The 242192-nt window shown below is 47.4% G+C and overlaps 1 protein-coding gene across 1 annotated transcript; it reads left to right on the forward strand.

The window, feature by feature from the left end:
- Nucleotides 1–89841: 89841 nt before the first annotated feature.
- On the forward strand, nt 89842–235332 carry PRDM16 (PR/SET domain 16). The gene is made up of 18 exons (XM_065650299.1): nt 89842–89896; nt 97100–97449; nt 129792–129842; nt 131360–131362; nt 198670–198804; nt 204105–204207; nt 209052–209250; nt 211766–211913; nt 212280–212433; nt 214943–216344; nt 219957–220041; nt 223567–223736; nt 224460–224537; nt 230259–230428; nt 230895–231069; nt 231736–231966; nt 232887–233061; nt 235198–235332. The coding sequence occupies exons 1-18, from the start codon at nt 89842–89844 to the stop codon at nt 235330–235332; spliced, it is 3819 nt and encodes a 1272-aa protein (XP_065506371.1).
- The last annotated feature ends 6860 nt before the right edge of the window (nt 235333–242192 follow it).

Raw genomic sequence — 242192 nt, forward strand, 5'->3', positions numbered from 1 at the left:
GGTGCTGCAGCTCGCTCCGACCTTTAAGTAGGGGGGGTAATTTCGAGACGAAAAGTGATGGAGATCGTTTTAGTGTCTTCAGAATACTGTATTTCAGTTGAAAAACGTTCGATCGAAAGTTACGTGCCCAATACCTGTTTCCCAGTGCCACCTCCCGTAGGAGGGGACCACTCCAAAAACCTCCTCTGCCCTGAGCCACTACGGACTTGGGCTCCTTCCATTACAGAACTGTTCGCCGAATTGCAGCACCCATCATTTCCATTTTGCTTTCATTTGGCAAGGACTTTCCGGGCAAAAATATTTTGATCAAACGTCTAAAAAAATTGCTGTAACTCCTTAATTTCCCTTCATTCCAAGAGACCGTCATGATTAAAACTGCTGTGTTTACATCCTCCGAAAACTAACTGTTCGTAGGCTGGCGTTTTAAAGACAACAGTGCACGATCTTTTACGATTGTAATTATAATACTGTTCAAGTTAGATATTCATATGTAAATGTTGCTTTTCTTTTTACGACTTCTTACTTTAGGACATGCATTTTTACCTCGCCCTGGACAGGCAAGGCATAGCCTTGCATAGCGGAGTGTAACGAATTCGAAGGAATTCTTATAGCTGAACATGTTTTTTGAAAAATCTTAAATGGCGATTTACACGGTATTTTTTCATGGCCAGATGAGCCGTGTTTTCTCCTAGAAATAAGGAAGGGAAAAAAAGTCAGATAAACGCATTTTGGTGTAAAGACCTATTTCAGTGCAGCTTAAGTATCAGGAAAGTGAGCTGCAGGACAGTAACGTGCATGCACGAGTTTTGCAATGATATGAACCTTGTTCCTCCTCCCCTCCATGTATTTCTTTCCTAAGAGGACCAGCAAGGGTGATTTGATATCTATATTTTTCCCCTGTACAAAATGCAGGCATTTCTTTCTTTCTCAAAGTCGTCTTTCTTCTGCAGCTTCTCAAAGGTTTCCTGGTAAAAAATGATTTTAAATCAATGAGTGTGCAAATAGGTTTCTTAAGAAAGGAGCCACTCGGGTCTCTTGAGTAGGCGATTCGCCTCCTCGGACTCAGCCTAAATCACGATTTACCTGCGTGCAAAGAGCGTTGGAGCCGAACTGCGGGCACTGGCCCCGGGCGGCCGGAGACCCCGGCGAGGCAGGGGGTGAACCCTGCTTGGGGACTCGCCAGCCTGGGCTGCCTCCGGCTCCGAACCGCGGGCAGGCTGCAGCCAGCCTTAGATTTTTTTTTTTTAATATATATATATTTTTTTCCTCGCCCTAGCCGCTCAGGGCGGCAGCAGAGGTGCTGCAGGGAAAGCGAACACGCGTTCTTCCCGCCGGCCGGCTCGCTGGAGGGGCTCCCGGGCTTGTCCTAAACCCGGGCTTGTCCTAAACCCGGCTGTCCTTAACTGCCCCCTTGCGCCTGCAGCACGCAGGGACCCGGGGCTTTACGCCGCGACCGAAAGGTGTTGAAATTCCTTGGCAGCGGCGGGGATGAAAGGCAAGCTGCTCTTTGCGTGGATTTCAGGCAGCTCCTAATTACAATGTGGCGGTTGTGTGTGTGCTTCCTCCGCTTATTAATGGCAGATTAGAAAGGGAAAATCTCTAGGGAAGCGTGTGACATTCTTATCGCCTAATCTGTCCGGGGCTCGCTGACCCTAACGGGGCGCAGCCCCGTCGTATGCCACGGGGATCTTGCGTAGTTTAAGATATTAATTCTTGGTCTAATCTCCCCGCAAATTTGCGCAGAAACAATAAGTAACTTATGCGAAAATCCTTGGGAAGGGGAAGAGGTTATGCTGTATGTGCGGCAGCTCCCGAACAAGCCGGACTATCTCAACCATTTTAATCTTCTTTACTGCTCAAAAATACTTGTACATAACAACTTGCAGAACGCCTTTCCCCTCCCCAAGAGCCGACGCGGTGCCAGCCCCGAGTGCCCGCTCCTCAGCGGCACTGGCGGGAGCGGGGGCAGCGATTTACATCTGGTTTGGAACAAAACCGATCAGGGAGACTCGCACGCAAAGTTTCACCTGGAGTGTATTTTCAAAGCTGGCTTCATGAAATACCTGGGAACACGGGGCTTTGTAGTGAAAATGCCAGGCAACCCACCCGTAAATTACAGCCCCTCCCGCGCCCCCCTTTACAGAGCGAGTCCCCGTTGCAGCGCATGTGGCACGCTGCAGAGTTTGTGTGTTGAAATGTATATTAGCTGGGCGAGGAAGCAGAGATGAAGGTGCAAACAGGAGTAAGGGCGGATGATATAAACTCTTAACAGGCGCGTTTCACTACCGGCAGCTTGTCTGTGCCCCGGCCCGGCCCTGGAGCGCGGCGGGTCCCGCTGCCCTGACACGCGTGTACTGGGAAGTGGAACGGCTGCTCCTCTCCCTGGAGGGGACAAGTTTTTAGACTTGGTGGAAAAGCGGCCGCCTCCGGGGGAGTAATTTTCCCCTTCAGCTGGCTCAAGGGGTGCCCCAAACTTGCCTTGGGGGAGCAGAACTCCTCCCAAACTCGCGCAAAGTGGCGGAGCACTCGTGTCTCCGGGCGCGCGAGGCCGCCGGCTCCGTGTGCCAGGTCCTTGGCAGCCACCTGGGCTGACCCGAGGCAGCCGAGAAGCTTCCTGGCCCCTCTCCCTCCCTCCCAACTAATTAATTTGCCATTCTCCGTGGAAGCGACACGCAAACAGGTGCAACCTGTAAAAGGCGGCGGTAGCTGCGGGATGCTCGCCCGGCCGGGCGGGCTGTGCCGGCGGGAGCCCCGCGGGCTCTGGAAAGGGCTGCGAGGCTCTTCCTCTCCCTCAGCTCAACACCTTGCTCCCGGGATTCGCTGTGCCCAAGCCTCGGGAGCTCTGCTTCTTCCCGATGGGGATTCACAGCTGGAGTGCGGCGAGGCGCCCTTGGCAGCCATCAATCTATCTCTGTAGGTGCAGGAGGGAAGACCGTGTCCCGAGAGGACACGCTGTCCCCGGAGCCTCCCAGCTCCCTGCCCTCGCTACGAACTGTGCCACCTCCAGAGCATTTTTGCCTTAAAACGAGCCTGTGAAGCGGGGCCCGTTCCCGGAGCCGGGTGGCTGCTGAACCGCAACCGCCCGCCCGCGCCCGGAGCTGGAAGGGACCCTGCTGGTGGCGGGAGTGGAGCGTGTTCCCTCCCGCACGCCTCACAGTTCACCGCCAGCACACCCTGACACCTTCCGCTAAAAATTCGGGGGGTTGTTTTGGTTTTTTTCCACCTTTCCAACGCTACCTTCCGGCCCGATAAAAGCGCAGCGCAAGCCCGAGGCGCCGCCGTGCCCGCCGGCGGGAGCTCCGCTCCAGCCCCGTGGGAGCCCTTCCCGTCGGCCCGCGAATAACGCGGCCAGAGCGAGTGAAAAATGCAAGAAAAAACCCCCTGATTTCCGAGGCAAACTGAGAGCGACCCCAACCCTCGGTTTGCCCGTGCTGCCGCCGAGTCGCACGACGACTTTTCGATCGCTTCTCTGTGGCTTCGTTTGCAGAAGCACCAGCTAAAGCGTGGAGAAAACCCCCACCGAAAGCGTTCTGCATCTCCCAAAATATCTGCGAGCGGGTCCGCCGGTACATGCTTAGTTACTGTAGGAGTTGTTTCCTAGGGGAATCAGGAGATTTTTTGGCAAGAAAACAAAAGGCAGGTTTGTGCCGGAGCGGGGCTGCGGGGGAGCACCGGCCGCGGCTCCGGGCGGCCGCGCCGGGTCCCCGCTCCGCTCGCTCGGGCCCTCCTGGCCTTTGTTTTCCGGCTCGGGAAGGGGGACGCGGCCACATCCCTCTCCTCGCTTGCCGGGGGTCTCGGGTCTTTGCTCGGGGTCGGGGCTTGAGCACGTCCCGTGCACAGCCAGCGCCAGAAAACCACTGGAATAATAGGGAAAAGTAACCCGGGATGATATTTTCAAACTGAAATCTGGCTGTCCCATGAGCAGCTCAGTGAGGGAGGGATGCAGGAGACAGCTAGCGTCCAAGGTCGTTGGAAGGAATATTTCAATGAATTGGAAACATTAGAGCTCCTGTTTCAGCGGTGAAGCTCAGAAGAGCTTGTTTTTCCAACCTCGGGGTGCCCGCCGCGCAGTGAAACGGCTACCTGTGCTACCGCGTCCTCCAGGAAGGAATTCACAGGCACCATTTCAACATTTTAGGCGACACGTGGCTGCAAGTTCCCTTCAAACGTATTTATTTTATTTGGACTCCTGCTCCACCAACCTTCCCTTTAACGCTGGCTCCTAGGTAGTATCTGAAAGGGCCCTGCTCCCATTTGCAATTAAAGAGTTTATTGAGGAGGGGAAAACCGGTAATTAGCAAGAATATTCCCCCCTCCCCAGTTCCACCTGCAGGGCAAAAGTGCAGCTGGCAGAATGGCTTCCAGCAGAGACCTGACGCACCCACAGAAGTTTTGCTTTGTTTTTGCAATGCCCTTCAGTGAGAGGGCTCCTGCTTTTTCTGCTCCCTGAGCCCCGGTATGGGTTCGCACCTCAAGCGCACAGCAGAGCCCTCTCCCTAACCCGATTATTTTATTGAATGTTTATGAAGGCGCGCGCTTTCTCTCTCTCCATATTAATCTCATTAAATCCTACCTTTCAACCTTCTTCCGTGACCATCTGACCTGGCCACTTGAATTAAAATAGTGCTTTCTCCGCAGTCAAAGGCAGCACATCAATCATCGGGCTATTTACACTTCGCTCCTTTCTTCAAAGCAGTTCTTGCCTGGGCTCTCTCTACCTTCGCTCTTAGGGGTGACGGGCAGGTCCTGCGGGGCTCCTCGGCATCGCTCCGTGGTTTTGGGCTTTTTTTATTTTATCTTTCCTTTCTCTCCCCGCTTTTCTCGGGTGTCCCCGCTTCCCCCGGCTTCCCGCGTCCCTCGGGAGTGCTTCCCGAGCGCGCTGCCTTCCACCTGAAACGCAGAGAAAAGCGGCACCGGCTGCCCGCGGCCGCCCTCCCCGTCCCGCCGTTCCCCCGGGAGCTCCGGGGCCGGCGGCCGCTGCCCGGCGGGGAGGCGAGAGCGCAGGGCCCGGGCCCCGCCGCGTCCCGGCCCCGCCGCGTCCCGGCCCTCCCCGGCCCCCAGCGCGGAGCGGGGCTGAGCGGCCCCGGGAGCGGCAGCGGCTGGTCCGCGCCCCCTCCGCCCCGGCAAGGGGAGCGAGAGCGTAGGGTTCGCGTTCTGGGTCAAAACGTTCACAAACACAGACAAATCAACCGGGAGGAGAAAGGGTAAAGGCTTTCGAGCGCCGGTGTCGGGCAGAAATATCCTGGTAGAAACGCGAGAAATGACGGCAGAACACAAAGCGTAAATTATGTTATTTTAAAAGTTATGCAAGCCCTTGAGCCGAGAGGGGAAGAAAGGAAAAAGGCTAAAAAGGAAGGAAATAAAGACAGACACTGATTGAATAGTTACTGTAAATAAATATTTTTTTCAAATCAAAAATAAAAAACATGTCTAGTATATTTACGATTACAAGATGACATCCATTAACAAACTCTTTCTACAGCATTGCTATTTAGTAGTAATAATAATAATAATAATATAATGATAATCACCTCTTTATATGATGGCACCTTGATCCTTAAATATTGTCCAGTGTGTAAGGTCAGTGTGCGGAGGGTTAGGAGCGGAGAGGGCTGATTTTTCTTAAAGGGGCAGATCAGGGGAAGGCTACGATGGTGCTGGGAGAGAGGAGGGGGGAGAGATAAGTGGTCTGAAGAAGAGGATAGGACAAAAAAAAAAAAAAAAAGCCAAACCACCCTGATGATGATGAATACATTGGAAAGTTTTTTTGGCCCTGGTGAGGGTGTCAGATTGAATGCTCTGTGCGCATGTGCGAAGGTGTCCAAACTGACAATGCTTGGGAGATGAAGATAGTGTGTAGCTGCTTCTGGGCTCAAGGAGGAGGAGAGGAATCCACAAGCCGACACGATGAGATCCAAGGCGAGGGCGAGAAAACTGCCCAAAAGTAGGTCCTTTCTCTCCCTTCTTCCGCGTCCCAGCGCCCCGGCGGGCGGGCGGGAGGGCGCGGAGCCGGGCCGGGGGCTGCGCGGGGCTGCAGCCCCTCTCCCTCCCCGCGGCGGCGGCCAACGCGCCGCCCGCCCCGTGTGCGCGGAGACCGGGCGGCCCGCGCTGCTCCGCGCCGCTCCGCGCTGCGCCGCGCCCGGGCGCGCTATAGCGGGGCGAACGGCGAGCTGCGCGGGGCCGGGGGAGAAAAGCGAAAGTTAGCTGGAAGTTGACGAAAGGGGATAGCAACTTTTTTTTTTTTTTTTTTTTAATATATTGAGTCGTTCCAAGTCTTGTGAAATAATATTCCTGGCTTTTGAAATAGTGGGCGCTAGAGATCTGCGTTTGGCATCTGCCTGCGAGAGCCGGAGAGACTTAACGCTGGAGGGGGCGGGGGGGGGAAGAGAGAGACAGGCAGAGGCAGACAGGGGGGAAAAAGAAACCCTTCTAGTCTCGGGAACAATTATCGGGGAGAGGGAAGAGAATTTGTAGCAAAAATGGATCCGCTCTCAGTGAGGGGCTTTGGATTCGCAGGTCCAGAGGGAAGATCCTGAAGGCAGCTCGGGTGTCCCAGCTGGGGGTTAAGAAGGTCTGGGGGAGGGGAGTGTGGGGGAGTGTCTTTAATTTTTAATTTTTAAAATTTACTTGGGGGTGGAATTGCAGCTCGTAAGTCTCGCGCAGCTTTTTCCTCCGTCTTCCACCGGACCCTTTTCCTTCCTTTCTTTCTTTCTTTCGAACCGTTTTTAGGCTGGATTTTCAGAGGAGAGTGCGGCTTTTGTAGGGAAGAGTGGGGGCTTTTTTTGCCCCCGCTCCCGTAGCGTCCAGCTGTAAACGCTCGGTCTGGTTCGCCAGTTAACTGTTAGGTTCGGTGCAGCAGAGGATCCCGGTGCCCGGGCAGTCTGTCTGTACTTCTATTATTATTATTTAGTTTCTGTTTCGCTCTGGCTCCGTGCGAAATATCTGGAGGCTGCAGAAGTTCCAGCACAATCTGGCCCCTGTTGGAAACTCTGCTTGTAGTGCTTGGAGGAGGATTCTGAGAGTTAGCGGCGCCTGGGTCGGTTCAGTCGCGGGCGTTTTCCCAGGGAGGCTTTCGGGCGGACTTGGACGCGTTAAGAGCTGGACGAGGAGGTTTTGGGGGCTCCCCGGCAGCCCCTGGCATGCGAATGGCTCTGCCGCAGCTCGGAGGGGGGGTCCCCAGGTGCGGTGGGCGCTGGCGGCTCCGCGGCCACCAACACCGTTTGGGGTGAAATCCTGGGCGTAGTTTCAAACCTTGGCTGGCGAAGGGTCAGAGGCAGCGGGAGCGGACGCAGCGCTCCCACACGTGGGCTCAAAGGTTTATTTTGTAATTCAAGTTCGTTATTCGGGAGCCTTTTCAACTCCTCAGGGTCAGCGGGCATTTCTTGCTGCAGCTCTGGTCCCCGGTATAGGCTGCAGTTCCCCTCTCCTTTCCCGGAGAGGACATCGCTCTCGCAAACGCTGCCCGGCAGAGCAGCGCGGCTCCTCGGCCCGGCTTGCTTTAAAAAAAAAAAAAAAGAAAATGGCTTTGTCGCAGAGTTTGGCGGCGGTGGCGGGTCCCGCCGTGGCCGAGCACCCACCGCCGCTCCGCGCCCTCGTTTTCTAAACCACACAACACGCAGCAGCCCCAAGGCCCAGCAATTTACCTTCATGCGGCCACATTTTACAACGCGCTCCGTTAAGATTTCCCCAACTCCCGAAATAGCCCCGTGCAGATATTTGTGTGCCATCCGTATACCGTCCTGGCTCTAACAAATGCTGCTCTTGTACGCAGAAATGCTGCTCCGAGGCGGGGATGGTTTACAGTTGGTGATCAACAGTGTCAGCACATCGCTGCGATGCTATTTGGGAAGTTGTCTTTCTATTAATCCTGGGTCGTTTTTATTTTTTTTTCCCAATAAACACACGCTTTAAATGCCCCCGTTCATTTTTTTTTTTTAACTCATCATTTATTGTTTTAAGTTGTTAAGGAGAAGAGTAATTTTCAGAGCTCTCTTGGTTGTGAAAATAAGGTTGAATAGAGTGGAATTTTTTTTTATATTTTAGGGGTTTTTTTCCCCTCCTTCTCTTTCTTTTTGCTTCTGCAAAAGGCACGGAGGTTTTGCAGATGTGTGCACAGTGCGGGGTCCGGGTTTTCCAGCTGGGTGGGTGATGCGAGGTCCGAGCTGCCTCGGGCTTGGGAGCGGTGAATCCACTTCAGGAGCAGGAGGCTCCCAGTGCCTGGCTATCTGGAGTGCTAGGGACATGAGCTGGGACTTCTGTGCCTGGAATCAACTACTTCCCTTCAGCAGAAGGAGCCGCAGTTCAGAAACCTCCGGTCTGTGAGTGAGCGCTGCTAATACAAACTGGAAGTGTCTATTTGGAAGGCTGAGCTCTGATTAAAATCAGGTGTTTAATACAATACAAGGCCCAACGGTTTATGGGGTTTCAGCTGAGGATTTTTTAGGGATCACAGTTCAAAACAGTAGTCCAAAGCTAAGGTTTCAATATCCCAGGAGTATTTATTTGCAAAACAGATTAAACACGGACACGAGTGTATGGATCTTGCTGTATTTACGTCAGTAAGGTAGCGAGAACTCCCGTTCCTGCACGGAATCCCAGGCGCACCTCTGTGCCCGCACTTCGGGGTGCTCCAGCCTCCATTAGGTGCATTTATTAACGCTGCACATATCCTGGGGAAAGCGATAGCACACGGCCGGCCGCCGAGCTGTGCAAGGCAGCAGTACGCAGTATATTAAAAACACAATATGTTGTAGAATTTCATTTCATTGGACAATATTTTAAGCAGATGTGAGGCTCCTCTGGGAATTCGACTCTATTACCTGACTTGCGAAGGGTCGAACGTGCGTGTGCGCGCTGGGGTGGGGGTTGGAGTGAAATTCTCTGCAATTTTAATCCGACTCCCCAGGAGAAAGGCAGGTATCGGAGGCGGCGGGACTGAACCGGAGATGGGGAATTATTTTCGCTCGCTTTATCGCTCACCTCCGGGGGTGGGAGTCTTTGGTCATGGTCGTAAATCTAAAGATGAGGCTTGGGCAGGGTGCGAGGAGGCGCAGCAGCCCCGCGGGTGCCGGCGCTGCAGGTGAGCGCTGCGGGCGGGCAGCCCTGGATCCCCCGCACCCCGCCCGGGGGCTGCTCGTCTCGGTAGGGACCCCGGGGGCACCGGCCGATGGGGAGCGGGGCGAGCCGGTGGCCCCGAAGGGGTAGGCAGGTAACAGAAGGCCGTGCTGTGCCCCCGCGGTCAATGGGCCTCGTCCTTCAGCGAGAAAATAAAATACTGGTGACTAGGGAGAAGCTTCTACAATAGCTGGCGGTCTCTTTTCTACTACTGAGAGGGTGGAAAGGCGGCAAATAAATGAGTTGAACGCTTCACGTGTAAAGCAAATTCGTTCCCTTTCGAAATCTATGAATTACGTTTGCAATGTACAAATAGAATTCCAAACCACACACGGATGGGTATTTGTTGGATCTCAGGCTCTAAATAAATGTTCGTGCTGGAAAACGATGGGCTGTATTTCTACGGCCCCGTTTGCTTTTCGTTATTAGGAATATGATAAAGTTTCAGGTCCGAGTTTTCAGACAGAGCTGTTGCATCTTTCCGGGCAGGCTGGATGAGAGAGAGAGGGGTGCGAATCCAGCCCTGCCCTCCCCAGCTGCCTGAGCCTGGTACCTGCTCCTCGGTTTCAGACCTGACCAGGACAGGTTTCCCGTTTACTGATATTTATTTTTTTACTAACGAGGGAAGAGGGAGCGGGAGAGAAGCGAGCGCAGAGGCTGGAGTCCAAGTACCGCTTCTCGGCGTGCGACTGTATTTGTGCTTGAACAGACGGTTCCAATATTGGAACACACGGAGGACGAAAATTTATGGCGGTTTCGGGCGTTTAGGGTTTTTTGTGTGTGTGTGTGTGTGTGTTTTTGTTGTCGGTTTGGGTTTTTTTTTACATCTTCAAGTCGGCCGCCGCCTCTGCCCTGTCTCTAACCCGATCCCCGGGATCCGGCTCCCAGGCTCTGACAAACACATCCCGGGAAGCCGGGCACGGCCGGGGCGAAGCCGCGCTGCTGCCCGGCCCGGCCGAGCGGCTGCGGGGCTCCCGTTCCCCCGCTGGCCGCCAGCATCGGGCCGCTGCGCGGGGCGCCGCGGAGAGCGGCCCGGCGCCGGGAACGCGCTCCGCGCTGCGCGGGGCCGGCGCGGGTGCGGAGGCCGCTGCCGCTGGGTCCCCGGCCCCCGCCGCCGGGGCTGCTCGCCCTCCCCCGCCCTGCCCCGGATCTGTTCAATTAGGCAATTAGGGATGCCGGGCAGGGAAGAGGGGAGGGGGGTGGTTGATCCGCTAATTAAGATGATGTGTAATTAGCGCTTCAACAAAAATTACCGAGGCTTTAAGATCAGTTTAGTCTTAAAAAAAATCCAGTTTTTTCAAATATAATTTATCAATTCAGCCGCCTTCCCCATTTGGTTTATTTGAGAAAGCACAGAGGGAACAACTGCAAAGCGTTTCCTTCTCCCTTGTCCTGAGAAGAAACTTGGTGAATGGGAGAAATGAAGCTGTTGCTTGATGTGGGAGACCGAACTTGCCCGCAGACTGGCAGGATTAAGGTGCCAAAGTGCTAAAGCTGAGGAAGATGCACAAATCGGGGGCTGAATTTTGGCCTGCAATAAAGTCAGTGGTTGTGGGTGTCCGCGGAGTTTGTGTGTGAAGTGCATGTGATGTTTTGTCCACGTCTGTTTACATCAGAGGGCATTTGCGTGTGCGTATGTAAAAGTTTATAAAGCGCAGCAAAGAATGGTACGTTATTCCAGTTTCACTAAATTCCTGTGTCCTACAGTAAACACCGGGCAGATGCAAAACATATCTATGCAGATGCACTTGTCTGTTGAACCGAGAATGCACATGCAAAGATCTTATAATACACAGTAAAATCACAGGTACTGTGTGATCACAAACCAGTATGGTATGTGCAGAAATTAAATGACCTGTATTTTAAAACTTTGTTTGACACCAAATAAAGCTGTCTTATTTTTAGACTTTGTATTGGAACTGCAGTGTAAGTTCAAGTTCAGCAATAGCGAATTAGGTCTTTAATGAGTTAAGGGCAAAAATTTAAACAGGCATATTTCTAAAGGCTGCAATTAAACATACCTGATGAAGACATTGAGGTCAGAAAGAGCAAAGAATTGCTTTTCTCTCCCGCACACAGACACCATCCCCTCTGCAGTCATACATTACAAGCATAAGACGACTTTGAAATGGGCAGGATTCTGAACTATCAGACGGGAGAAAGCCAAGTGTACCTGAAACACAAAATCTCCACTCGCTCCTAGGCAAATGCAATGCAGGAGCTAGGATTTCACAACACGGGAGCAGTGTAATTCATCGCCCTTGCTCACTGTAATAATACCCCGGCTCCTCGGTCGGATGTGAGCGTTCCGTGACCGGCGCGACAGGAACGCTCCCGCCTGGCTGCTGCACGGGGCTCCCACCTGCCGCACAAACAGCCGCCCTGGGCCCCAGATACCTGACAGGAACAAGGGAAATACCCGTCTGCGGCACGGCTGTGTTCATTACTGTTTGCAAAGCACCCTGAGATTCTCAGAAGGAAATGCCCTGTTGAGTGAAAAGTATTATTATTGTTATTATGGCTATGATTATTATGGCTTATATATTTTATAAAAGCTCTGTACTATTTAATATAGTGCTTCAAAGACAAAGGCCTGCAGAAGTTTGCAAACAGGAGCGAGGCGAGGCTCGGTAGCCACCTCGACGGTGGGGAATGTTGTTGGTTGTGCGGTGTCGCTGGGGCCGCGCGTGTGACGGCTGGCGCAGGATCCCTGCCCGCTCCCGGTGACGCCATCAGGAGAAGAACCCACGTTCTTCAGACTTGCTCTTGCCCTTCTAGCTGTGAAATTTGCATTCTCTCTGTTTATTATTATTATCATCATTATTATTTGTCCCTGTTGCAGTAAACTTCCGATGTGAGAAATTGTTTACTGGAAGAAAAAAAAAATTTGCATTTACAACGTGGGCCTTTTCTGCAGCGCGAGGCTGGTGTACGAGGCTGTGCTCCCTGTGGGCCGGGGCGAGCTCGGGCTTTGTTTCCACAACTTGATGGCTCCCCCACTTTTACTGGATATGTTTGGTTTTTTCCAGTTAGAGATTATTTAAATGATAAACTCGTGCAATCCTGAATGCTACCTGAATGAAAGGATCAGAATCTTAGCTGAATAATGATTTTTTTCTCATGCCTGTTTCCCAAGGGATGTTTTTAATCCTGAAGGGGTAAGTAACCAGCATATCAATAAATACACATACACGCGATGTCCATCTGCGGTTCAGGGAAGGCATCTGAAGGATATCTGCAAACACATTTGTTTCCACTCTCTGGATAACAGCCTGTTGATATGTCGGGGCTCCGCAGCATTCCACACCAACATTACTGCTGTGTTTCCTGATCTTAAATATGCCCTTTTTCTGGAGGAATTTCAGGTCAGGGATGTCGTGCTGGAAAAGATCTATGACCTTATTATTTCTTTTATTTTCTTAATGGATTTTCATGCATCACCGCTACCTACTCATGGGCTGTTTATTTTTATTTTTATTGCAGTAGGTTGTGCGTTATGTAGCGTCCAAATCTGTAACAGAGTGTCCCTGTCCTGAAGAGTTTTTTTTCCTTCTCTTCATTCAGTGAACGATGTGACCCTCTTTGCTAATAAAAATGAAATATGACTTTCATCTCTGGAATAAGCGTACTTCTTCGTGCTTCTGAATGCTTATTCCCTGAATAAGCAACTTGCCTTTATTTTTTTTTTTTTGGTAATTTGGAAGGAGTTTCCCTGCGGTGCGGGTCATGATGTGTGCTCGACATGGGTTAGAATCTGAACTTTTCCACGGAGTAAAGCGCTGCTCTGTGCAGAGGTACCAATTTGCAGTTGCTGCTCAGCAGCACTTGGTGCACAGGACAGTGGGAGAAAGAGGAGTTTCTGTTCAGAGGCTGGACGAGCTTTCATCACGTCACCTCTAAGATGTGCTTTGTTCAGATTTTTGACAGAAAACTAGTAAGGCATTTTTTGTGCCACTGGACCCACTTTTGTGCTGCAAACAAGGCCACTGGCTCTCTTGGGGAGACATTTTCCAGCTGCAAATGGACTCGGACAGCCAAATTATTTCCAGTAGGCCACAGAATAATACTTCTATCACGGTAAATCTTGGTCTCCGTTGAGCTGGCGTGGAAAGAAAGGCTTCATCTTCTCGAAACCATTCACTTTTTGTAATGCTATGGACAAAACTGGGGAGGCCGGACCTCAGCTCTCCAGAAAGTAGTGACTGCGCAAGCGTTTGGGCTGAAATGTCAGACCAAAGTAACTGGGTGGTGATTTAGTTTTGTCTTGATGGTTTTACATCTTTCAGGTGTTTTGCTTAAAGGGAAGATTTTGATGTGGGAGGTTTTTGCTGGTCTGTTTTTTTTGGCTTAGGAGCTCTCACCAAAGCTCCGAGACACAATGCCCCGGCATCAGTTATTGGGATCAATTTAGCCATCATTGCCAGATAACGCTGTCAGCCCGTCTGAGATACATATTTGTTTAATAGTTAATGTTCTGTACGAAATACAGAGGGTGGGGAGAAGTCAAACTGTAGTGAATGCTCTGCTTATTTTATGTCCACTATAACTATTTTTGTCCATGAAAATTGGCTTAATTATATCAATGGAATGTTTCTTTTTCAATTCTGTAGGCAATTAGTCCATCTTGCTGGCTGCAATTTATTTTAATAAAAAAATAAACCAGTGGCGTGTTCAGTTCCTCATCCCCTGGGGACAAATGCGATTGGTGTGTTTAATTTCATTAACTACAATGCGGCCTACTGGAAAAATGTATAAAATCAGCTTTATACAGCTTAAACACTGGCATTTGAAACAAATCATTACTGCATTGGCTGTCACACTGGTAATTCTAGAATCCAAGACAAAAATATTATAGCTGTTTTTATAACCCTCTGCAAATACACTGTTAAAATAATTTGTAATCATTTTTTAAACATGCCCTGATGTTTTTGGTTAAAATATCTTATCACCACCAAAGAAGGTCGGCTCTTCATTGTCGCGTGTGTTTTACTCCGTGATTCGGAGGTTGCTTCCCCTGCAGCAAACCCCGCCTGTCTGTCTGTCTGTCTGAAGCTCCCCCGTTTGAGGACGGACTGTTAGTACCAACGGAAACACACTTCCCTGTATCTTTTCAACCAAATGTGCTTGTCCCAGTTTGCAAGCCCAGCTTTTGTCAGGCAAGTGCAAGGAACAGTCTTTCTGAACAGGGCAGGTGAAGAACATTGTGACATTCAGCATAATTTCAAATACCACCTCCCCCTTCTACGAGCTTTTCTTTACATGCCACCCAGCGTGCAGCATCTTCTCGCAGCGATGCTGAGCGTGTCTGTGGTCCTGGCGGGTGGCAGAGGACGGTGCGTGCGTCCCGTCCTGCGCCGGCCCTGCAAACAGAGGCGCTGCGATTCCGCGAGGCTGCAGAACGGCCCAGTGCCGCCTGTTTGCGGCCGCCTGAGCCGCCCCGGCTCGTGGGGGGACAGAACTTGGCGCTTTCCCTGGCTCACAACTGTATTCCTACACTTGATTACATGAAGTATTTTTCAGACACACAGTTTAGCCGCAAAACTGTTCTTTCCTCTCTTTCATATACAAGTGCACACGGTATTGGTTTAAGGTTCATGTATTATTAGTGAATGATGCTGAGCAGAACACATGTGCCTCGTTTTCTTCTGTGAAAACAGAGGTTAAACTGACAAAATTCAGGATTTTTTTTTTTTTTTAATGAGAGGCCAGATCCTCAACTCATGTAAATCAGTATCAATATCAATGAAGCTAATTTTCACCAGCTGAGGACGTGACCCAAGAGATTTTGTGCATATGTGCATAAAATATACAAATATTGGTCTATAGCTGTTTTAAGGGGATTCAGTTTTAGCATCTGCAGATCAATGTCTGATGGAGAAATATAGCTTGCTGCCTTTTTTTTTTTTCTTTCCCTTATGGAATGATCAATTATATATCCTCAGCATATTTTAGACAGATTGCTATTTTCTGAAGTGGCAGGACTTCCTTTCCAAAGAAGTAATATACAGAGGATGGGCCATATTGGACATAAGCCATCTGTTCCCTTGCATGCATTGTGCTTTTATTTTTTTTTTTTCACCCCCGCTTCCACTGCTGTCATAAACAGTAGTTAATTTTCTTTTCCGTATCTTTAACTTTATAGCAGTGGTGTTTTGGTAGGAGTGATACCAAGTTATTGTTTTATTGGTATTACGGGGAAAAAAAAAAAAAAATCTATTTCCTCGATATAAAAATCAGAGGGGGACTGAAGAAACTAAGCGTGGGTTCCTGGCCAGGCGGAGGGGCCGTGGGGACCTCAGCGATGGGGGAAGAAAAGAGACTTTTCCTTCCTTGCTACGTGACCCCTCCTCGCAGAGCAGCTTTACCTGAGCTTGGGCTGGGACTGGCTGGGAGCAGCTCTCGGGCCAGGCCTGGCCTGCAGCGCACAGCCTATATTTAGCACGTGGATTTATTCTCTCGGCCCGGCATTATTGTGCTTTGAGTGTGTGATTCGTTGGCTGTGAGGAAAGATGGAAAGTTGGATGCGAAGTTTTGCTCAGAACATGGAAAAGTTGTAGAAATGTGCAGCAGTGGAACGGGGGGTGGGGTCCCGTGCTGCTATTATTAAAACAAAAAAACCCACCGAACTTTGAGCATATTGAAACAAGTTAGTCGGTCAGGGATGGCTCTGGGATGCAGAAAAAGCGTGAATCGGGTTTTTTGTTGAGCTGATGAACCAACTTTACCAGCTTACGCAAATAATTTACCCTCAGCTACTTCATCTGTAGAATGGGAGGGATATGCATACCCACCTTTGATTTCTGGATCAATGTCTCGTTAATGATCTTTGTGTTTGTTCCAACTCCCGCTGAGATCTTTGGGATGTATTTGCTGAATTTACTGGATCAGATTTTTTTTTTTTTTCCCCTAAGTTTCAGATTTGGCTAAAAATCTTTTATTCTGTCTCAGATGCTTAAAAAATGCTTTTGTTTACATGTAATCTGGCATTTGTTTTCCTTTCAGGATAGTATTTAGTGGTGGGTTTTTTTATTTCGCAGTGAATGGACCTTTTGGGCTCAATCATATAAATTAATTTTTAAATGGCTGTGCTTGAGGTTCATGTAGTATAAAATTGCTTAACCATTTTTTTCCTGTTTATAGAAAAGGACTGGTTTCATTTTATATTTTATTACATAAATGTGAAATAAAGAACACGCACAACTTACAAGTGATCATATATTTTATTTTAGAATTATCACATAGGAATAAAATAAATTTAAATCCCTACATGGCACAATAGTCACATTTAAAAAGCAGTCGATACCTCGCGGAGAACTTTGAAAAGCCCTCTGCTCAGAAACACTTCTGCTCATATATCCCATATATAATGAATAAAAACCAGATCTTTGGGAGTTCTTAAATTCTCCCTGCTAGAACACTCTTCGAGTATTTATCCAGATAAAGTTCAGAATAGGATTTGGTTCTTCGTCCGCTGTTGCTGGCGGTCTCTCTCGGGGAGGGAAGGGCACAGCTGCTCAGGACCCGCGCCCGCAGTGCAGCGTCAGGAAGGGCAGGAGCTCCGGCCGGGTCCTGCGGCGCCCGCGCGGCTCCCGATGCTCCGACACGCGGGGCTGCCGGACCGCGAGAACATCTGTGCGTTTAAGGCCCTCTTGGTAAATGCTGGTGCTCCCTCACATTGTTTATTGTGGGGGGGTTTATGATTATTTATATATTCAAAAGGCGCGCACCCATGAAGTGAAATTGGTGTCAACCCGTTAAAACAGCAGGTTTGGGTAGCTCTTGGGTTAACGCGTAGATGTCCGAGTCCTGAAGAGCCCAGAGGCTTGCTGCCAGCGGCCCCAGGCGCCGCCTCGAGCTGTAACCAGAAAGTTTCTTGTATGATCCGGGAGTCAATACCCCAGCTAAATATTGATCTACACAACTGCGCTGGCTGTTCCAGTACATCAGGAAAAGGAGCCCACGTCTAACACCTATCTATTAATCTAGTTTTTTTACCCAATGGACAGTAACTTTTTTTTTTTTTAAAGTATCGTTTAGCAGTTTGTGAAATGAGTCTTGAGGCGTTAACCAGAGCAATGTCCTGCCACAGAATTAATTCTATTAAGCGTCTCCGTGCCGGCCGGGTGCCTGGTGGAAGGAAGCGCCGCTCGGCTGGGAGCTGAGCTTCTCAGAGGTCAGTAATTCAGCCCAAATCACACCCCAGGAACTGAACACGGAGCTCAGAGAAATGGTTCTCCTGCCCTTCTATCCCAAGGAGCTTCCCTTGTCATTTATTGAAGAAGCCAGTAACTTAATAAACGAGGTGGGAGGAAGAGAAGGAAACGAGAACCTATAGAAGATCTCCAGAGTGCTACTTTGGTTTGGGACCCTCCTTTCCTAATGAAAGTACTAAGGGTAGAACAGGGCAAATTGAGGCTCATGCCCAACTCAAGACCAGGAAACCCGAGTTCCACCATGGGAGTTTGTCTTGAAGCTCGTGCAGCCGATCGCTGTCCTGAGGGAACCTCCCCAGAGCCCGGCAGCTGCTGCGGCTCGGGGCAGTCCCCCACGGAGCTGGCTGGACTTTGGAGCAGGCCTTCAAGGCGCTCAGCTCGCTGACATCAACGCTATTTGCATATAAAGATTTTGCTTATATCTGAGTTTGTACGTAATGCTCGTTAATGATTAGCCACCAAGGGGCTGGTATAAGAGAGACCTGTTTCCGTGGATGAAGTCAGCTGTGCCTTTGTCTCTACTTCTAAAGTCCTTTTTCTGATGTGACCTGGCTTTTAAAATATTGATAAACTTTTTTTTTTTTTAACCTGTCACTTGAAGAGCTATCTGCCTTATTCTTCTCCAACAGCACAGAGGAATGCGTATTTACAGCCCCTTCAGAATCCTTGAAGCAGTGGAATATTCCCCTTCCACAGTCACATTCCAGTAACCAAGGACTGAAGAGACAGCTTTGAGGACTTCCCCGTCTATACATATAGCTGTCTGTCTGTCTGTCTGTCTATGTCTCTAGTTCACAGTCACAAGCGGTAACTACGTAAGGGGTATTCTCCTTGTTGATAACAACAGATTCTTAATCTTTCTTTTTAGTTCTTTCACTGAAATTACATTGTACATGTTTGAAATGAGAAGAATCCCCGAAAACACAGACAAATATCTACCTGCTGATCTATCTGTCTAGAGACTAAATATTGGAAGAGCGGTCATTTAGATCAATCTTGTGCCTCAGTGCTCACATTAGAACAAAACAAAAAAAGCACTCTTGAAAAATTACTGAATTCTCCTTGCAGCATCAGGTTCCAAGATAATGATGTGTCTGTGTGTGAAAATATTAAATTGCAATAACATGCAGAGTGAGTGGCTTTCTGAATGGGGTATTCAGTTCACAGCTTGGACTATACATAAAGCTAGTGAGTGACAGAATACAAATGGTGTCATAAAACATCAGGGGAATTTACAGCCAGCCTCAATCTTTTTGATCTATATTCTATCTATGGAGCGCTCTCAATCTATCTGTAGTTAATGAAACAGTTAAACATATTTAATTATTTATCACTGTTTAATGTCAAGAGTTATCAAAACAGATTACGTTTCCCCCACATGCATTTAGAGGTATTAGAAGAACTCTAAATTGTATGTACTAAAGTCTGGGATGTTTCCTGTCCAGAGATAATGCTTTAAAACGCATCTCTGCATGGCGATGTTTTCAAATCACAGTTGTTTGGTGAAAGCGGAGCCTCTAATTTCTTTGCCCGAGAGCACACTTGATTTCTAAAACTTTGCTTGTTTCTTCTACAAACTGCTTTTATTCATAATAAAAAGCAGAGAAATGAGAATTCAGTTCTACTCAAGGTGAGAAATTAAATATAATGGAGTGTTCTCAGAGGGTATGAGCTGCCCCACCTCTGGTATGGCCCAACAACAAAGAGCCAAACTGAGAAATCCTTCCAAAAGCCGGTCCGCGGCGCCCACCCTCCTTGCGGCTGGAAATCGGCCCCAGCAGGTTTACACAGCTCCTGCAATGAGCGCACCTGGCGACCAAGCACGTCGCGTCTTCTCGTGGCTTCCCGCTGTCTGTCTCCTCACGCATGTACCAGATGTGCGCTGGAAGGTCCCTCGGAGACCCCGACGCCCTTGGGAACAGTCGGGCGCGGATCTCGGCGCTGCCCCGCGGGTCTCTGCTTTCCCAGAAGTGAACTTCGGCATCGCAAACCTCCCAGGCCGCTGGGTTCGTGCTTCCCCCTCCTCTCCGCTCCCCCAGCAGAGGTGTTAATTGGCACCTCAGGTTGTGCTGAGCTGCTAAAAGCCGCCGGTTGTTACTGAATCTCATCTGCTGGTTCTGGGCTGGAGGTCGGTCCTGGGGATCCCCCTCGGCCGCACCACCTGGGTCTTCTCTATTGGCAGCTTTGATAAGAAATCATTCTTTCTTCTCTGCCTAAGGTCTCTCTTTACCGGTGGTTTTGAATTGCTTTCCACTCTGGACAGACTACCCTCGTTCAAAGAGAAATGTGGAGGAGGTGGCTGGTTCCAGTAAGTATTAGGAATCCATTACCGGAGGACTGAATCCTGTTGGGATCTCTTGGGAGCCAGCCCTCCGTGGCCCACCGAACACAGCGTGGCATTGTCGGCAGGAAGGGCAGGGGGATGGAGGCATCCCGCCTCGCTTTGCCCTCACAAAGAAACCTCAATACTTTTATTCAGCGGAAAATGGAATAATACTTCTGGGTTTGCTTTGACAGCAGCAGCCGCTGGCTACTTCAGGCGCTGCGGATGGCGGCTGTGCGAGGAAGAGCTTTTTGCAAGGGGAGAGGACTTTACACGTGAAATGAGATTAAAGGCATCGCTGTGCCCACACATTAAACATTTTGGGGTTTACAAGAAGGATCGATGTTTCACTGCGGTCGTGTGCCCGTCAGGAATGAAGCCCCACTGCACGGCTGGGCAGCGAAGCAACCCAGCCTGCTGGCAGGAGAACGTTTATTATCTGTCACGTTCCCCTCAAAATGCACCAGGTACTAATGTTCTTTTGGTAGAGGTAGGTTAGGGACTACTTCAGATATTACAGTGCTCTTAAGGAGTCACTTTCAAGGAGCTAAGTGGCATCCCTGTATCTTTAAGGTAGCCTGCCATAAAAAAAAAACCCCACCCTACCAATTGCAGGTAATTAATTAATTTTCTCTAGCTTCTATTTTGTGAAGAAAGGGAAAAATTCACCAGTGCATCTGCTGGTTCGTTGTATCACCTTTTGTAATTTTCAATGTTGTAGCCCAAAAATTCACAGTGCAGTTAGGTTAGTGTGTTAGATTCTATAACCACAGCTGATGAAGAGCAAAACCTTTAATGCAAGTTGTCAGGGCCAAAGGAAAAGATTTTAGTGTTGGAAACAGACAGTGAGGCGCTTCAGAGAAGGGTTTTTGCCTCCAGTGTCTTGCAGGTGGTTTAATGATGGTAAACGTGGGATGTTGTAGATAAGTGGACTTGAGTTTAAAATGAGGAATCCCCATTTTCCTGTGGGGTGGGAGCTGCTGGGCCAATGTCTCCAATGAACCCCCCCGGAGGAACGAGGAAGGATGTTTGGATGAGCGCAGTCTAAGCTTCGGTCCTGAACCCTTCAGCAAATGTGGATTTCGGAGCAAGTGGCGTTATTTACAAGGGTGAAGTGATGCTTGTAGTGAAACATTTGTGTAATGGAGCCTGAGCTTACGCTCCTCTGTTTTCCCACCTGCCTACTTCTGGCTCTCAAGAGAGTCAGTGGAATAAAGATAAGGGAGGGAATGGGGAAAAGGGCTCTGCTCTCAAAATAGCTATTTTATGTACACATTTTTCTCTGCATTGCATAGATTCTATTTTGGCAAATCTAGTTGTGAAAACTTCTGTATGGAAGAGGAAGCAAATTTGTTAAAAGAAAAATAATCACACCATTGACCTGAAAGTCAGACATTTATTCCTCTTATTTCTAGGTTTCATTTCTTGCTTCTCTCCTTCATTGCAAGAATGTGCCTGTCTTCTGTTCGCCGTTTCCACACTAGGAGAGGGAAAGTGCTGTAATGCTGTCCCTGTGTGCTGCTGATTGATTCTTTTATTAAAGCCCCATCACCCAGAGTCACTTTGCTACATACAGGAAAAAAAATCCCAAACCCAAAAAACCAAAAGGATCTTCCGCACTCTCTGGATAAAAGCCTGTGGAACACAAACCCAAACCGAATCCAGAGCAGATTTCCTGGGAGATGCACCAGTGGGGAGCTGCAGATATTTTGCACATGAGGGTTGCTCGATGTGATATAATACGTCGATATAATTGCCCTCGGCATGAGGTGAGGGGCTGGTCACACACAACGTCCTTCCCCCGGTTCGGTTTTACCTGCCTTGGGGTGGCTTTGCTGGGAGGACCCCGTGCGTGGGTCCCAGCGCTGGTTTCGGGCGGTCCGGAGGAATCTCTGCCGCTTCCCGGGAGCAAACGCCGGAGCTTTTCGAGTTTCCCCATTTACATGCGGCGTGAGTTTCCCGTTTGATTAAACAAATGATGCTTTGCCTAATTTGTCTATGTTGGCTATTTTTATGAAATATGCACTTAATTAAGTAAGAGAAATACAGAAACATGTTTATTCTCTAGATTTATGCGAAAAATGAGAACCCCACTGAAATTTCCAGTAGTGAAGCAATTAAGTAATGGAATTCCACAGTATAAACATAGTATAATTCAACTATAAAAACGATGTCTAAGTAATGTTAATGAGCTGACTTGAAGCTACAAAAGCTAGAAAAGTTCACAGTTACAGATGAAAATTGAATTTGTTCTGAATTACAACTGAAATAAAGTTAGTTTGCATGAGGAATAATCTGTGGTCCCAGTCCAAGCTCTACGTGTGTGTAATATGTCAAGCCTGAACATCAGCTAAATATCGGGATAGCAAAACTGGTCAGAACCGTCTCTAGGTTTTGTATGTGTAGCTCTGATCCATAACGATGTTATTATACAAATGGTCATTTGCTCATCTGGTAAGCAGTGTTTGCTGACAGGGTTAAGGGAACAGGAGTTCTGTGGAAAAAACAAACAAGCAAACCAACCCAACCCGCAGGTACCTTATCCATGGTTTGGACTGACAGTTTCCAGAATTTGCAGTTGCTTGTTTAAATATTTTTCACGGTAACTACTTAAGTATTCTATTTGCTGAAGTGCAATGCAGAGCCTGAGAGCCAGAACTCGGTAGTCATGTATGGAGAAAGAAGCTCAAACCGATCTGACACCTCAGCAAGGTTCCAAGTTGAAAATTGACAAAATGGTTTTTTGGATTTAAACTTGAACTCTGAGTTTATGTAGGAATTTGGCAATGTTGGAGCAAATCTTGTAGCTGGCAATTCGAATCTCCGTTTCCTGTATGATCTCCCGCTCCCAACGGCGCGTTTCCGACGGAGGGAACAGGGTTATTTTTTTTTTCTCTCCTAAATTCTTATCTCTTTTGGTACTCTTGTTTAAAATGCTTGCGGGGTCAGGGCTGGGTGCTTTGCTGGGGAGGTGTGTGTTTGCAGGGCTGAGTCTCCTTCAGAGCCGGGTCCCAGGGGATCTCGCTGCACTCCGGCCTCCGCGCCACGTTTTCTTTTCTTTTCTCGTTCCACTTCAGAATGTTGTTTCTATCACCTTCTCAGCCTAGTAAATAGCATGCTGAAGATTTATGATGTTTAAACTTTTAATGCCGTGCCATATTTGATACGTTTTTCACAGCATTATTCAGATGGGTTATGTTATGGTTAGTTCAAGTTCTGGTGCAACTGCTCGAGGAGCTCGTTCCTTGTGGGTAGCTCCTCTTTGCCAAAGAGTGTTTGCACTTGCTCCAGAGGAGGAGGGAAGGAATGTTCCGTAAATGTTGCACAGGATTAAAGCTGTAGATGGCCAAATCATTACGGATGGAGACTAAAGCCTGAACCTGCAGGCTGGAGGAACCACGAACCCGTTTGCTTTTGCTGTGCCGGCTGCTCCTGGGCTTCCCAGCCCAAACTCGGCGCAGAACAGTTCTGCTGCCGTTGCTGGAGGATGGGGCACACAAAGCTATATTCGGTTTTATTTTGGGAAAAGCCCTGGGTTTTTTTCCTCTTATGTTGTCTCTGTTGAATATGTGACTATTAAAAAGAAAAGAAAACAAAAAACCCCACCTAGAATTAACTAATTGTGAGGCACATCTGCCTGCCCTGAGTTACTTTCACAGTGATAGAAATTCTTCTGTGAAGTTTCATGAGTTTATAAAACATGGAGTACTTCTGCAAGAACAACAAACATTGTTCTCTGCACAGACCCTAAACCCAGCTACCAGATGGACCAGGGCCTGTGCCCAGCAAGGGAATATTAATTTTGATGGAGAGAGACTTAGTGTTCTGGGTATTAAATTAAATGTCTTGGGAAAAGCAGCACAGTAGATGTGTGTTCGTACTGAGTAGTGTCTTTGTCTTTCATATATAAAAACACTAATTAAAATATAATGTAAAAAACTGAAGTATGCTGGTTACGTTTTAGTATGCTGCTAAGGTAAATAAAAATGAAACAAAAGATATATATACTGGGTCGTTAAAAGTGCATTGTTAAACCGCTTTATGCCACAAAATTTCCGAATTAAAAGTTGAACAGAAATACATCTGGAATTGGACACAAAAGCAGATTGCCGTTACTTTACCCGGAGTTCCGCGTTTGGTCTCTGGTTCATTTGCGCTGCCGGTAACCCCTGTGCAGAGGAGCACAAGCGAGCGCGGCTCCTGGACCCGTCCCTTGCAAAACCTCCTTTTTACAGCGGCCCCAGAACCCCCGGCAGTTCCACCCCCAGGCCGAGAGCTGAGCTCCATATGCCGCCTGCTGCCTGCGATAGAAGGTCCCTTTTCATGTGTTCCAAACAGAAACAGCTTGGAATATTAACTTAGCCGTACCTTACAGCTTGCAGGGTGTAACGAGAAAAGTAGACAAGCTATCAAAGTTAGCAATTAAGGCTGATCCTTTACAATTGACAACGTGGAATATCGCATATAAAGCTGAAGTATTTGATGTTGCTTAATCAAAGCGTGTTACTGATGGCAAACCAGCGTGGGCTCACACCGGCAAATCGGCGCTTGCTTATCTTGATTTTCTCTTCGGTGCAAGCAAGTGTATGACCTCCCGTACGCTTTTTGGAACCGATGGGGCGCACACGTTCCAGCATCAAAAGTTGCCTGGGCAGCCTCGGGAGCTCGATGCAAAGCCCACCAGTAACTCCAAAGGTCTTTCCATTGGCGTCGTCCCGGTTTGGATTTGTTCTTCAGGACGTGAGTGCGATAGCTCATCTTGGTACTTGCGGTTCCGGCCTCCTTATTAATAGATGTCTTTCTGGGCAGAAATCCGAAGTTGAAGGCCTGGGGTGCACTAAGGGTGACAAAAGGTCACTTTATCACCACTGTATTGCTTTAACAGTATTTAAGTCCCTTCCAGAACCTTCTGGTCTTCCTGGCACAGGATATGGCCACTTTGGTAAGGAGAGGAAAAAAACCCTAAAAATCTTCCTTTGTGCCACTATCCCCCTGAAGAAAAAGCTTACCATCTGATTTAAGTTTACTGAAATAACAGCAGATGTTTATCTTGTATTGTATGGCACATGGCGCTACATCTCCTGCACCCCCTCGCGGAGCTCGGAGCAGAGGTTCTGCTCCCTCATTTGGACACTTGCAGGCTTTGTGCTCTTTTTGCAATGTTTTCATTTCTCTGGAGCTTAATCTGCTACCAAAGTATTTATAAGTATCACGTTATAAACCGTGAAACAAGGAATAGCAAGGGAGATTTTCAATACTTCCTTCCACTAAGCACAGGACTATGCAGCTACTTACCTGCAGCCTCAAATAATGAAAAAATTGTGTAAACTTTCTGCAGTTCTTCATTAGAAGAATCCACTTGGGATATGAGATTGGGGACAGATCAATAGGAAAAAATACCGTGCCTTGGGAAAGCAAAAACTGGGCAGAAAAAACGTAAGAAAAAAATATTTTTCTGGGTCTTGAGAAAAGTGAAACTTTTTCACTTGTAAAAATCTCTTTATATTTTACTGTGAGATTAGTGAATGCCTGTAGTTGGTGTAATTTTGCTTAATTCTGCTTTCTGCAAATGTAGCAAACTGCTGCATGGCAGAAATGAGTGGTAATTTCACCCAGCTCTTGTTGATGCGTTAGAGGATTAATGCAGGGTCAAACAGAGACGCTATCCGCGGCAGGAGGCGGAGGGCTGGTATTTCAGGGGGCAAAATAAATAGTGGGGACTGCCGAGGTGTATCTGAAGCAGCCAGCGCCCTGGGCAGAGGACAAGCAGGTGAATATCCTGCTATTTGTGGCGCTGAGCTGCGCTGGGACCCGCAGGGTCCTGGGCGGGAAGAGAAGCAAGGAACAGGAATTCGGGACGTGATTCAGTTGTGGAAGAGAGAGGAGATGTGTTGCTTGTATGCACCCGTTCCCTTTGCTTTAGGTTGAATTGCTCTTTCCCAGCAAACGAGAGGCTGAAAGGTAGAGCAGGAAAGACGACGGTTCCTGTTGACCTTTCCTGGGCATCGCTCCCTGGAGATGCAGCCAGACAGTGTCTGTGCCGGAGATTCCTTCCTCTGCAGAGTGTTCTAAAGATGCCACGTTACTGTCTTTAATTGAGACAGGTTTTTTTATTTTCAATGTATTTCTGAGCTCCACTGATCCATGAACATTGTGGCTTCTTTTTTACCACGCTCTCTGAAGGCATGGTTTATTTTATGTTTGAATAAATGCAGTCCTCCTTTGTTTCCTCCACTGAATTCTTTATTTATTATTTCCTAAAATGATTTGATTTTCCCCCTCCTTCAACACACATATGATTGCAATAAGCAGTTACAAAATAGAACCAAGAAACAAAAGGCTGAACATGCTGATAATGTACATTTGGTTTGTATTTATCGTTTTAAGATGTGTTTTAATTGGTTCACTACCAACATCCTGTAACTTTCGGTCAGTCAGAAGAGAAACCTGTTTCATTTTAAAGTCAGTTCATTTCTTCCCCCTTTCAGCTGAGGGCAGTGGCTAAGACCTTGCTGTAGTATCTTCAGATTTAATTTAATTAAAACATTTAAATAAAGAGGATTAGAATACATCTTGTTTTGCTATTCTGCACTGATGATTAGGGGCTGGATTTCATTGTGAAATGGACTTTTAAAAGAACAACAACACAAAACACATTTTGTTGCTTTGTAACGTAAACCTTCATGCATAATTTCTAATGAAAACGTGCAACTATAAACCTGGAAATAAACAGTTTGCCTGTTATTCCAGAAGCTCAGTCTGTTTAGTTTAATGAAAAGAAAGTGAAAAGGTGACATGAGCCATCTAAAGTACTTACCTGACAACAAAATTGGATTCAATAGACTAAAGGTGTGACAACACAAATTAATACAACCCTTTATTAAAAATAAAATCACAAAAAACCCCTAAACACCAAACCCCACCGCAAAAGAAACCGAAAAAGAAAACCACTGCCCACCACCACCAAAAATCCAACCACAAAACCAGCAAAAAACCAGCAGCAACAACAAACCCAAGTAGGAATCAAAGAGAAGAGGGTCGGAGCGGTGATCTGGAGGGTCAGCTAGCGCGTCCTCCTGGGCGACGAGATCGAACCGAGCTGTTTCTGCCAGGCGTTGTTTGAGCCTGTTCTTCAAAACCGCCCAGGACGGCGTTTCCGCAGTCGGACCATTTGCCTGTAGCTTGAAGTTTGTTGCTGGCAAGTCCAGCGCCGAGGCTGGATGGGTCCTGAAGAGTCTGTGTTCAGACCAGGAGTGAATCTGAGCACGTCTCGTTGTTCGGAGGCAGCCTGGAGAACCACAGCACGGCCCCTTTTGGACTTGCCTCTTATGAGGTTAGTGCCACTCTTATTTTGGACCATCAGCTTCTACCTTCAAGCTATAATTTTGGATTAGCAGCTTTCATAACTACTTGATGTTTTAAAGGGTAAAAGTGTCCTTTTGCTAAAATCAGAGCTAAAAAACCTGCTAGGCCTGACAGCAAACAGTTGCACGTGTTTCTGTCTTCCACCCCGCATAACACACTTTCCCAAAAGTCTTGACTTTGTTGTAAGCGGTTGTTCCAAAAGCTGTATTTAAACACACAGCTTGTGGGCCTGGTTGACCCAAAATGCGAGCCGGCGCCTGGTGGAGTTTGCAGGGTGCTTTTAAATGTGGATTAACGACCCACAACCGGGGTCGAAGCGAGAACTCCGTGGATGCCGAGGGCCCTCTCTCTGTCCATCAGTTCTGGCCTGTGTCCCCAGCAGCTGCTGGGTGATTTCCAGCCATTGCTGCCTCCTCCTGGGTGACCGAACCAGAGATGACCAGAGTTTGACGCAGACAGACTCCCTCGCCCCTGGGAAGAAAGGTGTCCCCGGCCAGCCCTTCTCCCGTGCGATAACAGATGTTTCTGCTGCTGCGGTAAAACTGTTTAATGTGGTCAGTCCAAATCAAGAAGTTTATGAGGAGAAGTGGTGAGGTGGTGGAAGTTCACCTTGGTCGGTGTCCCGGGGCGGCGAGGGGACCCCAGGAGCAGGACGCGGCACCGCGGGGCGATGGAGCCCGAGGGACACGGGCTGCTCGGGGCCAGCACTGGGAGATCTCTGCCTGGAAACCAAACCGCGCTGAGGTCTCAAAGCTGAGGTCTTGCAAAGGAGTTTTTGTGTCTTCAGGGAGGGGCGAGTAGTTGGATGCTATTCAGAAAAAACGCATGGAAACTTTTGTTTTAAGAAATGTTTCGGAGTTTCCCTTTTCCATTTGGGTACTGGAAATATGGGGAGGGGGAGCGATGGAAAAAGGTTCAGTTTGTTTGCTGGCCAATTTGCTCAACAAGAGGAAAACTGGGAAGCGTCTTTTTCCGTGAAGGTTCTTGCTGAAAGCCTCTGTCCAGCTGTGCCGTGACTGGGACCAGCAGGTTCCCTCCTCACCCAGAAGCTTCAGTGATTTTTGCAAAAGTGCACAGGAGAGGTGCAAGAGCAGTGAAATGAGTGGGATTCGAGCCACGGTTTGCAAGAGCCTAAGTTAAAAATGAAGGGCCAATATTCCACTGCCGTGGTATGGAGAGTTACTCCAGGAAAGAGTTATCCCTCCGGCGCTGTGATGACAATGTAAATAGTTCTCTATGCTATAAAACAAATACAGAATCATTTATTTAGTTCAGCATGCTGGAAGATCGCCAAGTTCATACTAATTATATTGCATCTTGGTTTTATCCTATATCTTAGAAATGATTTGTTATGCCAAAATGGCTGTAAACTTTTTCCCTGCTGTCCTATTACTAGTTTAGGTTTCTGAGCATCTTCTCACTTGTATTGATTTTTCCTGTAGTTTTCTGGCAAACAGTCTCGTTCGTTACCTGCTACCATAGCAATGCCTCTTACTCTCTAAAAGTGCGTTAAGAAAAGAAGGAAAAAATGTTGAAGTGTTTCCTGAGACAAACACACCCCGCAGCGTATCAGTCTGCGCCTCACACGCTGACGTGTGAACCCGTAGTATGTATTTTCCCTTTTGGAAATAATACGAGCTTTACTGTCCATGAAAATTTTGCGAAGAGTAGCATTAGAGCTTGGGCAGCTGTACAGTGAAGGAAACAGCTTTTCTCTTGTAATATTCAGTGAAGAGGTAGATAAACGTCTTTGCAAGTGGAAGGTAAGGGAGGGGTGAGGTTTGGGGCTGAGCATTGCAGAACTTGGAGAGAGAAGAGCTGGAGCGCGATGGAAGATAAGAACAAAGAGGATGCAGAATATGATCAGATGCAAAAGGAGAAAAAGGGGGGGAAAAGTGGCTTGGACAAATGGGGTCAAAAGGGCGCAGAAAATAAGAAGTGGAGCGGAGGGGGGAGCATTTCGATGCTACGGTTTATCAGTCAGTTTTTTAAAAAGTTGACTTCAGTTTGAAACTTTAGCCTGAAGAACCTCAAAAGCAATTAAACTTTATAATGTCAAGGACAATCAGATTTAGATTTTTAAGCGAAACTTTTCACCTTGAAAGCTTCGATAGAAAAGGGGTGCTGGCCGCTGCAGGAGCCGATGGCGCTGGTCCCCAGGCGCTCGGCGCTGTTGGGTGCCCGAGCGCTGCGTTCGGGTCGGGTGTCCCTCCTGGGCCACCCGGCTCCGCACAGAATCCTGCAGCAGCAGCAGCCAGCGTGTGGGTGCAGAAGCAGCCCGAGGTTTTGCCGAGGCCGGCAGCACCGCGGCGTGGCTCGGGGGGAAGGGTTTGGGTGGAGCCGCCGGATGCTCCGCGCAGACCCAGCTCGTCGGAGCACTCAGTCACCCGAAGATGACAAGGGGTCCTTGCTCCTGAGGACCGAGGTGCTGCTGAAACACTCCTTGAAGTGTTTGAGGTTTCTTTGGTTTCTTTCTTTGTTTGTTTTTTTTTTTCTCCTTGTGGTTTTTTGCTTTCTTCCGAAGAACAAAAGAGTAACTTCCCATGCAGACTTAGTCTGTACAGGACAAGGACTCTTGTGCAGTATTTTACATACAGTCCCTCTTCAAAAGAACCTTCTTGCAGCTTCCTTGGGAGCCCTGACAATATCGCATTTGGGTGAAGACAGAGCGAGTCCCTTTCATGAGAACAGTGATCACAACAGAAATAACAGCGAAGGGGCTCCTGGAAGTGGCAGGTTTGCATTGCCACGTTTCACGGAGCCTTAGTCGCTGTTGCCCAGCAGCGAAATAGATCTGAATACTGAAATTCTCATGAATTTTAGTGTACTCATCTGAACATATGTGATAGAATTATTCTTCATTAGTATTAGTTACTGTTGCGCGTTCTGTTATAATAGCGTGTGCGACTTCCCGCTGAGTCTGAAGCTCCTGGTGCCAAGAGCCGTGTCCAGAGTGGAGGAGGTTCCAAACCGAAGCTGGGCAGAAAACCTCTGCTCTGTGTGCCGTGCAAACCCCTCGAATTTATAGCTGCTTTAGCAAAGAGATTAAATCCACTCCTATTATAAAGAAAAAAATACCAACCTATTTTTTTCTTCTGTGGATAAACGTAAATAACAATATTGGTATTTCCTGCCTGTAGGATCTGAACGTGTGAGTGGTTGTTCTTTGCCACTTCTCCCCTGCAAAAGCTGATCTCCAGAGGGAAATCATCTTTGGACAAACTTATTTAGCTCAGATAGCTTTGGGGGTAAAGCTTTACTGAAAGCTAAGTAAAAGGTGACAGAAAAGGGATACTGAATATGGTGAAAGTAAACCGCAAGTGGATCCAGAGATGTGAGTCTTGTAAGTAAACATACTGGGTTTTGGTTTGTTGTTCCTTCGTGGGGAAGCAGTTGCCGTGTTGGAAAAGACTGCAGTACTTTGCTTGGTGGGGTTGTTTGGGATTTCCGTGCGTGGAGCCAACGCTAATGCACCGATGACGGGGGCTGCGTGGCGATCGCTCGGCGTGTTTGCGGGCTGGAGTGCAGCCGGGGCTGGGCGATGCCATCCTGGCCGCGCCGCCGGCTCCCGGGACGCCTTTCCCCCTCTGCGGAACCTCGGTCGTGTTCAGCAGGTCGGTAGATGGTCAGCAAAAGCTTGGCTTGATAAGGACTTGCCTAAATTAGGCTAATGATGGGTTCTCCTGGGTAATGCAGGGCAGAGAGAGTTCAGAGCCTGCTATTTATGTGCGCAAAGTCCAAATACCTGCCAAGTCTCTTTGATGAAGTGTCTTTGTCAGAACGATTAAATGAAGGTTAAAAAGGCCAGACCTTTTCTCAACGTATTTGACTCGCTCTTTCTTTCCTCTCTTCAAGGTGTCTTCATGTTACATTTATTTGCTTCATGAATTCTTTATTACACTAATCAGTCCTGATGTACAAACTCATTAGAAAATGAGCTGGAAATGTAAGATCTGTCAAATTTCAGGGACTTCTGACATTGTTAGACTCAAGGGCCTTTTTGCAAAGAAAAGAGAGAAAGGAAAGAAGCTAATGAGGAAATGTCAGATAATGTAGAAGTCAATCCATTTGGGGATGAAGTTTTACCAAGTTCAGAGAGAAAAGTTGTAGCGTTGCCAGGGTAAACACCTGTTCTTTTTAATGTAAATTTTTGCACAGAGGATTTTTTTCCATACTGGTGTTACTGAACACTTCTGGTTTGGTTTTCTAATTGACATCTTAAATCAGTTTACCTTGTTATTTTTTTTTTAATGATGACACAGAAATGAAGGGAAATAATGATTTGAATGTGATTTCCTAGTTATATGAATTAGCAGTTTGAATTTCAGTCTCGGCTGAAATCACTGACCCAACACGCTGTGTAGATGCGCAGTGAAATAAATGCTGCTGTAAAGCAGGCTCTGGTCCGCTTTCTCAAGAGCCCAGATGTGTAAGATCTGTCAAATCGGGCGGTCGAAGATCCCATCGAGAAAGGTGAACAAAGAGCGAGCGGTGAAGAGTAAGTGCAGTTTTCTTCCAAACAGTAGTGAGCGCGAGGAAAACCGAATTATGAGCAACACAGAGAACAGTCTAATACTAGTGAGGGGTAAGCTTGCCAGCCTTTATTCGACTTCACTTGCATTTGCACTAGTAGATCAAAATGTAACTTGGCTTATTTCATTTCTTTATTGAAAAGCTCAGGACACTGTTGGAAAGACTGTTATTTATGCTCCGCACTCTGAGGAGCGGTGGTTACCCCATCCTTACAGACAGCGCCGTGCAGCAAACAGGAGACTTGTTAGATTTACCTGTCAAATCCTTTTTTCCTTGTCAGTTGGAACAGGGGAATGTCTAATATTACCGTCATCTGCCTGTGACCATCAGACTGTCAACGAGTGCACCTGTACTGGTCAGTGGTGCTGTTATGTACTTGTGAAACTTAATCGTGTACAAGAGGTACTAAGGAAGAAAATGAAGCCTGTCACATCTGACAAGGTGGACTGGGACGCAGGACGATGGGATCTGGTCTTGGTCTTGTTCTGAATTCCCCATGTGACCTTGGGCAAGCCTCTTCATCCTTTCCTCTTGCCACAGACTGCATTATACGGCACTTGTGCTGTCTCTATGATAGCTGGGTCTGACAAACGGCAATTATAATACAACACATCACAAATAGATCGTTCTTGCTTTGTGGCGGCTTTTTTCCTGAGGTGCCAAAACCAGCAGTCCCCCTGGATTCCACCCAGGAGATGCTTTGGGACCTTGAAAGGCGCAAGGGACGCACAAATCAGCAGCTCATGCGCTCGCTGTCACCGCTTCTCCGGTCGCTGCGCTCCCCGGATCAGCAGGTTGTGAATGTGTGGGTGCAACAAGAAGGGAGGTATTTCTTACTATGATCTCCAACACAGGAACATCTTCACAGAATCCCAGAATGTCAGGGGTCGGAAGGGACCTCAAAAGCTCATCCAGACCAACCCCGCGCCGGAGCAGGAACACCCAGCTGAGGTTACACAGAAGGTGTCCAGGCGGGTTGGAATGTCTGCAGAGAAGGAGACGCCACAACCCCCCTGGGCAGCTTGGGCCAGGCTCCGGCACCCTCACCGGGAACAAGTTTCTTGTCATATTTAAGTGGAACCTCCTGTGTTGCAGTTTGCACCCATTGCCCCTTGTCCGGTCACTGGTTGTCACCCAGAAGAGCCTGGCTCCATCCTCCTGCGCTGTCTCGACAGCATCGTGCTGGTGGGGCAAAAGAGAGAGGCCCAGTTTACTGAGTACAATTGCCAGAATTACCATTGGAGAACGTCTTTAGTCTTTGAATTATGTTATATTACCACGCAGATTTTAGAGCAGGCAACTCTGTTCATATAAAGAGCTGTACGCCAAGAGAAACCTTTCTCCGAAGCTTGTTCTTTCCCTCTTTCGTTGGTAAAGAGCCAGGTGACCACTCAAATGTGCAGGTCCAGAACGGCACCTCCTTGTCAGGCTGTGTGGAGCCGCGGGTCCCAGGGGCTCACGGGTTTGTGTGTTCTGTCCTTCCTCGGGTCTGCTCCTCGAGGTGCTGAGCTGAGCGTCCTGCGCCTCCAACCGCAGGGCAAGCCAACAGGAGCTGCGGTTGCTCAGCACCTCGTAAAAACCAAGCCCCTGTGTGTTCTGGGGGGGTAAATGAGAGAGAAACTGGGCTCAAGGAGTAAGATAAGTGTGCTGGCAAGTTGTTAGTAGCAGTGAAAGCAAAACCCGAGGCATTTACATACCCATTAGAGGGGGATTTCAAGCCTGGACGCCGGCCTGCTTTGAAATCATTGGTCTCCTGGGGCCACCTCAGTGTATGCTGCCAATGCTGGGCTGACGGGCAGCTGCCACGTGCGGCCATCCTTCTGGTGGCACTTCAGGCACCTCCATCCCAGCCCTGGCTGGGCTTTCTGGCCACAGCTGCTCCCGTACGGTGCTGGGGAGGGCTCTCTGGAGCGCGGTGCAAAGGTGAACGTGCAGACCCCTCAAAGGCAGGAGCGTTGCAGCACATGTGGCAGGGAGTGATGACTCGTTTCAAGGAGTGCTTTTAAAATCAGATTAGACAGGATAGGCCAGTGAAAGGGAAGGGAGTATGTTCTGCTTTGCAAATCTAACTCCATCAAAAAGGTGTCAAAGAACTGGTACTTCCTTCTTAGTTCTTCCCCCTCTTTCCTTCCTCTTTCTGTCTCTAGCTCTCGTCTTGCCTTTTTTTTTTGCAGACAAAAACCACATCTCAAATTGCTCCTCTCTGTAACCTGTGGCTGGTCAGGTAAAGCAATTTCATTAGTCCCCTAGGAAAGGGTCTTGGGTATTTTCTGTACCCGAGGGATGTGGATCTGAGTCCTGAGGAGCAGCCCAGGTTTCCCTGCTGCATCAGACCCACGCATACAAGGTTTCCAGGGCAGTAAAACTGAAGAGCGCTGGATCAGCCTGGCTGCTAGCAGAATTCTGGTATGTGCTCCTGTTTGCTTTACTGATGACTGTGTTTTAAAACTCTCTTCAGAAAAAAAAGTGTAGTTGTTGTTGTACATGAGTTTGCTTAAAATCATCCTAAACTTTTCCCTGAGTGTATCACACCGCTGGTGTGTTACCAGCCGCATCTTGAAGATTTCTTATGGTTTCCTTTCATTTCTAGTGTTCTGATTGGTACTGGCTGATTTATCTTTGAACGTAGCTGCTTGATAGCCTTTAATATCCTACTGCTCCAGGTATTTCTCTCACCAAATAAAAAACGCTTCATGGCAAGTATGAAATTTAAGCGCACACCTAATTTGTTGTTGTTGGCTTTGGTGTTTTACAGCCGCTGGCAACCCTTCGTTTTGTCTTTAGTCTCAATTAGAATTTCAACCTGTGACAACCCAGTTTTGGCTTTTGGATCTGGCCGGCGGGGTTTGGCCGTGGTGCTTCGCGGGTGGAACGCCAGCCCGGGGGCCGCAGTTCCGCTTGGGTCGCCCTTTTCCAAGCGGTTCCTGTTGCCCGCTGAATAGTTTCCAGATCTGCTGAACCACACTGGTCACGTCTCCCTAGGGCAGGGATGGCTGCACAAGTAGGGAAAGAAGGAATGCGCAAAATATATAAAACGAAAGAATTGCCCTGTCTTCTTCCACCAGAACCCAAGATTTTATGTTACAAGAAATCTTCAAAATCAAACTTTTTGAACAGTTCTCCTTTAGAAAACATCCTGTAAAGAGCTACAGAAACTGCAGGCCGGGGGCTTTCCGCTCCAGAGTCTGGTTCGCTCTCACCGATCCACATTTAGAAATGTCCAGCACTGCTGGTTGTCTGTCTTGCTGTTAATTGTTCCTTCGGATGAGGTTGCTCTTCATTTGTGTTCGTTTCTTGCCTGTCTTGTCTGCCCTTCCCTCATCTACCTTCTGCAACTGGGACAGCCACTGGTGGGAGGTTGATTAGATGCTCTGTAATATTTTGCTTTGGATTTGCACCAATCGATTATTTCTGTAATAAGCAGTTCACTATCAAACTGATTATTTTTATTGGAAAATTTTTTCGATGCTTTTACTTTTTCCTCTCTATAACCAAAAGATACCCAATATGCTCATCTTGACACAGTCCATCTCCCCTGAAAACTTAAAAAACAGTAGATGAAAGAAAAAAAAATGACTTCTACAGTCGAATGGACCTGGGTTGCCTTTCTTATTCTGAACCCGAGGCTGAAAGGGCTGGTGAGTTTTCTCTCCTTGAGACATCTTTAGCTGTTTTTTCAGTAAGTTCAGACAAATTTATGAAGCCGTATATGGGGAAGTTTACATTTCTGCCAAGTGCGTCTTGATAAAGGGGAGACTTTGATCCTTTGGCCTGTCAGTTGTGCCTCATCTGTGCTGGGTCAGGACAAAAGTCTGTTTCCCTTAACAATTGGATTATGCTGCCTCTAAAGTATTGCATGCGTATGACAATCAGTAGTGAGTTGGCATGATTACGATTCCAGAGATTTATCTGGGGAAAATCCTCTGTGTAAGAACTGATTCCTACCACCTAATGCTAAGCAGGTTAATAGGAATTGTCAAACAGCTGATGATGGGAAACAATCTTGCTATTTACAGAGATTCTGGAGGTATTTAGAAGCAAATGCACACACCTGCATGTTTGACTGAAAGGCCCTATAAATAGAACACCTGACACGGCTTTGGTTGGGAGTTGTGTTATTGCAGTGACTGCGGCTTCTATAGACAAGTTTTTTCTGTATATTTTTAAGTGGATTATTTGAGGAAAAGGAGTAATTTTGTGAAGAGTTAGTGCTGCTGCCCAAATGTGGCAATTTTAAAGCAAGGCATCTCCCTGAATACTTACGCTTTTATGTTAGACTGACCTGGTGCTTGGGAAGTTAAGGATTCTTGAAATAAAAACCCATTAGAAAAACAAGGTGAGTTTCCATGTATAATAGCGATCGTGTCACCGCCTGGCTTTGGGCAAAGGCTGGTGAAGGGCAAAGGGGTTTACACTTCTTATTGAAGTGCTTTGTGCTGCTGAAATCCAAGGCAGCAAACAAACTGCTAAACCAGTTTAATATTAGAGGTAACCTGTGATGCAAGTAGTGGATGCTGAGATGGTATTTAATTCCGTTTAACACCTCTCTGTCTGCGCTGGGCAGACGTGCGTGGGGCGGCCGAATCCGTTCCTGGCTGGGCTGGCTTTGTGGCTACAGGACTCAGATTCAGGAAGGCAACATTTTTGCTCTGCCACTAGCCTGCAGAATAACCTTTGTGTGGTCATTTTTCCTCTTTGCTCTGTACCCTGAACAAGCAACGTAAGGATTTGGTAATTCTTTGGGGAAATGACTCGCTTTTGCTAACAAGTGGTACCATGTCCAGAGCTGGTTTGAGGCCTCTGGGAACTACTGCAGCACAAATAACAACTTGGATGAGCTACGGCAATGTCAGCTTGGTTGCCCAGTATGTGTTAATTTGCATGTTGGGCAGTGCTGCACTTGATCAGAAATCCAAACCAAAACCACCTGCAAGGTGTGGGGCTTTTTTCCCCTTCAGGTCTCGTATCCCAGCTGGGTCACCTGCATACCTGGCTTGCTTTTGACTTTGTGGCTCTGGAACTGCTCTGTGTAAGTGTGCTAATAATAGTAACCTGGAGACCAAAGAGAAATGTGGTGTCACACGGTGTTGAGCAATTGCTGGAAAAGTGGGTCGGGTGCGTTCCTGGTCTCCTCCCTCAGCAGCCTCTCACAAAGCTGCCAGCCTCGGTGAGCTGGAAGCAGCCATTAGAAATACCGGTTTTAAAGTCAAGAGGGCGAAGGGACGCTGGTTATTGCGGATGAGTGTTGCACCTGGGCTCCGGAGGGCTGCTCTGAAGCAGTGGTGAGCTGGTATTTGCATCTACCATTGTCACAGGATATTTTGACACCTGGAAGAGGAAAAACTTCTGAGCTGCCCAGTTCAGAAGCAGCACGCAGTAGTACCACACGCCTTGCCAGCCCGTGCCACATTGCCAGCTTGGCTTAGTGCTCATGTGATGCCGCTTGTCACTGCTCAGCAGCCGCGACCTCCTCGGGTTCTGCTGGAGTTCAAGCCTGGCAAGTGGAAACCATCACTGGGGCTTGCCGGGGAACAGCCCGGTTCAGGGAGCACCAGGACATGGCTGAAGTGATGCTGAAAAGTCGTGGTAACGATCAGCAATCCCTCTGCAACCCGCAGTGCCGTTAAACATCTGACTCCTGCTTGGGGGTCAAAGGCATTTGGCCCTTTGGGTCTGAGATGCCCTGTCCAGAAGCAGGGACTGCAGTGCCCTGGGTAGGAGCCTGGCTGGGCTGCTGCAGGAATGACTTCACGTTTGGAAGGGCGTCAGCCTGCCCCTGCACACTGGCCACTCGCTCCTATTGCTGCTGTTGCTGGGGGACGTTTTTCCTGCTCCCTTCTCCAAAAGAAGGTCCCAGGACGGGCTGCTGGGCTCTGTTGCCACAGAGGATTTCCTCGGTCGTGGCCTCATCGTGCAGGGACCTCCTTGCTGGCTTTGGTGTACTGTAAACGCAAGAGAGAGGAGGGAAAGTGTCGTTTCAAGTAAAGGATGCAAAAGCTCTTTCTTTTGCTTCAGGACCTACTGCAAAGATACCTCTGAAGGAAAAAGGGGCTCTGCGGGGTGGGGGGCTCCCGTGACCTCCGTTAACCACCGACACGTGGAAGAACAGCCACGGGCATGGCTGGTGCTGGTCCGCGTGTGAGGACTAGGGTGGTCGGGGGGGTTGCAAAATGCATTTGATTTTTATGGTGCATTTCTTCTAAATGCAGATCTGTTTTAACCTACTGCTGCTACCACAAAAGTCCCTCTTAGTTTTCAGGAAGCCTGTACAGAATAATTTTCCTTCTACTTTCCCCACTTCCTCTAAATGCTGGGCCAGACAAGGGTGCTGTAAAAATTATAAGCCACAGTTTGATGTCTCTAAGTTACAAGGAATGACTCTGGGTTCGCAGTGGTTGAGGTGACATGGGAATTGGGCCTTGACATTAATTTTTCTGTGGGATCCCTATATGGTCTTTTATTTTAATCTTATTTTTGTTCCTCTTATGTTCTTTCCTCCCTCCCCTCCCTCCTCCCTGCGTTCACCACTTAAAATAGGACAAAAAAACACTGTTCGAAGGAGCTTGAAAGGCAAGATAAAATATTCCAGGATGCCCATTGAGCCCCAAAGGGATGTGCAAGGTGAGACCTTTATCTTTTGAAGACAGAGGTGCAACAAACACCAGGTCACTCATTAGTTCCAGGTTAATTGAAATAGTAGCCAGCTTAGTGGACTGAGAGAGTATCTTCTCAGGGGAAGGGTTAGTGCCGTGCTTTGGGCAGCCCGTGTCCCACCCGTGTGCCTGTTTCTCCGTGGGCATCAGTCTGTTGGTGGCCCCGACTCAGCTGTGTCTATTGGATTACACACTCAGGGCTCTGTGCAGGCACAAACATATGCTTTTGCTTTTTGGCTCAGCTGCTCCCAAACATTCCCATCAACAAAAGAGAACACCGCCACATATTTTTTTTCTCGGCTGATTGAGTCATCCACATATGCAGTTGTGGGATCAGAGAATGGAAGGCGTGTGATAGCTCCAACAGAGCATCTCTGTGGTGACACGTCGGGCAGGAGCGGTCAACGCCAGCGGGTGCTTTAGAGTTCGCACCGTTTTGGCTGTGCAAGTGCAGAACTTACTGGTGGTGAACTTCATAATGATGAAATAGTCTTCATCAATGAAGTGAAATAATCCATAATGCTTTGCGCAATGCGGGTATGGCGATAAATGGGAAGGTGTTCGGGGTACCCGCTGTATTTTGCAGGTGTTTCTGATGTACCAGCTCTCTGTGCGGTTGTCCTCTGCTATGGTATCTGAGGATCTTTGCTAGGAAAGTGCAGAACGTCAGCTGCTTTTCTAATCTGTGAGCACAGTGGCTGATTTAAGAGCAGGCTTCAGAGCCTACTTTGATTCCTTCCTTTTCAGAAAAGCACTTACGCTTAAGTTTAGGCAGCACGTATCTAAGGACCAGTGGATTTCAGTCTGTGACAAGTGCTTTTCTAAATGCAGACCATAATGAAATAAATGAGGAGCTCCTGTCTGTGGAAATAAATCAATAGGGCCCTGCCCAGCGCTGTCCCAGAGGTGACAATGCCAGCGTCCTCTGCTTTGTCCCCAGCCCTGCCCACTGCAGATAGCGCTGGCATCTGTCTGGGACCAGTCCCCAGCCTTGCAGCATTTCTCCCAGATGAGTTCAACTTCTCCCCCCTCCCCTTCCTTTCTCTTCTTCCCACCTCCCTCCCGCCCTCCCTGGTCCTTGACAGAGGCGCAAACACTCTTAAATGAGAGATAGTGGCTTCCATCCAATGGAGCCCCGGTTAATCACCGAACATCGTGGGAAAAGCACAAGATGAGGGCCGAGAAACAGCCCATTGTCTGGGCAAGATTAAAGCCCCAAAAGCCGTATTGTCTACTGAGGGGATAAATCTTCCTGCTGTCACTCAAGCACTGAATTAAATTCCCCTTCATTTCTAAAGGGGCTTATCTGTACTGAATAGGCTGTTGCGCCACAAGCGTAAGGGAACGTATTAAGTGAGCTCCTGTCTTGGGCACCTTCACAAATAGACGAAAAACAGGAGCAAATCTGGAAGGGGCGGGTAGGAGGGGGAAGAGTAAAAGTGCTTTGGACCGGGGGAAAGAGGAGGGATGTTAATTGTTGTTGCAGGTCGTTATTACTGAACGAGGTAAATGAAATGGCCATTTTGACTCTCCAGCTTCATTGCCATTGAAATAAACGCGAGGTGGAGTATTGGGAATGAGCATCGTTCAGTGCAAGGGTGGTTCGGGCACAGGGATGTCCTTGTGTAGTCCCCAGATGACGGCGTGATCGTCTCGCGGGGTCCCCAAGGGAGGAACCGGCCTTTGGTGACGCCGGGGGGTGACAGGGGCGCTGCCACCAGGGCTGCGTCGGGAGGGACGGCTGCGGCCAGCGCCAGGCACGTGTCTTTGCCCGGGTTCTGCGGGACGTTTTGTCAGCTGCGGGAGCTGGTTCGGCGCTCTGGTGGGAGCCGGAGACACGCGGAATGTTTTGAGCAGGTGTAGCGTCTCCAGGAGCCCAGGGGCAACGCCACCGCTTCTCTAAACGCTTCCTCCGGTCTTTGCCAAGGGCCCAGCGCCGGGAGGCCACGGGACACACGCCGTCGCCGCTCGCGGCGCCGGGGTCTCCTGCTCCCCTGCCGCGTTCCTCACCAACCGCGCTCCGCCGGCCCGACGCGGGATCCCTCACTGGGAATGCAGGTTGTCCCGCTGATTCTGGCGGTTCAAAGCAGTACGTGTGAAACGCAGCAAACAGACGTGAACTCGTGGCTGGTGGAGCAGTGTTAGATAATGAGCTTGAAATATTACTTTGCCTTTGATTAGGGTGCCTGATGATGTGCTTGCCCGCAATCTTTATTGGTCGCCTGGTCAGCTTATATTTGTGAAAAATGAAGCGTGCATGGAAAAAGTTCTCCATGGAAATTAAAGGTTGGATAGAAATTGTTCTTCAGTTAAAACTGAGAATACTACAGATTGCATAGACACAATGCAAACGTCAAAGGACAGCAATATTTATATATTCCTATTCACCATGTAAAATATTAACTATACAAAACATACTCAACATAGCGATCAGACTTTTCAGTTTAAGCAAAGAGATGATTATACTTCACTGTTGCGTTAGCATATTGGATTAGAAGCAGACTGCATTTCGCATTTGGTACGATTTGGTAAGTGCTGAACAGGATTTTCTGCATCCTGAGTGGAGTTTCCTCTTGTTGATTGGGTTTAATGCTCCCTTGTACAAGTCTCTTACTGTGCAAATACCTCCAATCTCTCCTTTTAGCAACCCAAACCATTGCTCAAACAAGCGGGTTTACACCTGCTTACCAGATTAATTTAATTAGCCAAAAATAGAGTGAAAGAACTGGCTTGAGAACAATAGTTTGCAAAGAACACTTTTTTTGTTGTTGTTTCTGTTTGAATCTGGTAATCTAGAGGAAGCTGGATTGAAAGATTATTCTTCTTAGTTTCCTGGCTTCTTGTTTTTATACACTAACTTGAGAAAATAAATTGTCAAAATAATGTTTAGAGATTTTGTATTTGAAATACAAAGAATACTTCTATTTTTTGAACTGTTATATGAAAGATCAAGCCCTTTGCTATTTCAGGAAATCCCATCTATTTTCTGTCTAAAACGGTCTGAGTTCTAGAGTTTTGCTCAAGGAATTATTTCAGGAAGCCTGCATTAACGCGCAAAGGTTTGTAATTAAATTGCTGGGGCAGTAATGTGCGTGGTGCCGCTCCCACCCGCTGCACTCACGTGCGACGTTGACCAGCGTTGACCAGTGTTGACCAGCGTTGACCAACGTTGACCAACGGAGGGGCCGGAGCGTCGGGGCCGAACGGCGGCATCGGCCCAGCCCGGCACCCGCGGCGCCTTCGCCTCACTGAGAATCGCCCGTTTCCAGCAGCCCCAGTTGGGTTTGAGCGGTTTTTTAACACCGGGGATTGTTAATTATTTGGGAAAAAAAAAAAAAGGATTTTGTCAATAGAAACGTTTTATTTCGGTAACCTTAAATATTTATTTCAATTTCACCCTTACTTTTAAGACCCTTTTCTTTACAAATCTGGTCTCTCATTTTAAGTAGACGGCATTGTGCAGCAAAAAAGGAGCTGTATAGTAAGCGTCAAATTGTCTTTTCACACTGATCCTCCTTTCTCTTTTTAAATTTTCTTAAAAAGACACCAGACAAATTCCCTTTTTAATAAATCCACATTTCCCTAATACATACAGTTATTTAAAGGTACGCTGCATTGGACAATTGTAAAACCACTGAATTATATACATTAATTTGGTTAGAAATCAGCTGGTATTTTCCTGCTGAATTGAGATCACAGACTGTTCCGTGCATTTTTCTTCATATTCTACAATCTTTTGGAAGAGGCACAAGATTTAAGTAAAGCACCTTCAGAGTCCTACATAATGCTACTTCTAAAGTAATTTGTATTTAAAAAATAATAATAACAAGCAAACAAACTTGTTAGCCCATAGGATGCTTCTGCCCTGTGGCTTAATGGCACAGGTCTTTATACATCCAAATCCAGCAGCTTTCAATAACAAAGGATGAAATTCACGAAACAAATTGCTTCTCTCTTCATAAGTCACACACTCGGATGCCAGGGTAAAGATGTGTTGATAACATTAAAATAGTTTGGTCGCCGATGAATTGTAAATTCCCACCGAGACTTGGGCCTCGCAAGTGAGCTGCGAACAGCATGATGCTGGACACAGAAAGCATTCAGATTGTGGTATTCACTGCTTCATTTTTGATAATATTTTTAGGATAAGAGCTAAGGAACACCACTGGGAGATTTTGGTAGGAAGCCTTCAGGGGGAAAAAAAGAGCAAAATATGCAGAGGCGATTTAATGAACATCCACGGTTCTTTAACGCTCTACTGGTGCAAACGCGATCTCTGCTGACTGTGACTTTTGGGGGCAGGGGAACAAGGATAAATTTACATGAATTTCTTTTCTGACAAAAGGTAGCACATTTGCACTCTTTAAACAGAGCGCTGCTCTTCATCCACAGAAGAGTTTAATACGTCAAGCAGGTTCTGCTTACGAACTCTTGGCCCCACAATGCTCCACCAGGGCTTTGGGAGGGGCTCTTGGAAGGCGAGGGAGAAGTTTGGGGTTTGGGCACCTTGGGACTCTCGTGCTGATGTGGTTAAAGGACCTCGGAGGTGCCCGAGCCCTGGACCGCGCTGGGCAGCAGCTGTATCTGCGCAGGCTGGCTGGGGGGACGGCGTCCGTGTGTCCCTGCAGCGTGGGCTGGTAGTTCTGCGCCGTCCAAGCCGGTGCAACGAAGGCCAGTGGTTGTTCCTGACTTGAAGAGCAGACTGACCTCCTGTGTAAGTGGAGTTGTCCTAACGCTGGGATGGACTCGCGTCCGGGCGGTTTGTTTGCAGGATTCCACACTGAATGCTTGAGGAACCGTATATTTTAAGTGCAAGGATAACGCTGTAGTTCTGCTCTTTAGTTTTTCCCAGTCACCGTCCTAATCAGATCTTTGAATTATCCAGCACAATTTGAACCTGCCTGCTCCACAAGTGAAAAAAGCAGTAATAGCTGGCTTGCCACGCCAGTTCTGGTGAATACCTCCTGAATTTCAGCACGTTTGGGGACAGCATTGAGCCTGCCCTCCGCGGTCAGAGCCCCGAGCTCTGCAGCGGGACCTGTGACTTCAAACCCGGGGCAGGGAGGGGGACCCGAGGGCGCCGAGTTCTTCCTGCGGGTCAGGACACTTCGACGGGACCCAAAAGGGTTAACAAACAAATGGCCTGAATCGCTTTGTTCACTGGAAATCTAATCAGATGTTAACCTACAGTCTATATCCAAGCAATCCTTTCCTTATGATAGTGATTAGTATTACACTCAGAATGAATAGACCAAGGAAGGATTCCTATGGTAACCTTCAAAATGCATTCCATCGGCAGGCTCTGCCTACTCACAATAATTACATTCTTAACTCGTCTAACAAGCGGCATGCTAATTAGCTGCTTAACCAGCCTCAGCTCATTATTACCAAGGTTGGGCAGGCTTGAGTAAAGTGACCCAGAGAGAACAAGCCCACTTAAAAAAAAATAATAGTAATAATAAGCCATTTGTCAGATTGGCCATGAAGATGGACCTCCTCCGCAGTGACAGGACTCTTTGTGTGCGCATTGGCCTTTTGGCAAACCAGCAGCTCGTTCCAGCTGCCCCGGCCCCGCTGCCAGACCCGCGTGTGCGCTGGCCTGGCATCCGCGGGTCTCTGGTTATTGCCGTACGGGGTGTCACCAGGGACTGTCCCCGCCTGGCCAGACACCCTTGTGATGAGCGGTTCTTGCTCCAGAGCAGGCTCGGTGCTCGCACCCCGAAGGTGGCCGGTCCTCGCTGCCTCAGCTGAGCGCTCTCCACCTCCGCACCTCGGAAACCTGTTGTGCAATAACTATTGAACGTCAGCGGCTGTACTTGCAAGTTCCTGAATATTGACCTCTGGTTTTCTCCGAGTCTTGAACCCACCACTCGCACGGTTCAATAAGCAGAGGTCTCTCAGGGCTGAAGCAAACTTCATCCAGACCTCTAGTGCAGACCGGGGCTGTGCTGTGGATCAGAAAAGCGTTGGCTGGAAGGGACTTTTTATTTCACAGCCATTGGTATTTCAGCTGAATCCGGGCCCGGCTTGGCTGAGTTCAGCTTAGCACAGCATCACGCCGCTGCCCGTGGCAGCAGAGTCCCTCTGGTCAGCAAGAAGCTCTTCTGAGCCTCACCTTGTGTTTCGTCAGCTGCGTTTGCTTTGTTTGCTTTCCTTGTTTCCCCACAAAACGCTTAATTTCCTGCTGGTCCACTGTGGTAATATTTTCAGCGTACAGAGAATAAGGAGAACTTTGATTGCTTCTTTGGGAAAGGTGTGTGCTGGTGTTTTTGTTTTGTTTTTAAATATTGGGACTTGAGATGGGGGCAAATCCCAAGTGGTTGCATTTCAACAGCCTTTGCAAAGGCAGTTTCCAAGCAGGAGTGCGTTTGGGAGGCTCCTGCTCACAAAATCGCCCAAAATCCAGTTTCTTTATTGTGAGTCAGGTTAGCTCATGGTAGCTGATGTGGTTACGAAAAGATCACAAAAGTGAGGGGGTTTAAACCTCTTTTTACAGTTGTTCAGTGTCAATCCACAAAGTTTAATCCTAATGTAAACAAAGAATAACACCATTTATATGCCACTAAATGCAAACTGGTGATATTGCAGAGCCCTGCGATGGTGGGGTTTGCTCTAAATGCAATCTGTTCTGTTTTGATGTCCTTACACCAGCTGGAAATGTGAGCTCTTACCATGATTTCAAATATCGATTTGCTTAGCATACATCAAAACATTACCTTAACATGTTAAGCAGAATGTTTATTTTTGGCTTTCACACTTCCAACCCTTTTAACACCTTAATGTGCTCTTGCATTTTGTTGCACTCCTAATTATTTTTCCCCTCTTCACCTCTGCAGTTAATTCTTACATCGTTGAAATCGAACCATATGAATAACGAAACAAAGCTAAGCCCGCTGTCTCTGAAATAATACAATTTCCTTCTCGTATATGCTTACAGAGAACCACAGAGTATGAAATTCCAGTAAAAAAGTAGTTGTGTTTACAATTTGTGTAGCGCATTTGACTGTCACAGTGACTTTCTTCATCTTTATCTAATCATAGTTATCAGTAGAATAGAAATGCATGTCTTAGAACAATATATATTGTTATCTCTCTTCCTCTTCAGAAAATGTTGGCAAACTTTGTCAGTAAAATCTGGAAACAGTTTTTGTCCCCATGTGTATATGAGTTGATTTTTTTCAACTGCTAATTCGCGCCCTTCTTAGTACAGGTGCGGTTGGAAAAGAGGTGCGTGCACTCCCCAGGCAGATGGCAGGAGCAGGGGTTGCAAAGCTCCAAGAAGTCAGACATGGTTTAAAAACCCGCGGGTGCTCCGCGTTGTCACCATTCCCATCAGCAACGGCTGCTCAGGAACCAGCGAAATCGGTACCCGATGGTGCCAGAGAGCTGGACAAACACTGATGAAGGGACCAGTACCCATCTTGGTTATCAATTTATTTTTCCCCAGTGTCATACCTAATTCTTTGTGTCGTGCTGGATGTCTTGGCTGGATGAGAAATATATACTAGTGATAATTTTCACAAATGTCTGCTTGGGTTCTGCCCGTGTTTAGCCCTTTAGTTTTCATTGTTAGTGACTCTCCTACTGGCTGGTCCTCCCTGCAGGTGGAGCAGTGTTGGGGAGCAGCGTGTGTCTGTGGTAACAGAACTTAAATTTCTATTTGAACATAAGAAAAATCCCCAAGAATTTGCCTCCGAGTTCCTGTATATTCACCAATTGCAGAATAGAAACCGCGTCATGTGAACGATGCATCCAACCAAAAGAGGATAACAGAGCTCGTATTTCAGCTCTTGTTCGGAAGCTGCTTATTGCTGCAAGTTGAGAGCTGGGCTAGTACAACGACTCAAGAAAATGATGCGTTGCTTTCAGCTCAGCTTGCGTGTAGAGTCGTCCTTGCAGGGAGCGCGGGGGGCAGCCGCGGCCGTGCACCGCGCCGCAAACGGCAGAAAAGCCTCAATATTTCTGGTTTGGGTAAAGCGCAGTCTTTTTATCCAAGTTCTGCGTTGAACCGTGAACGTGATTTTAGCTATTGCAAATGGGATGGTTTCCACTTTATAAAGAATCCCCACGGCTCAGTGTCAGGCTTGCCTGCTGCGGCGGCTGGTCGGAGGAATGCAGCTTGCGGAGCCCCCTTCTTTCCGCTGGAACGTAACAAAAGCTCGAGTAATGTGTACAGAGGAGAAAAGTATTTTAAAAATCACAGAGGGAAACATAAGCTTTTCTAAACGTTCGGGAGGGGACGGCTTGTATTTTTGCATTGGTAACAAGTAGGGCACAACTTGTTTGCTTTTCGGAAGGCTGAGCAGGTTTTTATGAAAGTAATTCTGAGGATTGCATTCAGGTTAAGTTTGCAATGGACCTTCCAAAATGTCACTGGTGTCTTCAAAGCAGTATCACCCTCCTCTATAAGCCAAAAACCTAACTAAAAGAAAATGTGCATCTTTCCATAGGGTCGAGAAAGCTGTATAACGCAGCACGTACTGAGAAAAAAATTCTACCTGATTAAAAGAGAGGAGCAACCAAAGTGCCTGGCTTGACCAGATAGTCAGGATGTCCTTATATCAAAAGATTACTTTTGTTCTCAATTTTGTGTGGCTCAGCGATACGGCATGAGAATCTCTTCCGAGGAAGGATCCGTGTTGTGGTAGCGACCAGAAACATCATTATTTCCCGGTTCCCCGCTCCCTGGAGGCGTATAGTTTGATGCTAAGAAGTGTTTAATTGATTAGTGACTTTCTTGTGGCTACAATTGCCTCTCCGTCCCCGAGACTTGACTTGGTGTTCGTGCCCCTGCCAGTGGGGCCGGTGGGTGCCGCGTCCTGGGCTCTGCGGGGCCCTGCTGCGGGACCGGAGCCACGTCCCGCCTGGGACCTCGAGGGCTCCGTTTCTCCCAGGTCACTGGGAAGTGCTAGAACAGCGCAGTGAACAATCCGGGGTAACCCGGCGAACGGGAAAATAAAGAGCTAAGGGGATGCAGAACACTTCAAGGCATCTGGCCCCAGGTTTTGCAGCAGCGTCAAGTGATCTTTTGTATCTAAGAAACTTCCTTTCGCCGCTGACTCGAGCAGTGGCATGTGTTAAGAACCAGCTGAAACGTTTGTACTAAACCCTGCGGAATCTCCTCTTATGTTGGAAAAATTCTCTCCCCCAGACAGGCTATGATTTCTGAATTTCCCAATCCTGTTTTGGGGAAAGCGGGATGATTAGCAAGGAGATACCTAGTTTTCTAGAAGTAAATCAGAAAGCGCCGGTAATCTTCCTTGCTCCTGGAACAGCGGTGGGGTTCCGGGCTGTTTGGCTGTTGGTAGGCAGGCCCCCGCAGATTTGGGGCGCTCGTTTGAATGTCACCTCAAAGCCACCAGAGCTGTCCCCTCCCGGCACAGCTGGAGCTCGTGGTTCCGGAGGAGCCGCTAACTCTGAACTGGAGCGTGTTCATAAACCACCCCCGTTTGTATAATGCAACGAAGGAATATGAAAACACAGCTTCGGAGATCTCTGTGAAAGATTCTTATTATCCTGCCCCAGATGGCACCAGCTGTACTCCTGGCCCAACACTAAATGGCTGCGGCCTGTGCCAAATATGTACTTGAGTGGGTTGTACATGCCCTTTACAAATAGGAGCTGAATGTTAATAGATACTGAATGAAACCCATTGCCAAACCAAACAGAGCCCCTGGATATATACAGGGCATGCAGGGAAATTATACATTTCAGCAACGCTTGCTGCAGAATGCGTGCAAAGGATTTCAAAGTGTTGGTGGATTTAATGTGGTCGCTGCTAATTCTCCGTATGCTAATGGCCGCGCGAAGATGCGGGAAGAAGAATGGGGAAAGGTTAAAGGACCACGGCACTGATATCATGTAAATTCGGGATAGGGTCAGCGTCTGGTGTTGTAAACAACATCACATCTCGGAGTACATGGAGTTCTGATCCTTTCAGGTATTCGAGCCTTTGTCTGCTGATATAACGCTTGCCTGTCAGCCCCACGGTCAGAGGCCCAATCTTTTTTTCTTCAGTTGCTGAAAAGGTCCCAGCGCCACATCGGGGCAACACACTGGCTGCCTATTCTCCTTCCCCATGGAACGCAATCACTGGACAACTCGGCTATAATTCACTCCCTGGCCAGCCCTTTGAAAAGGTGGGCTGCCTCGGTGCTGTTAGCCCAGCAAGATAAATCATGTACTCGAAATTAACTTCCATTGAAAGGAAGGGGTGGAAGAAAAGCCGACTGGTCAGGCGGAGCACGCTAAAGAAAAGATGACTAGAGTTGATAAATGTCATTGCGGATAATTTGGGGGCTGTGATTAAGATCTTATCTAGGTAGGAAGTAAATAGAAAAGACTTAATAAAAGTCCTACCCAGGGATCCGTCCTTATGAACTTGTGAAGTTTTAATTTTTTTTTAAGTGAATATTGAAGAGAGCACCAGAAAGGTCTTCATTAAAGGGAAACTTGTTTTCAGGGTGCTGCCTAAAGGGATTTGAAAAGCGCCTGGGTGAAACTGTACGTCTTTCCCCCGCTCCTTTTTCTTTTCCAGAGGAGAAAGAAAGCATCTTTGTCTAAAAATTCCTCTAAAAAGTTAAAGGATAAACTGGGGGAGAACTGATGTGGATTTCTGGGTAACAATCATCTGTTTTTTCTCTTCTCTTTTTCTTTCTTTAATGAATGGGCTTTACTGCCATAAAATTCCCCACAAATAAAATGTAACCTTATCCCCAATATGTGTAAGGGAGAGAACGCAGAGGCCTGTTTGTCCATAAATTCGCATACTGTTCGCTCAGAAAACATAAACTGCCTACTATTTTTATTGTGCTGGCCAGTATTTGCTTTTATTATATTATTAGCAGTTTGCTGCTTTTTTTTTTTTTTTTTTTTGGTTCAGGCAATTGCTCCAGCAACCTGCAAGCACTGAGCGGCAAGCGGCAGTAGAGCCGGTGCCCCTGTGCGGGGCGCGGGGACCGAGACCCGGCTTCGGGCCCCCTCCCGCCCCGCGCGCTGCTGGAGCCTGCGCCGCCTTTGCAACGCCGAGCAAGCACAGCCATCCCAACGGCTGGACAGCTGCTCTCTGTATACAGACTTCTGTTAGCTAACGAGAATGTTTAAAATTTTATTGAAGAGTGTATCCTGTGATCTATAACCTACCTAATCCAAATCTCTAAGGGATATTGAACTGCTAGACGTTGCCAGAACCCCTGAAATGCCACCTCCTAAATTACCCAGGCTGCTTGTTTACTTCCTTCGTATCTTTTTACTGCTTTCTCCAACAAATAGAACATACTTCAATATGAGAAGTGGGTAATGTACTTTGAGGGAAAAAAAAAAGTGAAAAAGACCAGATAACCAGATACAAGGGCACATGGAAAGGAGATGTGAAGAGCCAGGGCACCGTGTTATTACCTGGACTGGAGCAAATCAGGTTTGGAGAGTTTGGGAGCTAGAAGATGGTGCTGGTGTGTCTCTGATCCCTTAGGGTACGAAAGTGCTCTTCCTGCTGTTCCAAAAACAGATGGGAAAAGGCAGGAAGAGTGAGTAGTTACATATTTCAGAAAGGCTCGGGTATTGAGTGAATTATTACACAGCAGTGAGGGACAGAAGCAGAACCTGCCCCTGCGCTCGGCCCAGGGAACCTTTGGGTGCTGAGGATGTCCCTACAGAAAATGAGCTGCTCTCAGAGCCCAGCTGAAGCTGCTCTTCAACGCAGATCATTTATTCTGCGCACGCAGAGGTCAGCGTGGCACACACGCTGTGCTCCGGTTGCCAAAATACAATGGTGAACCTGCCCCATTGGTTCCCATTTGGGAACCCTTGGGAAGGGGCAGGATCCCCGCGTCGGGAGGATTTGGGAACCCTGGGGAAGGGGCAGGATCCCCACGTCGGGAGGATTTGGGAACCCTGGGGAAGGGGCAGGATCCCCATGTCGGGAGGATTTGGGAACCCTGGGGAAGGGGCAGGATCCCCACGTCGGGAGGATTTGGGAACCCTGGGGAAGGGGCAGGATCCCCACGTCGGGAGGATTTGGGAACCCTGGGGAAGGGGCAGGATCCCCGCGTCGGGAGGATTTGGGAACCCTGGGGAAGGGGCAGGATCCCCACGTCGGGAGGATTTGGGAACCCTGGGGAAGGGGCAGGATCCCCACGTCGGGAGGATTTGGGAACCCTGGGGAAGGGGCAGGATCCCCACGTTGGGAGGATTTGCCGAGCGCTGCTCCAGCGTTACCGGCTGTGCTGGCGAGAAGGTGCCTGAACCGCAGGTTTAACTCCCGGGCGGCTGCAGCTGCCTTTGTAATTAAACACTGAAGTGTGTGGCTGCCTCGGTGCTTTCTTAGCCTGGGGAGAGTTGTCTTGCTTGTATTTATTGTAAGATTCTGCAGTAACAAAACTCGTGAAGTTCCAGTGGAAACAACAAACTTAAGAAGTGCATATTTCACTCAACAAAAACATTGAATTATTTTACAGGAGCAAGAGCTGAAAAATCAAGTCTTTTCTTTCTGTTTGTAAATTCCCTGTGCTGATTTCTATACGCGTGTTCACTGTTTTACGAGTATGAGGGAAAGCTTAGAGTTTAGTGCTTTATTAAGAGAAATGTTGGGCACCACTCGCCAGCAGTGTCATCGCTCACTGGTGCCACAAGAGACTGCTGCTCCGGTGTGGGTTATCTGCATTAAAAACAAACAAACAAACATAAAAGGCTTTGAATGTTGGCTCTCAGACGATAAACAGATGCTGTTCTTGAGGTGCTTCTCATGCCCGTGAGTGTACAAATACCAGTGGTTATGAGAGCAAGTTTCTGTGCAAGCTAACTACCATTTCTCCAGCTAGCAGTGAACGGTGAGGTAGAGCAAAACGGTTAAATGGGACTCTCAGCAGATTTTAGAGAGTTGTTTGTGAACTATTGTGAGACACAAACGTCTCCGAAATATGAAACGTAAAAAAGAAAACCGCAAGTCCGTCAGCCAGCAGCATGGAACGTCCTGGTGTGGTTTGCGTAGCCGGACGTTTTCTGCGAGCCGACTGCCCCGCTTTCTGTCCTGCTGGTACTGCAGGCATTTCCATCCTTCCTTCAAAGACATTTTGGAGGGAGTTACTGAGCTGATTGTTTTTCTCAGGTATTCTTCTTGAATCAAATCACCAGCCAGTCTTCTGCTGGCCTTTTGCATGTGTTTGCTGTAGAAAATTAAACGCTCCTTAGAAATTTCTCCACTGAAATCTAGTTTTGAATATCAAAAACATCCTTGTTCAGAACATAACTTGAGTCTAATTCATGAATTCTTTCCAAGCTATTGACATCATCATTTTCCAGTGATCTCATCAGCATGTCAAAATCTCCCTTGTTAATGACTCTGAGAAAACTGTGGACCCCATAAACCCCGTGTCAGGTAAAGAATACAGTGAGGATTGGGAAGTGACAGATAAAGCAAATATCCTGCTCCTAAACAAACACAGCAGGATGGGAGAAGATGACAAATGATGGGATTGTGTCAGCTCGAAAACAGATTGGACTAATGGCATGCTGGACTTTGCACTCTAGGAGATCGATACTCTATCAGGCAAGAGAGCTCCAGACCTTGTGAATAGCGTTTGTACGGACAGAAGAAAGATATTTGCTGATAGCGCGAGCGTTTGCTGCCTGCGCGGCACGGCGTGCCTGGCTGGCAGCCCTTGCTGCAGCTCTGCGCAGCTTTTGAGCGTTCTGCCCGCCGCCGCCGCGCCGGGCGCCTGGGTTCTAGGGGCCGGTTTGCTGTTTTCCCGGTTTGCTTGCCAGCGGGGCTCCGGAGGCTCCTCCCTGCCCGTGAGCGAGTCCAGAGTCCTGCTGCCGTTCCACCCGCGCTGCGCCCGCCGTTCCTTCCTTCGCCTCCTTTGCCAGGGCTGCCGGACGCGCTGTATTAAAAATGCACATTCCCGGCCCTTCGAGAGCTTTCCCCTCTCATCTGGCACGCTCCAAAGGGTTAACTGGTTTCTGATAAATTACATTCTTTTTAATAGCTATAAGTTGTTTACCTGAGCTAATAAGATTAATGTCGTATTGAATATGGGGGGGGAAAAAAATCCCTTGGACAGATGAACACAGGCTTTTAGATTTATATGCTAATCATCAGGAGCATGAAATTAATGCTAAGGAGACATTGCGGGAATGCTTTTAGTTGATCAAGAAAACAGAATTAACAAACTTCAGTACGATCTTATAGATCCCGTAGTACGGATCCCGTGGAGGGGCTCCCAGGAACGGGGCAGTAACTGCTCTTGCTCACAGGGTTTGCAGGATCGGCCTTGAAAATGTGTATTTTTAACTTGGAGAGGTCAGGTTCAGAACCCAGGAGATCCGTATATTGCTTGTGCTTTTCCAAGGTGTTTATTCAGCTTTAAAGTCTCTTCAGAAAGAGAAGGAAAGAAGGCCTCTTGTGTGCCTATCAGTTTCTCTGTTGATATTTCTCTCTACCCATTTGATATTTTAGATAAATAGGTATTATCTCATCTGAAGGAACTCTTTGGAAGGCAGCAAGTATTTTTTTACTAGTCTAACAAGCTGCAATTTTAGAAATTATATATATAACTATGCTATGGAAAGGCGGGGTTTATATGAAGGCCATTTAATAAAAAAAGCAAATGAAATTCCAAGAAAAATATCTAGAAATAAATCGTGGGGAGATTTAGCCATGAACAATGTAAACGTTTTTAATTGTGTGGTATTTAATTAAAATAAAGTATTCACAGTACTAAAATAATAGAAATGATATGCTGAGAATGAGAAAGCGAAGCTATTTTACATATAGTTTAAATGTTGCCTTTGTTTTTTTCCTGATTTTTCTTGAGCACTAGTGATTTAAACCAACTAACAAGCAGGAAAACCCTCTCTTCTTATCTTTTCTCTTTTTTTCTGTAGTTTGTACATAATGTGTGCTCAGAGAAGCTAAAGGAAAAAAGAGCGGTTTGCATTTGTTTTGGCTTGGCTTCCCTTGTAACACGCTTGCTTGGGCCAGAGAAATTGCAGATCGTACGGCTGAGAATCCCAAACAACGCTCGCACCTCCTCCCCGCTCCGCTTTAGCAATAAATGCATTGCTTCACCGAGCCATAATTGGAATCAGTTCATTTCTATAATAAATTAAAGCTAATTCCCCACTCGCATGTCTCAAAGGAATCCACTAATTTTGTTTTCTTTAAGAAAATCAGAAAGCTGGGACGTGCCTGTGAGCGAAGGTGGTGGCCAGAGGGTTCCTCACCTGTGCAGCACAAGGCGTTTGCAGGCCTTTGTGTGTATTGCATGAAATAAGGACGCTTTCATCTTCAGAAGTGTTTTATCCAAAATAGGAACTCTGCAAAGATCCTAGATGCACATCGTGAGCTATCTGTGGCGTATCAGCCAGTGCAGCTTGTTACCTTAACAGCCGGCTGCACGTGAGGGAGAGCGTGTGCGTCGAATTTGACAAGTAAAAATGCATCGAATCTGCCACAGTCATTTGTCTTTATTGCAGCCCTAATTTGAATGAAAGCAAGTGCTAATAGAGGACACGGTTTAAGAAAACTCTGCGCATCGGCGTAAATATCTTGCCGAGGGAGAAACCTGCAGGATGGTTGAATAGCTGGGTTTGGGTTTGCTGGCGCAGGGTCCCGCTGCCGTTTTTGCCAACGCTCCCTCTGCCCCTGCACAGAGCGCCGGCCGTTCCCTGTCCGCCCGCGGCCCCAGCACGTCTTCCCGGGGATTCACAACACGAGCCGCTCAGCAAGGCCAGGGACACGCGTTAAGTCGGGCGCCCTCCGGCCGGCTCGCCCGCCCGCGCAGCCGTTGCCCATTGTGCTGCCGCACGGGTGAGCTGGGGATGGGTTTGTCCCTTTGGAATCCTTCTTAATTATCTTTAACGTGATTCCAGCCTGAAATGATATCTCAATTGAAAAGAACTCGGGGGACAATTACCTTCTTCCGCGTCTTTGTGAATATTCATGCACCGATTTGTTCGGGCGGGGAGTGGGGCTGGGAAGAAGTGGGAAGAATCTGACAATTTGACGTGTAAACTTTAAGACCTTGGATGGAGCAGAACTAGAACGGAAAGCCACCTACTTGCGAAGATTTGGTTTAGGGTGGTTGTGTTTTGGTTTTGGTTTTTTTTTCCCCCTCCTTTTAACTATTTTTAATGTAACATTAGGTGAAGTGCAACTATTCTTTGACCAAATTCAACAAGTGCAAGGGCCATAAAGATCTGTTGTGCTGCTGGGAAAGGCAGCCAAATGAGAAAAACTTTATTGTGAACAAAATTGAGCTGCTCCATTTCCCCCCTTTTTTTCTGCGTCCCGCCCTTTCTTCCTATCTTCCAATATAGGTCCTAATACTTTACACTGTATTGAAGAACCTGATACATGACTCCCCAAGGTCTTTGAAATGTTTGTGAACTCTGGTTTTGGTGACCAAATGGAGATACCTGAACAGGGCTCCAGGTTTTGCCTCTCGAATTCTGCTTTAACGCTTTTTCTTGTCTCTCCCAGTTCACCCGTCTCCGGCGTGAAACGGGGCGGCCAGTTCCAGCCCGGCCCCAGGGCTGCCCCCCAGCGCGTGCTGCTGAATTCCCTTGTGACGGTGACTTGGGAAGTCTGTGCTGGGTCCTATCTGAAGACCAAGGCATTAAGTTGAATTCAGGTCCCTAGAGAAAGATGCTTTGTGCAACCAGTACCCTCCCAACGCTGTGCGAGCAATGTTAAGGCTTTTAATAGCATGCTTTCTGAGCCCCCAGGAGGCTGGGGAAAACAGAAATACTTGTAACAGTCAGGTGCTAGTTAAACAAAAAAATATATATGTATAGATAACCAAACCCGTAGTAATTAAAAAGATGGATACAGTCTGGTTTAGACCTCTCGTTTATTCAGTATTATTTAATTTCACAAATATTAAGTTTCCCTTTTCCATCATCAACGCCCCTCCCATGGGATGCAAGTTACCACCAATTTCATTCTTCTGAAGCCTCATTAATGTCACCAGTTGTTCACTTTGACTTATGGGCTTAAATTACCAGGGAATGGAAGGAGTGTAAATATAATTGGGCTGCCCTTGGAAGGCCCATCCGCACCGAAAACTGCTGCAGTGAACAAGAGCTGGGAAAGTCAGGAGGCTCCAAACGTGGTCGGGATGCACAGAAAACTCCCTCAAAAACTCCTTGGCAGGAGACAGAACCGAAACCGAGCAGCGCAGCGGGACCAGTTGTGACCACATCGTAAGACCGGAAGAAATAGAATGCTCAGTAGCTAAGGAAAAGCGAGGTAGATGGGAATTGGGGACGGTTGGTTCCTCCTTTGTGTTTGCGCACGAGGACAGTCGCTGCTGGTGAGGAACACAGGTGCCTGCACTTAATTACACAAAGTGGCAGAAGTGAGCGGGGTGGCTGGGATGGGAGGCGATAGTAACGACAGAAAGCATCCCGGGTCACAGGGGGTGGGGGGGGACGTGGGACACCCCTGGTCCGTATTTCTGAGTCGTTTCCCCAGCAGAGACAGCGCAGTCAGAGCCCACCCCGGGGCCAGGGATTTGCTGTTGGGCCAAGGAATACGAAGAATATTCACTTAGGTGCTGGGGAGATGCACTAAACCAACAAACTCACACAACTTGCTGCCATTCGTTACTTTCTCCTTAGACACAGGACTTAGGAGAGTACGTGTGTTCTTGCCTTTCATGTTCTCTGCCTCTTAAGGCTTCAAGCTTTAAAATGAATCTGATTACCAATGAAACACATGCAAGTAAGAGGGGCTACTCCAGACCGCAGCAGCAGATGAGCTTCACATAGGAGGCTGAATGCTCTTAAAGAAATACAGCAAGGGGCAAAAAGAGACCATCGATAACCTTAGGCTGAGCAACACATGCCTAGAAATATTTCCTGACCCTCATAGTTTTACAAGAAGGTTTATAATACTGGCACCATAGTGGGATGGCAATTTAGTAAGACAAAAACTGCGTTTGACTCACGTGCTTGTGGCTTAATGAACGCAGCCACAAGAGTTAAAGAATTTCATGTGCAGACATTAAGCTGTTAGCACAACAGTTAAGTGTTATAAGTTTCATCCTTGCTATTTCTTCTCCAAATAAGAGCTTTTTTTGTATTTAGATTAGCAATGGGATATAATAAACTCGTTAGCATGTCAAAAATCTCGTGTTGGGAAAACCTACGTGGCTGGTCTTCTCTCTTTAGCTTTGTTGTGCAGTAAAACGCAGGATTAGTGCTGGGGAGACCCAGGAGGTCCCGCCTGGGTTCCAGCATCGTGGGTATGAAGCCGGTGGGATGTGACCGTGTGTGTTCACACAGCGCTCACACCAGTGTGCACGTGGAAAACCAGGATCTCAGAGTGCAAATGCACCGTTTTTGCAGATACAGCAAGTATTGTGGACACCAAAGGATGAAGGACAAATGGGATTTTCCAGTACAAAGTTTTTCTGGTAACAGATAATATAGATTTTGTTGTTGTTGTTGTTGCATATATTTTTTATTTGGTGTAAAGGTTTGAAATCGCAAGCTGTTTGGGCAATTACAAACTACAAATGTTAATTAAAACCAAAACAAACCAACAACAAGCAATAGGAAAAAGTTCCTTGATAGGGAACAAAAACATTTTTGTTGAGGCCTAACAGAAGTTCGAGCTTTGTCCTAAAGCTCTCTCTAGTCTGCAGTGCCTCTCGCTTATTGAATAAGTGAAATGAAGCCCTTGGCGAGAGCGAGTAAGTGTGGGACAAAGGGCAGCAGTGAAAAATGAACACAGTTCCAAAATGCAGAGAAACAGATGTGAATCTGCAGCAGGGAAAGGAGGAAGGGGAGCCCATTACAGAGACCATACCAAGGGCAGGATTTAAAGCTGCACAACATTTTGCTTACTGTGTTGCTACCACGCAGTATTTTACAGCCCCATCCTCTTCATTATCCCTGATTCTGGGGGACAGAGAGGCCGCTTTTCAAACGACGTCGAACATCTGAGGATTCTTGAGGAATATGCATCAAAAGAGCTCGGGCAGGGCGGGGGGAAGGAGAAGGTGGGCGCTTATTAAGTCCTGCTAATGTTAGTGATGTATGGAGTGAAACATCATGAAAAATGAAAGCAAATCCTACTATAATCTTGACAGAACAAAAGGCTTTCAGTTAAAATAGAAAAATGCTAAGGCGGTATATATCAAACATAACTTTTATATTAAATGTGCATGTGGTAGAATATGGATCACATTATGAGAAATGTTGTTTGGCTTTTTTTTTTCTTCAACAAGCACCTAAAGCTCTTGCTTGGGAAACATTTGGACAGTGTGCTGCTTTCTGTTGGTGAAATTAGATTTTCTTGTGTTGTGTAATTACAAGGGATTTGCCCATCTGCACTTGGAAGAGAAAAAATTTTGCTCATCAGTCATTAAGTACAAGGTTTACATGTCTGGCCTGAGTGAAAGTAGCTGTACTTCTCATTCATCTTCTCTCGACAGCATAAAACCAATATATTGGAGCGGTTATTCTTCTTTTTAAAAATCCCACCTTTTATAACCACTTAATGGTATCAAATTTATCTGATGACTCGGTTTCTTTGAGCACAACTTCCCCAGTTCTAATTACTGCAACCTTTTGTTCTAAGAATAATAAAATATAAGCCAGAGTTGGCACGGGAGCAAAGTGCCCCCTAGCAAAAGTCAAGTGCTCGCAGAGAAAATAAAACTCTCCCCGTTCCTCCTTGAAGGCCAGTAGCTCTCACAACAGCAGTTGTTTCCTTTAATGCATTTCATTTGTCACAACTGGAGCAAAGTCTTTTAAAATACCTCTATCCTTAAAAGCGAAGGCGCTCCTCTCTGCTGCTCCAGCCTGGTGCCGAGTCCTCATCTTGGCAGGGAAGAGAATTCATGTATTAGTTTAGGGCTCAAGCAACATAAACAAAACTCAAGTGGCTGGAGGGAAAAAAGGATCATTATGTGAGTGAAAAAAAATTAAACATCTTGACTCGACAAATGCTGCAGCCCTGTCTTATAGCAGACTGTCTGTATGCCAAGTTAAAAAAGTCATCTGACCTAAGGGGGGAGAAAGGGAAGCAGGGGTTATGTTTCAGCGTGCGGAAACGTAATACACTAAAAAAGTGGAAAGGATTTTTCTAAATATAATATTTTCAGCTTTTTTTTCCCCCATTTATGTCTTTAGTACTGTTTAAACGTAGTTGTGCCAAATGCAAAGAAGGGTTAAAACGGAAGTTTATATTCCTTAGGATAGTGGGGGGAAAAAACCCAAAGCAGAACTCCAGCCGATTTCTTGCTGAGTGTCCGAGGAGAGCATCGTCACATCTTGGGCCGTCTTCTAGAGAGAAACCATGACAGATTGGAGGGAAAAGATTTCTCTATCCATCTTGTTATGTCACCTCTTATAAATCAACATCTCTTAATTAATTACATTCTTTTCATACCAAGACTTTAAAATTGATGAGGGTGTGCCAGTGTGTATTTATTGCTCATTAGCTGCATGACTCTCCAGAGTTTCTGTACTCTATTCCCACATGTTTAAAAACTCCGCAGCAGACTGTGGACATCTCATTTTACTTACTGTATGGATAATTGTCTCAGTCACGGTGACTTAATTGAGTTGCTATCCTGCAGCAGACGTAGGAGATGCAGAAAATTATTCTGTGTGTGTGTGCAGGCGTTTTTACCTGTCACATGCACGCACGTAAATATCTGTACCTAAATGTCCAGACATGGGGACCTCAGATTAATTCCACTTAAGGACAGCAGCATATTTGGGAGATCACAGATGCATGTATTCTGATTGATTTTCTCCTTTATAAATCAAATATGAAGTCAGCAGCCAGGGGGTTAATTCTGTAGGGTATCAGCAATAGCTGTTTGTTAAACAACCCTAAATATTTCTCTCTCTCACTCTGATGTGCCAAAATTTGCTTGAAAAAGAAATCGAAATGAAGCTGAAGTGGGTCTCTTAGCCAATAACAAGGCACATTTGATATGAGCTACAGTCTGAACTTCAGAGCCTGATTTAGGCAAACAAAACAAGGGCAGGTTTAAAGGGGAGCAGCGTAAACCGAGTTCTGCTGGTGCCGCTGGAGCAGAAACGTTTGGGGCTGTGGGTGCAGGTATCTGGGCAGCCCCTGCTCGTCCAGTTGTTCGAGGCGGGGAGAGGACACCGTGGAGGTTCCCAGCCTGCAGCGAGCACCGGAGAGACCAGCCAGATGGAAACCGTCAGTGATGGGCAGGATATTGCTACTGCTGTTTGAAAATGGACAGAGCAAGGAATGGAGGAAAAGAGGGGGAAGAGCTGAGTGAAAGATGGATTACCCCGAGGAGCAGGAGAGGAGATAACGAAAAAAGAAGTGGGGAAGGGCTGCGGGAGTAGGTCTGGGGTAGAGATGCCTGGCTCCGCAAAATTCCAAAATTGGTTTGGAATTGACCCAAGCAGTGGGGCTGCTGGTGCGTCTGGTGGGAACTGAAGCACCGGGACTCTGCGATCAGCACAGACCCAGAATTTGTTCTGTCCAAACTCCAAATTTGTGCACCAACAGCCAGTAAACGGGCTGATAGTGGAAAAAAAAAATCTAGCCCTCAAGAGAAAAAGAGGAGTCATCCCTAGTTTAGCTTTTAATAATAATTATTTCTTGTTCTATTAATTGATGCTCAGCATTTTGTATAATCTCCTACCTATTCCATCTCATGATTTAAGACGCCTGACAAATGAGTATTTTGCAAACTGCTAAAGCACCTTGGCATTTTTTATTTCTGCTGTAAAATACAAAAATATGCTTTAAAAATTTATTTAAAACAGCTTTTCTTTCTTACATAGTATTCTTTAATCTTTGCACTTTAATAATGAGTTGTGGTACCCGCGGTTTAAGAATGAGCTTAGTTTTGTCCATAGAAGGAGTTCCCCTTAAATCACATCTATGGGGCTATAAAGTGGCGAAAAATTAGGAATGTGCAAAACCATTTTCGAGATTGGGACTTGAGTTTTCTTGAGAAACAAATGCTGGTAAGAGATGGTTTGTACCTACACCCATTCTTTTTAGGATTGGAGTTGTTTTTATTGTGCTACTGGATTTCTTGATTCATCTTTGTTTGCAGAATTCTTTACTTGGGTTACCAGCAATTTCTTTAAATGATGGCAAAATAAAGACTGAAATAACAGTCGAGTTTGGGTGTATCCAGTGCAACTCGCACTTTAGTCTAGCTAGTTGCTTTAGTTGCTTTAGTGGAGATCTGTCTGGTTGTGCTACTTGTTCATGGCTTTTTACTTTATCCAAACTTGTCCTGTCCAAGAACATAATACAATTTATGTATTCTTGGTATAACTGAGAGTGTTTTCCATGCGCTCTGACAGTGACTCTCCAGCTGCAGTAGAGATCATTCAGACACCAACACGTGAAGGATGCCAAGATCTCCCGAGAGCAGAGCAATCCCGGCCGTTTCCTGCCTTCCTCTCCTGTCTGTTGACAGGAACGGTGGCTGTTCAGTCACAGGCAAGATCGATGCATTTTTAGGTGATCTCACATTGAGAGGGAGCTTCTGAACTGCAGTTCTCAGGGCCTGGAAGTTCTTGTAAAGCAGCGTTTTAACTTGATCTCTCATAACTAAGGCTCACGCTTTGCTCTCAGGGCTGCATGGAGCAGCGGCTCTGCAGAGTGATCCCGTTCGCCGGTACCTACAGCTGCGCAGCTCTGGCCTTCGGCTGCAAAGAGAGGGCGGTAACATTGAGATGCATTCAGTTGGAGTAGCCTGTTTATTTCAGAAACGATGATACAAGCAGCTCATGAGAAGATGTGAGCTGCAGTAGAGGTGCACGGTTGCAGGCCCCGACGGTCAGGGCTTGCAGTGCCTGAGGCCGGGAGCAGGGTAACAGCTCCGGGTTTGTGCAGAGGCGCGAAGCTCAGCACGGCTCCAAGCCACGGCATCCGTGTTACGCGTAGGGTGCTGGGAACGGGTGCTGGATCCACCGCCGTGGATGCTCATTCGTGGTGGGCCAGGCCTCCATCATCCCAGCAGCAGCCGCCCATGGCCGCGTGCCCGCGGCCCCCGTCTCTGCAGCCCCCAGCCCCGGCGGGACTCGCCATCACCCGTGGCACCCCAGGAACCATCCCTCACGCAGTTTCCTCCTCCAGCCCTTGCTAGGAAGGGGCCCTGTGCATTTCTTGCTGCTTGATGCAGCTTTTTCCTCCCCGGGAGCCTTGAAAAATCGCGTGGCCCAGTGTCTGTGCGTGGTGCGCGGCTGGTGAAACACAAGTCAGGGCTGAGCCCTCGGGGGTGCAGCAGCCCCCGCTGCCCTCCCGGAGCCTAATCTGTGACAGGCAGACAAGGCCCCTCGCTCAGCAGCTCACCGGTGGAATTTCTCCCGGACTAATGGAGTGCGGAAACCGGAGTCCCTCAGCTGGAGCCACATGTTGTGCTTCAGCCGGGGGATGGGGCCCTGCCCGGAGCCGAGCCCGGGCTGCCCCCCCGGGGGCCGGCCCCGCTCCGCCCGCCCCGCCGCGCCGGTCCCGGTTCGGCCCGTGCGCCGGTTCGATCCCGGGCTGCGCAGGTGCCCGGGTGAGCGGCGGGGCCCGGGGAGCACCGTGCGCCTTTCCCCTCCGGTTCTGCACTTTTCGCGGCCCGCTCTGGTAAGTGTTGAACATTTGTAACTTGCCTTTTTTTTTTTTTCTTCTTTTTTTTCCTCCTTTTTCCTCCGTGCGGGATGATGAAATGATAATGAAATGCCGCCCGCTGGAGGCGACGTGCCAGTGCCCGGCTGCAACGCCGGCATTAGCCTAATTCAGTAAGTGCTAGATGCCCGCTTTGTTTGTGTGGAGCTTGCAGCCCTATTGATGTCAAGCAGGCTGTTAAAAAGCATAATGACATGGCATTAGAGACCCCGAGAGCAATTAACAGGCTGCTTAATTAGCAAAAGGAATTAGAATTTGAGTGGCTGATCTTTGCTTAAAGACTTGTAAAAAAGCTGGAGCAGTTATCTGATTATGCATTGATCAAACAGGCTAACCCTGTCCTTAGGTAATTCTCTTCCCTCCATTGTGGTCTTTGAATATACAACTGTTTAAATATTCTGACCTGCCCCAAGAAAGCCGAGGGGAGCTGCGCCCGTGGGGCCGGGGCCTGGGGAGAACCGAGGCCTGGCTTAAGGGCCGCGGCCCAGGCGAGGCCTGGCTTAAGGGCCATGGCCCTTAAGCCAGGCCTCGCCTGGGCCGCGGCCCTTAAGCCAGGCATAACTGAGGGCCGCGGCCCAGCCTGGGCCTCCCTGGACCTTGGGCCGCACGCCGGGTGGCTACCGAGCCACGCACGGGGCCGGCCCTGGGCTGCAGGGCCGCCTTCGCCCACCACCTACGTGCGATCGCCTTTGGCGAGGAAAGGGGCTGTCGTGGGGGACGCCACGACGCTGTGGCTGGGGGCAAGCGCGCCGGCCGCGCGGCCAGCCGCTCGGCAAAAGCAAGTTTCTTTGCAGCAGGGCCGAGCTTTGGGGCTGGCCGCCCCCCTGCGCGGACGCACGCGGGCCCTCGGCGTCCCCACTTCAGCTGTTGGCGGCCGAAAGCCAGAGAAATCCGGAGTGATTGATTTTTGCACAAACACGCGCGCGCACGCCGTGTTGTTTGTTCCGCCTGCCTTCGGGTTTGATTCGCTCCAAGTGTGTAATGACGCTCTCCCCCGTCAAATAATTGTGGAATCGCAGTCGGGGCAGGAGCAGAGTGTTGTTGGGGAAGGGGGCAGAAGCGTGGGCATCGTAAGATGCTGGTGTTTAATTTCGGTGGTACTTGCAACAAAATAAACGTGCCGAAGGAAAGGAAAAGTGACCAGACAGAAAAGCGAGCTGGAAAGCTACCGTGAGCCTGTGTCGGTGGTGGTTGCTGCGGAAGGTCAGAGGAGACGATCACAGAATTTCTTTGGCTGTAACGTGTATGTGACACTTGCTTGACCTTGCTGCGCTTTTGGCAGGTGGTTCCCTGTTACTGTGTGGCACAGAGTTATTAAAAAATCCATTAACGGTTGTGTTTGTACTTGCCAGAAACACACCTTCTCCAAAGCTTTTTTTACACAATTTTTCTTGAATATTGTTCTGCTCTTTGCTGCACGTATGTTTGGCTTATTGGGAAGATATTATTTAACATTTCTCAGTACAGCAAATACATATTTTTTGTTTTCTGGATTTGTGGCAGTGAGGAAAGAGAATTAGGCTTTACAAGGCAGGGGAATTCTGCTGTACCCAGTGTGGTTTTCATTGTTTTACTTGTGAAAGTTTTGTTCGACCCAAGCTTGATTGTGTTTAGTTCCTGTCAATTTAATTTTGGAAATGTTAGTTCTAAACATAACCACCGAGGCTCTAAAAGGCCACCATTGTTTATTGTTTTCCTTTTAATAATCGTATTTTTCCCCTGTCTTCTAGATGGCTAGAAAGAGAAAAATCACCCCCCCCTCCAACTTAGTGAATAAAAACCATCTATAGCAATTTCCTTACTGTGGATGCTGTTTGGGAGTGTAACCGTCCTGTGGAATCCTCTGCCCGTGATGTAAGTTCTAGGGAGAGTCTGATTAGTTTTTAATGCTCTGAAATGAGTAAATTGCAATTTGGGTTATAGTAAGTCTCTGCTTACAGGAGAATGATTCTGTAGGGAAATATTTATTACTTTACTGTGAGTTTGTATGAGAGAGATCAAATCTGTATTATATTTCATACCATAGAATTCACTGAAATCTTATAGAATACGATCAGACTGAAGTCAATCAGCTGGCCCTTAGCTCTTTGACAGCACTTTGCAAATTCGCTCGTCTCACACTTTCCCGCCCTGAATGCAGCATTTGGGGTTTTGTAAAGTTGGGGTGCTCTTTGTGTGTGTGTGTGGGGGGGTGCCCTTTTTTTTCCTCCCTTTAGAGGTCCAGGTCGCTAAACCAGCAGGAGGAGGGAGCTGCCTGCCTGGGCTGCAGCCTTCTCGTTTCAGTGGGTGTGCGGTGCAATTGCCAGGGAAATGTGGAGCCTGACGTTCCAAGGTCTTGATCCAGACCCCAGCTCCATGTCGGCTCCTCAGTTAATTGCGATTGCTCGTGTCTTCGGGGATCTGTCCAGACGGGCACCAGTCTGCTATCAGAGAACAGCCTGTGTTGCATACAAGCATTTCCCTCATCTTTCTACTTTAATGACATATTTCTCCAAGAAAAATGCTGAGTCTTTTCCAATAACTGGAAAAGTGTATTTGAAATAAAAATCTCATTCCTATGGAGACTTTCCTCACTGATAAATGGGCTATTATGCTGTTCAGCCAAAGAAGATATTCATATTTTCCAAAAATTGAAAGAACATATTAATAACTGATCCCGTGTCTTAAGTTCTGTATTAAGTTGGATAGAACATATTTTTAAGAAAAGGAAGTTACAACAAAGCCCCATTTGACATGCATCACTGGATAAATAAGTGTGTAAAGTTATGCTTGTGTTCAGATGTTTGTAGGATGACAAATTAATTGCTTTGAGCCTACTCTGCTAAAATTCTGTGGGATTTTTGGCTTTCTCAAAGCCTTTACCCTGAAGTAAACTAGAAATTTTGATAAAACCTTTTCTGCAGAGTGTTTCTAGTTGTCAGGATCAACCTGATTGTGAGAGGGGGAAGCAAACACCCATCCCGTGGTATCGGACTCAGACCAGAGACTCACACCTTGTTCTCCCATGGTTGTTTGTCATGAAGTTATTTTGGGTTGTCTCAGTCACTTTAATAGGATGTGAAGAAGTACAAAATATTAAAATTTATACATCAAGAAAAGAAAACTTGAAAATATCAGTAGAATGGGTGAATCACCTTCCCGATTCTACTTCATTTTGCACTGCTAGTTTAGTGAGTGGATGCTTTTGATCTTGATATAAACTTCAGCATATGCAATTGAAGGTAGCACCTTGTCTCGTCTGTGGATTTCTGACTGTTGGCACCTACGGAAGCCTACACTCCAGAAACATGAGCACGTAGGAGAAATGTCCTTAACTGGAGTCAAAAAACAGGACTTGTCAAGATATCTACAGCTGATATATCCATAACCTGCAGAATGTGAGACATCCACCCCGCGCTCTGTGAATGGGTTTGTTCTCTAGGACCAGTGAAAACTACAGTTCTTGTGGAAAAAAAGACCTTCAAGGCTTGTACTTCACCTACATTGCTTTCTGCCTGATCTAAACTTAAAAAAACCCTACACACTTTATTGAAGGGTGTGTTAATGGGAGATGTACAAGGTTTGAAGCAGTTTTGTAAAGATTAAAGGTGGGTCACTGCTTTGCTTTTCATTTTCTCCTTCTTTCATGTCAGCAGTATTGATTTTTTTGCCCGCACCAAAACCTCGACTGCATTGTCGGGAGATTTCTGCCCTGCTTTATGCAACTTTGCGATGCTGGGGTTGCCGGAGACGAGCACAGGGCCGGGCTGGTGCTTTCATGAGGTGCAGACCAATTCAACCACCTCCAGGTTCAAGTAGCACTTGTTAACACTCACTGGAAAATTCTCCAGCTTAGGCAAGAGCTCTCAGCGTATTTTTGCTTACTGGACTTTGTCACACAACTCCTGTCTCTGCAGCTGCAGCGCTGGTTGTTCTGCTCTCTCGTGCTCTTGTGGGTGCCAAGCAAATTGTCCATTTTCAAGCTTGCCAGGTGAGCATCCCGCTGATGCTAAACGTTTTGCTCTGGCTTCAGTGAGTCAGTTCAAGTGAAGAAATTCAGGAGCTGAGTTTCTACTTGTCGGTCTGCTGCTGTGTGCAGATTCACAGCCTTGCTCAGGATTCTTTTCCTTTAAGACTTCAATAGCAAAGCAAGTTCAGAAGGAACTCAAAGCAAAATCGTATCAGTCCGTGAAGAATTATATCAGCACATGGAAAAAAAGTAATGATTAAGATTGTTCATTCATGTTCTGAAGGATCCCAGGTAAAAAGAATTATCTTCCTTTGCTTGATTACTTTGAGTAATTAGTTAAAAGGCAATTTTGGGGAGCTCTTTCTGTAGTTGTCTAAAATAGTTACCCACACACTTTGCTCTCTGGGGGAGTAGAGAGAAAAAAGGAATAAAATTCTCAATAGTGCCAGTTTAGGGACAGGAGGGAGGGAATTTAAATTGAGTTGGTGGAGTCATACCGTTTTAGGCAATTTTGACCTAATTAGTCTAATGGAACATAGTCCAGCACTAAGCATCTGTGCTCAGATTTTTCAAAAAGTAAAGATTAAATTTAAAGAGATTAGACCACTTTTTTCTTCCCCCCCCATCCGCAAGATATTAGCTGTTCAAAAATGACAAAAATGTCCTTAAGCCTCTGTGAAGGAAGGGTGACCAAACAGACGGGCTTTGTGTGGCGGGGGAGCCGCGGCGGCCAGGGCGAGGTGCCGGCTGGGCACGGTGTGCGGGACCCCAAACACGACTTATCCAGCGCCAGCAAAGCGAATCAGGCTGGGTATTAGCTGGGAGATTAGAAGTCGAGGTTGCTAGCGCAGCAGTGAAAACACTGGCCACCCACAAGGCCTGTCGGAGAGACAGGTTTGTAAAAGCTTTCTCTAAATGAGAGGAAGGATCGGGGCGATGATCTTCCCAGCGCTAATGTAAATGAGCCTTGGGTTCGTTCTGTGAGCACTGACCTGGTGCTAAGGTCCGGATAACAGATGCCACTGACTTTAAATAGCACTTGGGCTTCTGCATGTTCATGCGGCCTCTGAAAATGAACAGAGGTTCCTAAATCTTAGCCCAGGTGGGTTGGAGACTCTCATGACAGGCACATGCAGGTGGCACAGGTTGTGAGCAGCTGTCTCAGGAGGGAAGTTAAGGGTGGATTTGCTGAGGCACCGCCTGTCTGCTGCTGGTACGTGACCAGGTCGTCTTCAGATGGTCAGTTGTTGATTTTTTTAATGTTTCATTTAAGGGGATAAAAGCTACTCATGAAAACGCGGTACTGTGGGATTTCACATGGGGATCGTAGTTCTTCAGTCCAGGTAGGTCATACACAGGGCATTGTCCCAAAACTTCTCCTGTCCTTGGCTGGTGGTCCATGGGAAATGAGTTCGTGACTTTAAACTAGTTCTTGATAAACATAACTGTATATTACAGACCCATCAACTTGATGTGCAGTAACGGGCTTCCATATTTTAGTGACTGCGCTGGCCATGAAGGATAAATTGTATTGTCATTTTATCTTGCCTTTCATTTTCTGCCTTTCTTTTGGTAAGGAGATTGCAAGACCTTGTGTCATAGTCTAATGGACTTTCAGAATAGTGCAGTACGTACTCAGGGTCAGTCCGGCCTGGTGTAGATGTGCACGTGGACATCACATGGACATCGCGATTTCCAAGAAGCTCCAAATGCCTATAGTGAAAGAGGACTTCTTCAATATTACAATGTGAGATGGAGCACGGAGGCGTTTGGGTCATCTCTCCCTAATTTTTTTGTAATTTTAAATGGACAGATTGCTGGTGGGGGTTTTGTATAACTCTGGAGCAGAATTGTCCCAGAAAATTCTACATGGAGTAGCATTAGCAGTAAAGATGTGCTCAAGCTGTAAACACTGGAAATTTCTTTCTGTAAAACACGTGTCAAAACATCAGGTCTCCAGGTAGCTGGCAAGCCTTAGGATTGTAGATTCAAGCACAGAGGGACCAACTCCGTTTTCTGTGGCAGATGAACAAAATAGTGAGACACTGGCAGAGCTGCTTTCAGACAAAGATTGGTTTACGCTTCAGTCATCTAACTGGAAAGGTGGTGAGACCCTTCCCACTGCACCCGCAGTCCCACAAGTGAAGCCTCCTCCTTGCACCTGTGCCTCTTGTGATCCTTAAATATAGCTGCACAAAAAAATAGGGAGTGTTCTCAGTGTCTTCATGAAGTCCTGATTCTATCAGTAGGATTTTTTTATTAGCAAACCCTTTGACTTTGAAGCCTCAGCTGAAATACTTGTTGACCTTTACAAGTGAATCAGCGAGACACTAACCATGTGAGGTGGGTCATATGGAACAGATTTAGATACAAACTCATATCCTCCTACCAGAGGAATGCAAAGTCTCTCCCGATCCCCTCCACAAAGCTGCATCATGTGTGTGAGATAAATCCAAGGGACAGAAGGGGCTGCCAGACAGCAAAGGACAATAACTTGCTATCTCGGACAAAGCGGCCTGCGCCGCTTTGGGATTTCACTCTTAAAGGTGTAGGAACCTTCTCCTGTGGCCATTTCAATTACTACCTGAGGGTGGCAGGGAGTGGAATGAGGAGGGATTTACAGCTGCTTCAAATCTGTGGTGGTCTGGCAAAAAGTCTAAGGGACCGCGTGGGCATGAAGGTGCCTTTGGAAAGCTGCGTAAGACTTTAAGAAGTCAGAAGCAATAAAAAGTTCAACTTTTCTCTGGACCCTAGAGCATCCGGAGAGAAGGTCCCATCAATTCTTGTTTTACGCACATCAAATAATTTTTTCCTGTAGCAAATCTATGAGCTTGGAGGTGAATTTTCTCCCTCCACGTCATCGCTTGTCCCAGTGCTGGAATGTGTGGTTGGAGATGTGCTGCTCACACAACTCTTCTGTACAGCAACCCTGCTGGGTCCTCACCTCAGGCATCTCGTGTTCCTTGTTTGGCTTGGTGATACTGAATAAAGGTTCTTTGGATTTTGGAAAAAAAATTTGGGAAGATGCAGTTACTCTTCTGCTTGCACAGTCTGTTAATGGGAAGAGCATCTTTAAAGCCTTAGGCAATAGCGTAGCTGATGGGGACGTTGTCTTGTTGTCTCACTTTGTGCAGGAGGAACTGCTTCAGCAGGACAGGTTGACAGTGTGCAGACCCTGGTGATTAACATGCTTTTCTCCAGCGAAAAAAGGAAATTACGTCTTCCCTTGGGAAGGGGAGGAGGAGTTACACAACAGAAGACCATTATGGTCATCTTCTGCCGCTCATTTTGATGGAACCCACAAATCCAGCTGACAGAGATCACACTTAAGCCTTTGACAGAGACAAAGCTTAAGGCAAACCCATTCTTTAGTATCTAATTCGACAAACTGTAAGTGACTAACCATATAGGCGCTTCCTGGTCAGTACCGTAGTCCTTTCTGAGTCCTCGTCCAGCTTTCCCATCGATCTCTGAAGGGCGAGCCCTGGGTAACCTGCTTTTTGGTGCCGAAAGGCAGGAAAATGGGAGCGTCAGGCCTGCCGGGACAGACCCGCGCAATTCTAGTTAGAGGTGTCAGACTCTTGGCCAACATCGTTCTTCATTCCCTCATTTCAGAGCTTTTTCTTTCCACGCGCTTTTGCCTTAGGACTGTACAACTCTGACCTCTGGCACCAATATTAGACCTTTAATTATGTCTGCTAGACAAATGTGTCACCTTCAGCTTGCTTTGTGATGGCGTGCGCTGGGTCTCCCTCGGCTGGTGTGCTGGAAGCTCTGGGTTTTGACAATGCTGTGAGCAGGGAAGCATTTGAAGCTGTTCGTTGTATAATCATCCCTGTAAGGTGGTGGTTTTCTCCAAATGAATCAGCAGGGCTTGTATTTCATCAAGAACGATACATGTGTATTTTTTCCTAAGATGACAGACCTCTGTCTCAGTGTTTCATGGTAAGCTGGATTCTGCAGTTTATCTGATTTGTGGGATTTCAATAATTTTGGCCGGCGCATAAGTAAACAAACGCTTGACCTTGAACATAACGGTAGGAGCTATAGCCCCCGTTGGTGTTGCTGACAAAGCAAACAGTTTAAACACGGAAATTAAAATTTTATTTTCTTTCAGTATTTATCCTTCTTTAGTTCACCTGTGGCAGAAGAAAAATACAGCTTGGGCTACATCTGCACCAATCCTCCGGTTATTAATATTCCTATTAAGGAGCAATGAGGATAAAGAGCAAATGGGAAAGAATAGGAATTTCGTTTGCTTGCTGGCACTACAGCGTAAAACATTATTAAGATGATTTGTTAAATAATAGAAAGGGTTTTTCATTTCCTAATTTTCCATCTGCAGCTAAAGCTATCTCCTGGCAACCTGCTTCTCATTCCTTAATATTTAGACTTATGGACCAATTTGAGAGTATTTTCTTTCCTGCTATGATTAATGCTTCTATGAAACAATGTCATCGCAAGCCATCTACCTACCTTGTCAGCCTGGCATCAGTCTGGCTGTGCTGGGCTGTAATTTATGGCTTCAGCCGGTAATTTGCAAATCTAATGTTGGGGAGGCTATGAGGATCTGAAATTTGAATGCTTTTTACTGATTTGGTAAATATCTCCTCCATTAGTAAAACAAATGGCACAGGGATCAGACATCATCTCCAAGGCTCAATAAATATTTTATCAGCCATAATGGAAATTGTCAAATTGATCTAATTGTACAATACGTTATCAACAAGATATCAAAGTTGGACATGGCCTCTGCACTTGTCTGTCATTTGCAGCCCTTTGTCTTCAACAGCGACTTCCTGGGAGAAAAGTAGCAAAGTGCAGAGTTCACTGCAAAGTAGCGTGAATAACGTACCCAGTGAATATCCATTCAGAAGATAAATTCAGGAGAAATAATTAACTCTCCTCTGCTTGACTATAAAGCAGGACCGCAGAAGGTTCGTGTAAATCTCCCAAATGGTAACTGATATTTTTATGTCGAACCTGTGCACGTTGATCTCATGCATAAAGGCAAATTATCCATCACCGATACTGCTTTTGAGGCAGCATTCATGGCTTTGTTCCTTTTAGAACGGGCTGAGTGAATTCAGAAGCGAATTTTAGTTCTCTGCAGCAGCTGGGGGATTAATTAATTTATTAAAAAAATCTTTAGGAGAAAAATGACGTAACTTTAGCTAAAATTGAATGTAATCATGACTCTGCTCAAATTCAGTGCAAATGGTCAGTCACAGGAAAGCCGAGTTTGTAAATGATGAAAGATTAATTTGGATGCTCAATTTTAACAAGATAAAATTAGAAGACTTTGCTGTGCTAAAATCCATGCTTGTAGAGTTGCGTTGTTGAACTTCATCCTATAGAGATGTTTAATTGAATATAGCTCTTTTCAGGTCTTTTGTGTCTGGGGGGTTGGGTGGGGAGGGGGAATCCCATTCACTGATAGAGAAAAATACATGTACATAAAAATGGTGAGAACAATTTCTCATTTCAGAGTTTTCTGGAAGGTAAAGAGCAGGGAGGCCAGTACACAGCTCTTGTATTTGTGTTCGTTTTTTCCCCCACCACCCATCGTCCAGGAGCAATAGGATGCTACCTTGGGGCCGTCTTCTCTGTGCCTCAGGTTGCTCATTGCTAAAAGTGAGAATGTCAGGACTTCAGTGCTTCAGGGAGCTTGTAGACATTGCCTAAGTGCTTGGGAGCCTTGAACAAAAAGGTGCAGAAGAAAAGGAAGCGTCTTCCTTTCTTTTTCTTGAAATTATTGTTTAGGTCTCAAAGTACGCAAACTTGGGGGCGTCTCATACTGAAGAGTGTCAGTAGCCTTTGCGTGGTTAGAGCATCTTAAACATGTTCTTGGGTGCAGCTCCTGGTTGTGTTTTTCATTAGATCTCTTAAAGACTTAAACAGAAGGTCTACACTTGATGTTTTTGGTTTCCTGTCATTTTGAATAAAAATAAGGGTAGAGAATGTGATATCTTAATAGGAACCTCGAGTAAGAGTAGCTTTAGGTAGCACTGTGTTTGAGGAAGTGCTTAAAACTGGAGCTAACAAGCTGCAAACATCCTATGGTGCATTTTTACTGTTAGTTTAGGTACAGCTGCTTTGTGCCTTGTAAATAAGGAACAGAAGAAAATGGAAGTGTGTGTGGAATTAGATTCAGTTTCAGGATGTTAATAACTGAGCACAAGTAAGATCATAATATTCATTAACTCAATGGAGGGTAAAGGGGCTGTTTTAACAGAATACAGCAGACAGACGACTAAGACCAAGTTGAGCTTGGGCTTCAGTGCAGCCTGTAGCCTCGGGGTTGTTGAGTCAAGAGAGGTTTCTAAACATAAGCCATATGCTTATTCTTGCTTTCAAATGTTCTTTTAAAGTGTATGTTCAGGTTTCCACCCCTGCACTTGGTTGTTCTGCGTTACGCACAGTATGCATGTGAGTTGTTCAGTATGGGTTTCTCTGTGGAAATTCATTATGGGTGGTTTTTTGGCCCGGATTGGGGGTGACTGATTCCCGGTCTCCTGCCTTCTGACCATGCTGTTCTCTGTAGCACCTCAGAAGCACTTGCGGTGTTTTGTTTCTCTCCAGCACACGCGCACAGAACACACAATGGTTTCGTTTGAACGATTCAAGTGATGACAAACTTGTGGGTGTGAGTAAGCCCAGAGTTTAGCACCGATGATCTGTGCATTTGTTCACTTTGGTGTGAGCGCTGTTGGTTTTCGCTGCAAGGTTTGGGCAGTCCTTTCCTTTGCATCCCATTCACGCTCCCACCTCCAAATCAGCAGACTGAGATTTTTATCTGTAATGGCTTCTGGTGAGGTGGGGGGGAAAGCTAAGCATTCATTTTCTAGGCCAACAATAACCCTGGCCTAGACGAATAACTCCCTCCTAGTTCCTACAGAGAGAAGTGTTAGACTACACAGACAGTGAGGTCATTCATAGTCACTATTGTTTCTTGATAACCCAATTAAGAAAGTGCAATTTATCTAGCCTGTTTCCATTTAATTATCTAATTTGTCTGCCCGAGTGGGCCCGGCTATCTCTGCTCTCCGGCTGCTATCGCGCTGGGCCGTGTTCCTGCAGCGGGCTCCCCAGGTGCTGTTCATTCATTTGACCTACAGCCACAGCCCGTTATAAATCAGGAAGGTGGAAAGAGCCATCACATCGCTTTCCTTACTTTATCATGAGGGGGGAAATGTGTGTGCTAGATTGAGAGTCACGGTGCTATTGCCCTCTTGCTAATCTAAGACTAAACTTTAATAAAGGTATTTTATAGCCTTCCATTTAGAACTAAAGATGGTTTGAAAAAAAAGAAGGTTTGTGTGTGGGGAGAAGGGTTTGTCAACGTGGATGTTACACAGCAAAGGGTCAAACCCACAATATTAATATCCAACAGAGAAATTGTTAACACTTGTATATTGCTATTCTGAACGTGCTCTAATGAATGTTGCGTTTGTAAATACCGTGGTTATTGCTGCTGCCAAATGCGCTTCTGGAGATACCTGCAGGGGAATCACGTCGGATGAACAGCCCGGTACCTTCAGTCTGTACTAATCAGCTGAGCCGCCAGGGACTGTTTCTCAAAGGCTCCTTCTTCTGGATTCCTTGTTGCTCTGGCCTTTCACTCAGAGCTTTCTCATTTGCGATGTTCAGTTCACAGGTTCAGGGGTCTTGTTCCCAGAATTGTGTTTAGTGAACTCAGTGTGCTTGGTGCGAGACACTGAGCTCTGGACTCGTGGTTCTTGTTCTCTCTGTTTTTACTGAGTTGTGACTGTCTGGATTTGGACACTATGTTCGATGTTCAGGCCCTCATTGGAGTGATCCAGCGGTTTAGAGGGGCTTGTGTTCTGATCCTGTGGAGAGCGGTGGTGATGCCCTCAGTTTATCCACCTGCTGGTGATGCTTGGGAGTTGATGCTGCAGATCAGAACCGTGGTTCAGCTCATCTGGATCCTCTGCCTGCTGGTAACGGGTGTTTTAGGGGTAGGGAAGAGGGAGAGAGCCTGTGCGGGGCAGTACCTGTCAAAACGGCGGTTTCATCTTCATTCAGATCACATTTTTGTGACTTAATTAATGTTTCAAGTGTGAAAGACCTAGCAGCAGCAGGATTTACACCACTGTGCCCTTCTGCTTCTCTGGTCCGGGGCAGTTGCTGTTGTGCCCATTGTCCCCTTGGAAAGACGCACCCATCAATGTTGTGCTAGATACGCTGCAAACATTGCTCAGAGATAACAACTGCCTCGGAGGGGTGTAGCAGAAACACATCTTCTGAGGCTTCTGGGCTTTACGTACTCAAAATGAGCCACCGGAAAAATTCTGCTTTCTGGGGATCAGAGAATAGTTCAGGCTCTCCCTGCATTCATGTTGACTTGTAAGTATAGCAGCAAGGATCTCTTGTACGTTGCTTTTTGATTTTTGGAAGCCAGGGACATCCACCCTTCCTAAGGTCGTGGGTGTGTGGGTTTTCCTTTTATTTTCTGAAGTTGTTTGCGCTGCTGCTATTTCTGGAGAGGTGTGTTCCGTGCTACTCGAAGTTCCCCATGAACTGCGCTATCTGCTGATAGCTCAGGGATTTTGTTTGCTTTGCTGCAGCCCTGCGCAGTCCCAGCAGGTGGACAAATACCTGCGCAGGGCTTGGCGGTGTTTGTGTTGTGTTGTGGGTGGGTTTCTTCTCTTGCCTCTCGGCTGGTAACCAAAAGCACTCTTGCACTCCCAGGTGTGCGCGTTTTGTCTTGCTGAATCCTGTTTAGAGAAGAGTTGAATAGCGTCATCAGAAACTGGACGCTCTGTGTGTGTTTCCAGAAAATCACTGAACACAAGTTAGCCGAAGGATCGAGGAGGAGCTGTTTGAATCTGTCTGATACATCGACAAACGGGTACCTCGTGCCACGTTTGTAGCGCGTTATAATTCAATGTCATTGTGTGGTGTGATTTCGTGTCGTCTGCTCTCCCCGTTCAATGGGGATTATCAGATCACGTGGATTGTACAACGTGTCGGGAAGTCCAAGACTTTTCTCATGGGCAGAAGGGCCTTTGCCACCTGCATCGGGTGCCCGACTGTCTAACGTCCCATTTCGCTTGGATTGGTGACCTCCGTCCATCCTGGAAACAGTGCTGTCCCCAAAGTTGTTAGGAATGTGCCTGAAATGGAAAAAAGAAATGGTTTTCTTTTTTTGCACCTGTGGTTTGATCTGTGCTTTGTAGCATAATGTTCTGTGAAGTGCTTGGCTGAACGCCAGGAATTTGGAAAAATGTTTATAAATCCTGAAAGCTTTGCATATTTCTCCTGAATGATTATTTGTTCAAATATTTATCCTGTGGAAAGACAACAGTCAGTATTTGTTAGTCTCTTGCTTAGAATTGCTGGTCATCCTCAGGAAATGTAGCAGGGCCTCTTTCAGATTATTGGGGGATGACATCTAGCAGATGATGGGTGATACTTAGGCAAATATTAATTCCTAGAGTCCGAGAGTAGATTTGTGGGTCTTGCTAGCCATGCAGAAGTTGCTGTACTGCCCTCGGTTAACGTCGTATTTAATCCTTCCCCCTGCTCTCCCTCCCCATCATTCCGAGGAACCGCAAGAGTCAAGTCTGCGTCCTTTGTATGGCACGGAGCCCGAGAAGGATCCTGTGCTCCTTTCCATTATGATAAAAGACAAAACAACGAAATTAAATTGGAAGCAATCTCTGCATTACACAAGTCTGCATACTCCAAAACTCTCAAAACAAAAGAGGTACAGGGGAAGCCAGTCACCATCGGAAACGAGCAAAAAAGTGTCTCTGGGCCAGAACTTTTACTGTTCCTTAACTCAGAACTGAAATATTTTAACTCCTCTGCATCCAGAACCATTGAAGCTGCAGAGCACAAGCAGCAAAGCCAAGGAAGTTGCGCCGAACCTGGATGTCACCTGAATTTTGTGCGGCATTTCCGAGCGAGCACGCCTGTCGTTGCGCCGCGAGTTGTCGGAGCTGCGGTTCGCCCGTGTTCACCGGGCAGAGCGAGGATGTGTTATGGTTAAATTGGCCACTGGCATAGAACACAATCTTTTGCGAAAGTTGTTGCTAGATGTTATTTCATTGGAAATAGAGGAATGGAAAAGTTAACTGATCAGGTATCTTGCCTCAGCGAATTCAATTATTTTAAGGAAAAAAAAAAAAAAAGGTAGTTGCAGAGGGGGGAATTCCTTGGAGCTCAAGTCACAGTGTTATTATCAATTCAAATTCAGTGAGCTTTCCTGTCCCTTGACTCTGAATGGAACCTGATCTCATGAAGCAGAGATGCCGTACCTGAGTCTGTGTGCACACATGTGCACTGAAAATTGCTGCTGCTATTTTTAGCTTTCTTTAGTCTTTGTTAGAAAGAAATCGAGTAATCTACATTAATTTTTAAAATTATTTTGTGAAAAGGAAAGGTGATTTTGTGGCAAAAGCTTTAAAATAGGATGTAGGAAAAGCAGGGAGAGCTTCCTAGCCCTTGCACTGTCACCTTGGCCAAATCACTTCAAATCTCCAGGGTTTAGTTTCTTGTCTGTACCACTGGGACAAAAATTCTGTGATTTTCTGTTTGCTCAGGTCTGAAGTTTTTTGGGCACAGATCTGGTGTAGTTTCTCTCTAGGTTATCTAGCCCGAGATGGTCTTAGTGTGGGCTGTGTAAATGCCAACACTTCACGCACAGCCCTGGTTGAACTGGGGCTGGGCGCGGGCGCCGGAGGACAAAACCTGGCCCTGAAATGGATGTGAAGGACGTGCAGGGTACCTGGAAAACCTCCAAACCTGCAGTTCATGGTTCTGAGCGTTCCGCCCAGGCTGCAGCCGACGTCACCAAAAGCAGCACAATGTGGGGAACGTGGCTTCCTCTTCTGCTTAGCTGTAAGAGATATCGGCGATCGTTTGCAGAGAAATACGGAATTTAGAATTTGAGGCTTGGCAGGGAATAATAATTCACCTTTACAGGGTTTTTTGTAGTGCATTGTTTAGCAATGAGACCAGCATGGCATTGTTTAATAGATCTTGAATGATCCAGGATGGGATCAGAGGTAAATGGTGCAGGGATTACAAACCAAATTGAGCAAAAACTTTGTTATTTCTGCAGACTTTCCTTTTTGAGATGACTACGCTAAAAAAAAATATTTCTGCAGAAGTGATGTAATCCCGTAATAAGTTTGTGATGAAAGTGCAATTTGCCTTTTCAAAAAAAGGGGGGAAGGTATTTGCATTTGGAAAAATATGTCTTGTTTTTTAAAAGCATTCCAAACAAACTGTGAGAATTCCACGTTCTGTTGATAGACACCGTAGTAACGTGGCTGTGTCTCCCTCGTGACTGATAAGTCCCGGCTTTATTTTGATAATGTGGGGGAGCTGAGATAACTGGGACAAAGGACGGACTTTCTTGCGCTGCACAAGTGGCTTCCCTCAGGTAAAGCTGCTCGCTTGTTCATAAATTGACCTGTTGACCTTCTAATCACCGACAAATTATCCACTGCTTTATTCTACAGTCTTCATTACGCACTGTTATTAAACAGACTAATTTCTTTTTTATTAAGACAGGATCACTGAGGTGCAATAATGACCTTTTCCATCAACTTCAGTGAGGGGTTCTGGAAGCATTTCTGTGATTTTTACGGAAGCGTTAGTACATCGCGGTAGTTCCCGTGGCAGTTTCTCAGGCGTTTGGGATGTGCGGGGTGGCACTGTGGGGTACTCGAGCAAAGGTGAGTGGTTTAAAAGCTGAAGTCCCTGTAAAGGGACATCCCGTGTCTGTGCCGGTGCTGCTGCAGGAGGGTTGTACCCCAGGAGCCCCGGCACAGTGAGTCTGTACCGCAGGCCGATGGGCCAGCCCAGCCTGGGCTCTGCTGCAGACTTCACCAAGTCTGAAGGGAAAAAAGCAGGAAATACGTTCTGCCTAAAACAACACAGATAACTGGATGTTCCTCGCATTATATTTTTTAACTTTTCCCATCAGCCTTTTCACTAGAGCATTTCCAGTTTTTCAAAGGATTTATTGTGAAGGTGCAGGGAGCACAGGGGAGGGCAAACAAATTAGGGGTTTAAAATTACTATTAAGTATCTTATTTTCAGCCCCCTTGACTGAGATCCTCAGTTCAGAAGGAGGGAAGTCATTGAACCGTAGTCTACATTTTGAAAGAGAGCTGGTGAGCTTAAGTTTCCAGTATTAGACATCTTAAAGAAACCCAAATTTTCAGAAAGGTGGAATTACCTGCATTCTACACAGACGGTTCCCTTTCAGTGTTTCTGATGGAGTGGCAAATGCTGGTACATCTCAAGTCAGTCTTGAAAGCTTAAAACAATACGTTTGATAAATGTTTGTTTCCCAATGTCCTTTCAGCAATGAAGGGATAGAATTTTTTGTACTTCATAATGTTATGAGCTAATAAAATTCAAAATCTGTTTACCCAAAATTTATTTTAAAAGTTGACGATTGGGAGCAGTTACCAACAGATCAAGTCAGAGTTGAGCTTTTGAGAAGCTTGGTGTTTGATCCGTTTCCTTCTCCTTTGTGTTTGTTTGGGTTCTTTTGACTCTGAGCTGTGTCATCAGGAGCAGCAGCACAACGATTGTGTTCTCAGATGGGGCGTGTTCAGTGTGTCCTGCGCGTAAAATCAAAGAATGTCACAAATTGCCACGCAAACCTCATCTGACCTTTCAGAACAAAATTTCCACTGTTCTGGATTTGCTTTTCACCAACTATGTTGGTCCTTCTTTAGTCCCTTTCGTGATTGGCATGAGAAAGCCTGAATTTCTGGTGTATAACAGAACACTGGGCAGGGACATGGAAAGGGGCTCAGGTGACAACGTGCGGCACACATACTGTGACAAAGTGGTCCTCTGGGGAAGGACAAAGGCTGGAAGTGCGAGAACCTTTCAGTTTATGAGTTTGCTAATCCCTTTAAAACTGGAGATTAACTTTTTTGTCAACGAGAACGGGAGTAGGTGCTTAATCTAGGTGGTTGCAATGGGTAGATGGCTGTGTTTAAACCCTCCATTGGCAAACACCGCGTCTCAAGTGGCTGAACCCACAGCGATGCAGAAAACGGGACAGAAACCTCATTTTTAGACGCCGTAGCTGTGTGTTCGCTCCAGTCCTGCTCATCGTAGTGTCTGGTGAGGGGCTCGGGCTTCTGCGCAGAGAACCCCAGTGGCATCTTTGCAATCCGCTCGCATCCTTGAGCGTTTGTAGGATTGTGCTTGATCAGAGCAACGTGTAATCTCGTAGAAGACTGTCAGTGAAAATCTCAAGCACAAAAAAAGGACTAGATTTGTTGAGTAGATCAGCTGCAAATAGTTCAGTCAGTTGCAGCATAAAAACGAACTGGTGATAAATTCTTGCAAAAGGGTGGGTGTTTTTTAAACCACTGGTAGGTGTAAGCTGTGGGTATTTAGTCTTGAATCTTTTGTTGCAAGATTAAAAAAAAGTAAAATAAAAATCCAGTGAAATCAAAGGCTTGGGTTTGCATGATGGGAGCTCTATGGAGATTGTGTCTGGTGATTAGCATCTCTCACAAAACGTACTCGCGGTTCAGGTTCACAGAATTATTTGCCCGTTATCTTTGTTGTCAATGGCACGATTGTATATAGATTTCCACAGAAGTGTTCTGTTATTTTGGAGTAAAAGGGACCTGCTGTATTGTTTGAAACGCACTTGTTCCAATTCTGAGTCCTTTCCATCTGTTTTCCTATTTCCTTCCTGTCGATAGGAGCAGCGTTTCCTCCGCTCCGAGCGGGAGATCCGTGCAAAGCCTCGCTCAGCTGTGTCAGCCCATAGCGCCCAAGATTTCAGCCCTGTCTTTGGGAAAAGGGGGGAGAGGGGAGAAGGAAGAGTTTGTGTGGTTGTTTCAGAGGTTTTTGGAGAACGCGTGGCTGGAAGGCTTTACAAGCAGGGACTCTCCGTAGAGCAGGGTCCCCGTTTTGGCGGGTGGGTGGCCTGTTGTTGTTGCTCTCGCCGTCGATCCGCGGTGGGACCTGCAGAACGGTCGGTGTCCGAGGGACGCTGCTCGGCTTTCTGCCCGTGCCGTGTCCCGCCTGGGCCGGGCAGGGCTCGTCGGGGCTGGCAGCCACCTCTGGCCTTGCAAAGGAAGAAACTCGGAGCAGAAGAACGTGAAAGAAAAGCAGATTTGGCAGCAAGACGCCCGGGGGCCGGAGCATCCCGGGGCGCTGGCTGCAGCTCTGCTGTAGCCTTGTCTTCCCCTCAGAGCTCTGGGCTGTAATGGATTTCTTTAAATTAATAATGCGTAAAAGGAGATTTACACCGTGGTGCTAAAATATTGTCTTTGCCTTTTATTCATGCATTTGTCACTGTAATCTCTAATAGAGGTGTTCAGTGGGGGGATAAATAATGAAGGGTAAAAAACTCTGTCATAATCCAGAACCATTTGCAAATTCATCACCAATATTCTTTTGGAAGCAGAGACAGAGGGAAATGAAAAATATATACTGGTGCTAATATATCTCACCGATTTCCATCTCCCATTTATTCAGAGCACCTACTTTGAGCTATGATAGAATGTGAATCCTAGAAATTGCCATTCCTTTTGAAAGACGAGTCTGGGGCTGGTACCGAGCCCCTCGAGCAACAGATCAATGAATCCTGAGCTGGTGTCTTTATAGTCGGACATAATACACGTACCTTGTGTTTTCTGATTAATTAGGGTTTAAGTTATCATCTACGAAATAGTAAGGAGGTTGTAGCACTTTTTCAGCATTTAAACTGTCGTGAAAGCTTTTAAAGACATGTTTAAAAAGGCAAGGAAATAAAAGCAAATACCTTAAAGTAAAAATCCTGTAAGGAATTTTTATTCACCATTAAAAGCGAGAGTGGCTGAAATAAGTTAGAAGCACTATCCTGAAACAGATGCCATTTCTCATGAAGTTCAGATTCCTTTAGCCTTCATAAAAATGTTGCAACTTCAGAATTTTGAAATTGTGGTCTTGGGACAAAAGAACATGTATTATTGCAAAAGAGCTTCCCTTGTCATATTCCCTGACCATCTAAGCCTGTGAAATATTACAAAATTGAGAGTGTAAAGATGTTGGTTTTTTTCCCCAGATGACTTGTGCCGTTGCTGGGGGTTCCGTGGGAGGGTCAGGACGGAGCACAGTGTGCTCCCTCGGCAGCACTGGAAGGTGTTTCGGGGTGTGAAAGGTTTGGGCCCGATCTATCTGCCGAGGTGCTGACATGAGGTTTTGTAGCCTGCGAGCTCAGAGGTGCCGGGACTTTCTGGAACGTGGTGTCGCGTGCGATCGGCCGCGGCTGCCCAGCCGGGCTGCCCTGGACCCAGCAGGCAGGGTGGAAACAGAATGTAGTAGCACTCTGGGAAGGGGGAGAAGATGAAATATATCACAAGATAATAAGAAAATAAACCATTAAAAGGCTCTGTTTCCTATTATCATGTGGTTTTATGTTAATGAAGTTGTTCCAGGCCTGTTTGAGTTTAACTCAAGCAGGGGAATATGAGTAATATGAAAAATATGTGGGGATGAAGACCCTAAGTTAAAAAGTCTGTGAAACATTTAACGTTTTCATTCACCATGCATTTCAGAAGAAGATATAAAGCAGCCAGAAAGCGGTACGGAAAAAAACATTAAGCGCCAGATTTTCCTTGTTGTGATCTCGGGATCCCTGGATGGGTGTTCCCGTGTTGTGTGAAAACATTGACGGATCTTGGGATTCCAGAAAAGATGACGTGAGTGAGAAATTGCCGTATCTGGGTAGGGCATCTGTCCAGATTTTAATAGTGTTGGGGTTCTTTAAACAGCTAATTGATTTATAAAAGAAAAAAAAATATTGGAGAGAGAATTTGGAAAGCAGCTTCGATCAGAAACGTGCAAAATCATGACAAAATCTAAACAGAGACTTGAATATTTTTTATAGCATTTTATTTCAGAAAAGCTGAACAATTTAGCTTTGACCTGATATGACTGAAATTTAAGAAAGGAAAAGAGAAAGCGTGACGGGTCGAAGATGTCCCAGGTTTAGAAAAACAGATTCCATTGTGAGAAGAGGTTTTTGCTTTTGTTCTTCTGGGCAGATGATATTATTAACAGGCAATATTAGAAGACAGTAGCTGTATTTAGTTCTAAATAAAAATAAAACGCTGGTTTAGTTTGGTATATTTTCAGTGCATCTGCATTTTTTTCCTGAAAAATAAACAGTGAAAAATAGCAGTCATTTAGACACCTGCTTGAGAGCATAAAGATTTTTCCTCTTGAAGAGAAAGCTTCAGGTTCCCTTTGGTAACAGTTAATATGTCAAACAGTGTGGGGGTATTGCTGGCCAGTCAGAAGCAAAACGTAAAAATATTTTTATCTTAAGTATTTTTCTTAATAATAGCTTCAAAGACAGAAAAAATGGCTCGTTGGGCCGACTCGCGTGCCGCGGCCAACAGCTCGGCGCTCGGCGCGGGGTGTATCGCGCGTTCCAGCACGGGTGACGCGGGAGGAGGAAACGGCCCGTCGGGATCTCTCCAGGAGCAAGAGTTGTCTCGAGTTTTGTGGTAAATCCGTCCAGATTTAGGTATCGACTCTTGAAAACCTGGAGCAGGTGACTCTGGAGAGGTGTTCCACACAGCACGCGGTTTAAGTAGAACGCTGCCTATTCGCTTTAATGCTATTTTTGCATCAAAACAGAGTTTTTAAGAAGTGAAGGTAATTGATTGTATTGTGCATCAGGCCACAGGAACCTTTGCTAATCCGAAGGGGTGAACGGTCTGTTGTGGAACCAGGGCCTTGTTCTTGTTCCTGCTTTGATGTTTGAATTCTTAGAAGTTGTAAATGGGACAAGATGGTTTTGGGGTGGAAGAGGAGGAATTGGCACAAAGTGGGCACTTGGTGCTGTCAGAGCAGAGCGAATGCCAGCACATGGAATCCCTTACAGCCCCTGGTTGTTACTGTATCGGAGGTGCAGCATTAGAGAGGAATATCACCTTGCCTTCTGTTCTGCTGAAACAAATTAACAGGCAGGAAATCGTGGATTTCCGAACCCGGCTTTCCTTACGACATTCCTCACTGCAAAAGGAGAATTAAACCGGTGAAAGTGAGTAACAAGAAACAGGTTTTAAAATTATTCTTCTATGGTAAGAGCAAAACATCATCAACCTGTTTAGTAGCAGTTCCACCACTTCTAAAAAAGGGACTTTGGAGGAAGATAAAGGGTGAGTGGGGCAGTTGCGGGTGCAGAGCATCGTTGAGCGGGTGGTGGCGGAGGCGCAATGTCCACTAGAGGTGGTGACACCCCTGCAGCTCTTTGTTGCACCGGTCCCAGCAGCCCCGGGAACTGCGTTTTGCTGGATGCGCTTTCAGAACTGGGGGAGAAGAATCCACTGAGCACTTCTGGAAATTCTCCGTTAAATCCCTTATTAGGTCATGAACGGAAAAAAAAGCAGTAAAAACTTTCGAAAGAGATTTTTGGAATTCTCACCATGGTTTTATTATCTTCATAACTTTCAATGGCCTTACTGTTGAAACTGCTTTAGTGGGAGTTACGAACCGATGGGACCGGGCAAGACCGAAAGAATGCGGTTCCTTTGCCATTGCTTGTACAATACAGCAGGAACATTCAAAACTACTGCAAAGATTCATTCTTTTCCCTGTTGTTCCGCTGCTGCGGAGCGCGTGTGGGTCTCCTTCCTCAGGCAGTTGTACGGGAACTGCATTTCCTCACATTTTGCTTTTTCGCTGTTTCTGCTGACGCTGTTTTTCAATTTAAAAATTGCAGTCAAACCCGTACATTGGTTTCGATTACTGCAGCGCCGTCGGAGCACACAGACCGCGCCATCGAAAGTTAGATATTCGAAGAATTGTTGTGGTAGGCTTTGGTGTGTATCTTTCCTGAATATTTTGCCCAGTGTTCAGAACCTTGAAATCAGAAGCCACGTTACAGCAGAAGCCACGGGGCTCTGTGCCAGGACGCGCCGTGTGTTTCGCTGGCGGTTTCGTTCCGAGCGTTTCCAGGCAGAGGTGGCCAGTGCTCGGGGAGCTGGAGGCCAACAGCTTCCAGGGGCTGGTTTTGGAAGTAGAAGGGGAGGATTCATTCAGTTCCTTACGGAATGTGGTTACTTGAAGCCTTCAAGGGGAGAGAGGGGCTTGTGGGAATAAGCTTTGATCAAACCAGCTGTGTTTCCAAGGATTTCCCAGTTTGTTTGTACTGCTGTACCCCAGTGACAGTGGAACAGGCTCCCCGAACCACCTAGGCAGTGAAAAAGAAATTAGTACCTGGTGCTTAATGGAAGTTAAATACAGCAGGTGACTCCATGTTTCTCCTTCTCTCCTCCTTCCCGTAGCACCCTCGTGCCTCAGTTTCCCCGTGTAGCTTGCGGCTGCTCCGCTGTTACTCATTTCTCTTTCTCTATCCCTTTTTTCCTGCCTCAGCAGCTTGAAAAACAAATAGCAATCCTTTCTTTGCTCGCCCTGTGGCTGTGCTCTGCTCTCCTCTGCCCGTGTCCCAGAGCCGTGCTCGGGTCAGCAGCAAGCTAACGCTTTTGTCAGCGTGATTAATAGCGCTGTGGATTGTCGTTAATTCACTGGCTAATGACTGCAACTCTGGCCGCTCCTGGAGTAATCGGGTGATGTATGTGGGGAGCGCGCACCTCATGGCAGAGGTGAAAATCATTTCGACAAGTCAAATATTGTCACAGGGAACAAATGGCTCTCCCTGTTAATAAAAATTAATGAATTTTTTTTACCACTGGCCTGCTAAATGAAGCTGTGGAGTGACTGAGTGGAGGGGACAAGCTCGGTGGAATTAAGCACTTTATTTGATGGTTAAAACTATAAACATCTTTATTACGGTTGCGATAGGATGTGGCAAGCGTCGGCGGGGATTTTGTTTGTGCTCCAGAGAGGTTCGTTCAGATGCACCCAGACTTTTTGCAAGTTTGTGTCTGCGTTGGCATTGGGAGGGAGAAGAGAGAGAAAACAAGAGAGGTTTGGTCTGGTACGGCGGGGATGAACGGCTGGTGTTAGCAATGGATCCCTCCCTGCCCTCCATCTTGCGGGGATGTATCCAGAGGGATCTGCTAATGGGGGAGCTGCGTCCCGTAGGTAATTAGGAAAGAGTCTGGCTTGGCTTCATGAGGACTTCTGGTTCTCTCCATGCTGGTGTTGGGTCCTGTTAGTGAGATAATTGCCGTGTAGGTGCGATCTATGGAGCGAACGGCTCTCAATGCACAGGGGGCAGCCACCAGCAGCTCTGGATCCCGCGCACGCTGCAGCACCGGCCTGGAGGGTCCAGAGCTGCTGGAGAGAGGTGGGGATGCAGGGAGAGAGGTGGGGATGCAGGGAGAGAGGTGGGGATGCAGGGAGAGAGGTGGGGATGCAGGGAGAGAGGTGGGGATGCAGGGAGAGAGGTGGGGATGCACGGAGAGAGGTGGGGATGCACGGAGAGAGGTGAGGATGCACGGGGAGAGGTGGGGATGCACGGAGAGAGGTGGGGATGCACGGAGAGAGGTGGGGATGCACGGAGAGAGGTGGGGATGCACGGAGAGAGGTGGGGATGCACGGAGAGAGGTGGGGATACACGGAGAGAGGTGGGGATACGTGGAGAGAGATGGAGATAGGTACATAGAGAGAGATGGGGATACGTAGAGAGAGATGGGGATAGATACACAGAGAGAGATGGGGATACATAGAGAGAGATGCACCCTATGGACGTGAGCAGGGAACTTCCATCAGCTCCTTTTTGCCTGCATTAACCACAGTTTTTATACTCTTGCCAAGCTAACATGTTAAGTAGAAAATAAACATCAAATAACCCTGCTATAAAGCCTGATTTGTTTTATCAAATACGTATGGGAAATCTTCAAGCGATCTCACCAGTCTAAAGTCATGTATGTGAAGAAAAATGCCACTTGGCCTGTCAAGGTTCTTCAACAATTTCCAAGTTATCATGTATTTGGCTGTTTAGCGAGCAGAAAAAAATGGAGGGATGAGAGAAGGAAAAGACGAGGAAGCTTTAACGCGAGCACAGGACCAGCCGAGCTGGGTGCTGCGCTGGAGCGAGCGGGTTTGCTGCTGCGGGGCTGCTGTGGGTGCCGGGCCCGCTGCCCCACCTGCTGCGTTTCCGCTGCTTCCTGCACAGGGAGAAATATTCCTACTACTTAGAAATGCATTGCTTTTCACAACAAGGTGTAGAGACTATCTTGGGAGAAGTAAAAGCTTTGCGCACTTTTGGGTTGTTTCCCTTCATGAACTCCTTTCGTGTCTGAATTTAATTTTAATGTAAATGTGTTTGCTGCATCGAGGAAAACGATCTCAAACGAAGAACCACGGGAAAGTGGAATGCCATTTTTGTGTTTTCAAGCCACTTTATGTGGATACAATTTTATGGCTAGCACAGTTTAAAAATCTGTTTGAGTCACCGAACAGGGATTATTAATTGTAATGTAATTTAGGCCGGAGATGCTCTCTTTCAGACTACACTTTTAAAACAGGGTCTTGATTGGTTTTGACTGTTAAAGATGCCATTCAGATCTTGCCTCCTGTTTCCTACGTGAAGATGCCATCGCATGTTGGATATCACTGTATTGCCCAGGTTCCATGTTTTTTGAGGTGCAATGTCCTTCTCTCGTCTTCCAGTGCGTGCAGCCCGGAGCGCTCATAAAGGAGAAGTTGGATTCCAAACACGACCAGTTTAGAGATGCCTAAAAAAATATTGGAACACCTGGTTTATAATCTATAAATGGTATTAGACACCGTGGGGATTGTATAAATGCAGGAGAACAGCAAGCAGCATCTTGCTGCAGCTTCTGCTTTCCAAGTATCTTTCCCTGGTGAACTCGAACGCCGGGTTTGGCATCTATTTCATAGGAAAATCCATCCTATTTGTCAATGAGAGAGACAGAATAATTGAAAACTTGATTAAGCAATCCCAAATCTGGGTTAAGTGTTACTGTGCTTAAAAACAAATTATTTGTGTCACATAAGAAACAAAGAGCCTGTCTTTTGAAAAGGCTTTGGAAACTATAAATGTAAACTTAGGAACTTATGTAAAAGTCCACTGATACATTGAGCTTTTGTGATACATATCTCAGAGATAATTGTTTTTGGTGTGGAACTGGAGCTTCGACAATGCTGTGCTACAATTCTTGTATGTTTTATTACGTGTTTTTTCCATTTGTATTATTTTCTAATATGCTCTTCTGCATTTATCCTTGAGAAGTGTATTTTAAACTTCCATGAGTGAGATGGAAAGTTGCCAGCAGAGCAGAAGATGTTAATTTGCAAAGGTACGGTGAATGAATACATGGCTGAATATACCTTTACTTCAAATAGTAGCTGATGTCGGCTCGAGCTGCTCTTGCTGCATTGAACTGACCAGCCCTGACACGCGTCCCTGTGACGGGGAAAATCCAGGAGCTGAAGAGTTAAGGCACAAATAAAATCTCCAGTTCAGACTGTCAGCTTAGATAGTGCTTAGCAAGGGTCGAGGAAAAAAAGCCAGTTGTGATTTAGAAGAAAAACAGTGAGATTTGACCAATTCCATGGAATACCTATCTCAGCCCCGGGGCAAGTGGAAGTGGTATATTAACCAAGGAATAGAGCAGAGGAGGAAAAAGGCCAAATCACATTTCTTTGAAACAAAGAGGCTTTTTACCAGGAACAAGCCTTGATAAAAATTACAGTGGCATCGCAAGTCATTTCACCCGCTCTGCCCCAGGCTATATTAAAGCAGTGAGGAAATAGGGGATGCAGCAGCCCTGAAATACAAGTACAGTAGTCCCGGGAGCGTTTTTAGTATAAATAATCCTTTTTAGAATAATGTGGTGGCTTTGAATAGGGCCAGGTGGTGGGCGCAGCACCCAGGGCTGGTTTGGGAAGGGCAGAGGACGGCAGCTCTGTCTGGGATGTGCCTGCAACACCCGCCGCTCACCTTCCACAGCTTCCACAGCTCCTGACTCCAGACAAAACCTCACCAAATCAGCTTCAAAACAGCGTTAATGGATCTGTCAAGCTAAGCCAGAAGAATACCGGGGTGTGACTGTGGACTGAACGGGTCTAAAACTGCTGTGGAGTTCCCTGGCGTCGGATGAATTTCCATTGGAATCATGAGATTCCTACGAACGTGTCCGCTGTTGCTGGACATTTATTCACAACTCCACGGGCAAGTCCTGTGACCCATGTGCAAAACGCTCAGGAAACCCACCTGTTTAACTGCATTTGTGCACAGAGTGTCGGGGAAGGATTATACGTAGTGTTACGTCCCACCGTCATCTGTTGAACTTGCCGTCATTCCTGTCCCACATTTTGCAGAAAATGTTTAGGAGCACTTTCTCAGCCTGAAGGGACTTGTAAATAGACTTCAGTGGAAAAAAAGCTCTAGGATTAAACATAGGCTTAGTTCTTTGTCAGATACTTTTGTTTTTCTTATAGAGAGGAAAGCCTGCCTTTAAAGAGCACTTGCACGGTCAGGAAGAAAATGCCCCCAACTAATCTTGCAGAGGTGCTCACAGTGCAGATGGCCATCGAAACTGGGCTCTGAAACATTTGCAGGAGAAATAGACAGAGATCTTTGCAGAGAATGGGATTTAAAACACGAGTTGTGTTTCTTACTGTGTCATCACTTGCCCCCCTAAAATTCCATTTTTTCATAGTAGTTAAACATTTCTGTAATCCATCAGAACACTGGGAAGTGTGCTTGGCCCAGGAAAGGAGTTCACTTTTGTTCCCATAATATCAGTAACTTGACTCCTTGGCCTAAAGGTAGGAAATAATTTGGTAGATCTCAGAGTCAGTCTTTGCTGAATTTTCCTTATTTGCATGTTTGAAATCTGACAGGTTAAATGTGAGTTGGGATGGTGCCTGAATGGGATGCAGGTCCTGCCCTGGGATGCGGGACCGGGATGGGGGTCCAGCCCCGGGATGCGGGTCCAGCCCCAGGATGGGGGTCCAGCCCCGGGATGCGGGTGCAGCCCCGGGATGCGGGTGCAGCCCCGGGATGCGGGTCCAGCCCCGGGATGCGGGTCCAGCCCCGGGCTGCGGGTCCAGCCCTGGGATGCGGGTCCAGCCCCGGGATGGGGGTCCTGCCCGCACGGCAGGACCAGCCCAGGGGATTTGGGTACCGGCGGCGATGCAGTGCTGTGTCCTCGTGTGTCCTCGTTCTGGTCACCCTACAGTTTGCTGTCCTTGTGCACAGACAGTGTGTGTTCTTGCAGCTGCCAGTTAGTGCAGTTGTATAAAATCTCCAGAGGTAAAAGCTTCAGCGTCATGTTTGACAACCCTCGGTGTGTCCTCTCCGGGGAGGAGCTCGGGCAGCCTCTTCTGTACAAACAGGGGTTTTCGTGCTGATCTTCACTTGACTTTCAGGTCTGGAAAAAACACGATTCTTGGGCCAAACTGAAGTTGGAGGCTGCTGCAAAAATGTGTCCTTGAGTTTTGTGAATAAAAACTCCATTGGTCGTACACAGCTCTAGGAGGACTCAGCTCGGTGACCGAGTGGGATTTATGTTCTGCCAAGAAGTTTTGAGCTGGAATGGTTTGATTTGGCTGAACCAACACAGACACTGTGCAGTGGATAATTCAGGAGCCTGAGTAGTGACAGGACTGTGCATTCTACTTCTGCTGCTCAAAATTAAAAAGTATGTGAGATAATGATAAAGACTTTCAAAGACTGAATCTTAAAAACTTGACTGGGCTAATTCATTAGAAATAATGCAACAAGTTTTACAGATTTTTTTGGCTTTACAGTAGAAGGGGCAGGTGGTAGAAAATACCCTGAGTACAAGGCAGGCTTGAAATACAAATCTGCTAAATTTGTGCATATCTGATTTTTAAAATATCTATATAGTGTTTAGGGCATTGAGGAAAACACAGTTTGCAGAGTACTGCGTTACTCAGGATGGCAGAACCGATACGAAGCGATTTGTTCCCTGTTCTTTTGCAGAGCTCTGAGTCGGTGAGCTTCGCTGGAATGTTTTGGCCGGGGCCGGCAGACCCCAGCGCTATTGTGGCACGGTGGCGTGTGTGTGTGTGCCCTGCAAACAGAGCTGTGCTCTTGGCACCCACCTCCCGGCTCGGGGCCGCCCGCGCTCGTCGCCGCGGCCCTTTGGCTCGCCATGGCCCGCGCCACCGTCCCCTCCTGCGCTGCCCTCCCCTCCCCGCCCGCGCTACGTTTGTCTGGCCCCCGTTAGGAAACAGAAATTGTTATCGATTAATATTAATATTTAGCGCGTTGGTGCTATAGCAGTTTCCCACTGCTATTAATCTGCTATGTTAATAATGCCCGGACTCCTGTTCTGGACCCTGGGGAACCCACAGTGAGCGGAATGACAATGAGACGGTGACAACAGCCGAAAAGCTTTCGCTTGGCAGAGATGTGAATTCCAATTGCAAGGTCTCCTTTTGGAGACTTACAAACGCTTTATTCTTGTTCTATGGTTTGACATCCAGGACCGAGAGAAATACCCAGCATCGTTTGTTAGTGGTTGGAGAACCAGTCTCACTGCATTTATTTATTTATTCTAAATAGGTAACATTTTTCTTAGCGGAGAATTTATCTTGCAGTCATTTTTAAAGTTCCACTTTACTGCATTTCCAGCAAAGAAATTTCTGTAGAATTGGAGCATTTCTATAATTTTACAGATTTTTTTTTAAAGGGGAGGTATTTTGTAGTGAAACTAAGCAAACCACTGAAAAGCAATAGTGATTTTTTCTTGACGAAGTGGAGCATTTTCTTTAGGCTTTCGTCTCTTCCTTTCCAGATTTTCTTTCTCTTGAATTATTTCTATAGATTCTTCACAAACGTTTGTTATGACTGTATGTGTAATACACTGTACGTTTCTTGTGACGCTTCACTGGAGCTATTATGTTGTAAATAGTTTAGAGACACAAATCCCAAAGGCTAATATTTTTCCAGTGGCTTTAATAATAACATAGTAGAGCTTTTATTTTTCTTATAATAACCTGCTTTATCTACTGCATCCAAATATGCATTGAATTAATTTTTTAACATAGCACAATTGTGGAAATGTCATCTTGAATCCAAATATAAAACAAAATACTGAACACAGAGATCAGGTGAAGTGTAGTTACGGACAAGAACATTCTTGTGAGAGTTTGATTCTAAAAGGATCTTGTGTGGAAATAGTTTTGATGCCTGGTTGAACGAGACTTTTACTGGAAATATAATACTGGCATTTAGTGGAGAGTAATTTGGACACTTTCCCTGCTGGTTTTACTGGAGGAAAATGCGTATTAAGGAACACATTGAAACACTGTCTCAAGCTTTATTCTTCATTTCTGCCAGCAGAAACCCCTTAATAAAAGAAAACACTTAATTTTTTGCTTGAAACCAAAGGTAATTGAAATCCTTACTTCTTGTTCATCTTAGAACCAAGTTCTGAAGCAACTATTTTTTTAGAACATTTATTGAAAAATACATCCCGTTAACTCTTCTGCTCCATACTCAGTCATTCTTACCTCTCATTTCTGATGTAAGGTGTTTTCTGTTTCTTTTTAATAGAAGGATTGGAATCTGTTTTGAGAGGTATAACGACAGCCAAGACAAAGCAGACCATGGATGTGAAACTTGAAGAATTATACAAGTTGAACACAGAAAAGGAGTTCTGTTTGCAAACGTTCAGTTTTTATCTCAGTCCTTTTCACTGGTCCCGTGTCCCCCTGGCCGTCTGTCCCCGGTCAGCCACGGTGCGTGTTCGCCAGGACCGGCCTGGTTGCCAGTGCCGTGCAGCAGCTCCGCGTCCGGCAGGGGCCGCGGGAAGGAATTGCCTGACAGGCTCCGGAATCCTCAGTAGCTTCTTCCTTATTGTCGTTTCTCCACAGCCAATGCAATCACACGCATAGTGGCTGTGGATGGAGGAAAAGCTATTTTTGTACGGCCCCGAAGCATTTAATGCCTCAGTCCCATCCTTAATGAAAGAGAGCTAATTCTTCTCGCCGCGGTTTTGGCACTAATTTGCATCCTTTCTGGCAGAAGGAAACCCAAATATTTTAGACTAGCTTCCAGAGATGGCCTTGCCCTGAATTTAGGTCTTTGGCTTACGTATGGGAACTCTTTGAAGCGTTCCTAATCCCAGCCGCTCGTTTCTTTAGTGCGAAGGCTCCGTGTGTTGGGGGAGGCGTGCCAGTGTGGGTGAGCTGGAGCTGGTGCTTTCACCAGTACGGCCACTGGGAGACCGTTCTGGGTGAACTGGGCAACAGACCCAGCCCAAGTGGGGAGCGGGGTTCTGGTTTTCCATTGTATTTCAGCTGTGGCCATCAGGTGGCAATCTGATCACTGAGATCATTCTCTGTTCCAGGTCTCTGTTTGGGTGGGTGCTGTTTGGTGCTTCCCGGTGTCCTCTGTGATTTACAGATGTGTCCTGGAGGTTTCGCTCTGCTGTTCAGGACAGAGAGGCCGGGCAGTGGGGCTGCTGCACAATCTTGAACGCAGGAAGGCAGCGAATAGGATATAGGTACTTGTTACAACTCACCCCAACTAAATTATAGATGGGTGGCACAATACTCGGGGGTAATGAGCTGGGGCAGCTGTTGGCAGTAGTTAAGCACATACTCACTTAATGGAAGTGTTTGCACTCCTGGCTCAGCTAGGTTGTAATGCTGAGGGTTCATTCCAGCTCTGCTGGTCTACAAATTGGTCATAAAAATGACTATTTTTGCTGATGAAACATACTGAGTGTACAGCAAATAGAGACAGAATCCCGTCACCCAGAGTTGACAACGTCTCGTGTTCCGGAGGTGTGAAATATTCCACGCCTTCTTTCTAACGTAGCGCTAGAGCTGGAATTTGGTTTTCTTTGGTTGTTTTCTTTTCTTCCCTGGGGAATGTTTCTAAAGGAAAATCCACGCAGTGCAGGAGCCTCCACACATTCCATGGAGTTGTAAAGGTGACGGCAGGTCCCGGCTAGTGGGTGTTTTTCTGATGCTACCTTTGATATCATAATAGCCCAATAACAAGCAGTTCTAGACAACAGCGTGGGCTTAATACCTGTATGCACTTCTAAACTTATAGCTAGGAATGAGTTGCAAAGTTTGAATAATTAAGTAAAAAACCTTTCAGCGGCCAATTAATGCCTAAGGGAAAAGAGTGTGTCAGTCTGGCACTGTGGTGTTCAGTCTTAGGTACAAAGTCACAATTCTGTGTGTATATTTCTGTTTGCTTCTCTTTTGCTTGAATTATTTCTTGGGCCTGAGATTCCAGGTTATCTTCTGAGGCAGAGTATGAGTTCAGTGGGTGCTTGTAATTCTTCTCCTTGATGCTTGGAAAACGAAAATACCTGTTTATTACACAGATTAGAAAACAAATACAAAACATGCAAAACAACCCACCTGAAATCTAACGCGTTGTTTCTTTTACCACCATTTCCTTTAACATCAGACTTTCTTTTTCTTTCATTACAGCTGCTAAATAGATTATTCATGAGGCCTCTACCAACACTAAAGCATCACTCTCATTGTTGCAGGAACCTCATTGGTGTCACACAGATTTTAAGCCTATGCCCATATCTGATTATCTGTGGAAACGACCTTTCAATGGGTCTTTTTACTGAGCAATTTTGCTAGTGGGCTTTGGAGGACTAATTTTAGTTTCATGGCCATAACAATAAGGTCAAGTTGTATTTCTGTGCCGCTTTTCAGAGAACCAGACGCTGTGGGTGTTGAAATCCCCGCGGTGAGGAGAGGGGCAGGGTGGGACAGCCGGGTTGTCACCGCACAACCTCCTTCCTGGGGACACTCAGAGATCTGGACGTTGCTCCTAAACTACAAGATGTTCTCTGCTTTTTGGTTTTTTAACCAGCGGTGTTACATCTACAGTAATGGCGAGAGGGGCACTGAGGGTAATAAGCGGTACAACGTGCACTGGGGGCAGTCTGGGAGATTCTGCAGCGCGATGCTCGTAGGACTCTCAGCAACGCAATAATCAGAAATTACAGAGGCTTCATCAATACTGAAGAAGCAGCGTGAGTAGATGGACTTGCCGCAGATGCTTCAGCTCTAATCCAAACTAAACCCCAGCAGCTGCTTTTGCCCCGGCTATTAATAAATCCTACGTGGAAGCCATTGATCTAAATATTTGACAGTGTGACAAACCCAGCGTGCGTACATACGCGTGTTTGGCGGGGCTGCTCGTACGGATGCGTGTGGTATCTCTTGTATCGAGAACTATCATGACCTGAAAAGCTTCCATTTCATCGGCATCTGGTGCCTGTTGGCGGTGGTGATAGCTGAGTTAGCAACTGAAGAGGCAGAAGGAAATATTACCTGTGAGTCGTGATTTCTCCTGAAATACGAGGTCAGTCAGATGTGTGTTTAACTTCAGAGTAAGTTAAAGTAACAGTGTTCAGTAGCGAGGTGTCTTTATACTTATATCATTTGAACATTTTCACAGGTCGTGCTCCAATAAACCTAGTTTTGCTTTTCAACTCAGTTGGAATTCCTATTTCTTAAGTGCAAAAGAGGCTAATCATAGAGTAGAAAATAATTTGACTTGCTAATACTAGGAGAGAAAACATTTACAGCAACCACAAGTATTTTCAGGATTGGGGAGTATATCATACTTATGAAAGCGTGTTTCTGGCGACATGTTTGAGTAAGGAGGTTGCACTTTCTAGCAGAGGAAACATTTGTAAGCTGTAGCAGGCAGTTCTCTGTATTGCTCAAAAGCTGGAGCAAAAAAAATGTTGGCAAAGGAAGCAAAACCCCTCTTCTTTAGTGAAGTCTGCCACCAAATTTCTTAGGCATGAACTCAGGAAAATCTTTATTAGGCATCAAAAAAAATTAGAGGAGGAGATGTCCTTCACACAGAAGGTGTATTCTGAGGAGAGAGAAGAGATGTAGTGTGTGTGTGTATATATATATATATATATATATATATATGTACACATACATACACACCTTAAGCGGAGCCTTACTTTTCCAGCTATTCTTCCCGGATGGTTTCTCTTTGGCAGCAGGCGCTGTGTTCTGTGCTGCAGTGCAAGCTGTAATTTCTGTTGGGTGCCGTTGCCCGATGACATCAGGGTCAGTCATTAATATGCACGGTGGGAGTCCCTCCCGTTCTGCAGGGCCCACAATGAGCCGGTTGTTGGACTTGTTATCATAGTGGAAACTACTGTGCAATGAAAGCACAGTCATGCTGCCTCATGTTTAATTGAGAGATGGCAAATCTGTTCCCAAAATACTTCAGCTACTTGTATGGTATGACAAATGTGTTTTTCTTTTCCCCCTTCATCTGTTTCCCTCCCCCCTTTTTTTCCTTTTTGGATGAAAAAAAGCTGCATTTCCATTACATATGAATGTCGTAGCTTAGCAATCGCCTCCTCTTGGAAAAATCCCCAAACATGATTACCTTCTGAATCTGCAGTTTTCACTCATAAGCTTCCTATCTCTTCTGTATTTCAGGCTCCCTGGGACTTGATTTTTTTTTTTCCTTTAGCATGCTCAGAGCTGCTTGTATAACTTGCTTCTCGAGCGTATTTGGTGTTCATGCTGATGTTTGGCATCATCGGAGTGTTGGGTGGGACCTGCTCAGCGGTGACTTTTGCCTCTGGAGATGGGCCACACCTGGAACAGCTGCGTTCTGGATGCACAAGGCCTGGTTCTCAGCTTATCTGGCTTTGGAATCTTACTTTAACATTTTACCCAACTGCGTTACAACTACGGTTTTCTTGCCAGGTGAACCCCCTGTATTTGGAAGTAGTATCAACTCTGCCTCAGTTTGATATGAGACACGTGAATACCAGTTCATCACATTCAGTTAAAACAGGGTGTTCTAATACGCTAACGAGCACTCTGGTTAATGTGGCAAAAGCTTTGAAGATACATAGTAATTATTTTTTTGTTTCCTAGTAGCTTTTCAGGAAAGGCGTTTGAAATTTACTTTCGCTTAATCTCAAACCATTTGAGTGAAAATGCTCTTTTTCAGTTAGAAATTCCGTTAATGGTTTTGCGCACTGGGAAGTTGGAACTAGATATATATGTGTATGATTTTTCGGGTATAGGAAATAAGAGATATAAGAGCCCAGTTCTGATAAGTCTGTGTTTAAATGGTTTATGATGCCTGGACTACTGTTCACTTAAGTACAGTGTCTGATGTTAAGTGTTGTACTTTGTATGATAAAGATCGTGAAATCTGTAAAAAGCCCTGTTTAGCGCTAAAAATCTGAAGAGGTAAATGCGTCCCAGAGATGAAGTCCATTGTGTTCAGTGGAGGTCCCTTGGAGAATTTCTCTCTGGATTTAGCACTCACTTGGATGATCCTGGAGTCTCCTGGCTGGTTCTCACATAGATAGTTCAAAAAAGTTGTTGAAAAACCACAGATGGTTCAGTCAGGAGTCTGTAAGGGGCTGAAAACACACATTTCAGTGAAAGATATTCTATCCTATGTAGCTCATTGAAGAGGTTAAGAGGTGACATCCTCAAAAATTGAAAAGGGAGAGATGCTGACTGCAGAAGGTAAAAAGGAGGCAGACGGCTGGCCGGGAGAGAGGGGACAAAGGGGTTTAGAATTCCTGCCGGCCGCGCCGGAGCTGGGGGCTGTGCCCGGGGGGACCAGCCCTTGGCCCCTGGCGGCGGTGGCTGCTTGTTGGGCCTGGAAGTAGCAGGGGGCAGCCTAAGAGAGAGCCCACGTACCGCCTCCTGCTCCTGGAACGGTGCGGAGTCGTCCTTAGTCTGGGTGCTGCAGGTCCAGCTCTTCTCAGCTTTCCCTTTGGCTGCCGTAGCACCGTTACAACCCAGGTCCCCGTCCTGCGGAGCTCAGTGGAACAGTATCTGTGCTGTGCTTGAGAGTGTAGTTTAAAATGCTCACTCTTCAAGCACGTGGGACGTACCAGTCGTAAAACAGCATCGCAAACTAGTGATGCTTTTGTCGTACTGCCAAGGGACGTTGCTGAGGTGCAGCTGGACGGTCACATCAGCCACGGCTTCTGTCGTGTGACGCATTGAGCCCAAGAAACCCAAGCACTCAGCAGACAGTCCCTGTCAAACTTAAGTCGTATTTTACCTTAATTTCTCTTTTAACTCCTCTGCAAAATATACTGAGCCAGCTAAAACAATAAATGGTCAGAGGGAGCTTTGAGCAGCTCTGCTGTGTGTTCTTCCCTCTTTCTGCCGTTGCTGTCTGGTGAGCACCCGCCCCACCGTTCACCTCCGTCGCATCTCCACAGCACTGAGTATTGCGCAGCCAGGATGCATATTCTTACCTGAGTTCTGTAGGTGAAAATGACCTTTTTTCTGCCGCTGCTTCTGTCCGTAAAGCACGCGAGCTAGGCTTTATGAAACTATGTCCCAAGAAGAGATTAACTGATGTTCACGTGAGTATTTCAGTGTGTTTTGTTCTGCTGTTTCCCCTTTTAGGTGACAGCGAGATTGTAAATAATATGTACGAGACCGACCCTGATCTCCTTGCTGGCGAAAGTGCAGAGGAGGAAACAGAGGACAGTATTATGTCCCCCATTCCGGTCGGACCTCCGTCACCCTTTCCCACCAGCGAGGACTTCACTCCCAAGGAGGGCTCACCCTATGAAGCTCCCGTCTACATTCCTGATGACATTCCAATCCCACCAGATTTTGAACTCAGAGAATCTTCGATTCCAGGGGCAGGGCTAGGGATCTGGGCCAAAAAGAAGATTGAAGTTGGGGAAAGATTTGGACCCTATATGGCAATACAGAGGAGCACATTAAAGGAAACAAACTTTGGATGGGAGGTAAGCGTGTTGAATGTGATAATCCCATTCGTTTGTCTTCTGTGCAAACTGTTGGTAAAGCTCCATCAAGCCCCGACCGGCCTGGGGGCAGAAGCGGTGACTTTGCTAATGCCATATTTCCCTGCCTTACTTTGCATCCCTGATTTCGTGCAGTATTTAAAAAGCAGCAGAAATCCTTTTTAAGACGGCTTCTTGGGCTACGAATACTGCTCTAGCACCATTTTAGAAGGTTGGTTTTAAATGATGTTGGGTCACTTCTTAAAGTGCTTGTCATTTCCAAATTGTGTTCAGAACTTGTCGCAATGGAAGGAATATGATTAGTCGCATCATGTTTTGTAGTTGGCTGTGTTACCTTTGACTTGCAGTCCATGTTAGCTGTGCAGGCGTTATTAACTGGTCATAGAAAAATCGCGTGTACCCATTAACAGCCTAGATGTTCTTGAGTTCTTGTTCTGCAGTGAAGATAAAGAAATGTGAAAGTCATTTTTCCCTGAGAGCTGAACAAACCCCAAGGTTCAATAGGAAAACTACCACTATCCGAGAGCTCAGTGTGCTGTCCTGGGCTGTTCTGCAGCAGGAAGTGTCTGAAGAGCTAAAATCAGAGTTCGGTGGGATGAGCCGTTTCCTTTTCTCTCCCACCCAATGCAGGCAAAGGGAAATTCAGCCGAGAGGTTCGATCCCCTCTCCCCCGGCCCATGGCAGCTTGTCTTTGTGTTGGCTTCTTTCTGGGGAATGGCATGACAGAATGTTTGCTTGTTGTTACTGTATGAGCTTCAAAACGTGGGGCTTTTTGGAAAAAAAAAAAAAAAAAAAAAATCTCTGTTACTATCCTGGCAATACTTGTCAGCTTGGGGGGCGAGGGATCCGAGGCAGCTTGAGATCCCTGATGTGCTGGTGGCATCGAGGTCTCTCTGAAACAAAGCACGCTCTTCCTCTGGGAATGCAGGGTGCTGATTATTTGCAGGCTGCAATGTGGAACTGGCTCCTCCCGAAAGCTGAATTCTCTTTTTCTGAACCTAGCATTTATAGGTGGCTTTTTTTAAAAAAAAAAACCCTTTTTTTGGAAAAAAGTGCTATCCTCCTTGGCTGCTAGAACTCAGACCACATTTGACTAATACAGATCTTTTTTTCTATGACCGTGGCAAAACTTTGTCCTTGTGTTTTATATTTGTGATAAAAGTTTGTATTTACATCCATGTTTTTAAGATATGTTCCCTATGTCCATTCCGCACTGAATGCCGGTCGTGGTATCAGCCGTATCTGTTAACTTCAGTCTGCGTTGACCTTGCGATACTATTTATTTTTGTAGCGCAATTGAACAAACTTTCTTTCCGTGTGGAACTTCTCCGGTTCCAGCGGCGTTCGTCTGTTCTCTGGGTTGGCTCCGCACCTGAAGGGAAGGACGATGTGTCCTCAGGCACCCGACACTGTCTCTTTTGACCTTGTCCTTGCAGACGCCTCTTGGAGTTTTCCACTTCCCAGTACGTTTAAAGGAAGTTCAGAAATCGGGTTTTAATCCCTCAGTCTCTCCACCGTTTCACTTGGGAACAACATACCCAGATACCTCGAGGTGCTGGACGGGAGTTGTTGCCGTACAAACCACCTCTGCCTGTGCGCTGCTTTCTGAGCTGTCTCCTGTGATTTTAAGGGTGGAAGAGCCTTAAAGATGTTCCAGGCAGCTTTACGGGATGTCACTCGTGCTAGAGAATTGTAGCTTGGGACATGTTTCCATCTCTGCTAATAAAATGGAGCAGGCAGACAATTGGCAGCAAGAGAAAAAAAGAAAAGGGGAGGAGTTTTTTGTCACCCTGTAATTTGTTGATGAGACTTTTGCCTCTGTGTGTTGGTTCTTAGAACAGCGGTGAATCTGACAACTGTAGTTGTTGGCGTGTTCCTTGTGCAGTTTGACGTTATTTTTTGGCAATAGTTCTCTGTAACTTGTAGTTTTGACTTGCAGTGACTTGAAAGCCGGTGTAAGACTTGTCATAATGCCTTATTGCTGGCTAATTGAGATATTACTGGTGTGCTTGAATTGCCCGGCCTGTTAGTTACGTTAGGATTTTTGCTTCAGGAGAGATGTGCTCTTCACACCTTACTGTCTTGTTTCTTTATGTGTGTTTCCTCCAACATTTGCTTCGTGGAATATGTTAAAATATTCTTTAAATTAAACCACACCTGTTATTCAAGGTTTGGTTTTTTCTCCCGTGGGCCGGCAGTGAGCGATTCGTGCTCATTTCATCAAAATCAGTGCAATGCGCCGGTCTGGCGGCCGCCGGCGCTCAGAGGTGCTGCAGTGTTGGCACGGGATGCCGCGCCCCGTGTTCCCCCCGCGCCCCGGCACTCCTGTGCTGCCCGTGTCCGTCCACCTTTTTCCCTTAAAAGACACCACCCAAACTAAAAGCCGTGTGATTATTTAGTGTGACACGATTGCATTTCTGCTCTGCTCTCCTGATCCTATTACTTCCTTGCCTGCTGACACAGAACATACCATTCTGAGTCCCCCAAATAAATCACAGCGTGTTTTCACTTTATTGCCTCTGGGACTTAAGAAAAAAAATCACGTAATGATTTTGATCACTTTGTTGAGTAAATAATGATATTTATCATAGCGCTGTTTAATTTGCTAACTGGGAGAAGAATGGGAATCACATCCTGGAGGGAAATTTAGCAACTGAATTCTGGGGACTTGGGAAGCAATCAGATATGCTTTTAGCTCAGTTTGCTTCGCAGGGTAAATACCATTAATAAAATATAGTTATTAGTTCCTTTGTTTTAATTTATATTTTAAGAGAGATTATTTGCTGAAACACAAGAGACTTCGCTTGCAGTGCAGTGTAGGAAGCAGGCTGCTTATTTACCTGTGAAAAATAAGTGCTCTCATGTAATACTTTAGGGCGATGATAGAAGCTATTCCCTGAAAGACAAATAACTGTGGAAAAAAAAAGATGCAGCAGGAGCGTTCGTGGCCCCACAGCTCTGCCCGTGGAAAACTCTGCTGGTTTTTGAACACGCGTCATAGCGTCAGCGATTCATAGCAGTTCAGCCTCCCTGCTCCCGCAAAATAGAGTATTTAAATTCTGGTGCGCGTATGTCTCTGTTTCATTATTTATTTTGTTTGTTTTCTAGAAATACTCAAAAGTGCCATGGAAAATTTACTTGACACAACTGGCCTTGATTTCTGAGAGGAGAACTATAATGTATTTCCTCAAGTTTTAGAAATATTGAAGTAGGAAGGAGACTCTAAACGTCCTTTTAACTGTGACGGGTTTGTCATGCTTCCTAGTTTAGTTAAAAGAATGCGCAGCCCGAATTCCCTCTTCTCCCTTTGAAAGCTGGCACGGTTTGTTAAAGAGGCGTGTTCTGGTCTGTCCTGTCTCTGAACAAAAGACGCCAACAGGAGTATGAATCCTTTAAATGAGCAGAGAAATCCCCGACCTGTCCGCACTCATCTCTCGCTGACGTTCTCTCAGCTTTCAGACTGAAAGGATGTGATGACATTTCCTTGCAGTTTTTCTTCATGTGTCTTCTGATTCATTCGTTTTCTCTGGCCTCTGCCTTTCCCTTTGGCTGGAGAGCGATGTTCCTGTACCAGCTGCTGCTTCCAAACTGCGTCTGATGCTCTCGCAGGGAATGAGCAGCCTCGGGAACGGCTGGAGAACGGTGCGCGCGGAAAACACGGCCCAGGCGAGGTTACCTCGCAGGTTCTCAAAGCTTTGTTTGGCTAGAATAATTCCAAAAAAGAATCTATGGCTTCACAAGGTAAACGGAACGTAAGAGCACTCCGGGACTTCCCAAATGTGCCCTTTGCCGCTAGCAGGCATCCCCAGTGAGCATGTATACGTGCGTGCCTTGTATAACTGCAGATCAGCTTTTGCTTTAGACGGGAAGCGTGCACTTCAGCGAAAAAAACGAATCTCAAGGAGGAAAAAGAACTTGCTGAGCTCTAAATATTCTAAACCCGTGCGATTTTGGGCCAGTTGAGTCACTCAGCTTTGTACGTGTGAGATACTGTCCCCTTGCCAGGGAACAACCGTGGTGAGAACATCACCGCGGGGATTTCTGCACCGGGCGCTTCGTTGTGCCGGTCGGGACCATCGCGCGAAGGGGAAGCGGCAGCTCCAGGTCCCGTCGATTGTTGGGCTGTTTCCTACGCCTGGTATGAAACCGCCGCCAGGAGACGCGCTGCTGGGCAACGCTCCCCAAAGAGGAGCGGCACAGGAAAGCGGGGAGGGCTGCGGGAAAACCGCTCGTCGTACCGAAGGCAAAGTCCCGTGCTCTGCAACTGCATCTGTTGGGGGGTGATTTATTAATCTCAAGGCTGGATGAAAAAAGAAAAATGCACCTTATGATATCCGAGTGAAATGACCGAAATTTGTACCATTTTTTTGGTGTTTCATCAAATGCTTCGAGTTGGGGTTAAAAGAGTAAGTCTTTTTTAGGCCCAAGAATGCCAAGATATCTTGCTCTATCTTAGGCACTTCTCTAAAACATGGGTATATAAGGAATAAAGAAAAAAAAGAAGAGACAGGGGAAGGGAATGACTAAGAATACCTCCTGATATTTCTCCTTTATTTCCATAAGGGGTAATAACTCATGAGCAATCCGGCAGAGGGCACTTTCTTTAAATAGAACATTCTGATTCACAAGCAGAAAAAGGAAATAAATATTTTCTTTTCGTTTTCGAGAGACATCCATGAATACCCGCTTCTGAAACAGTATTTTATCATCCGCACTTAAAAAAAAAAAAAAAAAAAAAAAGGAAAAATTAAAAACGGAGGAAAAGCAAATCCCACAAATAGCTCAGTGGTGACCAGAGGGTTTGAAAAATAGCTCATTCGTTGTCAAAAGCCGTGCAGGGTACAGGGCACTGCTGCTCAGCTGGAATGTGAACCTTCATAGAAACCCAACCTTTATTTTGTGCGTTCCCAGGAAAGCCTGGCTGGTGGGGCACCGGAACACTGGAGGCTTTTGTGAAGGGAACAGTCAGTAAGTTGGAGTTAAACACAAATACACGTGGGACTTGAAAGGAGGCATCATTTTATGGACTCTTAGAGTTGTAGAATCATGGAATAGTTTGGGTTGAAGGACCTTCCCAGCTCCCCCAGTCCAGCCTGCCATGGGCAGGGACATCTGCAGCAGCTCAGGTTGCTCAGAGCCCCGGCTGGCCCGGCCCGGGGTGTCTCCAGGGTGGCGTTTGTCCCAGCAAGGTGTGAAGCTCCGTCTGAGTCACATTTAGGACACCGAGTCTGCAGGAGCAGCTCTGGTGTCCAGACAATGTGCAGAGTTGGCTGAAAGGAGCATTTCCCCGCACCGGAGTGGCTTTGGAAATGTCATTACCGATCTTGAGCTTTATTTCTTGAGTTGTGACTCAGACCGGCTGCTTTGCAAAGCGTCCTTGTGTAGAATACCCACCTCGACTCGTTTGTGCATCTCTCTTCATGTCCAGGTTCTCTCCCCTCTCTGAAAGCAAATGGAGAACAAGATGGTCCAAGGCGCAGGCCCAAGTGGGAGCTGCTCGGTGTCCTCGGGTTCAGGCCGTGGCAGTCTGCTGGGACCGTTTAATGTGTTTGCACTGCTCAGAGACGTGCACGTTCAAGTGGGGCGTGTAAATAAAGGAGAGGCGTCTCTCACGACACAGGCGATCTGCGTACACGTCGGGGAGCACAGGCTGCAGAGCGGTGCGTCAGAACTTGCCATCGCTTACTCTCTTTGCCCCAGAAATGCACAAAAGCTGCTTAAAAACAATAGTGCTTTTGGCTGCAGGGTGTTTGCACCCAGCTGTCCCGCCTGTGCTCTTCAGCGAGGCTTCTTTAGGCCGCTCTTGGCAACGTGCTGCTGGCGAAGCGGACCTCCGTGTGTCCTGGCAGCAACGTGAGGTCCTGCGAGTGCTGCCGCAGTCCGGAGCCCTGATCTCCGAGAACCACCTTTGTGTTTAATGCATTTCAAAACCTTGCTGGTGCAGAAGCTGCAGCGTCCAGCCCGCCCGTGCCTGCCTTGTGCCGAGGCGTTTTGCTCGGCGCGCACAAGTGGGTATTTTCTCCCTTTTGATCTGATTAGCGAGCAGTATGTTTCTTCACTTTCAGATAATGCCTGGGCAAGTCATTGCTTTAATTGTACATCTCATTGTGTCATCCCTGTTCAATCATGTTCAAAAATACCTACATTTCACCCTTGTCCCCCACCTCCCTTTTCCCATTTAGATCTCACTGAAGTCCATTCTACCTTATCAGCACAGTAATTTCATGAGCAGAGCTTGGATTTCTGCCGTTTAGGCCCCGGCCATTGTCTGTCGCAGCTGCAGTCAAGATAAACCCTCACCCAGAACAAAGTTGGAATGACCTTTTACAAGCAGAATCTGCCTTGTTTCCCTCCAGACTAATTTATCAGCCTTCATTTCAGCCCAGTCTCTCAGCAGAGGCCTGAAAGAACATTACAGAGAGCATGAATGAACAGGGGGATTAAGATGCTTGGCTAGTCCCTCTTTTTCATCAGACACCTTCTGGATTTACTGAGATGTAAGCTGTAAATGACCGTAAGTGGTGAACTGCCTTAAACTTGGAGGAAGGGGAAGGGAAGAGGCGGGGGGAATCGCCAAAGCCAAATGTTTGGAAAAGAAGAGTGATGTGGGGAACAGGATAAACCTCTGTCCTGAAGGCAGGAAGTGGCGGGTCTGAGCAGGACTGGAGTTGCCCCAGCTCTGCTGCCCGTTCCATGGGGCTCCGCGCTGGGATTTAGATCCAATTTGTTGATTTAAAGCAAATTTTAAAAACTGGTTTACATATGTATGTACTAAAAGTATTTTTGTGCAGCAGACTGGCAGAAATTTCATTGGGAGCATGACTTTAACGCCACAGGAGCTGAAATTTTTTCGAAGTGAACTTGATAAGTGTCAAAGAGCCCGATATGAAAGAAAAGATCCACTTTTAGCTGACAACAGCCACAGTCCAAGAGACTTGCTGCGAGGAAGGGAATAAATATTTGTGTTGTGAAGGAGGGGAGAGTTGTCAGCTGTAGTTTGGGTGAATGTCCTGTCTGTACAACGCAGGCAGCTGTTGTCAGCTTTAGTGGAACTGGATGATCCCACTCCTAATGCTGTAAGACATAGATATATTTTAGTGCTTACACCTTGTAGCTTTCTTCATCTTTTATGTAGTGAAAGAAAGGGTTGTTTAACAACTTCGAAACCTTGCTGTTAACTCACAAGCTGCTCAGTGCAGGGGGGGAAATCCTCGTCTGTAGAACTGGACTCATTGTGGTGGATTACTTTAATTGTGTTGACTTGAAAGCTTTTGCACGGGAAGAATTAAAGACGGCTCCAGTGAGTTCGCCTTTGATACTGGTCGTAGTGGTGAGTACTGGTGCTGTTATTGCGTGCGGATCTTGTACCGTCAGTGGAGGAACGGGGACGAAGCACCAAGGCTGGGAAGCTGCCGTGGTGCTGATGTGCACGCGGAATGGGCCCAAATTCAGTGTTTTGGGGTGATAACAAATGACATCAAGGGGGATATTTCTTGTGACCTTAGGAAGATGTTGAGTCTTCGTTCCCTGCTCTCATGTTAGTGCTGGACCGGTATTGCTATTGCAAATCTCATTTTCAACTCCTTGTTATTTCTGTGGGGTTTGGACCCAAGCCAACATTCACAGTGTAAATTCTCATCTTGCCTGCAGTTTATTACAAGATTTTGTGGTAATCTGCTGGAAATTTCAGATTTAGAAATTTGAGCCAAAGTGACTGCTTTTCCTGCCTTTTTCTGTTTTTCAAAGTTGCTTCATTTTCTAAAGGGCTTGTGTGTGTGATATATGGCAGTAAATGCATGTGTAAATTTACTGCTTACTCTAAACTGTAATTGGCAAGAGTAAGAATGTAGCAAATTCAGAATGTGAGTGATAAAATACTGATACCGTATTCTTTAATTTATTACCTGTATTATCCACACTCCACGTTTTCCACTCGGTTCTCTCTCCTTCATGAGTTGTGTTTTCACTGGACTGGCATTTTCCTCCTCTGATGAATTAACTGTCAATTGAAGTTAGTGAGATAAATCAAAACAAATGGACACCCTGCTCCATATTGACTTTCTCACTGCCTGGTCCTGAAAACCACTTTCTGAGCACCGTGCTGCTATTCCGCTCACTTGGTTCTAAGCAAATGTACAAGAAAGAAGGAATTGGGTGAGGTAGGTGCTTAACAGCCATCAATTACATTTTCTCTATCTTGGTTTTATCTGGGATCTTGTCAACAGTGAGATCCGTGCCATTTGCCTGCAGAGAAGACGCTTGGCGTTGTGTCAGAAAACGAGATGTTAAATGGCTCTCAGGAAGCACACGTTGATGTTTATGTCTTTTAAAATGTGGTTTAATCTACACTAGGAAAGAGGTTTTGGAATAACTGCGACAGTTTAAGTAAAAAGGAGGACACTGTTTTATCAGCACGGGCTTTGTGCAGACACCCTAACAGACACAAGTCTCTAGTCTGAGTCCAGGGAGGTTTATTCACGTTTGCTGTGGGAATTTTCTGCAGGTGGTTACACAGTCGTTGGGCAGGGGACTCCAAGATGTCGAGGTCTTGACTTTCATCCCAAGATAGCAGAGCTGTTTCTAGCCTGGTTTATTCTCTTTGTGCAAGTGGGTGGGTGATGATCAGGCACCCACAGCCAGGATCCTCCGCGTCCCTGGTTACACAAAACCGCGCTGAAGCGACACGGAAAAGAGACCTGGAATACGGGCACGTTTGAGACTCTTGTCCCTTGCAGACATGGCAAAGCTTTCGCAGTAAAGAACACGTGGTTGCATAGGTACAGGCGTTCATTTTAATGTCATCAGTGTTATAATTGTGCGATAGAAAAGAGATTGGTTGTTTTAAAATGATGAGAATAGCAAATCCATCTGTGTCTCGCGGGGCGCTGCTGCGGGGCTGTGGATCAGACACCAGCCGTACTGACACCTAAAATCAGCAATTAGTAATAAGTAAGTCTGTACGAACAAGGGTGATAGATTTTAGGCATCGGCATCGCTGGTTTTAGGTGGTGTTAGGTATCAGTTCCCCTGGCTGACCTCGGGTGCTCCGCGCAGTTTCAGTCGTAAGAGCAAGCGTGTCCCTGTCAGCAAGTGTGGAGATTCTTTTGTTGTTTGTTTACTTGTATCTTAAACATCTGCGCATTAATACTTGGCTTTGAAATGCATTCTAGATCAAGCAGACTATTTTTTCATAGCTGTCGCCCGATGGTGTGTTATGTCTTCCTGTGTAACCAGCACCACGTTTGGCAAATAAATTTAACACCTTCTCACCTGGAAGAGATCTTCTGAACTTTAATTCAAGAAGTAAAAGGTTAAAAAGATGTATGTGCAGAGGAATGGATGGTGGAAAGGGGTAAAGCCTCTCAGCAGTAGGTTAATTGGAGAGTGGAATACCAGCGTAGATGGGAGCACATAGTTCCCTTGGACAATGTGCTAAAGAACTGGGAGCTGGGAAGGACCAGCTGGGATTGTTAGTGAATTAGCTGAAGTCAGAAACCGCTGAATGGAGCAAAGAAGTAAAGGGGAAATGAAGGTTAGGGTATAATTCAGTCTAAATTAGGTGGGCCATTCACAATGCATAAAAGGGCTCTGAGCTTCCTTTCTTGGGGAAAATGGGTAGGAAAGCTCACTTTTATTTGGATGCGTGTTGAGTGGTTGATTTTAAGAATGTGCATACCTAGAGCCTACATGTTGGAAGTGCATTATCCCACACGGGTTTGGAGGAAGCATTGAAAATGTCATGAGCCTGAAAGACAACGGGTTCAGTAAGAAAGACTCACAACCGTTCTGTAAAGCGCGTCATTTTAATCTCTTTTGAACTGAAACAAATTCTCTTCATTTATTCTGTCTTTGGCTTGTTACTAATGATGAAAACTCTGTATCTGGTCACCTCCGAACCCTGGCTGCTTGAAATCCACTCTGGCTTTGGTCCATCTCTACTTGTTGTTTTTGGAGAGATTTATTGTTGCATTTGTTTACTTCGATTAATTTCTGAGTTTGTTTCTGAGTGGTTATACCCTTGAAAGTCATGTGGCAGGCAGCAAATATTCCTGGAGAGTGTATTTGTTCTACCTTAAATGTTGAAACCCTAGAGAAGCCCCTCTCCTGCATGAATTTAATACGCTAAGAGTTAATCTCAAATGGTTGCTGTGTTCACAGCTGCCCACGATCAGCGTCCCCATTGCAGCATCCGTGTTCTTCACCCAAATCCCGAAGGAAGGGATGGATTCACAGCATTCTCAGGGATAAAGTGTTGAGTGTTCCATACAAAGTGGACAAAACGTTTCAGAGCTGAGGTTTCGGAGAGCCCCTGCCAGAAGAGCCTGGCAGAGCCGGCCCGTGCCCGGGCGCACCAAAGCTGCAGAATAATCCGGTGCGCAATCCCTCGAGTCCCCTCCGGCTTCGGTCAGTTCACCTGTTGAACGGTCTCTTTGGAGCAGGGGTCGATAGAAACACCATGCTAAGAAGTTTATGCAGGGTGCGCTCTCAGATGCTCTGTGCGTTATGGGCCTTCCCGCGGAGACGTTGCGCTGGATCATTAATAAGATAAAGCCTGACTGTTGGCATTCTGGTTTTATCAGACATAAAATCCTTCAGGAGGAGCATGTTCCCCGGCTGGCGTTAGCAGCGTGCGGTTCCCCGAGCGCCGCTGCTGCAGCGGAGGGTTTCCCCCCGGGCGCAGCCGGGCCGGTCCTGCGCTGGCTCTGCAGGCTCGTGCCAAACCCAGGCAGCCTGAACGAGATTCAGAACTGGGGCAGCAGTGAGCGTTCAGTCAAAGCATTTGATAAATCACTTAAACAATCTTGCAGATTGCAAATTCTGTAAATGCAAGTTCTGCACTTATTCAAAACTAGTGAATGTGACAAGACTAAGAGACAGCAAAGTCAAAACAGCAGGAAGGAAAACTCCCATTCTTTGATGAGATTAAAATACCGGCAATTTAAGTGGCAAGCAGGTAGGACTGCGCCTCTCGTGTAGCTTTCTAGCCAATACTTGAGCATTTCCAAGGAGAACATACAGATGGGATAAGAAGCGAAGGCTGATTTGATGATTGCAGCATAATTTTACCTTTACTTTGGGGTATGTGTGTTTTCTTTAATATCCTGAATGGCATAATTCAGCTGGTCAGGAAAGTTTTCTCTCTTATTAAATGGAATGACAAGTGACTGTAAAAGTAGGAGACGGGAAATCTCAACAAACCCCAGATTGCTTTGAATGCTAAACAGTTTTTCTTTAGTTAGTCAGGTTGTAGCATGAGCCTCCTCAGGGGGAATTTATTCTGATAAGTGTCTCCACGTAAAAGGTGAAAACAAAACACTGAAACAAACTCTTTGACTTGACGTTAAGTTCTGAAAACGCACACATGTATCTGCAGACAGCACGAGGCCTCGTTCATGCAGGTTTTTAAGCACTTTGAGAGTCATGAATGAAAACTACTGTACTAGACACAACAAATTACAGGGGAAAACATTTTGTACAACTGTGAAGCTGGACAGATTTGCATTACGCTGGACTGAAATACATACGTGTATATATATATATGTACATACATGTGTATTTAAACCTCCCAAACCAAAGTGCTGGATGGTTCCTGGAGGCCTTTTCCATTAGGGGCCGGCGTGACCTCCTGCTCCGAGCGTGTTTCAGGCAATCCTCTCTAGTTCAGCTGGTGTTCCAACAGCTACCCAAATGCTAATGGTTTCAATAAATTACTAAAGACTTGAATTCTAGAGCAGTAGCTACTGAGATGCCTTGTTCTATTAAAAAAATAATAATTTTGAAACTACACTAAAATCTACCTCACACATGTGGATGTAATTGTTAAAAAAAATTTCCCCCTTAACTTGAAACCAATTTTTTGCTCTTAAAAAGAAAGGTAATTTTTAAGACTTGCTAGCACTCATTATTCTTTCTCCCATAAAATAAGTGTGCTTAGCACATTGAACACATACTAGTTAATGGAAATCAGCAGCTGTAAGGATTTATAGAAAGCTGCGCGGTATGTACAAGGTAGAATGATTTGGAAGTCTGGATTTGTTTGCGTGGTGCCAGTGCCTTTATTTTGTGGGTGTCTGTTCTGCGCGGTGATTCGGAGGGGCGAGCGGGGGTGCGTGCAGGCGTGTGTGCGTGCGGCTGTTGGTTCTTTCTTCTCGAAATGCTTCACCACAGTAGGCAAAATGGATGAAACACAGAAAAAGAGAGACAATAAATAGTTTCCTAACCTGACTCGGATAATAGAGAAAGTTCGTTAGATTTATTAATCCTCATTTTCCTTTGGACTGTCAGGCTTAGAGTGACAGTAAAAAAGCTTGTGACGACTTTGGCTAATTTGCACTCCATTCACTTTCTCATGAAAACCCATCAGGATGACTGAAGAACTGCTCTGCAATTGACCTTATTCAATGGCAGAGTGATATACTGGGAAACAGGCCAGTTTTTACAATGCCGAAAAGAGCAAATTGGACGGAATCTTTGTTCCTCTCTTTTTTTCTCTTTCCTTTTTATGCCAGTCTTGCTCTAGTTAAGCTCTCTCGTTTGTTCCCAGTCGCTCCGGGGCTCAGGTCACCCTCTGTGGTGCCGGTGCAGGTGATCGCTGGGCTGGGCTGGATGCGGAGACAGAAAGGAAAGGCTGGAGACCCTGCGCAGGGAACGCGGGCACGCCGGGTGCGCAGCCGGGTGTTCGGGGCCACAGCCCGGTTGTGGCCTCGCACAATCACCGCTGCTCAGCCGGGTGTTCAGGAGCGGGGGGCCGGTTGTGTCCTCGCACAATCACCGCTGCTCAGCCGGGTGTTCGGGGCCACAGCCCGGTTGTGTCCTTGCACAATCGCTGGTGCTCAGCTGGGTGTTCAGGAGCAGGGGGCCGGTTGTGTCCTTGCACAATCGCTGGTGCTCAGCCGGGTGTTCGGGGCCACAGCCCGGTTGTGTCCTTGCACAATCACCGCTGCTCAGCTGGGTGTTCGGGGCCACAGCCCAGTTGTGTCCTTGCACAATCGCTGGTGCTCAGCCGGGTGTTCGGGGCCACAGCCCGGTTGTGTCCTTGCACAATCACCGCTGCTCAGCCAGGTGTTCGAGGCCACAGCCCGGTTGTGTCCTTGCACAATCGCTGGTGCTCAGCCGGGTGTTCAGGACTGGGGGGCCGGTTGTGCCCTTGCACAATCGCTCAGGCAGCTTGTGCACCACACGGTCCCCACGAGAATTTTCCTGTTGCTCTTTGAGGCATTAAAGCTGGTGGTGGTTATGGCAGATGAGGGACGAGGAAGAGATCCTGGACTCATCTGGGGAACTTTTCTGCGTCCCCTTTGAATACATGCCAGCAAACCCGGGATCCGTCCCTGTCCTTCACGCGAAGGGAAAAGGGGACACGCTGAGCTGGAAGGGAGAGCTCTCGCGTACGGTGTGGGGACAACTGGCCCCTTAGATGGACATTTAATGTTTTATGCAAAGGAGAACAGCCATGAATGAGAGTCTGACTCAGATTAGCACATGAACAGTCAGTAGTCTGGCAGATATGGAATTTATCTGGGGCGGTGGAGAAGGGCAGAACGGTTTGAATGCGGGTCCGAGAACCAGGCTGGTGCTGGTTTGGGGTGGATTCTTTCTGACCAAAACCGCTGAAACTGCAGCTTTGTTTCCAGGCTTCGTGAGGTGTGGTTTCTGTAAAGATTTCTGACTAGTAAGATATGGCGGCTGATGGTTTAATATTAATAATGACGAGACGTGCGGTGGATCCCGTCTGTCTGTCCTGCCGTACCAGGCGTGCTGCGTTTCAGTCCTGAAGCGGCAGGTTTTCCCTCGGTGGCTGCTGTGCTCCCACCGAGGCCTGTGGGAGGGGGCTGGCAGCACATCCCGCACAGGGGGCAGAGCTCTCCGGTGGCCTCCTTGCACCCCAGGGACCATTTCGGTTCTGTCCGAGCCAGCAGGTCCATGTTTGCAGGGGGCAGGATGCCACAGGACAGCCAGGAGGGTTACTGGTTTGAGCGAACGCTGTTCAGTCGCACCTTGGAACAGCAGAATAAGCAAACAATCTGTCCCACAGAGCAGGAAGGGAGGTGTGACAGCTCTGCTTGCGTCCTGCGCTGTGTCAGTGTGCTCATCGCGTTTGTCCTGATCGTGTCGATCCCGAGCACGGTCAGTCCCCAGATCGTGGTGCACAGCTCAGTTGGGACATTCAGCCAAGCAAAAACATCTCCCGCTTTTCAGTGTACGAGCGTGACTCTTTTCTGACCAGCATCGGCGCTTCAGATTTGTTCACGTGAGAAAATAAGACATCTGACTGAAATGAGAGGATTTGCAAAACTCTTGTGTCTCCAAAGTGGTACCAACCAAACCCTCCCCTGACGTCCAGAAAGCCTCGATCTGAATGTGCCTGCTAAGGAAGGTCATTGGTGTTTGAGACGCCGGCAGGAAAGGTCACAAACCTCAGTGTGTTTGGGTTTTGTGAGTGAACCGACAGGGTGGAGACCGAGGTACCTGTGAAAGAACAGGGGAAGCGACAAAGCTCTTTCTACCGTTATTTTTGGGGGCAAATGTTCACACGAAGGAAAGGGGTTTGTGACGTGCAGGACGAGCCTGGGCGAGGTGTGATGCCGTGTGTCACGTCAGGTCTCTGTCCCGATACGAGTCGGGACTCTGTCCGTCGCGGGCGCTGAGGCCACCGCGCTCCGCTCCGAGCCGCTGGCACCGGCCGCGGCCCCGTCACCTCCCTGCCCTCCTCCTTCGGCTGCCCTCAGGTCCTCCGATTTCCCCTTCTCTCTGCATCACATTCTGCCCATGTCCGCACCCTCATTAATCAATGTCAAGTCACAGAGTGTACAACAAGGGCTGTATTCTTCAACTGCCCCCTCAGCCCTCATACATCCCATTGTTCCAAAAAACTGATTCAGATGGCAAGAAAACAGCCGATGCAGCACATAAAAGAGATGAGACAGAAATGAAAAGAATCAAGGAGGGGAAGAAAAAGAGGAGGCATTTTTTCCCCCTGAAACACTCGAATAAATACCGGGCAATGATAATTTAAATTATTCATACATTTATGAAAACATCCATTGAAAAGTGAAGTGTATGATGCTCTTTGTCTACTTTACTTGTCTCTTGTTTGTGATTAACCTTTACTGTAACTTGGGCTGGCAGTGCCACGATCACAAAGACCAGACTTTTCCTTCCATGGGAAAAAAATGTTTCATCGTATCCAAATGAAAAATTAAGTGGAGGTATTTAGTGCTGATGTGGCAATTTGTTGCAGAGCATTAAAGATGCAGTATTATCCATGTCTGTGGTACAAACACCGCCTATTAAAAAAAAAAAAAGACAAAGCCAGCTTTTAACAGCGTGTTCCCGTACGGCGGAGTTTGACATATATTCTGCTTCCAGTCCCATGACGTCCTTCAGGAGCCGGAGCTCGGCACGAGGAGCGTGTGGGGTTTGCTGCACTCAACAGGGAGGATCTGCATAGACACGGACACAAACACACTCCCAGAAAATGGAAATGGAGCAAAAATCAACTCTGTTACTCGATTATAGCTTTGAAGATGTGCAAACTCTGTAAGACGTTCTCATAGAGTAGCGTTAACAATTTCATCAGAAAATGTGAGACGTTTGAGACCTGTCTGTGAAAGTGCAGGTGACATTTCTTTTGCCTTTTAGACAGACTTTTTTGCTCGGACTGCCTTATTCTAGAAAACCTCGGTTTGTGGAAGGATGAGTAGCGGAATAGGAAATGCCAACAGCGATGAACAAACTAATATCAGGAATACCAATAACAATAATTTTGAAAAGTCAGAGCTGTAGGGGATTGTGTTCTTTTGGTCTGTCTCTGCAATTCTTACTTTCTTGCAGAGACCAAGAGAAATAGTCAAAGCAAAGCTTCTCCTGTAGCATTTGTGTCTCGCGTGTAATTCATCAAATTTCTATGCGACTTCCAAACCAGAGAGGTCTGGATAATGTCATGTAATTTATAGATAATCATCCCAACATTTTTATTCTCCAGCGAACATATTTAGCCCCGCAGATCTGCGTGTATGCCTCTCCATAACTGGTTGATTACGTGGGAGGGGGAGCCATTGTCTCGCAGTCAAAGCCAAGGGATTTGGAGCAAAGATCTCGTTACTCTTGTGTTGACTCTGCAGTTGACTCTTTGTGTGACCTTGGACACGTCACTTACACTCTGAATGCTTCACTTCCTTCTGTAAATGGATATAACCGTTTGGAGTGCACGCAGAAAAGTGTGTCTGGAACCTGGTAACACAGTTTGAGATTTCCCTCAGAATGGGTGCTGTTGGGTCTTGGCAACTGAATCCGATGGCACTCGTCACCAGCGGGGATTTAAGTGCTATTCTTGTGGCACCCACCTTGGAGTTCTGTAGATTTTCTTTCATGCTTTTTTCAGTCACCTTCCACTTGTGCGTGTTGTCTTGTTTTTTAGCTTTTCTACCTAGCAATTGCTGTATGAAATGAGACTAGAGTTTTTCTTTGCATCCATCTTGTCTAGGATTTACTGGTTTTGTATTTTAATACTGTCTCTTGCTGAGGTGAAGCATGTGCCCCTGTTTAAACAGAAAACATTTTTAGTAAGTCCACTAACGGATAAATCTACGAAGAGAGGCTGTCAGCCATAGGATACAGTATTTATATAGAAAGTGTGGTGGAAAACTGTGTATTAAAAGAGGAAAGGAACTGGAGCAAAAGTCCTAAATCAAACCCCTGGCAATATACCATCTTGGTGTGTATTTCTTGCTAGGCTGTGATTCCTTTTTCTTGGAAATTATCCAGAACTTCCTGGCTCAGTGATCTGGGATACTTTTCAATATACTGGATCTACAGAGCAGTGGGCATGCTTCAAACGGTTCTGCAATTTTTTGGGCTGTGGAGAGAGGAATCCAGAATATTGGTTCCTTTTCTCAGCTGATCTGCACAAATCCCCCCGCGCCCCTTCCCAGCCTGGCTCAGGGGTCGGGTCCCTCCTCCCGTTCACACGGCGAACCGGGTTCTGTTGGGGACCCGCCGGTGCGACGCGGAGCCCGCGGAGCTGGGGGCTCAGCTCCTTCAGACACGGGCCGAGCTGGGCCGGGGGGTGAGAGCTGCGGGAAGGACAGTCTGTGCGCTCGCACCCGCAGAAACACCCCCCGGCTCCTCAGCGTCCCGTTCTGGATCACGACGGCTTAATCGGGTCCGGTTATTCCGAGCACAGAGTTGTCCCGTGACTGTAATTTATAGGTAGCCACCGCACCTCTTTTTTTTCCGCCGGGCCTTTCTAGGCTGGGGAATTAACCGCGTTTTCTGTAATTCCTCGCATTAGCGTGGTTCGGCAATAATTGCTGTCTAATCCGTCCCCCGCGCGGCGCGGTCCCCGTGTCCCCCCCGCCGCCCCCGGCCGCTCTGCCCATAGAAGGCTGGGAGATGCCGTGTGTGCCGCGCTCCTCCTCCCGCCGGCCAGCTCTGGGCTCTGGGAAGGTAGCCAAATGCCACCGAGGACACTGGAGCAATAAATCATCCTCCTTCCAACATCTGCAGGCCCCAAAGGCTCGCCCCTTGCCGATGATGATCTCGCCTCCCACCCCCTGCTTTTTATCCTGTCCCCCTCTGACAAAACACCTATTGTCACCGCCTGAGTGAAGAAGAGTCCTTTTTGCTCCACAAAGGCCCTCTGAAGCCAAGTTGTGAGCTGCCAGAGAAGATGCCGATGGCTCGGCGGGGAGTCTATATCTCACTCTTTTTCTCTGTAGTTCATACTTCTTCTCTCTCACGGGGGTCACCCAAAGCCTTTCACTCTGGCTTCATATTCACATAAAGACATCAAGAAAAAGAAAAACCACACCAGAAAGAATTATTAGGCATGGCTGTCAAATGCTTTATGGGGGGGTGGTAGGGGGAAAGAACAGTAACTCTTTATGTGCTGGCATTGTTATAGGAGCTAATGTACCGCTGCCGAGTGCGCTTTGCAGGAAGACCTTACAGAGATACATTAAACTAAAATATTGCGTTGCAGTAAAAGGGCACTTCGTTTTCATTGCTAGGTTTTTTAGCAGGTTCTTCTATATTATAGGTGGCTCTTTCCTGATCTCACTTTCTCGAAGAACTTTTTTATTTGCAGTCTTTACTGGCTGCCGTTCGCGTGCCACTGCAGAGCGGTTTTAGGATCAAATAGATCAACCTGTCCCAAATCCACTTTTGCATGTGAGAGGAGTTTAAAAATCCAGACGCTGTCACACCAAACCCTGCCCAAACTATTAATATTTCCTCACTGAATGGGCAAAGCTGCATTAGTGCAAATGAGCTGAAAACATGGAAGGCAGGAGCCTCCTTGCCCTTCTTACCAGCAGAGACACGAGCGAGTTCCTGCACTTTGTGTTGGTTCAGAGTGCAGCTGCCGCACTAACACATGGGTTCGGAATTGTGAAATTGCCCATTTGTGGCAGGTTTCTGCTGAAGGGCATTCCTGGATCTGCCCCCCGTCCTCTCCACCGCGCTCACGGGGACTTGGGAGAGCTGTGAACTGGAGGCTTCGCAAACAAATTGCTGCCCGAGGTTCATCCAGATGCCACGTAGCCATGTATGTTTTTAACCCTTTGGAGCTGTGCTCCTTTGCTCACCGAGAAGAGACCCTGCTGCCTGGGAGGGGAAGAGAAATTAAAAACTTCATTTAATTCTTTGGAAGGCTGAGACTGTAAAGTTAACAGTCGAGTAACCTATTAAAATTTACAGTGCAAGGCATCAAAACAGCAGAAAAGTGCACATGTATAAAGTTTAAAGCATCCTTATAAAAAGCCGGAAACCTAACACTGCATTCCTACAAATTATTCCCTTAGCAAACATTTTTATTTCCAATTAGTAAAAGAAAAATTGCTAATTTGCTGCAGTTGGACAGGCCTGACGTCTCAATCTGCAAAGTGTCAGTGCTGTGAAAGGAAATGTTTCACACTGCGCTGGAGAGAGAGCCGCTCTAAAGAGGGTCAGGGCATCGGGCCCAGAAACCAGATTGACTGGCCATAGCGCTAAATTACTCACACAAGACACACATTGTCTGCGGTGCCAGCTCCCGGGTACTCACTTTCTCATTCTTTCCCTTTTTCAGCTGGTGCTGGGGGGGCGAGGGGGCGGTGGCTGCACGGGGGGGGGCTGTGGTAGCAGCAACGAGCTGTGTCTGGTCTCATCCTCTGCTCCCGGCTGGAGACGGCGACCCCGGGTAGCAGGAGTGCAGTAAATACCCGCCGACCCACCCACGGCGCTTTGGGGAGCCCGCCGGTAAAACCCGGTGGCTCCAGCACAGGTGTCGAGGGGCCGGGGGGGATGTTGTGCTGGAAAAAGGCTCGGCTGCGGGTGCGCAGCCCCTCCACGTCCCCGCGTCACCCGACAGCAGCAGTAGGTGTTTTTTAAAGACAGTACCGGCGTTCCTGCGCGTTGCTCGTGTAAGAGGAACGGATTTGTGTGACGTGTCTCCCCACGCAGAGGAGCGTCACCCTGGAAAACTGCCCGCGGATGCCCACGGCGCGGGGAGGGAGCCGGGCAGGGCTGGGGCTGCGCAGGGAAACCGCAGCGGCCGCGGTCGGGGCGCTTCTCTGCTTCAAATACCCATGCCGTTGTATTTGGTTTGTGGCCTCATTGAGAGCCCTTGAGTCCAAAATGCTATTTTGAGCGTATTGTAATAGCTTAACCAGGATGTAAATCTGGATTTTGTGAAACTCTCTAGTGGTCTGAGTCCCGCACGCCGACTAAGGAGCGATCACTGAATCTTCTCTGAGAGACTCAGAAGGCGCCAGCTTTGATTTTTATGGCTTCACCTTGATATTTTCCTGTCATGCAGCTGCATTGAGCAGAGCTGAGACTAACAGATTGACATGGCTTATTTTTACGTTATACAGACTTGTATTTTAATTTAAATAATTATTATAATTGTCTTTTATTATGCAATGAAAAAAAACCCCACAAAACAAGGATCAAGTTCCCAAGCGATTAGTACTTTCTACATGGCAATTTTATTATCTGCCTGTGAAAAAGTTTCTTTTGCTTTTAGTTCCTGTTTCCCCCTTGCTGCTCCCACCGCACCTTTTGCTCCACCTGTGTGTGTTGCGGGGACTCCCGAGCTGAGGATGGAGCAGGGATGTCGAAGGGCTTCTAAGCTTTAGTGGTTTATTTGATTCCTCATGAAGGGCACTGCGTTGCAGCGCTGGGGTGTTCAACAGGGATGAACTTTGTATGTTTCTTAATAAGCCGCTTGAAGGCAACATTTCATTTTGCTGGTACCTCTTGTAGAGCAACTTCAACGTGGAGAGCCGTCTGAAGTCCTCTGTGCTCTCTACAGGGCAGCAGCCTGGGGCAAGCACCCCTTTATTCGTGCTAAAAATCCTGCGTGTGGGCACAGAATTTCAGTTAATTTGCCGGAGGAGACTGATTTCCAGGAGCAGCTGTTAGTTCTGCTGGAAGGAAACCGGCGCACCTTGACACGACAGTCTGCGCGGCCCCGCTCCCAGCTAGACAGGTTCTGGGTTTCTTTCTGCTGATAATCCCTCCAGGACCTTTGTTTTCTGATAAAACTAGATTCCGCTGGAGAAACCTAAACACATTAGAGGCTCCGTTACATCCTCTGCAAACTTCTTAAACCTGCCCCAGTCTTCCTGTGCGTTAAACAGAGCAGACGCTGCCGGTTGCTGGGCGCAGAGCCGGGCCAGCGCCGCTCGCTGATAGCCGGGTACAGCTGCCGCGATAACGCGGGAACATCTGCCATGTGTCCCTATTAAAAAGGAAAAAAAAAAAAGGGCAAAAAAAAGCCTGTAGTCAGATAATGCCGAAATACAAACGTGAAGGTTTCTTGTCAGGAGCGAAGATGCTGTTCTTAAAAGTCAGTTTACGGCTTCTTTCCCGTGACTCCAATCCCTAACATTCTGTGACTCTCAGCAGGCAGCTGTTCGTGATCTGATATGAAAACGGTGCTACCTAGTTGGCGTGAAGAAAAGCAGAGAGAAAAAGCCGTTTATTTTGCGTTCCAGGTTTGGCTGTCACAGAGCGGAGCCCCGTGTGTGTTTCCATTTTGAGCCGGGCGCATGCAGAGCCGCTGGGTGACACCAGGATCCAGCGCGGGAAGGGACGGGAAGGGAAGGAGAGAGTGATTCAAACTTCGGGGAGGATTTGGGAAGTTTTTGTTGGGGCTGGGTGGGAGGATGTGTGAGCCACAGTCGGTGCTGCAGTGAGTAACCAACCACAGTCGCCTCTTTCAGCCTCCGTTTTCTTCGCTGTTTCTGGGGAAAGAACTTTGCCCCACGCAATTTGAAAAATAATTTTCAGAACAAGCTTGAATGGGAATCAGCAAAATGCTCAGGAAGTTCTTGTCTTTTTTTTTAACTATTATTATTTTATGATGAACCCAAGCTGTCCAAGAGCTGACTTGTCAACTGCATCAGGAACTTGTAAGTGGTATTCACTCTGGTTTGGTGACCAGATTTAAGCCTGGATTATCACGTTTTGCATTCCCAAGTGTAGGCAACTCTACCAAATGGAAATGCTGCTTTAATATTTGCCCTTACCTCTTCTGCGGGGTTGCTTTGGGTTGTTGGATACTTGCTGTGGTTCCTTTCTGAACCTGGTAACTTTTCACTTTAGTAGTTTCCTGATAACATGCAGGAAATATAGAGCACTTTGGGCTTTGCCAGGATGGAGGTAGAACATAACAAATGTAAAATAGTTAATTCCGACCTGAGTTGTAGCGATTTTTTCTTTTTTCTTCCACGATTGTTTGTTTTTACTCAGCTGGCTCTGTTGGTTATAGCGGAGGGGACAGTTACACTACTGAGAGATAAGCCAGGCTTCAAAGTCTGAATTGATGTGTGGATAATTCTGAGCTTACTGGGGTCAAAGGTGTTTGCATCTGAGGAGGAATGACAGCCTTATTTTTAAGATTAGGTCTAAGGAGCTTGAAACGCACTTTCTAAATGCCAGACGTGTGATTTGGGCACGTCACCTAATTTCTTGTCTCAGTCTTGTCTGTAAAACTGAGTTAGCCATCCTCCTCTTTTTCTCTCCTTACTGTTTATCTATCACATGTGCTTATTTTGCAAGGTTACTTAGATAGATGCGCCTTCATATTTAATATATCAGCTGACAGGACCGGGCTCCAGTGGTTTTCTCTGGGTGCTCCTCAGCGCGGGCGCGTGACACGGCGCTGCCACGGCCTGAAGCACCAGCTGGGGCCAAGGCTGGAGACGAACCTGTTCCTGTCTCCAAGTCAGCACTGAGCTTTTCCCCCATGAAAACGGTGGCGGTTGGTACTGAGATTCTCCACGTCTGCCTGCTTGAAGATAAGGTTTACGTGTTTCTCTTTATAGCCAGCAAAACTAGTGCATTAAGAAAATTGTGGTTTTCTCATGCTGATTTTCTGCATTTCACAAAACGTGCACAGCTTGCTGAGTAGACCCTGTGTGGTTTTAAGGCAAACTTGCTTTTTGAAACGGGCCGAAACAAACTGTGCTGCGCTTTGGGGGAACAACGGCAGCGGAAGCTCGTTCTGGGTTGTCCAACCACACCAGGCGTTTCTTCAAGGAAATGACCAGATACAGATCACCTTGTGTCACCTTCACCGTGACGCAGCGAACAGAAGCGTTGTTTGTGAAGCGGCTGCTGATTATCATTGGTGAGCAAATGTCTTTAAATTTTATAGCTCCTGTTATCTGAAACTAATAAAAACACAAAGCCAGTGACGAGTCGAAGGTCATCTCATCTCTCTGTTGAGGTGGGTAGTGCTCAGCAAAGCTCAAGATTACACACGCATTTTGTCTAATATAGTCCGTAAATAAAAGTTTTGAATGAGGGATGTAAGTCAAAGATGTATTTTGTCCTTCCATTAACACTTACACAAAGTTCTCATGTTCTGTTTTCCATATTCCTTGCTAACCTCGCGCTCCAGAAGGGAACGGAAAACAGGGAGCGTAACCCAGCCCTGGGATGGTCGTGAGTCACTTCTGAAAAGCCAGATTTAATAGAAAATCTGTGGAAACAATCCAAGTGCTCACCTTTCGGGGAAGCCATTGTGCCAAGTGCAACATAAAGAGACAGCAATAAATCACCGCGCTGTGCACCTCAAATAGATAATCAATTTAATTGAAAGCATCAATAATCATAGTTTGACATTTATTACCCTGTGGATGTTTTCTCTTTTAGGCTAGGGGACAGCGGGGCAATGATGAATACCAGTTCTGCCACGGAACACAATTACATGGTGCAAGGAAAAGGATTTTATATTCTGAAAAAACAAAGCAGTTGAATTCATAATTGAACCAGATTACACAAAATTTGTGATAAATAAATGCATATAACTCAAACGCATATAACTTGAATTCTAGTATTACGGTTCATGAGATAATGTTGCAAAAGCTGCTTTGTGTATTCTTTTTAAGTGGCTCAGGCCAGCAATTCTGCAGGGCCGGGATTTCGTGGTGTGTCCTCAAAGGTGAAGAACGGTGCGCGAGTTGCGCTGGTTGTACGGACAGAGGCTCTGTGAGCAAAAGAAGGATGGAAATGCTCTTTCCTGATTATTTTCAGATTAAAGAGAAGGTTCGTTTTCGCCCGAAGAGTCATTTCCGTGGGGATGCCAGTGAGTCCGTCCTCGTCGAGCCAGAACGGGACCCAGCGGGACGGACCGACGGGCACGAGGGGGTTTTGTGGCTTTTTGCTTTACACTTTCCAAGAGGTTCAGGGTGTTGAGGAAGACAAGAGCCAAGTTTATGAGAACATTAAACTGCCGTTACGTTGTTCCCACAAAGCAACAGTTTCCTTGATGGCACATTCAGATTATTTGGTGAGATGGGATCTCTTAGCTGTGCTCAAATCAGTGATTATTTACTTTGGGCTGGCAGTTGAAAAAAATGCTGTACTTCATTAAACGCTCTTCAATGGCTTAAATACATTTTGTTTCCAGCATCTGGATACATTACGGACATTTCTATGTCTGTGATCTGTTGGTGATAGTTTTTAAGACATAAACAGAAATGCTCTTTGGCAAGGTCGCGCATGGAGCCATCTTTTAACCTCAATGTTCCTCTTGGCACAGGATTAAAAAGCTCCTTGTAATCAATACTCAGAGCTGGATCTCCCAAGATTTTCTTCAGAACTTTACTTGGATTGTTTCATAACAATAAGGGCTGTGTGTGCTTTTCAAAACTTTTAATGCAAAAAAGAAAAAGCTCCCCGTTTTTTTTTCTGGTACTGTTCTGAAAGAAACCCCAAATGCAGAATCCATGTTAATTCTCTTAGGAAACAACTGGAGTTACTAAGGGATAACACAGGGAATTTTTTAAGAAGGTCGTAGCCATGATTCATGCTTAGTGTTTGTAGAGATGCTCTAAAGGTTAAGGATTACCTTAGGTTTAATTTTTTAGCTTGCGGTGGTAATTCTCTGATAGTCCGGTCCTGCAATGTGGCTGGTTCACAAACAGGTGCCCGGGGAAGCTCTGGACGCGCAGCATGGCATTCCCCCGCGACGCGCTGCAGCTGCCTTACAGCACGTAGCATTATTATATCATGCCCTTGAGCACTCTAAACGCAGATTCCTACCTGCACAAGACATCAGCAGCCTCCCAAAAAACCCAGAAACTTATTTCGGTTTGGAGTCTCTGAATTCCTGTCTTAAGAAAATGCATTGAAATTGCCACCCACTCTCTGTCTGGCCGATTGAATAAAATATCGTCCTTTTCCAAACACAATATTATAATTCCAAGCATAATATTATCCAGTTCTGTCTGAGATTGTTTCTACGGCTCTTAAAAGAGAACTCACCTGGCACCCCCTATCAATTCAGATAAAACACCACCGTGTGCTTTTTAAATAAGAAACTGATTGTGCCCGTGTCTGAAGTTAGTCCACAGAATAATCCCCTGTTAACTTTTCTTTATAGAGAGGATCATTTGCTTAATATTACTTCCGAGTAAAGACAAAGTGCCCTTTCTGTCCCTCTGTTGTTCTCTTTCCTTGCACAGAACATTCCTACAAGGAATTCCTCTCCAGGTTCACTTCCCAGTTCAGAGCAAATACTCCTCTGTATTTGAGCAGCAACACGTCTCAAGGCCAAGTGGCAGAAGAGGGACGTATGGATTTCCGTGTCGGTGTGTCCGGGATGGGAAGGCTGCGATTTAATCTGCAGTACGAGCTCTTGAGCCGGGCCTAGAGGTCCCCATACGTCAGACCAAGTGTGTGTCAGCGTTGCCATTACAACAAGATGCATGATCTCTCTTTTTTTACTTATGATTATTACTGATCATCTTAACAAACAGGTTATCAATATATGAAGTAGAGGGGAAGTTCGTTTATTTTATTCTGTCAATATCAAGGTCATTTTTATAACTAAAAAGGGTCGAGAAGAAAAGATAGATGGATCATAGATGACTGAAGCTGACCGCCCAATGCGTGCACGTTGCAGCGGACAGCGGAGCTTTCTCTCTTAACCAAAACATGACACTTCAAGATGATTTTTTGCCCCGGTAATAAATAGCTCCAGATACATTAAGCGATTGCGTTCTGTAGTTCTGTGGCAGACAGAATTTAGAGCCGATGAGCCCAGGCTTCCATTCTGCTCCGGGTTTGCTGTGCTGGAGGGAAGGTGCAGCTGCTTGCAGTTCAGGAGCACATCGTGTCAGAGGAGCTCAAGTTTTATTTAGCGTCAAAGTCTGCTCGGCATGTTCCCACGTTTCAAGAGGAACAAACTGAGTAAATACAGATACAATTCAATACTGACAACTTCTGGTTTAGTCCTTAGACTGCACATACTGCTCAGCGCTAGACATAGAGACGTGTCCCTCTCATCTTTTCGGAATTCGGTTTTATAATGGAATTTCTCTTCAAGAAAAAGGGAGTTCAAGATAATATTTGTAAGGGTATTTTAAAAAGAAAATTATAATTTAAACTTTTTTTGTTCTCACGGGTACTGTTACATATTTCTTTTCTGGTGTTCCAAGAAGTGAGCAAAATACTAGACAGAAGACTTGGAGGGTTTTGTTATTAATTGGGACTTGCTCTTCTTTCAGAAATCAGTGGATGTTGCAGAGGGGATGCGCTGGGTGCGCGCTCGCCGTGTCAGTGTTCCGCCTCTGCTCCAGGGTCCTTCAAGGTCTCGTTCTCTGTAGCTGTTAAACACCATTTGCTCCGAATAGTACCAGTAAATAGGTGGTTGCTGGAGGGGCTGTTGGGTTGCTGGACAAAAAGAACAGAGGGAGGTTGGATGTGGCACCATATGAAAGGGAAATGCATCTCAAACTCGGATCCAAGGAACACACGTAATGAAGGAAATACATTTTCTTTTAGCAAACCTGCCAACCTATCAAGTGCTTTTCTCATGCTTATTAACACTGGACTTTAAGAACCCGATAAGAACGCAATATAAAATCAAAGAGCCCCTAAAGACTGTGAGATTATATTTAATACTCTCCTATCACCAGTCCCTGAGTGCTTGGCAAGAGAAACGGTGACATTTAGTAATCAGTACCCTCTCGTATTTGTCTTGGCTGAAAGTCTCAAGTCCTCAGCTTATTGAAGTTATTACAAATTCTCTCCATTAGATTCTGTTTAACTTCCTGGTGTTTGCAGTTGAACTCGATCACAATGTCTTGGAGGAGTCATGTCTTTAAAAAGTGATACACAAGTTGCGATACCACGTATGTAAATTGCGTGTTTATTTTCTTTTGCGCAGTCTTTGTTCTTAAACATATTTTTAGTGTTTGACGTTCATTCCTCTTCACATTAACTGCCCCTGGCATTTTCCTGCGCCTCTCTGGATGCACGGACGTTTGTTCTGTGTGATAAGAAGCTGTTATTTCTTACGAAAAGATGACTAAGGATGTTCCCTTCTTTTGAACATCCTTTGCAATAACCTGTAGTGATTCACCTCTGCAAACTGCGTTTTGTTCTCCCGAAAGGTGGCAGACAGGAGAAGTCCCTCTGTAAATCCACGCAGGACACACGGCGCGAGCCGGCGCGGGGGCGTTCCCTGCACCGGCACCGCCAGCCCGCGGCCTGGGTCCCTCCGGATTTTGAACGTTTTTCATGCAGCACTGTCCCACCTTTTTGTTCAGACTTTCAACTGAGAAATAATTGGTTAGAAAAGGTCTGCGGAGCGCACAGCGCGGCTGTGCAGGCTGGTGCTGGTCTGCAGACCACGGTTTGGCTGCTCCACGGTGTTCCCAATTGTGCTGGGGTTGCCCTTAGCACTGAATGGTTGGTTTATTCTTTAGACTCTTTTCAGCCCTTGGCTTGTTTCTTGCCAGTCAGAGCCGTGCTGTTCATCCTCCTTCACCAGCAGCCGGGGAGGGAAATTCTCCCTCTCAGACAAGAGCTTTCCTCCCTTTCCTCTTCATTCCAGGCACATTCATTGCAAAGTCCCAAGGCAGGATATAGAAAATTTCCTCAGGCTAATAGGCTTCACGAATTTACTTACTATAGAAAATGTAAAATTTTGGTAAATTGCTGGCCAGAAAGTGCTATAAAATCCCTGTGTTCTAAAAATACAGCTAATAGAAAAATTCTTAAGTGCTGAAACGGTTTTCTGTGGGTTCCTTCTCCTTCTGGCTTTACTGTGAAAGAGCACCCCAGCTGTGGCGCAGCTATTGCAGGGCTGTGGCTGATGCGCTTTAAGGGCCGTTCCGGCCCCTGAATGCCAAGTTTAATATCTCGCTTACGCTCGGCCCTGGGTGAGCCCATGTGAGCTGTTCGCGGTTCCCAGAACCCGCTCATCCTTCTGATGATTCGTTTTTCAGATACTGCTCACTCCAATGCAACTGGCTCAGGGCCAGCTTTCTCAGGACTTTGCAAGATAATGGAATGATTAATGGCAGTTATGAAGGACCAGATTTGTAGCTTAACAACAACATTCTCTTTTGAGCCGAACTGGAGCAGAGGTGCAGAAAGCGGGTGCAGCGTGCGAGCGCTCGAGGTGCCAACTGCGTGCTGGACAGGAGAGCTGGCGCCGTGGAAATACCAGCTGCTGGGGTCCCTGGTGGTGGGGTCCCTGGTGGTGGGTTCCTGGTGGTGGGTCCTTGGTGGTGGGTTCCCGGTGGTGGGGTCCTGGTGGTGGGTTCCTGGTGGTGGGTTCCTGGTGGTGGGTCCTTGGTGGTGGGTCCCTGGTGGTGGATCCCTGGTGGTGGATCCCTGGTGGTGGGTCCCTGGTGGTGGGTTCACTGGTGGTGGGTCCACTGGTGGTGGGTCCCCGGTGGTGGGTTCCCGGTGGTGGGGTCCCTGGTGGTGGGTTCTTGGTGGTGGGTTCCTGGTGGTGGGTTCCTGGTGGTGGGTTCCTGGTGGTGGGTCCCTGGTGGTGGGTTCCTGGTGGTGGGTTCCTGGTGGTGGGTTCCCTGGTGGTGGGTTCCTGGTGGTGGGTTCCTGGTGGTGGGTTCCCTGGTGGTGGGTTCCTGGTGGTGGGTTCCTGGTGGTGGGTTCCCTGGTGGTGGGTCCCTGGTGGTGGGTTCCCTGGTGGTGGGTTCCCTGGTGGTGGGTCCCTGGTGGTGGGTTCCCTGGTGGTGGGTTCCCTGGTGCGTCGCAGCTGGTCAGACGTGTTTGCTGCCCTGGAGCCGTGTCCTGGAGGCGCGGATGCCGATGGGGATGCGGCCGCAGTGCCGGGCTGGGGTGGATGCTGGGAGCGTTTCCCAGTAGCACAGCTGAGGTGTGTTTTAAAGCCCATAATGACCCGCAGGGAAGGAAATATTTGCTCTGGTGTCACATTGTTCACACGTGCGCCAGGTGATTGTGCGGATCCCTGGGCACGGATTGAAGCGCCGAGGTGCTCGCTTGGTTTTAGCTCTTACTGACTGCAACAGCGGTGTGTTGAGGTCTTGCTAAATAATCAGATGATAAGGAAGAACAAGTTATTGAAGCAAGTGCTGTTATCTGCATACTGACTTCTGTGGAATTATTGGGCGTTCTCTTCTGTTTCCAGCTTGGAACAGACATGGAAATACTTCTTAAAAATCAAGATTCCCAGTGATACAACAGGGGCAGGTTCTTTCTGTCGTCTTCGCAGTTGGGGTTTGCTGAATGCATCAAGCCTGTTTAACTTCTGTGGTGTGGATTGTTTTTTGCCCCCTTTTGTAATGACGGTTTATCTGAGCCCAGGGAATGAATGGATAACGTTACTATTTACATAAGCTCATTGTGATCTGTCTCAGTAATGTAATCAAATTAGGGTTAACTGCAGCTGGAGAATGCCAGCTTGTAAACTGTTTTTCAAAAAGAATCACATGGTGTTACTTGACATGTTTAGTATACATTCGGGAGGCTCTGCAAAAATTATAGCACATCCCTAACTGATGTAGCTAAGTCAGGATTCTGTTGCCACCAGTTTGCTGGATCCAGGAATGAAAGGCAGGGAAACTGGTCCCAGTTGGAGGAGATGACGCCTCCAGCCCATTCCCGCAGCACCAGGCGCTCTGACGCGGCTGCTGCTGACATGTTGTCTTTCCTTTGGCTAAAATCAACATATCAGTTGATAGAAAAAGCATATGGTGTAAATTTTGAGTACATTTAGGAACATCTGTGTTAACTGCGAAAGTGCAGCCCACTGTACACGTCAAGCACTATATTTAATCTTGTGGCATTCGCATAAGATGAAGTCCAGCCTGAGCTAAAACTACCCAATGAATAGATTTTCAAAGTATAGTTTGTTATTCTTATTAATAAACATCGCATCTGGTACTTAGTTTCCCTCTCTCTCCTTTTCTCATGTGATAGTTGGTGGTACATACATCACAGCGTTGGTACAAACATCACGGCATTGGTACGTCCTTCACGGTGTTGGTGCGGACATCACCGTGTTGGTACGTCCATCACGGCGTTGGTATGGACATCACGGTGTTGGTACGTCCATCACCGCGTTGGTACGTCCATCACGGTGTTGGTACAGACATCACCGTGTTGGTACGTCCATCACGGTGTTGGTACGGACATCACCGTGTTGGTACATCCATCATGGCGTTGGTACGGACATCACCGTGTTGGTACGTCCATCACGGTGTTTGTACATCCATCACCGTGTTGGTACGTCCATCACGGCATTGGTACGTCCATCACCACGTTGGTACGTTCATCATGGCGTTGGTACGGACATCACCGTGTTGGTACGTCCATCACGGTGTTTGTACATCCATCACCGCGTTGGTACGTCCTTCACGGAGTTGGTACGTCCATCACGGCGATGTGATTTTGGCGATTCCTCGGCAGGCTCCAGCAGTGATTTGTCAGCAGGAGGGTTTGCGTTCCGTCCTCTGCCCCTGCGTGGACACAGCTCACACCCGCCAAACACCAAAACCACGTCAAACTGTGGACATGGGGAGGTGATTCCATCAACACTAAAATGCTTCATGAAGTTGGGGCTTGTTTCCCAGTTCTGTAAGAGAAGGGAACTGAAAAAATATTTCATCTCATCAAAAATCAGTCGTTTTGCAATATTCCGAATGAACCGCTAGGTAAACAGCCACTGATGCTTCTCTGTAGAAGCACCGTTTTTGAATATGGAATCACAGAATCGTTTTGGTTGGAAAAGACCTTCAAGATCACCAAGTCCAACTGTTAACCCAGCACTGCCAAGTCCACCTCTAACCTATGTCCCTAAGAACCTCACCTCCACCTCTTTTAAACACCTCCAGTATGAAATACTTTTTACAGAAATTCTGTTCTCTTAAGAATTTTGAAATTTGGGATCACCTATGAACTGAAGGGAAAAAAAAAATACGGTTTGAGAAACAGAACTTTCCCCTAGAGCAGATCTGTCCAAACCAACAAAAGGAAGCTTGTGTTGGCATTTAGATTCAGACTCAGGAATTCCTGACTCTTAAGCCTGTTTACATAGGACTACACCACAGCCCAATTTGCACTTCATTTTGATTTTTTTTCCCCTCTACGTTTATGGTCATGTTGAACGGGTGGATTATGCACTCTGAATGCACATACTTAACCAATTGTATTTAAAGGTATTTTGCATATAATAATTGTCTTTAAGTGTCTTCATTTGGAAGCAGCGGTGTTCCAGGAAGGCTTTTAGGTCATTTAGCACCGGCCTGTTTATATTACAGCTCTGAAAGTTTCACGGCCCGACTCCGAAAAGGCTTTGGAGGGTCGTTGCTGGCTCCCTGAGCAGGTGACGGGGCAGCAGTCCCCAGCAACGTGGTGATATGTGCTGCAAACTGTGCAGGGCAGACATTTAACGTGGGTAATTCGGGGTGAGGTTTCAGCGGGTGTGTGCACACGAGCGCAGGACACGCAGGTTTTCGTTGCTCCGGCGCTCACCTCTTGGTCCTATTTGCTTTCAGCTGCTTTCTAAACCACAATTTCAGTATCTATTAGAGCTGTTGTAAATACAGAATGCTTTAGGGTTCTGACCATTTAGAACACGACAGGTTGTTATTACAGCTGAGCTTGGAGATATTTGCTGACGTGTTTGCAGTTCGGATGTTGGTCCGTCTCACCGGGCACGGCCAAGGATGCCCAGGACGCTGGTGCCACAGCCTCAGCTGCTGGAAGGCACCGGGGCTCCTGGGCTTGGGCAGAATCAGCTCAGTTCACAGCAAGAGGGGGCTCGGCCCTTTCCTTTTTGGGTGGGGGGGTTGCTTGGTTTGTTTTAGGTAAGGTTCCTTTGCAATGTACAACGATTCTCATTTTATCTTGGGTTTCCTTGCATTGCGGAGCGTTTTCCCCCACTCTTTGGTAGCCAGCAGAGCTTGCCTGGGCCTGGCAGTCCCGAGTCCCTTGACCCCCCCGGCCCTTGAGCATATTTAACCTCAGACACCCGAGATCCCACCGGGGTCGGTGAAATTGCTCAAATCCTCGGAGTCCGGCCACTCCATCGAGTTGGTGTTTACCCTGACGGGGTATCCGCTGCGGCACAAAGTTGAGGTGCTTGACCTCCCCGAATGCCCGCTGACCTGGAGCTAATCTGAGGTAGACCCAGCAGCGTTTTAATGACTTGTGTCCCCACACCTCTGCTGGAGGAGGAATTACGGAGCCTCCCAAGGCGCCGCAGCATCCGCGCTCCGCAGCTCGGGATGCGGCTGCTGCACGGCGGGTCCTCGGTGCTCTGCATCACCGCCCTGGGGAGAGACACGCGTGTTCTCCTCGCTCAAATCGAAAGAAATTGTTTATAGAAGCCACAGAAAACCTTAAAATGCGTGGGGGAATATAATAGTAGTTCTGGTGTAATCCTTCCGTCTAACTTACAAAACGTCTGCGTTGCTCTGTTGTAGTTTAGAGTTTTGGCCTTTAAATATACTAACAACAACAACAATAGTAATAATAATAATCTTTTTTGGTTTATAACATTCTTAGTTGCAGTTCAACTTATTTTTTTTTCTATTTTGTTTTTTCCATAGCAAATACTGACTGATCCCGAGGTGACCTCCCAAGAGGGCAATATCAAAAAGGTAGGATATGGATCAATCTTATGTGCGTTGTTTTACTGCCTGGCTTTGCAATACACCTAAACACTTTTTCCTCTTCTTACTTTGGAACAAAGGTGTGTATCCCAATAGCGTCGTAAAAGTTTTCCAATATTTGCCATTGCGTTTTTGGATTAAGTATTGTGGTTCTATTGGCATATTTTTCTGTCTTTTTGTGAGTCCAGTATTTATGAAAAAGAAAATAACAGTTTGAAGTGTTCCTTGATTCAGCTACAATAGGAACAGCTGCCAGTCCAAATCAAAAAACCTCAGTTACCTCTTTTCCAGTAAAAGAAAATGTTGATCCTTTGTTAAAAGTGCTAAATTTTTAGAGGTCAATTCACTATGTAATGTGGCTTATGTGAAATCCAAGGGAAAGGGAATAGATATATGAAAGGATAAAATTTAACTCAGATGATGTATTACCGGTGCTTTTCATCACATCGTGATGCTTAAACTGTAATACTGACCAGAGAAAAATGTGTTCCAAATACAGCCCAGCTGTATAAATTTCTCCCCAGTAGCTGTGATCAGCCTCAGCTCGGCGTTTGTCAGTAGCCAGGCTGCTGTTCGTTGGGGTTATTCGCGGTACCACCGAAATGACGTGGTTTCCATGGCTCTCTCCTGGTGAGCAGCTTCCCTAAAGTCAGGTGTCCAAGTCGGGTGTCTGGAAGTGGCTCATCCCTGTTGGAATAATGACCTTGCTGTAATTCTTTTCGTATGCGACTGTCTTGTAATGGGTGTTTGTGGTCCTGTTTATAAAACTGGAGGTTTTGAAAGTGGGAAGCATTTTAAATGGGAGCTTGCGACGGGTGCCATTTTTATCCATCCATTGAGGCTTCAGTGCTGGTTCTTAACTCTGAAAGCTAAAGGGAAACACTTGTTTCGCTCCGCCAAACAAAGTGAAATATAATCCTTGTCAGGCTCCAAAGTTAGTTTAGGAAAAGATATTTAGCCCCATGTCTGGTACGGACCATTCTATTCTTACCATGTCGAGCAAAATAATCTTTTATTGTAGAAAGCTGGGCGACCAATATGAAACGTCCTTTGACCATCCCCTGACCTTGCAGGGGACCCATCGCGATCCTGCTGAACTTTTTACCTTCTTCAGCCCCATAACTCACGCGGGGTTCGCTCTGCCCTGTGGGATCCCTTTGTCCCCACAGACGTGGTGACAAGGTGGCAGGTTCTCGCTGCCGCGCCGCACTTAGCACGGGGATGGAGTCAATTCTCCATGCTCGGACTGCTCAGCTATTGCTTTCTCAGCCTTTAATTACAACATCACAAATAAATTCTACATCCCCGCCCCGCAGAATGCACATTACCCTAAAGAGAGGAAGCTTTGTATGAAACAAGGGTAGAAGGAAACGTTAAACCGTCAGCTTTGTATGGTCAATACATGAGTTTGTATTTAAACTTCAATACTTCTGTCTCAAAGGAGAATGTTGCAAAAACTACCAGTCTTTGAAAAATAGCGTGTACTGAAATATTTTCCTGTCCAGCAGGTATAACACTGGACAATTATGATATTTGACAAGAGGGGAAGGACCGGCCTTCCGCTGCTGTCTTTTAAATGCGTTGTAGAGAAGCAGTAGTGGAGTTTATGAGGTGATAAATTTATTGAAGGATGGGCAGTAGGGTTTTACAGCTGGGGTAAGAAAGGTCAAAGCAGTAAGGTAAAGAGTTCAAGTCTAAACTTTATGGCTTGTGAAAAGACTACTGCTAGACAGCTTTTCAGTCAGAAGAAAATGGAAAATAAAGAATGAGAAATCATTCTGTACGATTTCCGTAGTATCTTAGGATTGTTTGTAAGAAGCACCGTAGCATTTTGCTCCGGTGGTACAAAACCCTCCGGGGAGAAGATTTCCCTTCCCAGCCTCTCTACATCATTCGGTTGTCATATCCCTGAAGACACAATAGTGGAGATTTGACTTCAATTTATTCCCGTTCCCTCAGAGATAAGTTGGTGGTGAGAAGGTGACTGGAGACAAATGTAACTGTGGTGGGTGGCGAATTTAAACCCGAGAGAAGGAGGTTGGAGCCGGGCAGAGACGCGTCACTTGGCTCCTCGGGGCGGCTGCCGACCCGCGCGTGACGGGGGCTGGTGAGAGAGAAACCTCTCGAATGGAGAGAAAAATCCCTAAAAAGAGTGAAAACACAGCCGGGACGGGAAGCGTGGTAGAAGTGCAAGGTGTGGGAAGATGCACAGGCACGATCTCTGCTTAAAAACTGACCCCGCGATTATTTCTGCTGTTAAGGTGCCAGAAAAAAAAAAATGCTCTATCATGGAAATTTTCATAAACTGAAAGGTAGTGAAAAGTCTGCAGACGTAGCGTAGCAGGCACTATTGTGTATCATATAATAAAGCAGGCCTTTGCTTTTTTGCTTGGAGCAAAGAAAGAAGTATTTTCCCACCATGTCCACTATTTTTCAGTTTGCATTACTGTTATTTCTGCTGGGACCACCAACACCAGAAGGTTGATTTGCTTGTTAGTGGTTGTCTTGCAAGAACTAAGATTTCTAGCAATATTATGAAAGGACCTACATCCAGGATCATTTTTCCATGTCTGGAAATGTGCTGTGCTATAGACTAAAACGTGGTGTACGCATACCAGGTTTTCCTTTTATCTACTTTGCTTGCTGATATTTAGTTTAACTTGCACAAATTGACATCACGTCCCCATCCTCGTTTGATTTTAAGTAATTGCTTGTGAAAGTAATGCTAAAATAGGAGATTCACCATTTTTTAGTGAGCCGGAGCTGTGCACAAAGCGTACGCTGTACCCGTGGGGCCGCGGTCCCAAGCGCCTTCTTTCCAAGGCATCTTCCTGCAGGCTGTTTTGCTGAGAGAGCAGCTCACGTGCTCTATCGCTCTGATTTTAATAAGCTTCTCCACTGCATTTAATACATTGGGGGGGGGAAAAAAAAAAAAAGGAAAAAAAAAAGGAGCTTGTTATTGTTATTTTCATTGTCATTTGCTGTAGCTGTGAGAGGGCAGGAGACGTGGACTCTGCGGGAAGCGAGGCCGGTGCCCGAGGAGCAGCGCCGGGTGCGTTTGTGATGGCTCCGAGTCCCTCTGGGCGCTGGACGCCGCGCGGAGGGTGCTGGACCGCTCTGCTCACAGCCGGGCCGCGTCTGGCCCTGGGGACCAGGGAGCTGGGCACGGCTCCGCTGCACGCCCTCTGTTTGGTTTCTGTTTACTTAGAGGGAATAGCCTGAGGGGCTACTGGAGAGAAAACATCTGTGGGAGATAATCTATAGAGTTATCTATCTATCACTCTTGTCGACCCTGTCTCCCCTGAGAGCAGGCTGAGAGACTTGTAATAAAAAGGCATCGCTGAAGAGGCTTTAGGGACAAATAAAGGGACATGTTAAGGGCCAGCTGAAAAAGGATAGAAGACATTATTAAAGCTCAATAGCCGTCTTATCAAAATCCAATAGGATAGGCATTTGGCAAAAGGCTTTAAATTTATGCTTTGACTTTCTCGAGAGCTTGAATTTATCCATTAACAAGAATGTGCTGCACAGGGAGCGGGAGATGCTATCGGCTTCAAAAGAGTTGGATTCAATCTGGTATTGTACAAAAACAACAAGAAAAACTGAGGACAAAACCAGTTTTTTCCCCTGCTTTGGCCGACTTCATACTCACATTGCAAAATACTAGAAGCTGGTAATATAATGCTGATGACACTGTAAACTGGAAGTAATATATTCAGCGCAGTAATTTATTCTCCACTCCCAAATCACACAGATGTTTTAAAAAATAAAGTTGCTGTTAGGGACTGGGTGAGATTAGAAATCTTGACCTCTTCAATAGCATCAAGTAGTAAAGAAGGAACAGGGGTAGATGGAAAGCTCTTATTCCTGAAACAAAAGTGAAAACCAGCCCATGTTTTGTTATTGCAGATAGGAAGCGGGTTGCGGCCATAAATCTCTCCAGGTTTATTATTATATAGAAAATGCTACAGGTCACAGGAACCATCTGATACTTCAGAAACACATTGTTCACACAAGATGATTGATTGATAATTATGATAATTTGCAAAATGATTATTTGGGTATTATAACCGCAGTTTGTCCCCCCGGGTCGCTGTGAAGACATTTTCTATATCATGGGCCGTCAGAAATGGCCCCTGGCAGCCGGGGCTGGGGAAAGGTCTGGCCGGGCCGTCCCGGGGGATCCGTGGGCTGATGAGTGATGACCCGGAGGAGGCAGAAATCAGAGCGCAACGAGCAGTCGGGAAGGTAGTTAGAGAAGAGCAAGGGGACTGTGAACTGTCCTTTGTGGAGCAATTACCGGCGGGGCCACGCGCCCCGCGGCCGGAGCGCGGGCTGGCGAGCACCGACGTCCTGCGTTTGCAGCACCTGGCACAGAACACGCTCGCGTTTCTGCAACCAGTATGTGCAACGAGTATGTTTCTCACCTACGCCCAAAAAAAGGTGCTCTAAAACTGTTAGTAAATATTTAAAACCCCAAATTTCAGTGGTGTTTCTTCATATTTCGTTTGTGTGTGTTGAAGAACCAACCCCCAGTTTTAGTGGTTTTAAAATTCTTCTGGGAATTTGCACTGTTAACCAGACGGAATTATTTTAAAAATATCACCTGCTTTTGTGTGCCTAAATGTAGCTTACAAAAGGAGAGCACATTCTTATAAAACGTACCAGGCTATTGAGAGCTCGGAGACAGCGCAGCACAGCGACCGAGACTGGAGGTTAATGGGGCTTCACCAGCGCCGGGAGATGGGCAACAGCACCCAGTTATCACAGCCACAGTCCCGTTCCAGCATCATCACTGCCTTACAGTTACTATTTCAGAAAAAAGGCTTTAATTTGCGTGTTTTATAGGTTGTATCTCTAGGAAATAAAGGTATGTTTAGCTGCCACAAACAGAGGCAGCTCTGAGTTGATTTTTATAATCTTTTCTTGAATAGACTTGCGTCATTCCAATAAGCCCTGGACAAAAGAGTGGACAGTTGTCTGAGAGTCTTTTTTATAACAATTCTCTCTTTCCATTGTTAGAGAGCTGCTAATAAAAGAACCAGGAGTCCATTAATTCAGTGAATGAACATATAGTAAAGTCAGTTCCCTCTTGAGAACAATAATGTTGCGGTCAGCTTAGGTTGCCATGGAAACTAAGTACTTCTAAGAAGTTTGCATCCTTGATTTTGCTGAAATGAAGCATGTAAAGTAAAAAAAGGTGTAAGGCTGGCACAGAAAAGTCGGCAAAGAAAGTGACGGTTAAATTATTTTGCAGGAATAACATTGTATGTTTAATTTCTGCGATACCTATGTTTGGGCTTGGTTGTGTAGTGCGTGCGTCTAAGTGACTGCAGGAAGGGTCTCTGGGGTTTGGAACCCGTAAATCAGGGCAGGTTGCGAGGGGCTGCGTTGAGTTTGCTCTCTCTGGATCTCCAGAATGCGGAGATGTGGCCACGTGCGTCGCTGGAGGGGTGGGCGGCGTGTCCTACACAGCGTGTCCCACCCGGCGTGTCCTACACAGCGTGTCCTACACAGCGTGTCCCACACAGCGTGTCCCACACAGCATGTCCTACACAGCGTGTCCCACCCGGCGTGTCCCACACAGCTCCCTGTCCCAGGAGCTGCAGCAGCACCTGCAGGTGATTGGGGCGGTTAATGACAGCTTACCATTAGTACTAATTTATAATCTGCTGTCTTATTTTCTTGCATAAGTGAATTGCTGTAGCTGAGAGGAATGTGTCCGAAATGTATTGCTGAGCTATTTATACAAGTTGTTCTGAGCCACACACGTCTCTGCTGGGCAGTGTCTCCTGAGATAAGTGTCCGTTTAAGTTCAGCACAGCCGGTTCCGAGAGGTCAGCTCGTCTTTGTGCGCTGCGCCTCAAACACGGGCCCACGGGCGTTGTGGGGCCACGAGTTCCTCACCAACCAGCCGCGCTTTCCGGAGTGGGCAGGCAGGAGGCTGGTCCTTGGCAAACCGTCCCAGCCGCTCATGCTGGGCTGGATCCATGATCTGGTGGGTTGGACCAGTGATCTGGTGGGTTAGATTGGTGAGCTGGTGGGTAGGATCGGTGATCCATTGGGTTAGATTGATGATCTGGTGAGTTGGATTTGTGATCTGTTGGGTTGGACCAGTGATCTGGTGGGTTATATTGGTGATCTGTTGGGTTGGACCAGTGATCTGTTGGGTTGGACCAGTGATCTGGCAGGTTGGATTGGTGATCTGCCAGGTTGGATCTGGTGATCTGCCGGGATGGATCTGGTGATCTGCCGGGTTGGATCTGGTGATCTGTTGGGTCGGATCTGGTGATCTGCCGGGTTGGATCTGGTGATCTGTTGGGTTGGATCTGGTGATCTGCCAGGTTGGATCTGGTGATCTGTTGGGTTGGATTGGCGATCTGCTGGGTTGGATCTGGTGATCTGTTGGGTTGGATTGGCGATCCTCTGGGTTGGATCTGGTATCTGTTGGGTTGGATTGGCGATCTGCTGGGTTGGATCTGGTGATCTGTTGGGTTGGATTGGCGATCTGCTGGGTTGGATCTGGTGATCTTGTTGGGTTGGATTGGCGATCCTCTGGGTTGGATCTGGTATCTGTTGGGTTGGATTGGCGATCTGCTGGGTTGGATCTGGTGATCTGTTGGGTTGGATTGGCGATCTGCTGGGTTGGATCTGGTGATCTGCCACGTCTCTGAAGCGCGAGCAGCACAGTCAAGTCCAGTTGCCGCCCCATTTAACCCCCGTGCCCGACCAGCGCTCTGCTTGAGGGGTAGAAAAGCCCAGACCACTCCGCTGGTAATCTATAATCAGTGTCGTATTTCAGCATCAGTGCGACCTCGTCTCGTTAGGGCAGAAATGGCAATCCATTAGCGAGCTGGTGAAACAGTTCGTTGTATTCCTGTTGCGGTAAGTGGCCCAGACCATCTCCTGTCCCGTCGACCGGTGTTCCCAGCAGCGTGGTCGATGCTCAGCATCGTCGGGTACCGCGCTCCTACCGGGACCTGCCGCCGGCCTCAGGCTTCTGCAGAACAACCCCGACAACGGGCGCTGCCTGGGACACTTTGGCCAAGTAATCAGTTGTGCTAAAGATGCGCACAAATTTGAAAGCCATAAACTTTTTCATAGCTAAGAGCTTCCTAAATAGTGTGGAACCCACATATCCTGGGGAGTGAGCTCTCTGCGTTTGCGATAACGATCACAAGCACGCCTGAGCAGTTTTAACACTTCTCTCATAATCCTGCTCACCTCTAAGTGGACATATAATGAATGATTCCTTGTTGAAAAAACACATGTAGTATCATACGTGAAATTAAAAATCCCCTACATACACGTTTATTCGTTTGAACCAAGATACGTTTTTAATTGTTTGCATACCTTTGAGCACACACTCTTTTTCCTGCTAACGAAACGAACGGCAGGCTGAAAGGCTGGCATTTACGTAGCGCCTGTAAGGCGATTACTAGGGAAATAATATTCCGGATGATTAGGAGGTATTACAGCCTCTCCTCAGTTTAAAAATGCCAGAATGCCCCAGAGATCGCCATGAATCTGCTGCCAGCCGGCCCCTGTCAGGGCTGAAGGCAGCACTGTCTGGAGCCCAAAATCAACTTCAGGAAGGTCATGTGAAAGAAAATCCTCCGTCGTCAGGAAGCCCTTGGCCTCATGGCCTTTCTGACATTTTCTGACAAACCTTAAATCACTGGAGTAGACAAAACATCACAAATTTCGGAATGATAGCCTCCGGGATTTCAGCGCTGTGTGTTACCGGGGGGGACGCTGCTGCCCCCGTCATTTCCACAGCCTGGCGATAGCCGCGCGTTGCACCGAGCGGGACACGCGAAATTCGGAATCAGGATTTATTGTGTACCTTACGTACATTACAGGAGCCAGATGGTTCTATTAATGTAATCTGTGATCTCGAGGTGCGCGCAGTGTTCGCTTAATCGCATTGTGTGGCTATTAAAGAGAATACAGATGAGGCAGGAGGCCTGTTAGAGCTCGCTGGCGAAAAAGAAAAACCCGGCCGGTAATTGGGGAGGGAGGGAGAGGGAGGGGGTGAGGAGCAGCGAGAGCGACTTGAAGGTGGCTCCTCACCCCTCCGGTGCCGCTTTAAAAACACAAAAAGAAAAGCCAAAAAGCAGGAACCTGGCTGCCAGTGACCTCTAATATATATGTCATAGCAAAGCAAAAAAAATGCCTTTCCCCCCCCCCCCCAAAATTTTGCTCTAGAAATACACCACGGGTTTACCAAGCAGTGAGGATGTGCCTGTTGTCCCACGCACGTTCCAGGGGTGCAGTATATTTTGGTGATGCCAGTTAGATGGGCTTTTAGATTAGATGAGGTTTTTATGAGATTATAAAGTATGTCTTCTGAAAAAAAGGCCAAATTTATTTTTCAGAGGGCAGTTTTGAGAGAAAAATAATTATTAGAAATCAGCGATTCCGTGATGTTCAGTAGTACCTTCTGTATTTACCCGTGGAAATTTCAGGGTGCGATAGCAGCACATTGTAAGCAAATGACGTTGGTTCCCTTTGCTCTTTGTAGTAGGTGCAGCAGCCGCAGGATGAGTGCTGCGCGCTAGAGCCTGCGCTGTAAAACCAGATTCTTTGATATAGAAAGCTGTGGAATAGATTATAAAGTAGTTTATAAACTGTAGAATAAATTTTCCTCGTGCTTCTATTTTGGACTTAATGTGTCCTGTAAGTAACTGAAATTAAGACATCTTCTGTTATAACGGTTGTTACAATGGTCGATATTCTGACGTCACTCCTCTGCAAGCTCATGTGCTTAATAAGGGTGGTGGTTTCTTTTTCGCCTTAATTCCTGTTAGGACCAGAGGTCTGGAGCGATCCTGTTGGGTTGTTTTGTCCGATTCCCTACGGTCGCACTCAGGAAGCACGTACCGCCTTTCACAAGGGGATCGCGCTTCCCGCTCTGCCCACGTTGCTGCTCACGCAGCCCTGGGCTGGATTGTGCTTTTTAAAGTTAGCCAAGCCCGAGAAAAGAAGCCATAAAATTAAGAAGTCAACATTTTAGTTATTATCCAGACAACAAGATTTTCTCAGAGTAATGAAGTCAGCAAAACAAGGTTTATTATTCAACCCTGCTCTACGTCTGTGTCATTTCTGAGCCCAGAGCAAGGCTTCGGCCGTTTGCTATATGAGTGTTTGTGCTCCTGTGACTTTCGAGTGTTACACAGACGAGGCTGCTGAAATGAGCGTGACCACGGAAGCAGATTATTCCGGGATGGCGTTGAATGGGCCTTTTTGCCGTGCGATAGGAAGGCTGGCGAACACGCCACCGATGGATGTCAGAGTTTGCAGTCTTGTTTGCTTTGGAAACTTGCTCAGAAGGTTTGGATGCATCTCTGAAATTCATTGGAACCCCTTGGGGCTGGAAAACATTGATGAAAACCTTGCACATGACATTTTTAAAAAAAAATTAATTTATTCTAATTCCTCACACTAACTGGGCTGGAAATACCCAAGAAATAGGTTTCCTTGTATTTTCTCTGTTCGGTTCGTAATGCCAGCCAAAGCCTTGATGTGTTAGAAGCTTGTATACATAAATAATGCGAAAAGAAGCTAATGGATTTTTTTCTTTTTCTCTGAAAGTTCAGAAATGCTTTAGAGCTGGACAAGGTTTGAATGTTTTCTTCTTGCAGGGGTGTAGGAGAATTAGAGAGCAAGGGCTTTTTCTTTTAGTATATCTAAATGGATTGTTCCATAACAAAGCAGAACCGCGAACGTAGATATGGTTGGCATAACAAGCAGATTTTAGAAGAGGACTAGATAGTAAGTGAACGGTAAATATTATGAATAACAAACTCACATGCCGGTGACTTATTTATTCACTGTGTCATCCTGTGTCTCTGCTCGTGTGTTAGTCTTGTGCTGCTTGTGCTCTTCTTCTGCGATGCTGAAGCAGGTCCCGCACTGACTGACCGTGGCCAGGGTTGGTCACCGGCTCTCTTCCCGGTTGTGAGTGGGCTCTGGGTATTTGCACAGCCCGCTCACCTTTGGTACCAGCCCTTCTCCCCACTTTGCCCTCGCTCGCATGGAACAGTTCACCCGCATTTACTGTGCTCACACAGTGCTGCCCTTTTCATGCTAACACACCACGTCAAATATTAGTTTGATTTTTCTTTAGTGGCTACCTAAATGAATAACCACTTCCTTAAAAAAAAAGGAAAAAAAGAAAACAACACCTGCTGAGCATCTTCATTCTGCTGCTAAAGGCTCTTCAGAGTTTTAGCCAAATACCTGCCAGGCTGGACTAGAAATACACAATCCTGCCTTAGAATAAGGGGCCTCGATGACTTCCCGAGACCTTTTCCAGCCTTGTGGGCTTTCGGGGGGTTTATAAGTTTATCACGTTAATTGGTGTGAAGGGGCAGGGGCTGAACCTGGCCCGTTCGGACAGACATGAGAGCGGGCACCAAACGCTGTCCTTCTTAGGCTAGATTTTTTTTTCTGCCTTTCTTTAATGGTGCCTGGAAAGTTTCATGCTCTTTGTTTTCAGTATTCCTTATCAGCCAAACATTTTTCTCCATTCTCAAGTGGATTTGGCTGGGGAGGGCTGGCAGCTGAAGGGTTGATCCGAGCGCTGGAAAGTCACCTCCTGAACTCCCACATAGTTGAGTTTCCTAGTACGGAAAGTAGTAGATTCACATTCTAAAACGTGTATCTGTGTGCACCTGAATAATAGAAAACCAGAGAAAAAGAAAAGGAAGGAGAAAATAAAATATATTTTTTAGAAGCCCTGTATTTGTAACTGTAAGCCAGAGTTCTGAATTAGTATAATAAGAAAAAACAAGCGTGATAGAATATGGAATAACAGATGAAATAAAGGATAGCAAATTAATGCTGAAACGCATTATGCTTTTATAAAGAAGATTTAAGGTGTCAAAATATTTTTCTGTTTCAACATGGAAGTTATTTGTCCTTGCAGCTGACATTGCTGAGTTTCTATGTATCGTAGCAATGGGTGGAAACATCCTTTAACTGCCAGACAGCACTTACCGATAAGCCAGCCAATTAATAATGTTGGTTTGAAAAGCCCAAGAATAGGTGAGAAAGCAAAGTCCTTTGGTAAGTCATATTTGCACAGCATTAAGAGTCCCCTTTTACCTGATCTAGTAAACATGGTATTAGGAACTCTGTGCTATTGAAAAGCTGCGAGACTATAATGATATGTGTAACTGATAATTGCCACTCCTAACTATTCAGCGCCCACTTATCATGCCTTTTGTACATATCCATACCTTTGAAATGGACAGCTTATGGCATATGTATTTCTCTTTCCTCAATACTGATGGGGGGATTTTTTTTCTGATACATTGACCTATTTTATCAAAGAAGTAAACGCAGAAGGAGAATCAGCATTTCCTCCCAAGTCGGTGGCCCTCGAGCCGTAGACTTTGCGCTGGGTCTGGATCTGCAAACACGAACCACCGTGTTTGCTCAGCTGATGCCAAAGTCTCCTCCTCCCGCCCCATGAGCGCTCGGCAGGCAAAACGAACTCGGTTTCTGATGAAAACAGAAAGTGATCTAAATCTATAAGCAAATGCACAAGCAATTCCCTGAGGTAGTTGTAACTAATTCCACACAGCCACTGCTTGTTACTTTTGGTCTTTGACACGAATCCACTGAGTCTCGAGCAGCAGAAATACGGAATATGTGGGACAGTCACACGCAGAATGAGCCTGAACCGTGAGGGAGGCTTGAGCGGAGCAGAAGTTGTCAACTGGCAACAGAACGTGCTCCATCATCTGTATCTTTGTATGTTCCTGTACTCTTAAAAAGGCACAGAAATGGAATTAATTAAAGTAGATGAAGCTGTTTGATTAAAGGGCTTATTTGTTGCCTAGCCGTATGTATAGGTATAGAAATGCAATTAGTTGGAGAGTGCCATTAGCAGCGTCAGAGAGCAGAAGTAATAGAGCTTAACCCTCCCCAGAGCCGCACTGCGGAGCTGGGACGGTGTGATCCTCGCAGGACGTGTTTGGTTCAGCAGAACCTTCTGCCTCTTAACCCTTTGTGTGGGTGATCTGCAGGCAGAGCCGCCCCGTGCTGGGGAGGCGCGCGGTGCCAGCGCCTGCCTTCCTGCAGGACGCAGGCTGGAGCACAGCGAGGGCGTCAGGGGCTTTCCTTAAAATATGCCAAACGCATCAATTCCTCAGCTTTCAAAGAGCCCTTGGAAGTGCAGCTCTGATGGTCACACAGGGAAAGGACCCGTTGAAGGGTCTGTTCGTGTGTCGCTGCCCTGCGGGTGTTGGGTGCGAGTGGTTCTGACAGCGGGGCTGCAGGGACACCTCTCGGAAGCGCCAGGGTCGGTGCCGGGCGGTGCCGCTGCCTTCAGCAGTTTGTCCGTCCCCGCGGCTGCCGGGGTTCACAGAGACGGTGTCAGGACTCGGCCGCGCTGCTGCTCAGAGCGGACTCTGAACGGCGCTGCGATCTGCTTCAATGAGTGTCCCAAAGGCTTTGCAACCTTACTCTGTCCTCCCGGGAGCTGCAGGGCATGGGCAGCGTGGGCCGCAACCAGTGCTGGGTGTCACTTGCCCTGGGCCGGTGTCTGTCGGGGTTCGGTGTTTCTGCGCACGCTGCCTGCTGCCGCTCCCCGATGCAAACGCGATGGGCTTACGTGCTGTAACGTGTTCCGCACACGGGTCACCCCCGCCGGCTCACGGATGCCTCGTGACGGTCCAGTCTGAAATACTAGAACACTTTCCAGGGAGAAATATCGACCTATGTGGTACCCATCATGTGAGAAAACGTTCACCAGCATCGGTCGTGGCTGGAACAAACCCACCCGTGATCATCATCAATGTATATTAGATATCTGTTCTTTCCCTTGAGAAAGTGCCTTACTTTAGATGAAAAGAAATGCACTTCATATTTCAGCTGATAATGAGAAGTTAATAAAATTGGGATTTTGTGCAATGCAGGACCTCTGACATCTTAATCTTTATTAAAGAGACTTAAACTACCAGGAACTGCTGGTGCTGACTGGCACAGCCAGACTCGAGAAACACCAGGAGAGGCTGGTCAAATGAACTGTTAAACAACTCTTCTAATCCATCAGGAAGAAACAATAAGTGCTGGAAACATCTATTTACCATGCATCAATCACGCTTACCTAAGCAATTTCTAAGTAATTATACTTCTGTTATATAGTTCCTGAGATGACTGGTCTGAACGAGACATTTGCTTTATTAAAACAAAAAAATTTACTTTAGTTGACATATCAAATGTTGTTTCATATTCTGACAAAGTAGTAATTTTTCTGGACATAACCTCTACTAATTGTTGTGTTAAAATCCTATCTGGAATTCAAACAGCTCCTTTTCCCTTTTAAAAGCTTGACAGAAGGAGAGGTTTAAAAGTTTAAAGTGGTAGAGATTTGTTGAACCTCACCAGGTCAGTAAAAAAAGTATTTGGACCAGCTTGCCGTGGTGTGACCTATGGGGAGGCAATAGTTTGGGGGTGGGGAAATGATAATTGATCTTTGGTGCAGTAAAAGGGGATTGTCTTTTTTTTCTTTCTTTTTTTTGTGCTTGCTTTCACCCAGAGGTGCCCATGGAGGGGCAGGCAGAGATGTGCTGCTGCGGGAGAACAGAACGAGTGGTGTCCATCCAGTGTTCTTGCTCCTAGCGCTGAAGGCTTAGAAGTTTTGCTTCTATTTTTCCTGGCCAATATAACGTTCTAGACTAACAGACAAATCGATGAAGAGCAATTTGTATCTTCATTTTATATAGCTCTACAAATATAATATCTTGTGCCTTGTTGACCTTTGATGTTTGAACATTGTGGAGTTATAAAAACTATGTATATTTTTGTGTGTGTTTTACAAACCATCGTTGTGTGGGGCTTTGAAATGTGGTTTTCTAATCCACTCAGAGAAAGGGGAGGGATAGAGTCTTTGTCAGTATCCAAGCAATTAGGATAATTAAAAAAGAAAGCTTATTGGGTAAACATGCTCTTAGATTGTGACCTCTTAATTAATGGACTACAGGGAGAAATTACAGCGGTGGCAAGATAATTAACACATGCATTTAAAAAGAACTGTTAGACAAGGGTATTATAGGATAGTAAGACACAGATTTGAATCACCCAAGGACTTTGGAGGTGAACAAACAGGGTTGAACAGACAAGATTTGCATGTGCGAGCGCCCCGGCACGCAAGGGGAGCACGTTAGGTTAACTCGGGTGTCACACGTACGCGGCTCTTTAGTCGGACGTTCCCTTCAGGGGAGTGTTTGAGAAGCCCACGCTGATTTTTGTACAGTCTCCGCGGGTCTAAGAACATACCAAAATGTGATCCCAGCACGTGGAATTGTCCGTGAATCGAGCTAGACTTGCCCAGGCTCAGCCAGCCTGCCTTAGGGCTCAACTTGGGATGGGATGTGGGTTGTCTGGGTAGAACGTCTCTTGTATGCATCGTGTGCATGACAAAGCAGTTTCTGTGCTCTCTAATCATAAATCTCCTGAAGTCCGATTTATAAAAAAGAACAAACTGCAGGAAAGTCTAAAACTGAAATGATTTGTGTTAGGAGACCAAACCCCACGTTCTAAACGTCTGCACAAGCCAAAGCCAAATGATTATGTGCGGTTGAAGAACATGATTTGCACGAGTCCCCGCTCCTCGCGGTGTCAGGGGAACAAAGAGATGCTCTGCCAAGCCAACATTTCCATCTCCAGCCGTGCACTTAGCCCAAAGCCCACCCGCCTCTGGGTAAGTCTCCGTATTGCTTCTTTTGTCTGTGTATAAATGTCCCTGTTCAGTGCAGTGTTCATCCTACCTGGAACATTAAAGATGCATGTAGACAAAAAAGTAATTAAAAAAAAAGAGCTCTATGAATGTTTGATTAGGGACTTGGGCCCCAAATTTTTAACTAATTGAGTACATTAAATAGTATGTCTCTGAAAGACTAATACAAGACACTTTTCAAAGCTTCTTTAATAAAAATTCTATTTGGGATTTGACCATAATGGCTATCCTTGCTTGCCAAAACATGACTTCTTAGCAGGTGACTTTCATCAAGTACATCTGAAATAGTACCTAAATGAATTAGCAATAAAATGGACTTAGGCCTAGCAGTAGGAGCCTCCATTAATCTTGGGTTAATCACTAAAGAGATGCCATTCACTTTTCTTAAGAAGTCACATTTTTCTCCCCTTGCTGGCGACCAGATTTCATAAAGTAACATATTTCTAATGAAAGGGCTCTGCTTGAATTAAAACCCTGAAGGTTTATGCAGATTTTAGTTTTGATTACTGCTGGCATGGGCTCTTAGCAGACTCCGGAAGGTAGGTCCGCAGTGAAAGAGTCCCAGCATGCAGTTCATAATATTCTTTGAAATAAAATAGTGCACTTGTACTTAGTGGCTTTAATCAGCTCTGACTTTTGATAGTCAAACAATAGCTAATTACAGTAACACCTGCCTTCTAAGTCATGTCATGTAGGTTATTGCCAACAAGAGACCTTGTATCTTAGCTGCATGATTATTATAGAGTCTAAAACCTATCTGTTAAAAAGAGAGAGGGGGAGAAGAACTGAGTTCGGTAGCCGTTATACGTATTTTGATTGTCTGATGCATTTCTGGCTTTTCTGTTTGCAGTTTTGTGTGTTAGAAAGGCAAAGAGTTGGTGTTTGTGGCCAGATTAGAGAGCTGAGTTTCAAGGAAAAGGATTTGCAGCTCTCGCTTTCCCGTGAAGTAACAACAGATAACGCTGAATGTATATATTGCTCAGTGTATTTGAACGTGTCTCAATTTTCAACATAACACAAAATTGAAAATCTGGTTTGAGTTGTTTGTATCATCTAATCTCTGACCTGCAGCCATAGAGTAGAATTTTATTTCGCTGTCATTAAACACAGTGGTACGGTGAGGGGGGCAAAGGCCCCGTTTATTTCAACCTTCATCAAATTTGGAAAGGTTTCATAAAATAAAATACTGAGCTAAGAACCTGATTTTGAAATAGCAGACAATGTTTCTGAAAATAAATCCACACCTTTTTTCCCCTAATATTTGCTTTCACTGTGAAGAGCACAGTCAGATGAATTTCATTGTACGTGCCAGCTGCTGTGGAAGCCATAAATTCTTGTCTCATTGGAGACTCTTTTCTCATTAATTTTGCTAGCAAATAAGGCTTCGTTTTCACGAACTCGGTCAAGTGAATAGCGTCAGATGTTTGCCAGGGGCTGCAGCGGCCGCGCCGGCTCCAGGAGCCGCAGATGTGCCGGGACGGTCCCAGACGCAGAACGTCCCGCGGCACGTTCTGCGCACGCCCCGCGGCCCGGGCCTCCGCACCGGCGACCGGGGAGGTAAACGGGCACGGAGTGACCCGACCGCTCAGGGAAAAACCGCTCCTGAAAGAGGGACAAAAACGAGCCGTGGTGAGATCTTGTTTCACAAAGTGTGTTTCCATGTGCGTGCTTTACAAAAGCCGTTGCGTTACAGTTGGGTTGTGCACAGCGTAGGGAATTTTGCCACTTTCTCCGTGGTTTTGAAGGCAAAGAGGTGGAGTTCTGGGAAGAGTTGTCATTCCAGGTAGCTCTGCTCTGACTGACAGTAGAATATCTCAAAGCGGTTTTGGATTTTGACAAGACGCGGGGTGTATCTGCTCTAGGATTTTCAGGTGAAATCTTGCTGTCAGCGGCACAGCACCGCGTTTGCACCAGTCACCAGTGTATGGACCTTGGTTATTTAAGCTGCGGTGAAATGCCCGGGATCAAGGCTTATCCCGTTAGGCAGTCTGTGTGTTCCTCTTCAGTGACAGTCCAGACCTCTTGCAGTGTAAAAACATGAGAAGATGTGAGGGAGATGGTCTGCAGGAAATGGGGCCCTTCATCTCCGTTTGGCTGATGGGGAATCTGAAGTGCGAGGTGTGAAAAGACTGTTTGAGGCTGAACCGATCAGGCAACGGCCAAACAGGGAGTAAAACTCAGGGTTTTCTTTTCCTGAGTTCCAACCCAATGCTCTGTCATGCTGAAAATGTAGGAAAAGGCAGATTGGAAGTTGTACGGACAGAACTCTGCTGGCCGCGAGCACGAGAAGACTCCAAACCTCAAGGCTTGATGCAGCTCAGCTCCCTGGGACTGAACTGTTTGCTGGTTTTCCTGGCGCCTGAGCACCCGTCTTAGTACAGATTTTGCCGTTTTCTTTAACGGTATGTACAGAACTTTGGGGTAAAGCCGTGCATTGGCCGCTCTCCATATTTTAGGTGATACAGGTGCCACACGCGACAGAAAACGAGTCGCGAACCGACGCGTTACCTGCACCGTGAACCGTTGTATCTGAGTATTGAAGATATGCATAGGGGGGTTAAATTTCTCTTTGCAATCAGACTGTATGTTTAAAAACCACTCCTTCTGGATTACACAAGGGTTTTGTGAGGGAACGCGTTCAGGGTTGCCTTAATGAACTTGGAATATGAGTGCATGTTAAATGGAGCTGTTGTTAACTCTGCTTCCCAAAGCTGCTTTTAAGTTCAGCATTTAATGGGTTGTTTTCTTTCTCCCGCTCCCCGTTTGTCACGTTAACCCCGAACCGCGCGGCGAGAAAGTCTTCCCTATATCGCTCACCGCGTTTGCCATATCTGATCAGTTTGATTGATCATCGCCTCGGCCACAGGTTGGCAATAAGCCGTTCGGAGAGCGACGGCGCGTTTCCCACGGGGCAAAATTGGCATGACAGCGTTATAAACCGGCCATTTATCAACCTTGTCCCAGGTGGTCAGTTTGGGGGGGGTGGACGAGACAAAAGTAGGAGTGCGCCCGTCCGGTGCAACGGCGCCCCCTGTCGGCCGCGCCGGGGGGCGTTGGGTTGCGGCGGCGCGGGAAAGTTTGTTTGTTGGGGGTTTTTTGGGGTTTTTTTCGTTTTTTTTTTTGTTTTTTAATATAGAATGTTCTGTACTATTGTGTCCACTTCTGGACTGGAGAGCGTGTAGGGCAGAGACGCGAAGATGATGAGGGGAGCGGAGCGTCTCCCGTGCGGGGAAAGGCTGAGGGAGGCGCATCGAGCAGAGTGCCTCAAGGGTCGGTGCTGGGACCAGGATTATTCGATATCACAGCATGTCGGGGATCGGAAGGGACCTCGAAAGCTCATCCAGCCCAATCCCCCGCCAGAGCAGGAACACCCAGCTGAGGTTACACAGAAGGTGTCCAGGCGGGTTGGAATGTCTGCAGAGAAGGAGACGCCACAACCCGCCTGGGCAGCCTGGTCCAGGCTCCGGCACCCTCACTGGGAAGAAATTTCTTGTCATATTTAAGTGGAACCTCCTGTGTTCCAGTTTGCACCCATTGCCCCTTGTCCTGTCGCTGGTTGTCACCCAGAAGAGCCTGGCTCCATCCTCCTGACACTCCCCCTTTCCATATCGATCACCATTAATATCACCCCTCAGTCTCCTCTTCTCCAGCTCAGGGCCCCAGCTCCTCAGCCTTTCCTCACACGGGAGATGCTCCACTCCCTCCAGCATCTTGGTGGCTGCGCTGGACTCTCTCCAGCAGTTCCCTGTCCTGCTGGAGCTGAGGGGCCCAGAACTGGACACAATATTCCAGGTGCAGTCTCACCAGGGCAGAGCAGAGGGGCAGGAGAACCTCTCTGACCTACTGACCACCCCCTTCTAATCCCCCCCAGGTCCCATTGGCCTTCCTGGCCACAAGGGCCCAGTGCTGGCTCAGCCCACAGCACCCAGTATTCCCAGTTGGTCACCCATCCAAGGACTAACCGGGCCTGACCCTGCATAGCTTCCAAGATCGGGCATTCTCAGGGTGCAATGGTTGTATATATTATATATATATATATATGTTCCTCAAGTGTATCCTGATAGTATCTGAACTAAACCCTTTTTTCAAGGGCAGAGTAGAGAGGAGGAGAATCTCCCTGGACCTACTGACCACCCCCTTCTAATCCCCCCCAGGTCCCATTGGCCTTCCTGGCCACAAGGGCCCAGTGCTGGCTCATGGTCACCCTGCTGTCCCCAGGACCCCCAGGTCCCTTTCCCCTGCACTGCTCGCCAACAGGTCCAACAGGACAACCCCACAGGTCACACCGTGTGTCTGAGGATGTTGTCCAGTCTCTCCTCGAACACTGTCAGGCTTGGGGCCGTGACACCTTCCCTTCAACACTGGTCTGGGTGGGTGAAGGATTTGCTTCAACAGACATGCTCTTTGGTTTCAGTGTCAGCTTCTAGGAGGGTTTGGTTTCAAAGGCGCCATGTAGCAGTTTGTGTCTCTATCGAATCCTGAAGGATTGTAGTTCTTTTCCTAATAGTGGATCTGCGAACACTACATCAAAAGTGACAGCACTTTTCTGGATATTATTATTCAAATAAAATAAACTGTTCTGGATACGTGACTTCCAGGGCACTGGGAGGAGAGCGGTGTGGGAAGGTTTGTTAGAAGCGTGATGCAGCTTAGAAGTTAATTTATCAACTTTAGAAACAAATGCTTTACCCAACACGCAACCAAACCCCCCCCAAAAGCCCCATGATGCTTTTAGTACTAAAATACTTCAGTTTTGTGCCAATGGCGATTTTCAATTTTGCCAAAACAGCAAAAGATTTAACTGGAAGATTTCTCTGGAAGTAGCTAAATGTTGCCTTGTGAATCAGTTTATTAAATTATTCCAAGCGCTGTTGAAAAAATACCACTGTTTGCATACCGACGCAGCCTCAGTAACGGGGGTTTTTGCTTTGCTGTATGATTAGGTATTCCTTCCTGTGTTTGGGGGCGTCTCCCGAGGAGCCCCAGCTCTGTCCGCCCGGGCAGGGGCTGTGGCACAGGCACCAAGTGCCTTTGGTAGTGACAAAACTCTGGAATTCCAGATTGATTTCTCAAGATACCAGAGCCTGCAGTATTTTGGGAAAAGTTCCAGGTTTTGAGAATGTTGAGATGTTGTTAGACATGTTCTGAATTTGCGGTCGACTTGGAGCTGCCTGAGCCTTGTTTTAATTCTGCGGGGATCCCTCTAACCCCTGAACCAGAGCAGAATGAGGCCCTGAGCTAACAAAATAACTGTGAGCGCCCTGCTCCAAGTTGTTCGGTTTGTTATGGCACTGGAAATACTTCTATGGCATGTATGTGCGATATTTGCTAAGATTTTATTAGACCTACACTTGAAAATTAATTCACAAAGGGCAGAAGCAGGAAAATCTTGATGAACTGTTAATCAACCCCTTTTTAGCAGCAAAAGCAGCCGCATGTTTATATAACAAGTTGAATGTATTCAGTGATGATTTTGGTTGTCTGGAAGTACTCTTTCAGTTTCAGAGTAATGGTGAATGCAATTAACTTGTTATTGCTACTTACAAAATATGTTTGTTTAGTCTTTTATTTTTTATAGCTCTTACTGTCTGGAAACACTCAGAAGGCTTTATCTGCTGTTGTAAATGAAATCCTTGTTTATACGCTCGTGTACGCAGGTGTCCGTAGGTATTTGTGACACTCCCAAGTTGCAATGTGAAAGACCAGTGTGTGTTCCCACCCCCGCGATCTGTGCTCGGTGACGTCCCAAGCCCTGGGGGGCTCAGCGGGGGGTTCCCATCGCTCCCCATCCCTTGTGTGAGCGAAGAGACTCGGGGCGTCCCCAGGGGACCCGGCTCGAGCCCCGCGGGCACGGGGTGTCGCGCAAAGAGCCGCTTCTGGGTTCGTCCAAACAACTCGAGGGAGTCATTGTGGGCCAGCACGCGCTGAGGAATTGCAAAATATTGGGCTTTAGCCAAGTTTGTTCCCAACTGAGAGTCCCTCTTCAAATGTTGTATATGTGTTTGTTCTGGTTTGCGTTTATTTTATTACTCTAAACGCCACTTGTGTATCCCATGCTCTACAGACAGTTACAGATAACGGGCTTCCAGTCGCAGAGGCTGAGTTGCGTTCAATGTGAATACAATACAGTGTCTTGCAGTACAGCACAACAGGAGGAATATATTCTCCATTTCTTGCATTTTCAGCTCGCTTTCCATTAATTTATGAGACGTTCTTAGGCTCTTTTTATTTTAATACACCTGTAACGTTTGGTTTGAGAGGTGACAAACCTCTGGTTGCAGGTTCCTGATTTATCTGGGTGTGTTTGGTTTAAATGGGACCCAGAAGGCACCGAGCAGGGAGCAGCCCTGGGGATCTCTGCTGTGTCCATTTACTGCCCAGAAAGCTCAGTCTGAGCGTCTCTGTGTCTGTGACTGCCCAGCTTCAGGTGCGCCTGAGGAGAAGGCACAGGAATTAATCTCAACCTGAGCAATGGTTATTTTCTGATCCTGTTACGTTTTGTCTGAACCAGCTTGATAAAATTTTGAAAAAAAGTCGTGCTTTGTGGAAGTGAATTTAATTGGAAATAAGCGGAGAAAATGGGAGGTAAAGGATCCCAGCTGTCCCAGGGCAGATTTCAAGCAGTTCTCAGTAAAATTAGCGGAGTTTGGAAAGATGATTTCAGGTCACTTCATCATCAAAGGGTTAATTCTAATTTTGAACTTCCCAAATGTCAGTGCTCTTCTATCCAAAAATACAGCAACTGGCTTTATCAACATATGCTTTTCATTACCTACAAGACTTACAATATTTTTGGTGTCTGTATCAACTTGATTCAATTACTGGTACCACTGCGAGGGAACGTTACCCCCGGGGAAACGGGGGTGAATGCATCAGTGCCCATGGATACAGTGTACGGAGCAGATTAATAGAACAGATTTACATCAGGACTGCTGACTCTATTACTTTAAAACTCCTGTAATTGACTTTTTTAAAAATGACATTAGCATTTAAATGGTGCTATCGTTACAAGGGTGAAGGTTCAGCAGAATATGATCAATTTATTGAGCTCTTCAAATGTTCTTTTGATATTTATTTTTTTGTTGTCATGCTGGAGGGCTTTTTTAGCGTTTTGTCAGACACAAGAAAAAGTCTATACCATTGAGATCTCGCTCTGCGCAGCGACCGAGCAGAAATGCATGAAAATCTCACGGAAACCCGCGTGCGACCCGCTCTGTTCTCTTCCTCCCCTTCATCCCCCACGCTCGGCAGCTTTCTCTGCTGTGTACAATTCCGGTAAGACTGCCAGAAATGATTTACAGAAGCTGTCCTGGTCTGCGAGAAGAGACTGGTGTTCGTGCTTCTTACATAGAAACAGAAATTTGAATAGTTTCGATAGAGCAAATGACTTAAAAATGGTAGAAAATGCTCAAGCGGATAGTCTTACACCACCAACCACGTTGTGGTTATAATTCATTAAAGACTAAATTATTACAGAACCGTGTTGTCCGGGGTGCCGAGCAGTTCGGGTGCCCGACTGCAAAGTGCGGCGTGAAAAACCCCTCGGACACAAACGCTGCAGGACAGAACCCGTCCTACCGGGATTCGAACCCAGAAACCTGGGGTGGCCAACAGTGGGCACCTCCTGCAGGACTGCTCTCCAGCAGCCAGCACTGATATACAAATATATGCATCTATACCCCGGTGCAAGTGTGTCCGCATGTGCATCTAGAAAATTGGTTCCTTTTAGTGTAATATTCTGACGTCATCTGTGAAGTAAAGTTTTGGAAATCTTTGAGGACAGATCAAGGGCTGCTCAGGGGACTGACATGGCCTGAGAAGAGCATCTGTTCTGAGCCTGCAGAGCAGGCGATGCTGGGCTGTGGTACCTCACTGGGACTTACCCATTTGTGGGTAAATAGGCTTTAAGTCTTTTCCTCCCGGGCCACCTAATGCCACAGAACCAAACACGCAAATTTAACAGTCCACGAGGCTTTGATGAACCCACTGTGTTTTCCCCAATTTTAAAAAGCAAAATCGAAAAGGGCCAGAGCACTACGGTGCCAATAGGTAACCGGGTGTCCCTCCTGCTTTCAGTGCTATAAAAATGCTTGGTAATGACCCAGTTCGACCCTGCCAGTTCTCTCTGACCTCCTCCTTTCCAGGATGCTGCTTAATTTGCACTAATTGCATTCCATTCTGACAGGAACTTGGACATTGTCTCAAGCTTTCAGGTATTTTGACTGCTATGTTCCAATACAGAGGACTCTTGAGGCTGAGTATGAAAACAGCAATAAGTAATCTCTGAAAATGCACTTTTTTAATGTAATACCTAAGTAGTTTGCATGTAGCAGAATCTGTATGCATAAATAGCCCTTCAAGTTTGACTTCGTGCTTTCATCTTGAATTTTCACATGGATTCAGGAGGGTTGGTTAAACCCAGAAGTAGCAGTTTTTAGCAATACACTTGTTGGCTTTGCTGGTTGGCGTGGAGCTTCTCATCCCAGATCTCTCTGCATTGTGGAGAAAAATGGTGTTAACCAAAAGTACCAGGTATTTTCCTCCTTGTTCGGGATGTGAGTGATGCTGAGGATGTGATGTGATGCTCTCCTGTGCCCGTTTCACAGCCCACGGGCCACAGTGTCCTTTTGCAAAGAGTCACTGGGAACCGTTTGGTGTTTTCAGCACGGTGCCCATTGAACGTGACGCTGCCAAAACAGCGACGGCCGAGGAACGGCTCCTGGGCTGTGCGAGGGGGTTCGGAGCCGGGGGGACGTGTCCGCGCTCCTCATGGCAGCCGGATCTCAACGCCAGGTCTCGAAGTGACGGATAAAAAAGTATCGAGCACATGCCAAGGCTTTGTATTACTTTCAAAAGAAAAAGATAGGAGCCATTGTTGGAGCTCCACAAGGCTTTTAGGCACAGACGGTATCAGTAAAGTAGTTGCATGTTTCAAAATATTGTATCATTTTAAAGTGCAGCGCACATGAGATCAGTGAAACGGGATACGCCAATTTGAACCGTGTCGGATAAAGCAGCTCTGTGTTCAGAGAGACAGAGGCACCCTGGACCCAAAATCCCTGGAGCTGTCTTTCAAAGAGTGATAGTTACGGAAATTAGCAGTGCAGAAATCCATACTAATCATTCATCGGGAGTCTTATTAACTGTCTTACCAGTGTTATTAGGAGAGGGACCGGCCCCCGGCGGAGCAGCGGGGCAGGCGGCCGCTCCAAAATCAGCACCGATGCTTCCCTGCAGCATCCCTGCAGCATCCCTCCCACATCCCTCCCGCATCCCTCCCGCGTCCCTCCCGCATCCCTCCCGCGTCCCTCCCGCATCCCTCCCGTGTCCCTCCTGCATCCCTCCTGCATCCCTTCCGTGTCCCTCCCATTTCCCTCCCACATCCCTCCCATGTCCCGGCCTCTGGCTCACAGTGAGAATCATTTTGTAAATGACTGTGGCACGAGGGGAAAAAATGACCAAATCTTCACGTAAACTTAAGCGATGCCTTGTTGTGACAGAGAACTGATGCAGAGAGAAGGAGGTGAGACGTAATGCTGAGGACCAGCTCCTTCTGCTCCTCCGTGAGCACCTCGGGACCTTCTGCCCGTCCCTGCGTCCGAGCAGAGCTGGCACGGGACTGACTGGCTGGGTGGGAGCTTGGAGCGGACGCTGGTCCATCTCTGGTCCATCTCTGGTCCATCTCTGGTCCATCTCTGGTCCATCACACCGAGCGGCTGCAGCCGTGGCAGCGCCTGTGCCTGTGGTTCTGCTTATTTTGAACGGCCGTGAATGGGCAAGTGCCCTGAACTCACAGGCTGTGTCTGTAAATATTGCGTTTAATACACCGGGAGCTATCATAACATCTCTTTACTTATTGACAAACTTTACCTAACTAGGAAATAAACAATAATATTTGTCTCAGCTGAGCTTCCCATAGGGAGTTTTGCATGAAGCTTTGCCTTTAGTTTTATCAAATAAATTTTTGAATATCATCTGAGACCTGTTTCTTGGGAAGAAGGACGCCTTAGTGTTTTAGAAGGGTGAGTTTCAAGTTTGACCCCTGGTATTCCCATCCGATGTTAGTTTCGAATGAAAGAAAATTAAATTACTCACTTGGGTTCAAGGGTTTCAGTCTGTGAATCTTACCCTAGCTAGTATCTCCACCATAAGGGAAACAAAGAACATAGAGGAGATAAATAATACTTGAAAAAGACAGGATCTTTTTTGTCTGCTTCTTTATCTGTAGTTTGACTGTGTTCCTTAAGTGTTGAAAGGGGCACTTTCTTGGCAAGTATGACACAAATAACCTTCACCCTTGACTGCACTGTGTGAGACGGTTATAAATTTGAGGATAAAGGACACGAACAAGAGTTACTTTATATGACATTTTCTCATGATAACAGGGGATGGAGAAATGAATGAGTGTTCCTGTCCCACTCGTCCTGAGATTGTTTTGTCAAAGTCGGGTTTACAGCCCGGCACTTGTGCTGTGTTTCAGCCTGGCTGGGTTTGGGTTTCCGTGCGGACGGCTGGTCCCGGCTTTGCCGGGGGACGTGCGGACGTGCCGGCCGCTGGTTTTCCTCCCGGGGCTGAGCTGTGGCCGTGGGCAGAAGTGAAGCATCTGAGGAAAGGACCGAGGTGTGGCGGCACGATGGTGTCGAGCAGCAAAAACTCCTCAGTGTGTCCAGAACTGAAGCATTTCTGGGGTGGAACGTGGGTTTCGTTATAGTGGCCCCATGAAGGTTTATGCTGTGAATAAGCTGGGTGTATTATATTCGTGTGTATTCCTATTGCAGAGCTTTTCAGGGAATTTTGCAGACTTTTATAAATTCATTTTTAAGATTTTTAAAAATGTCTTTTTGAAGGCTGATGTTTAGAGAATTGCAAAAGTCTGCATTAAAAAACCACCAATAATAACATCACACGCTTGACAGAATCTTTAAGTGGGAAGCACTGACGTGGTCAAGGGAGCTCCCCAGTGCAGTTTGTGGTTTGTTTCTCCTCCTGTCTCGCTTCTGGAGTTTGTGCAATGAAAACATTCAGGGACCTGGGATGTGACAATCAGCGTGACCATGAGCATCTCAGCGCCGCGCTGCCGTACGGCGTGACGATGAAACCGTCCGCTTCTGGTAACGGTGTCCGGTGGAGCCGGGTTGGTCTGCAGGGGGATCCGTCCAGGTCTGCGGGCAATTCTGTGCACATGGAGCCTGACAACACACAGTACTGATTGCTTTGGATTCTCCGTCCATCTCATCTGCTTCCTTTCAGAGTTGTCTGAACAGCTGCGCGAATTTGGCCACATCCAGGCCTTACCCATTAGATTGCTTTCCTGCTGTGGGATTACCTTAATAAATTGTGATTTTTAATAATATTACAGCTACTGCTTGAGTTTGCTCTGTTGCGGGCAGAAATTTAGCAAACTTCAGAAACAGCTGTGGTAACGTAAAGCCGGTAATGTAGGAAAACATTGAACAGGAAAGGAATGCGTCATTCCCTGGTCCTCTCATGCAGATTGCTGAGCTCTCCAGGCTGGGCGATGAAGGAGGGTCCCCTGCGTGCCTGGGGAACTTCATTTTTTGTAGGATTAACCACAATTAGTGAGGGCGGTTGGAGCGGAGCGCGGCGGCCGGGCGGCCCGGCCCGGGGCGGTTCTGCGGCTGCAGGACGGGCACGGGGCGGCTGCGTGCACCAAAAAAGGTACTTTGCAGGAGAACTTCAGGGAAACCGTGGCTTCAGTATGCACGAGGGTGATTGTCATCTTCCCGAAGTGTGAAAAGCAAAAAGCCCACTTCATCTTTGATGGGTGTAATCTTTTTTTTACCCCATGCTTGCACACACTCATAACTTAGAGCAATATACCTTTTTTGTTATTGTTAAGAAAATCCCCTCTTTTTTTCCCATAATCAATTAAAGCTGTAGTTTGATCCGTATATAGAATTGTAAGTATGGCTGTATATAGAACTGTATTTTGGTATAAAATAGATACCGCAGTTGAAATTGCAGTAAGGAAACAGAGAAACAACAGGCATTGCTGAGATGGTGGTGCTGATTAGGAGTGCAAATTAGATTTACATTTCCTGAATATCTAACAGCAGCTAAGCATTTTTTGGTCCTTTGTGTATGAACATTTCCATTAAAATTTACAAAGGGTTCGAACTGGATTAGACTCCCACAGTCACTTTGAAATAACAAAATACAATTTGGCTGACAGGGGCTGTTTAGAAACCTCTTGCAAAAATTATCTTCAGAAACCTTAGCACTTAGCAGTCACAAAATGCCGACTTTTGTCTTGCCCCCTCTGCCAAGTTCCCTTTCTGTCTTGCCATGAGGAGGATAAATTATCCGACTTGCAGAGATAAACCGCAGCGAGGTGAGATTGCTGAACTGAATACCAGCAACTCCCGGCGCTCTGTCCTCCGCTACCGCTCGCATTTAAAGCCCTTTCTGGCTGTGTCAATCAGGCACTTAATGAATACATTACTAAATGCAGTTGTTTTTTGCCTTTCCAGAAGATGCAATTAATGTTTTGGCTTAAGACACCCAGTTTATAATAAATGTATGGAGTGCAGCAAAGGATCTTTGAAGTAATTCAGGGAATTATCTGAAGGGAAAAAGGGCGTACAATAAATTAATTGCTTTGGAGAGTCCGAAGCGTGTTGGCGTCGGGCAGAGAGGGGGAGATGCCGCTTTGTGCTGCCGTCGATACGTTCCCGGCCGGCACACGGGGCTGGTGCTGGGCGTGAGCTGGGGGTCAGCCGGGGCGAGAGCCGCTGTCCGAGCCTCTTCGCTGGTGTGGCCGTGGGGCCGGTTTGTGGCCTGTGTCTGCGAGAATGTGTTCAATAGAGAGAGAGGGCGTCTGAGAGGTTTCCCCCCGAGAAAAGGAAGAGCAGGATCTTCCTTCCGAGAGAACTTCTTCCCAGGAACCGGTGAAACGCGGGCTGGCTGGAACAGGAGGGGACAAAACTACTTTAGCGATAGGTGGTGACAGTTTCTTTTAATGTTCTTTATGTTCTGCGTGTATTAGTTCAGTGGCCGACTAACAGTGCCTTTGGGTTTATCTCACCAAGGAGCCTTTGGACAGAGGAGTTTTTTCCCCTGGCTTGTTTGTGAAGGTTCGTGCCTTGGGGGTGTGGTGGCACCGGAGGGCGCCGAGCGGCGGGGGCTCCTCTGGTGTCCAGGGACAGGCCAGAGCCCAGGGCAGCACCGCGGGCGAGCCTGTGCAGGGCGGGGGCGGCTGCTGAGCCGGCTGGGATTGCCGTTTTATAGCTCAAATCTAGTTCTGTGCACGATGCCGTCCAGGGTCCGTGTTGGGTTGGTGGGAAAAAGGGGGGATGCCGGGAAATCCCTTTTCAAGCAAATGTTTCATCCAAGTGCGTTCTGTTGAGTTTTTCCATCCTGTGTAATCTGGAGTTGAATCAAACCTAATAAATAGAGCTTGGACATTATGTTGTGTCTAACACTGATGTTTAGGGCCAGACACCGACTGCGATTTTCTTTTGGGTCTCTCGCGTTACGTACATCAAGTCTGCAGCATCAGGTCAGTCTGTCGTTGACAATCTCACCCTCTTTCCATATTTGCTCTGAGTATCTCACCCGCATTTTTTCTCATCTTGACAACCCTTGGGCGTTGCGGTGGGACAGCGGGAGGGTGTGCAGTGAATTCACTGCAGAGCGAGGGGCTTGGGCAAGAACTTCCCCTTGGCAGAGGCCGCAAAGAGCACCCGGAACGATGAAACTCCCTCTGTCTCCGAGCTTTCTTTTTGAGATGAGACAAATGATAAGCCACGAGAATTAACTCCGAGATCGACACTTGCGTTAGGGCCCAGCTGGCCCTTGCAAACTTTTCAGTCCATTTGCACTGGATTCGAGGTCTGTAAAGGAAATGAAACCCCGAGTTTCATGTTTCAAAACATAAATTTTGCCCTGGCCTGGCTGGGAGGGTATGGTGTGAACAGTGCTATATAAAGGTAGGATATTATTTATAAAACTACCATGAGGAAAGTTTTAGGGCTTTGTAACCAGCTGCAGGTGATCTGATTTGCTTACACTGCCCTGAAATCTGAAAAACACACCCAAATGTTGCCACATATAATCCCATTCATTTGGGCTGGTTACTGCGGGATGGGTGTGTTTTGAAAAATCCTTAGGTTGAAAATGTGCTAGCGCCCCATTACAAATTTTTAATGGTAATTTTAATACCGTAGCATTAAATTAATAATTATATATTTAATAGATATGAAGTTATTATATATTAAGTAAATAATTTAAATTAGTGTATTAAAATAGAAGATAGCAATTCAGAAGTTTTCACTGCTGGCTTGAGTTGGTGTCTCCCCGATAACGAGTTTGTCGTTGTCACGTTTCTCGGGATGCGAGGGCCGTGCAGGGGAGAATGTCCCTCCTGTCCCCCCCCGTCCCCTCCTGTCCCCTCCTGTCCCCCCCTGTCCCCTCCTGTCCCCTCTGTCTCTCCTGTCCCCCTGTCCCTCCTGTCCCCCCCGTCCCCTCGGGCAGGGTCGGAGGGTGCTGGGGGAATCCTCCCATCACAGCTTGTGCAAGTGCCAAATTCACCTGCAAAAGTCACCCTGGTCTTGGCTGGCACGCATGCGCCTTCACCCAATTTATAGACTTATATATAGAGAGACTTTTATATATATATATATATATATATATATGTGAGTGTGGATTTTTTTTTCTTTTGGTGAGGAGCAGTCTCTCCAGCCCATAATCAATGTTTAAATTCCTTCCAAGTGGATCCCAGAGCTCCCCTGTGCATCCCCCGTGCTGCAGGCGTTGTCACCCGGGTCAGTGTCACCCGGGTCAGTGTCACCCGTGTGTCCCACCCGAGCCCGTCACCGCGGGGCAGGACCCGTGCGCTCCCGTCCCCCCGCAAGGGTTAACTGTCCCCACAGAGCACACAGGAGACGGAGCAAACAGTCCCAGCAGAAACCGGACCCATCACTTCCCTCTAATGAAAACCAGATTCACTCCAACAACAATCATTCCACTGTTCCTAGATACCGGTCCTTGCTTGAGAGAAGCATTATTGTTGTTTCTATTAAAAAAAAAAAAAGAACCCATACATTATATTTCTAGAATTGATCTATTTTATCATCTGGTTTTCTTTCTTGAAAAGGAAAAAATAAAGTAAAAAGTGTTGCCGGGTCCTAGTGCCGAGTCTCGAAGCGAAAGAAGAAGGTTGGGAGTTTGCAGGGCCATTGGTCCAGGTCCCAGCGTGAATTAGTTCAGACAAAATAACTGAAACTGCACCAGGCAGAGTCTCAAACATGTCTTGCAGCACTTGTATTTTTTGGGGGGGACAGGAACACGTGCAAGAGCTGTTTACAGAGAGAGTGTATTTCACTTGGTTAAACAAAAAAAGGGAAAAAAAAAAATAAACTCAGTGCAGTTTTACTGGAACCCTGAAAACACAGTTTTCCGCACACTTCTGCTTGAATGGGGAATGTTTGTGCACATCCTTGGTGGTTCGTGTTTCTGGGCTGGCCCGTGAAGCCGTCGTGCTCCGCGAGCAGCCTCAGCCGGGCTGCAGCCCCCGCGGCGCGGCCGTTCCCGGCTCTTGGTTTACGTTTCGTGCTTTGTAACCGATGTGGTAGAGGGTAGAACGGGATTCTGACTGGGCTGCGGAAGAATCAGAATTCAGGTTTTACCTTACCGAGCATTTCCTTTAAATAGACAAATCAGCCATGAGGTCTTTGTAACCGTCTGCCGCTCCTCGCTATCTGCCAGCAGCCAGGCCGTTCTGTGAAGGGCAGGGTTTCCAACTTACACAAATATTCCAATGCTTTTGAAACGTGTTCCAAATAGACATTTATTTTGGCTACAACAATATTTTCCTTTTATTGCTGTTATGGGGTTCAGCATTTCCAGAAATAACTTCTGAAGGTGCTTGAGGGTCTTGGCTATAGGTGTTGTCAGATACAGCAGAGAAGTGTTTTACAATGCACAACGTATACGGACATGCATTGCGAAAAGCAGGGCGTGCGTTTGGGAAACCAAAAGAGTTTTTTCGAGCAATTATGAAAGAATATCCTTTCTTGCTGTTCCGTAACCTCACTACGTTGGAGTTCACTTGGTGCATCTGATGCTGGAGCCGGGTGTTTAAAAAGCTGCATCAGTTCCCCGGCGTGGCTGGAACACGCGCGATCTGCGGACGCAGCCAAAGCTCCGCTCGCGGGGAGGAGCTGGGGATTTGTGAATGTGTGAAAGCATTAGCTGCCAGTTATAACTGGAATCCAGCCTAGAGGAACCCAAATCCTTCAGCGGGGAAGTTTGTAATACATTATCTCTGGAATTGGCCCAGCTCTCAAAACCAGGAAGTATTAATAGGAATAAATGTGAGCACCATTAGCACTTCCAAAGGCGTGATTTATTATCCATTTTGGTTGCAAAATGTTGTTTAGTTGCATAATCTTGTTCGTTTAAGTAGGAAATGTCATTAATGGGTTAGTTTATTAAATACACAGACCTGCAAGCGGGGGAGTTCCCATTCACAGGTGGGCACTTTGCACTGTCTTTGCAGCGTCGCCATTTCCAGCCGTCCTGTACCCGCTTTGAGAGACAGAAAGCATTAAGTTTTCTGCTTAGAAGAAATTCCTGAGCTTTTGGAAAGGAATTGAAGTAGCGGGGAGTTTGGGCTGAAGGGGGAAGGCGCAGAGTCCCGGCCGTGCCGGGGGGACACGGGCGGGAGCATCATCGGGGCCGTGTGGGGGGACCGGGTGGGGGCCGAGAGGAGCTTCCCCTGCTCCTTGGGGTCAGCTCAAATCCTGCTTTAGGCATCTGTGCAGGTCGTAGGTGGATCTGGAGATCTCACCCCTCCCCGGCTCCAAGTAACAGAGAGCGAGGCTGCTGGGAGCCGGTTCTGCTAAGGCCGGGCTCAGCCAGGGCTGGCTTAGGGGCGGCGCTGCCGCGGTCACCAAGTCCTGTCTAATTGTTGTTCTCTCCGATCCGGTGTGCGCTGGGTATTCCGAGGACTGGGAAGACTCTGATCTTGCCGCAGCGTTGTTTTCTCCCAGTTAGTGAAAAACAAGTTTTCCAGCACTTGTACGTGACTGGCTATTATGACTGTTAGTGAAAATTTACTTCAAACATCAACATGTTCTACTTTAATAGGAATAAACGGTTGGCCAGTGGTCATTATATTAGTCATCTGCTAAGTTTTACTTGGTATCTGAATGGTTCGTGGAGGCAATGCTAATTGTACTGGTTTTTTCTATGACCAGATATTCTTTTCCCCCTGTGTTTTGCCCCTGCAGTGGGTCTGTTCCCTGTAAACCCCTCTCCTTCCCTCTCCTCCTTTGATCTCCTGGTTAGGGTTCAGCTCCTTCGTTTTTGCAATTACGAGTCTGCAGTGAGGATGCCCCTGACCTTTTCCAGCGGCCTGGCAGACACATGGGACAGGAAGCTCGGGTTTTATTTCAGGCTTTTCTACTATTCATCTTGGATGGATTACAACAGTAGCAGCTCCGACTGTCTTGGAGCCCTTTTTGTGATAAAGCGGAGGTAGGTCAGAGAAATGTGCAGGCTGGCGCTGGCTGATTTGGGATGGACTGAGTGCGCTCCCGTCTTTGGGTCATCAGATGCAATCGCCCCTCATGTTCTATATGTTGCTATACTGGGAAGAATTTCTTTTATGTCAGGTCCAGCAGCAGTTGCCCCAGAGCGCAGTGTGTTCTGGAGAAGAATCTCTGCGGATGTCAGTACAGCAAATGAGTCATTTGCTCCAAAAAAGGGACGTGCTGCTCTTGTGCTGCTGCTCTGCTGCTTTCTTTTGCTTTCCAAGTTCGGAATCTGCAGCAGCAGTGGAACAGGCAAAATACAGCAAGCTGCCGTAAATACTTTGTAGAAGATTAGGATGGAACTTGGGGTTTATGTTTGGATTTCAAGAGGATGGGTAAGTTTGTCATCAAGAAATGCCAGTCTTAAGTATTGACAGAATTGTATTTTTCCCCCGTTGCAGAAGTTAGCGGGAGAGCACTGCAGCTCACATCGGTGCAGCTTCGCAATGAGAAGTGGCAGCGACTCGTACTTTCCCTTCTTTGTTTATGCAGCTTAAAAGTAACAAAGAAATCAGTCTTTCATAGCTAGGTTTAGTGGACAGGTGATTAAGCAGCTGTGTGTGTGAGCTTGCTTTTCTGTTTTAACGTTTCACAGCAAAACACGCCAAACCAGACAGACATCTCCAAAGAAACGAAATGTGATAATTCTTTAGAGGTGCTGTGATTTATAGCAAGAAAAAGCGAAGACAGGCTCGTCCGCGGGAGGAAGGGGGTGCGGAGCCGGAGAGATGAGCCTGTGCAGTGACATTCGAACTCTACCTGCCTGCTGAGGGTATCTGTGGATTTAAATGACATCTCAGGGGACAGTATCAAACTTCTGAATTCCATTCATCCATCAGATGGGAGAACAAGACCTGGCTTTCAGTCGGCCGGGAGCTGGAGATTTCTCCTGGAGTAAATGAGCTCAGACCACACAGATAAAGAACGTCTTCTGTTCCGTTTTAAAACATTTCAGGGGAGAATCATCTGTCACTCGGCTCCGGGCTGGAGGAGCCGAGTCCAGCGCAACAGGGACGCTTTTCAAACTGCCCCCGCCCTTCGGCCCAGCTTAACTTCCAGACTTTGCTTCGCGGCTCCTCGCGAAGGTTTAAAGCAGCTCCCAGCACTGGGAGCTGCAGCTCATTCCCCAAACAGGGACACCTGGGCACACCGAGCAGGGACTTGGTCCCCAGCATCTTCCAGAACTTTATGAATTTTATGCCCGTTGACTTTTTTTCCCTCCCGCAAGTGTCCTTCTATCCCAGCCAAAGCCAAAAGGGAAATAAATGGAACGACGAATGAGGTCGATCTTGTATGGGGAGTCAGTTTGCCTGGGTGGATCCTCAATGCATCTGCATTTTCACAAGTTTTATCTTTATCCAAATATAATTAATACTATTAGAATAAATATGCCCGTTAATACAAATCAGTGTAGCCAGTGATCTGTACTCTTAATGTACAACACTGCCTAGGGAAGAGCCGAAGCCTCATGTGTTAGCCTAAGAGTGTCTGCAAAATGTTTTTGGAAAGGTTTATACATTTTATTATACCGCTTGTGCTCATCTAGTGCAGACAGACCTGCTGGTACTCCAGACTACGACTGTTTTTAATGTTAAAAACTTTATTCACCGGAAAGCTCCCTTTCAGGAGGCCGAAACTAATCACGGGTTGGGTCAATTTGAATGGATATTTATGAATTTTAGAACGTCAGGAGTCCACAGATGGTTTCAGAGCAGGGTCTTGAACATGGTTCTCCCCGTGTGATTTCCCGTCCCCGCGGCTTTGGGACGCTCCCCCTCGGGGCTCTCTCAGCCTCCCGTGTGTGATGTCTCGGTCTGTCCAAGTTGTGCCGGGTTTATTTGGCCGGAGGGAGAGCAGCGTTACAGAGCAGGGGGGCAGCGCCTGCCCGTGGGGAGGAGAAGGGGGAATGGGCTTCACCTGCAGAGAGGAGCAAAACCACCAAGGTGGCCAGCCAAGCTGTCAAACCCAAGAATCACTGAAAAACGCCATGTCTGGGGTTTTGGTAAATACTTCATCTTGATTTCCAGAACAAATGAGTTTGGGTAAACTTGGAGATAAGGATCTGGAAAGGGAATCGCTGGCTGGTTCCACTGAAAGCTGCCATGGGAACGTATCCCAGGTCACTTGCTGTCTCCAAAGGCTCCATCAGTACATATGATCCTAATGATTTCCACCCAGTTCACAGCTATCTGGGTCAGACGCAATTTGTGTAGGATCACAGAAGAATGTGTGCCTCGCGTATTTGTAGTATGTTTTTCCACACAGAACGAGAATAATACACCGTGGGGAAAGAAAAGGGGGACGTTTAAAGCAAAATTTCAGTTTAATTAAACTAAAAAGCAACTTTTCAAATATGAAATGTCAGGCTGGTTAACCTTGCATCCTGAGCTGGAAAGATACATTTTCATCTTTGCAATGCCTTAGTTAGTGGTTCCTGGCACATTACATTAACTAATTTGAGATCGAATTATCAAATTTGCTCATTGCTGCTAGCACTAATTTGAAACCTTACAATAAAGAACAGTTTGAGAGGCAGATGAAAGGTTGCCACCCACAGAGGCTCCAAGACCTGTCCCTGGTGTATCACAGCAAGGTTCGCAGAGATTTGGGGTAATTGCAGTCATGAGCTGGAGTTGATTGAAGAAAATTATACCCCAGTTTTTTACTACAAGCTTTTTTTTTTTTCCTTTTTCTTCCTTTTATTGTGTGTGTGGCTTTTCTTAAATTATGCTGTGAAACACTATTGCAAGGAAGACAAAGTTATTGCAGTTTAGTAACTTTGTTAAAACTTTGCTAACTCTTCTTTCAGCTTTGATACTGCTGAAGTTGCTGAAGAATTTTGTTACCCGTCTTTTCCAAGAGTTTTAAAATTTTATTTTATCTGAGGTTTTTGGCTTTGCTAAACTTTTAAGCTTGTAGCCAAAAATATGTTAATGATGTAAAATCTTTCACATTCTTACTAGCACAGATCTACTGGCCCTTCCGAGTCTTACAGTTTTATGAGAAGATCGCTAGGTTTAAGAATGACAGCTGTGAGCTGAAAGCAGTTTTCTAAAAATCAGCATTTCCTAATTGTTAGAAGAGCGACACATCGGTTTCTTCGCTGCCTTGGTCGAATTACCGTCCTCAAAGAACTTGCATTTTAACAAGTTCTCCAGGCTGCAGCAGTCGGGGGCCTGAGAGAGGCATTTTCTTCCTGACCTTCCTGAGATAAATAATTAAGATGGAGTCTAGATAAAGATCGCTGTCGGAGGTGAGGGGTCGGCCTGGCTCCCGACCCAGGGGAACGGTCCCGATTGCCGCAGCGGCACCGTGGAGGCAGCTGCGTGCCAGCGGGAAACTGAAGGGGTTTGCTCTGTTGAATAGGCAGAGCATTGAAAAGAAGAGATGGGGGAGTAAAGGTCTTGTATTTACAGTGTATACCCATCAAATGGTGTTTATTAAAAAAAAAAAAAAAAAATCCCTTCTCTGGTCAAGGTTAGGGGAGCAGATTAGGGGATGGTAACAAGGCTTGAAATATGAAGAGCGCAAAGGTTAAAATGTTCTTCTAATTTGGAGCCCGTAGGCATACCTGGGTTTAGAGCAGGCTTTTCAGCCGTTCAGGTTTTGTTCTGTGCAGTAAGTCGTTATCAAACACCTGCTCCTGCATTAAACCCTCCCGCAGGGTCTCTGGTGCAGGGCTGCCCGCGGACGGAGCGGAGCTGCTGCTTGCGGGGGGCTCCTGCTCGCGCCCACGCCTTTTGCTTTTCAACACCCTCCAAGTCACCTTTTCATCTGCGAAGCAGCATCCTGAGGAATCTCAGCAGGCCCTCGGGTGGGAAGCAGCTCTTTGAATTGCACCATCGCCTCTTGGGAGGGATCTGTCCTGGAAGGTGGGGGCGCGGGACGGGGGACGCAGCACCCCCGAGAGCAGGCGGAGCTGCCCCTCTGCCACGGGCGCAGTGTCACCCGGAGCTGGCGACGAGCTGTCCCGCTGGTTCCGCGTCATTCACTGACTCTCTAGACAAAAAGGAAGTTTTATCCGAATTGAGGTGCCTTGGAAGGAAAATTGTCCCTCTTTGCCCTGCTGCCCAAGTTGTGTTGCTGTTCAGTAGACATCGCTTCATGAGCCGGCGGTCGCTGAGCAGCAATTAAATTAAGATGAAGGTTTAGGAGCAGTTTGGAAATTGTTTATAATGGACTAATCCGTTATCGTTAGACAACCAGAGTGCGAGAGGGAAAAACAGGGGAAAAAAATCCAGCTCCACTCCGCTGCGCCCCTGTTCCTGAGCTCACTCCTGTTCGCAGCACTCTGCCGTGGGAACCTTCTCATCAGACAACTCAAGCTGTTGGGTTTTGCCCCTCTTGTAGTTGCAGACGCGTGTCCCTTTGTCCCCAGGACAGGCCAAACCCGCGTGTGCCACCGGCAGCTCCGGATTTTGGGGGACGCGGAGGGTAGGGGGGCTGGCAGGGCCACCAACAGGGCTCCGGGGCCACAACCGGGGCTGGCAGGGCCACCAACAGGGCTCTGGGGCCACAAACAGGGCTGGCCCCCACGTTCAGCCCCCGGCACAGCCCAAAATGAGCTTTTTCCTCTCCGTGTCCCTGCGCCGTGTCTGCAGGCGCTGCCTCCCGCTCCGCGGGGCCGGGGGCTGGTTCCAGAGCTCAGTGACAGAGAGGAAACAGGGCCAGGAATAAATGGCCTGTTGATTTACTCAAGTTACATCATTTTCTTCCCCTCAAGAGCCTATAAATCTCACGCTCCTTGTAAAAACAGAATTTAAAAACAATTGAGAGCTTCTGAGACGACCCCATAGCTTCCAGCCGCTGCGGCCTCTGAATATAGAGCTGCCTTTCACAGGCCGGACCACTTGGTTCATATTAGATGCTCGGGGAGCCCTGCTTCCAGCTAAGCAGCAGAAGCTGTTAAGATATTTTATAGTCGTCCTAGTGGTTTAGATAACGTTCCCCATACATCGCGCGGGGCCGGAGCTCAATAGCAGCTTCCTGACTTGGCCGCAAAGCTCGGAGAGTCATTAATTCACACGTTCGGGTTTCTCCTCTCCTCAATAACATTTCTGATCAAAGACACCCAGGCTGGCAGAGGTGCCTCTGCTAAAAAGTGGATCCTTCTGATTATTGTACAATTTATGGCCTCTTTGCTCTGAGAGTTTGTATTTTAAGAAAAACGCTCGATTGTTGAGCTTGCTACAGTGCTCATTAGTTTTGCCTTCAGTCTCACATCTGAAGAGATTTTTTAATCCAACAGGGATTTGCCTTTTATTATTTTTTCATTGCTAATGGGATACAATGGGCTGCAGCTCTTTCCACAGCTGGGTTAATCTTTTGGACGGTTACCAGTGTTCTGGAGGGTGAAAAAGGGACCTGAATGGAACAAAGCAGGTTTGAATGTTGAAAGTATCAGTGGCGCGTTGCCACTTCTCACCTGTGAGCTCGATGCTACCCCGGACACACTGGCATTTCATCTGTCTTGATGTTTGAAGCCAAGTCTCGATGATAATTTTTATAATTGTGCTGTGGGGATGTGGAGCTAATGGAGAAAGGGCTGGAGCTGGTAAAGCTGAGCGGCAGTAAAGCTCCGGTTCAGAATTGTGTCTCTGGGAACCCTGGAGAAACACGAGGGGCTTTTCTCAGTCTATTTGCAGCCTTTTGCCAGCGTGTGTGCCCGTGTGGGATCTGACACCGCGTTGTCAAGGGGGCATTTCTCGTGCGAGCTTTCTGGTGGCTCCCGTCCAGATCTTAACACCAAAGCCCTAAAGTTCTGGTCTCTTTATTGTAGCTGATTAGCTCTAAAGTGGCTTCTCTACTATTAGGTATGTAAACATTTGAAAATCTGTCATCTAAAATACTGTCTTAGAGTGGAGATCGTTCCTTTCGTTCAGTAAAGGGGACAGTACCGCTCACCACGCTTGGCTGTGCTGTTACTGCCTAAACTCACAGATGGAAGAGTTTGTATTTTGCTTATCAAGGGATGCTTTGATAATGATACTGTGGTTAAGTGCAGGAAAAGCACAACTAAATAATGAAACCAGCAATTCCTTCTAGACTGATGTTTTTTTCCCTGAGAAAAGAAATAAACATACAAGTTGACATAATTCAGAAATGCCAGTATTTGCTTGTTGCTGGCTCGCTGCCGTGCCGGCGTTAGCACGGGGCTGAGGAAGGAGGAATCCCTGCAGGCACGGCTCGTATAAACTGAGTGGACTTACTTATCATTTACGAAAACAAAAAGAAGGTATCTGCTTAATCACTTTGTGGATTGGGGTGTGCGTTGTGATGGTTTATCGTGCGTTTATCCTGTGCCGTGTCCCCACTATGTTCCCATTTCAATTCGCACTTTCTTTTGAGCAGTTTCCAGGTGACTCAGTGGCTGGGTTAAAACATCTGGTGCCCTTTTCTCGAGTTGATGGAATTTTCTTTCTCTTCTTTCTGAAATACTGTATAAAAAATGAGGAGCATGCTTCATATATTTTATGTAACTTAATTACCTTCATAATTTCCTTGCTGTGAAAGGGAGTTTAGCGTTTTTCTATTGGAATGGGGGCGATGTGGATCACATCGGCCTTTCAGCTGGTGCTGGGAGGAGGGCGTTCGGTTACCTCTTGCTAGTGTCTAGTAACAAATAGCGCTGTACTGTTTTCTTATGTTCTTCCGTACCATATTTGATCTTTTTAAAAGTACTTCTGTAATTTTTGTTTATGCTTCACTTACAGTTTCTATTCTGAAGTCACCGCAAACTGCTTTGCGTATGTTTTTGCAAGCAACTACAGCGGCAAAAGCCTTTGGGGCAACAAATGCAACTTCTCAGCAGCGCAGAGCGTTGTTCTCGCGACGTCGGTACACGGTCGCAGCTCTCTTTGGGTGTGTTTTTCTGTCCCCGTGAGCCCAGGTTGAAAATCTAGTTCACATTCACGCCGCACGCTGCAGGATCTGCCCCTTTTCCGGCAGAACAAAGGCGGTTTCCACATCTCCAGGAGCCACCGGCTGACCGGCTCCCGGCACGTTCGCCGAGCAGCAGCGCGTTCGAGTCCCGCTGGTGCGCACAGTGTTTTCTTTCACCAGGGTATTAAAGAGCAACTAAGAAAGAGACCTCACAGATGCCAAGAGCTGTTGAGCATTGAGTTGTAGCCTCCGCAGCGCTCGGCTCCTGCGCTCGGGAGATGGGCAGCGGTTTTCATGCTGTTTGACAGTTATCTCCTCAGCAGCATTACTGGGCTCATACACCTCCTTTCAGCAGCTCCAGATAGAGCTGACAGCAGGGGGATTCTGTTTTGTCTCAGCGAAGGGGGGGAAAAAAAAAAATTTAAAAAAAGTAAAAAAAGAAGGTGGTCTTTTGGCAGTAGCCAAGGCCACACTCGAGCACCAAGGGGCACAATGTCTCCTCTGTCTCAGAGAGAAAATAGCTCCTGACAGGAATCAGCTTTCAGTCAACTGCCAGGCATCTCTCGTTATGGGAGGCCCGACCCGCGGGCTGCTGTGTAGATAACCTGTTATCGCGGAAGATTGAATGCGGAGTTAAATTGCCTCGCGCTGCTGTTTCTGCAGGTTCCGGGGGCGGGGGGCGGGGGGAAGTAAAAAATCATCCTTAGGAAAATTTGTCAAAGTTGGAAAAATGGCATTTGAAGGCAGGCAGTGCCCCTCGGTGGGTGCCGGCCCGAGCCGCTGCTGTAGTACGCCGTTCTGATGCGTTTAAGATGGAAAAGCTGATCATGTAGATACTCAGTTTATTGTAACAGGCGATGCTGCGTTGGAATGAGCTTGTACAGAGCACGAGGCTGATATTTGGACTTGGGATTTTTTTCTGATTGTAACACAAGGAGTCTCAGCGACTCAGTGCTCTCTACAAATCAGCCAGCTGGCCTCCGCACCGCTTCTCAAGCGAGTCCAGCTTTTCCTACCTTTGCACGAGTCTCAATCCAAGCATTTTCTTTAACCCGTGTGTCTCTGCATCTGGTATGATGGGAATCAGCTGCTGCACCCGTTTCTTTGAGCCCTTCCCCACACACCCTTTTGTGCACTGGGAATCGTTTTACATTGAGGCCATATACAATTAGGGCCAACAAAGTTAGATGGGCCTATTATAGCAGTTCTGTTTATGCTGACAATAAGTTATTTGACCTCCAGGCTGATCATGTTTCTGATAGGGAATGTATCAGCTCACCGACCTACCCACTGATAACGTGAAATCCACTGACTGACGTCTGGGGTGCTGCAGTTGGGCTGTGCTTAGAGAAGGAGCGTCCACAAAGAATATCTCACCTTAAAAATCTTTTACATCCTCTAGTAAAAATGTCTTGAATTTAGGACATTTTTCTTTCTCCTGGCTGGGGAGAAAAGTCTTCTGAATAATTCTTTCCAGATTAACCGTAGTAGCTGATTGTTCAGGCTGCCGGGAAAGGTGATAAGCCAATTACGAGAGGATGAAAGTGAAGCCGGAATCCTCTGCTAATCACCTGTAGACGCAGTTGAACACTCATGAGTTGAACTGGGATGCTTTAATTACAGCAACATTTTGAAAAATGTGCGCGGTATTAATCTCACTGGAAACATCCTTCCGGACGCTCCCTTGAAAGGCTCCGGTTCCTCCCAAGCATTAATGTGGCGGGGATGTCCTCTCACAGCCCTGCAGAGCAGGGCCCTGGTTTTTGCAAGAAGGTTTTGTCGGTGTAACGAGTGACGCTTCACGGATTGAAGCTGAATTTCCTGCTCAGAAATGGCCTCTGGCCCCGGCGGGACCTCAGCGCCCTGTTCCTCGCCCTCCCTTTTGTTCTGTGATTTTACCTGTCTCGCCGCTCTTTATTGACGTCTACAAATTGCTACAGGATTCTCAGGGAAGGGGGAGACATTTTTGAGGTAGTATTTATGTTTTTCCGTCCTCATATCCAAGTGAAGGAAATAGCTGTGCGGGCAAAGAAGTTCCTTTCTCGTACTGTGCATCCCGGCGGACCTGCTGGGAGCCCTCGTCTCGTGTCACCGCGCTGGTAGCAGTTGCGGTAGCGAATGTCTGTCCATCTGCTGCCCCTCAGACCAAGCGTCTCTTGCTCCTTGCAACCCCGTCTTGATCTTTTTGCACCACCTGCCTTGGGGTCTGGAGCAGCTACAAAAATAAAGAGGAGAAAACACGCAGAGCTCATCACGAGTTCAAAGGACCACGGACACGTTGTTAAATGCAGGCTCTCGGCGCTATCTTGTACATGGCATAGTTTGCTGAGCAATTTGGTGACGACTGCGCCCTGTCAGCTCGCACTGTCCCGCCGTGGGACACCGGCAGCTCTGAACGCAGCGAGGAGAAATGCTTTCATGTCACTTTTATCTGACACTGGATGCCTGAGACAAGTTTACAGAGGTAGCACTGAATTCTTTCTAATAAATAGTGGTGGGATCCTGCTCGGCTGTCCCTGGTGCAGAGGGCCGGTTGTGCTCCTCTCCCGCCAGCACCGGCTCCGCTCAGCGTTTCACTTTGCTGTTTCACTTCGAGATATATTTCAGAAGAAATTGTAGCAAAAGTTTTAGTAGCCGTAAATATGAAAAGCAATTTTGCTGCTGGGTTTGGAGTTTGGGTGTGTTTTTAATTTGCAGAATCTGAAGCAGCACTGCAGGCTGAGTGATGAAAGTCGGCTCACGCACAAGGACAGTGCCCTGAGCAGGGACTGAGGGCACAGCGTGAACCCACTGCGGCAACGTGTTCTTTAAATATGGATTTGTTAAAAAAAAAAAAATCCTTAGGCTTCTGAATGCTAACAGTTATTTTTGAAGGGCAGAAGTTCAGATGTCTGAGAAGCAAATGTGTTTTCTCCCAAATCATTAACATATCTATTTCTGCCACTTGAGATGTCCACGGGCGCCCCTGTTGTCATTACCTTAATTGTCTCGTGTCCTTTCCCCGCCGAAGCTCCTCAGCTCAAGTGCTCTGGCTGTGAGGCCAGAGGAGCCTCTTTCAAAGCCAAGTGCGACAGTGGGTTCTGATAAGGGCTGTTCTTCGCGCGAAGAAGCTGCTTGTCTGACAGTCACCTTGAACGTCGGGCTTCGGCCAAAGGGAAAAGTCACCGAAACCAACCGCTGCTGAAAAGTCTCGTAACTCGAGGTGATTTTGATTTTGATGCAAACGTCCTCCTAATTACTAAGGTCTGTTTATAAAGGGTAGATTGTTTTAAATGGGTTTTGCAGATGAAATTTACTGTGTGCAACCCAACAAAAACAGACCTGGAAATGGTGTCTCTTTTATTCCTTAAAGACGCGGAGCCGGAGGACTTTGTCACCTGCTAGAAACCAAACCCCACCTTTGCGGCCCTGGTTCGGGTCAAGAGGTGAGGAGATAAGGCCCGTCTTGTGTGCGCGGAGCTCGGCTTTCAGCGGGATGGAGAAGGGCCGGAGGCGGGCGGTGGAACCCCAGCTGCTCCGTCCGATAAGGGACGGACGCCAACCCCACCTGCCCGGCCAGGGAGCTTGGGTGGGGGATTTACCGCCAGAGCACCGGTATCGGTCAGCGCGGGTCGGCAGGAACGGTGCTCACCCGGCTCCTCACCCCGCGCCTCCTGCTCCCCCTTTCCCGGCTGCTTTTTCCCCTCTCTGGGAACATTTTGAGGACAAAACTCCGGGTACCGCGGGCAGGATTGCTGGGGGGGTCTGGGGCAGCTCCCCTTCTCCTCCGGCTGCAAAGCTGAGCTTAAACAGGAACCCGTCTAATGAAAATAACACGGTGTTACTTCAAAATCTATAATGCGATTTCAGTTTTTTTCCTAGATGGTGTAAATGTAATTAGAATTTGCCTGCATCAGGCAGCAGTTCCCCAGAAAGTCATCAATTAATTGATTCCAATTACTCGTAATTGTTTCTCATACATTTCAATTAGTCTGCTGTGTTGTTACCAGCAGTACTGGTCAATTGTACAAGTAATCAACGTGCCTTTAATAACCGTCATGAAAAGAAGTTGTGAAAAAGAGTTTAGGGAGGAAGGACGACGCTCTGGATGGCAAAAAGTGCCTCTTGCGCTGATTTATCGTTCAGCTGCAGTGATTTCTAGAAACAGGGGAAATAACCAAACTGGACGAGGCAGATGTTATTAGCAGGCAAAGGGCTCAGCACCTTTAAATTAGGCTCTAATTTCAGTCGGTATCTTTTGCAGTATCAGTCGGTGTCTCAGCAGCTGTTCCAGGTGGTCTCCAAGCTCATCAGGTGTCCTTGTCCCCAGGTGGAAACGTCTCCCAGCTTTGCCCCTGCTCTGACCCACACAGAAATCCAAAGGACTGGAAATTCAGACATTTATCAAACCAATAAAGCTAACGAAATTATTAACAGGAAAAGTATTGAAAGTATTGTACTAGATATTTTCATATTGATTAGAGTTGTGGTTTTATTACGAATATTTAAAAATCGACTCCCAACTACAGCAGCAGCTTCTACTTTTAGACGTTCTTAGGGAGCTCTTATTGTTTACCCATTTGCAGTTGTTTTCCTTCTCCAGTCTCTGGCGTTGTCCGACAGCCCTTTAATGAGCAATTACCGAATTTCTCATTGCAGCGGCAGTGGAAGGCGAGCCAGGCGGCTCTCGCTGCTGAGACAGGTACCCTTGGCTGGGAAGTTTTAGTAGAAAATGTCTAGACTGTGAATATACTCTGAGATTTGGACAGCACTGGAAAATACAAAAAGGAGATATTCAGCCGTCGTGCTTTAAAGGATTCCCTTGTGAGGTCGTTCTCCCCCAGTACAGTAGCTTCGTGTGCCACAAATGGCTCTTGCAGGTATCTCTCTAACGCTGGTTTAATGTTTTGTCATCTGTAACAGAGTTCTGGTAAATATGGGATTGAATATTTATGGTGTGCTGCGGTATCCCTGAACAAAAGCGACCCTGATCCCCGGTAATGCTTACTCCCATTATATGTACTTACAAACCTCAAATTCTGTTCCTTTCAGCCTGTTGTGCCAGAGATTGCCAGAATATCCACCTTGCTGAAACGTGTCGCTTCACCAGAAAAGCCATTTTGCAGGCAGACTGCTGATACCGATGTGTTTAATCATTAGGTTAACCATATTTTCCATTAGAAAAAGAAGAATGTAGAATCTAAATATATGTCTGCATTGTGCTGTGTGTAGACAGATTTTTAATGGGTTTCTGACTGTCATAATGTAATGACCACTAATTGAAATAGGTTGTGGGTAAGATGAAAGCAAGTATGGGAAATGTAATATTTGGAATGTTGTCAGTAGAAAAGCGTTGCTGGGGCTACTCAGTGTGGCTTGAAACAGCCCTTTATTCAGCGAAGTGATAACAGTATCTGTGATTTAATTAATATTGGTGATTTTGGGATGTGTATGGACTCCATTCTCCACAGAGTAAAGATGTAGCACCGAACAAAGCCCGGGGTCCCGGGGTCAGGGACTGTCACTATGGAGCTGATATCAGTTACAGAACAGACAGGAACAGATTTCGTTTATCTGACACTGAGCATTGTGTTGGAAAAGTTGGCAGTGCTAATAATTAGAGATGTGAGTGCTCGCTAAAGAAACCCCGCTTAGCATGTAATCAATCTTTACGGAAAGAAAAAAAGAAAAAGAAAAAGAGAAAAAAATGAATCAACCCACACCTGCAAGGTTACGGGGAACTTAAAAGGAACAGAGAAAGTAGGAGCCCATCTTGTGCAAACACTAGACGCTCTCTGAACATTCAAACCGCAGCTCTGAATATCTGGGAGAAAATAATCCAGTTGGTGTCTCGGATCAGCTCCCTGCGCTGCTCGTTCTTGTCCTTACTGGAAGGGGCTTTTTGCTGGTTCTTACGCTTAAATACACTGTACGGCGAGGTGGTTCGGGTCAGTATTAAGGCAATTACAGGATGCAGAAGTATCACCACAGTGAGATCTGAACTTTGTTCTGTTTTAGTCCTTAGGAACATACGGGGAAAGGTGTCTGGGCGCAGGTGAGGTGTTTGTGTTACTGGAATCGGTTCCCGTCCCTTTGGCGGCAGACGAGCAGCGTCCCAGTGAGCAGAGCCCGCGGTGCTGAGCTCACCTGGCTGCTCTAAACTCATTTTCACCTTCGGTTTTTCGGAATCCCTTCTCCTGCTTTGGACTATTGACTAAATCTGGATTCCTTGCTTGGTCCTGAAAGATGCTCGGTGCATCTTGTTGCAAAGCTTAGTGCTTTCAGGCAGATACAGCAGACAGAGCAAATACTTCCGACTGAAAGCAGACTACCGAAGAACAGATGCTTATTTACAGAATCTCTGCAATTGCTAAGAAAACAGCAATACAGGCAAAAGCCTTTGTACTTCCCAAACTTCAGCTTTAAGAGGTTGGTGCATCAGAGAGTGTCTTGAACATTCCCTGAGAGAATAATTATTTTTGGCAAACTTGCATCGATCCAGTCTAACTTTTCAGCAGCGTGCTCTGCACAGCAGGTGTCCTCTGCACTCTCTTCCATGTCTTCAGGATATAAAACTGACAGAAAACTCAATAAACCAACTGTTTTCCCATTGATCATATTGTGATTCAGAAAACTCAGCAGGCGGCACGGTGCTAAATTATTAACTGAACATCATCGTTCACAGGGGACGCGTTCTTTTGGATGGTCTTTAGAAAAAACACGATGATCCTTTATGTTTAATAGACCTGTGGCCGAGGCAAGTGTTGGACGATCTGTTACGCGTGTCCCCGCACACGCGTGTCCCCGCACACACATGTCCCTGCACACGCGTGTCCCTGCACACACATGTCCCTGCACACGCGTGTCCCTGCACACGCGTGTCGCTGCACACGCGTGGCCCTGGCGTGGGTGTGCACGTGGTCATGCTCGTTCCTGTGGCCCCAGATCCAACGTCCCCCTGTGTCCTTGCACGTTGGATCCTGGACGGGAGCAAAACCTCACGGAGCAGCCAGTGGAGAAGCCGCTGAGCTGCCCCGTTGCTCTGACTCCTAACGCTGTGCTTGGCTATCAGATAATTATGATTTTTGACTTCTAATAAAGGCTATATTGGGCCCAGGAGACATTTGACATAATTTGAAAAATATGGCATAAAAAAATTCGCCAATTGTTCTAATGCCAGAAAACCCACATACCTTCAGCAGTAATGTAGGTGACAAGAAAAAGAAAAAATACTTCCACGTTGAGGTAATACATCCATAGTGCTTTAAATTCTGTGGCCATGCGAAAACAATGATCAGATATTCTTTTTCGGTCATTTCGTTTTCCATTCTGGGAAGAAAAGTTTAAAGAAGGAATTGGAACAAAACACTGTACTTGTTACAAAGTGGCGTGTCCTGTGGGAATTGGGTTTTTGTGGCTTGCATGTGCGGGTTTTTGCGTGTTGCATTTCGTGGGGGTTTCTCCTCGCAGTCGCTGTCAGAGGCGAGTCCGCTCTGCTGGGACTGGGTCTGACAGCAGATAATTCGCGTGGCAGACGTGTCGCATCAGCGTGTCACGTCAGGGGCACGTCGGGGACATCCCCGAGACCTTCACGTGCGTCTGTATCATCACATCCAGGTGCCACCGCGCTTCTGAGGACAAGCAGCGGACGGTGACACCATCCTAAAGGAGACAGATGGGGATTAATTAATTGAAGATGCCACCATCCGAAGGAGAAGGGCAGTGATGAGGGGCCATGGCCAAAGCCCAGGAGGAGCTGGGGACCGGCTGGGTCGCCGGTCCTGGTCCCTCGGTGGTGGCTCCGAGTGCTCAAAGGTGCTTTGACTGTGGGTGGAACAATATGGGCTTCGTGACACGCTGGGCGATTTCTGCTGGAGCGGAACCTTCTTTGGGCAGCACGATTCGGTTTTATTTTCCAAAAATGACTTTTCCTGGCGCGTTGGGTGTGGAGAAATGTTTATCAGATTTTCCTTTGGTTTATAGCATCCGAGGGAAGCGGCCGTGCTGTCCCTGGCCGGTGCGTCGGGCGCGTGCGTTCGCGCTGCTCCGCGTGTCCGCCGGGCGCTGCTCAGCCCGCGGCAGGACGCTGGGCTGTGCTGGCCGCTCCTGTTCGACACCGTGTCACCCAGCCGGGAGAAACAAGGGGAGCATGTTTAGGTTAATGTGGTTTAATAAAAGATCTGGTTTTACGTCTGGAAAAGGCATAGAGAAGAGTCTTTATCCCAGTGTTGATCGTAAGGGATCTGTTGGTCTCCAGGCTCAGTAACAGGTTTTGGATATGAGTAAATAATATGGAAGATTGAGCGAGTTTTGTAGTTTAGCTGCGAACCAAATCGTCAGACTTGCGAATTTTACACCCATTAGATCCCACAAGTTGATCTTTCCTAGTTACACCTTTAGACCATTTACAAAAGAAAAATTGTAGCTGAGAGCAAGACGCTCTTTAAAAAAGCAGAGAATAAAAACCAGTTTGAAGCAGGAGAACATCTGAGTTGGCATGCAAACTACATTTGGATACTCTGCAGATCTTAAAGTGGTAAGAAAAGCAGCCCTGATCATCTGAGATAAATGGGATTTACCAGGAGAGGCACAGAACGTGCTCCCGAGGTGCATTTGTGCTGCCGATCCAGCGACCGGTCCTGATGAACTGTTCAGATCCAGTGCTGCGTCTGCTCTCCCACTATCCACTTCGTGAGATGCAAAAGAAGGATTTTTATGTGGAGAAATTGGGAGAAAATACTGTAGTGATTTTCAGATGTGGGAAGAGAATTCCACTGCCCAGCCAACCAGGAATAAGTCTGTATTTTTTATGGTTGGACTTGATGATCTTAAGGGTCTCTTCCAACCGAAACGATTCTGTGATTCTATGATTTTTGTGAAGGAAAGATGCCGGACCGTGCTCGTGTGATGGTGACGGTGGGAGAGCAAAGCAGCTGCACTCTGAGCAGCCCCATGGAAGTGTCCCGGTAGCTTCGGACTGAAATTACACTAATAATTCTTAAATAATAGCAGTCAGAAGCGAATGTATTTCTGCGCAGTGTTGTCAGTGGCAAACAAAAGCCCATTAATTTCCCACTCGGTGTTTGTTTGAGAAATCATCCCCTGTCAGCTGCTGCTGGTGAACTTGTCTCCCAGCTGCATTCCTAGACGGGCTCTGTCTCCGTGCGAGGGTCCTATCCCGGAGATAAGATACAACCCGCATTCCCGGGAGGTGTCAGCGGGCCGCTCCATGACACATGATGGGCGATAACGGCTGCGCCGAGGTGCTGATGTGGCCACGTTCGTTAATGAGGTCATCGCCGGAGTCGCTGCCCCGCTGATAACCTGCGAATCCAAATAACGCGAAGATAGCAGCGGGGTGTTCAGAAGTCCTGTCTCCGTATTCTCTTGCTGTCCATCACACTCGAGCACCCAATCCAGAAAAAAGAGATGATGCTTCCAAAGGGTAACAGTCGTTCTTTTTGCAGCTCCCTGAGCTGCGGGAACGCGGTGGAACGGAGGGAATTGTGCACGGGCTGGGCAGAGCGAGTCCCGCGTTCTTTTCCGCATGTGGGAGAACTGTTACACCGCAGTAATAGTGCTGAACAGACTCAGAAACTGCGGCTTCGGTGGTGCGGGGGTTGTGAGGGTGCTGAGTTCGGTTTAAATACACTGAGGTTAGTGAAATCCTTTTCACCACTAAACGTGTATCAGAAGAGTTGCTATCCTCAGCCAAGGATCTTTCTCATTCATGGCTCTAAATATGTGAAGGGAGCATGCCTCATGTCTCACAAAAAAGCGTTGGATTTCAATAACAATATTTTTAGCCAGGAGCAGCCGGAGTCTCGAGCAGTTCCCCGCGGAGGCCGGGAAGGGACTGGGCACCAGTTTCCTTGCATTGCTGCTCTGGGAGCGTCGCTCTTTAGGCTTTTTAGGACGCGTGGAGACGAGAGCTCGAGCGGTTCGTGTCCCGCGCGGAGGATGCTCGGCTGGTCCCTCTGCGGGGCCGCGGCTGCTTGGCCGCTGTCAGAGCCCCGCGCTCGCTTTAGGCAAAAATCACCTGTGATCTCATGGATTTGAGTATCATATTGTCGCTTAATAATAAAAAAGCACCTGGAATTTGGAAATCTGTCCAAATGTGCTGGTTTTTCCCCTTTTTCTCTTCGTAAACAAGTCAAGACCTGGCAACGTCGTGTCGTGCTGGTGGTGAACTTTCTGTCCTTCCCTTCTTAGCAGCTCAGGTCTAATTTATTTAATCATCGGAGCAAACTTTCAAAGTGCTCCGTGCCTCCTCTTTTGTTTCTAAGGTTCAGATGTATTTTTAGTGCTTGTTACTGAACTGGGTCTGTGCATTGGAGAAGAATTAATTATTGTTTTGGGTTTGTTGTTATTCAGTCGTTCAAAAAAAGGGGGATTTGCGGACTTTGAACACCTCAGGGGCTTTGTTACATGCCGTTTGTATGTTGTTGGGGTTTTAACGATGATTTGGTTTTTAATATAAATCCAGCGCTGCTGAAAGGTGACGGCCCCGCCAAACGAAGCCCTCGGGTACCCAGAGCAGGGTTTTAGCCTCGGCAGCGGTTCAGTGCGCGCGGGGCCGGGCTGGACGGGAGGAGGACGCCCGCTCCGCGCGGACGGGAGACGCTTTCACCAAACGCTCTAAAAGCAGCTGAAGTTTCCCCTTTTTATAATAAAGTCAGCGAGTCATCAAGCTGGTCTTACACGTTGTAGCCTCCAGCGTTCCTGAATAGAGCGTTTGCCAGTCAACACAGGAACTGCAAAAGTAGTAATGAAGTCCTAAGTCCATGCTCACCTCAATCAATGTCCTAATTATTCCAGAAATACAGAAATTTTCTTGCTCCAGTTCTTTTAAATTATTTAAAAGATCAGTCCTGTAGTGAGGGTGTTGTTCGGCCTTTTCTTTTTTTCCTGGTCCCTTTCTTGCAATCTGTGGCTCTTCTTAAGGGCAGGGATAATGAGAAAGGGTGAAGTTTTGATCTCGTTTATTACTTTCATTTAAATTTTGTACATGTGGAAGAAAAGAAATAGGTGTAATTGGAAACTTCTCTGCCAAAATGACGGAATGGCAGATGTCAGCGCAGTCGGTGTCTCGCTGGCACGTTGTTCCGAAGCGGACGATGTGTGGGGCAGAGGATGCTCCGGTGTCCTGGGCAGCGCTGCAGCTGCTCCCGACAGGGATCCCCCAGCTCTGCACATCTAGGAGGGCAGAGAGGTTTCCTGCCTGTAAGAGCAGCTCAAAAACTCACGTCCTGGGCGTTTACAGCGTGGCCCTGAGCCTGCGCCCCCCGTGAAAAGCCATGGTTTTAAAAGGCTTCATTTTCCAAAGTGTTAAGTACAGAACATCTGCCTTTGCCTTCGGTGGGAGCTGCTAAGTGCTCGCTGCTGCTGAAAACAGCCCCTTTATTGCAGAGTCTTAATAGTTTTAGAAACAGAACTTCACCTGCCCGTGTTTGTGGGTTTCAGTGATTCTGTGCAAAGCGGGAGGAATCCCTGCTCCGTGGGGTGTGGAGCGGCATCTGGTGGCTTTGCATCCTCCTCGCTGCACGTTTCGTACCTTAGAGCAGAGCAGGTGGGGAGCGGGGAGCGTTCGGTGGCCCAGCGGGTCCCGTCGGAGCTGCCACAGTCCATTAATCGAAGTTCACTCGGGACTTCCAAGCTCAACATCCTTGTGCACCCCCCAGGAGCAGTCTTCTAACCTTACCTGCTCTGGCTTCAAAATGAGGTTTTATTCTTGAATCATTTTTGGGCACGGGTTTCAAAGAAGCAAACCTCACCCCGTTCCAATGCTGGTTTGAGCCCGAGTTAAGCTGTGCTCTCGTGCACCTCGGGTCTATCTTTCTATTCATTCCTCCTTTTTTGTGTCTCGCTCTTCCTCCCTCCACGGGCCCAGCCTCTGTGATTAAGTCTGCAGCTCTCCTGCTGTTTTTAATAGGCCTGTAGACCTGACCATCTGATGAGAACCAAACTGCACAGCGTGCTCCTGAATACTTTCACTGGAATCTCCTAATGCAGGGTATTAATCATTAGTGTCAAACCATTCAGGCCCTAAATATGTCCACCCAGTATAAAATTATACTAAACAGGAGGGGAAAAGGGACTTGGCCCATATTAAAACCAGACATTAGACAGTCCCCTGACTTGTGTGGCACAATGGCCGAGGGCACCGTCCGGTTTAACAAACAATAGCTGCTTCAGAATAGCCTGTTTGTGATCGACATTCACAGAAGTTTCAGAAAATAAGCATAATGGGTTAAAGGAAATACAGAAACGTGTGGCTTCCTCTTGGGTTTGCTGACACAAGCGCCTGGGAAGCCATTTGCTGGTGTGTGTCGTTCCGATGCATCTGCCGTGGTGATTTTAATAAAGATTTTGTGCGGTTCGGTCTTTTTTTGCTGCAATTAGAAAACAATAATTGCTAAATCATTTGCTGTCATGCCGAGTTACCGTATGTACGGGGTGGGGGGCTCGTGCTTCAGTCTGTCGCCTGAACTGGGCGCAGGGCAGTGGGGAGCACAGCGTGCTGCTCGAGCACGGGCTCGCAGCAAAGGTAAGGCTGGGAATCGGGCGTGTTCTAAACTATATTTCTTCTTGGTATTTCTAAGCTGCCAGGGAATGCAGCCCCTAATATTAGAATGCCTTTTTTTTTTTTTCCCCCCCCCAAAAGGCTGTTTCTAATTCTCTACAGTAAGAATGCCTTTATTCTTTGGGCTTGGTAATAAAAGTTAATCGAGTGTAAAATAAAAGTTACATAAGGTGAGTGGTAAAACTTTATTATTCCTGATGTTGGGTTTATGGATGCCTCCATTCGTTGTTATGGGCCAGGGCACACCACCTACCCCACAGCGCTTTCCTCAATTACAGTTTTGGGAGCTAAACCCCGGAGCTTTTACTGGCGCTGGAGAGGAGCTACTATTGATTAGCAGAGGCCGAGAGGGGGGCGAGGGGGCGAGAGTTCCTGCTCCAGCGCTTCGGCAGCACACTAAAGGTTCCCGCTTCTCAGTCTGGGTTTTCTGCTTTTCGCACGGTGTGTTCAGATGGTCTGCAGTAATCTTTCCCTTGTTTTACTCTGTGCCTATCAGGAGAATGTGTAAAACCAGTAAGAATAAAATACACCATCTGTATATATTGCTGTGTACAGAGAAAGTTACCTTCCTTTGATTCCGCCTATTTAAAATACGCATTGTTGCTGCTTCCAGCTATGTGTCTCTTTATCAACATTTTTTGGTCCCGTCTTGCTCTCCGAAGAGGATAACGAATGTCTGTTGAAGGCCGCTTATTCCTGACTGTCTGTCCCAGTGTAGCATGTTTCCATAACTGTATTATTGGTTTTGTCCAGCCTACAGGAAAGAGTGATACTGTAGCTGGCATCCCAGTGTTAGGTCATATTGAAACCATCTGTAACAAATCTTTATTTGCAGTTACTTTGGAGTTCAAATTTCAGCTTCTACTCCACCTGTCATCAGTGTTATCCTCATAAACTTTCACAGCTTCTTCTATTCTGTTTCTTTCTTTTATTCCTTTTTTTCTTTTTTTCCTTCTGAGGGACGTTTTCAGGATTGTTGGTGTCCTGGAAAACGCTGCACACAGGTGGTTTCACAGTGACCAGCGGCTCTGGGGCTTTGATTTTAGTGTCTTGCTCGAGAAAAGTTTTAAAACCTTTTTTCCTGCTAATTCGTGGCTTTTAATCCACCTCCTTGGTCTTCCGAGCGGAACCATTTTACGCGTTGATCCTTTCCGACTGTAGTTTCTGCTGTCGGGTTGTTGTGGTAGCAGAGACGGACACGCCAAAGCAAACGGACGTTCTACTGCATTGGAAGAGTCACGGTTTCAATAATTCTCTGTAAAGCGCATTTTCCACTGTGATATCTGCTGTCGTCGTTCCAAGTGGGGTCCAGGGAGCACTTCAGACACAGGCGCTTTAGAGTTTGCAGAGCTGCCCGGCCAGGGAAGGCCGGTAACCAGCGTTCCTGTCACCGCGTGGTGCAACCCGGGGAAATCGGACGCTCCGAAAACCGCTGCGGCTTTTACCACGTTCTCGACAGTATCGTAAACACTGTGAACCAAGTGGTTGACTTGAGGATCATATAAGATCATATTAAATGAACGAACCCCTGGAAAGAAAGCAAAACAAAAGTCACTAATTCTAGAGAAAATGGCCCGTGAGATCGCTGGCGATCGCAGTCGTTGGGCTGGTTGCGGTACGCACTGCTGTGGATAATTTGCCCCATCGCTGAGTTGCAGCCAAAGGAGAGAAACACACTCCGGCTCCTCAACACCGGCTCTGCCCGGTGTCCGAGGTCGTGTCCTCTGGTCCTTCCCTCCCTCATCTCCCACCACTGCAAAGCAAAGTCCGTGTGAATCCCGAGGCGATACGCGAGTGTTTCGGGATTTCATCCCACCCGCCACAGGAGCAGCGTGTTCTCCACCTTGGGATGGATTTTCTCATGCGTTGTGGCATTTGATCTTTTCGTTATTTTTTGTGATGCTTTCTGCCTCTTACCCCACAGACCAAGTTTCTAAGCATTCAGGATGTCTGAATTCAGCTGATCCTGCATCTCCTCATCTTTTCAGATGGTTGGCATAGCAGTGCCTCGTCCTCGGGCCAAACAGAAACATGTTTTTGCAGTTTGATCCAAGCAGAATGCAGCAGAAGGCTCCGTTGGTAAAGAAGTCACTGGGTAAAGAGCACACAGCTGAGCTCAACAGTGTGTGCAGAGCTATTTGCAGAGATAAGAGCCTTCCAGAAACCTGACATGAGAGCGGTGGGGTTGGGAACACAGAGCAGACAGGTTGCTCGCCCTGCGTTCAGCGCACTGTGCTTCGATAACAGAAATACCTTGTGCATCAGTAGAAACGCTGCACAGGTATCGTCGGCATCTCAAACTGCGCTGCTACGTTCTGGGCACAAACAGGAGACTAAACGCTGCATAGGAAGGGAAACTAGTTAATGCATGTGGACATATTTAAACAAACGTGAACATGTGAGCAATTGTGGATGGTGGTTTATGTGCCTGCCTTTGATGATGCAAGTTTTGATCCCTTCATTAGTTTCAACCCCATAATGCCTAAAATGTTTTTTATTTTTTGTCTCCCATGGGAGACACATTAATCCAACTGACAAGACATAGAAATTACACAAAACGCTGTTTAAAATCGAAATTCAAATGGACTTCTGTGGAGTATTTTAAAGTCTATCAAGCAAAGGGATCAGCCCACGAGCCTGAAATTTCCAGCTCGTTTTAGTGAAGCAAAGTCAGACCAGCCGTAGTCTGGGTGTTGAAGCAGAGCTCTAGAGCTTCTCCTGTCACCACGCCGTCTGGGTTGGCTTTCTTTTGATATATAAGTAAACACGCACACACACGTAAATGTAAATAATTGCTGTTGTCTGCGTTTCGCGGTGTGTTTTCGTGTTTAACGATGGTGCTTGGGGTGGGAGCGGGGAGCTGCAGCCATAAAGCGGACACAAAACAAGCTTCATCTTTGTAGCCCAGACGAGTGCCTTCTGGATGGTTTTAATCTCTTTGACCTCGTGGCAGAGAAAGAGGGAAGTGAAGAAACGGTGACAAACACCAGCTCTTTAATGCCAGGTTTGTTACTGCCTGGAGTGCCCTAAGGGTTAATGTAACAGTTTTAAGTCCTTCAATCACACCCACCCCCAACTACAGAACACTTCCAAATAATCCCTTTATAATAGACCCTTTTCCACAGATTGTATCTAACCCATGCATTAATGGGGCCCATTGGTGTCAAGCATTTCAACAAATATGGGCCGGGAGTGCCCTGGGAGCCCCTCTCTGGCTACAGACGTTAATGATCTTTTGCCCCTCTGACTCAGCTCCCCTGCTGCAGGGACAAAATTAAACTACCGCGGATGGCAAAATAGTTATTTGCTGCCCAGGCAATTGCATACTTCCAAACCTCTCCATCGCGGAAGGCCAGATGGACTTTATAGAAACCAGACCCAGGCCACAGTTTTAATTATCATAGTCCTGTCAGAAATGAGTGAAATTCTGAATGACCGCATGAAACGAACCAAAAGCCTTACACATGGATTTTTTCCTCAATAAAATTTTATGGCTTCTTAAAGAAACAGCATTCATATATTTTACGAGGCCTAATCATTCACTAATGCCTATATTAGTGCACCTGTGGCACTCGGCCCCATGGAAATTACAGCGCTGGTCCAGCTACGTTCTGTGCGTCTTATTGCAAACCCCTTGTCAGAAACGCAGCACGTGCTCCAGGGATAAGCTGCGTTCATTTTCCTTAGCTAGCGGTCATTGTAGTGAGGTAAAGAGATTTATGGGCCTTTATCTGCCAAAAGGTTTGTTTCGTTGTGCGGATAAGACTTGTATAAATATAATGACCCTTCATAATATAAGTATTTGTAAAATTCGTCCCAGGGCAGTATGCTTATTTGAAGGGGTTGGATGTGTTGTGTTCCCGTGCTAATTCAAGGAGAGGAAGAATTTCCATTGAATGGTTTCCCCCTCAAATAGTCGCATTTGCTGAATAAGTGCCTGGCAGTGGCGGCCGGGCGACAACTTTGCGTTATTCGCTTGCTCCCCGCTGATGGCACAACCTCCGTTCCGGGTCAGCCCATCCCCGCGGGCAGCGCTGAGCTTCTCCACGAGCTTCTCTGCAAACCCGCCTTTGCTGGGGGGTGCAGGGGGTGCTGGGTCCCACAGCCGGGGGGTCCCCGGGGTGCAGGGGGTGCTGTGTTTGGCAGGTTTTGTTCTTCACAGAGTCTCCACAATCTCTTTAGCCCATCGTCCTTTGCTGCGTCGCTCTCTCGGCTGTCGGGCAGTGCCCTGGTGTCTGAGCCGAGGGGGATCCTTGCATCCCATGGCTCAGGCTCCTCCAGGCTGGACAACTCCGCTCTCCCCAGCTTTCCTCATGGTTCCGGACCTCGGCTGGTTCCCCGGCTCTGCCTCTTGTGCGAGCTGCTCCGTGGCAGAGCGAACGTGGGAGGGCTGGGCGGCTCGCAGGGATGGCGGCAGCAGGGGACGCGTCTCCGCTGGCTGGTGAAGTCCCATCTGCTAATGAGGTCCGTCCAGCGCCGCGCTGACAGCCAGAGGACCAACTGGCTGCGCGGGCTGCAGCGCGCTGGAACGAAGTCAGCTCTCGCTCCCTATGCTTTCTCATTACTTCATGCACTTGGCAGCTGCGAACAGACCGGACAAGCTTAGCCAAAATAAGGACCGATGTAGAAACATGGAAAAGGCTATTTAGCATTTCCAAACATTCTTCCTGGGGAGATGGCAGGAGGGGGAGGAGGAGCTGCTCTGTGTGCGGATTTCCTTCCTGCGGCGCTGTCAGATGCGAGCAGCTCTTTGTTGGGGAGGAGGATGAGGATGAGGATGGCAGCATCTCCGCCAGTCCCTTCCAGCCAGGGGCTTTGTCCCGATCCCGACCCCGTGCTGCTCCGAGGCGCGGGGCTGGAGACGCAGACTGCGCTTGTATGGAGTGCACCAGCTCCAAAGGGGGCTAGTAGTAAACTGAGAATATTTGGATAAACTTGCCGGCCCTCAGGACTAGAAAAGGACTTTTGTTCACGTAAAGAAAAAGACTGTTACATTACCATAGGATGGCTGGATCCCGTCCAGTAAAAACTGAACTTGAAGGATAAAAAATGATGAGGAGTGTCAAAGGAAGGATCTTTTACTTGAGGTCAGGTATTTATTTTTATTTATTAGAACGTGAGATCTACATCTATGGTCTCGCTTTGCTCTGAAACGACGTCTCTCTTGGGAGTACTGTCCCTTGGCAAAGGGAGCGCGGTGCTGAGGGGGATCCCCAATTTCCAGGGACAGGGACAGTGAACCGGTTCAGTTCAGCACGATTTACTTCAAACTCCGTCAAACCCGAGAGCAGGACGTGGGGCAGCACGCGGCCGGGCAGCCGTACAGCGCGGCTGGATGAGCTCGGGCACACCCCGCTGTGGGTATGCCTTTGCTGTCCAAACAGTCTTTCCATCCCCAGAGCAGTTTACAAACATCGACACGGTTATTTACAAACATCGACACGGTTATTTACAAACAGGCTCCTCCTTTTCGCTCCTGGGAGCGGAGCTGCCCGTGAACTGGTGTGAACTGGCCGCCGCTGGGACGGGGTGCAGCTCTGGCCCCTCGTGGCTGATTTTCGGAAGGTGACGGTGACAACAGGACGGGGTGCAGGGAGGCAGCGGTTTTGGACAGAAGAGGCAGATTAGTTTATCAAAGCAGAGTAACGAGGGCTGCAGCCAACACGTTATTGAGTCCATGTGCCTGCCCCGCTCTTCGCTTTGCAAAATGCTTTAGTGTAAAATGTGAAAGACGTATTTGGTGCAAATGTTTTCCTGAGATTTATTTTTATCTAATCGCTTATGAAAGTTTTACTGACTTTAAAGAACAGATTTGCTAACCACCCGTAAACCACGTTTTTCTGCTTTAATTAAGCCATTTTTGTCCATGAAGTTTTGTTCACACACTGACAACATCAATATAAATATATCTCTGCCAGAGTAATTAATAAAAGCAGGCAGCTCAAGGGAGAAAGCATATGTGTTGTATCATCTTTGTAGGCTCTACTATTGTATAATTCTTCCAAAAAAAAGTTAAGAATTGCCTCAATTAAAATGTTATGTGGCTTATGTATGTTCAGATTTAATTTGGTAGAACTGAATTTATGTTCATGCTTAGAGAACTCATGGGGCTGCCAGATACAGACAGGAATCATTTATACCATGGAAATACTGTGCTAGTAGATTTTTTTAAAGGCTATAGGATTAGGTCTCAATAAACTGTTTCAACAGCATTTCAAGGCTTGTACAGTTGCTTCAACTTGCTGCACGGGTGTTGCAGAAGGAAGGAGACAACATTGTTGTTTTCACTGGGTGTTTCACTTATTTTGCATGCTAAAGCACTGCTAAAAATGTGATATAATGCTTCTCAGTGTGAAATCCATACTTTTTATTATGGTTGAAAGGAATTTGTGAAGTCCTCTGTTCTGTAATGGATGAGTTTTAACTTCAAAATAAGATACGAAGAAAGCTGTCTCCAAGAAAAGAGTGTCTCTGTTAATGGAGAAGAGTTTCAGATTATCAGGTGGGCTTTCTAAATACCTGAAGGCTTTGGATTTTTTTTTCCAACAGTGTTTCAATGGTGGAAAAGTGTTTGGTTTGAAGAGACACAACCATCCTCGCGTTTAGTGTGACTCAGAGTTGACTTGAGAAAATAATGTCATTTTCTGGGCCCGCACTGAAGTCTGGCTTTCTGAGAGCGGAGAAAATTGCTGTGAAAGGCAGATACAATTCGGTCGTGTTTGTTTGTTTTTTCTTCTATTTGGCTTCAAAACAGCTCACGTTGAAAAGCGCAGGGGTCTTCTGTTGGACTGGAGGGTGGATCAAAACGCAGCATGCTGGCCGTCGTCGGGCAGTCACGGGGGTTATCAGAACCTCCTTAACTCAAACCTGCCTGGCTCAGGCAGCGCAGGACAGATGGTATGTCAGGTTATGTCTTGTTTAGAGCCCCGCTGTCGGAGAACCAGATGTGCAGAGATTGCCGAGGTAAAACGAGCCGGTCGGCGGCATCGGGCACCGTTCATTTGACTTTGCTGTGGCTTTGCATCCCAGCAGCCGCCTCCTCAGTGTCGTTCCGCTGAGCTGTCTTTTGACCCAGAGATGGTTTGAGATCCGAGCTGGAGATGTTGAAATGTTTCTTAGTGCATTCAGAGGGCAGATTTATCATTAGAATCAATTCCCTGGAATATATCATTTCATAAGTAGGTGAATTGGCTCGGGGTAAAGTTCATCAGGCGGCACTTGGGACTGTGCAGTTTACCCTTGTGCTTCCTTGTAACTGAGATTTCAGGCTGTGATGTCAGACAAGATAATTGTTTAGTTTCAGCTGCAGAGGGGTCAGATCACCAAGCTTTAGAGGGAAATAATTCAAGCAGCCCCGCATTGCTCATAGTTTTGAAAAGAGCAACAAGTTCTAGCTTGAAGAATTCCAGGGCTCGCTTTTTAAAAAAAAAAACAACAACAAAAGAGATTTCCATGTATTTGAATGAGAAGGGGTGATGGTCAGATTTCTGTGGAGGATGCAAATGCCAGAAATGGTGGTTATTCCAGGCCGGCGTGTCTGTAGATAAGATCCACAGTGACCCCGACACCTTCCACTGCGCATGTGACGAGCCTGGTGTCTCCAAACAGCCTCTTCTGGGCGTCAGGTTGTTCAACGAGCAGGAATAGTGTTGGTTCTGAGGTCACAATGAAAAACGAGGATCCAGAATTCCTTTACAGTTTGAGTAATTGTGTCAGAGGGCAAAATTACTATATTCACTGCATAAATGTGAAGGAAAACTACTCCACTCGCTTTGTTTCTGTGATTGTGCAGGATGCTGACTCGCAGGTACCTGGGGGGTGGGTCCCCTTCTGGAAAAACACCTTTTTTTTTCTGCTGTGGAACGGGCGCACAGGCTTCATCGCCTCCTTTTTGCACCTTCTCTTGTTCGCGTTTTTGGTAAACATCAGCTTTAAGGATTCACACGTCTCAGCCTTACGAGAGGTGAGCAGTACTTTGTCACTGCACCAAGAGGAAACTTCTCTTTGTTTTGCTGCGAGGCGGCTGCTTTGCTTTCAAAGCCCTTGAACCGGGTTCTGCTGCTGCTGTCTGGGATCGGCTGCGCCGTTCGCGAGGGAAACCTCTGCTGTCCTTTCCCTCTCTGTGCCAGCCCGGTGCACAGACTCCTGCATTTCACACCTTCTGAAGAGCACGAGAACAATCTGCAGAGCACCCGGGCTGCTCATTTCCGATAAGCGAAGGTTCGGCTTGGGCTTCGTCGTGCGATTGTGGCATTTTTGGGGGGTTTCCTGTGCAAACGGGAGCTGGTGCAGCTGCGGGGGCAGCTCGGGGGAGGCTGGTGCTGTGCTTTGCTGAAGGGTTTCTTTTTTCATTTAAATCCTTTTTTTTTTTTAATCTCTGTTCTGAAAGCATAAGGTCATGGCTAAAGCTACAGTAATATGCACCCTTTTGGCCTGTAAAGGATGATAATCCTGTGTATCAGGCATATCGATGCTGGTAAATTTGTGCTAGAGGAGCGAGATACCTGTTGTACTCAGGGCCTCCCTTCTCTGGCTTTGCTACTCTGCAGCTTTTTTGGCGTTAAAAATGTGGCCCAAGCACCAAAACCAGGTGGCAGGAAAACTCCAGATACTGAGCTTTAAGAATAATTATCCTCTCAGTTTTGGGGGGTGGGACACGGAAGTTATACCCATTGAATACACCATATAATGTGGGCTTAATTGTCTGGACACCAGTTATCTGCATCTCCCTGTTACTTGAACTTGGGCTGTATATCCCCAGGTCTATTAATTAAATGGAAAATAGGTTCTATTTCAAGAACCTCAGCTCTCTGAATTCATTCCGTGTTCCTTGGGGTACCTAGATAATTGATGTTATAATTTGTTTCATGTGTTATTAATGATCAAGTATAATCTGAGGGCGGGGGGTTTGCAGAGGGAGGGAACGGAGCTGCCAGGACCGTCAGATAAACCCGAATTCTTCCCAAAGAGGCTCCTGAGGGACCACTAGACATCGCCAGTCCGCGTGGATCTTCTCGTGCCAGGCGCTTCGGTGGGCTTTGCTCCCGCTGTAGAGCGGCTGGTGTTCCGTGGCTGGTGTTAGCGGCACGAACGGGCATGTGAAGTCTCTGCTGCTTTTTTGGCCGGTGTGAAAAATGCGGCAAATGGGTTTGGCAGTCGGTGCTTTCAGTAAATCACTCTGAAGAGGTCTGCGTGTTAGCGGTGTTCCACGGCTCCGTTCCCAAAACGTTAGTAAAGTCAAGTAATAGGAAATGACTGAAAAGAGGCAGCAGGAACCTCCACGCGGGCTGACCCGGCGGAACACCCCGAGCACACCTGAAGGAGCTGATCAGAGCTGATCGTTTGCCCAGCTGGGTTTCCCATACACCAGCAGCACCTTTGGAGTATGAATAAGGAGCCGGGTTCTTTGGTTTCACCACAACACACGATGCTTTTCTTGCCACTTTTAGTGCTCAGTGTAAAGCCCCAGTTCCTGGAAACAGCAATTAATTCAGGACCTCGGGTTTCTTAATTACTGGGCAGAGGGGAACCCCAAGGCGAATCAGTTACAGACAACAGGCTCAGAAACCAAAAAGAAAGCAAAAAATCCATCAGCGTTTTTGTCATCTCATGAATTTTCTGTGTGCTTCTGCTCCCTCTTCCTAATGAATTGAAATGAAATGTCCCGAAACTCTAAATCCTCCTCTGCCTGCAAGTAGTTCTGTCTTTTGTTTATCAGATGAAGAATTCTCTCACGTCCCCATTTATTTTTCATGTATTAAGCTTTTACAACTTTAGTAATTACTATTTTTTAAAATGAGGCAAAATGAATTAGAATACAGAAGTGTGGTGTCTTGGACTCTTTCAGGGAGGAGGAGAACTTCAAAGTTTTTGTGTGTGTATATTACAAAGAACTGGAAATCCCTTTCTTGACTTGTGTGTACAATATCTGAGGCAACCCCGTGATTTGATTCAAGCGTAACTTTTTATGGTTTACTGTTTAATTTAAATCAGTGCGGTCTGAATGACGTTACTAGTGAAAAACGAGCTTTTGTTGAGATAAATGCCTGCCATCATCCTGAAAGTCGTCTTCTGTTTTGACGTTTGCGCTCCGTGTCGTTGTGTGCGGTGATGAGATGTTGCTGTTGAGCGCAGCCGATCGCGCTCAAAGAGAACGAGGGTGGGAGGGAAACACAAGGGGGTGGAACTGGCTCCGTGCAGCAGCGGGGGCTGGTGCTGGCAGCACCTTCTGTGACATCCCCTGTTATTTGGGGTTGTTTTCTGGGCAGCAAAACGGCGCCCCCAAAGCAGGGATGGCAGGAGGGGGCAGCATGGCCAGTGGTGATTTTCTCCAAGAATTCTCAGCTCCTCCTCTTCTCCCCTTTGCACAGAACTTGCTCTGCCGTGTAATCCAGACGGCATCTGAGACTCTGGTGCCTGTTGCATCAGGCTGCTCTGCAGAGCAGGAGATGCTTTCGTGGAGATCACATTTAACGAGCTCTGTAAATGGTCTGTGTGTAATTATTGCTGCTGTTGGTTTCTCCGGCGAGGCTTTGTGCTTACGGTCAGGGCTGATGTACCTTCAGCTGGAATGAAGCTGCTGTGCCTGAAAGACACGTGGGTGACACCGTGGTTCTGCAGACGCTTTATCCCGATGCGGAGCTGACACACAAATACTCGCTGGCTGGTGTGAGCTGGTATGTAGGAGAGCAGCAGCTACAACGGGCAGAGCTTCAAAAGGCTCAGCTGGATTCAGACACGCTCAGGGAATTCAGCCTCGCTTGCACAGCTCGCGTGAGCGACCCAGGCTCCTCTGCCTTGGGAATGGAGCAGGGCGTTTTGGTGTGGTGGAAAAAAGAAATAGAAGGTTATTTTTCCGGGACAAAACTATGTCTCAGTAACAGCCTTCCCTACAGCTCGCTGATATTTTTCCTGCAGATCCTTCATGAAACCAGATAATACGGTGGCACGACGGCAGATTCAGAAACGCAGACACCAGTGGAAAAACTCTGCTCCAGACATGTGGCTTGAGTGGGAGCGGAACTTCAAAAATAATCTTTCTTTTAAAAACGTAGAGATTTCTTTTCCTGTCCCCTCGGTCGGGCACGCTGGGCTCTTGTCTCGGAGCCGGTGGTTTCTTTGTGCCCGGACGTTTTGTTGAAAATCTGCACGTCCCTTTGCAAGCAGGAGGGATGCGGGTGGTGGGGACGCTGCTGAGGCCACGCAGCCAGTCGGGCAGTGGCGGGTGAATTAAGTTCTCTGATCCTGCACTTGTTTAATAAAGAGCCCTTAGAAGCTGAACCTGGAGCCCCTGCGCATCACACGCCCGTGTCCTGTGGGTGCACGAGGGTTTGGAGATGAGAACAGCATTTTCTCTCCTTGTCATCCAGCATTTTTGAGGATGGGGAGCTGGCTCCAGGCTGTGCCGGGGGACCCGCCATCTGGACAAGAAATTTACTGTTTGCAACACGAAGTGGTTCTGGCTATACGTATGTGGAGCTCTTCCCGCGGCCCTAAAGCGGGGCAGCAAACAAGGTGGGTTTGGCCGGGCTGCTCTTCCCGTCCCTCTCGGAGCTGTGGCCTGTTTGCCTGACACGTTTCTCATTAGCTCTTTGTCAAAGCACCAGGAAGCCTGCTTAATTGCAGGCAGAGTGCTGAATTTATGAGTTCATCTAGGCTTCATGTCCACACATTGACAGAGGTGTTTCTCTGGATGAAGCCTTTTTCTCTTCATTTCGTGGCAAGAATGGACTTTCTGTTTCAGTTAACTTCTGAAAGTCATAAATTGTAGCAGACCCTCCCTCCCCTGTATTTAAAAGAAACACAACAAAACTTCACGGCAACAGTTTATTGCTCTAAATCAGCTTGTGGGTCATTAAAGCAAAAAGGGAAAAGAAAAAAAAAAAAGGAAAAAAATCTCCCTCTAACTCCTGCCAAATAAAATGCGCACATCAGCCAAGCTGTCAAAGGCAGATCCTGCGACTATGGGATGAGAAGGTTTATTACACTTTGGGCTTCTGGGGAGGGATGTTATAGCAACAGGACGCTGGGTCGCTGATGGCAAACCCGCGGTTGCTCCGGTTCTTCGTGCACACTGGGAATCCATTAAGGCAGCTGACGACAGATCCCCGGCACCCCCGCCCCAGCACCTCTGCCGGGGCCAAACGCTGGACGCTGCCCATTAAAACCTGAAAGAAACAGCCCAGCAGAGAGCCCACAAATTAGAGAAGCAGGAAACCTCAAATGATGTGCAAAAAAAATTGTAAACGTTCAAGAGAATTTTTCCATAACTTTTGCTTCATAACTCAGCATTTCTGATGTTAATAAATTATGAAACGGAGCCTTTGCGAGATCAATGAGCCTTTTGGATTGCAGTTCCGCAGACAGCAGATGAGGCTGCGGAGCGAGTCCTGGAGCACGACAACAATTTCCTTTGGCTGCCGGGGATGAGTCTGAACCACAACAGGGTCCTGGCTCGGGATCCCCCGTGTCTCTGCCACGGGCCGGGTCGAACCCCCGGAACCGAGCGGACGGGAGGGGGCGTTTGTTTGACCAGAGGCTGAAGAGAAGGACGGGGAGGAGGTGGTGGTGTGGGGAAGGACAGCGGATGGCCGAGCAGCACAGAACCGGGGGCTGCTACCGCGGGGAGGGGAGCGCAGCTGAGAGCGCTTGGGTGAGCTGCTGGACTCGAAAACAAAAGTGACGGGAGGTGCCTTGGGTTAATATATAAAAGCATATACGGAACTCACGATCTGCAACAGGGGGAAAAAAAGATGAACTTGGGTTTTGGCGTGTTCAGTGAAAAAGGAGCCGTGAGCAATCCGTGATTGGGTGGGAGGGGTAAGACGGAAGGCTGATCAGGGGGAGGGGAGGCAGAGGAAACGTCCACAATAATTAACTTTACGAGAATGCCCCCGGCTGCAGTCCAGATGAAAGCTTATTTCTCCAGCAGGCCTGAGAGGGCTGGTCTGTCCCAGAGCACCCGGGTCTGACCTGGGAGAAGGTGGGACACAGAACACGTGTTCTGGGTTGAGGTCTCATGTGAGAGGCAGGTAAAGCGCCTTGTCCTGAACTGGGCTGCAATGGCAGCACGGCATGGTTTGAGGCTTGTAAAAATGCTACCGATCACTAGTTATAAATTCATTTTCTCTTTTCCTCCTCTCTCTTATTTTCCCCCTTTCTTTCCCCTCTCCTTTTCCTCTGATAACCTCTTTTAATGTCTGAGCCAAATTATCCATCTCCACTGCTTCACCAATTTCAGAGGGCGCCTGGGCGCAAAGTACGGCTGTTACATTTCAACTCCACCACGGCAGATTCCTGCTAATTACATGTGGTTTTCTGTTGTTGTTTTTGGTGGGTTCGTTTGGTTTTCTGTTTTCCAGTTGCTTTAACAGAGCTGGAAATGGCTGTTTCGACGAGTCCATCCCGGATCAGGTGCCGTGCTGAATGCACCTCGCGCCGTCGCTGCGGGTGGATCCCTCTGCGCAGCTCTTTGCCGTCTCTAGTTTACCCCCAGATAATGCTGTTTGCCTCCCTTTTCTTTCCCCATTCGATCTTCCTCAGAGCACCAGTTCTCTCTTAGTGCTCGTTGTGCTGCTTCTAAAAAAATCTGCAAAAGCGAATGACCTATGTGCATTCCAAAAGCAAAGCTTCAAACAGAAAATCTGGTTTGTTACTGACAATGGCTTGTAAACAGTTGGTTTGAAGAATTTCAGCAGAGGAAATTTCTGATTTCCTTCTGGTCTAAACTGGAAGGAGATGTGGTAAAAGGTTTCAGTTTGTTTTTCTGGAGTTTTTTAAGGTGGGAAGAAGAGGGACTTAGAATATTATTCTGTGTGTGTGCGTTTCACGGAGGAAAAAATACATACTGCAGACAGTAATTTGTGGCTGCTGTTGGATATATCAGTATTTTTTAAATTGTGTTATAAGTTTCATGTAGAACATCAGAAAAGAGCGTGTGAAGTTGATCTTTAATTAGAGGCGTCAACCACAAAGGGCCGGACTCGCCGTGTAACTGGTCCTGGTTGGGGGGCTCGGCTGACGGGACGGGCTGCGTCTCGCCCAGTCTGAGAAAATCGTCTTTTCCAGGCAGTTTGACACTTTGTTAGACAAATATTGAAGCATCCCAGTAAAGGAACATTTAAGGCATTTGCCAGCCTTGGAGATATCACCTGTTTGTCTCATGTCAGCCAGAGGGAAAGGCATATGCTATGTGTGTTTGCAAATACTGACATTTTTGAAGAACGATTGTCATTTAAAGGCAGGATTTATAAGACTAGCCTGTGTTCTTATAGATAGTATCTTACTTTCATTTTTGTTCCTATGATAAATCGCAAGTATCTACTGAATACCCAGCTGCCAGGGACTCTATAACTGGTAGTTTAACCTGTACTTTGTTTGCTCCTGGGTCATGGGCACACAGAAAAACATGCTATTATTAATCAGGCAGATAATGTTCAGTGAAAGTTAGAAAGCTACATAAATCTGAACTTATTCATCAAGGGTTTGTAGTGACTAAAAGTGTAGACCGGCCATTCTAAGCACCTTTGCTAATGGTCTGTTCCACATCGTTGCGTCCTGTTGTGCCCCCGAGCTTCCAGCCTGCTGCAATTGCGAAGGAAAAACGTGTTAGCAAAAATCCTGGGGAATTCCCTGCCTCAAAATGATGCCTCTTACTCGTATGCGTAACGGGATAGGAGAACTTGCAGAATCACTTCACTGTGGCTCAGCTGGCCAGGAGAACTTATTGCCTTTTAACAGCTGTACTGCTGGCAATATTCTGCCCACTCCCTTCTGCTCCGTCACGTTCATTTTGTTTTCCAGCTGTTCGGATTTCAAAGGTCCCTATTGCTGACACAGACACGGACCATGCGAGAAGGGCCAGTCACGCACGAAGGGCCTCGGCTCGCGATGCCCTGTGCTATTTACAGGGTACAGAGAGTGTGTGTGAAAAACAGGGGCTGAGGTTCTCAGGGTTTCATACAACCTCTTTCTCATTTTGATCTGTGAGATTTCACACCCCCCGCTCGGTTTCAGAGCTGCACTCAGATAAAACCACAGGGTTTCAGGTGATTTCTAGCAGGACGCTGTGCTGAGCTCTGGAGCCCCGTGCAGGGCCCTGCAGACAGCTGGGGATTTGAGCTGAATTCTGGCTTTTCCCAAGCCTGTCTGACTGTCTTCAACGAACGGTTCTAGAATATGAAAGAGGGTATCTGTGAGATACCGCTATGAAATAAAATAGACTGTTGGTGAAGCCCCGGAGTTTGCCATGTTGTGTTCCCGGGGTGACTTCATTTCTCTGCTTGCTGCTGTATAAATTAATGGGACTGGGAGGTCAGCGGGCTGCTGCTCGTTCAAACCACTGAAAACTGCATGCAGCGTACCCAAGTGGCTTCCAATAAACAGCCGAACGTGGATGGTTCATCCCATTTCGTTTTCTGGACGGTTTCTGGGATCGCTTTCTGTCCGGGTTGTCCCCCCCGGCCCCCAGTGCTGGCCGGGCTATTCCGCTTCGTTAGCTAATTGGGGGTCAGTAAGGCCAAGACAAGTGCCTTAATCTCAACAACAGTCAACAGCTTCAGTCACCCTCCATGTTCCTAGAAGTTCCCTGAGATAAAACAGAAGTTGTTGTTATTTTAGCTGGAGTAAACTCAGTGGAGCTTTTCAACCCACGTTAAGAACACTTTAAAAAAAAAAAATTACAAAGTCCAAACTACCTTAAATTGGCTTCCTGTGGCATTACTGCCATGCATTTTGTTCAAAAGTCCTTTTATGCGGATCCCAACACAGGAGGGTTGTTTCTCTCACCAGTTCTGTCCCGAACAAACACCAGTTCCGGGGGGAAATTCGGTATTTTTGCCATAGGCCGGCGTGTTTGGGGCGCGAGTCTCGGCCGCCAACGTCGCTCCAGCGTCTCTCGGCCTGACCTGACACTTGATTTCTTGCCGCCATCGCTGGGTTTTAATTTTTCCTTTGTTCCTACCTTTTCTTTTTTTCTCCGTCTTGAAATAGGTGGGAAAGTATTATCGTATCCCATGAGATTCTGAGTGAATTAATTAATTGCTAGTAAAAGCATGTTAAGAGCTTTTGATGACTGAAGTAATTTGCAGTGACGCGGGCTGGTAGGGGTGGAGGGGAATCTAAGGAGAAGAGGAGTTTCCGTAAGGAGGAGGCCGGCTCGTGAGCAGGATCCAGTCTTGCCATCCTTAGCATGCAGAGGGCTTTGCCTCATTTTGGTGGCGTCCTGTGTCACGTTTAAAATGTGCTTTGGTGAGTGAAATGTGAAGTGGATGGTTGCGGACGCTGGTGTGGAATGCTGAGCATCTTTTCTGGTTCTGTGCCATCAAACTTACTTTGCTGTCTTGAGAATTAAAACATGCCAAGTTTCTTCCTGGTAAAGCAGTGGTTCTCTTTAGACCACAACTATTTCATTAAGCTTTTTTTTTTTTCACACCTGGACACACTCTGGGGGTTTTTATTTGGAAGGATTCCTCTCTTGCACACTGGCCAAATTTTACATCTCCTTCAGCCCCACGGATCCTCTGGTGTCATTGTTGTGGTTCTGTAAATGACGGCATCATTCATTACAGCATTTTTAAAAACATCATTTCCCAGCACTGTGGGAAGTGACCTGTTCTGAAAGTCTACCCGAAAAAGGAACGTAATTCTTTATTTATGATAAAAAATGATCTTGCATGAAAGGGTAAAATAGATAATGTGAAGATGGAGCAGTTTAAGGGCCTTATCAATTAAATTAATCCAGCTCGGAGGAGTTCTGTGCTGTATCACGTAAGCCGGTGCGGTTACTAGACCCGCGTGTTTGTGTCCGTACCAGCTGCCGTCCTGCAGCTCATGGACAACTCGGGTGCACGTCCTCGGAGGTTCTGCCAACCAGCAACTGCAGATTACCCCTCAGAGCTGATTTTAGTCTTGTCATGTGCGTCTTTATTAATTATACACACCATCCCGCTTTCCCTTTCCTATTTCTTGTTTGGAATCCTGCGTTGCAAACGGTTCTTTCTCTCTTCGTCCTGTAGCCACCCCTTGGTATCGCGTGACCCAGGTGTTTCTCCTGCTGTTCCCCTGCAGGTCCCTGATGAGCTGGGGACTGAGAAGTTCGGTGTGGACGCCGGGCAGAGCGGATCCGGGACCTGGCTGAAGTTCATCCGCGGCACCTGCTCCTGCGAGGAGCAGAACCTGGCCCTGTGCCACCTCAACGACCAGGTAACCACGCGGCAATTACCGCCCTGCTGGTCTCAGCAGCGCGGGGGGCAGCAGCGAGTGGAAGCGACCGAGGGCTTCATCCCTAAAATCAGCTAAAATCCCTGCACTGATGGGATCCTCTGGTCCGGGACTCCTTTTGTGGTGGGGAAGATGGTGTGGGACGCAGGTTAACAAAACACGACGAGACAAATGGAAACCGGTCTTGGTATTTTGTTGCCGTCAAAGCCGTAGGAATTTGACGTGAGGAGCTGACGGTGGTGGCAGAGGGCGAGTCCACGCTGTGAACCCCCCGGGACCGTCTGGGAGAGCGGGGAGAGTGGGAGATGGTTTGGGAGTGCCCTGAGGAGGAAGAAAAGTAAAACCCTGCAGTGAAAAAGTAAAAACCTTGCAATAAAAGATTACCCACAAAGTAACTAAGGAGCATTGTGATGATAAGAGCCAGGACAAGCTTTTAATCAAAGCCGTTTGCTTTTCAGGAAAAAAATCAACATGTTTACATGGGGAGGCCATCCTGTGCACTCCCCTCCCCAGACCACATTCTGTTCTTTGCACTCCTGTAGCTTGGGAACGTTCCCAGGAATGTTCAGGGAATTTTCCTGGATTTTTAGTGAAGTAATGGGCAGCAGAATCCGGACCTCAGAACGTGGTGGTTCTGGTTTTTGTTTTTTCTTCCCCAATGTACAGATTAAAATGCTGCTATTTAGAAAGACATCAGTTCAAATATTTCATTAACTGTTTTTCAATTGTGAAACCAATTTTGACATGTAAAATAATGCTAGCCGGTTTCCTTTATATTTATTCTTACTTGATAGGTATTTGAAAGGAATAGAAGATCCTTGATTAACTGAGATAATTCTGTTTCTCAAGGAGGACTGGAAAAAAATTGTAGAGAAATGAAATTATTTGCTAAATGGATCTGGAAAATGATACATGACTCCTGGTTTATTTTTTCATGTTGCTACTGCTGCCTTCATGGGGCAAATACTACAGCAGTTTAGCTGTTCTTATTCAGGAGACTAATCTTAAACAGCGTATATGTAATAAATATAATAGCCATGAGCTTGCTTTCGAAATGATAGCTGCTGCTTTTGTTTGTGTTACATATATTGGAAAAAAAGAGCCTAACAGGAGCTACAGCGATGGAAAAAATAGGGCCTCTGTTTAGTAAGTCAATCTTGTGTGCGCATAATAGAGATATTTTATGTGTATTTTACATACGTATTCTGTCACTATTGAGGATTCCTAGGTGTGTAACACAATGCCTTAAAAAGAGCAAATAAAAAGCAATGTGGCTTGGCTGAAACAAAGGGAAGGCGACTCCAGAGGAGGAAAAACGTCTGAACAGAAGCAAAACGAGCAGCCCCAGCCCGGCCAGGAACACAAACTCCCTGTGTTCCCCCCCGAGCAGACACGGGCTGAGATCGCAGCGCAACAGCAGCAGAAACATTTCCCTTGTTATTCCTTGGATTTCTCGTGCAGGTCACTGTTTGCAAGACAAGGACATAAAACAACCACTTTTGGGCTCGTTTTGGCTGGTTTTGCCCATCAGCTCTGCTGCACGCGGCTGCGATTAGTGGCTGGGTTTGATCTCTGGGCAAACACTGCAGCTGTTTTCTCAGTTCTCTAAAGCGCTTTTTTCCTTAGAGTACAAACGTGTTGCCGCAATGAGCCGAAGATGAATAGTAGCAGTAACTCATACGGCAGGTAAACAGGGCTGTTTCTTATGAAAGATACTTGAATAATGAGGTAATACTGGGACGGACTTTTCTCACTTGACGTGTTTCATCTCCATCTATTGCCTTGATACTGAAACACCGCGTTGTTTCTGGGCTGTCTCAAACCCACTTTTTCTCAAAGAAAAGATGCGCAGAACCCCAGTTATATTGTCAACTATTCTGTATTAAATAAAACTGGTAATTAGGAGAGGTGCCTTTTGTTGTGAGAAATAAGAAAAGGTAATGTGTGGAATTTTTGTATAAGTTATGAACATGAACGATTTATGAATGTAGATTTTCTGATGCGTTAGTGAATCCGATCTTTTCTGGTTACACAACAGATAAAAAAAGGAAAGGAAACACAGCAGTAGTTTTAATTAATTCAGACCATCAGTAGCATGATTGCAAGATGAAGTTAATTATTATAATGAAATGTTTGATGAAATTAATGTGACTCCAGAAGAATCCAACTTTTCCCTAGTAATTAATGAGGCTTGTGCTATATTTCTGGACAGACTGCAGCAGACATGTTGTTATATACATGTTGTTAAATACAAGCAGCGACTTCGTTCTGAGAACAACCAGCAGTGAAGGGGTCGGAGATGACGCGGTGGCCACCTTGGCCATTGAGAGTTCCCGTCCTGAAGGGTTTTCCCAGGGTAAAATTTGTGAGTGTATCTATGAACTGAGTGTTACCTTTTAGATCGCGGTTTGTGTTTTAGTGCTGATTTGGTTTGGGGTTAGTAGCTGAAAGGAGAATGTCTGTTAATAGCCGGTTTGGGTGCTTGTCTTTTTTCAGTTCGCTAGCTGCAGGTGATGGTGTATTAGGAGTTCTGGTTTACAGAGTCAAGCTCCAAGTACTGTGCTTATTCCTAGTCTGTCTTTTTTATTATTTTTTTCAGGCACATTTGCCATTAAAACTCAGTGTGGCTTGGTCCTGGGAAAAGCTTTTCTTGTTGAACAAGCAAGCAGGAGAGAGAGTTGAAGTGCAAATGAAAACAATAATGAGAAAAAGTAGAATTTTATACCACTTGTAGTTTGCAGTGGAATCCACAGAAATTAACAATCTGATCCGCGTGAAACAGTTAAGTGCAACATGTCAGAAATCTGTTCACCTCCTAACATCTCTGCATAAGCCGGGATCTTGCTGCCCGTTTTGCACCTCACAGGGATTTTCAGCTGAGGATCTCAGAGCACAGTGAGATACCCGGATCTTTCCAGCCGCACAAATACCCTTTTTCTGATGGTGTATCTGGTAGATGCGAGGATGGATGTGTCTTCAGTGGAAGAACTGGTTACAAACCAGGAGAAAATTGTGATTAAAATTGCGCCAGGGTTCTGGCAAGTGCAAGGATGGGTTTCTGTGCAGTTTGGGACATCTTGTAAATCACAGGCAGTTAAATTTCAGTTCTCAAACGTTTGGGTTTGTAGCTATGCCGCTGCCGCCAGTTTGAAACTCTTGTTGAGAAGTTTTATGCCCATTCTGCTGGGCAGTATTAATCTGTTTGCACACAAGATATTAATCTATCTCAATTAATTTGCAGAAGAAATTGAGGGGGTTTAGAGCATGCTTAGGATGAACGGAGGCACCTGCGCAAACCAAAAGCATCGCGCTGATCTCATTTTACCGAAAAGGGCTTTTTCAGGCCGTCGGGGCTGTGGTGTCGGGGTTGATCTCGGCGATCGTCCCACCGGCCCCGGGCATGGCCGCAAACCCTGCGGTACAGCCCCAGCCTCCCTCGTTTGATCCGCGCCGGGGGAGGCGGCGGGCGGGCGGGACGGGACGGGACAGGACGGGACATCGCGGCCGCTGCCGCCGGAGCGGCCCCGGGACGGCGCTGCCCGCGCCCCGGAGCACACACAGGTCAGGCGTCCCGGCCCCTCCGGGCTGCCCCCGCGGCCCCGCTCCGCACCGGCCCCGCTCCGCTCCGCGCCGGCCCCGCCCCGCTCCGCACCGGCCCCGCTCCGCTCCGGCCCCGCTCCGCACCGGCCCCGCTCCGCTCCGCTCCGCACCGGCCGCTCGGCGGGGACCCCGCGGCGGGGGGAGCCTGCCCCCTGCTGGGCCGGGCGGGGGCCGCCACGGGCCCGCTCCCCCCGCGCACCGGGAGCGCCGCCGCCCTCGCCGGGGCCGCCCGCAAGTGGCGTCGTGCCGGCAGCTGCGGCAACTTTCGCTCGGGCTTTCCCGGGGAAAGCTGCGGGTCCCGGTGCGGGTCCCGGTGCGGGTCCCGCTGCGGGTCCCGGTGCGGGTCTCGGTGCGGGTCCCGGTGCGGGTCCCGGTGCGGGCGGCGGGCGCTGCCGGGGCCGCTCGGCCGGCCCCTCGCCCAGCGCTGCCGGAGCGGGAGCGGGTCCGGCCGCGGGGGAGGCGGCGGGAGCTGCTCCCGGGGCCGTGCGGGGTGACCAGCGACCCCGGTTACAGACCTGCGGGAACTCGGGCAGTGCGGGATCGGGACAGGTCACTGGCTCGCGGTACATGGTTATTTTTATGTTTAGTTGTAATGCAGATTATTAATCTCTTGGGAGTTTCCCGAACTCGATCTGGAGGAAGAGTTCAGAGCCGTGATCCTCCGGTACCCGCCGAACCGAGCAAGGCTGCCCCAGGCAGCGGTGCCGCATCTTCGGGCAGATTTCGGCGGCAGCAGCTCCTGGGATGGAGCGGCCGAGCCAAGGAGGAGCCCGGGCAGCTGCGGCCCCTCCGGCGCAGGGGATCCCAGGCCTCTCACTTCCATGCAAAGGGAGAAAGGAGGCTCTGGGAAGAAAAATGCATCATAGTGACTCTATTAATGCAGCCCACGCAGACGTTTAAGAGTTTTGTGTCTTCCCCATAAACAGTAGATGGGCAGAGACTGAGCGGCAGCTAGTTTAGGGAATCGTTCTGGGTAAATCGTAGGCGATATCCTGAAAAATAATTTTGTGCGTTGCTATTAAAGGCACACTTTAAATGGCAGGTGGACGGGGCATGCGGCTGGTGCGTGGTCTGTGGAGTCTGGTTTGGTTTCTGGTTTGTTCTCTGGTGTTGTGACCATGGTGCACAGGGTGGGCAGCGCTGGGCTCGGGGCGGTTCTCAGATCCAGGTTCTGTGGGGATCAAGAGCTCTGAACAGGGACCAGCCGCTCCCTGGGCTGGTTCAGACCGTGGCTTTCGGGGTCGGATCCTCAGGCTCTAGGTGAGAGGGACCGACACAACAGCTCTGTGCGGATATGCTAATTCAGCGCTCTAATCATCAGGCCAATTTTGGCTTAGAGAAGCAGAGACTTAAATGTGTCAATTCCATCAGTTTAATCTTCCCTTCACTATAACAAATACACCAAGCTTATAGGAGGTAGGGAAAACAATGGGAAGATTTTGTGTAATTTGAAGGAGAGAGGCTGTTACCATAAATACTGCTTTATTGTCCAAGCTGCATGAAACGCTGACACACATAGAGGAAAATAAAGGCAGGAAAAAAGAGCTCTCAGTAGCAATTATCACACAAATCAAGTGACAGCCTCCCCTATTAGCTGGAATAATTTGAGTTATTGGTTAAAATGTAAAGTGCAAGTCTTTGCATATTTAACATGTCTCTCAATTTTTGTTTCTGATTCCCAGATCTATTATAAAGTTATTAAAGAAATTGAGCCAGGAGAAGAGCTCTTGGTGTATTTGAAGGAAGGTGGTTATTCCCTTGGGAACATGGCGCCCAGCATGGAAGGTAAGGCCTCGTTTCACCAGACAGGACCTTTCTGCACCTCTCCCAGCGATCCTGGGCATGCTGAGAACCCAGTCAGTGCTGAACGGGGCAGAGCCTGCTCCGGTACCTGCCCCTGCTGGAACTGCCAATATTTGTGCTTATTTTCACTCTGTCTCTGGTGAGCGCAGCTGTCTCAGTCATTGATAGCAAGCGAGCTTTTCTCAACCTCAAGCCATGCAACAGGTTGATTTGCTTCTTCTCTTTGAGGGACGTTGTGGTTTTCAGTGTGGTTGGAGGTGCCTTTTTAATTCCTGGGGTCACTGTGTTTCTTTAGGTTTAATAAAAATGGGCCAAACGATTCCAAGGCCAGGCAGAGGGTGGAAGGGCCATCTCTAGAATTATTGTTGCAGAATATGGACCCTGAAACGCTGCAGTGATGCAGAGAAGCTCTTTTGCTGAAGGTCCAATGGTGCAATGAATGAACAGACGGTGCAGCAGCTGCTGTCTCACTGACATGTCAGGTTTGGGATTATATTTTCAGTGTTCTCCCCCAAAAAGTTCATAATTTTCCTAAAATTAGCACACAGAGATTAATAATTTGTGTATTCTCAATGATGGAGTAACACATGCCTTTTTTTTTTAATGTCAGGGAGAAATCAGAAAGAAAACTCACCGCTGATTTGCATTTCTGTTTCTAATTGGCTTTTCTTTGAATGAGCAAAAAGTGCTCCTTGTTTTCCATCTTCCTCATTCTGTAGCATTTATCTGTGTCTTCCTGGTAATGTTTAGTGCTTTTGCCACGTAATTGCTTTCAAATTATACTAGGCCAACATTAAATATTTGACTTCTTAATACTTTTTACTTTCAGTAATGCTATCTTCCTGCTGCCTCGCACCCCCGTTTCGATTCTGAATTAAGAAGAAAGAAAATGCAAAATTGTTCTACACGAAGATAATTATCATAAAAATCTTTTCTCCGAACCCCAGCCAAACACAGCAGACCCCTTATCACTGCAGGAATTTTGAGTAGGGCACTTGAACTCCTTTGAGATTCAAGTCTGGTAGATTAGCATGTAGATGCCACATAATTGTGTTCCCCTTGGTTTCTCTGAAAGCTATTAGGCACTGATTTATTTTTCTGTTACATTCCTGCTTTGTCCTGAGTGTTACTGATGGAACTTAAGATAGACACATATAACCATAGATTTGACAAACAAGACATAGAGAACAGGCAGCAATTTTTTTGTAACTGGATTTTTCTTTTCTTTTTGTCCCTTCTCCCTGTGCGACACCGAAGCAGTAACCTTTTTTGAAGGGCAGTATTTTCACTTGTGGTGCTTAAAAAAAGGAGAAAACTTTAATGAGAACTTGTTTTGAAGGGCAACGTTTTTATTTTTGCTACTTAAAGAAGGAAAAAAACTTTAATGAACCTGAAGTCTGCAAACTGGGTGTCTGATATAAAGACAATAAACTGTTACCAGATCGTCTTAGTTCAGTCGTGAGCCTCCTGATGGCGACACGTGTAAGATGTGATCACAGGGCTTTTCATCGTGGTTTTGTCAGTTCTCTAATTCTTCTTTTCTTTAAACATTTCTCTTTCCAAACTCAAATATTCTGAAGCGCACGCATTTCTTATCATCCATCTTTCCTACCTGTGAAAAAGCTGTTGTGTTTGATGATGGAAGAGGAATGTCGCTGTTCCTGGAGCACGCACAAAACAGACGGGGTTTTCTTCAGTTCAGTGGCGTGCGAGGGCCGGAGCTGTAAAATCTGTGTAGCTCCGAAAGTGTTTAAATGCAAAAGCAGAAAATGCACATGCCTCAGGTGAACTGTCTGTTTTTTTTTTTAAAAGTCTGATGGGGCAGCTCCTCGGATGTGTAAACTCAGCTCTGTCGGCTTCTACCAACCGAGGAGCATGTTATATCGCGGGTGATTTGTGTGAGATTCTGCTGACAAAGGACAAGGAGAATGAGAAGCAAAGTCTCTTCTCTAACAGTTATTCCTGGGGCTATTAATGTATTTGATCTGTCTACCTGCTGTGTAATCTCACAGAGAGGACAAAGCGTGTTACTGGGGTTGATACCACAGGCAGTGCTGTACCAGCTTGGGCGCTGTGGGAGGGGATGCTTGCGAGCTGCCCATCTTCAGCCAGGTGCGTAGTAAATTATTCTTCATGGCTAGTTTTCCAAACTCCAACTGGATTTCTGGTTCCTAGAGGATAGTTTGGGTGAAATAAGATCCGATTTATCATGCAAATCTCAAACTGAAGTAGGAAGAATTTAGTGTGGATTTGCAGAAGTTTTGGTGCATTTTCTCTGAAGTCAAAAAAAAAAAAATCTGTTTCCTCCATTCCAAGTTTGAGCCTAAGAGATGCCGGGGGTTTCGCAGGAACTTCTTAACGAGGAGTGGGAAATGTTGGGTCTTCAGGGTGAATCAGGCAGGCGGAGCTTTGCCAGCGCGGTGTGCGGGTCAGGGGAGGTTTATCCTGTTAGTGCAGTCGCTGGACCAGGATTTGTTAGTGCCAGCGGCAGCCCTGAGCTCAGCCCGATGTCTGAGCCTGCGCAAACCGGCCGCGGGTCAGCCCTCGCAGAGCTGACGGGCTCGTTAATGACGAGGAGCGACGATGACGAGGTCGTTCCTCAGCCCGTGCCTGCGGTTGGGACACCCGATGCCGTCGGGTTTGTCTCTTCTCCCCCGAGTTACGGACGTGTGAAGAGGCACCTGCGCACACCGAATCGCAGCCCCCGCCCCCCCGCTTGCTGCTTCTGTGCCAAGAATCTTTTCAGTCCATAAACATGATGAAATCTTAAATTTTGCTCGGTAACGTTGTGTGCTTCATGCTGCTGGTGCAAGTCAAATGCGATAACAAGATATCTGATACTGGAATTTCTCCACCCCCCCCAGTAATAAGTAGTTTGGATTATTTTAGTGGTAGGTGATACACACTCTGCCGATACTGCTAGGTGGTTCTTTGTATCCTGGTTTCCAGGGTTCCCTCCCCAGGGACATAAAACACGTGAGGTACACATTGGTTCTATTCTACAAAACGCCAGCAGATAGAATTTCTCTAGGGAGTAGAGCGGGGCCTGATCCACTTCATAGCAATGCCAGAGTATATGATCTGCCAAAACCAGTTGAAATGGGAGAGATACGGCTATTTTCTTCCCTCGGGTCTCCTTTTTTATTCAAAATCCCTTTTCATCCCCCAAAGGAAAATGTTGACCTGCTAGGTTTTATTTCTTCTCACATCCCTCTCTTCTGCAGTCCAGGAAATCCTGCAGCATCTCTGTGTTTTATTCATCCCTTGTGCAAACAGGGTGTAGAACCACTGTACGTGCTGCTTGGATAAACAGCAAAGCTTCGCTGGTTGTGTCTCAGTGGTATTTTCTTTTCTAGCTGCGTTTGACTTTTTCCAGTTTGTGGGCATGTCGATACTTTCCGCGTAGGTGTGGAGCACTTTGGGTTTCATCTGCCCACATCGCTGCTTGTCGCAGCTGATGGGATCTGCTCTTTCTTAGTCACCGCAGAGGCAAGTCGCAAACCACAGCCTGAGTTTAGCTGGGCTGTGTCGAGAGAACCGGAGAAAGGAGATCGCTGCCCGGGTGCAGGTGGGGAATCGGCGGTCTGGGTGTGACACTGCCCGCGCTTGTGCTCGTGTCACACTTTAACAAAATTCACCCTGATTTATATAAAACACTGTTTCAGTCCTTGAAGCACAGCCTAAGCGGTTGTAACTGTGCAGAGCTTAGGACGGACAAGTGCATGGGGTATTTAAAGTGGGGGTTTGCTGGGGGGCTGCAGGTTTTGAACGGGGCTCCAGGCGCGTCCCCTCCCGCGGGGACGGATCCAGCACAGCAGCGGCTCTTGCCGCGTCTCACAGAGTATTTCCTCCCTTCCCTCTGAGCTAACGCGCTTTACCACAGTCTTTCCTTTGGAAAGTGAAGCTACCAGAAAAAGAGAATAAAACTGAATAGGAAGCAGAGCCCCGGAGGCAGAGCGCAGAGGAGGATGGGGCAACGCAGCCGCGGGGACCGAGCGGTGGCTGCAAAAGCTGCTGTTTGGAGCGGCTGTGGGTGGAGGAACCCGGAGCTTCCCGACTCCTCGCAGAGGTTGTTCTGGAAAATTTACAGCTCCGAGCTGATTGTTTGGCTTGGCACCATGGTCAGGATGCTGCCTTGTAAACTTAATAATAGCTGCCCTCTTTTTAATTTGTTTGACCTTGACTACAATAATTTATTATGTGCATTAGATTTCTTTTTTTTTCCCTAAAAAAAAAAAAAGCACAACAACAAAGAATTTGGCTCCTTTTTCTTTCTTCCACGGTGCTCTGGTTTTGAACTCGTCGGGTTTGATGGCGCTCTGAGCTGCTGCCGCTGTGTGGGACGAGTTAAGGGGATAACATTATAATAGAAAGACACTTTCTTAGAAAGGAGCTTCTCCAGGTTTGTGCTGTGGCGATTTGCTTTTCCCAGTGTCTGTCTTTATGAATGTGGTTTGTCCTTTTCTTCCCTGGCAGCCCCTTTTGAGGAAAAGCTCATTCATAATTTCAGAAAACCTCATTGCAAACAAATGCGGTGCTCCAGAAGTAGCCCCAGTATTTTGTGCATCTGCTGATTCTTGTGGGTCTCAGCAGAGGCCAGGACACAAAGAAAACAAGATCTCTCCTGGTTGTGTGATGTATTTATTTTTTTCTTAATGCCTAAAGTGAAAGCAACCTGTGGGCACAGCCCACCTTGGTTTCTCTCTGCAAATTTCCTCTTGGTTTGTGTGATAGATCCTCACAGAATATTACATCTTCTTTACATCTGTTGGGTAAAACAGACTTCTTGACCCACCAGTCAAAATCGTCTTGTGTGTCTGTTGCAGAAGAGCCCACGTTTCGCTGCGAGGACTGCGACGAGCTGTTCCAGTCCAAGCTGGACCTGCGGCGGCACAAGAAATACGCCTGCAGCGCCGTGGGCTCCCTGTACGAGAGCCTGAGCGAGGACATCAAGCAGGAGGGACTCGGCGATGGGCAGGTCTACGAGTGCAAGGACTGCGAGAGGATGTTCCCCAACAAATACAGGTACCGGGAGACCCCAGACCCGCCCCGGCCCGGTTGCTCCTGCACGGTCCTGGCTGGGACGGGGAGATGTGGGGCCAGGGTGGGAGCTGGGACGGCTGCGGGGATTGCCCTTCCCTTTGTCCGCAGGGCTCAGGAAAGTCCTTTTTACGTTCCTCCAGTGTCATTAGCTATGGGGCGGCATTTTGTTCCTCTTTGGTTTCACAGACTGTGATGCTTTTCGTTATCCACTGGTAGAGGCACCCACAGATTATTGGCAATATCAAGTTTAAATGGTTGTTTTCTGAATTGCCTGTGACTTCTTCAGGGCTGTGACAGGCGGATAGTGGCTGCGTTGCCTTCTAGAGCATTGGTCCCAAATATTTTGGTTGGGGATTCTTTAAGCAAATAATATGAAGTCATTTTTTTGTCAGGGGAAAGACAGAGACAGCAACATCCCCATTCAGTGTACCGTGCACTGATGGATCGTGTGGACCTGGAGAGAATGTCCATATCTACCCCACCCCATCAATCTGCTGCATTTTATGTACTGAGAAAGCCAGTAAAACACGGAATCTATATGGCCAGCATACCTAGATGGTCTTATAATTTTTCAGAAGTTAATACAGATCAAATCAAGAGTGCCACTGGGGAACCGAAATTGAGCATTTAGCAGCTGACTAAATAAATAAATGTTTTGCTAATCCCAGTAGGTACTTGCCTCTAAACAGCATATTAGTTTGTCCATATTTGCTCTAAATAAACTCATAAATCACAGTTAACAGGAACCTATTTTTGTATATGTATATGAAAGGTATATATTTCTTTGTATGTGTAAAAAAATTTGTAATGCTAAGAACACCGTTTCTTCAGTGAAACGAATATTGCTTCTTTAAAATGAGTGGATCGGCAGTTTATGAGGGGCATGTGTGTGAATATTAATTATGTGAGTCGAAGGCAGAGGAGGCTCTTTGGGGAACAGGAGGCCGGTGGCTGCTGAGACCCGGGGGAGATGCCGGGGGCGCAGTCCCACCGAGCCCACTGGTGATGACCCCACCTTCCGCGGGGCTGCCCGTGTTCCTGGGCCACCGAATGCCCGCGGGCCACCAAGATTCCAGCGCGGGTCAAGTGTCGGTGCAGTTAGTCTTTATCCTGGGGGTTTCGCAGGACCCCGTGCCAGGCCCTTTCTGCTCCATGCGGGGATGCTGGTTGTCACACAGTGTCCCCGCGGGCGTCTGAAGGGAGTGAGAGCAGCACAGCCCCGAGGACAATGTGGAGGCTGAGTCGATTCCTGGGTTTCTGAATCCCTCTGGCTCCGTGGAAATGCCCAGGAGTTACCTGCTGCAGAGGTGTCCTGTAGCAGTTAGTGAAGACTGGCAGGGTTTTCCAGTAGTCTTGCGTTTTAATGTTCCTATTAAAAATATAGCTGTGCTTTAAAGTTCCATAGGAATGGTTTAATATCAATCTGTAGGGGATTTCAGGCAGCAGCAGATTTCACATAAGTTTGTCAGAATTCACAGTAAGAGAGTTCATAACTCGATTAAACTCCACCGAAGGCAGCGAAGGATGCAGAACTTCCTTTGTTTCCGAGGGCTGGCCTGGGAGGTGCAGCACTTCCAGCGCCCGTGGTACGTTTTACAGCACTCGGTCTTCAGCGGGGTGGTTTCCAGGCTCCGAACCTGCCTCGCTGCCAGCGGCGGTGCCGTCCCTCGGTGTCCCCGCGGGCTGGGTGGCCCCAGAGCGCTGCGGGCTGAGCGCGGGGACAGTGGGTGGGCACAGGGAAGGAGAGCACCCCGTTCTCTCTCTGAAAAGCCGTCGCTGCCCTGGCCCCGCTCCAGAAGCCGCTTTGCTTCGCCATCATCATCCTCCTGGCCTGGGAGAAGCTGCCAACTGGCAGAAGTCAAAATTGCCGAGTTAAGTAATAAAAGATGTCTGACATTTAGAAGTGAAATGTGTTTGCACCTTATCACGTTTCTTTCCAATGTTAAGTTGCTGTGTTCTGGGAAGCCGTGGGCTTTGTGCCCATGAAAACGGCAACGTGATAGTCTCAGCAGCAACAGCTAATATCTTGTCTTTCCCTGCGGGGATGCCACAGGAGTCTTGGGCACAAAGTGCTCATTTTTCCCTTCAGGAACCTGCAGGGTCAGGTCTGGTTTTACCTTCTTTTCCCCCTTGTAAACAGACTCAGGTTTTTAATAAGAAATATCATAAAACACAGCAACGTTTTGAGACAGAATAAGGCAGTGAAATAAATGCCAAAAACCGAAACGGTATTTGCGTCTCGCTGCCCCTCTCATGGTCGATGTGCCGCTCACCTGCTTTTCACAGCGAGTCCTGGGCAGCGGCGGCGAGGCCTGGAAACCCCCCGGGCTCGCGGCCGTTTCTCTGTCGCCGTCTATAATCTTCTCTCTGGGTTTCAAACCTCGCTGACGCGGGGCAGGAGCCCTGCGGTGGTGCGTGCCGTGATGGCGCGTGCCGCGCGTGCGCCGCGTCCCTGGTGCCCGGTTCGGCTGGCTCAGCCCGTGTCTCTGTCCGCCAGCCTGGAGCAGCACATGGTGATCCACACCGAGGAGCGCGAGTACAAGTGCGACCAGTGTCCCAAGGCTTTCAACTGGAAATCCAACCTGATTCGGCACCAAATGTCTCACGACAGCGGGAAACGGTTTGAATGTGAAAACTGTGTTAAGGTACGGGGCAGGAGGCGGGGACCGCGAGCGGCTTTGCCGGGGCCGGGGCGCGGGGACCTGGGGAAGGGGCGCAGGGGACGGGTGACCCACACCAGCATGGTCTGGTGGCCTGGCCGTGACGTGGAGCGCGGTGACACAGGGACAGCTCAGTGTGGCTGCGGAGCTCAGCCTCGCCCCGAGGAACGCGCCTTTGGGTGCTGGAACATCTCCCGGGGCGGCAGGTGACATTGCGCAGGAGGGGAACACCCGCCCTCCCAATGCCAGGAGCGGTGGTGGCAACAAACGGCAAAATTCACCAAGCTTTTCACGTACACGCTCTTCGCCCTGCCGCCCTGTGTCCCCCCCTCAAGGCGTTTTCTCTCCCAGGTGTTTACGGACCCCAGCAACCTGCAGCGGCACATCCGATCGCAGCACGTGGGCGCGCGGGCGCACGCCTGCCCGGACTGCGGCAAGACCTTCGCCACCTCGTCCGGCCTCAAGCAGCACAAGCACATCCACAGCACCGTCAAACCTTTCATATGTAAGTTGTCCTGTAACTGCACGGATCCTGCGGGGCCCCCGGTTCGAGCTGCCCCTCTGTGAGCAGCCGCAGTCATTTCATAGGTCAGAGCACAAGATGAAATTCCACAGCCTTTTTTTTTTCTTTTTTATTTTTTTTTTGCGTGCTCCCTGTTTTTTCAGTAAACATTCGTGGCAGTTTTTGACTTTCTTGACGAGCTAAAAGCTGAGTCTCTCACCAGTCCTAGCGATGCCATTTGCTCGTATCTTTTCTTCCTCTCATCTTTTTTTTTTCCTTAATAATTTTTGAGCGTTCATGTTGGTGACATAAATAAATAGCTGACACAGCCTGATCGAAATGTTTTTCAGGGGTGCCTCAAATCCTGTAGCTGTAGTAAAGAATTTGGAATAGTCACAGACACGAGAAGAATGTGGTTTTTAGAAAGAGATTTTTTCCTTCTTTATTTACTGCATGTTTCATCTAGGTAATGCTTGGGAGCCGAATAAATAGCAGATTAACTGTGTCCTCAGTGCTCTCTTTAGTGCAGTATTTCCACAAGGGCCTTTTCCCCCGAGAGCCGTTCGTCTCATCCCTTGTCATTCTCAGGGTTGTATATTTTTTTAATTGACACAGCACCTATTGGATTTTGATAACTGTGCAGAAAAGTGGCTCGTGTCACAACAAAGCTCCCGGAACTTTAGGGGCTCCTTCCCGACGCCCCTCAGCCAGCGCTGTTCAAGCACAGAATGGGATCTGTGTTTGATTCCGGGCTTTGATGTTACGGTAGGGAAGCCACTGAACCCACTTCTGCCTTTTTTTCCCCTATTGCTGTAATGGGAACAGTATGCAGGAGTATCCTGGGAGACTCGTTTCATTAATGTGCTCTGAGATAATCAGATGGGTGTCAGTGGAGGAAGAAAAAATACTCTTATTGCTCATTTTGATGCAATCCTTCATTAGATGACGGGCACATGAAAGAGATAATTTGGATCTCATAGCATTGCCACAGTGAGATGAATGATTTCTTCTCATAATCTCCTCACTCTCACCTCATAAGAATTAGGGGTTGTCAGTCTAGATCAGTGTGCAGAGCAACGCGAGGCGGATTCCGCCGAGTTCAGATGTGCCAGGCGGAGTCACATGCGTGGGGATGGAACCCATTAGCGGGGGATGAGGAGGACGCGCTGCGACGCTTTTCTCTCCTGTTCCACGAAGAAGAGTTTGCGCATGTGTTTGGTTGGTTTTTACACCACAATACTTGGCTTTAAAAAAATCCCCAAACTGTAACTTTATAACCACGGAACACAGAACAGCAAGTACACGCAGAGTTATTAAATCATTGTATAACCGGAGACTTAAACAAAAATTTTCCATTTTTCCTTATTTTAGGATGATGATGCGAGTCCTCATACCTGTCACGCTTTTCTTTAGAGAATTTTGTTAAGTTTTAATAATCTTTGCTTGGAATTTCAAGGGACTTCCCCTTATATTTTCAGAGCTGCCAGTGAAATATTCTCCTGGCAGTCGTTTGATACGCAAGCACTGATGTAAATTCTAAAGATTTAGGAAAAATAAAGGGAAAGTCACACTTGCATGTAGCTGTCAGTAAAAGGCAGGAGGGAGGGATGGAGGGAGGGCGGCTTCGTCGGGAGCGGGAGGACGGGGTGTCAGGAGAGCCCGGGTTTGGGTGAACAACACACCTTCCCTCTCTTTGTCTCACTTTCCCTGTTTACAAAATGGTGATAACAGCAATTCTCCCGAGAAAGAACTGTGTGAATTCACTAAGCAGCAGAATTTATTCCTATGTTGAAAGAGGCATCAGATAATAAAAAGTTACAGCGTTTTGATATATAGAAAAGTTTGGGTGGGATTTTTTTCTTACTTTGCCCTGTTCCTTCCACACCAGCAAAGTCCGTAGGTGAAAGAGGTCATTAAAAAATCACGTTTTGAGAGCTTGGTATTTACAGGTTGTTAAAGAAAACATTGATGTAGCATTAACGTAGCATTGCTAAGGTGTCTTAATAATTTAATACACACAAGATCTCACCCTGCTTCTATTTGAACTGAGGCCTGGCTGGCAAAGTATTTATAGGACATCCCTACGGAGTGGTTGCTTGCTATTAATGGCATTAAAGAAAGGGTGGATTTGATTAAATGAGGCAAGGTTCTCCCTTCAGCCTTCAATACTTCCTGCCATGCCAGGACTACGGGGAAAGCAAATCAAATAAATAGATATTAGCGTTGAAACGCATCATTATCTTTATTGAAAATTAAAAAAAAATGTTAGAGCAGGAGTACAACATCCCGTCAGACTTCTGTAGAGAGTTGCTTGTTGAGGGGTTCTCTAGTAAGGAGGTGTATTGAAGGGCAAATGCGTTATTATTGTACTTTTTGCCTCTTTTCTTCTGTCTGTGGGGAAAGGGGCTGGCGGGGGCCGGGAGGGGGCGGCTGGAGAAGCTCCTCACGCCCCCCCGGCCAGTTCCTGGTAATTTCATATCGCTTTTGCTGTTGGTTTCTGTTGACGCTTTAGGTGAGGTCTGTCACAAGTCCTACACGCAGTTCTCCAACCTGTGCCGGCACAAGCGGATGCACGCGGACTGCCGCACGCAGATCAAGTGCAAGGACTGCGGGCAGATGTTCAGCACTACCTCCTCCCTCAACAAGCACCGCCGCTTCTGCGAGGGCAAGAACCATTACAGCCCCGCCGGGATCTTCGCTCCCGGCCTCCCCCTCACGCCCACCTCCATGATGGACAAATCCAAGCCCTCTCCCAACCTCAACCACGCCAGCCTGGGGTTTAATGATTATTTCCCGTCCCGCCCGCACCCGGGGGGTCTTCCGTTCTCCCCCGCGCCCCCGGCCTTCCCGGCCCTCACCCCGGGCTTCCCGGGGATTTTCCCACCGTCTCTGTACCCCAGGCCCCCCTTGTTACCACCCACACAACTGCTCAAGAGTCCCCTCAACCACACTCCGGACGCAAAGCTTCCCAGCCCCCTCGGCAACCCGGCGCTTCCCCTCCTCTCCGCGGTGAGCAACAGCAACCAGGCCGCTGCGGGAGAGGAGAAGTGCGAGAGCAGCCTGGAAAACTCCTACCTGGAGAAGCTAAAAGCCAGGAACAGTGACATGTCCGACGGCAGCGACTTTGAGGATGTCAACACAACCACGGGCACAGATCTGGACACCACCACTGGCACCGGTTCGGACCTGGACAGCGATGCAGAGAGTGACAGGGACAAAACGAAAGATAAGAGCAAACCAATGGAGAGCAAGCCAGATTTTGTCAGCAGCTCTGTGTCCGCAAGCTCCACCAACAACACGAGTGAGATCCCTCTCTTCTATTCTCAGCATTCCTTCTTTCCTCCCCCCGAAGAGCACCTGCTGCCGGCCACGGGAGCAGCTAATGACTCTATTAAAGCTATTGCCTCCATTGCAGAAAAATATTTTGGGCCTGGCTTTATGGGGATGCAAGAGAAAAAGATGGGTTCGCTCCCCTATCATTCCATGTTCCCTTTTCAGTTCCTCCCCAATTTCCCCCATTCTCTCTATCCTTTCGCGGAGCGGACCCTCAATCACAACTTGCTGGTCAAGGCAGAACCAAAGTCACCCAGGGACCTCCACAAAGTGGGCAGCACCAGCTCCGAGTCGCCCTTCGATCTCACCACAAAGCCAAAAGAGATTAAGCCAATCTTGCCGCCACCCAAGGTCCTGCCAGCCCCGTCCTCGGGGGAGGAACAGCCGCTGGATCTGAGCATCGGCAACCGCATCCGAGCCAGTCAGAACGGAGGAAGAGAGCCACGGAAAAACCACATTTATGGGGAAAGGAAGCTGATGGCAAGTGAAGTCTTACCCAAGATTTCCCAGTCTCAACTGCCTCAGCAGCCATCCCTGCATTACGCTAAGCCATCACCCTTTTTCATGGACCCCATATACAGGTATTAACATACCCTGCCTTAAGCGTTTCCCTAACGAGCTCATTTCCTAGCCGGCCTCGCAACTTAAGGCAGATCAGGATGTAGGTTGTTTAGAAGGCGCAGCACAAGTCTGCTGCAGCTGGTCGTCCCGCTCTCTGTCACAGCAACTTGAATTTTCTGAATCGAAAGGGCTGAATAATTGAAAGGAGTGCTCGTAATCAATAGGTATAAGAACACATCCTTATCTTGATAAGAAACTTGACCTATCTAAGGACTCTCCCACGAGCCAATGCTAAGATGGCACTTGTGCTGGGAAAATTCCAGAGGTTTGATCTGATAGGCATGTGGAGTTCGGCTGCTGGGAGTGAGTCAGGAGCCCCGGGAAGCGCTGCGCGATGGCCTTTTGTGCCGCTTCACCTTGCTTCCTCCTCACCCCCCGTTTGCTTTCTGATTCTGTTTTCTTAGAGTTTTTCAGTTCATAGGAAGAGCCGTTGTGGACTCAGCCTTTTCAAGTGTTTTTAAGTCTCGAGTAACAAGTACTGTGTAAATACATGGTAACGTGTTATTATCTGGATCTCTCCCAGATAGGTTTCTTGCAAACTCAACTTTCTTAGGAGATAACAAGGGGTGTCTAGTTTCTCTTGAAACGGCTGGTTTTTGAGGAAGGCCGGATTCGTTATGTCATGCCTAGAATAAGCTGAACGTGGAAGGCATGTGTAAAGCAGACGGGATGAAGTTATCCAAATGCCAGTTACACTCCCAGAAGGAATGAATTCAGAAGATGATGTATGGGGCAGACTTGAGCCTTTTGTTGGTTTAGAGCTATTTATAAAACCTCTTTCTAAATGAAAAGTGGTTTTAAGTGGGGGTACCAGTTTGCGTATTACCCGTCTGGGCGCTGGCACTGCCCTTGTTCTCCTCCTGTATTTGTCACACAGCAAATACCGTTTGCTTCTTTCTAGCAAAGTCCAGTGAAAAGAGATGTCCCAAACCAGCTTGATTTAGCCATTAACGTGGCAATTAATTCTCCCTGAGGACAGGATGCTTCATCCATCTCAGTCCCTGGGCTTGGCCCCAGGGCTCCTGGACTCTGTTGGATTGAGCAGCCGGTTCCTGGCAGCGGGTGGTTTGCTCTCGGGGTCCGGAGCGTGCCCGGGGCTGCGGCGCGAGCCCTGCTGTGATCCCCGTCCGGGACGTGCCGCTGGAGCCCCTGTTTTCCTGGGGCTGGACAGACTCACAGACACCGCGGAGCGATCGTGTCAGCACTGGGACCGGGTCGCCCGGGTGTTCAAAGGGCTGCGAACGACAACCGGGCTGGAAACACGGGCTGGGAGAACAGCACCTATGTCACTGCCCTGCTGCCGTTGTACGGGTGATAACTGTGGGAAAAAATGATGTCAGTGTCTAGCCAGGCCAAGGAGCTGTCAGCCGGGAGGAGGATTAGCGAGCCCGCGTTGTTGCTGTTGAGAAAGCGTCTCTCGCTGTGCCAGCACGCTCGGGGCTGATGCTGTTCCTCGCTGACACGCTCCCATCTGCGATGGAAACGGCCACATCACAGCCCGGGACACGTACGTGTTCCGTCTGGGACCCACCGTGCCCATCTCCCCCCGCAAGAATCAGTGGTGATGTATACAGTCCGGTAGTTATTTTTGTAGAAAGCACTTCTGGAAAAAAGTAAATAAATGGGATAGACAGGCAAAATCTTGGAGTTAGCGTAGGATCCTGCCACCTCTGGGCATTCTCAGTAGGAATGTTAAAATAACATGGGCTGAAAAAGCCATTGCCAATTAAAATAGCAGCCTCGGGAAAACCGTAAAGGTCCAGAAGACAGATGGAAGTGGAGGATGGGGGCATCGTTTGTTGCATTCCATGGGATGCATATAGTTTTAGTAATATATTAAAATAGAAAGTCAGTGGTGGAGTCGCTTGTGAATCAGACTTCTGATGTAATGAGCTAAACAGCAGAGCTTCCAAGTCCCAGCTTAAAAAATATGGAAATATTTTGTTTCTAAACTTCTCTTTATCAGACTCTCTCACATCATTTGGCTCCTTCGTTTTTCTCCCAAAGGCCACTTAAATCCTTGACATTTTCTCCTGGTGATCTAATACAACGCAGCCAGACAGCCCGCAATCAGTGCAGCTTTTAGCTCAGCCCTGCGAAGGTAATGTTCTCAGGCACAGGGCTGAAAAGCAGCTTAATCCTCTGCTCGCTGCGGAATTCGGCTCTGACGAGGACCTTTGTGCGTCGTGTTCTCATCACCTGACGTGGGGAGGTGGCGAAGCCGCGTGAAACGCTGCGGTTCCCCGAGGTTTTGGGTTCCTGGTGCCAAGAGCCGGGGCTGCCACGGTCAGGGGCTTTTCCCTGGTTGATTCCAGCCCCTCGCAGAGGGTAAAACCTCCCTGGTCGGGGTGTTCCTCGCTGCGGTTTTGCTGTTTTACCTTGTGCCGGGGAAAAACTTCTCACGTATTGTTTTACAGATTGTTGTTTTTCTGAAAACTCATGCCCGTAAAAAACAAGTGCCTTCCAAAGCATCGTAATTATGGCTGCATTTCAAATCCAGCTCTTCTCTTTTCTTCTACCTAAGAAAAATTAAATGCAGATTAAATACAGTTCGCTAAATAGCGCTCTGCATGACTCTTCTTTTAAACTCTTTGGTAATTTGATCCACACACCAATCAGCTGAAATGCAGCAAAATAATTTGCTCTCATTTATGCTGGACTAATGTTGTTAAAATTACTCTTACTATGGGATTTCTGCTGGTTTAGCTGAGATGGACTCAATTCCAGTAATTTAAAGATGCAGCTGCATTTGTTGGAGTTACTTTCATAGCACTTTTTTTCCTGTAGAGGATGTTTCAGTTTCTCTTTTTGGGTGATCTCACATGACAGCTTCCCTGCAAGTAGAATCTTTTGCGAAAGCAAGGCCAGTATTTTCTAAAAAAGAACCTAACTTTAGGATCGTTTCTGCATCATAAGGTGCTTAAGCAAGGAATATTTGAGTAGGCCGAAGTGATATCAGAAGAACTCCTGTTCCTAAGTCACTTCAGAAACCTCCCACCCGTTCCTAACTTTTTAAATTGTTGTCTGCATACACTTGCCAACTAAACTCGATGCATATTATATCTCAGCAGCAAGGGAGGAAATAAATATGAAACACCTAATGTTTTCAGCACGCTTGGGGCTGCGCAGTCTGGCCCAGTGTGAACTCTTAAGGCAAACTCTCAAAGACAATTTTTTTCCATGCAGTGGCTGCCTGCTGTGGACTCTCGAGCTTTTCCCACTTAAACGTTGCTTTTGCTGTAAATGTGATTTTTTTCATGACATTTCACAACAACAGAGACTTATAAACCACTATAGTGGGGGCATGAGTTCTCACAAGGAAAGATCAAAATGTTTTCTTAGTCATCAGTCCGCTGGCTAAAAAAACATTGCCCAAAGGAGGGGCCCTGTTTTCCTATCGTTCCCAGTGCCTTTTTTGGGGTGACGTGGGTCATAATTTGTAGTATCCAGTAGAAGCGGGACAAAGACGTTGGTGTCGGTAGGGGAATAGCCTCCCGTGTGTGACTGAAGCCCCTCCGGCAGCGGTTTGGCTGTGTGTTGGGGTACGTAACCCTCTTGTTGTTGTCCAGCAGGGTGGAGAAGCGGAAGGTGACAGACCCTGTGGGTGCCCTCAAGGAGAAGTACCTGCGACCCTCCCCGCTGCTTTTTCACCCCCAGGTAAAAGCGGGGAAGTTGTAACGCGGTGTTGGTTGAATGCCGAGAAGTTTGAGATGGAGCTGGTGCAAACAGGTCACTTGGATCAGACCCGTTCTCGTCCAAGGGCCTGACCGGACGCTCCACTGTTTTCCACCAGTCACTGCAAATGCTTTTTCCATGCTGGCCGTGAGGATGGCGGTGGCTGTGCCTTGCTGTTCCCTTCACATTAGCAGAACAGGGATGAGGACTGGACAACTCAGGTCATCTGCCACCCCTTTCACACGCCAGAACGCCTGCAAACCGTTTCCGTTGGGAACACCCCGTGCCATCATTGGCAGTGGTGCAAAGTGGAGAGACCCCCCCAGCATCCGAGCGGGACCGTTCGGTACCTGCCCGACTCTCCCTTACATCTTCTGGGGAGTGCGAGAGCGCAGGGCGGTGAGGACGGGGGTTCAGTTCTGCCTGCGCTGGCAGGTGGTGGGTCACCTATGGAGAAGGTGTGTTCTCTCCCACAGGCGGTGCTGCTCTTGCCCTCTGGCCTCCTCGCTCCACAACGATGCCGCAGCAGTTGTGCCGCAGGCTGCCCGACGTCCCTGCGGTGTCACCCGCTCTCCTCCGCCCCTGCTGCCCTGAGCACACGCTGGGCTCTGTGCTCCTTATTGTGCTCTCCTTTATATTCACATGCATTGTTCTCCTCTGATAGTGTTTCCCACCTTAGATAAATAACTTGCAGGTTTGTGAAAGCTGGATCCTGGTTGCTTTCACAGCTAAACTTAGTTCCCTCATTGTTTCGCATCAGCCTCAGAGTTTGGTTAATAACTTCCCCCGATTTTTCCTTCATCCAGGCTGGATAATGGTGACAGGCTGGCCAGGAACATCCTGTGTTTGTGTGACTTAGAATAGTGGGGATATCTGCCTGTAAAGAATCTGATAGCAGGGAGGAGCTAGTGTGGCAAAGCAACCCAACGAGACGACGAGAAACGTCCAGACGCTGAGCGGGAGCAAGGATTGGGTGGAAGGTTATTAACATTGTTCCCGAAACCCTGACCACGTCCTCTTCCCATGGCAATGAAAAGATGTGGAAGGTCTGGTTATCTCTAATAGCTTGTCACACAGAATAGCCTAAAATTTATAATCACGCGAGCCCGAAACTTCCTGATAACTCGTTTTTAATAAAGCGGGTTGTTGTGTCGAGATCGCTCGATCTGGAGAGTGGCTGTTCCCATGCTATGTCATCAGTCAGGTATTTCAGGTGTGGTGAGCCAAGACAGGTCATTTGTTCAAGAATGTCAGATTTTTACTGCCAGATCCCCATCTAATATTATCCTGGATCTTTTTCTAAGAAATCTTCTTTTCAAGGGCTCCTGTTTCCGTCTTCTTCATTAAGACCGACGTCCACATCCCAGGTCAGTTAGACCATGCTCTGCGTGCATTTCGCTGCGAGCACAAGTCTGGTCTCAGCCTTTTCTTCCGTCAGTAATTCCCCAGCTCTCACAGAGGGCCCTGAGTGGGATGTGATTAAGCCAGATAAAGGCTGAGCATTCGGAAGATGCTTTCTCTCTCAAACTGAATTTCGGGCAACTTTTATTTCTTAGCCAGTCATTGACAGTAGTTTCTCTGCTCCCATGGAAGTTATTCTTACATTGTCTATTTTAAATGAAACTCTGGACAACATAAATAAATGGTGTAACTTTTTGATAACTTAATGGAAAACCTTTCCTCACCTGTTAAGTTTCTTTTCTTCTCCCCTTCTTTTTTATTATAACCAGGCAGTTGTTCCCTAAATAGCAAAGTGCCTTTACCACTGGAGAGGCTGTGGCCGGTGTTTAGAATTTTAAAATAAGCCTACGGCTATCAAGCCAGCAAACATCTCTGACTAAGTGCCTAAAGAACAGGGCACAACAAAAGATATCTCCAGGTACTCCGGCGAAGGGCTGAGTGGCACAGCTCTGAAAGATCCGGATAGCATTTTAACGTGATGGTTTTGTTACATGACTGGCAGCTGGGGCAGAGCTTTTGCTGTAAATGATCAAGTAACCTTTTCAAGTGGCTGGCGCTAAGTATTACTTACTATTTATCATGGGCTGGGAGCCTCCAACTAAGGGGCCGTGGATCTATTATCGAGAAATGGGTTTTACTACTCCTCTTTTTTACAGCTTATGAATGGTTGTCAGCCTTCCACAATGTATTCTTTGGTGATTAAGACAACTTTTTTTTTTTTTTATAGTCATACATTTTAAACAATATCTTGGCTCTCTCTCCCCGCCCCGAGCCCAGTTTAATAAAGTGTAAACGTGCAAAAGGTCAGCCCTTCCTGTACAATAGAGCATCTAGATGTGATCTATGGCTTCCTACCGCCTTCCGCCCGCTGTCCCGCTCGGGCTCTCCCGCCCGTGTCAGCTGAGAGGAGGCAGCTTTATTGCCGCCTTGTTTGTTTTATCCGTGTTTTCTGCTCGGTGTCTTGATAGTGCTCTCGAGAGCGCATAAAACTGAGCGCTGGAGATGTCAGCCTCGTCCTCTGAACTGCGTCTCTCTCTTGGATTTGGATTTCCTGTTTTGCTTTAATGAAAGCAAAAGCGCTTTTCGTTAGGTAGGATTTTTACGCAAAGCCTTTTTGTGCGTGCAGGCTGGCTCTTTTCTTGCCTTTTTAGCTTTCCCCTCCTCCTGTCTCTCAAGGTTTTCTCCCTCTTTCTGGTGTGGCATTTCATCCGGTGTTTATGTGAGGATGTGGCCATTGCTGAGACACAAACTAAAGCTGATACGGGCTTCCAGCAACATTTCACGTGGCATCTCATCCCTGGGCCTGTACGAGTGCCGCCCCATCCCAGCGGCTCCCCACGTGTAGGTCCTGGTGCTCCCGCCCGTAACTCATCCCGCCACAGCTCACGTTTGGACTGGAATCCGGGGGGCGCAGCCATCTCCCACCCATCCTTCCATCACCTTTACTGGCTTCTGAGCCCTTCTCGCACAGAACTGAAGTGTTGGGCTCTTTGCTGGGCAAGCTCTCTGTGGCCTGTCTCCATCCTGGGGCTGGTCCGAGCTCTCCCAGCCCCAGCCTCTCCTCCCCCTGCGCCCGCGCTGGATCAGAAATCAAACCTCCTCGCTTGCCAGGACTTTGGGTTGAGTCTGAGAAGAGGGTTTGGGTGGCGAGTTTGACACCCAGCAGTTGACCCTGGTGTCTAATTTCAGTGTCATCCCTGGAAAGAGGGAAGCCAAAAGTGTTCTGAGATAACTTTTAATCTAAAATGCTGAAAGTAAGCGCACGCACATTGCAAAAGGTGAGCAAGCGCCTGATTTCTGAGATCTGATGCCTAGGGCATGGCTTGTATCTTTTCTGATTTCTCTGAGCCCAGTACAACTATTTTTCTCTTTCCTGGCTGGATTCAGTGGCTCCGTTTCACGCTGTGCAACCAGCTTCTGGGAGTGAGAGCAAACACCAGCAACAGGCTCTGCCCAGCATCCTGGCGCTAAAAGACATGTTTTATGCATCAGATACTGTTCTTCCTGTGGATTTTTGTGACACAAGGTCTTGCCTTGTGCTTGCAGATGTCAGCCATAGAAACGATGACGGAGAAACTGGAGAGTTTTGCAGCCATGAAGGCAGACAGTGGCACGTCCCTGCAGCCCCTTCCCCATCACCCCTTCAGCTTCCGATCGCCGCCGCCCACGCTGTCGGATCCCATCCTGCGCAAGGGCAAGGAGCGCTACACCTGCAGGTGAGGGGCTGGGGGCGGACGTCACCCGTGTGGGGACACTGCGTCACCACGGGCACGGAACAGAGCAGCTTCACACGGACGTGGAAAGAGAAAACAGAATTAGAACAGAGCCATTCTCATGACTAATTCACTCTGAAATAGCTTGTTTTGTCTGGTAGAAAATCAGCGTCTTCTATTTTCTTTGTAATTCTTTAATAACCTCGAGAGCAGATCTGGAGATTCTCAAGCAAATAGAATCCTCCAAGCCAAGTCTCTCGTGTGTGGCAGCAAATGCCACAGTTGCCAACGTGAGTGCGATCTCAGCTACATCTGATATTGCAAAATAACGCAATTCAGAACACAGCATACTGTAAACCGCTTTTTCAAGCACACTTGTATCCACAGAAATACTTATACAGCCATTGCAGCGCTAAAAGCTTTTATTGGAGCAGATCACCAAAGGTATAAAAACCTGTATCTGCTTATGCAGTTTTACCTGCAACTATTAGAGGTTCTTGTGGTGGCTCCCGCTGCATCTTTGTTGGGGCAGTAAGTGGGTGTATATTTTGTTTGATGTATCTCGTGTTCAACTTTGCCACAAAAGCTGTGGGCTCGCCTCCACGTCTTCCTCCCTCAGCACGTGGGTGCCTGCAGTTTTTAGTGCAAAAAGGGGTTTTCAGAGGGTGGGCGGCAGTGGTGCCATGTCTGGGGGTGACCTGACGGTTCTGTGGCTCCCGCCCCCAGGTACTGCGGGAAGATCTTCCCGCGCTCCGCAAACCTGACGCGGCATCTGCGGACACACACCGGGGAGCAGCCCTACAGGTAACACCGGCAAACACCCTCCTCCTTCAGCCCCCCGTGAAACCCCTTCCCGCACCCTCCTCCTTCAGCCCCCCGTGAAACCCCTTCCCACACCCTCCTCCTTCAGCCCCCAATAAAACCCCTTCCCACACCCTCCTCATTCACCACTCTGTTCTTTTTTCTCCTCTCTGTAAAGCCGTGCCAACATAATACCGCAGTCCTGTAGCATTACATATAATGATTCATAGGATTGTATATTATATGTACCAGCCAAAAATAATCAGGCCTGGCAGCTTGAAGATAGACACTTAACTTATATTTAGATGTATGCTGGCAAACGAGTGGTCTGATTTGCAGCGTTGTTTAACACTCACATTCACCATTCATCTCAGGGACAGCTGAAGGTGCTGAATGTCTCTGAAAATCGGGCTGTTTTGAAGGGCTTGCCAGTAAGTAACTGCTGGGGCTAGCTAGGTTTTTTTTTTCCTTTTCCTAATGCATACCAGAGGTGTCTGGAGTAGTGGATCAAGAAAAGAAAAGCCCCGTAGTGTATCTGCTTTAAAATCTAAGTTAGAGAGTGCCCTGCCTTAAATCGCCCGAACCACCTTTTCTGCGGGTTGTGGACAAGCTGGTCTGATTTTTAGGCTTCAGTTTGCAGTGCGTCCTTGGTTTCTTGTTAGAATAAGTGCATACATGAGCAAAACTGAATGAATGATGAATTGAGAGCTCACTGCAAATCAAGCATTGTGTTTTCCATAATGTGAGTAAGTGTTTCGCACATTTTCAAGCAGTACTAACAATTCAAACAGTTTCATTTTTGGTAGCTAAGATTATGGTATTTCCATACACAGTCGTAAGTTCACAACAAAGCAAATGTAACAGTTATTATATAAAGGGAAACACAAATTTATGAGCAGCAAAAGGCCATGTGGTCAAATACATCAAATTTTTATGCTTGGTTTAACTTAAGAAGCTACTCTCTCCCACATTGTGATCCCTGGTACATACGGAATCAGATTTTTTTTCCATACAGAGTCATCCAGAATTTTGAGTGTAGACATTAGGTAAATTAAAAATTTTAAAAACCCTCTCCAAAGCAGACATATATTTTGGAACCATTCCCCATTCTGATTTTTTCAGTTGCGTTATTTGATATGCCTTAAATGAATGCTGTGTATTCACTATACAGCCCTGTCTGACTGAAACGTTTGCTCCCGCTTATTCAGAGATGGTTAGTCCAGTTTTCTTCCAAAAAAGGAGACCTGCAACTTAACAAAGGTTAGGAAAATAAAGATTTATTTGATCTGGTCTTCTCCCAGAAAATGGCCCGTGTGTTTTTTTTGTAATAGAGGTTTGACTTCTGGACAATGTTGCATTATAACAGCACTCCAGAGAGTTAGTGCTACGTTTACAGAAGAGCTTAATTATCATTGATTTTATTTTCCTCTCTGAGAACTGAGATTTCCAACTTCTGCAGCAATAATTGTTTGGAAAGCTTGTTTTTAAGTGCCGACTTTATGCAGGTAAAAGGAGGTTGCCGATGTCTTTCTTACAGCTTTTCTTTTGATTGTTTGTTTCTTTTGACTCTGTCCGTGTTATTCATCCAAACAGGAATTTAAGTGTTCTTAGTGCTAACATGAATGGACCAAATGTCCGGGTGTAGATCAAGAAGCAGGCAGGCCAGAAAATAAAGTGCTTTGCTTTGGATTCCTGATTGTCATTGATAAGTGATGTGTTTTTTACCATGTCACTTAAATTTCCTAGGTGTCTATTTAATTATGTATAAAGTAGGAATTAATAGCACTTGGGCAATAAGAAGGCAAATTAATTCTTTTTATAGAGATAAAGTACTACATGTTTTTTGGAGAGTGAGAAATACCTGTAATGTCCTTCCTAAAAATGCACTTATTTGAAAAGATTTAAAGATAGTATCCTATACAGTGAAATTAGACATGCTGCTTTTCACTCTTCCATACCAAATCCAAAATTCAGTAGCATGTATTTCAAAATGCCGTGGTACAAAGGACTATCAAACTTAACTGCTGCTTTCAGAGAAATGCAAATTAAGTTGGGGTTGTGAAAACCTGGAAACTCAGGTTGTAAAAAATAAGATGTTGTTGTTGTTCTGAGCTTACCAAGCAAAACCCAGCCGAGGTGATTTTAGTGAAGCTCCGTGTGCTTGGAGCACAGGAATGTAAGGGTTATTGTGGTTGTGGCTTTGCTTCTATGTTTTGTTTTCATTCTCTGGAATCACAGAATCACATAAAGTACGTAAAACTTGGCCTGAGAACAGCTAAAACCTATTGGATTCAGCAGGACTTTATTTTCTCCCTTGAAATGTCCATTCCCTCCAGGATGCCCTCTAATTGATTCTTGAATTACACCCCGTCCTGAAGCGTTGCCGTGATTCCCCCTATAAAGATGTGCTTCCTGACGTCTGTTTTGAATTTGTTTTTCTTTAATTTCCTTTTAGGCCCCCGTGTCCTGTTATCTGCATTAAGCTGAAACTAACAACTAAAGCTGACGTCTGCTGTGTCATTTAAGATTGCACATAGTTCACTAAAAATCTCTTCTTTCTCATTTTCTACAAATGTAGCCAAAATTTATCCCTGGCGCAAATGCGCCTGAGATTAAGGAGTTATCCAGAGGAAGGGTACCTGTCCCCACGTTTTATACTTTATTACCGCAATTCTGTCCTCACAGCTCACATTGATCATCCGACAAGTATATAATTTTGCAGGCGCTGTCCTGCTGTCGCAGCTTTACAAAGCGCGTTATCGAATGCTGTACGGTCAGAGCTGGAGTGTTCCCGTGCGGCGATCAGCTCCGTTCCTCGCTCAGTTCCGGGGTTGTGCTGCGCGTTCCCCCCTGTGTCACACCAGCTGTCTCGGCGTCCCCGAGCTTGCAGGGCTGCCGCTGCTCCTCAGGGTCCCACGTTCCAGCTCGGGCATGTTCTTCACTATCATTCACTCCCGCTTTGTATTTTTTTAGCCTATTGGTGTGTTACTTTAAACTGATAAGGAAGAAACTTTACTGGCATTTTGTCAGTGTGTTTACAAAGCAAATACTACTTCTTTTGAGTTTTATTCTTCTCTTGCCTCTGTGTTCACCTCTTCCCTGAATTTAAGCTGGTTCCTCTGTCTGGGTCGTTTATTTAGATTAAAACCAGCAGAGATCCGAGTACCGACCCCTCTGGGACCACAAATAACGCAGTACGTCTCCTTCATCCCTTTGCTTTCAAGACATCAGCTATTGCTCCTTTCCAATGCCCCTCTGTTTTCTATTTTTGTAACAAGCTCTTTATCCTTTCTCCGTACCCTAACCTGGATCCACATAGCTCATAGTCAGAGCAAGGACCTGTCAAAGGGAACTTTTCAAAGGCTTCCTGAACATCTAAATGAATGGACGTGCAGGAGGCCAGACCTTTCTTACCGTAGGCGTGCGAGGGCTCCTTTGAAGTCCCTGGAGCCGTGAGTGATGTGGGTCCCCAGGCAGCTCCAGCAGGACGGTGCTGGGGACCCCGTGTCCCTCGTGTGCCCCGTGTCCCTCGTGTGCCCAGTGTCCCTCGTGTGCCCAATGTCCCTCGTGTGCCCCGTGTCCCTCGTGTGCCCGATGTCCCTCGTGTGCCCGATGTCCCTCTTGTGCCCAATGTCCCTCGTGTGCCCGATGTCCCTCTTGTGGCCAATGTCCCTCTTGTGCCCGATGTCCCTTGTGTGCCCGATGTCCCTCTTGTGCCCAATGTCCCTCTTGTGCCCGATGTCCCTCTTGTGCCCGATGTCCCTCTTGTGCCAGGCACAAGGTGACACAGGGAAGGGACAGTTTGATTTGAGAGGCCCCAGAGCTGGTGGGGACAGACAGGGAGGGAGGACCTGGGGCATCGGCAGAGACGAGGAGGGGCTGGCCGTGCAGCACCGGTGGAACTGAACTGGCAGAGCCGCTCGTGGCAGCCCTGGGGGACGACGGGGGTATTTGAGACATTTCGGTTTTCCAAAGTGCTGAACCCTCGCAGCTCCTGGGATCAGACCCATCAGTTGCTCGCAGGTAGGAGGAGAATAAGAGCTGGAAATCTCTGGATGTTCAGCTCTCAGTATATAAACTCCGCTTGTTCTTCCTGATGTTCAAATAACACCTTGTTTTCTTTAGTTGTTCGATTCGTGTTTTTTGAAAAAAATGAAAAAAAAAAACTTTTGAAGGCTGAGAAAACTGTGGTTTAAAAACGAACTTTGCTTTCTTCCTAGGTTAATCATAATAAAGCTTCATTATTTGAAATAACTTTATTCTTTTTGGTGATTGAACAGTAGGAAATTTGAAGGTGGACATGGAATCCATAAACATTCAGTGGGAGAGAGTGTTTCATAAATGTATCTCTGCTATTTCCAAAAATAATATCAGTTTATTTTCAGAGACCAAATAAAAATCACAGCTGTAGCACATCTGGAAATGGTGTGTTTCACAGCATACATTTTTTACACTCGCACCTCCTTCGCGCATTTGAACCCGTTGTGTCTGTAGGAAACAATACGATGTCCTTAGTGCCCAGGCAAATCCAGTTTCGTACTGGGATGACACAGGCACGGGGTGGGTTCTGTGTCCCCTCTTCCCGTAAGGAACTAACGAGGTTCCAAAACCGTCCCCAAGCGCAGCACCGTCGTCAGGCCTCGCACTCAGCAGCTCAGCTCGGCGGGACAAATTCTGTTCTGCTAAAGCAAGTGGTTTTGTTCCGGACTTACCAGGGCTTAGGAACAGTTTTATTTTGTCCCTAAGCGGCCAGGATTTGCAAAGGTCTGTAGCGGAGAGAGGATTCTGCTTCTCGTGGGTTTTGGAAGCGGAAAGCAGCTTTGCGGAGGTACAAATGACGCGTTTAAAGGGCGGTGTAAGGATGCAGGCGGATTCAGAGCGGCGCTGGCGGCTCGCAGCCGCCCTCTCCCGCCCGCCGCTGCCGCCGCCCCGCTCCCGGCCGCTTCAGCAGGGCCTGGGCCGGCCCGGGAGGGAATCGGAACCCGGAGAGGGGCCGGCAGCTCCGAACCAGCTCCCGCTTCGCTCCGGGGGGAACGTTTCTTCACTCCGTCTCCCTGAAGTGTCTGCATTGGCTCCTTACGTTCCACATTTTTTCGTCATAAACCAGATATTCACTGCATAGGAATAAATCTTCACCTGTTTGGAAACTACGGTGTATTTTCTGGGAGCTGTTGTATGATAATAATCACCATAATTACCTGTAAAGGCGTGCTGTTCCGCGCTGTTCTGCCCACGTCTTGAGAACCGCCAGGAATTTCACGAGTAAATCTGAGCTTTCTGTATGTCCAGATCACTGTCTCACATAGGGATATTCTACCTAATAGCTATTTTATACATTTAAACTCCCTTCTTTCTCCTCCTGTCTTCTTTCTCCTCCCTCCACAGCCGTATTTCACCTGCTTCCCCCACTAAATGAGAAAGGTGGCGGAAATAAATTCACCTTTCTTGTTTTTACATTCATGTGTGGAAAAGCAATTCTTTTGTTTAAAATTCCTATTTGTTTGGACGGCTCACTTTTTAATTAATCCTAATCCTTTCTTTGTGTTCCTTGAATAACAATAATATCAGATTTGTCTGGAATGATTAATGCCTTGTGTTTCCTAGGTCCTCAACTGAGTAAAGATTTATAGACCAACATTTTCTGGTTTTCTGATAGTCAGATTTTTCTTTTTTTTTTTTTTTTTTCTCACGTAGCACTCTTTGGCATTTGCTTGTTTTTTTCAGGTGTAAATACTGTGACAGGTCATTCAGCATCTCCTCCAACCTCCAGCGGCACGTTCGAAACATCCATAACAAGGAGAAGCCGTTCAAGTGTCACCTGTGTAACCGGTGCTTTGGGCAGCAGACCAACCTGGACCGGCACCTGAAGAAACACGAGCACGAGAACGTTCCAGGTAGGAGGCGCCGGCGCTGGGTTCTGCTGGGGCCTGGCGGCACAGGGCACCGTGGGCTGGTCTCGCTGGTCACCTCGGGAAGCCTTGATGGAACGTGGTGTTTCCAGAGGGTGGGTATCACTAGGCAGCAAAAAAGAAATGCCAGCACTTAAGTGATTTCCCAGCCTCAGAAAAAAAAAAAAATTAAAAAGTTATAGGCAAACAGCTACGCAATGGGTAGCGGTTCTGAAATTGTGTATACTGTCCGTAAATGCTGGATATCACCTACGTTTCTCTCTGCAGTGCAAGTCTGGAAAACATGAGCTTCCTTTGGGAGCTTTGGTCCATGAGATTCCTCTTCAATGTTAAATCATTAATATATAGTGACAGGATCGTTGCGTAATATTCCTCCTTTATTTTTCCTCTTAGTAACAGCTTTGACAATACCTGATTGGTTCTCCTGTTCTGTTTGTTGTTTCTCTCCCAGTGAGCCAGCACTCCGGAGTCATCACGAACCACCTTGGGACCAGTGCCTCCTCCCCAAACTCGGAATCAGACAACCATGCACTTTTAGATGAAAAAGAGGATTCGTATTTCTCTGAAATCAGAAATTTTATTGCAAATAGTGAGATGAATCAAGCATCAACCTTAGCAGATAAAAGGTAGACAAGCACGTAAAATTATCTCGTGACTTGTATTGCTTTTCTGGTCTATGAGTTTGTTTCACATCTGGCCGTATCACAAGCCTTATTTTGACTGAGTGATATTTCACCTGCTGCTCTCCTGTTTTCACAAATAGCTATTTAATGCCAATACTAAGATTTAAGTCCAAAATGTAAGTATGAGAAATCCACTTGGTGATGTGATCCACGTAAACAACAGTAAGAAGTGTGGCACGTGCTGATGTAAAATGTGAAAAGCATTGGCCTTGGTATATACTCAACGTGCTTATTAGCCTTTAAGACACTGTGAAGGCCGATTTTTAAATGCCTGAAACATGTCGGTTTCCCCTTCCTTGCAGTTTAAATAATATGTATACGTACATAAATATGTCTCTATATTCAGACATATGTATACAATTATCAAAGTCGTAGTGCAGTGGAAATGCATGACTTACACATTTGGTGTCTTTTCTTGTCTTTTCTTTTGTTTTCTTCCTCTCCTCTCCTCTCCTCTCCTCTCCTCTCCTCTCCTCTCCTCTCCTCTCCTCTCCTCTCCTCTCCTCTCCTCTCCTCTCCTCTCCTCTCCTCTCCTCTCCTCTCCTCTCCTCTCCTCTCCTCTCCTCTCCTCTCCTCTTTCTTCTTCTCCCTCTTGACCAAATATTTCAGGCCAGAAATCCAGGATATTGATGGCAATTCCCAGTGTCATGGATTAGCAAATGAGAAAACAGAAGATGTGGATGATGAAGACGAAGAACTGGAAGAGGAAGATGATGACAGCCTGACGGGGAAGTCCCAGGACGAGACAGCGTCGCCCGCAGCAGAGCCCCGGGGAGCGTTTGAGGATGAGGAGGATGAAGAGCCCACATCTCTCACCATGAGCTTTGACCACACCCGAAGGTGAGGGGGCCCTTCCCTTGGAGGACCCAACGGGGTGCAGACCCCGTGTCACTGGTAGCTTGGGAGTGCTCTTGTTGTATTTTTCAAGCCATGTGTCATCCCTCCGGTTTGATTTGAGCATTCACTTGAGAGATTCCATTTCCACCATGGTGGGGGACGTGAAGCAAGTGGACTGCAGGGAGAACCTGGGACAAGGTGTATGTCCAAGAGTTGAGAAGTTCGTATCAGAACAGTTAGCCCGACACAGAAAACAGCATTTTCAGGGCACCACAGTTCGGCAGATAATGTTTTTCTTTCTCAAATGCTGGTCAGGGCAAAGGAAGAGGCACCTGTGTGCAGCCATTCTGTGCTGCTCTGCCCATTCTAGTTGTAGCAAAATGTTGTTGACTTCAAGGGGAGTTCGCAGAGCTCTGGGAGAAAGTGAGGCTTTTTTTTCCCAACGTCAAGCCATGTCTAGACACCTTTAAAATTAAAGTTTGTTGCACATAGCATAGACTTAGCTTTCTTTTTGCCTCAACTTGCCTCAGTTTCCCAACTGGCATTCGTAACAAATGCCCCATGATGCAAAGTAGGATCTTACTTGACTCCAGTGCATCACTGTTGTCATTGCGACTCAAAATGCAGCAGTGTTGTTCAGGTGTTAGACATTTCAAGGAGCGGGCAGCAACTGGACATCACACAGAGACCAAAGTGAACTGTGGCCACGCTGAATCAGAAGCACCTCCAGCACTACTGCTTGTTTGTGCATCGTCATGCTCTCCACTTTTTCTCCGCTCCTTGCATTTTGTGTCGTTGTTGTGTCCGTCTGTCTGTCGGTTCACGCATGTGGCTTGTGAGACCCCCGTGGTATGTGCATGCAGGTCAGAACCCCGGCGAGATGAGCTAACGCCAGCTCCCCCCTTCCCTGGTCCTTGGTACAGGTGTGTTGAGGAGGACGAAGCCGGCTTGTTAGATTTGGAGCAGATGCCGAATTTTGGGAAGGGGCTGGATCTTCGCAAAGCAGCCGAGGAAGCATTTGAAGTTAAAGATGTGTTTAATTCCACCTTAGACTCTGAGACAATAAAACAGACTCTGTACAGGCAGGCTAAAAACCAGGTAGGTATATGACAGACCATTTTCTCTAGCTCGCCGTCAGCACATCCAACAGGATTAGCAAGCAGCTGGCCTCCTTTAGCTAAGGTTTATTTTCCCCTTCCAGTGAGCAGGAGTTCTAACTGTAATGTGTGAATCATATGTGAACTGTGTCTTGTTGCAACTGTGCTAAAACAGAGGAGAAATGGAGTGGGCATCAGTTTTAGGTCACCAGATCAATTTATCATTTAGCCTGTGCTGTGAGAACATGCTTACATAGAGAGATAGAGGCATCTGTCTGTTTTTATCTGTCTGTATAAATGTTTTTATGACTATTATTTATTTATAGTTTGGGATGGGTCTTCAGTTGGTATATACTAAGAAACTCGAGGTTTGGTCTGCAGAATCCTTGGGTTTGATTATAAAAGGTAAAATAGACAGGAGTATTTCCAAGACTTGCAGTCCAGCAAGTCTGCAGGACTTCCTCATTTATCACCCTGATTTCTAAAAGCAAACCGTAAAATGGAAGCCTGCCTCTGAGCCTGACCAGTTCAGACCCACCAAGAAACCTCAGAATTACATCTCAGCACCTCTCGGGGTTCTGAGGAAAACATGGAGGTAGGGGCAGATCCATTAAACTGAAAGAGTCTAGTTTTATGAAGTTCATATCTTGATCCCTGCAAAAGGATTCTCACAAAAGAACTGGGGAAGGTCTGCTTGAAGATGGCACGCAGCTTTTTTCCCGGTGAAACTAATTTAAACACAAACCGCTTGCCTGACTCTTAACCTGTGTCCTGTTACTAATACGCTAATTGTACTAACTGTTTAGCAACAGCTTGCTCTCTTGAAGTTTGTGCTACACTGTTAAGTCTAGTGTGTGCTTGGATGGGGAGTTATTTTTGGTTTTTGAATCAGTTTTATAATGTATGAGATGCAGGAGTAGCCACACTTAAATCACAGTAAGTAACTTAAATAATTCGAGCCGTCTTTTGTGCAGGAATATAACAATAAACCACGGTTTGTGCGAGCAGCACAGCACTCCCTCGTGGCCGCCGTGCTTTTGGGCAGTGTTAGAAGCGTGCGTGTCCCGACGCTGCACAGCTCTGCCCCTTCCAGCACACCTGCAATGCAGGAATGTGGTGACGTGACCAGGAGATCTGACCCTCAGCTGCAGTGGGATGACTGGTCAGCACGGGCACCGTCACGGGTGCATCGCTCAGGGTCCTGCTGTGCCCGTGGCCCCGGTCACGCTGTGGTCTTTGGTGCCCTGCAAAGTAGGAGCAGACACAACGCCAGCTAACGCAGCCAGGGAGGGTGAGGAGCGCGGCCTCTTCTGTCCCACGTCACGGCTGGGGATTACATTGCTTGTACGTGAGGTTATCGTCTGCCTAAGTCTTCACATCACTGGTGCGGGCTGTGGAAGGACACAGAGGTAGAAGGGACAAGTTGTGGAGGAGGGAGAGCATCTGGGTTAGAAAGCAGCGAGCAGGTTGTTCTAGAGAAAACAGAAGTCTCCACGCATTTTTCTCAGCAGACACTTTAAAGCATTTCACTGCAGCAATAAATCTACCCCAACAAGAACATATGGACACACTGGTCATGCTGATGAGCATTTCATGCCCATATTGCACGGGTTTCCGTGGGCACCAGTGAGCTCATGCAGGAGTCACGGCGGGTGTCCTGCTGCCCGTGGGTCACAGCTGGCGTGGGTGTCGCTGTGCTGTTCCTGTGGCTGTGACCGGGCCACCTGCTTGTCCCTAGATGTACTTTTTACAGAGCAAAACAGAGTAATTGGCATTCTGCATGTAGCCGCTCTGCCCTGAGAGCAGAGCCTGGAACCACGCGTGTGGGTTTGTGGCCACGCGCGAAGCTGGCACAGGCTGCGTCTGGTCCTACCCAAGCCAGTGGGAACAATGGCCTCTTGCAAGTAACCTTACAACTGCCCGTAAACTCGGTGGCAAATGTGAGTAGCTGGAGTGGTGGGTGTCATCCCAGTGTGAGGACGTAACCTCAGCCCCGCTGGCAAGCTGCTGGCCCGGGCCAGGGACACCGGCTGTCCTGCCGGTCCCGAACAGGCCCTGCTGAGCTTCACACGGGTGCTGTGGCCTCTCCTGCGGCTGCGCTCACACGTGTCCTCTGCGTTGCTCTCTCCTCCTCCAGGCTTATGCAATGATGCTGTCCCTGTCTGAGAACGCTCCCCTCCACGCGTCCTCCCAGAGCTCTCTGGGTGCTTGGTTGGACATGGCAGGAGCAGCTTCAGAGTCGGGGACCTTTAACCCCATCAACCACCTCTGAGAGGTCACCAAGGCACTGGCCAGAGTCCCGGTGAGGAGGCGGCGGTGCTGCGATTGTCCCAGCAAAACTCCCAGCAAGCAGAAGATGGATGAGGGGGCCTCAGGGAGCTGTCTGGACTTTTGGCTGAGAAGGAAACCTGTTGCATCCGACCTACATGTCCTGCATTTTTATCTATCCAGAGTTTTCATTTCTAATTTATCAGAATGGACCTCTCCAAAACCGGATAACTCCAATGCAGCCCTAAGATTTCACAGTCAATAGGAATAGCATGAGCAAGACACGAATTGCAACAGTGCAATCAAATATTGGCCCCTCTAAGAGTACAAACCAGTGTTGCCGAGCCAGTAAAGCCTGCGGATAAACGAAAGCTTGAAACCATTTGGTAGCATTTCCTTTCGATTCAGCTGGGTAGAGAAGTAATAAGGAAAACAAGCCAGGTGTGACCCATCCCTGGTGCAATTCTGACGCAGTCACTGGAGTTATACCAGGGAAGGGTAGATTCAACCCGTTTAATTGACCCCCATGAGAATCTTGAATTCTCTGCTCCCACAAAAACACCGTCCTGTCCTTTATTCCCAGCAAAACACCTTGGCACACTGCAAAGCTTCTCGAACGTGAGGCCACGTTTCCTGCGGTCACCACATGCCATCCGTGGTGTCCCAGTTGAGCCACCTTCAGCCCGAGCATCGCCGAGGTTGGGTTATCGCTGTGCTTCACGGTCACCGCCTGTGCCCTGAATGTCCCCTCTGTGCCTACGCTGCGAGGTGAACAGTCCTTTCCATCTCTGCTGGTGCCTGCGAGCCCGAGCCGCTGCTTGGACTCAAAACATCTGGAGCGTTTCAGAAAGATCCTGCTCAGCCGGTCTGCGGGGGGGACGGTGGCACCAAGCCCCGCGCCGACCCGCGCCCGAGCTGCTGAAACGCTGAAAATGCTCCGGCGTCCCCGGCAGAGAGGGCAGGGAGGTAAAGCGTGCGCGAGGTGTGCGTGGTGGGCGAGTCTCGCCTGGAGAAGCGCGATTCAAGGTGCATCTTCTGATTCATCTCCCAGGGTTTTTTGAGAGTGACGTCCCCCCAGTGTTGATGGTATCCGGGAACTGTGGTGGAAATTTCTGGCTCGTGCAGTTGTTTTGGTATGCTGGATGGTTGCTTATGGACCGCACACTGCTATATGGCCTATAATTTAAGTAGAAAGATTAAAGTTTCCTTGGGTCGGCAACCTCAGGGGTACAGACCACTATTCAAGTGCAGAGCTAAGAATTGAATTGTCTCTCTGACTCTAAAATTGCTCGCAAATATTTTATGAGTGATTTAAAATCACTTCCAAGTCTCGTCTTCTTTGCTGATACAAAGCAGCCTCCAGAAACCCTGTGCCGTTTATGCTGTTCCACATTGCAGTTACAGCCTGCTGTTGGAGCAGTGGTTTTGCAGGTCAAGCTGAATGACAGAGCAGTCAGGAAAGCGGTCAGGGCTTGCAAAGAGAATTTTCTAGTTGCAGCAAGTAAAGGTCAGGAATGCCAAGGACTGGACTACCCCACCACTGCGTAAAGACACGTCTCTGCATCTCGGCCGTTGCAGTTCTGCATCAGCAACAGCCTCCAAGAGTCGGGCGGTGCTCGGGCACTCCGGCTCTGTAAAGGTTGCATCCAAAGCCAGTGAGTCCAGAGGAACTTTTCCCATTGATTTCAGCATATTTTAGTGCTGCGTGTGCCTCTAGTAAGTGTTGCATCAGGTCATAACTGCTTGCAGACTAAGTTAATGGTCGATTTCAGAGAAGCAGCTCACAGAGGTCAGTGTATCTGCCTGTAAACACTTGACACGTGTGGCCTCTCTGCCTGTGTGCTGTGCAAAAGAACAGGCGGAGGCTTCTGTGCCAGTCTGGTGTGAGGGAGCAGAGCGGCGAAGCCTCATTCCAGCATGCTAAAACAAAGGAGACAGCGCAGAGGTTGTGTTAGGGATGATACCTTTGTCATTCACTCTTTGCACCCAAGAGCACTTGTGAGGCTGTTTCTAGATAGCCAGGAGCCTCGTGCTGCCCACGGAGGAGGCACCTGGGGTAGCTCTGGTACAGAAGGAACAAAAGGTAAATTAGCAGCATCCATGTATTTTCCAAGAAAATTTACCCTTCCTTTTTGGTTTTCCACAACACCCTGTGAAAGTGCCCAAGGCTCTGAGACCAACAGGCAGCGTAACCTGAACTGCTTCATCTATTTGCACAAAGCCCTTGGGCAAGCGCAGCCCGAGAGCCGACACCGTCCAAAGCCCCAGGCTCCGCGAAGGCGCTGGGACGGTCCCGTCCCGGCACGTCCCCTCTGCTGCCGCCGCAGCACCGCCCGCCCGCCGGGCCTGGAAATTGATCCCACAGGGGCCGACTGAAAATAATAAAAGAGTTGTTTCTTTTCCTGATGGAATTTATTTTAATCTGTATATAACTTGTAATTTTTTGCTAATTCTTTTCTTATTTTATTTCTTCCTTAACAGTATTTTTTGCATTAGGTATCACTATTGTGAAGAGATAATGTTAATATAAGTATGTAGTGAAGGACCAAAATTGTGTAATTAAGGTTGTATGTTGTATGATTGATAACCAGGGAGTAGGAAGATTTTGTCCATGTGCCAAATGACCCTGATCAATCCTGCTGGTCTTGCTGCCGATTCTCCAGACAATCATATGTTTTGTTGCATTTGCCTTTAAGTGACCGCGCTGCGTTAGCCGAAGGTTTCAGGTTTTTTCCTTGGCCAGTTGGAAAGCAAAGGCAGCTCCACCAGAAAGTGAGGGCATCTCCTGGTGTGCCTGCCCGGCACACGGGGCGAGCCGAGCGCCAGGGGAACACCCGGCAGCGTCGGGTGCAGTCGGGGCTGGCAAGTGATGCTACCAAGCCAGCAAGTGATGCCACCGTGCCGGTGTTCCCCTGGCAGCCCCTGCACACCCGGGCCCGGCCCCAGAAAAGCCTCTGGCTCGTGATCCCAGACCCGTGCGGCTCCGTGGCTCCTGGGGTATCTGCTTGGAGTAATCCCCATGTCTGAGCATCTTTCCGAAGGGGCCTGCAGCACTGTCTGCCTTGTTGGAACACGATCTGGGGGTAATAGCGAGTGTTTGCATGCTCTGACCCGATGTTCTGTTCGTGGTGGAAGCTGAAGGAGCAGCAGGGAGCTGGTCCCCGAGCCCTGGCCCAGAACAGCGTGTCCCGCGGGGCTGTTCCTGCTCCCCCGGCTCCTGCGCGCGGTGCTGGCCGGGGACCGGCGGTTCAGTCCAGCCAGAGACCGAGGACATTGCAAATATCGTTCTTAAAATCATAACATGATTTTTTTTCTTTTCATATTTCCTAATTCAGTTTTCATCTGGTTTTCTCTAGCTAGCGTCTCTGTTGTAGGATCTCCCAACTCCTCTAATTTAGCACTGATTACAAGTTTTAATTTTTCCACAGTTAAATAAACAGAAAGCCTCGCTGAATCTCTATTTATCCCGTAGCTTTCATTCAATTGCACTTGAAACATGTTGCAGCTCATAGCAGATGTTTAGTTTTTGATTTGCCGTTGTAGACAAAAGCAATCCCCTGTTTTAAGGATGTTTCCTGGTGCGTGTGTGGAGGAAGGGGCTGCCCAGAGCACACGCTGTGTCCCAGCGGTGAGGAAGGTCTGGGTCCCCATGTCCCATAGGACATGGAGCTGACCTGCTGGAGGACACCCAACCCACCGGCACGTCGTGCTCGGGAGCTGCGGTCCTGGGGCGATACCGCGAGCTGGAGTACGGCAGCGGTTGGTTTGGAAGCCAGAGCACCACTGGAGGTGGGGATTAAACCAAGAATAGTTGTGTAGGATCTATTTATTAAAAGTATTTTCACATCTCGCAGCCATATTGCCACAAGAGCAAGGAGGAGAGGACGGGAGGAGCGCTGTGAATTGTTTGTGTATCGGGATAACGTTGATGTTCCTTGGCTGTTCGGGCTGCTTGGCGCTGCCGACGTGACGCTGCACCAAGAGGGGTCTTTGCTGCTCCTGAATGTGGCTTTGAGCACAGAGAGGAGGACGCAGGTCGGATGTACGTACGCGCTGTCCCTTCTCGGGCCCGCCCAGAGCAGCCGGTAGGCGTGAACCGCCGCGGCGATGCCGGCGACGGTGCAGCGCGGTGCGCCGGGCTCTGCCGCGGGGCGTGCCCAGCACCCGCGGTCCCAGGTCACTGTTGGGTGCACAGGGTGCTGCTGCTGGTGCCGGCTGCTCCCGGTGCTCACCATTAAACCGTTAGAGCGCATCCCGCTGGGCCCTGCGGTCCCGGAGCAGCCGAGCGCCGCAGCAAAGCCAAACCGACCGCTTGGCTGCGTTCAGGACTAAATGCAAAGCTCGGGTTCTGTCTCAGTTAAAACAGACTAGTGGAAGCTTTCGATTTCTCCCTAATCAGCACTTAGACTTTCAATAGGCGTTCTTGAAAGCGGCTTCTTTTTCACTTCATGCGAAGCGTCTCGAAAAGCACTTGCACAATGACGTGAACGTGTTTAGACTCTAAGCATCAAAGCACTGGATCGTGAGCCCCCTCCCCGCAGCCCATCTCAATCTACTGACTTACATTCAAGTTTTACGTGCTGTACTGTGTGTGTGTGTGTGTGGCGGGGGACGGGGGACGCGTCGCGGTGTCGGGACCTGCCCGGTGCAGAAGGGGCAGGAGCAACGGGCTCCGCTCGGGCAGCGCTGGGAGCATCAGGGCAAAACCTCTGCCGTGGTCAGTAGTGTCTCCACAAAGCCATGCAACTTCTCCTCTGTAGTGGTGAGTGATACTGTGATTAAAACGTTACTGAATGATTCCAGGATTATTTTGCTCTTTCTTCTGTCGTTAATTCTTATTACCACTTTGGAAAAAGAATGAAAAAAAAAAAAAAGAAAAAAAAAAGAAAAAAAAGGCAGCTTTGATTTCCAAATGTGCAATTCACATGTGAACAAAGTAATTCTGAAAGTAATTCTCAATGTATTTTACATTCTTGTTGCTCTCTTCAAAGCAAGAGATGTTTTGCCCTGATGTCATATCCAGCCTGCAGAAGATGTAATTTAAAACATATATATATTGTGCTTGCAAGAATCATAAATCTGTGCATCCTATGTCATTCCTTTTCCCATTGTTACAATACAGATATGATTTAGGGGTTTTTTTCTTTAGAACTGTATAGTGTTTTTTTAAATCAATTGTAAATGTCTGGTTTTCATATAATGTTTAAAAAACATTGAGAAAGAGGATGGTGCTTGTTCCATATCATTCTTGATTGTATATTGCTTCTGTTATGTTTATAAGTAAACTGTGCATGACTTGTGTTTAGCAGTCATTATTGTGTCTGTTTGTGAAATTTTTATTAAAAGGAAAAAAATTCCGTAGATGCACTTATTGTATATGTGATTAGATTTTGCGTCTGAGGCTAGAAGCCTGGAACTGCCAAGGAAGAAGAAAAAGAAAAAAGTGTTGGCAGTTATTAATTAATATGAAATCGCTTTGTTTGGAAGCATAATGAAATAAAAGATATGAAGTGTAGAAAATAATTAAAAAGCGATTTTACAAATTTCATTTTGATGCTTGTGATAAAAGACAAATGTACTTGTGTAGAGAAATTCCTTTAAAATAATGAATAGAAAAAGCTGATTTTGAGGTTAATGCTGTAGAATAGGAATGTATACCAAATGTAATCTTTCCAATGCTACAATGAATTTATACATGAGATTGATATGCAATAAACCTGTGTGCTTTTATAAGCAGTGGTCCTGTGAGCTTTTTTCTTGGAATAACGATGGAGCCGCAACGCGGCGCAGCGGTGGGTGTTCGCAGGGGCCGCCTGGCGCAGAGGTAAGCGGCGAAGGCGCAGGACGGCCAAGCCCAAGGGCTGGGGGGATGTAGCAGAAACAGGAGCTCGTACAGGAGCAGTTTGGGGTGTCAGGAATATTTCCTTTCACAACTACGAGCTGCGAGTCAGCGAAGGATCCAGTGATAGCGGTCAGACGGTTCAGCGGGGGCCCTGGGAGCAAAAATGACTTGAAAGCAGGGTCTTTGAACTAACAACACGCATTACAAAACTGATGAATGGTCTCCGCTTCAGAAAGTCATTCATGGTGATCAAATGATGGTATCCTACATACAGCATAATGGCCCTTCCCTGGAGTTGCCGTGTAAGGGTTTCAGTCGTGGCTGAACTCTTGAGTAGAAACCCTCTCTGACGGCTGGAGCCTTTCTCCCTATTAGCCCCGGAGGGAGAGGAAAAAAATCTATGGGCTAAGAAAGCTCTGATAATAGAGCGATTGTCAGGCAGGCCTTGGAGAGAAGAGAACAGAGTCTTTTAAAAGAATACTGCTGACAAGTGGACTTTGTCATCCAGAAAGCACTTGAGATTCACCATAAACCAGCAAGAAAAAAGGCTCCATTTTTAGGGGAGGCGGAAAACCAGAGCGGGGGGCGAAAGAGAAGGTCAAGGAAAACTCTGTTCCCAGTAAATACACAGAGCGCTGTTGAGCCCGGCCTTGCGGGGCAGCTGGACAACAGCCTGACCCTGGGATCCCCCGTCCCGCGGCAGCTGCGCCTCCCGGCAGAGGCTTCCACGGCATCCCAAACTGGGGGTTTGTGCGCCGAAAGGGTCAGCCTGGGATTACTTCAGCCACTGGAGACTAAGCTGCTACGGCAAGCCTTGCACATGCCTGTAGTAAGAAACAGTCCCTGGCCTGCTTGAAATAAGCGAGGGCCTGTTGCTCTCGGGCCCTGTGGATAGTCAGGGCTGCTGTGGATTTTCACCCCTTGACATGATGGGATGTCTGCGGTACCGGTACCGGCGCCTGCCCGGGGCAGCACCACGGAGACCCCGGCGCCTCCAACCGGCACCTGCCCAGGGGGTGGCC

The sequence above is a fragment of the Caloenas nicobarica genome, chromosome 22 (assembly GCF_036013445.1).
Source record: "Caloenas nicobarica isolate bCalNic1 chromosome 22, bCalNic1.hap1, whole genome shotgun sequence".
Taxonomy (NCBI): domain Eukaryota; kingdom Metazoa; phylum Chordata; class Aves; order Columbiformes; family Columbidae; genus Caloenas; species Caloenas nicobarica.

What these genes read in the sequence shown, in the direction of transcription:
- PRDM16 (XM_065650299.1), top strand. Translation starts at nt 89,842, where the DNA reads ATGGCCCGCGCCACCGTCCCCTCCTGCGCTGCCCTCCCCTCCCCGCCC. An exon ending in TGTGCCACCTCAACGACCAG is followed by an intron (nt 198,805 to 204,104) that starts GTAACCACGCGG and finishes TCTGATTCCCAG; the next exon opens with ATCTATTATAAAGTTATTAA. An exon ending in CACCGTCAAACCTTTCATAT is followed by an intron (nt 212,434 to 214,942) that starts GTAAGTTGTCCT and finishes TTGACGCTTTAG; the next exon opens with GTGAGGTCTGTCACAAGTCC.